Below are 267,365 nucleotides of genomic sequence, written 5' to 3'. Positions count from 1 at the left end.
TTCTCTCACCTAAAGTCCCAAAAGGATGTCCTCCCCTCTGATCCACTTTCATGGTAAGTAAAGTCTTTCATGGGACATGCCCCTTGGTATAAGTGAGTATATACCATTTGTCTCTTTTAGCTTCTGGGAGAACTCACTCATTATGATAATTTCTAGTTCAATCCATTTGTCCACAAATTTCAGGAATTCCTTGTTTTTAATAGCTGAATAGTATCCCATAGTATAAATGTACCACAGTTTATTTATCCATTCTTCTACTGAGGGATACTTAGGCTGTTTCCATGCTCTGGCTATTATGAATAAGGCAGCTATGAACATGGTTGAGCATATGTCCCTGTTGTGTGGTGGAACATTTTCTGGGTATAATCCAAGGAGTGGAATAGCTGGATCTTGAGGAAGCCCTATTCCCATTTTTCTGAAAAAGCCCCAGATAGCTTTGAGAAGTGGTTGTACTAGTTGACATTCCCACCAGCAATGAAGGAGTGTTCCTCTCTCTCCAAATCCTCACCAGCATGTGGTGTCACTTGACTTTTTGATCTTAGCCATTCTGATGGGTGTAAGATGGAATCTCAGTGTCTTTTTATTTGCATTTCTCTGATGACTAATGAGGCTGATCATTTCTTTAAGTGTTTCTCCGCCATTTGATAGTCATCTGTTGAGAATTCTCTGTTTAGTTCTGAGCCCCATTTTTCAATTGGGTTATTTGGTTTTGTGGCGTTTAATTTCTTGAGTTCTTTATATATTTTGGATATTAGACATTTGTCAGAAGATCTTTTCCCAGTCTGTAGGCTGTCGTGTTGACTAAGTTTTCTTAACCAGAATATTTTATTAACAACTTAATGATCGAGCCTACATCAATTATAACCTGATTAAACAAAACAGTAGGAAATGAGGATTAATTCACACAACAACAAAACCTGAAGGATATCAGTGCCAACGTACGATTCTCCAGTCGGGAGCCACAGGATTTCTTCCACTAGAACCGGGAGTAACCAGACCCCAGAGCTTCAGCAGGAGCCACAGTTCTGAAGCCTTCCCTCAAGCAGTTTTCTCTAGGAGCATCTTGAAGGCAGCAATGAACAGTCAAATCTATCCCAAGTCTCCAATCTGCCCCACCACCAGTTCTGGGCTCATTTATATATCTATCTCCTCCCAGAGTCTTTTCATGGGATCTTTTTCATCTGGTAGCAATTAAGCTCCTGCACGAGGTGGTTGCTCTTCTATTGAATTAACATCACCTGTTCTTTTACTAGACTGTTCTGATCCCACACTTGGGATCCTAAAGAACAAGTTTCTCTCCTTCATCTTCCCCTTTCTCTTTAATAAAATCAACATTTATAAGGACCAGTCCATTTTTATTATTATATTTTATTATTATAATTTTTCATATTACATCGCAATGGTTATCCCATCCCTTGTATCCTCTCATTCCTCCCTCCCTCCCATTTTCCCCTTACTCCCCTCCCCTATGACTGTGACTGAGGGGGACTTCCTCCCCCTTTTTATATGCTCATAGGTTATCAAGTCTCTTCTTGGATAGCATGCTACCAAGAGGACCAGTCCATTTGTAGTTAACAATTTTTAAGAAATTATTCCATTATACTATACTACTGATTCTTTTAAGTAAACCTATGATAAAACTGTGGCTATATAGTCTTCAACCCCATCAGAGACCCCAGAATGAAAAACTATCTAATATGAAGGAAGCGTAGGCAAGCAACTTCCAAAAGTTTTGACAGGACAGAGAGTTGATTGTCTGGACAGTGAAAAGTTCCTTCTCCATTGTTGGGGCATCCAGTCTTCAGCCAGCTCGCCCAAGGCATTTGTCAGACTTTTTCTGGACTGTCACAAGTTTCTCTCCATGGTAGATGCATTCCTCTTTCAGCCAGACAGTGAAAAGCATCTCAGAGACTGCTCTGAAGCAGGAATCCTGAAGAACCAGCCTACCTGGTCTCTGTAAGGCTAGGCAGTCAGTTTTCTCAGCATCAGGCTTAATCATATCAGACAGTGATTCTCTCACCAGTGGTAGAGAATAGCAAAGTTTTTCACTTCAGTGGATATCTGCCACTATCATTTCTTGATGCCTGCACAATTAGACAGGAGGCACTGCCAGGAACGAATGTCTCTCTGTCACAAAAGCCCTTTATTATTAAATGCCATTTTCTTTTTTAATTTTTATTTTATTAATTTATTCTTATTACATCTCAATGGTTATCCCTTCCCCTGTATCCTCCCATTCCTCCCTCCCTCCCATTTTCCCCTTACTCCCCTGCCCTATCACTGTGACTGAGGGGGACTTCCTCCCCCTTTATAGGCTCATATGGTATCAAGTCTCTTCTTGGTAGCCTGCTATCCTTCCTCTGAGTGCCACCAGGTCTCCCCATCCAGGGGACGGGCTCAATTATGAGGAAACAGAGTACGTGTGAAAGTCATACCCCATTCTCCACTCAACGGTGGGGAATGTTCTTTCCATTGGCTAGATCTGGGTAGGGGTTTGAAGTTTATGTCCTGTATTGTCTTTGGCTGGTGCTATAGTTTGAGCGGGACCCCTGGGCCCAAATCTGCCTATCATAATGTTCTTCATGTAGGTTTCTAGGACCCTCTGGATCCTTCTACTTTGCTATTCTCCCATGTTTCTCTCATCTAGAGTCCCAATAGGATGCCCTCCCCTCTGTCCCAGTTTCCTGGTAAGTGAACTAGAAATGATCATAATGAATGAGTTAACCCAGAAGCAGAAAGAGTCAAAATGTATATACTCACTTATATCTGCATACTAGCCCAAGGGGTATGTCCCTTGAAAGTCGTAAAGGACATTTTCTATAGATCTCTGAAGTGTTTGAAGATCATCTATCATCTGCCTATTCCTTGGAAAAGATATACAAAAATCTAAATAAAGCTTATTCTATAATTAAGTAATTTAGTATCTAGTAAGATTTAAAAGTTACCAACTACCAATTTCTATTTGTAAGGATCCTGAACAATTTATAACCGCTATTTTTCACCTTTTCAAATAAGTTGAACATGTATAATACATTAAATAAACGTCAAACAAAATGACCTTGTATTTATACCAACATACAATATACAATTTAATTTCCATTAACATAACATATATAATACGTAAAGCAACAATTGAAAAAGGAAAACAATCATAAATTTCCATCAATCTACTATTCCATTGTGAAATATTTGAATACCAATGCTAATTATTTGAGGCTAGTAGATTCAATAATCTACTTTTTATCCTATAAACCTATATCCTCCCTTCCTTCCCCCCCTTTCCTTAATATTAGATGGGATAGAAAGATAAGAGAGAAAGAAAGATAGAAGAAAGAAATCCCCAAATGAAAATTTTGTTAATTGTAACTAACCCCCTTGGGTAAAAATGAACATCAGTAACCCGCCAAAAACCTCTAGCCCACCTACTGGAAATGGGGACATCGTTCTCTCAAAACTACTTTTTGATGTTTTGGGGAAAATCATATTTTTGGGTACTCTTAGAAAAAGAATATATTGGCCAAGCAGTGGAAAAGCTAGCTGTATCTGTTTTTGTCTAGTCTCTTTGGGATCGATCCTTTTGGCGAGCCGTTTTATTGTTAATGTGCATGCAATTTCTGGAAGAAGCAGTAGCGTCAGAGGCAGAAGTTCAATCTTCATCATTGTCCTGTTTTTTCTCTGAAAATAAGCAAACTTTTGAAATCATTAGTATAGGTATGTTAGTACATATATAATTTTTCAAGGAAAGATGAGCTGAGGCACCTTGCTCGAGTGCCAGAAGCATGCTTTTGGGGTTAAATCACCCAGGCTGCCTGTTTCTTCTTTAGCACTGTCCTGCTTTTTGCAAATAATCCAGGACCCTACCTGCATATACACCAACAGGCCAGAAGAGGGCATTAGTTCTCCAAGCTGTATAAAACAATGTCAAGCTGTAAGAACCAGATAGCTCTTAAGATTCACTTGCTATACGGTCAGATCTAATCTTTATAAGTTTGGTTGGTAGCCATATTTTTTCACTCCCTGTGGAAACATAAGCATACCCAGGACCCCATCTTAAAATTATTGCAGGTTTCCATTTCATACTAAACAAATCCTTATAGAATATTGGTTGTCCCACCTCCTCAGTGTTTTCTATCACCCAATGTCTCTCCACAGCTGACGTCCCTTCATCGTTAACATTAAGAAAATTTAGAGTCAACAAAGCATTATTTAATCAGTCCCTGGGTGTCTTTACCCTTCCCTTTTGCTTAAGAAGCATTTCTTTTAAGGTACGACTAGCTCTTTACACAACTGCTTGTCCTGTGAGTTTGTGAGGTATACCAGTAACTTGTTTTATATTATACCACAGAAAGAAGTTTTTCATCTTAAGGGACACATATGCAGGAACATTGTCAGTCTTAATTTGTACAGGTATTCCCATAAATGCTATTATTTCCAGTAAATGAGTAATCATGCAGTCAGCCCTTTCAGAACTTAAGGCAGTTGCCCATTGAAAACCTGAATATGTATCAATAGTATGATGAACACACCTCATTTTTCCAAATTCTGCAAAATGAAACACATCCATCTGCCAAATTTCATTTTTTGTTACCTCTAAGGTTAATTCCAGCAGGTAATGGTATTTGACTATATAAGGAACATGTAGGACACTTATTTATCATTTCTGGCTTGTTGCCAAGTGATAGAGAATCTTTTCTTCAACCATTTACCATTGACATGATGTTTTTCATGAAATTTTGAGGCTTCAAATACAGTACCTATCAACAATTTGTTGATCTCTTCATTTCCTTGTGCTAATGGACCTGGTAAACCTGTATGAGATCGAATGTGAGTAATACACAAGGGATAATTTCTACTTCTGATGACCTGTTGCAGTTCTATAAATAATGTAGTCAATTCTTTGTTATCAGGAGTAAATTCAGCAGTTTCTATATGCAAAACAATTCTTTCAGGGTATTGAGAGTCAGTAATTATATTAAGAGATTCAGGAAAATCTAACAGTACCATAATGATGACATATAGTTCTGATTTTTGAACTGATGTAAATGGACTTTTAATCACCTTAGTTATTTTATCAGATTTATTACCAACCATACCTGATTTATTTGCATCAGTGAAGAGGGTGGGTGCCCCTGAGATTGGTCACCTCTTTACAATACTTGTAAGGACCCAATTAGTTATTTTTATAAACTGTATACATTTGATTTGGGGGTATCTATTGTTAATGTCTCCCAAATAGTTACTACAAACTTTTTTCTAATTTTCATTAATTAACCATAATGACGTAATTTCAGAATCAGTAAGAGGCACTACTATTTCCCCTGGGACCATCCCTGACAGTTGATGCAACCTTGTTCTTCCCTTTGTAATCAATTCAGAAATGTTATCTATGTATGTTTTCATATTTTGCTTTGTTTATTTGCCAGGAATATCCATTCTGTGATTCTGTCTTCCATTTGCATAAGAAGCCAAGCAGGAGAATGTTTTGAAGGCAAAATAACCAGAATGCAACCAAGTTCAGGATCTATTCTATCCACATATGCCTTTTGAAATTTTTGCTCCACCAGAATTAACTCCCTTTCTACCTCAGTGATTAGCCACCTTGGACTGTTTAAATCTGAATCCCCTTGTAATGTTTGAAATAAGTTACTTAACTCATAGGTAGCTAAACAGTTAATATCTCTCAATAATTTTTTAACGTACTTTAGAGTTTGCAATTGATCTCTATGGATCTGTACCCTTTGTGGTAAAATTTTGTTCATTTATTTTATAACCTCAATAGGTAATTGAATCTCCTTTTTGTATTTTTTTCCAATCTGTAATCCCCAGCTTGGAAGAATTTTTTGTGCCTCCTGAAACATTTTTTTCTACAACACTAAGATCAGAATCAGCTAGCAGAATATCATCCATGTAATGGTATATGATAGATTGAGGAAACTGTCTACAAATTATTTCTAAAGGTTGTTGTACAAAATACTGGCATAAAATTGGGCGATTCAACATTCTCTGTGGAAGTACATTCCAATGATATCTTTTCATTGGACCACTACTGTTTAGAGTAGGTATTGAAAAAGGAAACCTTTCCCTGTCCTTCTCATGTAGAGGTATGGTAAAAAAAATCTTTTAAATCAATTGTAATTATATGCCAAGACCTAGGTAACAAGGATGGCAAAGGAATTCCAGGTTGAAGCGAACCCATGGGTTGAATCACCTTGTTTATGGCCCTCAAATCCATTATCATTCTCCACCCACCTGATTTCTTTCTTACCACAAACACAGGGGAATTCCAAGAACTGGAGGATTCTTCAATGTGTTGAGCCTCCAGCTGTTCTTTCACTAAACAATGAAGCACCTGCAACTTTCCTTTTGTTAAGGGCCACTGCTCCTGCCATCCAGGTCTGCTTGAAATCCATTTCAGGGGCAGGGCTGTTGGTATCTCAGCAGTGGCCCCTCATATAAATTTTGACACTCTAAACCTGAAGAGTTCTGAGGTTTGTCAGTGGGCATAGCTTGTGCTTGCCCCTGATCACTTACATCAATCTCTTCCCCAGAAGTGTGTACCAATTCACCCATATTTTCACCATTGTTTAGTTCTGTATTTGCAGGAATAGTAATCAGAGTACCCCATTGTTGTAAGAGATCTCTTCCCCATAAATTTATGGGAATGTCAGCCACATAGGGTTTCAGCCTCCCTGTCTGACCTTCTGGTCCCACACACTCAAGCCATTGCACACTTTGTTTTATTTGAGATATCTTACCAATTCCTACAATTTCTGTATAAACCTTCTTAAGTGGCCAATTTTGGTGCCAAGACTTCTGACCAACGATTGACACATCGGCTCCACTGTCAACCAAGCCTTCTATTTTAACATCATTCAGGTGTATAATTAGGTTTCTGATCATTATTTACTGTTTGCCAGAACACACATGTCCCTGTGCTTCTGAATGCACCAGAACTTTCCACTGGAGCAGCTTTGCCCTTATTAAGGAAACAATAGGAGTTGAGCAATTCTATGCCCGGTATTGATTTTCAACTCCTTTTTTACACATGCCATGATTTTTATTTCCTCCTTAGAATCTCCATCTATAATACCGGCATGGACAATAAAACCATGAGAAGTCAACCCACTTCTTCCCAGAACCATTCCTACTGTGCGTGAAGGCAAAGGACTGAACACACCAGTATTTAATTTCTAACATTCAACCTGGGGAGATAGGGTAAGAGACATATTTGAAGCCAGATCCAAGGCTGCACTGCCTTCAGTGGCATGCATTAGATCACTAATACTCAGTACCCATTTTCCTGCAGGTTTGTCACTTCTGGACTGGCCAAAGGACATTGTTTATGGGGGCATGAGCCGATGGCCCCCTCCTGCAGTTTCCCATCGACAAGATATTGCCTTGCACATATCTCTTAGACTGACAACTTCGAGTCCAATGTTTCCCTTTTCCACAGCAACTACAGTACCCTGGAAGTCTTGGTACCTCATTACCATTATTGACAGAACCTTCTTGATCTCTCCTTCGATTCATGTCTTCTCCCCAGTTATTGCGCTTTCTATCTCTACAGTTTCTTTGCACATGACCAATTTTGCCACACTTAAAACATCGAGTATTATGATATCTGGGCTCTCTGGCTAAAACTTGTCCCACAATATTATTTTTATATTCCCGTGAGTTAATATTAACGGTCTCTTTTACCCAGTCATCTAATGGAGGACCTCTTTCTTTTAACGGTCTAAGTACCCTCTTACATTCAGTATTCATGTTCTCATAAGCCATGATAAGTTTTAATGCCTGTTTGGTGTCAGAATCTGGCAATACCCTATCCATAGCAGATCCTAATCTCTGTAAAAATTCTGTAAAGAGTTCTAGAGGTCCTTGGAATACTTGAGTAAATGGAGTAGTTATTTTCCCAAGTTCCTCTACCAGCTCCCAAGCACTCAAGGCTGCATTACAACATTGTTCAATCACTCTATCTTCAGCTTGAATTTGTTCCCTTAAGTTAGTATGTTTTCCTTCCCCAAGCAATTGATCTCTATTAATATTTATTCCCTGTGTCCTATTTTCTTGTTCTATTCTTACAACCTCTGTTTGTCACCATGTTAACCACTGTAACTGTTGTGCTGCTTCCAATACTACTGAAACTAAATTTTTCCAATCTTGGGGAACAAGTCTATTCTGAGTGGCCCAGCTGTGAAACATTTGTTTAACAAAGGCAGAGTGCATACCATATTTGACGACGGATTCCTTAAAATGTGTTATATCCATCCTGTCTACAGGACACCAGACCTTTTCGTTATAACTACAGCACCATTTTGCGCTGGCATATGACTTATAGTGACTGGAAAAGCTGAAGGTGTCTGGGTGACTCTGGAGGTGTCCTCCACTGGGACATTTTCCTCCAGAGACCTTTTGGTCTGTCTGCCTTCCTTTTCCTCTGGTTTCTAACCTTCTCCACCCTTTTTAACCAAAGTTACCTTATGCTTTTCCAGCCCTTCCAGTTTTTTCTTCATTTTACCCATTTGTTCAGTCAAGTCAGTAATTCTATCCAACAGAATAGAGCTTATTGGCTCTTCCGGTTTTTGCCTCTTATCGATCTTTCTGCCAAAACTTTAAAATATGTTATACAGTAAAAAGACCAATAGAAAACAAGAAAATCCCGTCTGGGTATAAGGCAGGAAAGGATTTTGTAACAGGAGCTGTGACTTTGCTGACACCCTGAAAAATAATTACTATCTCTTGAAAACCATTATCTTCCTCCACAACACTAGAAGTTAAACTACCCATGATGTCCAAACCATGCTGGGTGGCACTTGTTGACTTAGTTTTCTTTACTAGAATATTATATTAACAACTTATTGAATGAGCCTACATCAATTATAACCCGATTAGCCAAAACAGTAGGAAATGAAGATTAATTGATACACAAAACCATAAGGATATCAGTCCCTAGGAACAATTCTCTGGTCGGGAGCCACAGGATTTCTTTCACTGGAACCGGGGGTAACCAGACCCCAGAGCCTCAGCAGGAGCCAGATCTCTGAAGCCTTCCATGGAGCGTTTATCTCTAGGAGCATCTTGAAGGCAGCAATGAATAGTCAAATCTATCCCAAGTCTCCAATCTGTCCCACCACCAGTTCTGGGCTCATTTATATATCTATCCCCTCCCAGAGTCTGTTCATGGGATCTTTTTAACCTGGTAGCAATTAAGCTCCTGTGCGAGGTGGTTGTTCTTCTAGTGAGTTAAGATCACCTGTTCTCTCACTAGACCTTTCTGATCCCACAATGGGGATCCTAAAGAACAGGTTTCTCTCCTTCACTGTCGCTTTGTTCTGTTGACAATGTCTCCTGCCTTACAGAAGCTTCTCAGTCTCATGAGGTACCATTTATTAATTGTTGACCTTAAGGCCTGGGCTGTTGGTGTTCTGTGCAGGAAGTTGTCTCCTGTGCCAATGTGTTCCAGGCTCTTCCCTAATTTTTCCTCTAACTGATTTAATGTCTCTGGTTTTATATTGAAGTCTTTAATCCACTTGGACTTGAGTTTTGTGCATGGTGACAAATAGAGGTCTAATTGCATTTTTCTATATGCAGACATCCAGTTAGACCAGCACCATTTGTTAAAGAGGCTATCATTTTTCCATTGTATAGATTTGGCTTCTTTTTCAAAAATCAAGTGACCAGATATGTGTGGATTCATCTCTGGGTCTTCAATTTGATTTCATTGATCCACAAGCCTACTGCTGTGCTAGTACCATAAATGTTCAAATTACTGTTACTCTATAGTATAGCTTGAGATCAGGAATGGAGATTCCTCCGGAGGATCTTTTATTGTATAGGATTATTTTTGCTATTCTGGACTTTTTGTTTCTCCATATAAAGTTGAGAATTGATCTTTCAATATCTTCAAAATATTTTCTAGGTATTTTGATAGGGATTGCATTGAATATGTAAATTGTTTTTGGTAAGATGGCTATTTTTACTGTGTTTATTCCCCCTTTCCACAAACAGGGTAGGTCCCTCCATCTTCTGATGTCATCTTCAATCTCTTTCTTCAGAGATTTAAAGTTTTTTTTTTTTAAATAAGTCCTTCACTTGCTTGGTTAGAGTTACTCTTAGATATTTTATATTTCTTGTGGCTATCAAGAAGGGTGTAGTTTTCCTAATTTCTTCATCTGCCTGTTTGACATTTTTATATAGGAAAGCTATTGACTTTTTTTAGTTAATTTTGTATCCAGCCAATTTGCTGTCAGCTGTCAGAGTTCTGTAGTGGAATTTTGGGTGTCACTCATATACACTATCATATCATCTGCAAATAGGGATAATTTGACTTCTTCCTTTCCCATTTGGATCCCCTTGATCTCCTTTTGATGTCTTATTGCTCTGGCTAGAATTTCAAGAACTATATTGAAGAGGCAAGGGCAGCCTTGTCTGGTCCTCGAATTTAGAGGGATTTCCTTGAGTATGAGTATCTCTCCATTTAATTTAATGTTTGCTATTGGCTTGCTGTATAAGCCTTTATTATGTTTAGATATGTGCCTTGTATTCCCTATCTCTCCAGAACTTTAAACATGAATGGGTGTTGGATTTTGTCAAATGCATCCAAGGAGATGATCATGTGTTTTTTTTTTCTCTTTCATTTTGTTTATATGGTGGATTACATTGATGGATTTCCATATATTAATCCATCCCTGCATGCCTGGTCATGGTGAATGATGACTTTGATATGTTCTTATATTCATTTTGTGAGTATTTTATTTAGTAGTTCTGCGTCAATGTTCATAAGAGAAACTGGTTTGAAATTCACTTTTTTGGTTGCATCTTTGTTGGGTTTAGGTATCATTGTGACTTTGGTTTCATAGAAAGAATTTGTTAAAGTTCCATCCATTTCTACATTTTACAATAGCTTGAAGAATATTGGTATTAGCTCCTCTTTGATGGACTGGTAGAATTCTGCACTGAAGCCATCTGGCCCTTGGATTTTTTTTGGTTGGGAGACTATCAATGATTGCTTCTATTTCTACAGGTCAAATAGGGCTATTTAATTTGTTTATCTGATCTTGATAAAATTTTGGTAAATGGAATAGGCCGAGAAAATTGTCCATTTCTTTTAGATTTTAAAATTTTGTGGTATAGACACCTTTAAAACAGGTTCTTACTATTCTTTATATTTCTTCGGTGTCTGTTGTTATGTCTCCTTTATCATTTCTGATTTTGTTGATTTGGATAGTGTTTCTCTGTCTTTTAGTTAGTTTGGCTAACAGTTTGTCTATCTTGGTAATTCTCTCAAAGAACCAGTTCTTGGCTTTGTAGATTCCTTGAATTGTTCTCTCTGTTTCTAATTTATTGATTTCAGCCCTGAGTTTGATTATTTCCAGACGTCTACTTCTCTTGGATATTTCTGCGTCTTTTTTTCTAGGGTTGCCAGATGTGTCCTTAAGGTGGTTATATAGGTTGTCTCAATTTTTTCTTTCTAAAGGCACTTAGTGCTATGAATTTTCCTCTTAGCACCACCTTCGTTGTGTCCCATAAGTTTGGGTATGTTGTACCTTCATTTTCATTGAATTTCAGGAAGTCTTTTATTTTTTCCTTTATTTCTTCCTTGACCCAGGTGTCATAAGTAGAGAGTTATTTAGTTTCCATATGTTTGTATGCTTTTTGTTATTTCTGTTGTTGTTGAAGTCCAGCCTTAGACCATGGTGATCTGATAGGATACAAGGTATTATTTCAATATTCTTATTTCTCTTGAGGCTTGCTTCATGACCTATGATGTGATTAATTTTAGAGAACATTCCATTGGGGTGCTGAGACGAAGGTATAATCCTCTGTGTTTGGATGAAAAGTGCTGTAGATATCTATTAGATCCATTTGATTCATGATGTTGTTTAATGAAGTTATTTCCTGGCTTAGTTTTGATTCAAAGACCTATCCTTCAGTGAAAGTGGAGGGTTGAAGTCTCCCACTATCAATGTGTGAGGGTCGATAAGTGGTATAAGCTTTGCTAATAGCTCTTTTGCAAATGTGGATGCCCTTGTATTAGGAGCATAGATGTTCAAAATTGTGATGTCTTCTTGGTTGACTTTACGCTTGATGAGTATGAAGCGTCCTTTGTCCCTTTTGATTAATTTTGGTTGAAAGTCTATTTTATTGGATATTAGAATGGCTACCCCAGCTTGCTTCTTGTGACCACTTGCTTGAAATATTTTCCCTAACTTTTTACTCTGATGCAATGTCTGTCCTTGTGGTTGAGATGTGTTTCTTGAATGCAGAAGAATGTTGGGTCATGTTTATGCATCCACTCATTTAGTCTGTGTCTTTTTATTGGAGAATTGAGACCATTGATGTTGAGAGATATTAGTGACCAGTGACTGCTAAGTCCCTTCATTTTTGTTGTTTGGTACAGTAAAAATTAATTAATTTATATCACTTGAGGCTTCACACCTCAGTGTGACCATATTTCAGATCAAGCCATTGCCCAGTCAGCTTAACCAGAGGTTGGAGCAGAGGCTGAGGGAAAACACCACTAAAGGTTGTAATCCAACAGTTTTGTAGTTGTTGGCGTGTGTGTGTGTGTGTGTGTGTGTGTGTGTGTGTGTGTGTGTGTGTATTTTAGAGAGGATTTCTCTGTATAGCCTTGGAACTATATAGTTCTGGAACTTGCTCTTAAGACCAAAATAGGCTTGAACTCAGATCTACCTCTCTCTAAAGTGCTGAGATAAAGGACTCTGCCTGCAGACTGTGAATGTGGTTGTGTGTGTGTGTGTGTGTGTGTGTGTGTGTGTGTGTGTGTGATAATTTTATGTGTGAGCACAAGTATACAACAACTGTGTGAAGACAGAAGACAACTTTGTGGAGGGAGTTGTCTCTCTCCTACCTTGATGTGGATTCTGGAGACAAACTCAGGCTATCTGGCTTGCTCATTATCTGTTTTAGCCCCTGAGCCAACTTGCCATCTTACTGGTTTTCTTGTTGCTATTTTCCTAATGTTCACTAAGGATGAGCAGGAGCTAGAGGTATGTAGAGCTCCATCAAAGAGTTAATGTGCATTGAATTTACAAGAGAAGCACTGTTTCATTTTAGTGTCTTTTGGCTTGAGAAGAGATAGGAACTTTGTTTATGGTGCTGGGCTATCTTGGAATACACTATGTATGGAAGTCTGGCTTCACACTCTCAATAACCTTCCTGCCCCACTTTCCTAAGTGCTAGAACTATAGATGTTTGACACAGGGTCAGATCAATGTTCATTTAAAATGGTACTAATTTATTTGTTTGTTTTTTCTCTCTAGAGTTTTATCAACACAGTTGTTGTTATCATATAGAAGGAGAAAATACATTGTGTGACAGGCTAAGTGGTGTACTTCATCGTTCTCAGTGCCCAGGAGGCAGAGGCAGCAGGTCGTCTGAGTTCAATGCCACTCATGACTACGTAGTGAGTCTCTAAGAAAGACTCACCATGTGGGGACCTGGTTATAAAAGTTAGGTTGTTGAAGAAACTCCATGGTGGCTTCTGTTTTAATGCAGCACTTGTAAGACTGTCAGAGGCAAGAACATCAAAATTTCTTCTTTGCTTTGCCTTTTGTCTTTGAGAAGTGATCTCACTTTGTAGCTTTATCTCTCCCAGAGCTCACTATGTAAAGCAGGCTGATCTCAAAGTCACAGAGAACCACCAGCCTGTGCCTCCCAGATGCTGGGATTAAAGGAGTGCACTGATTTCATTTTATTTATAGATGAGTATTTTGACTGCATGTATTTAGGTGTATCTAGTGCCTGCATTGGGCAGAAGAGGATAATTAATTCTGAAATAGTAATACATTTTCTCAACTGCTGAACCATCTTTACAGCTCTGTGGTGACAGTATTGAGGCCACCACGTGCTACATTAGAAATACTCTGGGTCCCTGCATGTTGAGGGCCATGCTTAGGGGGAAACATCCACCTCTTGTAGTTCAGTGTCCTGTGGCACTCCGAGGGTCTGGTCTGAGTTCCTGGTCTCAGGCAAGGGTCTGTGTAGGTCTCTGCAGGTTGGTCTGGCTGCTGCCTGCTTTGTAAAAAAATGGATAGACCTCGAGATCCGAGGTCTCCTCTCTCTCAGGGACAGGGAGAGCATTTGGGGGTTGAGACTTGTGGATGGGGCATATCTAGGTTCCCAGTCTTGGAGGGGTGGCAGGAAATGAGTTTTGCAATAGCTCCTTTTCAGAATGAGATTGCAGGTCTCAATGGGAATTGGGCATTCAGGAACTCCACAAGTGTCATAGCTCTTTGTTTCATCTATCTCACCATGCAAGGCAGGGCATATGGACTGAAACAGTAGGTAGACAGGGTGAGATGCAAGCTCAGCTGGTTCTTCCCCAGCAGCTGGCTTCTGTCTTTGCAGAATAGCATGGGTGACTCTGAGCAAGCTCTGGCTGGCATATGGAAATCCTGGAAGCTTGCTGCCAGGAGCCCTTCCTTTCCCAGAGTGATGAGTCTGAGATGGTCATATGAAGTGAGGAATCAAGGCAACTTTACTTGTAAATTAGGGGTTTGTAAACCTTGGGCAATGAGGCTGACTGTGCCTGATTGGCTGTGGCTAAGAGTATCAGGATATGTAATGTATATACAGTGGTTCATACAGTGTCTCCTAATGTGGGGCTTTTATTACAGGAAGGAAGACAGCACCAAATTATCCTATCTGTGAGGGGATGGAGCCTAGGTGTAATTAAGGGCCATTTGCTGAAGGTTAGGATCTCAGCATAGGGTAGGGTACTTCTATCAATTCCCTGTACTTGCTATCAGGAAAGGGTGGGTCTGTATTATTTTTTAGGATTATGTGACTCTCCTTAAAAGATCTGGTTTTACTTGACCAGGTTGAGTGAGATCCTACCAAGAATGGGAGTCCATTCTTCATAGACTGAGCACAAAATCACCACATATACAGAGAAGACAGATTTCAACCTTAACCAGCAGAGTCCCACAATACCCGATTTCAAAATGTCTTAAAAATAATTTTGTGTGTTTGTATGTATGTGTATATATGTTCTATGGTGCACATGTGTGTGCATGTACGAGTGTATACGTGCATGTGTATATGTAAAAGGACAACTTGAAGGAGTCCCTCCTATCACATTGGTTCACCAACCCCATTTATGTTTTCTTACTTGGCTGCAAATACCTTTAGCAGATAAACCATCTTGCTGACCTCACTCGTCAAAATAGATTTTAAATGTGTCAAGAAGAACATGGGATGTAGGTGCTAGTTTAATGGTCAGAGAAGGGTTTGTTGTACAGCTTTCATTGACAAAATTAAAGCCCTTCTTATATTTAGAAGATGTATGGCTGCTGTAGCCAAATGGTCATCCATAAAATCCTTGCCTTAGTTTGTGTGAAACCCTGCATTCCATCTCCAGTACTGGGAAAACAACTTTTGAATTTATGATAAGCAACGAAAAAATACTCTTAAAATTGGCCAGTGGAAGGCAGGTATGGTGGCACATGTCTTTGAACCCAGCACTTGAGAGGCAGAAGTTGGAGGATCTCTGTGAGTTCAAGCCAGTATGGCGAACAAAGAGAGTCCAGGACAGCAATCTTCACAGAAAAAACTCTGTCTCAAAAAACAAAACAAAATAATGGCCAGAGAAATATGTAGAAATCAAGGTCCACTGTTTTCAGGGAAACCAAAGGAAGAGACTTGCAAAAGACAGAATGGTCCTCAGTTTCCAACACTTGTGAATGTCCAGTCACATAAGACATGAATGTTGTGATTTGATTGTGTAAATTGAGGAGTCTGGGAAAGATACGTTCTTGGGAATGCTGATTGAAGAAAGCTGATGGAAAGGTTGAAGATTTCAGCATCATCCCCAGAATCTGGTTTGGATACGTCCTTTCCTTCATCTAATTCAATCCCGAACTTTTTAGGAAAGTAATTAGTTCAGTTTTACAAATCATCAAATGTGTTTATGTTCAAACAAGGAGAAATAATTAGCCTTGAGTTGAAAGATTATTTTAAAAAGGTTTATTTATTTATTGAGAGAGAAAGAGACAGAGAGAGACAGAAACAGAGAGAGAGTCATACATTGTAGACACTAGGAAAGAAACAAACCCTTGTCTCTGGACATTGTGAATGTTAGTTAGACTTGTCTTTATCCTAAAAGTAAGGGTAAGCCAGTATGAGTGACATAGAGCCTGTAAAGTTACCTTTAGTTTGTGTTGGCAATTCAGTTGGAAATGATTAGGTGGGGCTTGGGTTAAAAGAATATTCTGTGTTTCTTCCTGACATGTGAGGTGTTCCAAGGTGCCTGCCATCTTTTTTGTAGCACCCCCAGACTCTGGTGAAGCCAAAAGTCATTAAAAAGAGGACCAAAAAGTTCATCTGTCTCGAGTCAGACTGATATGATAATATCACGTGAAACAGGGCGGGGTACACAGAGATATGGATCAGAGGGTGCAAAGAAGATTCAAGGTCAGATCATGATGCTCAACATTGGTTACAGGATCAACAGGAAACCAAGTTGCCGAACAGCTTCTGGAAGTTTCCAGTCCGCAACATCAAGGAGGTGGAAATGGTGCTGATGTGCAACAAATTTTTTTGTGCTGAGATTGCTCACAATGTTTCCTCCAAACCCAAAAGGTCATGATAAAAAGAACAGCTCAGCTGGTCATCAGAGTGGACAAATCTGGCATCAGACTTGCCAGCAAAAAAAAAAAAAAAAAAAAGAGCATATGGATTTGGGTGCATGTTTGGGTGCATGTTTTGTGTTTAGATAAAACCTTGAATACAGAGAACAAAAAGAATATTCTGCTCTTGAAGAAGACTAGAGTTTGATTACACAGCAGGGCAGATTATAACTCTTTGTTATTCTGGCTCCATAGGCACATGCTTAAATGAATATAACTGTCCACCCCTCACCCCACTGCACCCACACATATACATAATTTAAAAAGAAAATACAATTTTAAGAAAAAAGGCTATGGCTGGAGAGAGAGCTATGCAGTTAAGAGCACTGGCTGCCCTTCCAGAAGACCCAGGTTCAATTCCCAGCACCTACATAGCAGCTCACAACTCTCTATAACTCCAGTTCCAGGGGATTTAATGCCCCCATACTGACATACATGCAGGCAAAACTCCAGTGTACATAAAATGAATATAAACAATTCATTTTTGGTTTTTAAATGTATTTGTAATTTATATATTTACTTTTATTCCCAATCTTAACTTCTTCCCTCCTCTCTTCCCAATCCTTCCCTCCAAACCTCTTCTGCTTTCTACCCTCATCTTCAAAAAAGGGAAACCTCCCAACAACTCAACCCAGCACATCAAGATGCATCAGTACTGAGCTGCTTCTTATCCACTGAGGCCAGGTAAGGCAGCCTGGTAAGGACAAAGTGATTGTAAGCAGGCAACAAATTTTATGTTATACACAGCAATCACTCAACTTATTAGGGGACCCACTTGAAGGTTACAACATATGAGTAGGGGGCCTCCGTCTACAATATGCATTCTCTTTGGTTGGTGCTTCTGTCTCTGTAACCCCCCCTTGGGTCTAAGTTAGTTGACTCTACTGGTCTTCTTGCAGCATTCTTGTCCCCTATGGGTCTTATCCTTCCATCTCACTTTCTTCAACAGTAATCCCCTGAGCTCTCCTAATGCTTGGCTGTGAGTCTCAGCATCAGATTCGTACAGCTGCTGTGTGGGGCATCACAGAGAACAGTTAAGTTAGGCTCCTGTATGTAAACATAGTAGAGTATCCTTAATGGTGTCAGTGGTTGGCTCTCTCTCATGTGGTAGGATTCAGGTTGGGACAGGCCTTGGTCGTTCAGTCCCTCAGTCTCTATATTTATCTCTGCACATCTTGTAGCTGGGGTAAAATTTGGTTAGTAGGTTTTATAGGTGGACAGGTGTTCCCTTCCCAGCACTGTATGTTCTGCCTGGTTAGAAGGTGGCCTCCTCAGTTTCAAGTCCCCTGCTGCTAGTAGGCTCAGCTGGAGACAGCGCAATATCCTCCCTGTAGCTTATCCAGTTGCAGGTCTTCAGCTTGTCTCTGTAATGCCCATGCCTTCAGTTTCCCTTGTCCCTCCAGGCCTTCAAACCTCCCCTCAGCAGTCTCCCCACATCTGCTTCCAGCCCTCATTTCCCTCCCTACACCCTCTCTCATACAGTTTCCTCTCTATTTCTTCTTCCACCATCTATTTCCTCATCTGAGTGAGACTCAAGGACAGCCACCCTTGGACCCTCCTTGTTACTTAGCTTCTTTGTGCCCAGGATTTGTAGTATAGTTGAATTCTCTGTTTAGCTGTGTACCACATTTTTAAAATTGGATTATTTGGTTTGTTGCTGTTTGATTTCTGGAGTTCTTTATATGTTTTGAATATTAGTCCTTTGTCAGATGTAGGTTTGCTGAAGATATTTTCCAAAGCAGGGTGCTTCTTTGTTCTATTGACAGTGTCCTTTTTCCTTACAGAAGCTGTTCAGGTTCATGAAGTCCCATTTACTAATTTTTAATCTTACAGACTCAGCTGTTGGTGTTCTGTTGAGGAAGTTGTCTTCTGTGCCAATGAGTACAAGGCTTGTTGCCCACTTAGTGTTCCTGATTTTTTGTTGAGTCTTTGTTCCACTTGGACTTGAGTTTTGTGTGGGGTGATGAATAGGTATCTATTTCCAGTTTTCTTATGTAGATATCCAGTTGGACCATCAACATTTGGTGAAGATGCTGTCCTTTATTTTTCATTGTATGATTCGGATTTCCTGGTCAAAAACCAAGTGTCAATTGGTATGTGAGTTCATTTGTGTGTCTTTAATTCAATTTCATTGATCAACCTGTCTGTTTCTATGCCAGTTCCATGCAGTTTTTATTACTGTTGCTCTATAGTATAACGTGAAATATGGGATGCAAATTCCTCTGGAAGATATTTTATTGTACAGGACTGTTTTATCTATTTTGGGTTTCTTGTTTTTTCCTTATAAAGTGGAGAATTGATCTTTCAAGGTCTGCAAAGAGTTGTGCTGGAAATTTGATGGAAATTAATAAGTTAGAAACAAAGAGAACAGTCTAAAGTATCAACAGGACCAGGAGCTGGTTCTTTGAGAAAAATCAACAAGATAGACAAACCAATATCCAAACTACCTAAAAGGCAGAGAGACATACTCAAATTAACACAATCAGAAATGAAAAGGGAGACATAACAACAGACACTGAAGAAATAAAAAGAATCATAAGGTCTAACTTCGAAGGCATATATGCCACAAAATTTGAAAATCTAAGGGAATTGTTTGGAATTTACAGATTTCAGTCCTGAGGTTGATGGTTTCCTGTCATCTACTTCTCTTTGGGGTGTGTACTTTTAGTATCTTATTTTTTCTAGCACTTTCAACTGTGCTGTTAGGTTGCTAGTATGGGATTTTTCTAATTTCATTAATAAGGTGCTTAGTGGTATAAACTTTCCCTTTGAACAGTTTTCATTTTGTCCCATATGTTTGGGTATATTTTGCATTCATTTTCATTGTATTCTAGAAAGGCATTAATTTCTTTCTTATTTTGTCCCTGACGCCATTTTTATTGTGTAGGGAGCTGTTCAGTTTCCATAAGCTTGTGGGCATTCTGTTGTTTCTGATGTTGCTGAGTTCTAGCTTTAATCCATGGTGGTCTGATAAGATGTAAGGGATTATTTCAATCTTCTTGTATATGTTGGGGTTTGTTTTGTGAATAAGTATGTGGTCAATTTTGGAGAAGATTTCCTTTTGTGCTGAGAAGAGGATATATTCTTTTTTGTTTTGGTGAAATGTTCTGTGGATATCTGTTAGGTCCATGTGATTCATGACACCTATTAGTTTCATTGTTTCTCCATCTAATTTCTGTTTCAGTGATTTGCCCATTAGTGAGAGTGGAGTGTTGAATTCTCCCAAAATTTGTATGTGTGGTTCAATGAGTGATTTAAGCGTCAGCAATGTTTCTTATATAAATGTCGGTGCTTCTGCAATTTGGGCATAGATGTTCAGAATTATTATGTCATCTTGGTGTATTTTTCCTTTCTGATCTCTTTGGTTAGTTTTGGTTGAAAGTCTATTTTACTAGATAGTAGAATGGATTTTCCAGCTTGCTTCTTGAGTCCATTTTCTTAGAGTAGCATTTTCAAACCCTTTCATCTGAGGTACTTTACATCTCTATTGAGGAAATGTGTTTCTTTTATGCAGCAGAATGATAGGTCTTGTTTTCACACTCATTCTGTTAAGCCAGTATCTTTTTATTGGGGAGTTGAGGCATTTGATTTTGGGAGATATTAAGGACCAGTGGTTAAGTTTCTGTTATTTGATGATGGTGGTAGGAGTTTGTGTGTGTGTGTGTGTGTGTGTGTGTGTGTGTGTGTGTGTGTGTGTGTGTGTGTGTTTTCTTTCCTTTAGTTTTGTGGGCATAGGGCTATTTATTTTCTGTGTTTTTTTCCATAGGTTGAAGTATTTCTTCGATTATCTTCTGTAGGGCCATGTAAACTTGGTTTTGTCATGGAATATCTTGTTTCCTGCATCTAAGGAGATTGAAATATTTGCTGGGTATAGGAGTCTGGGTTGACATCTGTTTTCTCTTAATGTCTTCATGTCCAGGCCATTTTTACTATTATATGCATTGTTTAGAATGAAGGTTTAATTCTGATAGGATTGCCTTTCTATGCGACTTGGCCATTTCCTCTTGCTGTTTTTAACATTCGTTCCATGTTCTGTACATTTACCATTTTGTTTTTTATGTGATGTGAGGATTTATTTTCTGGTCCAATCTATTTGGAGTTCTGGAAGCTTCTTATATATTTATAGGTATCTCTTTCTCTACATTGGGTATGTTTTGTTCTATAATTTTTTGAAATATTTTCTGGGGCTTGGAGCTGGGAATCTTGTCCTTCTATTCCTATTATCCTTAGATTTAATGTACTCATAGTGTCCCATATTTCTTGGATGTTTTTGTTCAGTAGGATTTTAGTTTTTACTTTTTCTTTGACTGATGTATAGATTACATCACCATATCTCCTACACTAGAAATTCTGCCTTCATCTCCTTTGTTCTGTGGCTGCGGGTGGTGAGCATATTCTCTTCCCCAGGTTTTCCATCTCCAATTGCCTCATATTATGTTTTATTTATTGTTTCTAAAATATTTTTATATTTTGAACAGTTTTTTTTTCATTTCTTTCTCTGATTTAATTGTGTCAATGTTTTTATGTGATTGGTTGGTGGGCATATCTGTGAGGACGTGCCTTGAGTAGTGATCAGTGCATGATAACTTATCCCACTGTGGGTGATACCATCCTTAGGCAGGTTGTTGTGGCCTATATTAGACAAGATTAGAATGAGATTGTTAGTAAGTCAGAAAGGACAAAGCAGGCACTTTTCTTCATGTCTCTTACCTTGGGTTCCTGCCCTGAACTCTCTCAGATATGAACTGTGACCTAAAGATGCAAACCAAATAAACTCTTTTATCTATGAGTATGAGTGCTCCTGAATTTTGTCTATTTTCTTGGAGATTTATAGAGACTGTGGGATATTTGGGCTGAAAATTGGTTGAATGCTCATGGTTCAAAGATTTGTTAGAATTTCAAAGGCAAAAAGCTGGGTCAAGAATGGCCTGCATATTAGTCACATATTCAACACCTTTTCTATGACTGACACCATATAGAGTCTACCCCAGAGCTCCTGGTGAACCACCAAGACAAATTTCCCTGACTACCTGCTTATCAGTGACCCTATCCAACATTACATCTGGATCTGACATTAGAGATGAAAGCCAATACCCTTGGTTATATCCTGGGAAGTGATGTTAAGACTTATTGCTAAAAACAACACATATTGAAGTCCCAGAACATAGAGGAATACAGCTGGTATTCATAAGGAAGTGTCATCCTTATTAAAGAGTTTTAGAACTTGGAAGGTAAAAAAGCTAAGTCAAGAATGACCTACATATCAGTCACCCATCCACCACCTTTTCTGGCACTGACACCATATGGAGACCACCCCAGAGCTCCTGGTGAAACACCAAGACAATTCCCCTGCCTATCTGCTTATGAGGGACCCCATTCAACATCACATCTGGCACTGACATTACAGATGAATGCCAATATAATTGGTTACATCCTGGGAATTGATGTTAAGATTATATTGCTGAAGACAACACATATTGGAGTCCCAGAACATAGAGAAATACAGCTGGTATTCACTTGGAAGTTTCATCCATATTGGAGAGATTTAATTGTACTAGAAGGTGATATGAATGCTACTGGAGTGAAAAAGGTAATCATCAATTTTATCCAGTTGTGGATCCTGTAGGCTACAGTAACAACTGACCTTACACAATCTATCAGTTGGTGCAAGTGTTGCATGAATGTTTTGGAAGTAATAAAATATTTCTAGTCAGTTCTAAGGCCTATTCCGTGAAATGAAGCCCATTCTTGGCACTGTTAATGGGGCCAAGATATTCTACCTAAATATGTCCTAGGCCCTAGAGCAGAACATACTATTATTCTACTACATTGAAAGATTATTAAAATAATTCCTAACCAATTATTGTTATACCCATAGAGCCATGTATCACTCAAACCTTATCAGAGAAGCTTCCTACATTAGCTAGAAAAGAATAAAAAGTTTCACATGGTTTGTGTGGAGAAAATGAGAGACTACAGCATGTTCATAATCAAAATAGGTGCAAAACAGACACATGTGTACACCCATGTGTGCACATGTCAAGTTTCAGGGATCATCGCAGAAAAGGAGATGGAAAATCATTAATAGCCAGAGGTTGTGGATAAGTTCAATAAAACAATGTTTTTCAGATACAACAGAACAGTTGCACATTTAAACTAACAGTGACTGTAAGAGGATACAAGAGGCTTGAATAAACTGAAGCCAACACACAGTCTCAGCATAGAGGGGAAGAAGTGGTCAGGAAGTCCTGTAGACAAATTTTATCCTAGCAACATGGTTGATCTGATGAAAAATCACATCTGGTGACACACCTGTAATCTCTCCAGCTGGAGTACTGACATGCCCTTAGTACACACATTTAATCCCAAGCAATGTTGTCTAATTGAAGGGCAGACAAACTGATGAATTTTTATGATCCCTCCAGTTTCCAGTGTGGTGTCTGTGTGACAAATACCACATGGACTGAAGCAATGACCCGCTAGAGTAGAGACCCTCCTGAACTGGGGCTGATGTTTCTGCCAGGAGAAACTGATTGCAGTTCTTATTTTACCTCATTGTGCTGAAATCTATTATTTCTTTTTAACTTAACTCCCAAGTCAGGATTTTTCAAGCGTGACCACATTACTATAAGATTACTCTAACTTGGGACTACAGCTATGGACTATCCAGGTCCAGAGTATTTCTATTTCACTTCCACTTATTAAAAGAAATATGACTAGGAATTAATCAGTAGTTAATAATTTATGTTGTGGCTTACAAAGAAATAAGTTGTTTCAAAAGAAAACTCTAGATATTGGCTTTCAGATATTGGATATTGATATCAAGCCAGTAACTTTGAAGTGATGAAATCTTGGCTGTGTGTTCTGTACCCTCTATTGTTTCATTTACAGTTGTAATTCTAACTATGAAAATACAATAGCTTTGCATTCTGTATTTGTACTGTGTATGTTTAATTGCCAACTGACATCCTTGAATCTGTAGGAACTTGTAACCAGACCACCCCTTGCTTTTGAAATGTATGTATAAAAAGTTAGACTGCTTGGCTGTAAAATACACTCAGATGCAGACTCCATCCTGAATTTTGTCACTGTTTGTCAACTGCCTTATCTCTGCCCACTGATGTTTGGAGAACTATCGGTCCAATGGACCTATCCCCAACTGAGCCGGTCTGTGACAATAAAACAGAGAAAGATTTGGCAGAATGAGTCAGAAATAGGATATGCCTGATTCATAAGAAAAGACAGGAAAGAAAGGCTACTTAAGAGCAGTTTAGGGAGCAATAGGAGAGTTGAATTCAGTGAACTACAGTTGAGTGCAGCTGAGTTCATGCAGTTAGGGCAATTCAGTTCAAGGAGTTCACAGCCTTTTCTTCAAAGTAGAGCAATTCATTGAAAAGCCAAGAGAATCCAGTTTTAATAATTCAGCATGGAGAAGAGTTTTTACTCTGAACATCTGAGTTGAAATAGCCATCCAGAGTTCAGAAAGAACTAGAAAGAGTGAGCTTATTCATAGGTAAGTCTGAGAAGCTGAAAAGAGTCTAGGCCTAGGTTAGTAGACAGAGACTCAAAGCAGAAGCCATCAAAGTCCAGGATCACAGAAGATTAGAGTGTGTGGAGGTGAAAATCTTCCAGGTCTATGCGTAGAGTATTTAGATAGAAGTGCTCTGTGCCCGTTCCAAGCCCATCCCAAGTCATTTTATTAGTAAAGCATGGATATGGCTCTCATTGCATCCCTTCATCTAAGGAAATAAAAGTGACCTTTACAAAAATCCTTCTTGTACTTAAGAAAACACTGGAATGTTTTAGTTGTTGGGAGAAATATAGTCATTTTTCATTAATCATATGACCCCTAATATGTTAATCACACTCAAGGGAGTAGATGGTAAATACTAAATAAATACTGAATAAAGTACTGACAAACAGAATACATACATACATACATACATACATACATACATACATACATTCATACGTACATCAATGCTATGACCAAGGTGCCTTTATCCCTGACATGCAGAGACAGTTCAACCAATGCAAATATATTAATCTAAAAATCAACAAAGATGGATTTAAAGACAAAAATCACATGGTCAAATCAATAGATGCAAAGGCCTTTGACAAAACACAATATGCATTCATCATAGAAGTCTTAAATAATATACAACTACAGGAAATGTAAACCAACATAATAAAGAGAATATATATGTGTATATATATATATCTGCACTTCTCTGATGACTAATAATATTGAACTTTTCTTGTTTTAAGATTTATCTATTTATTATTGTGTATATAATGCTCTGCCTGCATGTACACTCTGAGATTCTGTCTTACACCTGTGAGAATGGCAGAGAACAAAAACTCAAGTGACAGCACATGCTGGTTAGGATGTGGGGCAAGGAGAACAATCTTTCATTGCTGGTGAGAATACAAACTTGTACAATCACTTTGGAAATAAATCTGGCCCTTTCTCAGGAAATTGAGAATAATTCTACCTCACCACCAAGACATAGCACTCCTGGGCATATACTCAAAATGTATTCCACCATATAAGGTCATTTGTTCAACTATATTCATAGTAGCTTTATTTGTAATAACCAGAATCTGGAAACAACATAGATGTCCTTCAATCAAAGAATTGATTTTTTAAAACTGGTACATTTACGTAATGGAAAACTATCTGTCTATCAAAAGCAAGGAAATCTTGGAATTAGCAAGCAAATGGATAGAACTAGAAATGATCACTCTGAGTGAGGTAGCCCAGACCCAGAATGATACACATGGTTTACACTCACTCATAAGTGAATATTAGGCACATAATACAGGATAACTATGCTACAATACAGAAACTGATGCACCAACCAAGTACCATGTAATATGTGAAACAATATCCTGTGTTTAGATGTAGTGGATAGGCAGAAGTGTCTCCTTGTGGGTCCCCTAATAAGAGAAGTAGAGACTACTGACATGGACTTTGCCCCTTGATGTTTATCACTTCCCTGGTCAGGGCAGCCTCACCAGGCCGCAGAGGAAGAGGAAAGAAATTACACAGCCTATCTCAAAGATGATAATGAGCATCAAAGATTCTCCTTATGAAGATGGCTTCAAATGTGACAAACCTGCCACTGGGCAAAATGTTCTTATGTTGCACACAGACCGAATTTTGCCTAAAAAATGGGTAAGTTTGGATGCAGGTAGTGTCGATGGCTAAACTCTTCCAAGACAGAGTAAGCAAGTCCTCAGTATTTCCTGCCATACAAATATGTCTGTCAGATATACTATAAAGAAAGCTGCAGATGATGCTTTAATTTTATAGAAAGTTTTGAGCGACTCTTCAGGCAAGGACTGTCTCTGTCTTTTTTTTTTATTTTGGAAAGCTACTAACCTGCACCCCCTGTTTACTCAGGTAATCAAGTTTATTACTTCTCAAGTCTCTGATGGGGTTGAAGACCAGATAGTTTAGTTCTACAATTAAGCTTAGTTCTTTAGAGGTTAAGATATTTCTAGGTCTAGATAGATGTTTATATGTTGATAGAGATGAGAAATGTTAAATATTGATTTGCATTCAAAATTTTAGACTCACTAATAAAATAAATATGTTTTCTTCAATGTTACAAAATACAAATAGGCAAAACACTATGAACGTAACATATATACAATTCCTGATTGTTTCGTGGTTCTTCTTGCTGTAGGTACTTCATATTCTATATATTTATAATAATATAAATGTATATTTATACACAGATCAATTAGGTAACCAAGAAAGATACCAGCAAACTGGATGTGAGCAACCCTTGAGGCTTCAACCCTACCCAAAGAAATACAGGCAATTGAGTAGCTAGGAGTAGGTTAGTGGCCTCTGTCTGCAGAAAAGAGCATAGCATTTTGTTGCCCAGTGCCAAATGGTCAGCCCTGAAAACATAAACACAAAGAACACTATATAGACACTATTAGGGTTACTATTGCTGTGGGAAAACATCATGACAGAAGCAAGTTGTGGAAGAAAGTGTTTCTTTGTCTAAAATTTCAACACTGATGTCAGGACAGGAACTCAAACAGGAGGGAAAACCAGAGGAAAGGGCTGATGCACACGTCACAGAGGAGTGCTGTTTACTGGCGTAGTTCTCATAGCTCACAAAGCCTACTTCTTTATAGAACCCAGAACCACCAGCCCAGGGATGGGACCAAACACAATAGCCTGAGGCATTTATATCACCTGAGGCTCCTTCCTCTCTAATGGCTCTAGCTTGTGTCAAGTTGACATAAAAATAGCTAGGACATGTACTCAACAGATTATATTTAGGATTATGTGTATACACACACAATATATATAAACAATAGAAGAAAATGGGCCAGGAATTTGAAGGAGAGTGAGAAAAAAGTATATGGCAGGGTATGGAAGGAGAAAAGAGATGGGAGAAATATTGTAATTAAAATACAATCTCCTGCCTTACAGAAGCTTCTCAGCCTCATGAGATCCCATTTATTAATTGTTGTCATTAATGTCTGGGCTGTTGGTGTTCTGTTCAGGAAATTGTCTCCTGTGCCAATATGTTCCAGGCTCTTCCCCACTTTTTCTTCTAAGTGACTTAGTGTCTCTGGTTTTATGTTGAGGTCTTTAATCCACTTGGATTTGAGTTTTGCACAAGGTGACAAATATGGGTCCAGTTGCACTTTTTTACACATAGACATCCAGTTAGACCAGCACCATTTGTTGAAGATGCTATCCTTTTTCCATTGAATGGATTTGGCATCTCTGTCAAAAATCAAGTGATCATATGTGTGTGGATTCATATCTGGGTCTACGATTTGATTCCACTGATCAACCAGCCTGTTGCTGTGCCAGTACCATGCTGTTTTAATTACTATTGCTTTATAGTACAGTTTGAGATCAGGTAAGGAGATTCCTCCGGAGCACTTTTTATTGTACAAGATTGTTTTCGCTATTCTGGGTTTTTTCTTTTTTCCATGTGAAGTTCAGAATTGAACTTTCAATGTCTTTAAAAAATTGTGTAGGTATTTTCATAGGGATTGCATTGAATCTGTAGATTGCTTTTGGTAGGATGGCCATTTTTACTATGTTAATTCTCCCGATCCATGAGCAAGGAAGATCATTCCATCTTCTCATGTCATCTTCAATCTCTGTCTTCAGAGTTTTGAATTTTTTTTCAAACAAGTCCTTCACTTGCTTAGTTAGAGTAACTCCTAAGCATTTTATATTGCTTGTGGCTAATGTGAAGGGTGTGGCTTTCCTAATTTCTTCCTCTGCAAGCTTTTCATTTGTGTATAGGAAGGCTACAGACTTTTTTGAGTTAATTTTGTATTCAGCCAATTTGCTGAAGGTGTTTATCAGCTGTAGGAGTTCTCTGGTGGAATTTTGAGGGTCACTTATGTACACTATCATATCATCTACAAATAGGGATAATTTCACTTCCTCCTTTCCCATTTGGATACACTTGATCTCCTTTTGTTGTCTTATTGCTCTGGCTAGAACTTCGAGTACTATATTGAAGAGATATGGAGAGAGTGGGCAGCCCTGTCTTGTTCCCGATTTTAGAGGAATTTCCTTGAATATCTCACTATTTACTTTGATTTTGGCTATTGGCTTGCTGTATATAGCCTTTATTATGTTGAGGAAAGTGCCTTGTATCCCTGATCTCTCTAAAATTTTAAAGATGAATGGGTGTTGGATTTTATCAAATGCTTTTTCTGCATCTAAAGAGATGTTCATGTGGTTTTTAATTTTCAGTTTGTTTATATGGTGGATTACATTGATGGATTTCCGTATATTAAACCATTGTTGCATGCCTGGAATGAAGCCTACTTGGTCATGATGAATGATATCTTTGATGTATTCCTGTATTTGTTTTGCAAGTATTTTATTTAGTATTTTTGCATCAATGTTCATAAGAGAAATCGGTCTGAAATACTCTTTCTTTGGTTGGTCTTTGTGAGGTTTATGTATCAACGTGACTATGGCCTCATAGAATGAATTTAGTAATGTTTAATCCATTTCTATTTTTTGGAGTAGCTTGAAGAGTATCGGTATTAGCTCGACCTTGAAGGTCTGGTAGAATTCTACACTGATACCATCTGGCCCTGTTCTTTTATTGGTTGGGAGAGTATCAATTATTGCTTCTCTTTCTGTAGCACAAATGGGACTAATTAGCTTGTTTATCTGTTCTTCACTCAACTTTGGCAAGTGAAATTGATCAAGAAAATCATCCATTTCCCTTAGGTTTTCAAATTTTGTGGCATGTATGCCTTCAAAGTAGGATCTTATAATTCTTTGTATTTCTTCAGTGTCTATTGTTATGTCTTGCTTTTCATTTCTGATTTTGTTGATTTCAGTACTGTCTCTCAGCTTTTTGTTAGTTTGACTAATGGACACATATTTGTCACCTTGTGCAAAACTCAAATCCAAGTGGATTAAGGACCTCAACATAAAACAAGAGACACTAAGTCACTTAGCAGAAAAAGTGGGGTAGAGCCTGGAACATATTGGCAGAGGAGACAAATTCCTGAACAGAACAAGGGCCCAGACTTTAATGTCAACAATTAATAAATGGGACCTCATGAGGCTGAGAAGCTTCTGTAAGGCAGGAGACACTGTCAACAGAACAAAGCGACAGCCTACAGACTAGAAAAAGATCTTCACCAACCCTACATCTGACAAAGGTCTAATATCCAAAATATATAAAGAACTCAAGAAATGAAACACCACCAAACCAAATAACCCAATTGAGAAATGGGGCTGGGAACTAAACAAAGAATTCTCAACAGAGGAATACCAAATGGCTGAAAAACACTTAAAGAAATGCTCAACCTCCTCAGTCATCAGGGAAATGCAAATCAAAACAACTCTGAGATTCCATCTTACACCCATCAGAATGGCTAAGATAAAATGTTCAAGTGACACCACATGCTGACGAGGATGTGGGGAGAGAGGAACACTCCTTCATTGCTGGTGGGAATGCAAACTAGTACAGACACTTTGGAAATCTATCTGGTGCTATCTCAAAAAACTGGGAATAGGGCTTCCTCAAGACCCAGCTATTCCACTCCTTGGAATATACCCAGAAGATGCTCCAGCACACAACAAGAAAATTTGCTCAACCATGTTCATAGCAGCCTTATTCATAATAGCCAGATCATGGAAACAGCCTAACTGTCCCTTAGTAGAAGAAAGGATAAAGAAACTGTGGTGCATATACACTATGGAATACTACTCAGCTATTAAAAACAAGGAATTCCAGAAATTTGTGGACAAATGGATTGAGCTAGAAATGATCATAATGAGTGAGTTAAGCCAGAAGCAGAAAGACTCAAAGCATATATACTCATTTATATCTGCATCCTAGCCCAAGGGGCATGTCCCATGAAAGCCTTCACTTACCAGGAAACTGGGACAGAGGGGGAGGATATCCCATTGAGACTCTGGATGAGAGAAGCATGGGAGAATAGCAAAGTAGAATGATCCAGAGGGTTCTAGAAACCTACAAGTAGAACAATATGATAGGCCGATTTGGGCCCAAGGGTCCCGCTCAAACTAAGGCACCAGCCAGGACAATACAGGTGGTAAACTTCCAACCCCTACTCTGATCTAGCCAATGGTCAGAACAGTCTCCACACTTGAGTGGAGTGTGGGATATGACTTTCTCACATATTCTGGTGCCTCATATTTGACCATGTTCCCTGGAGAGGGAGACCGGGTGGCACTCAGAGGAAGGACAGCAGGCTACCGAGAAGAGACTTGATATCTTATGAGCATATATAAGGCTGGGTAATCCCCCTCAGGAACAGTCATAGGGGAGGGGAATAAAGGTAAAATGGGAGGGAGGGCAGAAAGGGAGCATACAAGGGATGGGATAAACAAGAATACATTAATAAAAAATAAAAATTTAAAAAGAATAAATTGTGATACAATCCATAAAAAAAAATAACGATCTAGAACTAAAAACATCTTAATCCCTAAACAACTAAGTTTTGTTTTAAAACTAAGCTACCTGGTCTTCTATCCATCCTTGAGAAGGAAGCTACTGATCTATTAAAACTAATCTTGTAGGGTATCATGTCTCTTCTTGGTAGCCTGCTATTCTTCCTCCAAATGCAACCAGGTCTCTCCATTCAGGGGACTTTGTCAAATATGAGGCACCAGAGTCTGTGTGAAAGTCAGACCCCACTCTCCACTCAACTTTGGAGAATGTCCTGTCCATTGGCTAGATCTGGGTAGAGGTTTGAAGTTTACAGCCTGTGTTGTCCTTGGCTAATGCCATAGTTTGAGCGGGACCCCTGGGCCCAAATCTGCCTATCATAATGTTCTTCTTGTAGGTATCTAGGATCCTTAGGGGAGGGGAGTATGGGGAAAATGAGAGGGAGGGAGGAATGGGAGGACACAAGGGAGGGGATAACCATTGAGATGTAATATGAATAAATTAATAACATTTTTTTAAAAAGCAAAAAAAAATTAATCTTGTATACATTCACTTGCTGAAGGTGTTTATCCACTTTAGTTCATTAATGGAACCTTGGGTTTCACTTATGTATACTATCATATCTGCAAAATGCTCTATTTAACTTCATCTTTTCCCATTTTTATCCCCTTGGTCTTCTTTAATTATCTTATTTGTTTAGCTAGAACTTCAAGTAATATATTGCAGAGACATGGTGAGAGTGGACAGCCTTGTCTTGTCCCTGATTTTATTGGAATTGAATTGAGTTTCTCTTCCCTTAATGTGATACTATCTAACAGCTTGTTGTAAGTAGTCTTTATTATATTTAGACATGGACATTGTATCCCTGGTCTGTCCACAACTTTTATCATGAAGTGGTATTTTTCTTTCTCAAAAGCTCTATTGGTATTATTATGGGGCTCTTGTCACCTCTGAGCCTTTTTATCCATCTACCCATTGTTCCTCTAGACTTCCTGTGCTTTGCCCAATGTTCAGCTCTGAGTCTTATCATCTGTTTTGAACTGCTGCTGGGTGGAGCATCTCAGAGACAACTCTGATAGGCTTCTCTCTTCAAGCACAGCAGAATATTGTTAATAGTGTCAGAAATTAGCTGTCTTCCATGGGGTGAGTCTTGGGTTGGCCCACGCATTGGTAGGACATTTCCTCAAACTCTATTTTATCTGTGTCAGTGCACATCTTGTAGGCAGGGTAAGTTTTGCATGAAAGCACTGGTCTCAAAGTGCACGCTGGAGCAATAAGGCAAGAAATAAAATTAAAAGGATAAAAATGGAAATGGAAAAAGTCTTACTATGCGTATTTCGAGAAAATGTGATGTTATATTAGCGATCCCAAAACGTTCTACCAGAAAATTTCTATAAATAATAAACAAATTAAGCATTGTGGCAGGACACAGAATGAATTTATACAAATCACTTAATTTTATATACAACAACAACGAATCTTCAGTTGTGGAGATAATGGGCACACCTATGCTCAAGAGCATCAGAGCAAATGAAATATCTAGGAATAAACCTTACCCAGGAAGTGAAAGAACTCTACACTGAACACTGTAAACCTCTGCTGACAGAGAAAGAGAAAGACACTAGGAAACATAAAGATGTCTCATGCCAAATGTTTGGTAGAATTAAAATTGCAAAAATTTCCATTTCATCAATAGCTATGTACATATTCAATGCAATAAATCAAAATCCAAACTTCATTCCCTGTTGAGAATGAAAAAGAATATCATAAAATATATATGGAACCACAAGAAATCCTCAAGCAGGCAAACCAATCCTGAACAAAAAGAAATGCAAACACATTCATGTTTATCACTCTGCACAAATTTAAACCCCAGTGGATTAAATACATCTACATTAAACCAGACCTATTAAATCTGTTAGAAGAAAAGTGGGGTAGAGCCTTGAAGACATTGGCACAGGAGACAAGATCCTGAACAGAACACCACCAGCTCAGGCTCTAGGATCAACAAATAATAAATGGGACCTTATTAAAGTGGAAAACTTTTATAAGCAAAGGACACTGCCAACAGAACAAAACTGACAGCCTACTTAATAGAAAAAGATATTCACCAACCCTACATCCTACAAAGGGTTAATATACTATACATATATAGGATTTAAAAAATTAAACACCACCAAACCCAATAACCCAATAAAAGATGTAGTAAGGTATTAAACAGAGAATTCTCAAAACAGGAATCACAATTGATCAAGAAGCACCAAAAGAAATGTTCAATGTCATCAGGAAATCTAGATCAAAATGGCTCTGGGATTCTATCATATACATGTCAGAATTCCTAAGATCAAGAACTCAAGGGACAGCACATGCTGGCAAGGATGTGGAGCAAGGCCAACACCCCTTCATTGCTGGTGAGAGTACAAACTTGTACAATCGCTTTGGAAATAAATCTCGCACTTTCGCAGGAATTGGGGATAATTCTACCTCAACACTCAGCCATACCATTCCTCGGCCTATACCCAAAAGGTGCTCCACCATATAAGGACAATTGTTCAACTACGTTCAAAGCAACATTATTTGTAATAACCAAAATCTGGAAACAACAAAGCTGACTTTCAATCGAAGAATTGACAAAAAACTCTGGTACATTTACACAATGGAAAACTATTTGTCTATCAAAAACAAGGAAATCTTGGATATTGCAGGCAAATGGATAAAACTAGAAATGATCATCTTAAGTGAGGTAGCCCAGACCCAGAGAGAAACACATGGTTTATACTCACTCATAAGTTAATATTAGGCATATAACACAGGATAACCACACTACAACATAGACTGATGAACCAACCAAGGATCATGTAAGATGTGAGCCTACATCCTCTGTTCAGATGTAGTAGATAGGCAGAACAGTCTCCTTGTGGGTCCCATAATATGAGAAGTAGAGACTACTTTTGATGTAGACATTGCCCCCTGATGATAATCACTTCCTCCTGGCAGGGCAGCCTCACCAAGCCACAGGGGAAGAGGAAAGAAATAACACAGCCTATCTCAAAGATGATAATGAGCAATAAAGATTCCCCCCTCTGGAGATAGCTTCAAATGTGACAAACCAGCCACTGGGAAAAATGTTCTCATTTTGGATACAGACAGAATTCTGCCTAAAGATGGGTAAGTTTGGATACAGGCAGTGAGGATGGCTAAACTCTGCCAAGATAGGGTAAGCAAGTGCTCAGTATTTCCTGCCACACAAATGTGTCTGTCAGATATACTAGTAAGAAGGCTGCAGATGATGCTTTAATTTTATAGAAAGTTTTGAATGACTCTTCAGGCAAGGACTGCCTCTGCCTTTTTTTTCATTTTGGAAAGCTACTAACCTGCACCCCCTGTTTACTCAGGTAATCAAGTTTATTACTTCGCAAGTCTCTGATAAGGTTGAAGACCAGATAGTTTAGTTTAACAATTAAGCTTAGTTCTTTAGAGGAAAGGGATGGGAGAAATACTGTATTTAAAGACAATTTCAAAAATAAACAATATAAAAATTCAATAAAAATAATTTTCCTAATTTTCCTGCTTTGACAAATCAGTTATGTTTAACAAGAGATTAATATCACTGGATAAGACTGTATTTCACTAGCACACTGGTCAGATGAAGCAGAAGGATAAGATGAGGTTAATAAGAGTCTCATTGAGATCACACACATCATATGTGTTTCATTAGGACAATAGAGTAGTGGTCAGCACTCAGAATCTAGAAGTCTAAGTGTCAAAGGCTACAACTCAGGCTGACAGCTATCCTTCCTCTTGTAGTGTATACTTCATCTATACCTTATCAATCTCTGGAGGGAACAGTGGTTATTTTCAGTGACTTGGTAAGGATGCCTTTTTGTTGACTTGTTTTGCTCTATCTCCTCAAACAACTTCAACACTTTCTTTCCTATGTCACTTGTAGTATGCTTGGTAGATTTATGTCAATTTGACATAAGCTAGGTTTCTATTAGGAGACAGAGCCACAGTTTTAAAAATCTCCCCATCATAGTGGACTGTGGAAAAGCCTGTTGTCCATTTTATTGTTTGATGAATAATGTGAGAGTGTCCAGTTCACTGTGGGTGTTGCCACCCCTGTGTTGGTGGTACAGGGTGCATTAGGGAAGCAGGCAAAGAAAGGCATTGAGAGCAAACAAATAATCAGTATTTCTACATACCCTTTGCATCAGTTGCTGCCTCCAGGTTTCAGCACTCATTTCCTTGTATAATAGACTATCTGTTATAAAATAAAATAAAACCTCTTTCCCATGCCCTAAGGGATAATTTTTGGTCAAAGAGTTTTTATATCAGTAATATAAACCCTTACTGTACATATTGAATGAGTATGTCACTTGATTGCGGTCTTAGGTACCCTACATTAGGTGAAGAACTTTTTTATATTTTCTGGATGTGTTGTTGGCTATGAACATTTATTGCTCTTTTCAAATGACACAATGAGGATGTAGTTCCCTAAGACCATTCTTTGAAATAATGCTGATAAAATGATCTTTCCCTTCTTCCAAACCAATCAGGTTCTTTGGGTTACTTTTGGCCTTTTGGGCTGAAATGAAAGGGGACAATACAAAACTTTTACGTACCATTTTCTGGGTAACCTATGTATTCGGTGTTATTTTCTTGACCCATAACGTAACTTTTCCCACTATAAAGGCATATCTCCTCTGGATTTCTAGGGGCTTTTCACATAAGTCAAACTGAATCACTCACTATAATGCTGACACTAATATGCTATGATGGTTTACACTCACAGTTAATTTCACAAGATCTAGAGCAGTGCTTGTCAACTGTACTAATTCTGTGACCTTTGGCTACTGTACAACATGTTGGGGTGACCAGAGCCTTAAAATTATCTCATTGTTATTTCATAACTGTAATCTTCTGCTGTTATCAGTCACAATATAAATATCTGATATGCAAGATAATTGATAAGGGATCCTGTGCTGTGGTCATCCAAAGGTTGAGAACTGCGGATCTAGAGTCAAACACAATAAATTTCTGGCCACAGATGAGAGAGATTATCTAGAATCATGAGTCTATGAGGAATGGCTATACAGGGCTATTTTAAGTAGGTGAGTTGGACTGGGAAACCCTGGCCTAAAAGTGGGACTAATTATTCTCTAGGCTTGTATCCTAGACTACATGAAAAGAGAAAGCAGAAAAAGCACCAAATTTGCCCCTTTTTACGTTATCACCATAGATAAAATGTAACGATCTTTCTAAATATCCTGCTACCCTGACTATTGACTGGGTCCCAGACTCATTTCCAGAATTTATTTGGGGCTTTTATTGGGGGATCCCTCAAGCTAATCCATTCCATTCAATTTAGACATAGTCAGAATTAATTCACTGTACTATTGTTGGTGCTATTTCTGTAGGGAGTAGCTTTCTTTTTCTTCTATACCTCCCTAAGAAATGTCTCCCAAGAGGAGAATGCATGAAAAATGTAACAAATTATAACAGAGAATACCTGTTACACTAATAAGATAAAGGGGAGTCTGAAAATGTTTGACTATGACATAATTTGAGCACATGGGGAATAAAATATGGGATGAAGTGTCTCAAATTTTTAAACTTTAGGAAAATAGACATCACTTAAACCCTCAATGAAAAAGCGAGAAAATATTGGGAAACTCTTCACAGGTACTTTGACAAAAGCATTGAGGAGACTCCTTACAGTAATCTGAAACATAGTTTGGGAATTTTCATCAGGTGGTTATTTGCAATTATTATGATATGGGGAAAGTGCTTTAATTTTTATGAGCCTAGATAATGATAGAAAGTTTCATATATTCTAACACTTCATTCTATATATGCTATATTGCTTGATCTTTTACCTTCCTGCACCACTAATAAAAATCCAAACCTCATATGACTAAGCAGAAAAGATTTTATTTAATGAAAATCCATAAGACAATCAATGAACTAATGAAACAACCAAGAGAGGAAATATAAGAGGAGGCCCACTTGTCCTCCTTGGGCATGGTCTTGAATCTGGAAGTTTGAGATGGGTATCTGAAGAATACTTGTGATTAGTCCTTGTAATTTTGGATTTTCAAGTCTATGTAAGATGGAAACTAAAGTTTAATAATAGCGTGCATTTTGTACCTTAAGGGAAGAGTGAAAGAAAGGGCAATGGTGCCACCTACTAGAAATAAGACAGAAGAAATAGTTGCCATTGCCAGTGCAATGCCACCTTTCTGGGTATCTGGGAAGGTGGGTGTGTGGAAATATGGGGGGAAGGCAATCCCATCCTTGCGAATGATGGATAAGTAATTGTACAAGACGGAAAGGAAGACAAAGCTGCTGGCAATGATGTTCAGAATCCCTGGAAGACAGAATGGATTGTAGGTGGCTTTCTTCCAGAGTCTCCCTGAGTACAATTTCCACAGTGCAATGGTTTCAAAAACTGCCGCAAGCATGCTAAGAAGGCTGGAGATGAGTAGCAGGTGTTGAAGCACTCGAATATCCAAAGGAATGAAGGTGTCCTGGTAGCTGTACTGATAACACACTCTGACAATGCTGGAATTCCTTTCCTGGTGTTGTATGCAGGTTCTCCACATCCCCACTAATGCCATGCTGGGCTTGGAGTCCAATGGGTCTTGAAAGTACCACACTCGCCACTCGGGGAGGCCCATAGAAACACTACAAAGGAACCATGCTAGGGTGGCCACAGCAAAACCTCCTAGCTGCCGATTGGTATGGTTTCTGACCATTGACATGGTGATGGTAACTGCAAAGAAACACAAGACATCATGAGGTTGAGATTTTCAGTCCTGGGAGAATGTCCCCTGTGGGATCAATACCAGGGGAGAAGGGTTAGGTTGAGCAAGTGAGCCTTTGACCAGGATATCTCCTTCATAGAATCTGTTCTGATCAAAGTCAGAGAAGGGCCAGCTCAGTGGCAACATTTTCTAGCAGCTTGGTAATGCATACCACAACATCTAAGATGGTTTTTTTTTCTTGTTTACTGGATTGCAGTAACGTTCCGTCCCAAGTATCTAGCCACCCAGATGGTTTTCATAGCATGAAACTTCATACTGAAAAAAGGAGGCCACTTCAAGCACAAAACATAATTGATGAAATATTCATACCATAGAGTCATATGACAATCTTAAATATAAAACAGGAATTATACATTTAGAACGTGTAACTTTTTTCACAATATATGGCTCTGCCATCCAGGCTGGCCTAGAACTATGTTCCCCATCTGGCCTTCAGCTGGAGGCAATCCTCCTGCCTCTTTCTTCTTGCCAAATGCTGTATTACAGGCAGCAGCCACGTCAGATTAGTACCATCTTTTTTTCAATGTTGATCAATGCTACAGTCAGTGTGAGTAATTTGTTCTCCTTCACACAATGACTAGTTTCTCAAGGTATGGATAACCTATGCTTTCTCAGCTCCACCATCGAGGTTTGACATCTGGGTTTACACAAATCTTTACCTATCATGAATATAGTCATGTGTATTGCATGTCAGCATATTATTCATTCATACATAAAAAAACACATATGGTATTTGATTTGGGGGCATCTAAAACCTCAGTCCAGTGGCACACTCATTCAGTGTGACTTGGTAATATTTTCTATAGCTCAATTCAAATTCTATGACCAAATAAACAAAACCTTAGGGAACAGAAAATGATTTGTTTTTATATGTATATATAACACTTATGGTGATATATATTTTCATTTCTCTAGGCCTTATCTTAAGGAGCAGAACTGGATTTGTGTAATATGGTGTCTACCGTGTATTTTATAATTTATTAAATCAAAGACATGAATAATATAGAAAATATACTGTCAAAAGAAAGCAAATGAATGTGTAATAACTGAAATAGAATCTACAAATGTCAAAGCTACAAAATGACTGGAACTAACAAAATCTTTCAACAATAACTTTGTTTCTAATTCTCAATAAAATGACTGCTTCTGGATAAAGAAACAAGGCCTTTCTTGGTATGGTATAAAGGGAGGGACAACTAACACCAATGGATGTTTGAAAAGCCACATGAAAACCTACTGCTAGAGAAGATTCCTAAACTATATGCACACATGACAGAAACTTAAATGGAGTCATTTATAATGGGAAGAAACAATGCCTCAACTATATATCTCATGCCACATAGTAAAACATGGATTGCTGTAAGTGGGTTAAATTTTTAAGCATCTCAGTGCAAAAGATTTTCATAAACCCCAAACATCAGACTTTACTACCAAGACTGTTGATTGTTCTCTCTACCTTGACAATAATGCCCTATTGTGAATATATCAGTTACTTATATCTTCGAACAATGAAGCTTCATCTGGACTGAGTAGCTAGAAAGTACTTAGTATGCTACATGAAAATAAAGGTAATCATCAATAATATTCGGGTTCAAATCCTGAGACATACAGGAATGACTTGCTTTTAAGATATACTGGTATAATACTTCTACAAATGTTGTGTTGATAACCACACTCTTCATTGGACTTAATATTCACTCCATGAAATAGGAACCCTATTTGACACTAATGTAGACAAGCCTCTGGGGTAAGGTCACAGGCATAAAAGAACCCCTCAAGCTCTCATTCTGCTAAAGGAATATAGCAATAATAATATGACTCATAAAATTATACAATGCTATGCCAAAAATCGATATCTAATTCATCACTCATCAGAAAAGCATCTTATGGTCAACAGTAATAATACAGAGACACATAAGCTGAACAATATAGAGAATAAATGATTTTGGAGCATCCGTGCTAAATTGGATCTCTTTAAAAAATCCCCTCCCTTTGCAGGACAGGAATTGATGTGGAAGAGGAAGAAGAACAATTCGTAGAACTAGAAGTGATAGATTAATAAAGAGAAACAGCATCTTCCACACACAACAAGACTGATGCACACATGAACTCTGAATTTGCCAGCATGTGCAAGACGTATACAAGTTAAAACCATAAAATATAAATACAATGAAACTGGGGTGGACATGGGGCCCAACACTTTACCAATCAGTTATTTGCAATTAGTACATCCTAGGAAAGGGAAAATAAATTATATATAATAAACTATCATTGTGTAATCAACCCCTCCTCAGAGTTAAGACCATATGCAGTCTGAGCCTACCTACTAAAAAAACAGACTTCATTTTCAGATACAGACAACCAAGCAGGCATGAAAAGAAGCATACCTTTTCAAAGACACACTCCATAGAAACTACTTAGTGCCGAACATCCCATTTCCTTCAGTTTTCAGGTCCTCTCAACACAGCATTAATACAAGAGCCTTTTGCAGACACTGGCTACACTGAAATGATAACACCACGATAGATTTGGGAAAAGCCATGCAGGTGCACGTGATAAAATGACTCCTTATAAAAGTGAGGAGAGCAATTTTCATAGGAGTGGCAAACGGATCATCCTTGTGCCCATTACACTAAAATGTCTGCCCCAAAAGATCAAGCAATATGTGATTCCACTAAAATGAACCCTGATACAGTCACATCCAGATGAAGACAGCTCAGTGGGTGTTTCCAGCAGCCAGAGCAGTGAGAAATGATAGATGAGATTCAATAAGGACAGCATTTCAGTTGGAGAATTTGAACACTGGTGACATTTCCACATCCATATGAATATACACATAACCACAAACTTACTTCTTCAAAGTCTTCTGATATACATGCTTAGCAACATTAAATACATCTACAACAACGATGGGTGGAGCTTCTACTTACATGTGATGCTGTCTCCAAGTGAAGACAAGTAGCCAAGTGGCCAGTTATATGGCACACTGCGGAACTAGCTGGATCAGCAGTGCTAAGGAGGACAGAGCTTTCCTCGTGTGCCCTTCAAGGCTAGTGTCTGACTTCACAGTCAGCTATGAGGTAACTGGCCTGCTTCACAGTTCTGAGACCTTTATTGTGTCATCAAATTCTAGCACTGAGCTCATCTTCAGCATTTCAGCCTTTAGTATGTGAGTGAAATGACACTTTGGGTGCTAAACACACAAGGTTTTCAATTTCTAGTGCCATATGTTTTCTTATGCAACATTTGAAGGTTTTGATGTGTTTACTCATGTTTCCCTGCTCATAGTCAAGACCTAACTGAATCAAGAGTGATTCTGCCCTGTTTGCTGTCCAGTACATGTTTTGTTCTCTTTGAGGATGATTTCTAACCTTTTCATTGGGGGCAGTGACATTTTAGAAGAGTCATAGACATATATAGACCCAGGTGCCAACAGAAGTGGCATCAACAACCCAGAAAATATTCTGGTCGATTCATTAAAGATTCTCACACAGATCCTGTGGTTCAAAACAGCCAATGAGTTTAGAGCTGAGATTAAATGGGAAATACCCTAAATCAAATGTAGTAAACTTATTCTGTATACCATTGTTGATTATGATAACAGCTAATCCACATTATGTGGAAATGTATTGAAGGATGTTTCTCAATGCTGTTAGTGAATAATATATCATTAGTTCAATTCTGGTTCTATAAAAATAGAGAAGGAAAGTGGATAAATGGAGGGAGAACAGAATTTAAGGGGATGATGAAATTAGTTGCAATATGGCATTTTTCTTATTTTGTTTTGGTTTTGAGACAGTTTCTACATCTAACACATAGGCAACTTGAATGTATAGTGAACTGTCTCTGACACCAGGGCACTGCTGTTTCAGGCATGTTCTATCATGATATTGAGAAGTTCTCTTATTAGCTACTTTTCCATCACTGTGATAAAATCCCATGACCATTTTATAAAAAGAAGAAATAATTTGGGCTCATATTTCCAGACAGACAGTCCATATTGACAGGGAAAATGATATCAGGGAATCAAGATGGTAGGGAACCATGAATATAGGGGAACCATACTGGCAAGGCAATCATGATGGCATGGGAACCATAATTGGAAGGCAATCATGATGGCAAGTAACTATGATGGCAGAGGAACCATAATGGCAGGTAACTATTATGGCAGAGGAATCATAATGGCAAGGCAACCAGGATGACAAGGGAACAAGGAAAACATGGAAACCATGATGACAAGGGGAAATGAGAGGGAGGGTAGAATTGGAGGATACAAGGGATGTGATAACCATTGAGATGTAACAAGAAGAAATTAATAAAAAATTTGAAAGAAAGAAAAAGTCTCTATGTAGCCCTGGCTGGTCTTGAACCCATCATAGAATCCAAGCTGGCCTCAAACTTACATAGATCCCCCTGTTTCTTCCTCTTACATGCTGTGGTTAGCAGTGTGCTCCCTCACACCCAGATGCACTTTGTTTTTTTAATATAATTTCAATCTTTCTTGATAATTTCATACACAAGATATCACTTAAGCACCTCTACTTCTCCCTCTAACTCTCCCTGCAAATTCATGCTCTCTTCTTTATTGTTGTTTTACACACACACACACACACACACACACACACACACTGAGAGAGAGAGAGAGAGAGAGAGAGAGAGAGAGAGAGAGAGAGAGAGAGGCAGACAGACAGGCAGACAGGCAGACAGACACAGAGATAGTCACAGAGACAGAGAGAGACAGAGACAGAGACACAGAAACAGAGAAAGACAGAAGTTACATATAACTAATTACTGAGATTTTCATTGGGAGATATGGTTGAGATTGCCTTGGCTGCACTGGAACTCAAGGTGAAATCAAGGAAGGCCTTGGTGTACTTAGTTCTGACCCTGACTCCCAAGTACTGCTACTAAAAGTGTGGCCCACCATGCCCAATGTTATGATAATGCTGAAAAGTACATTGATTCCTCTAAGAATCCTTAAATAGTATGTAAAATAATGAAGAACTGAACATGGCACTAGGAGTGGAGCTCAGTAGAGCATGGTTCCCTAGCACATATGAGGCCCTGGGTTCCATTTCCAGTAATACAAACAGGGGTGTTCCAGGGCCTGGGTGTGGTGGTGGTGCAGGGGCATGCAGATCTCTATCAGTCTCACACAGACTTCATAACAGACATGCAGAGCTACATAATGAGCGTCTGACACAAAGCAAACACAAATCTACAACAAAAAGATAAATCCACAGTCAGAGCCATAGATTATTTTTGAGACAGGGTTTTGTTCTACATCACAACTGGCCTGGAACTCATGGCAATCCTCCTACCTCAGTTTTTTTGAGCGCAAGGCATAGATTTTAGTGCTTTCTTTCCATACTGGGTGGGACAGACAGGCATGAAATTGCAAGACTATTATAGAAATGTAAAACACCATTGATCACAGGGATCTTGATGTGGCTGGCTTTTATAGAAGATCCTCCCCGGTGCAACAATGCCCCATATTGTTGCAGGACACAGTTTTTGTCCTTAAAAATCTCACCCTGAGAAAGGCTCAGTGCTACACTAGGGTCTTTTTCATTCCATGTGGTTACGTGCTGGCTAATGAGGACTTTCTATTGGTTTCAATCCATCTCTGGGCAGTCTTCTCGGCTGAGTACCCCACAAGCCCAGTAAATGGGCAAATGCTTTCTTCTCATGTGTACAAGGACTGCTTACCATGATTGAACATATTCTGGTCACAGGGTAAGTATTTATTTGGTTTTTTTTTCTTTTTTCACGGTATAATTTCTCCATGTAGACTTGGCTCTCATGGACTCGCTTTGTAGAGCATGCTGGCCTGGAACTCACATAGATCCATCTGCCTCTGCATCCCAAGTGCTTCGGTTAAAGTCCTGTGCCACAACATCCATCTTATTTGGTTTTTCAAGACACGGCTTCTCTATATAGCCCCAGCTGTCCTACAGTGCACTCTGTAGATCAGATCTATCTGCATTGCCATGTCTGGGCTGTATTTTTTCTGTTTTGCTCTATGTGCCTTTGAGACAAGTATTTATCAGTCTGATCTTCCTAGTCAGACTCTCCAGCAGTACAGCCATCCAGCAAATCAGGAAGCCAGCAACAGAAACCTCAGCAGCAAGACCAACTAGCAGCAGCCTCCCTCACCCCCATTCTCTCTTGGTGCCCTCCAACGTATATGCTTTCCAAATTTGGCAGAACTAAAGTCTCTGCAGATGGCAATGATTAGGGCCCTGCTAGTGCAGGAGGCAAATCATTCACCTGCTAGGAAGCAGCCTCTTATCCCACTCATGAGATTAGAGCAAAAATATTCACATTAGAAAGGTCTGGTGGTTCCCACCTTTGATCCCAGCACTCCAGAGGCTGAGATAGGAAGAACTCTGCGAATTTCAGACCAGCATGGTCTACAAAGTGAGTCCTTGATTTCCAGGGATATATGATGAAATCCTTTCTGGAAAAAAAACCACAACAAACACCATTCACACAACAGAACTAGGTTTAAAAGAAATTAGAACTCTTAACCCTTTAGTTCAAAAACTGGCTTTTCTCTAACATTAGTAAACTTGGTACAATAAGAATAATTATGAGAACAAACAAGAATTATATTTACAAGGCCCACTCCATAAGTATTTGACAACCTCAGAGAAAGTTCTCCGTTAACTATCCTATCCTTGTAAGTCCAAAGATTTTACCTGTAGTCCCAACACCACAACTGACATGACAGCATTGGATCAAAGTGCCACATCAGCCCTTGTCCTTCAGAGATGTGAGTCCAGTTCTTTCACAGCATGCCACAAAATGTTTAAGGAGTACAGTGCCAGGACTGTCAGAATGCTCTTTCCCACTGAAGGCTACCTAGACAAGAGCAGGTAAAAGTGTGATTCTTGTCAGAGCAGAGACCCCACACTTCTTATTGGGGGATATCCAGGACAATGACAACCTTTCCTCCATCAGCCTCCTGCCATCACAGGAGCTTCCCATGATGGCAGCACCTCATCTCCAGTCTCGGTCACCCATTCATGTTGCAGGTAAAGGCTTCCCTGCGATGGCCTCCTTTGCAAACTTGGTAAACTTAGTAAGCTCTTTTTTTTTTGTTTTTTTCCTCCTTTATTAATTTATTCTTGTTACATCTCAATGGTTATCCCATCTTTTGTATCCTCCCATTCTTCCCTCCCTCCCAATTTCCCCTTATTCCCCTCCCCTATGACTGTTCCTGAGGGGGATTACCTCCCCCTCTATATGATCATAGGGTATCAAGTCTCTTCTTGGTAACCTGCTGTCCTTCCTCTGATTGCCACCAGGTCTCCCCGTCCAGGGGACATGGTCAAAGGTGAGGCTCTTAAGGCAGGAAAATGGCCAGACCTCTCCTTAGGAAGGACCAGCAGCTAGTCCCCTTCCACAAACCACTGTCACTGTCACAACGTTGATCTCCAGCCCTTCAGTAGGACAGATCACAGATGATGCAAGATTGAGGTGAAAAGTCTGATCAGCAGTAACAACCAATCTCTGACCAAGAAATCTCTCCAACTACTAAGCTTTCTGTAAAAACCCTACAATCTCCAAGTTGGGGAACTTACCAATCTCTGAACAGGAAATCCCATCATTGCCTGAGCTCACCAAGGTCAGGACATGAAATTTCATTAATCCTCACCCTGGAAATTATTACCCTAGGAAGCACCACCAACTAATAACACATAGAAAAGGTCTGTGTCTGCCCAGGTTCCTCCTGTCTTCTCCTGGACCAGGACTCCTGGATTTGTCCCTACTCTCTTGGATTCATTCCTCCAATAAATCTCTTACTGCCTGGAGAAGCGCAGTCATGTTGTATGGATGTAGGTGAGAAGCAGTGTTCTATTCCTCCAATATTAGCCATTGGGATTCAGCCAAATTTTGGGAGCCTCCACAGCCATAACCAAGTCCTTCTCACGAGCACTCATGAAGCAGTCGCCCATTCAGTCTACAGATGGGGCTGTCCCAGTTAGCAATGACCAAGGTGAGATTTCAATGGAAAAAGTGAAGGTAAAAAGTTATGTGTCTGGAAAGAGACCAGATTATACCCCCACAGAGTCCTTAGATGAAGAGGATGATGGCTTTCAATTCATTAAGAATGCTGAGGAACAAGAAGCAAAGCCTAGGCAAAATGGGGAGGACTCACCCAGTGATCCCAGACACATGCACTTACAGAACCACAGTAGTGAAGCTGTGGAAGAGGGAATGGCTTGACACAAGAAAATAGAGGACAGTGAAGTAGTAGGAGAAAGTGACTCCGAAGTAGAAGGAGATGCTTGGTGCATGGACTGATAAAATAGCCGTGAAGAAGAGGAAGAAATTGACAATGAGGAGGGAGAGTGGTGCCATGGCATGATGCTTCAGTGAGCTACAGTGAGGAAAAATGATGAGGTGGAATTCATGGAAATGATAGATGAAGGATGTTCTGGGGAAAAGTCAGAGTCACCGTCAGAGTATGAGGAGTACATGCGTAGCGAAGAAGAAATGGATCTTCAACTGACACCTGTCTTCATTCACAAGGAGGACACAGTGATTGTTCAAGAACTAGAAGCTGAAGCATTGAAACAGAAGAACTGTAACAGTAAGCAAAATGCATGGCTGGGGAGCTGTGCAAGTACACAAGAATGATTGTAGAGGAAGAGACCAAGAAAGAGCTACAGGAGAGCAATAGGCCCCCAGCAGCCCTGCACTCACTCAGTACCGATGATGAAAACAACAGGGAGGACTTAGAGGCATAGACAGTCTGAGGGCTCAAAAGAATCAAGAGGGACAGAGAAGACTGAGAAGCTCTCACAAAGGCGAAAGCTTGTATAGAGTGCATATGAAACCTCAGTTAGGAAGAAAGGCAGGCTGAACTTCAGATAAAAGCAGAGTCATTAACAACTTAGCTGTTAAAGGCAAATACAAGTTTTTACAACAGTATTATCACCGAGGTGCCTTGTTCATGGATGAGGATGAAGAATTGTACAGGAGAGATTTTGATGCACCTACTCTGGACCATTTCAACAAAAGCATTCTTCCAAAGGTCATGTACATCAAGAATTTGCACACTCTGGCCGCACAAAGTACACCCACCTTCTGGATCAAGATAACACTTCCTTTGACTCTGCATGGGGACAAGGGAGTGTCCTGACACAAAGTTCTTTAAGCAGAAGGCAGCTGGGGTATGTGAGGTATGTGAGCCACCATCTGACAAGAAGAGGAAAACTACCTAGGCTTCAACTACTTATTCCAACTATAGGTTACAAGGGGATCTGGTCCTCAATTTTCTTTACCCATTATTTACATGGTTCTTATAGAGCGCCTTTTGGAGTTGATGCCATAACTTGTATTTAAAACTAGAGTTCAGACCATTGCCCTGACTGGTCAGCTATTCTAACCAATTTCAATCTAAATTACAGGCTGTGACCATGATCTGTCAGTTCTTCAGCAATCAAATAACATTCTATCAATATGAACCTGGTGTTTGAAAGGTCAGTATCTGGCTGTTTCTGAACTATACCTGCTAGTCCTCCAAAAGTACTGAGTTCAATTTCCAGCAACCACATGTTGGCTCAGAACAATCTATGATGACATCTGGTTCCCAACTTCTGGCCTGCTGGATCATATGTAGCACAAAATACTGTATACATTATAAATGAATCTTTTTTAAATTGCCTGTGGAAGTATTTGGAACTCAAGATCCACTGTTTTGAGGGAAGACAAAGATCTTCCAAAGGACAGAATACTCATCAGTTTTTAATACTTAAGAATGGCTAGTCAGAGAAGACCCGAACATTGTGATTTGATTGTAGAAATTGAGGAACCTGGGAAAAGCAGGTTCTTTGTATGCTGAAAAAAGAGAGCAAATGGAAAGGAGGTTGGAGATAACAGCATCCTTTGCAGGAATTGTCTTGGCTTTGTTCTTTCCTTGATCTAATCCAATCTTGAAATATTTAGGAAATTAGCTATTTCAATTTAACAAATTAGCAAACTAGTTTATGTTCACACAAGGAGAAATAATAAGCTTTGTGTTGGATGTTTACCTATTTAAAAATATTTATTTATTTATTTATTCATTCCTATGTTGAGAGAGAGGTGTGGAGGGAGAAAAAATATTACATTGTAAACACTAGGAAAGAATCAAACCATGCTTCCTGGTCATTGTAAATAATTATGAAGTTACTTGTTGAGGCTTCCTCTTTTTGAGAAGCTTAAATATAGATAGCTTTATTCCATGCCCACAAGCCACATCATCTGAGCTCATTGTTGATGAAAAATATATCTGTATACAAGGTCAGGTTACCCATAAACTATATTTAATGTAACATGAGAGACTGTGTGGCAACATTGTTCCAGGAAATTGCCCAACCATAATCCGAGATGCATCCAACAGCCAGGCAGACTTTCAAGGTCAGCCAAAGCTATTTTTTTACCAAATAACTTGAGTCGAGGCTGAGTACCCGCTTATACTATCTGCCCCCGTGTATGAAATCATTGCAAGTTTCATCTTCAAATATGCAATACAACTTCCCGTCAGAGATGCAGTTCAGATCAAGAACTGACCACTTTCCCTAGCTGAAAAAATAAAGTGTTCATTTTAAGCATTTTAGCTTCTCCCTTGAGCCAAACATTTTATCTCCATTTAATTTGATGATGGCTATCAGTTTGCTGTATGTTATGTTTAGGTAAGGGACTTGTATCCCTGATTTCTTCAAGACTTTTACCATGAAGGGGTGTTAGAATGTTGTTGTTTCATAAGGAAATCCCAAATGATCTACTTTTAGCAAAAAAAGACTAGGGAGCCGGATTCTGGGGTGAAAACCTGCTAGCTCAGAGAGGCAGAGAAAGCACCCAGCTGACCTTACTACTCAGTTCATATTACAATAGAAAAGGCCCCAAATCCTCACTAGCTCAGCTAACAGCCCAGGAGTAAAAGGCCAAAACACCCAAGGCCAAAGTCTTGAAGCTCAAAGCTCAAAAATCCAAAGGCCAAGGAGCTCAAGAGCTCAAAAGATATCACCAGCTGTGCACTCAGGCTAGTGAATTCAACAAGCTCACTCTCATCTCTTTATGAACTATAAGGGTTAGACTAGACATCTCTACTTCCAATCTGCATGTAAATATTAGCTTCATAGAAAAGTGAAGGCAGTTGTTCTTATTCTTATTTTCATTACAAACCTACTGAATGCTTATGATTAGTGTATCTAAGGGTTCTGTTGTTCTTGTTGCTTTGGCAGGCCAGATGTCTTATCATTCACACTGCCTTCAACCTGGCTGTGTAGCTAAGGATGACTTGAATCCTCCTGCCTCTACCTCTTGAGCGCTAGGATTAATGATTTTGTATTTGTACGTGCATGCCATGTGTGAAGATGTCAGCAGAGGTCAGAAGAGGGTGTTAGGTCCTATGGTGCTAGACTGCTCGCAGTTGTGAACTGCATGATGTGGGTGCTGAGAAGAGAACCCAAGTTCCTCTGTAGTGCCTGTACTGTGTGCTGTGGCACTTACACGTTTGCATGTTCTCCTTCATTATGACAATTACAGCCACACAAAATAAATTAATAAAAATGTTGTCTGGCTTTTAGAAACTGTCTTCAAAATAATGTGTTGTTTCACAGGGAGTACAGTACTCTCCATTCATAGGTCAGTGCAGTATGTTGAATTGACTAGCTTGAGTATACAGCTGGTGAATAGCCAGAGAAAGACTAAAATTCCACTCCCCTCCACATTTTTTCTCTTTCCAAATATCCCACACCCAATTTCTTCTCTCATCATTATCAGAAATACATGGTTTTGTGGAGTAGTGTTATTTATAATCAGTATCATATCCCCCTTATCCTGCCATCCTCATGAAGATTCCAGGAAAAAGGAGAGTGGTCTTGTCCACCAGGGTAGTTAAAAACACCCCCAGATGGTATTTCAGCTTGAGGCCTGGGAGCAATCATCAGATGGTGACAAAGATCCACCCAAGAGTCTCACATAATGTAAAATGAGACAATTAAACCTAAGGAACCCATCTGACAGCTCTTGGTGATGGAGAGTCCGAAAACCTTACCTTCTTAGAAGGAGGCTCAGAGCACTGGGTGTAAAGCTCTATGTCCCTGACTTTAATTCTTCATAACTTCAAAAATAGGAAAATCTCTTTCATTTTGGACCAGGCTGGCCTCTCATGTAATGTGATGTCCCTTGAAACAACCAGGAAGAGGTGAGAGAAGATTAAGAATTTTGCACCCTTACACATTTCCAGTCCTGGCAAGCAAGACACCACTATAAACATGACACCTCACCCCAAGCCAAACTCTGAAGTGCCAGAGCATTCATCCCCAGCAGCAGCATTCTGGTCCTTCACACTCAGATCTAAGAGCCACTGGCAGTGACTTTTTGCTGACTTCCCAGAGAACAAGTTAATCCAGTTCCTGACAGTGGGAAAAGAAGTCATGGCTGAGGGAAGGCACCAGAGACAGCTATGCCTAAATAGGGTAAACTCCCACTGGCCTGTGCTGCTGAGGGAAAGTTTGGAATCAAGAAGTTAGAGAGCCCCTAGCCTGGGCTCAATCCTGGTTTCATGTGGTCCCGACTCTCAGTCCACAAGGTAGGCTTTCTGCTGGAATTCCTGAGTGCAGAGTCAAAATTCACCTTTGTAATCAGCAGTTTTAAGATTGGGTTGGGCCATGTCTAAAGTGTGGAGTGTTTTCTTATTACAAAGTGAGCACTTGTGTCTTTGTTCATATTGGGCAAGATTTTAAAAATAGATTTAATATCCTTAGTTGTGTGTCCATATGAATGTGTGTTGTGTGTGTGATACCAGCCAAAGCTACACTGAAGCCTTGTCTAAATCTGCAACAACATAGCCCAACTTGACTCATGTACCGTTACTTACAGTAATTTTCTAACATCTGTCGGAAGTGGCCATGTAGCAGAGTAAATGGAATTAACTTACATGTTAGTAGATTGAGGGATGATGGTAGATGATGGCAAAATTGCCCACTGTTTCATTGTAATCTTATGAAATTCTTACTACCATGTGGAGGAATTGGCTATGTTTTAAAAGTAGAAGCAAGCACATGGTCAAAAGTAGGAAAATGGAGCTGGGCGGGTGGCACATGCCTTTAATTCAAGTACTCTTGAGGCAGAGACAGGCAGATCATTGTCAGTTTGAGGCCAGCCTCGTCTTCATATCTAGTCCAGAACACCGAAGGATACACAGAGAAACCCTGTCCCGAAAAGAAAAGAAAAAAAAAAAAAAAAGGAAAATGAGCTGGGAATGGTGGAGCATGTCTTCAATATCAGCACCCAGGGAGGCAGATACAAGGCGTGCTCAGTGAGTTTGAGACCATCTTGGCCTATAGGACTTTGCTCCTAAGAACGGCAGAAAACATCATTTCTCATTAATTGTTGCAATTTACAATTGTTCTACAAAAGGTGCAGATCCTCCTTTCTTTCTATTGCATTTTAAACGTTATCTGAATTTTAGAAGGCTCCTCATGAAACCCGAAAGCCATAAGGTAGAGAGTGACAAACACAGCCACACATAATGACTTTTTAAATTGATGATATGTTAACTAATTAATATATTGTTTTCCAATAGTTTTTATTATTCAGGTTTGCTGGAATGCTTCCACACCACAGTGGGTATTGCCCCTCAAATCCTAACAGAAGGGGATGTGCTTTCCTTATGAAACACAGGTGATTGCATCCAGGTCTCCACATATGGAGGTTGAAGATATTGGAGTTATAGAATTTCATATTCCAATCACTGTGACACCACATTTGCAAATCATAATACTCATTTTCAGCTTTCCCTCAGGGACCCCAGGGATGAACGATGGAGACTAGGTGTCGTTGGAAGGCTCTGTATTAATCGCTATGCCAATTACCCTGTTGCAGACCTTCATGTCTCTCAACATCTTGTCCCTGCCTCCCAATCGGTCCTGACCTATGTTAACATTCTTAAACAGGAAGACCAAAACCAGAAGACCTTCAAACAACTATTTCCTGGCTACAGTACATTCCACATGCTGCTAATCTCTTTCCCTTCGCCATGCACTCCAACTCTTCTTTTTCTGTGCTTCTCCTTCCCGACCATTATTAGCTGTCTTTGCAATTAATACCTACCTTTATAAACCCCAAGGATATCTGTCCATTCTAAAGTCACAGGACATCCCTCTCTTTGATCTGTCCTCTCCCCTCTGCCATTTAGGGCCCTCCTCAGAAGCCCATCCTCCCTGATCTCACAATATCAAAGTCACAAGGCCAATGTGTGTTAGCCTCAGTGCCATTGTTTGGTGTAGGGAGACCACTGGTTCCTGCCTTACTCCTCCTTTCAAGGTTTCTGGACACCTGTAATGATTGTTCCCCAGGTTTATCTCTATGAGCCTGAAGAACTTGCCTTACAGCCAGGAGGAAGTTGGAAGAAGAGAGAGATTTTCATTTCTCCTCCTCATTAGACTAGGCTTGGAAGCTTCACTGGGTACTGTTGGAACTGCAGGAGCAGCACTCACTCAAACCCACCATCTGGCCAGTTATTTCCAGGATGAACTGGATGAGGGGATGGCTTCGACCACAGACAGTATTGAATCCCTTCAACTACAGATTACCTCCCTGGCTGGAGTCGCCCTCCAGAAATCAGAGAGCCCTGGACTTATTGACTGCTGAACAGGGAGAACCTGCATGCTATCGTGGGAAACGTTGTTTTTATGTCAACAAATTTGAGTTGATAGAACAAGATGTACAAGTACTTAAGGATCTGTGTGGGGACCTACAGGCACAATACTCTCCTTACTCCCCCCAAGCCCTGGTATTCAAATCCCTTTGTAAACTGGCTGCTCCACTTCTTTGGCCCTGTAGTAGGCATTGGAACCCTGATTTCCCTTATACTCTGCCTTATACAGTTTTTAAACAACAGATTAATATTGCTAAAGTTACTGCCAGCTGTGTCCTGGTGCAATACCAGAGAATTCCCAACCTAAAAACACAATAGTAACACATTTTCCCTTTGTTCTTAAAAAAGAGTAGCAGCTGTGGGCCCTTGTCTGAAGGCAGGTGAGACACTCCCTCCAAGTAAGCTTCTTGCTCTGACTTAGGTAAGTAGAACCCATGCTGACAACAACCAACCAGACCCTAATGTGTTAAAGAGATAATTCCTTGCAGAACCTAACCTGCACAAAAGGTGTCAAAAGCTGGCTCTTTGAAGAAAAACATATCATGGTACTCTGGAGAAAATCCCCTTAGAAGTGTCCTGGGAATGTCTCTTGCTATTCAAATACCCTAAGTTAAAAAACGCAGGGACTGGAAGGTTTAGCAGCTCACCAACCATGCCTCCCATAAAGCTCTGTTCTTGTACTTTTTTCAACCTCAGTGAATAAAAATCTAGGTATTTGACTCTTTTGTCTTTATTTTAATAAACTGGAGTCTGGCCTTTCACAAGCCAGAGGCTCCCTTCCCCCCTCTAAAAGGGAAACAGATTTCCTTGGTCCCAATGCAGCTGAGCAGAGATGGCCTGCACTTCCTACCTGCCCAGATGTCTTCCTCACAACCAGTTCTCAAAATGGAGCCTTCTTCAACTAGCCTCCAGAAGGCTGAAGAAAGCTTTGGGCCCGATTCTCAGCACAACCTCCCGGAGAAAGGAGCCCACACAGGTTGTATTTCAATTTATTAAATATTCTCTAAATTAAATCACATTTTAAAATATATAATAAACATCAATGGCAGAACAGTACATACCTTCACTCTCACAGAGAAGTAATAATAACAAACCTTTGACCTTACATGGCATTTTTCCCCTGGCCTTGGCCACAGCACTACCTAAATGAAGGGGAGAGCTGGTCTAAGATCAGGAGTTTAACTTGAGCCACCAGTCTCACTAACCATCTCATTCCATTTAGTTTCTTAGGTCTTTCACTCAGTCCCTGACTATTAGCTCACACAGTCACCTCCCTCAGGAGAAAGACTCAGAAGATATTGTTGACATAGGTTGGTTGCTTTAGCAAAGAAGATACTGTGTTATTTCATCTTTTAATATATGTTGAGTAGTGGAAGAAAATAGAAACTAGAATCAAAAGACCATGGTCTCTAATTCTTTCTCCAACAGTATTTTTTAGAATGTGACCTTCAACAGATCCTGCTGAGTAAACACAGCCTCTATTTGTAAGGAAATATTATAAAGTGTTCTCTGCCAGAAGAGCTTGCTGTGTCCTGCCACAGTGCTTAATTTGTCTATTGTTTATAGAAATTTTGTGGTAGAATTTCTTGGGAATGCCAATATAACATCATATTATCTCCAAATATGAATAGTATGTATTCTTCCATCTCTATTTTTATCCTTTTTATTTTTGTTTCTTGCCTTATTGCTCTAGCGTGCACTTTGAGATCAGTGACTTGATGCAAAACTTACCCTGCCTAAAAGTTGAGCACGGATACAGAGAAAACAGAGTTTCAGGGAATGTCCAAACAATGTCTGGACCAACCAATGGCTTACCCCACGGAAGAGAGCTAATTCCTGACACTATTAACAATCCTCTGCTATGCTTGCAAAGAGAAGCCTATCAGAGTTGTCTCTGACATGCTCCACCCAGCAGCAGTTCAAAACAGATGATGAGACTCAGAGCTGAATATTGGGCAAAGCACAGGAAGTCTAGAGGAAAAATGGCTAGAAGGATAAAAAGGCTCAGAGGTAACAAGAGCTCCATAATAATACAAATAGAGCCAACTAACCAGGGCCCAGAGTGATCTGTGGAGTCTAAAGCAACAACCAAGTACCATGCATGGACTGGCCTTATGTCCTCTTCATAGTTGTACCCAATGGGAAAATCAGGCTCCATGTGGGTCTACTAGTAAAGGGTGGGTGGCTTTCTCTGTCATAGACTCTGTTGTCTGCCTTTTCATCACTTTCCCTTTATGGGACTGCCTTGCCAGGCCACAGGGAAAGAGGACATCCTCAATCCTGATGGAACTTGATGAGCTGGTCAGTGTGTAGGGAGTCTCCCCTTTTCTGAGGAATAATGGAAAGGGGATGGATGAGTGAAAGTGGGACTGGGAGAAGACAGTGGGGACAATGCTGGGATGAAAAATGAATAAATACCTAAAGAAACTAATTAATAAAAAGGAATGGGGATAGTGGACATCCCTGTTTCAGTTTTGAGTCTACTGTGATTGCTTTAGTTTATTCTCAATTTAAAATGATATTGTTTGTGAGTTTTCTGTATATATATATATATATATTATGTTTATTATGTTGGTTTACATTTCCTCTACTTGTATATTCTCTAAGACTTCTATGATAAATGCATATTGTGTTTTGTCAGAGGCCATTTCTGCTTCTATTTATTTGACCATGTAATTTTTGCCTTTAAATCCATCTTTGTAGTTTTTTAGATTAATAGACTTACATTGGTTGAACTATCTGCCTGTCAGGGATAAAGGGAACTTGGTCATGGCATTGATGTACATATGAATGTATGTATGTATGTATGTATGTATGTATGTATGTATGTATTGTTTGTCAGTACTTTATTCACTATTTATTTAGTATTTCCCAACTACTCTCATGAATGTGATTGACTTATTAGGGGTCATATTATTAATGAAAAATGACTATGTTTCTCCCAACAGCTAAAACATTCCAGTGCTTTCTTATCTACAAGAAGGATTTTTGTAAAGGTCACTTTTATTTCCTCAGATGAAGGGATAAAATTAGAGCCATGTCCATGCTTTACTAATAAAATGGCTTGGCAGGGCACAGAACACTTCTATCTAAATACTCCTATGCGTAAACCTGGAAGGTTTTCACCTCCACACGATCTAATCTTCTGTGATAGTGGACCTTGATGATTTCTGCATTGAGTCTCTGTCTACTAATCTAAGCCTAGACTGTTTTCTGGTTCTGAGACTTACCTATGAATAAGCTCACACTTTCTTGTTCTTTCTGAAATCTGGCTGTCTGGTTCAACTCAGATGTTCTGGGTAAAAAATCTTCTCCAGGCTGAATTATTAAAACTGGATTCTCTTGGCTTTTCGTTGAATTGCTCTGCTTCAAAAAACAGGATATGAACTCCATTAACTGAATTGCACTGGCTGCATGAACTCAGCTGCACTCAACTGAAGTTCACTGAACTCAAATCTTCTATTGCGCCCTGAACTGCTCTTAAGAAGCCTTTCTTTCCTGTCTCATGAGAGTTAGGAATATCCTATCTCTGACTCATTCTGTCAAATCCTTCTCTGTTTTTTTGTCACAGACCTGTTCAGTTGGTGATAGGTCCTTGGAATCGGTAGTTCTCCAAACGTCAGTGGGCAGAGATAAGGTGGTTTACAAACAGAGACAAAACTCAGGATTGAGTCGGCATCTCAGTGTAGTTTGCAGCCAAGCAGTCTAAATTTTTATACATACATTTCAAAATCATAGGGGGTTGTGGTTACAATTTCCTACAGAGTAGATTCAAAGAAGTCAGTGGGCAATTAAACATACTCAGTACAGTTACAAAATGCAAATCTATTGTATTGTTGTATTTAGAATTACAACTTTAAATGGAACAATACAGGGTACAGAACACAGAGTCAAGACATCATCACTTCTAAGTTACTGGCTTGATATCAATATCTAATATCTGAGAGCCAATATCTGGAGATTTTGAAAAACCTTATGTCTTTGTAAGCCACAATATAACTTATTAACTACTGATTAATTCCTAGTCATATTTCTTTTAATAAGTGGAAGTGAAGAAGAAATACTCTGGACCTGGATAGCCCATAGCTGTAGTCCCAACTTAGTGTCATATTATAGTAACATGGTCACACTTGAAAAGTCCTAATCTGGGAGTTAAGTTAAGAAGAAATAATAGATTTCAGCACAATGAGGGAAAAGAAGAACTGCAATCAGTTTCTCCTGGCAGAAACATCAGCCCCTGTCCAGGAGGCACTCCCCTCTAGGGGGGTCATTGCTTCATGCCATGTGGTATTTGCCACACAGACACCACTGGAGGAACTGGAGGGATCATAAAAATTCATCACATTGTCTACCCTTCAATTAGACAACATTGCTTGGGATTAAATGTGTGTACTAAGAGCATGTCAGTACTCCAGCCAGAAAGATTACATGTGTGTCACAAGATGTGATCTTTTGTCAGAGCAACCATGTTGCTAGGATAAAATTTGTCTACAGAACTTCCTGACCACTTCTTCCCCTCTATGTTGAGATTGCATGCTGGCTCCAGTTTATTCAAGCTTCTTGTATCCTGTAACAGTCACTGTTAGTTTAAATGCACAACTGTTCTGTTGTATCTGAAAAACATTGTTTTATTGAACTTATCCAAAACCTCTGGCTATTATTGATTTTCCATCTCCTTTTCTGTGATGATCTCTGAACCTTGACATGTGCAGACATGGTGTACACATGTGTCTGTCTTGCACCTATTTTGATTATGAACATGCCATAGTCTCTTCTTTTCTGCACACGAAACATGTGAAACTCTACTTTTTCCAGCTAATGTAGGAAGCTTCTCTGATGAGGGTTGAGAGATACATGGCTCTATGGGTATAATAATAAGTGATTAGGAATTATTTTTATAATTTTTCAATGTAGTAGAATACTAGTATTAGGTTCTGCTCTAGGGCCTAGGACATATTTAGGTAGAATATCCTGGCCCCATTAACAGAGCCAGGAATGGGCTTCATTTCATTAAATGGGCCTTAGAACTGACTAGAAATACTTTTTTACTTCTATAACATTCATACAACCCTTGCACCAATTGAGAGATTTTGTTAGGCCAGTTGTTACTGTAGCCTACAGGATCCACAGCTGGTTAAATTTGATGATTACCTTTTTCACTCCAGTAGCATTCATATAATCTTCTAGTACAATTATATCTCTCCAATAAGGATGAAACTTGCAGATGAATGCCAGCTGTATTTATCTATGTTCTGGGACTCCAATATATGCTGTATTCAGCAATAAAATCTTAACATCAATTCCCAGGATGTCACCAAGTATATTGGCATTCATCTGTAACGTCAGTGCCAGATATGATGTTATATGGGGTCACTCATAAGCAGGTAGGCAGTGGAATTGTCTTGGTGATTCACCAGGAGCTCTGGGGTAGTCTCCATACAGTGTCAGTGCCAGAAAAGGTGGTGGATGGGTGACTGATGTGCAGGCCATTCTTGACTTAGCTTTTTTACCTTCCAAGTTCTACCAAGTCATTGAGCCATGAGCATTCAACCAATTTTCATCCCAAACATCCCACAGTCTCTATAGACAAAACTCAGGAGCACTCATATTGATATGGTCCATCAAAGCAACAACACTTGCTACCAGTTTCCTTTGTTTTGCTATGATAAAACACTGTCACCAAAAGCAACTCAGAGATAAAAGAGTTTATTTGGTTTACATCTTTAGGTCACAGATCATCTCTGAGAGAGTTCAGTGTAGGAACACAAAGTAAAAGACATGAAGAACAGTGCTTGCTTTGTCCTTTCTGACTTAGTATCAATCTCATTCTAATCTTGTCTAATATAGCCCACAACAACTTGGCTATGGATGGTATCACCCACAGTGGGATAAACTATCATGCACTGATTACTACTCAAAGCACCTCCTCACAGATATGCCCACCAACCAATCAGATAAAGACATTGACAAAATTAAATCAGAGAAAGAAATGAACAAATCTGTTCAAAATATAAAAATGGTTTTAGAAATAATAAAGAAAACATAATAAGAGGCAATTGGAGATGGAAAACCTAGGGAAGAGAATACACTCACCACCTGCAGCACCAATAGCCACAGAACAAAGGAGATGAAGGCAGAATCTCTAGTGTAGATAACATGGTGATGTAATCTATACATCAAAGAAAGAGTAAAAACTAAAAATCTACTGAACAAAAACATCCAAGAAATATGGGACACTATGAAAGACGAAGTCTAGAATAGGAATAGAAGGAAAAGATTCCTAGCTCCAAGCCCCAGAAAATATTTTCAAAAAACCATAGATGAAAACATAACCAACCTAAAGAAAGAGATACCTATAAACATATAAAAAGCTTCCAGAACTCCAAATAGATTGGACTAGAAAATTGAACCCTCACATTACATAAAAAACAAAATGCTAAATGTACAGAATGAAGAAAGAATGTTAAAACCAGAAAGAGGAAATGACCAAGTCACATAGGAAGGCAATCCTATCAGAATTAAACCTTCATTCTACACAATGCATATAAGAGCCAAAATGGCCTGGAAAGGTGTCATGCAGACTTTAAGAGAAAACAGATGTTAACCCCGACTACTATATCCAACAAAACTTTCAATCGCCATAGGTGGAGGAAGCAAGATATTCCATGACAAAATCAAGTATATGCAGCGCTAGCAAAGATAATGTAAAATACTCCAACCTAAGGAGAAAACCAGAGAAAATCAGTAGCCCTACACCCACAAATCTGAAAAAAAGAAAAACACACAGACACAACACACACACACACACACACACACACACACACACACACACACACACACTCCCACCACCATCATCAAAATAACAGAAACTAAACCACTGGTCATTAATATCTCCCAAAATCAAAGGCCTCAAATCCCCAATAAAAAGATACTGGTTTACCATAATGAATGTGAAAACAAGACCCATCATTCTGTTGCACAAAAGAAACACATTTCAGCAATAAATATATATAGCACCTCAGATGAAAGGGTTTGAAAATGCTGCTCTAGGCAAATGGACTCAAGAAGCAAGCTGGAAAATCTGTTCTACTATCTAGCAAAATAGACTTTCAACCACATCTAACCAAAGAGATCAGAAAGGAAAAATACACCAAGATGACATCATCATTCTGAACATCTCTGCCACAAATGCAGAAAAACACACATTCATATAAGAAACATTACTAAAGCTAAATCACTCATTGAACCACAAACAAAAATTGTGGGAGAATTCAACACCCCACTCTCACTAATGGACAAATCACTGAAACAGAAATTAGATTGAGAAACAATGAAACTAATAGGTGTCATGAATCACATGGACCTAACAGATATCCACAGAACATTTCACCAAAACAAAAAAGAATATATCCTCTTCTCAGCATTCCAGGGAATCTTCTCCAAAATTGACCATATACTTGGTCACAAGGCAAACCTCAACATATACAAGAAGATTGAAATAACCCCTTACATCTTATCAGACCACCATGGATTAAATCTAGAACTCAGCAACATCAGAAACAACAGAAAGCCTACAAACTTATGGAAACTGAACAGCTCCCTACACAATAAAAACTGCATCACGGACAAAATAAGAAAGAAATTAACGTCTTTCTAGATTTCAATGAAAATGAAGGCAAAATATACCCAAACATATGGGACAAAATTACAACCGTTCAAAGTGAAATTTTATACCACTAAACACCTTATTAATGAAATTAGGAAAATCCCATGCTAGCAACTTAACAGCACAGTTGAAAGTGCTAGAAAAAAATAAGATAATAAAAGCACGCACCCGAAAGAGAAGTAGATGACTCCCAACCAAAAAAAAAACAAAAAAAAAAAAACACAGAGCCAGATGGTTTTAGCACAGAATTCTACCAGACTTTAAAGAAGAGCTAATACCCAAGAATTCCATAATATGGAAACAGAAGAAAATTACCTACTAATTCTATGAAGACACACAAAAACTTGACAAAGAAAAGGAATTAGGCCAGGGATACAGGGGTGGTTCAGCATATGAAGGAGAAAAATATATGATCATCACACTAGATGCAGAAAAAGCCTTTGACAAAGTACAACACCACTTCATGATAAAAGCCTTGGACAGATCAGGGATACAAGGCCCATGTCTAAAAATAATAAAGGCTATTTACAGCAAGATGATAGGTAGCATCAAATTGAAGGAAGAGATCTCAATGCAATTCCAATAAAATGAGGGACAAGGCTGCCTGCTTTACCATGTCTCTTCAATATAGTACTTGAAATTCTAACTAAAGAAATAAGACAGTAAAGGAGATCAAGGAGATACAAATGGGAAAGGGAGACGTTAAATAGAGCTATTTGCAGATATGATAGTATACATAAGTGATACCCAAAATTCCTTCAGTGAACTAAACCTGATAAACACCTTCAGCAAAGTGCCTGTATACAAGATTAATTTTAAAAGATCAGTAGCTTCCTTCTCATGGATGGAGTAGAAGGCCATGTAGCTTAGTTTTACAACAAAACTTAGTTGTTTAGGGGTTAAGATGTTTTTAGGTCTAGATAGGTGTTTTTAATTGATAATGACAATATGTGGTAGACATTGATTTACATTCAGAAATGTAGATGCACCAATGTAGGAAAGATGTCTTCTTCAAGGCTGTCAAATACAAATAGCCAAAAGACTAAGAATTTATATAATTTATATAATTCCTGATTATTTCATGGTTCTTCTTGCTATAGGCAATCTATTATATATATGTGCAATAATATATATGTATAAAAAGATCAGTTGCCCTTTTGTAAACAAATGACAAATGAGAAAGAAATTAGGGAAACTACATCCTCCACAAATTACAAACAATATAAAGTATGTTATCATAACTGTAACCAAATAAGTCAAAGATCTGCATGGCAAGAACTACAAGTCTCTGAATAAAGAAACTGAAGAAGATATCAGAAGATGGAAAGACCTCTCATGCTCATGGATTGGTACTGTTATCAGTAAAAATGACCATCTTACAAAAATCAATCTACAGATTCAAATCAATTCCCTGGTCATGGTGAGTGATATCTTTGATGTGTTCTTATTTTCATTTTGTGTTATTTTATCGAGTATTTTTTCATCAATGTTCATAAGAAAAATGGTTCTGAAATACTCTTTCTTTGTTAGGTCTTTGTGAGGATTAGGTATCAATGTGACTGTGGCCTCATAGAATAAATTTGGTAATGTTCCATCCATTTCTATCTTTTGGAGTAGCTTGAAGAGTATCAGTATTAACACATCCTTGATGGTCTGGTAGAATTCTTCACTGAAACCATCTAGCCCTGGGCTTTTTTATGTTTGGGAGATTGTCAATGATTACTTCTATTTATATAGGGGAAAGGGGACTATTTAGCTTGTTTACCTTCTTTTTTTCACTTAATTTTGGCCCGTGAAATTGTTCAAAACAATTGTCCATTTCCCTTAGATTTTCAAAATTTGTGGCATATATGCCTTCAAAGTAGGATCTTTCATTTCCTTTTATTTCTTCAGTGTCTGTTGTTATGTCTCCCTTTTCATTTCTGATTGTGTTAATTTGAGTATGTCTCTCTGCCTTTTAGGTAGTTTGGTTATCGGTTTGTCTATCTTGTTGATTTTTCTCAAGGAACCAGCTCTTGGTTTTGTTGATACTTTGGACTGTTCTCTTTATTTCTAACTTATTAATTTCCATCAAATTTCTAGCACAACTCTCTGCAGACCTTGAAAGATCAATTTTCCACTTTATTTGAGGAAACAAGAATCCCAGAATAGCTGAAACAGTTCTGTACAATAAAATATCTTCCAGATGAAATTCCATCCCAGATTTCAAGTTGTACTATAGAGCAACAGTAATAAAAAATGCATGGAATTGGCATAGAAACAGACAGGTCGATCAATGAAATTGAATTGAAGGCACAGAAATAAACCCACATACCTATGGACACTTGGTTTTTGACCATGAAGTCCAAATCATACAAGGTAAAATAAAAGACAACATCTTCAGCAAATGTTGATGGTCCAACTGAACATCTACACAAGAAAATTGGAATTAGATAGCTATTTATGACCCCACACAAAACTCAAGTCCAAGTGGATCAAAGACCTCAGCCAAAAATCAGAAACACTAAGTGAGGAACCAGCCTTGCACTCCTTGGCACAGGAGACAACTTCCTCAACAGAACACAAACATGTCAGTCTCTAAGATTAAAAATTAGTAAATGGGACTTCATGAACCTGAACAGCTTCTGTAAGAAAAAAGGATATTGTCAATAGAAGATAAGAGCACCCTAGGGTTGGAAAAAATCTTCTGGAAATCTACATCTGACAAACGAATAATATCCAAAACATATAATGAACTCCAGAAATCAAACACCAACAAACCACATAATCCAATGTTAAAAATGAGGTACACAGTGAAACAGAGGAATCAACTATACTACAAATCCTGGGCCCAAAGAAGTAAAGTAACAAGGAAGGCCCAAGGGAGGCCCTCCTTGAATCTCACTCAGATCAGGAAATAGATAGGTTTTGGATGAAGAAGTAGAGAGGGAACTATATAAGAGATGGTGTAGGGAGGGAAATGAGGGCTGGAAGCAGATGTGGGGAGAGTGGGGAGGGGAAGTTTGAGGGTCTGGAGTGAAAAGGGAAACTGAAGGCATGGGCATTACAGAGACAAGCTGAAGACCGGCAACTGGATTAGCTACAGGGAGAATATGGGGCTTTCTCCAACTGAGCCTATTAGCAGCAGGGGACTTGAGATGGAGGATGCCATCTTCTAGCCAGGAAGGACATACAGTGGTGGGAAGGGAACACCTGTCCACCTACAAAACCTTCTGACCAAATTTTACCCCACTTACAAGATGTGCAGAGATAAAGATAGAGACGGAGGGACTGAACAACCAATGCCTGGCCCAACCTGAATTCCACGACATGGGAGAGAACCAACCACTGACACCATTTAGGATACTCTGCTATGTTTATATACAGGAGCTTGATATAACTGTTCTCTGCGAAGCCCCTTACAGCAGCTGTTCAAATCTGATGCTGAGACTCACAGCCAAGCATTAGGAGAGCTTTAGGGATTAGTGTGGAAAAAAGTGAGAGGGAAGGGTAGGACCCATAGCGGACAACTATGTTGCAAGACCAGTAGAGTCAAGTAACAGAGACCCATGGAGGCTTTCAGAGACAGAAGCACCAACCAAAGAGAATGCATAGAGTAGATGTAGGCCCCCAACACATATGGTGCTACCTTCATGTGGGTCCCCTAATAAGTTGAGTGATTGTTGTGTATAACATAGATTTTGTTGCCTGCTTTCAATCACTTTGCCCTTACCAGGCTACCTTACCTGGCCTCAGTGGATAAGAGGGAGCTCAGTACTGATGCATTTTGATGTGCTTGGGTGGGTTTCTGGGGGCCTCCCCTTTTCTGAGGATGAGGAGAGAAAAGGGCAAGAGGTTTGGAGGGAAGGATTGGGAAGAGAGGAGAGAAGAAGCTAAGATCAGGATTTAAAGTGAATATATAAATTACAAATACATTTAAAAACCAAAAACAAATTGCTTATCTTTATTTTATATACATTGGGGTTTTGCCTGCATGTATGTCAGTATGGGGCTGTTAGATCCTCTGGAACTGAAATTATAGAGAGTTGTGAGCTGCTGTTTGGGTGCTGGGAATTGAACCTGGGTCCTCTGGAAAAGCATCCAGTGCTCTGAACTGCAGACCTCTCTTTCCAGCCCTAGCCTTTTTTCTTAAAATTGTATTTTTCTTTTTAAATTATGTATATGTGTGGGTACAGTGGGGTGACTGCCGGAGACTTCCATTCAAGATTGCATGTGCCAATAGAGCCAGAATTACAAGGAGTTGTAAGTGGCCCTGCTGTGTAATCAAACTCTAGTCTTCTCCAAGAGCAGAGTGTTCTTATTGTTCTCTGTATTTGTGGCTTTATCTAAAAACAAAATATGCATGCAAGCCATTTACTCATTTTCTTTGCTGGGCATTCTGATGTCAGAATTGGTGACTCTGAAGACCAGCTGAGCAGTTCTTTGATCATGGTCTTTTGGTTTTGGAGAAGCATTGTTAGCAATCTCATCATAGAAAATTTTGTTGCACATCAGCAGCATTCCTAGCTCCTTGACATTGCGGACCAGAAACTTCCAGAAGCTGCTAGGCAGCATGTGCTTGGTTTCCTATCGACCTGTGACCAATGTTGAGCATCATGATCTGGCCCTTGAATCTTCTCTGCACCCTGTTGTCCATATCTCTCGGTGCCCCCCGCCCCGTATCACTTGATATTGTCATATTAGTCTGACTGGAGCCTGATCAACATCTTGGTCCTCTTTTTGATGATTTTTGGCTTCGCTAGAGTCTAGGGGCAGCTATGATGCCACAAAAAAGATGGCAGGCACCTTGGAGCACCTCACATGTCAGGAAGAAACACGGAATATTCTTTTAACCCAAGCTCCACCTAGTCATTTCCCACTGAATTGCCAACACAAACTACAGGTAACTTTACAGGCTCTGTGTCACTCCTACTGGCTTACCCTACTTTTAACATAAAGACAAGTCTAACTAGTATTCACAATGCCCAGAGACCAGGATTTTATTCTTTCCTAGTGTCTACAATGTATAAATCTCTCTCTGTTTCTGTCTTTCTTTGTCTTTTTCTCTCTCAATAAATAAATAAACATTTGTTAAATAAGTAATCTTTCAACTCAAGGCTAATCATTTCTCCTTGTTTGAACATAAGCACATTTCCTGATTTGTAAAACTGAAATAGTTACTTTCCTAAAAAGTTCTGGATTGAATTACATGAAGGAAAGAACTTACCCAAACATGCTCCTGGGAATGATGCTTAGGTCTCCAAACTTTCCATCAGCTTTCCACAGTCAGCAATCCAAAGAAAGTATTTTTCCCAGACTCCTCAATTTCAACAACCAAATTAGAACATTCATGTCTTTTGTGAATGGCCATTCATAAGTGTTGGAAACTGAGGAACATTCTGTCCTATGAAAGACTCTTCAGGGAGTCCTTTTCTCCTACCATGTGGATATCACAGATTAAATTTGGGTCTTCAGGCTTGGAAGCAAGCACTTTTACCCTCTGACCATCTGACTGGTCCCAGAATCCATGTAAAAATCTAGGCACTGTGGCATGCACCTTTAACTGAAGTGATGGTGGAGACTTGGGTAGAGACAGGAAGATCTCTGAAGTTTTTATCAGCTCATCTAGCCAAATCAGTGAGCCTCCAGTTCATTGAGGCACCTTTTGTTAAAAACATATGGTGGAGCACGATTAGGTAAAGACATCTGATGTTATCATCTAGCCTCCAAACCAATTTACACACACACACACACACACACACACACACACACACACACACACACACACACACACACACAACACACACCCTTAAAAGTTAAACAGAAAGTCTTAGAGTCAAGAGTGAATCCTGACCATTCCACCTCAATCTGAAGTGTCATCGGTTCAAAGGGCATATTCCTCTACTGCTCCATACTTTTCATACTAACTACATGAGAATAAACTGGATCTTCCTTTGATCAAATGAAATTAAACCCTGCCTATTTTATGTCTGTACTGGGCACTATTCTCAACACTTTCTCATGTATCCACCATGCTCTCTCCTTGCCCAATGCTGGTATTCATCACAGGAGCATAGCCACTGACCCTACCATGTGTCCCCTGCCGTCGGAGGCCTGTGCACCCTCTGCACAGAGGGCGGAGGCCTGTCTAGAGGACCCATGGCCCTTGGGGCTCATATTCAAGGCTGTGGACTCCAGCCCACACAAGCTAAAAAGGAAGCTATGACAGAGGGTATATAGTTTATTAATGTTAGAGAAAAAGCCATGTTTTGTTGTTGTTTTTAACTAAAATGGGTAAATGTAGTGAAAGTCTTGGTTTCTTTTATAACCTACTTATGGTATATGAATGGTTTGTTTTGTCTTTTTTTGTTTCGTTGTTTGAAGACAGGATTTCTCTTTATAGCTCTGGATTCCTGGGCAAATTCTCAGACATCTGCCTGTCTTTGCCTCCCAAGTGCTGGGATTAAAGGGCTGCTCCACAACATCCAGTTTATTTGTCCTTCCATCTCTAAGACTTTCTAATAAACTCTTCTGCTTTGGGGCTGGGCCAGGGCCTTGCGCTGCTTGGTAATCACGACAACAGTTATGTTCTATGTCTGGTCACACCCTACATTTTTGTCCTGATGGGGCACATCTCTAGATTTTGCAAACACTGTCTGACTGTCAGCAATTGTACTGAAGTCTGTCACATATGATGCCTACCTGGTGACTTGTTGCAGCCTGGAGTTACCTGCTGGGTGGTGCTGGCACAAGTCTTTAATCTCAGCACTCTGTCTACAGAGAGATATGTTCAAGGGAGTCCAGACTGCTCTACAGAGTGAGTTCCAGGATAGCTAGGGGTACACAGAGAAAACCTTTCTCCAAAAAACAAAACACAGCTCCCTTCTCCCCCAAAATACAGGATGACTTTACTCTAACTAAGAGGAGAGGACTAGTCTCATTACAAGTGTGAGCAATTTAAGTGTTCAGGAAAGACACACTTACAGGAACCAAAAAGAGAAGCCTGCACCTGGAGGCAACAACATGGAGCAACATGAAATAGACAAGTTTTGGTGTCTTAACACCAGGGACATCAGAAGATGGCTTTGGATCCCCTGTACTTGGAATTAGGAACAGTTGAAAGCAACCATGTGTGTGCAGGGAATAGAACCTCTGTCTTTGGAAAGAATGATGACCTCCTTCTCCTTTTTCTCCCCCTCCTCCTCCTCCTCCTCCTTCTGGTTTTGCTCTTTTTTTTTCGGGACAGAATCTCACTCTGTAGCCTTGGCTGTCCTTCTGTCCTGGTCTCAATTTGTAGAACAGGCTCACCTAAAACTTACAAAAATCCATCTGCCCCTGCCTCCCTGAATGCTAGAAATACAGGCATTTGCCAGCACTCTTGGCTATGACGAATGTTGTTCATGGCTGAGCCATCTCTGCAGTCTCATAAACTCTATTATTCTTGAGAAAAGGTCTCTCTGTAGCCCTGGTTGGTGTGGAACTCATTATAGAATCCAGGCTGGCCTCAAACTTGAAGTGATCCCCCTGTTTCTTCCTCTCACATGCTGCAATAGGCAGTGTGTTCCACCACACCCAGATGCACTTTGTTTTTTAAAAATATAATTTCATTCTTTCCTGATTATTTAATAATTAGGGACCTTGCACTCTAGATCTCCCTCTAACTCTCCCTGCAAAGTCATGCTCTCTTCTTTATTATTGTTTTACAGACACACACAAACAAACACAGAGAAAAAGAGAAAGAGAGACAGAGACAGAGACAGAGAGACAGAGACAGAGACATACAGAGACAGAGAAAGACAGAAACACAGAAACAGAGAAAGTGAGAGATGTGGTACATATAACTAATAACTGAGATTTTCATTGGGGGATATGGTTGAGATTGCCTTGGCTGGACTGGAACTCAATGTGTGAACAAGGAAGGTCTTGTTATACTTACTTATGCCCCTGCCTACCAAGTACTGCTGGTAGAAATGTGGACCACCATGCCCAATGGTATGATAATTTTTAAAATATTTTATTAATTTATTCATATTATATCTTATTCATTAGCATATCCCTTGTGTCCTCCCATTCTTCCCTCCCTCCTGCTTCCCCCTTTTCCCCTCCCCTATGTCTGTGACTGAGGGGGCACTCCTAACCTATATATTCTCATAAGGTATCCTGTCTCCTCTTGGTGACATGTTATCCTTCCTCTGAGTTCCACCAGGCCTCCCCATCAAGGGGACGTGGTCAAAAATGGGGCACCAGAGTTTGTATGAAAGTCAGACCTCCCTCTCCACTCAAAGGTGGAGAATGTCCTGTCCATCGTCTAGGTCTGGGTAGGGGTTCGAAGTTTACTGCCTATATTTTCCTTGGCTGGTGCCATAGTTTGAGCAGGACCCCAGGACCCAGATCTGCCCATCATAATGTTTTTCTTGCAGGTTTCCAGGACCCTCTGGATCCTTCTTCCCCATTCTCCCATGCTTCTCTCACCTAAAGTCCCAATAGTATGTTCTCCCCTCTGACCCACTTTCCTGGTAAGTGAAATCTTTCATTCTTTCATGGGACATCCCCCTTGGGCTAGTGTCTCTATATAGTGAGTATATACCATATGTCTCTTTTTGCTTCTGGGTGAACTCATTCATTATGATAATTTCTAGTTCAATCCATTTGTCCACAAATTTCAGGAATTTGTTTTTAATAGCTGAATAGTATTCCACAGTGTAAATGTACCACAGTTTCTTTATCCATTTTCTCCTGATGGACACTTAGGCTGTTTCCATGTTCTGGCTATTGTGGATAAGGCAACTATGAACATGGTTGAGCATATGTCTCTGTTATGTGGTAGAGCATTTTCTGGGTATATTCCAAGGAGTGGAATAGGTGGGTCTTGAGGAAGCCCTATATCCATTTTTCTGAGAAAGTGCCAGATAGCTTTCCAAAGTGGTTGTACTAGTTTGTATTCCCACCATCAAGGAAGGAGTGTTACTCTCTCTCCACATCCTTTCCAGCATGTGGTGTCACTTAAGTTTTTGATCTTAGCCATTCTGATGGGTGTAAGATGGAATCTCAGTGTCATTTTGATTTGCAATTCTCTGATGACTAACAAGGCTAAGCAATTCTTTAAGTGTTCCTGAGCCATTTGATATCCCTCTGTTCAGAATTCTCTGTTTAATTCTGAGCCCCATTTCTTAATTGGGTTATTTGGTTTGGTGGTGTTTAATTTCTTGAGTTCTTTATATATTTTGGATATTAGACCTTTGCCAGATGAAGGGTTGGTGAAGAAAATTTCCCATTCTGTAGGCTGTCACTTTGTTCTGTTGACAGTGTCTCCTGCCTTACAGAAGCTTCTCAGCCTCATGAGGTCCCATTTATTAATTGTTGACATTAATGCCTGGGCCGTTGGTGTTCTGTTCAGGACGTTGTGTCCTCTGTCAATGTGTTCCAGGATCTTCTCCAATTTTTCCTCTAATTGATTTAGTGTCTCTGGTTTTATGTTGAGGTCTTCAATCCACTTGGACTTGAGTTTTGTGCATGGTGACAAATAGGGTTCTAATTGCATTTTTCTACATGTAGACATCCAGTTAGACCAGCACCATTTGCTGAAGATGCTATTATTTTCCATTGAATAGATTTGGCATCTTTGTCAAAAATCAAGTGACCAAATGTATGTGGATTCATCTCTGGGTCTTCAATTCGATTCCATTGATCCACCAGCCTATTGCTGTTCCAGTAGCATGCTGTTCTAATTACTGTTGCTCTATAGTACAGCTTGAGATAGGGTATGGAGATTCCTCCGTAGGATCTTTTATTATATAGGATTGTTTTTGCTAGTCTGGGCTTTTTGTTACTCCATATGAAGTTGAGAATTGATCTTTCAATATCTTCAAAATATTTTGTACGTATTTTGAGAGGGATTGCAATGAATCTTTAAATTGTTTTTGGTAAGATGGCCATTTTTACTGTGTTAATTCTCCTCATCCACAAACAGGGTAGATCCCTCCATCTTCTGATGTCATCTTCAATCTCTTTCATCAGAGATTTAAAGTTTTTTTTTTCAAATAAGTCCTTCACTTGCTTGGTTAGAGTTACTCCTAGTTATTCTATATGTCTTGTGGCTATCATGAAGGGTGTAGTTTTCTTAATTTCTTCCTCTGCCTGTTTGTCATCTGTATTCCATAAAGTACTGACTTTTTTGAGTTAATATTGTATCCAGCCAAGTTGCTGAAGGTGTTTATCAGCTATAGGAGTTTTCTGGTGGAATTTTGGGGATCACTTATGTACACTATGATACCATCAGCAAATAGGGATAAGTTAACTTCTTCCTTTCCCACTTGGATCTCCTTGATCTCCTTTTGATGTCTTATTTCTCTGGCTAGAACTTCAAGAATTATTTTGAAGAGATATAGAGAAAGTGGCCAACCTTGTCTGGTCCCCGATTTGAGAGGGATTTCCTGGAGTATCTCTCCATTTAATTAAATGTTGGCTATTGGCTTGCTGTATATCGCCTTTATTATGTTTAGGTTTGTGCCTTGTATTCCTGATATCTCCAGAACTTTAAACATGAATGGGTGTTGGATTTTGTCAAATGCTTTTTCTGCATCCAAGGAGATTATCATGTGGTTTTCTCTTTCAGTTTGTTTATATGGTGGATTACATTGATGGATTTCCATATGTTAAACCATCCCTGCATGCCTGGAATGAAGCCTACCTGGTCATGCTGTATGATGTCTTTGATATGTTCTTGTATTCGTTTTGTGAGTATTTTATTGATTATCTTTGAGTCAATGTTTGTAAGAGAATTTGCTCTGAAATTCTCTCTCTCTCTTTTTTTTTTTTTTTTTTTTGGTCTTTGTGGGGTTTAGGTATCAGTGTGACTGTGACCACATAGCAGGAATTGGTAATGTTTCATCCATTTCTATCTTTTGGAATAGCTTGAATAGTATCGGTATTAGCTCCTCTTTGAAGAATTGGTAGAATTCTGTGCTGAAGCCATCTGGCCCTGGGCTTTTTTTGGTTGGAAGACTGTAAATGATTGCTTCTATTTCTACAGGTTAAATAGAGCAATTTAATTTGTTTATCTGATCTTGATTCAATTTGTCCATTTCCCTTAGATTTTCAAATGTTGTGGCATAAATGCCTTTAAAGTAGGTTCTTATGATTCTTTTATTTTTTGGTGTCTGTTGTTATGTCTCCCTTTTCCTTTCTGATTTTGTTGATTTGGATAGTGTTTTGCTGTCTTTTAGTTAGTATGGCTAACGGTTTGTCTATCTCATTAATTTTTACAAAGAACCAGCTCTTGGTTTTGTTGATTCTTTGAATTGTCCTCTTTGTTTCTAATTTATTGATTTCAGCCTTGAGCTTGATTATTTCCAGACATCTACTCCTCTTGGGTGTTTCTGCTTCTTTTTTCCCTAGGGTTGCCAGATGTGTCGTTAAGTTGTTTATGTGGGATGTTCCCATTTTCATTCTAAAAGCATTTAGTGCTATGAATTTTCCTCTTAGCACTGCCTTCCTTGTGTCCCACAAATTTGGGTATGTTGTACCTTCATTTTCATTGAATTTCAGAAAGTCCACTATTTTTTCCTTTATTTCTTCCTTGACCCAGGTGTCATTAAGTTGAGAGTTATTTAGTTTCCATATGTTTGTATGCTTTTTCTTATTTCTGTTGTTGTTGAAGTCCAGCCTTAGACCATGGTGACCTGATAGGATACAAGGCATTATTTCAATCTTCTTATATTTATTGAGGCTTGCTTCATGACCTACAGTGTGATCAATTTTAGAGAACGTTCCATGGGGTGCTGAGGAAAAGGTATAATTTTTTGCATTTGGGTGAAAAGTTCTGTAGATATCTATTAGATCCATTTGATTCATGTCATTGGTTAATGAAGTTATTTCCCTGCTTAGTTTTTGATTCAAAGACTTATCCTTCAGTGATAGTGGGGTGTTGAAGTCTCCCACTATTAATGTGTGGGGATCGATAAGTGGTTTAAGCTTTGTTAATAGCTCTTTTACAAATGTGGATGCCCTTGCATTAGGAGCATAGATGTTCCAAATTGTAATGTCTTCTTGGTTGACTTTACCTTTGATGAGTATGAAGTGTCCTTCCTCATCCCTTTTCATTAATTTTGGTTGAAAGTCTATTTTATTAGATATTAGAATGGCTACCCCAGTTTGTTTCTTGCGACTATTTGCTTGAAATATTTTTCCCCAAATGTCTGTCCTTGTGGTTGAGATGTGTTTCTTAAATGCAGAAGAATGTTGGGTCATGTTTATGCACCCATTCAATTAGTCTGTGTCTTTTTATTGGAGAATTAATACCATTGACGTTGAAAGATATTAATGGCCAGTGACTGCTAAGTTCCTTACTATTTGCTGTTTGTTACAGTAGAGATTTTGTGAGATTGTAATTTTTTGATGGTGTAGTTAACTATTTCCTACGTAACTTTGTTTGTAATTTGGCCCTTTGGGCTGGTGTTTTCTTTCTAGTAACTTCTGTAAAGCTGGATTTGTGGCTAGGTACTGTTTGGATTTGTTTTTATTTTCATGGAAAATCTTGATTTCTCCATCAATGGTTATTGAGAGTTTTGCTGGGTATAGTAATCTTGCCTGGATTCTGTGTGCTCATATGGTTTGCAAGACCTTTGTCCAGGCCCTTCTGGTCTTCATGCTTTCTGCTGAGACGTTGGGAGTAATTCTGATAGTTTTGCCATCGTATTTTACTCGGCCTTTTTCTCTTGCCACTTTTAATATTTTTTCCTTGTTCTGTATATTTTGTGTTTTTATCATTACGTGGCAGGAAGATTTTCTTTTCTGGTACATTCTATTTGGTGTTCTGTAGGCCTCCTATATGCTCATATGCCTTTTCTTCTTCAAATTGGGGATATTTTTCTTCTATGATTTTGTTAAAGATATTTTCTGGGCTGTGGAGTCAGGTGTCCTCTCTTTCATCAATACTTATTATTCTCATGTTTCATCTTTTCATGGTGTCCTTGACTTTTTGGATGTTCTGTGTCAGGAACTTTTCAGATTTAGCATTTTCTCTGATGGTTGTTTCGAGTTCTATGATTGTATCTTCAAGTCCTGATACTCGCTCTTCCATTTCTTGCATTCTGTTAAATAAGGTCACCTCGAGATGCTTGCTTTCTTCTCTGATACCTCCCAACCATGTTTTTCTTCGGTTGTTCCTTTATCATAGTTTCCATTTTGTCTTCAGGTCTTGAACTGTTTTAATGATTTCCTTCATCTGGTTATTTGTATTTTTCTGAAATTCTTCTAGTGCCTCTTTACATGTCTCTTTTAAATCTTCAGCCCTCTTGTTGGTCTCCTCCTGCAATTGTTTACAGATTTTATTCATTTTTTCCATTATCATCTTCCTTACTAAGGACTTGAGGTCATTTTCTTGTATTTCAATTGTTTTCTGGTTTTCCGTGTTGTTTTGTTGGGATTGGTGGGATCTGGAGATGACAAACTGCTTTTATTTTTGTTGGTATTCTTTCACTGTCCTCTTGTCATTTTGGTGTCTCTGATATTGGGAGGTAGCTTCTAGTGATGTTCTCTGGTTGAGAGTGGATAGTTGATGACTGATTATAGGCTAGGTGCCCTTGCCTGTGCAGATCAGATAGTATTTCCTTGGAACAGGCAGGCGATCCTGTTTCTCTCCTGTTGATTTTTCACTATACCCTAGGCTCCAGACTGAAACAGCCAAAGCAAGTTTCTGCTTGTACCCTTTCACCTTACTGATTTAATTCAGATCAGCACTTTTGGGACCTAGAACAATGTCAGTAGCCAATCACTCTGGTTGGGTAAGTTGGTCCCTGCTGCCTGTCCTTCCTATTGCTTTGTAGCCAAAGCCCCAGCTGGATCAGATCTTCTGGGGTGTATCTGTCTTTTAGCTCTACCTTTATACCCTTTTGAAGTGTCCAGCCTCTCCCAGGAACTTGAGAGGTATTGCCGGGCCTGTGGGAGCTGAATAAGCTAGGTTCTCTCTGTTGGAGAGTGCAGGATCAGTGCATCACAGGCCAGAGACAATATGGATTCAGGCCACTGGCAGGATCCAAGGTGCCTGCACTTTCCACGACCTTGTAAGCCAAGATGCTCAGAGATCCCTTTAGGTCAGCAATTCGTCACTGCAGGCATGCCCCACGTCTCCCAACAACTTGGGAGATCCTGCCAGGCATGTGGGGGGTGATCCAGATAGATTCTGTCGGTTGGAGAATGCAGAAACAGTGCGTCTCAGGCCAGAGACAATACAGATTCAGGCCACTGGCAGGATCCAAGGTGCCTGTACTTTCCGCGAACCTCTAAGCCAAGATGCTCAGATTTCCCTCTAGGTCAGCGATTAGACACTGCAGGCACAACCCATCTCTCCCTATATCATGGGAGATCCTGCTGGGCCTGTTGGAGCATTCTAAGCTGGTTTCTAACTATTCCTGTTTGCAGGTTCATTCCGTTCTGTCCGGCTTTAGATTGAGCCCATGAAGGCCTGCAAGTTGCACACTCATTCTAGCTGCTTTTGGTGGGACCCGTCACCTGTGTTTCCACTAGGCCTGGGCAGGTGACCTCCACAGTTTGGCATGGGATGAGTCGAAGGATCCAAGGGCAGTATCACCCTATTCCTTGAGACTCCTCAGGCCAGGGACTCTGGAATACCACCTCCCCACACTGCGAATTTCTGCTTTGTATGCTGGCTGCAGGTTGCATGTAGATTCCATTTGACAGTCTGGGGAGTGGGTTTAGTACCTCTGGGCTGTTGCTTGTCCTGGGGCTAGGCCCACCAGTGGTCTGCAGATTTTGGGACCCCACTCACCTAGAGTTCTCAAGATCCAGCAGTCTGTGGTTCCATTCAAGTGCCTAGTCTCCTCACAGTGTATCAGATATGGTGCATACTGGTGGATGCCATCTTGGAACTCTGGTATGGTAATTCTTAAAAGTACATTGATTCCCCTAAGAATGCTTAAACAGTCAGTAAAACAACAAAGAAATGAACATGGCATCAGGAGGGGAGCTCAGTGGGGGGTGCTTCCCTAGCACATATGAGGCCCTGGGTTCCATTTCAAGTAAAACAAACAAGGGGGTTCAGGGGCCAGGTGTGGTAGTGGCCTTTAATCCTACTACTCAGGAGACAGGAGCATGCAGATCTCCATCAGTTCTGGTACAGACTCTATTACAGAAAGACAGAGCTACATAAGGAGACCCTGTCATGAAGCAAACACAAATCTACAACAAAAAGATAAATCCATAGTCAGAGCCATAGATTATTTTTGAGACAGGGTTTTGTTCTACATCACAACTGGCCTGGAACTCATGGAAATCCTCCTACATTTGTTTCCTGAGTGCAAGCCATAGATTTTAATGCTTCTTTTCAATATTGGATGGGATAGACAGGCATAAAATAGCAAGAATATTATAGAGATGGAAAACACTATTGATCACAATGATCTTGATGTGGCTGACTTTTATTAAAGACCCTTGCCAGTGTAACAAGTCCCCAGAATGAAACATGTCAAACCAGGACACGTTTTTTTCCTTAAAACTCACCCTGAGAAAGGCTCAGTGCTACACTCGGGTCCTGTACACTCAGTGTAGTTACCTGGTGGCTAATGAGGACTTTCTATTGGTTTCAAGCCATGTCTAAACAGTCTTCCCTGCTGAGTATCCCACAACTCTGGTGAATGGGCAAACGCTTTCTTCTCATGTGTACAAGGACTGCTTACCATGATTGGGCATATTTTTAGTCACAGGGCAAGTATTTATTTTTCTTATTCTTTTTTCAAAATAGGGTTTCTCTGTGTAGCCTTGGGTGTCCAGGACTCGCTTTGTAGACCAGGCTGGCCTGGAACTCACAGAGATCCACCTGCCTCTGCATCCCAAGTTATTTGATTAAAGGCCAGTGCCACCACATCCAGCTTATTTGTTTTTTTTTTTCAAGAAAGGACTTCTCTATATATCCCCAGATGTCCTACAATGCACTTTGTAGATCAGATCTATGGGCATCGCCATGCCTGGGCTGTATTTTTTTCTATTTTGCTATACATGCCTTTGAGACAAGTATTTATCAGTCTGATCTTCATTGTCATAATCTCCAGCGGTTCAGCTACCCAGCAAACCAGGAAGCCAGCAACAGAAATCTCAGAAGCAAGGCCAACTAGCAGCAGCCTACCATGTCCCAATCCCATTTTGAGTCTCTCCCATTTTTATGTTTCCCAAATTCACCAGAACTAAACTCTCTGTAGCTGGCAATGATCAGGCTCCTGCTCATGCAGGAGGCAAATCGTTCACCTGCTAGGAAGCAGCCTCTTATCCCAATCATGGTGAAAAATCAAATATATTCATGTTAGATAGGCATGGTGGTTCACATCTTTAATCCCAGAACACCTGAGGCTGAGGTAGGGAGAACTCTGTGAATCTGAGGCCCCCCTGGTCTACAAATTGAGTCCTGGATTGCCAGGTATACACAAGGAAACCTTTTCTGAAAAAAAAAACACAACAAACACCATTCACATAACAGATCTAGGTTTAAAATAAATTAGAACTCCCACTGCTTTATTCCAAAAACTGGCTTTATTTGGCAACCTCGGAGATAGTTCTCCATTATCTATCTTATCCTTCTAAGGCCAAAGTTTATACCTGTAGTCCCAAAACAACAAGTGACATGAGAGCATTGTATCAAAGAGGCATGTCAGCCCCTTCCCATCAGAGATGTGGGTCCCGTTCTTGCACAGCATGCCACAGAATGTTTAAGGAGTACATTGCCAGGACTGTCAGAATAATCTTTCTCCCATTGAAGGCAGTCTAGACAGGAGCAGGCAAAAGTGATTCCTGTCAGAGTAGAGACCACGTCCTTCTTCTTGGGAGATGGTCACAACAATGACAAACTTTACTCCCTCAGCCTCCAGCCATCACAGGAGCTGCCCATGATGGCAGCACCTCCTCTCCAGTCTCAGTCAGCCATTCATGTGGAAAGGAAAGGCTTCTCTGCAATGGATTCTCTTGTAAACTTGTAAAACTTAGTAATACTTAAGGCAGGAAAATGGCCAGACCTCTCCTGAAGAAGGACCAGCAGCCAGGCCCCTACATTGGACCACTGTAACTATCACAAAACTGATCTCCAGCCCTTCAGTAGGACCCATCCTAGATTATGCAAGTTTGAGGTAAAAAGTCTGAGCAAGAGTACCAAGCAACCTCTGACCAGGAAATCTCACCCACCCCTGAGCTTCCTGCAAAACCCCAACAATCCACAAGCAGGGGAATGGACTAACCCCTGAACAGGAAATCCCACCAATCCCTGAGCTCCTCAAGTTCAGAACTAGAAATCTCATTAATCCTCACCCTGGAAATTCCTTCCATAGAAATCTCTGCCCCCTAAGAAGACATACAAAAGGGCTAGGTCTGCCCACGTCCCTCTTGTCTTCATCTGGACCAGGACTCCTAGGTTTGTCCCTCTTCTTCTGGATTGATTCCCCGCAATAAATCTCTTACTACCTGGAAATGCGCAGTCATGTTGAATGGAGCTAGGTGAGAAGCAGTGTTCTATTCCTCCCTATTAGCCATTGGGATTCAATCAAATTTTGGGAGCCTCCACAACCATAACCATGTCCTTCTTAGGATCATTCACAAAGCAGCGGCCCATTCAGTCTACAGATGGGGCCGTCCCGGTTCGCAATGACTAAAGTGAGATTTCAATGGAAAAAGTGAAGGTAAAATGTTATGTGTCTGGAAAGAGGCCAGATTATACCCCCACAGAGTTCTTAGATGAAGAGGATGAAGGCTTTCAATTCATTAGGAATGCAGAGGAACAAGAAGCAAAGCCTGAGCAAAATGGGGAGGATTCACCCAGTGATCCTGGATTCATGCAGTTGCAGAGCCACATTAGTTAAGCTGTGGAAGAGAGAATGGCTCGACACAGGAAAATAATGGACACTGAAGTAGTAGGAGAAAGTGACCCTGAACTAGAAGGAGATGCTTAGCACATGGAATGAGAAAATAGCAATTAAGAACAGGAAGAAACTGAGGATGAAGAAAGAGAGTAGTGCCATGGTATCATGCGTCAGTGAGCTACAAAGAGTTAAAAAGCAGAGATGGAATTCATGGAAATGATATATGAAGGAAGCTCTGGTGAGGAGTCAGAGGCACTGTCAGAGTATGAAGAGTACATGCACAGTGAAGATGAAATGGAGCTTCGAATGACGCCTGTCTTCATTCACAAGGATGACCCAGTGACAGTTCAAGAACTAGAAGCTGAAACACTGAAACAGAAGAACTGGAAAAGTAAGCAAAAAGCACAGCTAGGGAGGTGCAATACTACACAATAAAGATTGTAGAGGAAGAGACCAAGAAAGAGATAAAGCACAACAGGCCCCTTATAGCCCTGTACTCACCCAATACTGACAAGGACAACAACAAGGATGACTTGGAGGCATGGTCAGTCCGAGAAAACAAAAGAATCAAGAGGGACAGAGAAGACAGAGAAGCTCTCCCAAATTTGAAAGCTTCTATAGAAGGCATATGAAACCTGAGTTAGGAAGAAAGGCAGGCTGAAATTCGGATAAAAGCAAAGTCATTAACAACTCAGCTGTTAAAGGTAAATACATGTTTTTAAAACAGTATTATCACTGAGGGGCCTTCTTCATGGATGAGGATGAAGAAGAGATTTTAGTGCATATACTCTGTAGGACCATTTCAACAAAAGCATTCTTCCAAAGGTCATGTATGTCAAGAATGTGGAAATTCTGGCAGCACAAAGTACACCCAACTTGTAGATCAAGATAACACTTCCTTTGACTGTGCATATCGTCCAAGAAAGTGCCCAGAACACAAAGTTCTTTAAATAGAAGGCAGCTGGGGTATGTGATGGATTGAGCCACCATCTGTCAAGAAGAGGAAAACTAGCTAGGCTTCAACTACTTATTCCAACTGTGGGTCACAAGGAGATCTGGTCCTCAATTTTCTTTACACATTATTTACATGGTTCTTATAGAGAGCCTTTGGACTTGATGCCATAAATTGTATTTGAAACCGGAATTCAGACCATTGCCCTAACTGGTCAGCTCTTCTAACCAATGTCATTCTCAATTACAGGCTGTGTCCCTGCTCTGTCAGTTCTTCAGCATTCAAATAACATTCCATCTATCTGAATCTGGTGTTCGAAAGGTCAGTATGTGGCTCTTCCTGAATCACACCTGCTATTCCTTCTAAGGTCCTGAGTTCATTTCCCAGCAACCACATAGTGGCTTGGAACCATCTATAATGAGACCTGGTTCCTGTCTTATGGCCTGCTGGCTCACATGTAGCACAGAACACGGTATACATAATAAATCTGATCAAGATCCACTGTTTTGAGGGAAGGCAAAGATCTTTCCAAGGACAGAATGGTCCTTAGTTTCCAATACTTATGAATGGCTAGTCACAGAAGACCTGAATGTTGTGATGTGATTGTAAATATTGAGAAGCCTGGGAAAAGCAGAGTCTTTGCAATGATGAGCACAGACAGCAAATGGTACATAGGTTGGAGTTGACAGTTTCATTTCCAGGAGCTAGTTTGGGTTTGTTCTTTCCTTGATCTAATCCAATCCTGATCTTTTTAGGAAATTAAGTATTTCAATTTTACAAATGAGCAAACTTGTTCATGTTCACACAAGGAGAAATTATAAACCTTGATTTGGAAATTTACCTATCAAAATATTTATTTATTTATTTATTCATATTTTGAGAAGGGGGAGGGCAGATGGAGATTCTTACACTGTAAACCCTAGCAAAGAATCAAACCATGCTAACTGGGCATTGTGAATCATAGTAACAATCATCTTTATGCTAAAATAAAGGTAAACCAGTATGAGTGGCATAGAGCCTGGATAAGTTACCATTTGTTTGTTTTGGCAATTCAATGTGAAATGACATATTGAGGCTTGCTCCTTTTTGGTAGCTTAATTATAGATAGTTTTATTTCAGGCCCACCAGCCACATGATCTCATCTCATTGCTGATATAAATCTCTATACAAAGTCAGGTTGCCCATGAATTATATTTAATTTTATATGAGAGACTCTATGGCATCATTGTTCCCAGAAATTGCCAACCATAAGCTCAGCTGCACCCAACTGCAAGACACACTTTCAAGGTCAACTAGAACTTCATTTTAGCAAAATAACTTGAGTCAGAGCTGACCACCCTGTTATACCACCTGCCCCCCATACAAAATAATTGCAGTTTACAGCTTCAAATATGCAACACAACTTCCCTTCAGAGATGGGGTTCAGACCAAGAACTGGCCACATTCCCTAGCTCAGAAAATAAAGTGTTCATTTTAAGCATCTGAAGTGAGCTTTCTTGGCTTTTTCTCTGAACACAACAGTAAAGCTATATTTAATTTGATGTTGGCTATCGGCTTGCTGTATATTTTGTTTAGGAAAGGGCCTTGTATCCCTGATTTCTCCCAGACTTTTACCATTAAGGGGTGTTAGAATGTTATTTTAAAAGAAAATCCCAAATGATCTACCTTTACCAATAAAGAATCGAGAGCCAGATGCTGGCTTGAAAAGCTGCTAGCTCAGAGAGGCAGAGAAAGCACCTAGCTGAGCTGAACTTTCTACTCAGCTCATATTACAATAGAAAAGGCCGCATATCCTCACTAGCTCAGCTGACAGCCCTGAAGGAATAGAACAAAATACCCGAGGCCAAAGTCTTGCTGACTCCAAGCTCAAAAATCCAAAGGCCAAGGAGCTCATGAGCTCAAAAGATATCCCCAGCTGTGCACTCAAGCTAGTGAATTCAACAAGCTAACTCCCATCTCCTTTATGAACCATAAGGGTTAGACTAGACATCTCTACTTCCACTCTGCTTCTAAATGTTAGCTTCATAGAAAAGTGAAGGCAGTTGTTAGTATTTTTGTTTGTGTCATTACAGACCTACTGAAAGGTTATGATAAGTTTATCTAAGGGTTACTTTGTTCTACTTACTTTGCAAGACCAGGTGTCTTATCGTTCACACTGCCTTCAAACTGGCTGTGTAGCCAAGGATGACTTTCATCCTCCTGCCTCTATGTCCTGAGTGCTGGGATTGATGATTTTGTATTTGTATGTGTGTGCATGTGTGAAGAAGTCAGCAGAGGTCAGAAGAGGGCGTTAGGTCCTATGGTGCTAGACTGCTTGCAGCTGTGAACTGCATGATGTGGGTTCTGAGAAGAGAATCCAAGATCGTCTGTAGTGCCTGTGCTGTGAGCTGTGGCCCTTACATGTGTGCAGGCTCTCCCTCTTTATATCCTTTAACCCCACACAAAATAAATTAATAAAAATTCTGTCTGTCTTTTAGAAACTGTCTTCAAAATAATGTCTTGTTTCACAGGGAGTACACTCTTCTCCAGTCATAGATCAGTGCTGTATGTTGAATTGACTAGCTTGAGTATACAGCTGGTAAATAGCCAGAGCAAGACAAAGTTCCAATCACGTCCGCATTTGTGCTCTTTCCACACCCACCGCACCACATTTTTTCCTTCATCATTATCAAGAAAACATGGTTTACTTCTCGTAGGTAGTTCTAATTACATAACATGATAATGACAGAGCAGGCAATATTGCCATCATTTACCAGACGCACCTCTATCTACTAACATGTAAGTTAGTTCCAGTTACTCTGCTGCTTGACCCCTTCTGACACAGATTACATGATTACTGTAAGTAATAGCACAGGATTTAATTAGGGCTATGTTGTTGCAGTTTTAGACAAGGCCTCACTGTAGTTTTCGCTGGTCACACACACACACAACACACAACACACATTCATATGGACAGACAACTAAAGATATTAAATCTGTTTTAAAAATCTTGCCTATTATAAACAAAGACACAAGTGCTCACTCTGTAATGAGTAAGTGCTCTACAGTTTAGAGGTTACAGTTTTGTGGCATAGTGCTTTAGTGCATACACTGTTTTTTCTGACAATCTCAGTTCAATTTCCTACACCCATATCAGGTCCAGTTCCAGGACCATGACACACCCCTGTCCACACACAGATGCATACAAGTATTTATAAGTAAACCAAAAAGTAAATAGGAATTATGTTCCTATATGTTGTCTATGTATCAGAATAACCATATTACCATACCATATTACCAGCCATACTCCAAGCCAAAGAACTGAAATATACAAAGATCAAGCTAGGCCTGTTGTGACATCACTAGAGCAAGAGCAGCTTCTCTACAGAAAGTGCTCATTTGGGAATCCTGCTAAATCAATTCTCTGAAGTTCTCAGTTCACAATTATGTGGAAGCACAGGGGAAGTATGCTTTTCCAGCCCTTTGGGGCCTCATAATCTCTATAATGTAGGTCACTAGAGCATTTATTCTAAACTGTATATAAATTCTTCCTTAAAGAGAAGAATATTCATTCCAGTAACCCTCCAGCTACACTGAAAGGAAAAGAACTATGCTGTTGTTCTTAGTCTTTATTTTTAAAGTTTAAAAAAGGTGTTAAAGAGTTGAATAAGATATTGAATCTACAAAATGACTGGAAATAGATTATCATGACACAATAACCACAGAGGTGAAGCTTGAGTGGCTTCTAAGGATATCAACATTCAAAGGTAAGAGAGCACAGTCATGTGTAGCTTCCTTATTAAAGATGTGCTGGATGCAGGGACAGGAGCCTCACAAGGTCAAGGAGAATCTCATTTAAACGAACTGCTACATTTGCTTCCACCATGGCCTTGCTTAAAATCCATGCCCAATTTAAAGTCATCACCCAAGTAAAACTTCCTCATTATCCCCCCTTTGATCAAAGAGCAGCATAGCAGGAATTCTTGATAAGGAATTCCATTTTCCTGTTTACTTTTTAAAAAGATTCTTTGCAGATATTTTTATAACTTTTGACTGCTCCCTGTAAGTCAATAGGATTCTTCTACAGAATTCCAGAATTAGTAAATAATCACCTGTATACAGACGATATTTGCCAGGACAACATTACCATTGGTCAAGTGGAGGGATGCCCAGAAACTACTGATAAATAAGAGAATAAGAGGAACAATATTTTTGTTTCTGTTGCTTAGTACACACACTTGCACAAACATAGGAATTGGTGGTGTGCAAGATATTTAAACATTTGAATAAATCTTTCTTACAGCAAACTTTGAAAAGTAACACCTTATAATTACTACTACTACTGCTACTGCTACTACTACTACTACTACTACTACTACTACTACTACTACTACTATGTGGTTCAAAGGAAGCATAAGAAAGAAGACATTTAAAAGAAAAAAAGATCTTAAATCTATTATCACAATTAACCTTTAAAAACTTTAACTGCAGTCAAGTGTGTCCATTTCAATTTATTTTCCTGGGATGTTCTGGAGGTCAACTTGCCCTGACTGAGGAAAAAAGGCTGAGGGGCAGAACTCCTCCTGAAACCTCTCTGAGGTGGAGAAGGAAGCAGCTAAGACCCCAAGTTACCCTGCCTAAAGCAGTTGTGACCTTAGTGAAGGAATGGTGTCTATCCTTTCATGTCAGGGACAGAAAGGTGTTCGGAAAAATATAGGTACAAGAAAAACTCTGAAGTATTGCTTTTTATCCAGGGTACTTACAAAAGAGTAAGTCTGTTGCTGAACTACAGTTCCACTGGGACTTGACAAGCCTTTCTGCTTTCAAAGCAGACCTGCTAATCACTTCACTATGGAACCTCTGAGGGAGGGTACCTGATTAGTATCCTTTTCAGAGACTACAGCCAGATACAGCTTCTCCACAGGAACTCCTGCCTTTTACTGTGGCCCAATCTCAAAGCTGCTGAGTAGAAAAGTGAATTTTGATCTTGGGGTCAGGAATTCCAGCAGCAATCCCACCTTGTGGCCTGAGAGTCCAGACCATCTGAAACTGGGATTGAGCCCAGACTAGGGTCCCTCTAAATTCCTGACTCCACCCTTTCCCTCAGCAGGGCAGGTCAGTGGGAATTTATCCTATTTAGGCATAGCTGCCTTTGGCACATTCCCTAAACTATGCCTTCTTTTCTCACTGTCAGGAATTGGACTGACTTTTTCTATGGGGAGTCAGCAAAAAGTCACTGCCAGAGGCTCTTAGATCTGGGTGTGGAGGACCAGAATGCTGCTCAGGGTCTGAAGACACTGGAACTTCAGAGTGTGGCTTGGCATGCGTTATCATGTTTATAGTGGTGTCTTGCCTCACCAGGACTGGAAAACGGTCTAGGGTTGCAGTTCTCTTACTCTTCTCTCACTTCTTCATGGTTGTTTCAAGGGACATCACATAACATGAGAGGCCTGCCTGGTGCAGAATGAAAGGGATTTTCCTATTTTCTTATGTTATGAAAAATTAACATGGGGGACATAGAGCTTTACACCCAGCACCCTGAGCCTTCTTCTAAGAACATAAGGTTTTTGGGCTCTCCATCATCAAGAGCTCTCGGTGGTTTTCTTACTTTTGATTGTCTCGTTTTACCTTCTGTGATGCTCCTGGGTGGATCTTTGTCACCATCTGAGAATTGCTTCCAGCCCTCAAGCTTAAATACCATCTGGGGGTGTCTTTAACTATCCTGATGGACAAGACCACTCTCCTTTTTCCCGGCATAGACCTTGAGGATGGCAGGATAAGTGGATATGATACTGATCATTAATAACACTGCTCAACAAAACCAGGTTTTCTTGATAATGATGAAGGAAAAAATGTGGTGCGGTGGGTGTGGAAAGAGCACAAATGCGGACGTGATTGGAACTTTGTCTTGCTCTGGCTATTTACCAGCTGTATACTCAAGCTAGTCAATTCAACATACAGCACTGATCTATGACTGGAGAAGAGTGTACTCCCTGTGAAACAAGACATTATTTTGAAGACAGTTTCTAAAAGACAGACAGAATTTTTATTAATTTATTTTGTGTGGGGTTAAAGGATATAAAGAGGGAGAGCCTGCACACATGTAAGGGCCACAGCTCACAGCACAGGCACTACAGACGATCTTGGATTCTCTTCTCAGAACCCACATCATGCAGTTCACAGCTGCAAGCAGTCTAGCACCATAGGACCTAACGCCCTCTTCTGACCTCTGCTGACTTCTTCACACATGCACACACATACAAATACAAAATCATCAATCCCAGCACTCAGGACATAGAGGCAGGAGGATGAAAGTCATCCTTGGCTACACAGCCAGTTTGAAGGCAGTGTGAACGATAAGACACCTGGTCTTGCAAAGTAAGTAGAACAAAGTAACCCTTAGATAAACTTATCATAACCTTTCAGTAGGTCTGTAATGACACAAACAAAAATACTAACAACTGCCTTCACTTTTCTATGAAGCTAACATTTAGAAGCAGAGTGGAAGTAGAGATGTCTAGTCTAACCCTTATGGTTCATAAAGGAGATGGGAGTTAGCTTGTTGAATTCACTAGCTTGAGTGCACAGCTGGGGATATCTTTTGAGCTCATGAGCTCCTTGGCCTTTGGATTTTTGAGCTTGGAGTCAGCAAGACTTTGGCCTCGGGTATTTTGTTCTATTCCTTCAGGGCTGTCAGCTGAGCTAGTGAGGATATGCGGCCTTTTCTATTGTAATATGAGCTGAGTAGAAAGTTCAGCTCAGCTAGGTGCTTTCTCTGCCTCTCTGAGCTAGCAGCTTTTCAAGCCAGCATCTGGCTCTCGATTCTTTATTGGTAAAGGTAGATCATTTGGGATTTTCTTTTAAAATAACATTCTAACACCCCTTAATGGTAAAAGTCTGGGAGAAATCAGGGATACAAGGCCCTTTCCTAAACAAAATATACAGCAAGCCGATAGCCAACATCAAATTAAATATAGCTTTACTGTTGTGTTCAGAGAAAAAGCCAAGAAAGCTCACTTCAGATGCTTAAAATGAACACTTTATTTTCTGAGCTAGGGAATGTGGCCAGTTCTTGGTCTGAACCCCATCTCTGAAGGGAAGTTGTGTTGCATATTTGAAGCTGTAAACTGCAATTATTTTGTATGGGGGGCAGGTGGTATAACAGGGTGGTCAGCTCTGACTCAAGTTATTTTGCTAAAATGAAGTTCTAGTTGACCTTGAAAGTGTGTCTTGCAGTTGGGTGCAGCTGAGCTTATGGTTGGCAATTTCTGGGAACAATGATGCCATAGAGTCTCTCATATAAAATTAAATATAATTCATGGGCAACCTGACTTTGTATAGAGATTTATATCAGCAATGAGATGAGATCATGTGGCTGGTGGGCCTGAAATAAAACTATCTATAATTAAGCTACCAAAAAGGAGCAAGCCTCAATATGTCATTTCACATTGAATTGCCAAAACAAACAAATGGTAACTTATCCAGGCTCTATGCCACTCATACTGGTTTACCTTTATTTTAGCATAAAGATGATTGTTACTATGATTCACAATGCCCAGTTAGCATGGTTTGATTCTTTGCTAGGGTTTACAGTGTAAGAATCTCCATCTGCCCTCCCCCTTCTCAAAATATGAATAAATAAATAAATAAATATTTTGATAGGTAAATTTCCAAATCAAGGTTTATAATTTCTCCTTGTGTGAACATGAACAAGTTTGCTCATTTGTAAAATTGAAATACTTAATTTCCTAAAAAGATCAGGATTGGATTAGATCAAGGAAAGAACAAACCCAAACTAGCTCCTGGAAATGAAACTGTCAACTCCAACCTATGTACCATTTGCTGTCTGTGCTCATCATTGCAAAGACTCTGCTTTTCCCAGGCTTCTCAATATTTACAATCACATCACAACATTCAGGTCTTCTGTGACTAGCCATTCATAAGTATTGGAAACTAAGGACCATTCTGTCCTTGGAAAGATCTTTGCCTTCCCTCAAAACAGTGGATCTTGATCAGATTTATTATGTATACCGTGTTCTGTGCTACATGTGAGCCAGCAGGCCATAAGACAGGAACCAGGTCTCATTATAGATGGTTCCAAGCCACTATGTGGTTGCTGGGAAATGAACTCAGGACCTTAGAAGGAATAGCAGGTGTGATTCAGGAAGAGCCACATACTGACCTTTCGAACACCAGATTCAGATAGATGGAATGTTATTTGAATGCTGAAGAACTGACAGAGCAGGGACACAGCCTGTAATTGAGAATGACATTGGTTAGAAGAGCTGACCAGTTAGGGCAATGGTCTGAATTCCGGTTTCAAATACAATTTATGGCATCAAGTCCAAAGGCTCTCTATAAGAACCATGTAAATAATGTGTAAAGAAAATTGAGGACCAGATCTCCTTGTGACCCACAGTTGGAATAAGTAGTTGAAGCCTAGCTAGTTTTCCTCTTCTTGACAGATGGTGGCTCAATCCATCACATACCCCAGCTGCCTTCTATTTAAAGAACTTTGTGTTCTGGGCACTTTCTTGGACGATATGCACAGTCAAAGGAAGTGTTATCTTGATCTACAAGTTGGGTGTACTTTGTGCTGCCAGAATTTCCACATTCTTGACATACATGACCTTTGGAAGAATGCTTTTGTTGAAATGGTCCTACAGAGTATATGCACTAAAATCTCTTCTTCATCCTCATCCATGAAGAAGGCCCCTCAGTGATAATACTGTTTTAAAAACATGTATTTACCTTTAACAGCTGAGTTGTTAATGACTTTGCTTTTATCCGAATTTCAGCCTGCCTTTCTTCCTAACTCAGGTTTCATATGCCTTCTATAGAAGCTTTCAAATTTGGGAGAGCTTCTCTGTCTTCTCTGTCCCTCTTGATTCTTTTGTTTTCTCGGACTGACCATGCCTCCAAGTCATCCTTGTTGTTGTCCTTGTCAGTATTGGGTGAGTACAGGGCTATAAGGGGCCTGTTGTGCTTTATCTCTTTCTTGGTCTCTTCCTCTACAATCTTTATTGTGTAGTATTGCACCTCCCTAGCTGTGCTTTTTGCTTACTTTTCCAGTTCTTCTGTTTCAGTGTTTCAGCTTCTAGTTCTTGAACTGTCACTGGGTCATCCTTGTGAATGAAGACAGGCGTCATTCGAAGCTCCATTTCATCTTCACTGTGCATGTACTCTTCATACTCTGACAGTGCCTCTGACTCCTCACCAGAGCTTCCTTCATATATCATTTCCATGAATTCCATCTCTGCTTTTTAACTCTTTGTAGCTCACTGACGCATGATACCATGGCACTACTCTCTTTCTTCATCCTCAGTTTCTTCCTGTTCTTAATTGCTATTTTCTCATTCCATGTGCTAAGCATCTCCTTCTAGTTCAGGGTCACTTTCTCCTACTACTTCAGTGTCCATTATTTTCCTGTGTCGAGCCATTCTCTCTTCCACAGCTTAACTAATGTGGCTCTGCAACTGCATGAATCCAGGATCACTGGGTGAATCCTCCCCATTTTGCTCAGGCTTTGCTTCTTGTTCCTCTGCATTCCTAATGAATTGAAAGCCTTCATCCTCTTCATCTAAGAACTCTGTGGGGGTATAATCTGGCCTCTTTCCAGACACATAACATTTTACCTTCACTTTTTCCATTGAAATCTCACTTTAGTCATTGCGAACCGGGACGGCCCCATCTGTAGACTGAATGGGCCGCTGCTTTGTGAATGATCCTAAGAAGGACATGGTTATGGTTGTGGAGGCTCCCAAAATTTGATTGAATCCCAATGGCTAATAGGGAGGAATAGAACACTGCTTCTCACCTAGCTCCATTCAACATGACTGCGCATTTCCAGGTAGTAAGAGATTTATTGCGGGGAATCAATCCAGAAGAAGAGGGACAAACCTAGGAGTCCTGGTCCAGATGAAGACAAGAGGGACGTGGGCAGACCTAGCCCTTTTGTATGTCTTCTTAGGGGGCAGAGATTTCTATGGAAGGAATTTCCAGGGTGAGGATTAATGAGATTTCTAGTTCTGAACTTGAGGAGCTCAGGGATTGGTGGGATTTCCTGTTCAGGGGTTAGTCCATTCCCCTGCTTGTGGATTGTTGGGGTTTTGCAGGAAGCTCAGGGGTGGGTGAGATTTCCTGGTCAGAGGTTGCTTGGTACTCTTGCTCAGACTTTTTACCTCAAACTTGCATAATCTAGGATGGGTCCTACTGAAGGGCTGGAGATCAGTTTTGTGATAGTTACAGTGGTCCAATGTAGGGGCCTGGCTGCTGGTCCTTCTTCAGGAGAGGTCTGGCCATTTTCCTGCCTTAAGTATTACTAAGTTTTACAAGTTTACAAGAGAATCCATTGCAGAGAAGCCTTTCCTTTCCACATGAATGGCTGACTGAGACTGGAGAGGAGGTGCTGCCATCATGGGCAGCTCCTGTGATGGCTGGAGGCTGAGGGAGTAAAGTTTGTCATTGTTGTGACCATCTCCCAAGAAGAAGGACGTGGTCTCTACTCTGACAGGAATCACTTTTGCCTGCTCCTGTCTAGACTGCCTTCAATGGGAGAAAGATTATTCTGACAGTCCTGGCAATGTACTCCTTAAACATTCTGTGGCATGCTGTGCAAGAACGGGACCCACATCTCTGATGGGAAGGGGCTGACATGCCTCTTTGATACAATGCTCTCATGTCACTTGTTGTTTTGGGACTACAGGTATAAACTTTGGCCTTAGAAGGATAAGATAGATAATGGAGAACTATCTCCGAGGTTGCCAAATAAAGCCAGTTTTTGGAATAAAGCAGTGGGAGTTCTAATTTATTTTAAACCTAGATCTGTTATGTGAATGGTGTTTGTTGTGTTTTTTTTTTCAGAAAAGGTTTCCTTGTGTATACCTGGCAATCCAGGACTCAATTTGTAGACCAGGGGGGCCTCAGATTCACAGAGTTCTCCCTACCTCAGCCTCAGGTGTTCTGGGATTAAAGATGTGAACCACCATGCCTATCTAACATGAATATATTTGATTTTTCACCATGATTGGGATAAGAGGCTGCTTCCTAGCAGGTGAACGATTTGCCTCCTGCATGAGCAGGAGCCTGATCATTGCCAGCTACAGAGAGTTTAGTTCTGGTGAATTTGGGAAACATAAAAATGGGAGAGACTCAAAATGGGATTGGGACATGGTAGGCTGCTGCTAGTTGGCCTTGCTTCTGAGATTTCTGTTGCTGGCTTCCTGGTTTGCTGGGTAGCTGAACCGCTGGAGATTATGACAATGAAGATCAGACTGATAAATACTTGTCTCAAAGGCATGTATAGCAAAATAGAAAAAAATACAGCCCAGGCATGGCGATGCCCATAGATCTGATCTACAAAGTGCATTGTAGGACATCTGGGGATATATAGAGAAGTCCTTTCTTGAAAAAAAAACAAATAAGCTGGATGTGGTGGCACTGGCCTTTAATCAAATAACTTGGGATGCAGAGGCAGGTGGATCTCTGTGAGTTCCAGGCCAGCCTGGTCTACAAAGCGAGTCCTGGACACCCAAGGCTACACAGAGAAACCCTATTTTGAAAAAAGAATAAGAAAAATAAATACTTGCCCTGTGACTAAAAATATGCCCAATCATGGTAAGCAGTCCTTGTACACATGAGAAGAAAGCGTTTGCCCATTCACCAGAGTTGTGGGATACTCAGCAGGGAAGACTGTTTAGACATGGCTTGAAACCAATAGAAAGTCCTCATTAGCCACCAGGTAACTACACTGAGTGTACAGGACCCGAGTGTAGCACTGAGCCTTTCTCAGGGTGAGTTTTAAGGAAAAAAACGTGTCCTGGTTTGACATGTTTCATTCTGGGGACTTGTTACACTGGCAAGGGTCTTTAATAAAAGTCAGCCACATCAAGATCATTGTGATCAATAGTGTTTTCCATCTCTATAATATTCTTGCTATTTTATGCCTGTCTATCCCATCCAATATTGAAAAGAAGCATTAAAATCTATGGCTTGCACTCAGGAAACAAATGTAGGAGGATTTCCATGAGTTCCAGGCCAGTTGTGATGTAGAACAAAACCCTGTCTCAAAAATAATCTATGGCTCTGACTATGGATTTATCTTTTTGTTGTAGATTTGTGTTTGCTTCATGACAGGGTCTCCTTATGTAGCTCTGTCTTTCTGTAATAGAGTCTGTACCAGAACTGATGGAGATCTGCATGCTCCTGTCTCCTGAGTAGTAGGATTAAAGGCCACTACCACACCTGGCCCCTGAACCCCCTTGTTTGTTTTACTTGAAATGGAACCCAGGGCCTCATATGTGCTAGGGAAGCACCCCCCACTGAGCTCCCCTCCTGATGCCATGTTCATTTCTTTGTTGTTTTACTGACTGTTTAAGCATTCTTAGGGGAATCAATGTACTTTTAAGAATTACCATACCAGAGTTCCAAGATGGCATCCACCAGTATGCACCATATCTGATACACTGTGAGGAGACTAGGCACTTGAATGGAACCACAGACTGCTGGATCTTGAGAACTCTAGGTGAGTGGGGTCCCAAAATCTGCAGACCACTGGTGGGCCTAGCCCCAGGACAAGCAACAGCCCAGAGGTACTAAACCCACTCCCCAGACTGTCAAATGGAATCTACATGCAACCTGCAGCCAGCATACAAAGCAGAAATTCGCAGTGTGGGGAGGTGGTATTCCAGAGTCCCTGGCCTGAGGAGTCTCAAGGAATAGGGTGATACTGCCCTTGGATCCTTCGACTCATCCCATGCCAAACTGTGGAGGTCACCTGCCCAGGCCTAGTGGAAACACAGGTGACGGGTCCCACCAAAAGCAGCTAGAATGAGTGTGCAACTTGCAGGCCTTCATGGGCTCAATCTAAAGCCGGACAGAACGGAATGAACCTGCAAACAGGAATAGTTAGAAACCAGCTTAGAATGCTCCAACAGGCCCAGCAGGATCTCCCATGATATAGGGAGAGATGGGTTGTGCCTGCAGTGTCTAATCGCTGACCTAGAGGGAAATCTGAGCATCTTGGCTTAGAGGTTCGCGGAAAGTACAGGCACCTTGGATCCTGCCAGTGGCCTGAATCTGTATTGTCTCTGGCCTGAGACGCACTGTTTCTGCATTCTCCAACCGACAGAATCTATCTGGATCACCCCCCACATGCCTGGCAGGATCTCCCAAGTTGTTGGGAGACGTGGGGCATGCCTGCAGTGACGAATTGCTGACCTAAAGGGATCTCTGAGCATCTTGGCTTACAAGGTCGTGGAAAGTGCAGGCACCTTGGATCCTGCCAGTGGCCTGAATCCATATTGTCTCTGGCCTGTGATGCACTGATCCTGCACTCTCCAACAGAGAGAACCTAGCTTATTCAGCTCCCACAGGCCCGGCAATACCTCTCAAGTTCCTGGGAGAGGCTGGACACTTCAAAAGGGTATAAAGGTAGAGCTAAAAGACAGATACACCCCAGAAGATCTGATCCAGCTGGGGCTTTGGCTACAAAGCAATAGGAAGGACAGGCAGCAGGGACCAACCTACCCAACCAGAGTGATTGGCTACTGACATTGTTCTAGGTCCCAAAAGTGCTGATCTGAATTAAATCAGTAAGGTGAAAGGGTACAAGCAGAAACTTGCTTTGGCTGTTTCAGTCTGGAGCCTAGGGTATAGTGAAAAATCAACAGGAGAGAAACAGGATCGCCTGCCTGTTCCAAGGAAATACTATCTGATCTGCACAGGCAAGGGCACCTAGCCTATAATCAGTCATCAACTATCCACTCTCAACCAGAGAACATCACTAGAAGCTACCTCCCAATATCAGAGACACCAAAATGACAAGAGGACAGTGAAAGAATACCAACAAAAATAAAAGCAGTTTGTCATCTCCAGATCCCACCAATCCCAACAAAACAACACGGAAAACCAGAAAACAATTGAAATACAAGAAAATGACCTCAAGTCCTTAGTAAGGAAGATGATAATGGAAAAAATGAATAAAATCTGTAAACAATTGCAGGAGGAGACCAACAAGAGGGCTGAAGATTTAAAAGAGACATGTAAAGAGGCACTAGAAGAATTTCAGAAAAATACAAATAACCAGATGAAGGAAATCATTAAAACAGTTCAAGACCTGAAGACAAAATGGAAACTATGATAAAGGAACAACCGAAGAAAAACATGGTTGGGAGGTATCAGAGAAGAAAGCAAGCATCTCGAGGTGACCTTATTTAACAGAATGCAAGAAATGGAAGAGCGAGTATCAGGACTTGAAGATACAATCATAGAACTCGAAACAACCATCAGAGAAAATGCTAAATCTGAAAAGTTCCTGACACAGAACATCCAAAAAGTCAAGGACACCATGAAAAGATGAAACATGAGAATAATAAGTATTGATGAAAGAGAGGACACCTGACTCCACAGCCCAGAAAATATCTTTAACAAAATCATAGAAGAAAAATATCCCCAATTTGAAGAAGAAAAGGCATATGAGCATATAGGAGGCCTACAGAACACCAAATAGAATGTACCAGAAAAGAAAATCTTCCTGCCACGTAATGATAAAAACACAAAATATACAGAACAAGGAAAAAATATTAAAAGTGGCAAGAGAAAAAGGCCGAGTAAAATACGATGGCAAAACTATCAGAATTACTCCCAACGTCTCAGCAGAAAGCATGAAGACCAGAAGGGCCTGGACAAAGGTCTTGCAAACCATATGAGCACACAGAATCCAGGCAAGATTACTATACCCAGCAAAACTCTCAATAACCATTGATGGAGAAATCAAGATTTTCCATGAAAATAAAAACAAATCCAAACAGTACCTAGCCACAAATCCAGCTTTACAGAAGTTACTAGAAAGAAAACACCAGCCCAAAGGGCCAAATTACAAACAAAGTTACGTAGGAAATAGTTAACTACACCATCAAAAAATTACAATCTCACAAAATCTCTACTGTAACAAACAGCAAATAGTAAGGAACTTAGCAGTCACTGGCCATTAATATCTTTCAACGTCAATGGTATTAATTCTCCAATAAAAAGACACAGACTAATTGAATGGGTGCATAAACATGACCCAACATTCTTCTGCATTTAAGAAACACATCTCAACCACAAGGACAGACATTTGGGGAAAAATATTTCAAGCAAATAGTCGCAAGAAACAAACTGGGGTAGCCATTCTAATATCTAATAAAATAGACTTTCAACCAAAATTAATGAAAAGGGATGAGGAAGGACACTTCATACTCATCAAAGGTAAAGTCAACCAAGAAGACATTACAATTTGGAACATCTATGCTCCTAATGCAAGGGCATCCACATTTGTAAAAGAGCTATTAACAAAGCTTAAACCACTTATCGATCCCCACACATTAATAGTGGGAGACTTCAACACCCCACTATCACTGAAGGATAAGTCTTTGAATCAAAAACTAAGCAGGGAAATAACTTCATTAACCAATGACATGAATCAAATGGATCTAATAGATATCTACAGAACTTTTCACCCAAATGCAAAAAATTATACCTTTTCCTCAGCACCCCATGGAACGTTCTCTAAAATTGATCACACTGTAGGTCATGAAGCAAGCCTCAATAAATATAAGAAGATTGAAATAATGCCTTGTATCCTATCAGGTCACCATGGTCTAAGGCTGGACTTCAACAACAACAGAAATAAGAAAAAGCATACAAACATATGGAAACTAAATAACTCTCAACTTAATGACACCTGGGTCAAGGAAGAAATAAAGGAAAAAATAGTGGACTTTCTGAAATTCAATGAAAATGAAGGTACAACATACCCAAATTTGTGGGACACAAGGAAGGCAGTGCTAAGAGGAAAATTCATAGCACTAAATGCTTTTAGAATGAAAATGGGAACATCCCACATAAACAACTTAACGACACATCTGGCAACCCTAGGGAAAAAAGAAGCAGAAACACCCAAGAGGAGTAGATGTCTGGAAATAATCAAGCTCAAGGCTGAAATCAATAAATTAGAAACAAAGAGGACAATTCAAAGAATCAACAAAACCAAGAGCTGGTTCTTTGTAAAAATTAATGAGATAGACAAACCGTTAGCCATACTAACTAAAAGACAGCAAAACACTATCCAAATCAACAAAATCAGAAAGGAAAAGGGAGACATAACAACAGACACCAAAAAATAAAAGAATCATAAGAACCTACTTTAAAGGCATTTATGCCACAACATTTGAAAATCTAAGGGAAATGGACAAATTGAATCAAGATCAGATAAACAAATTAAATTGCTCTATTTAACCTGTAGAAATAGAAGCAATCATTTACAGTCTTCCAACCAAAAAAAGCCCAGGGCCAGATGGCTTCAGCACAGAATTCTACCAATTCTTCAAAGAGGAGCTAATACCGATACTATTCAAGCTATTCCAAAAGATAGAAATGGATGAAACATTACCAATTCCTGCTATGTGGTCACAGTCACACTGATACCTAAACCCCACAAAGACCAAAAAAAAAAAAAAAAGAGAGAGAGAGAATTTCAGAGCAAATTCTCTTACAAACATTGACTCAAAGATAATCAATAAAATACTCACAAAACGAATACAAGAACATATCAAAGACATCATACAGCATGACCAGGTAGGCTTCATTCCAGGCATGCAGGGATGGTTTAACATATGGAAATCCATCAATGTAATCCACCATATAAACAAACTGAAAGAGAAAACCACATGATAATCTCCTTGGATGCAGAAAAAGCATTTGACAAAATCCAACACCCATTCATGTTTAAAGTTCTGGAGATATCAGGAATACAAGGCACAAACCTAAACATAATAAAGGCGATATACAGCAAGCCAATAGCCAACATTTAATTAAATGGAGAGATACTCCAGGAAATCCCTCTCAAATCGGGGACCAGACAAGGTTGGCCACTTTCTCTATATCTCTTCAAAATAATTCTTGAAGTTCTAGCCAGAGAAATAAGACATCAAAAGGAGATCAAGGAGATCCAAGTGGGAAAGGAAGAAGTTAACTTATCCCTATTTGCTGATGGTATCATAGTGTACATAAGTGATCCCCAAAATTCCACCAGAAAACTCCTATAGCTGATAAACACCTTCAGCAACTTGGCTGGATACAATATTAACTCAAAAAAGTCAGTACTTTATGGAATACAGATGACAAACAGGCAGAGGAAGAAATTAAGAAAACTACACCCTTCATGATAGCCACAAGACATATAGAATAACTAGGAGTAACTCTAACCAAGCAAGTGAAGGACTTATTTGAAAAAAAAAACTTTAAATCTCTGATGAAAGAGATTGAAGATGACATCAGAAGATGGAGGGATCTACCCTGTTTGTGGATGAGGAGAATTAACACAGTAAAAATGGCCATCTTACCAAAAACAATTTAAAGATTCATTGCAATCCCTCTCAAAATACGTACAAAATATTTTGAAGATATTGAAAGATCAATTCTCAACTTCATATGGAGTAACAAAAAGCCCAGACTAGCAAAAACAATCCTATATAATAAAAGATCCTACGGAGGAATCTCCATACCCTATCTCAAGCTGTACTATAGAGCAACAGTAATTAGAACAGCATGCTACTGGAACAGCAATAGGCTGGTGGATCAATGGAATCGAATTGAAGACCCAGAGATGAATCCACATACATTTGGTCACTTGATTTTTGACAAAGATGCCAAATCTATTCAATGGAAAATAATAGCATCTTCAGCAAATGGTGCTGGTCTAACTGGATGTCTACATGTAGAAAAATGCAATTAGAACCCTATTTGTCACCATGCACAAAACTCAAGTCCAAGTGGATTGAAGACCTCAACATAAAACCAGAGACACTAAATCAATTAGAGGAAAAATTGGAGAAGATCCTGGAACACATTGACAGAGGACACAACGTCCTGAACAGAACACCAACGGCCCAGGCATTAATGTCAACAATTAATAAATGGGACCTCATGAGGCTGAGAAGCTTCTGTAAGGCAGGAGACACTGTCAACAGAACAAAGTGACAGCCTACAGAATGGGAAATTTTCTTCACCAACCCTTCATCTGGCAAAGGTCTAATATCCAAAATATATAAAGAACTCAAGAAATTAAACACCACCAAACCAAATAACCCAATTAAGAAATGGGGCTCAGAATTAAACAGAGAATTCTGAACAGAGGGATATCAAATGGCTCAGGAACACTTAAAGAATTGCTTAGCCTTGTTAGTCATCAGAGAATTGCAAATCAAAATGACACTGAGATTCCATCTTACACCCATCAGAATGGCTAAGATCAAAAACTTAAGTGACACCACATGCTGGAAAGGATGTGGAGAGAGAGTAACACTCCTTCCTTGATGGTGGGAATACAAACTAGTACAACCACTTTGGAAAGCTATCTGGCACTTTCTCAGAAAAATGGATATAGGGCTTCCTCAAGACCCACCTATTCCACTCCTTGGAATATACCCAGAAAATGCTCTACCACATAACAGAGACATATGCTCAACCATGTTCATAGTTGCCTTATCCACAATAGCCAGAACATGGAAACAGCCTAAGTGTCCATCAGGAGAAAATGGATAAAGAAACTGTGGTACATTTACACTGTGGAATACTATTCAGCTATTAAAAACAAATTCCTGAAATTTGTGGACAAATGGATTGAACTAGAAATTATCATAATGAATGAGTTCACCCAGAAGCAAAAAGAGACATATGGTATATACTCACTATATAGAGACACTAGCCCAAGGGGGATGTCCCATGAAAGAATGAAAGATTTCACTTACCAGGAAAGTGGGTCAGAGGGGAGAACATACTATTGGGACTTTAGGTGAGAGAAGCATGGGAGAATGGGGAAGAAGGATCCAGAGGGTCCTGGAAACCTGCAAGAAAAACATTATGATGGGCAGATCTGGGTCCTGGGGTCCTGCTCAAACTATGGCACCAGCCAAGGAAAATATAGGCAGTAAACTTCGAACCCCTACCCAGACCTAGACGATGGACAGGACATTCTCCACCTTTGAGTGGAGAGGGAGGTCTGACTTTCATACAAACTCTGGTGCCCCATTTTTGACCACGTCCCCTTGATGGGGAGGCCTGGTGGAACTCAGAGGAAGGATAACATGTCACCAAGAGGAGACAGGATACCTTATGAGAATATATAGGTTAGGAGTGCCCCCTCAGTCACAGACATAGGGGAGGGGAAAAGGGGGAAGCAGGAGGGAGGGAAGAATGGGAGGACACAAGGGATATGCTAATGAATAAGATATAATATGAATAAATTAATAAAATATTTTAAAAATTATCATACCATTGGGCATGGTGGTCCACATTTCTACCAGCAGTACTTGGTAGGCAGGGGCATAAGTAAGTATAACAAGACCTTCCTTGTTCACACATTGAGTTCCAGTCCAGCCAAGGCAATCTCAACCATATCCCCCAATGAAAATCTCAGTTATTAGTTATATGTACCACATCTCTCACTTTCTCTGTTTCTGTGTTTCTGTCTTTCTCTGTCTCTGTATGTCTCTGTCTCTGTCTCTCTGTCTCTGTCTCTGTCTCTCTTTCTCTTTTTCTCTGTGTTTGTTTGTGTGTGTCTGTAAAACAATAATAAAGAAGAGAGCATGACTTTGCAGGGAGAGTTAGAGGGAGATCTAGAGTGCAAGGTCCCTAATTATTAAATAATCAGGAAAGAATGAAATTATATTTTTAAAAAACAAAGTGCATCTGGGTGTGGTGGAACACACTGCCTATTGCAGCATGTGAGAGGAAGAAACAGGGGGATCACTTCAAGTTTGAGGCCAGCCTGGATTCTATAATGAGTTCCACACCAACCAGGGCTACAGAGAGACCTTTTCTCAAGAATAATAGAGTTTATGAGACTGCAGAGATGGCTCAGCCATGAACAACATTCGTCATAGCCAAGAGTGCTGGCAAATGCCTGTATTTCTAGCATTCAGGGAGGCAGGGGCAGATGGATTTTTGTAAGTTTTAGGTGAGCCTGTTCTACAAATTGAGACCAGGACAGAAGGACAGCCAAGGCTACAGAGTGAGATTCTGTCCCGAAAAAAAAAGAGCAAAACCAGAAGGAGGAGGAGGAGGAGGAGGGGGAGAAAAAGGAGAAGGAGGTCATCATTCTTTCCAAAGACAGAGGTTCTATTCCCTGCACACACATGGTTGCTTTCAACTGTTCCTAATTCCAAGTACAGGGGATCCAAAGCCATCTTCTGATGTCCCTGGTGTTAAGACACCAAAACTTGTCTATTTCATGTTGCTCCATGTTGTTGCCTCCAGGTGCAGGCTTCTCTTTTTGGTTCCTGTAAGTGTGTCTTTCCTGAACACTTAAATTGCTCACACTTGTAATGAGACTAGTCCTCTCCTCTTAGTTAGAGTAAAGTCATCCTGTATTTTGGGGGAGAAGGGAGCTGTGTTTTGTTTTTTGGAGAAAGGTTTTCTCTGTGTACCCCTAGCTATCCTGGAACTCACTCTGTAGAGCAGTCTGGACTCCCTTGAACATATCTCTCTGTAGACAGAGTGCTGAGATTAAAGACTTGTGCCAGCACCACCCAGCAGGTAACTCCAGGCTGCAACAAGTCACCAGGTAGGCATCATATGTGACAGACTTCAGTACAATTGCTGACAGTCAGACAGTGTTTGCAAAATCTAGAGATGTGCCCCATCAGGACAAAAATGTAGGGTGTGACCAGACATAGAACATAACTGTTGTCGTGATTACCAAGCAGCGCAAGGCCCTGGCCCAGCCCCAAAGCAGAAGAGTTTATTAGAAAGTCTTAGAGATGGAAGGACAAATAAACTGGATGTTGTGGAGCAGCCCTTTAATCCCAGCACTTGGGAGGCAAAGACAGGCAGATGTCTGAGAATTTGCCCAGGAATCCAGAGCTATAAAGAGAAATCCTGTCTTCAAACAACGAAACAAAAAAAGACAAAACAAACCATTCATATACCATAAGTAGGTTATAAAAGAAACCAAGACTTTCACTACATTTACCCATTTTAGTTAAAAACAACAACAAAACATGGCTTTTTCTCTAACATTAATAAACTATATACCCTCTGTCATAGCTTCCTTTTTAGCTTGTGTGGGCTGGAGTCCACAGCCTTGAATATGAGCCCCAAGGGCCATGGGTCCTCTAGACAGGCCTCCGCCCTCTGTGCAGAGGGTGCACAGGCCTCCGACGGCAGGGGACACATGGTAGGGTCAGTGGCTATGCTCCTGTGATGAATACCAGCATTGGGCAAGGAGAGAGCATGGTGGATACATGAGAAAGTGTTGAGAATAGTGCCCAGTACAGACATAAAATAGGCAGGGTTTAATTTCATTTGATCAAAGGAAGATCCAGTTTATTCTCATGTAGTTAGTATGAAAAGTATGGAGCAGTAGAGGAATATGCCCTTTGAACCGATGACACTTCAGATTGAGGTGGAATGGTCAGGATTCACTCTTGACTCTAAGACTTTCTGTTTAACTTTTAAGGGTGTGTGTTTGTGTGTGTGTGTGTGTGTGTGTGTGTGTGTGTGTGTGTGTGTGTGTGTGTGTGTGTGTAAATTGGTTTGGAGGCTAGATGATAACATCAGATGTCTTTACCTAATCGTGCTCCACCATATGTTTTTAACAAAAGGTGCCTCAATGAACTGGAGGCTCACTGATTTGGCTAGATGAGCTGATAAAAACTTCAGAGATCTTCCTGTCTCTACCCAAGTCTCCACCATCACTTCAGTTAAAGGTGCATGCCACAGTGCCTAGATTTTTACATGGATTCTGGGACCAGTCAGATGGTCAGAGGGTAAAAGTGCTTGCTTCCAAGCCTGAAGACCCAAATTTAATCTGTGATATCCACATGGTAGGAGAAAAGGACTCCCTGAAGAGTCTTTCATAGGACAGAATGTTCCTCAGTTTCCAACACTTATGAATGGCCATTCACAAAAGACATGAATGTTCTAATTTGGTTGTTGAAATTGAGGAGTCTGGGAAAAATACTTTCTTTGGATTGCTGACTGTGGAAAGCTGATGGAAAGTTTGGAGACCTAAGCATCATTCCCAGGAGCATGTTTGGGTAAGTTCTTTCCTTCATGTAATTCAATCCAGAACTTTTTAGGAAAGTAACTATTTCAGTTTTACAAATCAGGAAATGTGCTTATGTTCAAACAAGGAGAAATGATTAGCCTTGAGTTGAAAGATTACTTATTTAACAAATGTTTATTTATTTATTGAGAGAGAAAAAGACAAAGAAAGACAGAAACAGAGAGAGATTTATACATTGTAGACACTAGGAAAGAATAAAATCCTGGTCTCTGGGCATTGTGAATACTAGTTAGACTTGTCTTTATGTTAAAAGTAGGGTAAGCCAGTAGGAGTGACACAGAGCCTGTAAAGTTACCTGTAGTTTGTGTTGGCAATTCAGTGGGAAATGACTAGGTGGAGCTTGGGTTAAAAGAATATTCCGTGTTTCTTCCTGACATGTGAGGTGCTCCAAGGTGCCTGCCATCTTTTTTGTGGCATCATAGCTGCCCCTAGACTCTAGCGAAGCCAAAAATCATCAAAAAGAGGACCAAGATGTTGATCAGGCTCCAGTCAGACTAATATGACAATATCAAGTGATACGGGGCGGGGGGCACCGAGAGATATGGACAACAGGGTGCAGAGAAGATTCAAGGGCCAGATCATGATGCTCAACATTGGTCACAGGTCGATAGGAAACCAAGCACATGCTGCCTAGCAGCTTCTGGAAGTTTCTGGTCCGCAATGTCAAGGAGCTAGGAATGCTGCTGATGTGCAACAAAATTTTCTATGATGAGATTGCTAACAATGCTTCTCCAAAACCAAAAGACCATGATCAAAGAACTGCTCAGCTGGTCTTCAGAGTCACCAATTCTGACATCAGAATGCCCAGCAAAGAAAATGAGTAAATGGCTTGCATGCATATTTTGTTTTTAGATAAAGCCACAAATACAGAGAACAATAAGAACACTCTGCTCTTGGAGAAGACTAGAGTTTGATTACACAGCAGGGCCACTTACAACTCCTTGTAATTCTGGCTCTATTGGCACATGCAATCTTGAATGGAAGTCTCCGGCAGTCACCCCACTGTACCCACACATATACATAATTTAAAAAGAAAAATACAATTTTAAGAAAAAAGGCTAGGGCTGGAAAGAGAGGTCTGCAGTTCAGAGCACTGGATGCTTTTCCAGAGGACCCAGGTTCAATTCCCAGCACCCAAACAGCAGCTCACAACTCTCTATAATTTCAGTTCCAGAGGATCTAACAGCCCCATACTGACATACATGCAGGCAAAACCCCAATGTACATAAAATAAAGATAAGCAATTTGTTTTTGGTTTTTAAATGTATTTGTAATTTATATATTCACTTTAAATCCTGATCTTAGCTTCTTCTCTCCTCTCTTCCCAATCCTTCCCTCCAAACCTCTTGCCCTTTTCTCTCCTCATCCTCAGAAAAGGGGAGGCCCCCAGAAACCCACCCAAGCACATCAAAATGCATCAGTACTGAGCTCCCTCTTATCCACTGAGGCCAGGTAAGGTAGCCTGGTAAGGGCAAAGTGATTGAAAGCAGGCAACAAAATCTATGTTATACACAACAATCACTCAACTTATTAGGGGACCCACATGAAGGTAGCACCATATGTGTTGGGGGCCTACATCTACTCTATGCATTCTCTTTGGTTGGTGCTTCTGTCTCTGAAAGCCTCCATGGGTCTCTGTTACTTGACTCTACTGGTCTTGCAACATAGTTGTCCGCTATGGGTCCTACCCTTCCCTCTCACTTTTTTCCACACTAATCCCTAAAGCTCTCCTAATGCTTGGCTGTGAGTCTCAGCATCAGATTTGAACAGCTGCTGTAAGGGGCTTCGCAGAGAACAGTTATATCAAGCTCCTGTATATAAACATAGCAGAGTATCCTAAATGGTGTCAGTGGTTGGTTCTCTCCCATGTCGTGGAATTCAGGTTGGGCCAGGCATTGGTTGTTCAGTCCCTCCGTCTCTATCTTTATCTCTGCACATCTTGTAAGTGGGGTAAAATTTGGTCAGAAGGTTTTGTAGGTGGACAGGTGTTCCCTTCCCACCACTGTATGTCCTTCCTGGCTAGAAGATGGCATCCTCCATCTCAAGTCCCCTGCTGCTAATAGGCTCAGTTGGAGAAAGCCCCATATTCTCCCTGTAGCTAATCCAGTTGCCGGTCTTCAGCTTGTCTCTGTAATGCCCATGCCTTCAGTTTCCCTTTTCACTCCAGACCCTCAAACTTCCCCTCCCCACTCTCCCCACATCTGCTTCCAGCCCTCATTTCCCTCCCTACACCATCTCTTATATAGTTCCCTCTCTACTTCTTCATCCAAAACCTATCTATTTCCTGATCTGAGTGAGATTCAAGGAGGGCCTCCCTTGGGCCTTCCTTGTTACTTTACTTCTTTGGGCCCAGGATTTGTAGTATAGTTGATTCCTCTGTTTCACTGTGTACCTCATTTTTAACATTGGATTATGTGGTTTGTTGGTGTTTGATTTCTGGAGTTCATTATATGTTTTGGATATTATTCGTTTGTCAGATGTAGATTTCCAGAAGATTTTTTCCAACCCTAGGGTGCTCTTATCTTCTATTGACAATATCCTTTTTTCTTACAGAAGCTGTTCAGGTTCATGAAGTCCCATTTACTAATTTTTAATCTTAGAGACTGACATGTTTGTGTTCTGTTGAGGAAGTTGTCTCCTGTGCCAAGGAGTGCAAGGCTGGTTCCTCACTTAGTGTTTCTGATTTTTGGCTGAGGTCTTTGATCCACTTGGACTTGAGTTTTGTGTGGGGTCATAAATAGCTATCTAATTCCAATTTTCTTGTGTAGATGTTCAGTTGGACCATCAACATTTGCTGAAGATGTTGTCTTTTATTTTACCTTGTATGATTTGGACTTCATGGTCAAAAACCAAGTGTCCATAGGTATGTGGGTTTATTTCTGTGCCTTCAATTCAATTTCATTGATCGACCTGTCTGTTTCTATGCCAATTCCATGCATTTTTTATTACTGTTGCTCTATAGTACAACTTGAAATCTGGGATGGAATTTCATCTGGAAGATATTTTATTGTACAGAACTGTTTCAGCTATTCTGGGATTCTTGTTTCCTCAAATAAAGTGGAAAATTGATCTTTCAAGGTCTGCAGAGAGTTGTGCTAGAAATTTGATGGAAATTAATAAGTTAGAAATAAAGAGAACAGTCCAAAGTATCAACAAAACCAAGAGCTGGTTCCTTGAGAAAAATCAACAAGATAGACAAACCGATAACCAAACTACCTAAAAGGCAGAGAGACATACTCAAATTAACACAATCAGAAATGAAAAGGGAGACATAACAACAGACACTGAAGAAATAAAAGGAAATGAAAGATCCTACTTTGAAGGCATATATGCCACAAATTTTGAAAATCTAAGGGAAATGGACAATTGTTTTGAACAATTTCACGGGCCAAAATTAAGTGAAAAAAAGAAGGTAAACAAGCTAAATAGTCCCCTTTCCCCTATATAAATAGAAGTAATCATTGACAATCTCCCAAACATAAAAAAGCCCAGGGCTAGATGGTTTCAGTGAAGAATTCTACCAGACCATCAAGGATGTGTTAATACTGATACTCTTCAAGCTACTCCAAAAGATAGAAATGGATGGAACATTACCAAATTTATTCTATGAGGCCACAGTCACATTGATACCTAATCCTCACAAAGACCTAACAAAGAAAGAGTATTTCAGAACCATTTTTCTTATGAACATTGATGAAAAAATACTCGATAAAATAACACAAAATGAAAATAAGAACACATCAAAGATATCACTCACCATGACCAGGGAATTGATTTGAATCTGTAGATTGATTTTTGTAAGATGGTCATTTTTACTGATAACAGTACCAATCCATGAGCATGAGAGGTCTTTCCATCTTCTGATATCTTCTTCAGTTTCTTTATTCAGAGACTTGTAGTTCTTGCCATGCAGATCTTTGACTTATTTGGTTACAGTTATGATAACATACTTTATATTGTTTGTAATTTGTGGAGGATGTAGTTTCCCTAATTTCTTTCTCATTTGTCATTTGTTTACAAAAGGGCAACTGATCTTTTTATACATATATATTATTGCACATATATATAATAGATTGCCTATAGCAAGAAGAACCATGAAATAATCAGGAATTATATAAATTATATAAATTCTTAGTCTTTTGGCTATTTGTATTTGACAGCCTTGAAGAAGACATCTTTCCTACATTGGTGCATCTACATTTCTGAATGTAAATCAATGTCTACCACATATTGTCATTATCAATTAAAAACACCTATCTAGACCTAAAAACATCTTAACCCCTAAACAACTAAGTTTTGTTGTAAAACTAAGCTACATGGCCTTCTACTCCATCCATGAGAAGGAAGCTACTGATCTTTTAAAATTAATCTTGTATACAGGCACTTTGCTGAAGGTGTTTATCAGGTTTAGTTCACTGAAGGAATTTTGGGTATCACTTATGTATACTATCATATCTGCAAATAGCTCTATTTAACGTCTCCCTTTCCCATTTGTATCTCCTTGATCTCCTTTACTGTCTTATTTCTTTAGTTAGAATTTCAAGTACTATATTGAAGAGACATGGTAAAGCAGGCAGCCTTGTCCCTCATTTTATTGGAATTGCATTGAGATCTCTTCCTTCAATTTGATGCTACCTATCATCTTGCTGTAAATAGCCTTTATTATTTTTAGACATGGGCCTTGTATCCCTGATCTGTCCAAGGCTTTTATCATGAAGTGGTGTTGTACTTTGTCAAAGGCTTTTTCTGCATCTAGTGTGATGATCATATATTTTTCTCCTTCATATGCTGAACCACCCCTGTATCCCTGGCCTAATTCCTTTTCTTTGTCAAGTTTTTGTGTGTCTTCATAGAATTAGTAGGTAATTTTCTTCTGTTTCCATATTATGGAATTCTTGGGTATTAGCTCTTCTTTAAAGTCTGGTAGAATTCTGTGCTAAAACCATCTGGCTCTGTGTTTTTTTTTTTTGTTTTTTTTTTGGTTGGGAGTCATCTACTTCTCTTTCGGGTGCGTGCTTTTATTATCTTATTTTTTTCTAGCACTTTCAACTGTGCTGTTAAGTTGCTAGCATGGGATTTTCCTAATTTCATTAATAAGGTGTTTAGTGGTATAAAATTTCACTTTGAACGGTTGTAATTTTGTCCCATATGTTTGGGTATATTTTGCCTTCATTTTCATTGAAATCTAGAAAGACGTTAATTTCTTTCTTATTTTGTCCGTGATGCAGTTTTTATTGTGTAGGGAGCTGTTCAGTTTCCATAAGTTTGTAGGCTTTCTGTTGTTTCTGATGTTGCTGAGTTCTAGATTTAATCCATGGTGGTCTGATAAGATGTAAGGGGTTATTTCAATCTTCTTGTATATGTTGAGGTTTGCCTTGTGACCAAGTATATGGTCAATTTTGGAGAAGATTCCCTGGAATGCTGAGAAGAGGATATATTCTTTTTTGTTTTGGTGAAATGTTCTGTGGATATCTGTTAGGTCCATGTGATTCATGACACCTATTAGTTTCATTGTTTCTCAATCTAATTTCTGTTTCAGTGATTTGTCCATTAGTGAGAGTGGGGTGTTGAATTCTCCCACAATTTTTGTTTGTGGTTCAATGAGTGATTTAGCTTTAGTAATGTTTCTTATATGAATGTGTGTTTTTCTGCATTTGTGGCAGAGATGTTCAGAATGATGATGTCATCTTGGTGTATTTTTCCTTTCTGATCTCTTTGGTTAGATGTGGTTGAAAGTCTATTTTGCTAGATAGTAGAACAGATTTTCCAGCTTGCTTCTTGAGTCCATTTGCCTAGAGCAGCATTTTCAAACCCTTTCATCTGAGGTGCTATATATATTTATTGCTGAAATGTGTTTCTTTTGTGCAACAGAATGATGGGTCTTGTTTTCACATTCATTATGGTAAACCAGTATCTTTTTATTGGGGATTTGAGGCCTTTGATTTTGGGAGATATTAATGACCAGTGGTTTAGTTTCTGTTATTTTGATGATGGTGGTGGGAGTGTGTGTGTGTGTGTGTGTGTGTGTGTGTGTGTGTGTGTGTGTGTGTGTGTGTGTGTTGTGTCTGTGTGTTTTTCTTTTTTTCAGATTTGTGGGTGTAGGGCTACTGATTTTCTCTGGTTTTCTCCTTAGGTTGGAGTATTTTACATTATCTTTGCTAGCGCTGCATATACTTGATTTTGTCATGGAATATCTTGCTTCCTCCACCTATGGCGATTGAAAGTTTTGTTGGATATAGTAGTCGGGGTTAACATCTGTTTTCTCTTAAAGTCTGCATGACACCTTTCCAGGCCATTTTGGCTCTTATATGCATTGTGTAGAATGAAGGTTTAATTCTGATAGGATTGCCTTCCTATGTGACTTGGTCATTTCCTCTTTCTGGTTTTAACATTCTTTCTTCATTCTGTACATTTAGCATTTTGTTTTTTATGTAATGTGAGGGTTCAATTTTCTAGTCCAATCTATTTGGAGTTCTGGAAGCTTTTTATATGTTTATAGGTATCTCTTTCTTTAGGTTGGTTATGTTTTCATCTATGGTTTTTTGAAAATATTTTCTGGGGCTTGGAGCTAGGAATCTTTTCCTTCTATTCCTATTCTAGACTTCGTCTTTCATAGTGTCCCATATTTCTTGGATGTTTTTGTTCAGTAGATTTTTAGTTTTTACTCTTTCTTTGATGTATAGATTACATCACCATGTTATCTACACTAGAGATTCTGCCTTCATCTCCTTTGTTCTGTGGCTATTGGTGCTGCAGGTGGTGAGTGTATTCTCTTCCCTAGGTTTTCCATCTCCAATTGCCTCTTATTATGTTTTCTTTATTATTTCTAAAACCATTTTTATATTTTGAACAGATTTGTTCATTTCTTTCTCTGATTTAATTGTGTCAATGTCTTTATCTGATTGGTTGGTGGGCATATCTGTGAGGAGGTGCTTTGAGTAGTAATCAGTGCATGATAGTTTATCCCACTGTGGGTGATACCATCCATAGCCAAGTTGTTGTGGGCTATATTAGACAAGATTAGAATGAGATTGATACTAAGTCAGAAAGGACAAAGCAAGCACTGTTCTTCATGTCTTTTACTTTGTGTTCCTACACTGAACTCTCTCAGAGATGATCTGTGACCTAAAGATGTAAACCAAATAAACTCTTTTATCTCTGAGTTGCTTTTGGTGACAGTGTTTTATCATAGCAAAACAAAGGAAACTGGTAGCAAGTGTTGTTGCTTTGATGGACCATATCAATATGAGTGCTCCTGAGTTTTGTCTATAGAGACTGTGGGATGTTTGGGATGAAAATTGGTTGAATGCTCATGGCTCAATGACTTGGTAGAACTTGGAAGGTAAAAAAGCTAAGTCAAGAATGGCCTGCACATCAGTCACCCATCCACCACCTTTTCTGGCACTGACACTGTATGGAGACTACCCCAGAGCTCCTGGTGAATCACCAAGACAATTCCACTGCCTACCTGCTTATGAGTGACCCCATATAACATCATATCTGGCACTGACGTTACAGATGAATGCCAATATACTTGGTGACATCCTGGGAATTGATGTTAAGATTTTATTGCTGAATACAGCATATATTGGAGTCCCAGAACATAGATAAATACAGCTGGCATTCATCTGCAAGTTTCATCCTTATTGGAGAGATATAATTGTACTAGAAGATTATATGAATGCTACTGGAGTGAAAAAGGTAATCATCAAATTTAACCAGCTGTGGATCCTGTAGGCTACAGTAACAACTGGCCTAACAAAATCTCTCAATTGGTGCAAGGGTTGTATGAATGTTATAGAAGTAAAAAAGTATTTCTAGTCAGTTCTAAGGCCCATTTAATGAAATGAAGCCCATTCCTGGCTCTGTTAATGGGGCCAGGATATTCTACCTAAATATGTCCTAGGCCCTAGAGCAGAACCTAATACTAGTATTCTACTACATTGAAAAATTATAAAAATAATTCCTAATCACTTATTATTATACCCATAGAGCCATGTATCTCTCAACCCTCATCAGAGAAGCTTCCTACATTAGCTGGAAAAAGTAGAGTTTCACATGTTTCGTGTGCAGAAAAGAAGAGACTATGGCATGTTCATAATCAAAATAGGTGCAAGACAGACACATGTGTACACCATGTCTGCACATGTCAAGGTTCAGAGATCATCACAGAAAAGGAGATGGAAAATCAATAATAGCCAGAGGTTTTGGATAAGTTCAATAAAACAATGTTTTTCAGATACAACAGAACAGTTGTGCATTTAAACTAACAGTGACTGTTACAGGATACAAGAAGCTTGAATAAACTGGAGCCAGCATGCAATCTCAACATAGAGGGGAAGAAGTGGTCAGGAAGTTCTGTAGACAAATTTTATCCTAGCAACATGGTTGCTCTGACAAAAGATCACATCTTGTGACACACATGTAATCTTTCTGGCTGGAGTACTGACATGCTCTTAGTACACACATTTAATCCCAAGCAATGTTGTCTAATTGAAGGGTAGACAATGTGATGAATTTTTATGATCCCTCCAGTTCCTCCAGTGGTGTCTGTGTGGCAAATACCACATGGCATGAAGCAATGACCCCCCTAGAGGGGAGTGCCTCCTGGACAGGGGCTGATGTTTCTGCCAGGAGAAACTGATTGCAGTTCTTCTTTTCCCTCATTGTGCTGAAATCTATTATTTCTTCTTAACTTAACTCCCAGATTAGGACTTTTCAAGTGTGACCATGTTACTATAATATGACACTAAGTTGGGACTACAGCTATGGGCTATCCAGGTCCAGAGTATTTCTTCTTCACTTCCACTTATTAAAAGAAATATGACTAGGAATTAATCAGTAGTTAATAAGTTATATTGTGGCTTACAAAGACATAAGGTTTTTCAAAATCTCCAGATATTGGCTCTCAGATATTAGATATTGATATCAAGCCAGTAACTTAGAAGTGATGATGTCTTGACTCTGTGTTCTGTACCCTGTATTGTTCCATTTAAAGTTGTAATTCTAAATACAACAATACAATAGATTTGCATTTTGTAACTGTACTGAGTATGTTTAATTGCCCACTGACTTCTTTGAATCTACTCTGTAGGAAATTGTAACCACAACCCCCTATGATTTTGAAATGTATGTATAAAAATTTAGACTGCTTGGCTGCAAACTACACTGAGATGCCGACTCAATCCTGAGTTTTGTCTCTGTTTGTAAACCACCTTATCTCTGCCCACTGACGTTTGGAGAACTACCGATTCCAAGGACCTATCACCAACTGAACAGGTCTGTGACAAAAAAACAGAGAAGGATTTGACAGAATGAGTCAGAGATAGGATATTCCTAACTCTCATGAGACAGGAAAGAAAGGCTTCTTAAGAGCAGTTCAGGGCGCAATAGAAGATTTGAGTTCAGTGAACTTCAGTTGAGTGCAGCTGAGTTCATGCAGCCAGTGCAATTCAGTTAATGGAGTTCATATCCTGTTTTTTGAAGCAGAGCAATTCAACGAAAAGCCAAGAGAATCCAGTTTTAATAATTCAGCCTGGAGAAGATTTTTTACCCAGAACATCTGAGTTGAACCAGACAGCCAGATTTCAGAAAGAACAAGAAAGTGTGAGCTTATTCATAGGTAAGTCTCAGAACCAGAAAACAGTCTAGGCTTAGATTAGTAGACAGAGACTCAATGCAGAAATCATCAAGGTCCACTATCACAGAAGATTAGATCGTGTGGAGGTGAAAACCTTCCAGGTTTACGCATAGGAGTATTTAGATAGAAGTGTTCTGTGCCCTGCCAAGCCATTTTATTAGTAAAGCATGGACATGGCTCTAATTTTATCCCTTCATCTGAGGAAATAAAAGTGACCTTTACAAAAATCCTTCTTGTAGATAAGAAAGCACTGGAATGTTTTAGCTGTTGGGAGAAACATAGTCATTTTTCATTAATAATATGACCCCTAATAAGTCAATCACATTCATGAGAGTAGTTGGGAAATACTAAATAAATAGTGAATAAAGTACTGACAAACAATACATACATACATACATACATACATACATACATACATACATACATTCATATGTACATCAATGCCATGACCAAGTTCCCTTTATCCCTGACAGGCAGATAGTTCAACCAATGTAAGTCTATTAATCTAAAAAACTACAAAGATGGATTTAAAGGCAAAAATTACATGGTCAAATAAATAGAAGCAGAAATGGCCTCTGACAAAACACAATATGCATTTATCATAGAAGTCTTAGAGAATATACAAGTAGAGGAAATGTAAACCAACATAATAAACATAATATATATATATATATATATATATATATATATATATATATATACAGAAAACTCACAAACAATATCATTTTAAATTGAGAATAAACTAAAGCAATCACAGTAGACTCAAAACTGAAACAGGGATGTCCACTATCCCCATTCCTTTTTATTAATTAGTTTCTTTAGGTATTTATTCATTTTTCATCCCAGCATTGTCCCCACTGTCTTCTCCCAGTCCCACTTTCACTCATCCATCCCCTTTCCATTATTCCTCAGAAAAGGGGAGACTCCCTACACACTGACCAGCTCATCAAGTTCCATCAGGATTGAGGATGTCCTCTTTCCCTGTGGCCTGGCAAGGCAGTCCCATAAAGGGAAAGTGATGAAAAGGCAGACAACAGAGTCTATGACAGAGAAAGCCACCCACCCTTTACTAGTAGACCCACATGGAGCCTGATTTTCCCATTGGGTACAACTATGAAGAGGACATAAGGCCAGTCCATGCATGGTACTTGGTTGTTGCTTTAGACTCCACAGATCACTCTGGGCCCTGGTTAGTTGGCTCTATTTGTATTATTATGGAGCTCTTGTTACCTCTGAGCCTTTTTATCCTTCTAGCCATTTTTCCTCTAGACTTCCTGTGCTTTGCCCAATATTCAGCTCTGAGTCTCATCATCTGTTTTGAACTCCTGCTGGGTGGAGCATGTCAGAGACAACTCTGATAGGCTTCTCTTTGCAAGCATAGCAGAGGATTGTTAATAGTGTCAGGAATTAGCTCTCTTCCGTGGGGTAAGCCATTGGTTGGTCCAGACATTGTTTGGACATTCCCTGAAACTCTGTTTTCTCTGTATCCGTGCTCAACTTTTAGGCAGGGTAAGTTTTGCATCAAGTCACTGATCTCAAAGTGCACGCTAGAGCAATAAGGCAAGAAACAAAAATAAAAAGGATAAAAATAGAGATGGAAGAATACATACTATTCATATTTGGAGATAATATGATGTTATATTGGCATTCCCAAGAAATTCTACCACAAAATTTCTATAAACAATAGACAAATTAAGCACTGTGGCAGGACACAGCAAGCTCTTCTGGCAGAGAACACTTTATAATATTTCCTTACAAATAGAGGCTGTGTTTACTCAGCAGGATCTGTTGAAGGTCACATTCTAAAAAATACTGTTGGAGAAAGAATTAGAGACCATGGTCTTTTGATTCTAGTTTCTATTTTCTTCCACTACTCAACATATATTAAAAGATGAAATAACACAGTATCTTCTTTGCTAAAGCAACCAACCTATGTCAACAATATCTTCTGAGTCTTTCTCCTGAGGGAGGTGACTGTGTGAGCTAATAGTCAGGGACTGAGTGAAAGACCTAAGAAACTAAATGGAATGAGATGGTTAGTGAGACTGGTGGCTCAAGTTAAACTCCTGATCTTAGACCAGCTCTCCCCTTCATTTAGGTAGTGCTGTGGCCAAGGCCAGGGGAAAAATGCCATGTAAGGTCAAAGGTTTGTTATTATTACTTCTCTGTGAGAGTGAAGGTATGTACTGTTCTGCCATTGATGTTTATTATATATTTTAAAATGTGATTTAATTTAGAGAATATTTAATAAATTGAAATACAACCTGTGTGGGCTCCTTTCTCCGGGAGGTTGTGCTGAGAATCGGGCCCAAAGCTTTCTTCAGCCTTCTGGAGGCTAGTTGAAGAAGGCTCCATTTTGAGAACTGGTTGTGAGGAAGACATCTGGGCAGGTAGGAAGTGCAGGCCATCTCTGCTCAGCTGCATTGGGACCAAGGAAATCTGTTTCCCTTTTAGAGGGGGGAAGGGAGCCTCTGGCTTGTGAAAGGCCAGACTCCAGTTTATTAAAATAAAGACAAAAGAGTCAAATACCTAGATTTTTATTCACTGAGGTTGAAAAAAGTACAAGAACAGAGCTTTATGGGAGGCATGGTTGGTGAGCTGCTAAACCTTCCAGTCCCTGCGTTTTTTAACTTAGGGTATTTGAATAGCAAGAGACATTCCCAGGACACTTCTAAGGGGATTTTCTCCAGAGTACCATGATATGTTTTTCTTCAAAGAGCCAGCTTTTGACACCTTTTGTGCAGGTTAGGTTCTGCAAGGAATTATCTCTTTAACACATTAGGGTCTGGTTGGTTGTTGTCAGCATGGGTTCTACTTACCTAAGTCAGAGCAAGAAGCTTACTTGGAGGGAGTGTCTCACCTGCCTTCAGACAAGGGCCCACAGCTGCTACTCTTTTTTAAGAACAAAGGGAAAATGTGTTACTATTGTGTTTTTAGGTTGGGAATTCTCTGGTATTGCACCAGGACACAGCTGGCAGTAACTTTAGCAATATTAATCTGTTGTTTAAAAACTGTATAAGGCAGAGTATAAGGGAAATCAGGGTTCCAATGCCTACTACAGGGCCAAAGAAGTGGAGCAGCCAGTTTACAAAGGGATTTGAATACCAGGGCTTGGGGGGAGTAAGGAGAGTATTGTGCCTGTAGGTCCCCACACAGATCCTTAAGTACTTGTACATCTTGTTCTATCAACTCAAATTTGTTGACATAAAAACAACGTTTCCCACGATAGCATGCAGGTTCTCCCTGTTCAGCAGTCAATAAGTCCAGGGCTCTCTGATTTCTGGAGGGCGACTCCAGCCAGGGAGGTAATCTGTAGTTGAAGGGATTCAATACTGTCTGTGGTCGAAGCCATCCCCTCATCCAGTTCATCCTGGAAATAACTGGCCAGATGGTGGGTTTGAGTGAGTGCTGCTCCTGCAGTTCCAACAGTACCCAGTGAAGCTTCCAAGCCTAGTCTAATGAGGAGGAGAAATGAAAATCTCTCTCTTCTTCCAACTTCCTCCTGGCTGTAAGGCAAGTTCTTCAGGCTCATAGAGATAAACCTGGGGAACAATCATTACAGGTGTCCAGAAACCTTGAAAGGAGGAGTAAGGCAGGAACCAGTGGTCTCCCTACACCAAACAATGGCACTGAGGCTAACACACATTGGCCTTGTGACTTTGATATTGTGAGATCAGGGAGGATGGGCTTCTGAGGAGGGCCCTAAATGGCAGAGGGGAGAGGACAGATCAAAGAGAGGGATGTCCTGTGACTTTAGAATGGACAGATATCCTTGGGGTTTATAAAGGTAGGTATTAATTGCAAAGACAGCTAATAATGGTCGGGAAGGAGAAGCACAGAAAAAGAAGAGTTGGAGTGCATGGCGAAGGGAAAGAGATTAGCAGCATGTGGAATGTACTGTAGCCAGGAAATAGTTGTTTGAAGGTCTTCTGGTTTTGGTCTTCCTGTTTAAGAATGTTAACATAGGTCAGGACCGATTGGGAGGCAGGGACAAGATGTTGAGAGACATGAAGGTCTGCAACAGGGTAATTGGCATAGCGATTAATACAGAGCCTTCCAACGACACCTAGTCTCCATCGTTCATCCCTGGGGTCCCTGAGGGAAAGCTGAAAATGAGTATTATGATTTGCAAATGTGGTGTCACAGTGATTGGAATATGAAATTCTATAACTCCAATATCTTCAACCTCCATATGTGGAGACCTGGATGCAATCACCTGTGTTTCATAAGGAAAGCACATCCCCTTCTGTTAGGATTTGAGGGGCAATACCCACTGTGGTGTGGAAGCATTCCAGCAAACCTGAATAATAAAAACTATTGGAAAACAATATATTAATTAGTTAACATATCATCAATTTAAAAAGTCATTATGTGTGGCTGTGTTTGTCACTCTCTACCTTATGGCTTTCGGGTTTCATGAGGAGCCTTCTAAAATTCAGATAACGTTTAAAATGCAATAGAAAGAAAGGAGGATCTGCACCTTTTGTAGAACAATTGTAAATTGCAACAATTAATGAGAAATGATGTTTTCTGCCGTTCTTAGGAGCAAAGTCCTATAGGCCAAGATGGTCTCAAACTCACTGAGCACGCCTTGTATCTGCCTCCCTGGGTGCTGATATTGAAGACATGCTCCACCATTCCCAGCTCATTTTCCTTTTTTTTTTTTTCTTTTCTTTTCGGGACAGGGTTTCTCTGTGTATCCTTCGGTGTTCTGGACTAGATATGAAGACGAGGCTGGCCTCAAACTGACAATGATCTGCCTGTCTCTGCCTCAAGAGTACTTGAATTAAAGGCATGTGCCACCCGCCCAGCTCCATTTTCCTACTTTTGACCATGTGCTTGCTTCTACTTTTAAAACATAGCCAATTCCTCCACATGGTAGTAAGAATTTCATAAGATTACAATGAAACAGTGGGCAATTTTGCCATCATCTACCATCATCCCTCAATCTACTAACATGTAAGTTAATTCCATTTACTCTGCTACATGGCCACTTCCGACAGATGTTAGAAAATTACTGTAAGTAACGGTACATGAGTCAAGTTGGGCTATGTTGTTGCAGATTTAGACAAGGCTTCAGTGTAGCTTTGGCTGGTATCACACACACAACACACATTCATATGGACACACAACTAAGGATATTAAATCTATTTTTAAAATCTTGCCCAATATGAACAAAGACACAAGTGCTCACTTTGTAATAAGAAAACACTCCACACTTTAGACATGGCCCAACCCAATCTTAAAACTGCTGATTACAAAGGTGAATTTTGACTCTGCACTCAGGAATTCCAGCAGAAAGCCTACCTTGTGGACTGAGAGTCGGGACCACATGAAACCAGGATTGAGCCCAGGCTAGGGGCTCTCTAACTTCTTGATTCCAAACTTTCCCTCAGCAGCACAGGCCAGTGGGAGTTTACCCTATTTAGGCATAGCTGTCTCTGGTGCCTTCCCTCAGCCATGACTTCTTTTCCCACTGTCAGGAACTGGATTAACTTGTTCTCTGGGAAGTCAGCAAAAAGTCACTGCCAGTGGCTCTTAGATCTGAGTGTGAAGGACCAGAATGCTGCTGCTGGGGATGAATGCTCTGGCACTTCAGAGTTTGGCTTGGGGTGAGGTGTCATGTTTATAGTGGTGTCTTGCTTGCCAGGACTGGAAATGTGTAAGGGTGCAAAATTCTTAATCTTCTCTCACCTCTTCCTGGTTGTTTCAAGGGACATCACATTACATGAGAGGCCAGCCTGGTCCAAAATGAAAGAGATTTTCCTATTTTTGAAGTTATGAAGAATTAAAGTCAGGGACATAGAGCTTTACACCCAGTGCTCTGAGCCTCCTTCTAAGAAGGTAAGGTTTTCGGACTCTCCATCACCAAGAGCTGTCAGATGGGTTCCTTAGGTTTAATTGTCTCATTTTACATTATGTGAGACTCTTGGGTGGATCTTTGTCACCATCTGATGATTGCTCCCAGGCCTCAAGCTGAAATACCATCTGGGGGTGTTTTTAACTACCCTGGTGGACAAGACCACTCTCCTTTTTCCTGGAATCTTCATGAGGATGGCAGGATAAGGGGGATATGATACTGATTATAAATAACACTACTCCACAAAACCATGTATTTCTGATAATGATGAGAGAAGAAATTGGGTGTGGGATATTTGGAAAGAGAAAAAATGTGGAGGGGAGTGGAATTTTAGTCTTTCTCTGGCTATTCACCAGCTGTATACTCAAGCTAGTCAATTCAACATACTGCACTGACCTATGAATGGAGAGTACTGTACTCCCTGTGAAACAACACATTATTTTGAAGACAGTTTCTAAAAGCCAGACAACATTTTTATTAATTTATTTTGTGTGGCTGTAATTGTCATAATGAAGGAGAACATGCAAACGTGTAAGTGCCACAGCACACAGTACAGGCACTACAGAGGAACTTGGGTTCTCTTCTCAGCACCCACATCATGCAGTTCACAACTGCGAGCAGTCTAGCACCATAGGACCTAACACCCTCTTCTGACCTCTGCTGACATCTTCACACATGGCATGCACGTACAAATACAAAATCATTAATCCTAGCGCTCAAGAGGTAGAGGCAGGAGGATTCAAGTCATCCTTAGCTACACAGCCAGGTTGAAGGCAGTGTGAATGATAAGACATCTGGCCTGCCAAAGCAACAAGAACAACAGAACCCTTAGATACACTAATCATAAGCATTCAGTAGGTTTGTAATGAAAATAAGAATAAGAACAACTGCCTTCACTTTTCTATGAAGCTAATATTTACATGCAGATTGGAAGTAGAGATGTCTAGTCTAACCCTTATAGTTCATAAAGAGATGAGAGTGAGCTTGTTGAATTCACTAGCCTGAGTGCACAGCTGGTGATATCTTTTGAGCTCTTGAGCTCCTTGGCCTTTGGATTTTTGAGCTTTGAGCTTCAAGACTTTGGCCTTGGGTGTTTTGGCCTTTTACTCCTGGGCTGTTAGCTGAGCTAGTGAGGATTTGGGGCCTTTTCTATTGTAATATGAACTGAGTAGTAAGGTCAGCTGGGTGCTTTCTCTGCCTCTCTGAGCTAGCAGGTTTTCACCCCAGAATCCGGCTCCCTAGTCTTTTTTTGCTAAAAGTAGATCATTTGGGATTTCCTTATGAAACAACAACATTCTAACACCCCTTCATGGTAAAAGTCTTGAAGAAATCAGGGATACAAGTCCCTTACCTAAACATAACATACAGCAAACTGATAGCCATCATCAAATTAAATGGAGATAAAATGTTTGGCTCAAGGGAGAAGCTAAAATGCTTAAAATGAACACTTTATTTTTTCAGCTAGGGAAAGTGGTCAGTTCTTGATCTGAACTGCATCTCTGACGGGAAGTTGTATTGCATATTTGAAGATGAAACTTGCAATGATTTCATACACGGGGGCAGATAGTATAAGCGGGTACTCAGCCTCGACTCAAGTTATTTGGTAAAAAAATAGCTTTGGCTGACCTTGAAAGTCTGCCTGGCTGTTGGATGCATCTCGGATTATGGTTGGGCAATTTCCTGGAACAATGTTGCCACACAGTCTCTCATGTTACATTAAATATAGTTTATGGGTAACCTGACCTTGTATACAGATATATTTTTCATCAACAATGAGCTCAGATGATGTGGCTTGTGGGCATGGAATAAAGCTATCTATATTTAAGCTTCTCAAAAAGAGGAAGCCTCAACAAGTAACTTCATAATTATTTACAATGACCAGGAAGCATGGTTTGATTCTTTCCTAGTGTTTACAATGTAATATTTTTTCTCCCTCCACACCTCTCTCTCAACATAGGAATGAATAAATAAATAAATAAATATTTTTAAATAGGTAAACATCCAACACAAAGCTTATTATTTCTCCTTGTGTGAACATAAACTAGTTTGCTAATTTGTTAAATTGAAATAGCTAATTTCCTAAATATTTCAAGATTGGATTAGATCAAGGAAAGAACAAAGCCAAGACAATTCCTGCAAAGGATGCTGTTATCTCCAACCTCTTTTCCATTTGCTCTCTTTTTTCAGCATACAAAGAACCTGCTTTTCCCAGGTTCCTCAATTTCTACAATCAAATCACAATGTTCGGGTCTTCTCTGACTAGCCATTCTTAAGTATTAAAAACTGATGAGTATTCTGTCCTTTGGAAGATCTTTGTCTTCCCTCAAAACAGTGGATCTTGAGTTCCAAATACTTCCACAGGCAATTTAAAAAAGATTCATTTATAATGTATACAGTATTTTGTGCTACATATGATCCAGCAGGCCAGAAGTTGGGAACCAGATGTCATCATAGATTGTTCTGAGCCAACATGTGGTTGCTGGAAATTGAACTCAGTACTTTTGGAGGACTAGCAGGTATAGTTCAGAAACAGCCAGATACTGACCTTTCAAACACCAGGTTCATATTGATAGAATGTTATTTGATTGCTGAAGAACTGACAGATCATGGTCACAGCCTGTAATTTAGATTGAAATTGGTTAGAATAGCTGACCAGTCAGGGCAATGGTCTGAACTCTAGTTTTAAATACAAGTTATGGCATCAACTCCAAAAGGCGCTCTATAAGAACCATGTAAATAATGGGTAAAGAAAATTGAGGACCAGATCCCCTTGTAACCTATAGTTGGAATAAGTAGTTGAAGCCTAGGTAGTTTTCCTCTTCTTGTCAGATGGTGGCTCACATACCTCACATACCCCAGCTGCCTTCTGCTTAAAGAACTTTGTGTCAGGACACTCCCTTGTCCCCATGCAGAGTCAAAGGAAGTGTTATCTTGATCCAGAAGGTGGGTGTACTTTGTGCGGCCAGAGTGTGCAAATTCTTGATGTACATGACCTTTGGAAGAATGCTTTTGTTGAAATGGTCCAGAGTAGGTGCATCAAAATCTCTCCTGTACAATTCTTCATCCTCATCCATGAACAAGGCACCTCGGTGATAATACTGTTGTAAAAACTTGTATTTGCCTTTAACAGCTAAGTTGTTAATGACTCTGCTTTTATCTGAAGTTCAGCCTGCCTTTCTTCCTAACTGAGGTTTCATATGCACTCTATACAAGCTTTCGCCTTTGTGAGAGCTTCTCAGTCTTCTCTGTCCCTCTTGATTCTTTTGAGCCCTCAGACTGTCTATGCCTCTAAGTCCTCCCTGTTGTTTTCATCATCGGTACTGAGTGAGTGCAGGGCTGCTGGGGGCCTATTGCTCTCCTGTAGCTCTTTCTTGGTCTCTTCCTCTACAATCATTCTTGTGTACTTGCACAGCTCCCCAGCCATGCATTTTGCTTACTGTTACAGTTCTTCTGTTTCAATGCTTCAGCTTCTAGTTCTTGAACAATCACTGTGTCCTCCTTGTGAATGAAGACAGGTGTCAGTTGAAGATCCATTTCTTCTTCGCTACGCATGTACTCCTCATACTCTGACGGTGACTCTGACTTTTCCCCAGAACATCCTTCATCTATCATTTCCATGAATTCCACCTCATCATTTTTCCTCACTGTAGCTCACTGAAGCATCATGCCATGGCACCACTCTCCCTCCTCATTGTCAATTTCTTCCTCTTCTTCACGGCTATTTTATCAGTCCATGCACCAAGCATCTCCTTCTACTTCGGAGTCACTTTCTCCTACTACTTCACTGTCCTCTATTTTCTTGTGTCAAGCCATTCCCTCTTCCACAGCTTCACTACTGTGGTTCTGTAAGTGCATGTGTCTGGGATCACTGGGTGAGTCCTCCCCATTTTGCCTAGGCTTTGCTTCTTGTTCCTCAGCATTCTTAATGAATTGAAAGCCATCATCCTCTTCATCTAAGGACTCTGTGGGGGTATAATCTGGTCTCTTTCCAGACACATAACTTTTTACCTTCACTTTTTCCATTGAAATCTCACCTTGGTCATTGCTAACTGGGACAGCCCCATCTGTAGACTGAATGGGCGACTGCTTCATGAGTGCTCGTGAGAAGGACTTGGTTATGGCTGTGGAGGCTCCCAAAATTTGGTTGAATCCCAATGGCTAATATTGGAGGAATAGAACACTGCTTCTCACCTACATCCATACAACATGACTGCGCTTCTCCAGGCAGTAAGAGATTTATTGGAGGAATGAATCCAAGAGAGTAGGGACAAATCCAGGAGTCCTGGTCCAGGAGAAGACAGGAGGAACCTGGGCAGACACAGACCTTTTCTATGTGTTATTAGTTGGTGGTGCTTCCTAGGGTAATAATTTCCAGGGTGAGGATTAATGAAATTTCATGTCCTGACCTTGGTGAGCTCAGGCAATGATGGGATTTCCTGTTCAGAGATTGGTAAGTTCCCCAACTTGGAGATTGTAGGGTTTTTACAGAAAGCTTAGTAGTTGGAGAGATTTCTTGGTCAGAGATTGGTTGTTACTGCTGATCAGACTTTTCACCTCAATCTTGCATCATCTGTGATCTGTCCTACTGAAGGGCTGGAGATCAACGTTGTGACAGTGACAGTGGTTTGTGGAAGGGGACTAGCTGCTGGTCCTTCCTAAGGAGAGGTCTGGCCATTTTCCTGCCTTAAGAGCCTCACCTTTGACCATGTCCCCTGGACGGGGAGACCTGGTGGCAATCAGAGGAAGGACAGCAGGTTACCAAGAAGAGACCTGATACCCTATGATCATATAGAGGGGGAGGTAATCCCCCTCAGGAACAGTCATAGGGGAGGGGAATAAGGGGAAATTGGGAGGGAGGGAAGAATGGGAGGATACAAAAGATGGGATAACCATTGAGATGTAACAAGAATAAATTAATAAAGGAGGAAAAAAACAAAAAAAAAAGAGCTTACTAAGTTTACCAAGTTTGCAAAGGAGGCCATCGCAGGGAAGCCTTTACCTGCAACATGAATGGGTGACCGAGACTGGAGATGAGGTGCTGCCATCATGGGAAGCTCCTGTGATGGCAGGAGGCTGATGGAGGAAAGGTTGTCATTGTCCTGGATATCCCCCAATAAGAAGTGTGGGGTCTCTGCTCTGACAAGAATCACACTTTTACCTGCTCTTGTCTAGGTAGCCTTCAGTGGGAAAGAGCATTCTGACAGTCCTGGCACTGTACTCCTTAAACATTTTGTGGCATGCTGTGAAAGAACTGGACTCACATCTCTGAAGGACAAGGGCTGATGTGGCACTTTGATCCAATGCTGTCATGTCAGTTGTGGTGTTGGGACTACAGGTAAAATCTTTGGACTTACAAGGATAGGATAGTTAACGGAGAACTTTCTCTGAGGTTGTCAAATACTTATGGAGTGGGCCTTGTAAATATAATTCTTGTTTGTTCTCATAATTATTCTTATTGTACCAAGTTTACTAATGTTAGAGAAAAGCCAGTTTTTGAACTAAAGGGTTAAGAGTTCTAATTTCTTTTAAACCTAGTTCTGTTGTGTGAATGGTGTTTGTTGTGGTTTTTTTTCCAGAAAGGATTTCATCATATATCCCTGGAAATCAAGGACTCACTTTGTAGACCATGCTGGTCTGAAATTCGCAGAGTTCTTCCTATCTCAGCCTCTGGAGTGCTGGGATCAAAGGTGGGAACCACCAGACCTTTCTAATGTGAATATTTTTGCTCTAATCTCATGAGTGGGATAAGAGGCTGCTTCCTAGCAGGTGAATGATTTGCCTCCTGCACTAGCAGGGCCCTAATCATTGCCATCTGCAGAGACTTTAGTTCTGCCAAATTTGGAAAGCATATACGTTGGAGGGCACCAAGAGAGAATGGGGGTGAGGGAGGCTGCTGCTAGTTGGTCTTGCTGCTGAGGTTTCTGTTGCTGGCTTCCTGATTTGCTGGATGGCTGTACTGCTGGAGAGTCTGACTAGGAAGATCAGACTGATAAATACTTGTCTCAAAGGCACATAGAGCAAAACAGAAAAAATACAGCCCAGACATGGCAATGCAGATAGATCTGATCTACAGAGTGCACTGTAGGACAGCTGGGGCTATATAGAGAAGCCGTGTCTTGAAAAACCAAATAAGATGGATGTTGTGGCACAGGACTTTAACCGAAGCACTTGGGATGCAGAGGCAGATGGATCTATGTGAGTTCCAGGCCAGCATGCTCTACAAAGCGAGTCCATGAGAGCCAAGTCTACATGGAGAAATTATACCGTGAAAAAAGAAAAAAAAACCAAATAAATACTTACCCTGTGACCAGAATATGTTCAATCATGGTAAGCAGTCCTTGTACACATGAGAAGAAAGCATTTGCCCATTTACTGGGCTTGTGGGGTACTCAGCCGAGAAGACTGCCCAGAGATGGATTGAAACCAATAGAAAGTCCTCATTAGCCAGCACGTAACCACATGGAATGAAAAAGACCCTAGTGTAGCACTGAGCCTTTCTCAGGGTGAGATTTTTAAGGACAAAAACTGTGTCCTGCAACAATATGGGGCATTGTTGCACCGGGGAGGATCTTCTATAAAAGCCAGCCACATCAAGATCCCTGTGATCAATGGTGTTTTACATTTCTATAATAGTCTTGCAATTTCATGCCTGTCTGTCCCACCCAGTATGGAAAGAAAGCACTAAAATCTATGCCTTGCGCTCAAAAAAACTGAGGTAGGAGGATTGCCATGAGTTCCAGGCCAGTTGTGATGTAGAACAAAACCCTGTCTCAAAAATAATCTATGGCTCTGACTGTGGATTTATCTTTTTGTTGTAGATTTGTGTTTGCTTTGTGTCAGACGCTCATTATGTAGCTCTGCATGTCTGTTATGAAGTCTGTGTGAGACTGATAGAGATCTGCATGCCCCTGCACCACCACCACACCCAGGCCCTGGAACACCCCTGTTTGTATTACTGGAAATGGAACCCAGGGCCTCATATGTGCTAGGGAACCATGCTCTACTGAGCTCCACTCCTAGTGCCATGTTCAGTTCTTCATTATTTTACATACTATTTAAGGATTCTTAGAGGAATCAATGTACTTTTCAGCATTATCATAACATTGGGCATGGTGGGCCACACTTTTAGTAGCAGTACTTGGGAGTCAGGGTCAGAACTAAGTACACCAAGGCCTTCCTTGATTTCACCTTGAGTTCCAGTGCAGCCAAGGCAATCTCAACCATATCTCCCAATGAAAATCTCAGTAATTAGTTATATGTAACTTCTGTCTTTCTCTGTTTCTGTGTCTCTGTCTCTGTCTCTCTCTGTCTCTGTGACTATCTCTGTGTCTGTCTGCCTGTCTGCCTGTCTGTCTGCCTCTCTCTCTCTCTCTCTCTCTCTCTCTCTCTCTCTCTCTCTCTCAGTGTGTGTGTGTGTGTGTGTGTGTGTGTGTGTGTGTGTAAAACAACAATAAAGAAGAGAGCATGAATTTGCAGGGAGAGTTAGAGGGAGAAGTAGAGGTGCTTAAGTGATATCTTGTGTATGAAATTATCAAGAAAGATTGAAATTATATTAAAAAAACAAAGTGCATCTGGGTGTGAGGGAGCACACTGCTAACCACAGCATGTAAGAGGAAGAAACAGGGGGATCTATGTAAGTTTGAGGCCAGCTTGGATTCTATGATGGGTTCAAGACCAGCCAGGGCTACATAGAGACTTTTTCTTTCTTTCAAATTTTTTATTAATTTCTTCTTGTTACATCTCAATGGTTATCACATCCCTTGTATCCTCCAATTCTACCCTCCCTCTCATTTCCCCTTGTCATCATGGTTTCCATGTTTTCCTTGTTCCCTTGTCATCCTGGTTGCCTTGCCATTATGATTCCTCTGCCATAATAGTTACCTGCCATTATGGTTCCTCTGCCATCATAGTTACTTGCCATCATGATTGCCTTCCAATTATGGTTCCCATGCCATCATGATTGCCTTGCCAGTATGGTTCCCCTATATTCATGGTTCCCTACCATCTTGATTCCCTGATATCATTTTCCCTGTCAATATGGACTGTCTGTCTGGAAATATGAGCCCAAATTATTTCTTCTTTTTATAAAATGGTCATGGGATTTTATCACAGTGATGGAAAAGTAGCTAATAAGAGAACTTCTCAATATCATGATAGAACATGCCTGAAACAGCAGTGCCCTGGTGTCAGAGACAGTTCACTATACATTCAAGTTGCCTATGTGTTAGATGTAGAAACTGTCTCAAAACCAAAACAAAATAAGAAAAATGCCATATTGCAACTAATTTCATCATCCCCTTAAATTCTGTTCTCCCTCCATTTATCCACTTTCCTTCTCTATTTTTATAGAACCAGAATTGAACTAATGATATATTATTCACTAACAGCATTGAGAAACATCCTTCAATACATTTCCACATAATGTGGATTAGCTGTTATCATAATCAACAATGGTATACAGAATAAGTTTACTACATTTGATTTAGGGTATTTCCCATTTAATCTCAGCTCTAAACTCATTGGCTGTTTTGAACCACAGGATCTGTGTGAGAATCTTTAATGAATCGACCAGAATATTTTCTGGGTTGTTGATGCCACTTCTGTTGGCACCTGGGTCTATATATGTCTATGACTCTTCTAAAATGTCACTGCCCCCAATGAAAAGGTTAGAAATCATCCTCAAAGAGAACAAAACATGTACTGGACAGCAAACAGGGCAGAATCACTCTTGATTCAGTTAGGTCTTGACTATGAGCAGGGAAACATGAGTAAACACATCAAAACCTTCAAATGTTGCATAAGAAAACATATGGCACTAGAAATTGAAAACCTTGTGTGTTTAGCACCCAAAGTGTCATTTCACTCACATACTAAAGGCTGAAATGCTGAAGATGAGCTCAGTGCTAGAATTTGATGACACAATAAAGGTCTCAGAACTGTGAAGCAGGCCAGTTACCTCATAGCTGACTGTGAAGTCAGACACTAGCCTTGAAGGGCACACGAGGAAAGCTCTGTCCTCCTTAGCACTGCTGATCCAGCTAGTTCCGCAGTGTGCCATATAACTGGCCACTTGGCTACTTGTCTTCACTTGGAGACAGCATCACATGTAAGTAGAAGCTCCACCCATCGTTGTTGTAGATGTATTTAATGTTGCTAAGCATGTATATCAGAAGACTTTGAAGAAGTAAGTTTGTGGTTATGTGTATATTCATATGGATGTGGAAATGTCACCAGTGTTCAAATTCTCCAACTGAAATGCTGTCCTCATTGAATCTCATCTATCATTTCTCACTGCTCTGGCTGCTGGAAACACCCACTGAGCTGTCTTCATCTGGATGTGACTGTATCAGGGTTCATTTTAGTGGAATCACATATTGCTTGATCTTTTGGGGCAGACATTTTAGTGTAATGGGCACAAGGATGATCCGTTTGCCACTCCTATGAAAATTGCTCTCCTCACTTTTATAAGGAGTCATTTTATCACGTGCACCTGCATGGCTTTTCCCAAATCTATCGTGGTGTTATCATTTCAGTGTAGCCAGTGTCTGCAAAAGGCTCTTGTATTAATGCTGTGTTGAGAGGACCTGAAAACTGAAGGAAATGGGATGTTCGGCACTAAGTAGTTTCTATGGAGTGTGTCTTTGAAAAGGTATGCTTCTTTTCATGCCTGCTTGGTTGTCTGTATCTGAAAATGAAGTCTGTTTTTTTAGTAGGTAGGCTCAGACTGCATATGGTCTTAACTCTGAGGAGGGGTTGATTACACAATGATAGTTTATTATATATAATTTATTTTCCCTTTCCTAGGATGTACTAATTGCAAATAACTGATTGGTAAAGTGTTGGGCCCCATGTCCACCCCAGTTTCATTGTATTTATATTTTATGGTTTTAACTTGTATACGTCTTGCACATGCTGGCAAATTCAGAGTTCATGTGTGCATCAGTCTTGTTGTGTGTGGAAGATGCTGTTTCTCTTTATTAATCTATCACTTCTAGTTCTACGAATTGTTCTTCTTCCTCTTCCACATCAATTCCTGTCCTGCAAAGGGAGGGGATTTTTTAAAGAGATCCAATTTAGCACGGATGCTCCAAAATCATTTATTCTCTATATTGTTCAGCTTATGTGTCTCTGTATTATTACTGTTGACCATAAGACGCTTTTCTGATGAGTGATGAATTAGATATCGATTTTTGGCATAGCATTGTATAATTTTATGAGTCATATTATTATTGCTATATTCCTTTAGCAGAATGAGAGCTTGAGGGGTTCTTTTATGCCTGTGACCTTACCCCAGAGGCTTGTCTACATTAGTGTCAAATAGGGTTCCTATTTCATGGAGTGAATATTAAGTCCAATGAAGAGTGTGGTTATCAACACAACATTTGTAGAAGTATTATACCAGTATATCTTAAAAGCAAGTCATTCCTGTATGTCTCAGGATTTGAACCCGAATATTATTGATGATTACCTTTATTTTCATGTAGCATACTAAGTACTTTCTAGCTACTCAGTCCAGATGAAGCTTCATTGTTCGAAGATATAAGTAACTGATATATTCACAATAGGGCATTATTGTCAAGGTAGAGAGAACAATCAACAGTCTTGGTAGTAAAGTCTGATGTTTGGGGTTTATGAAAATCTTTTGCACTGAGATGCTTAAAAATTTAACCCACTTACAGCAATCCATGTTTTACTATGTGGCATGAGATATATAGTTGAGGCATTGTTTCTTCCCATTATAAATGACTCCATTTAAGTTTCTGTCATGTGTGCATATAGTTTAGGAATCTTCTCTAGCAGTAGGTTTTCATGTGGCTTTTCAAACATCCATTGGTGTTAGTTGTCCCTCCCTTTATACCATACCAAGAAAGGCCTTGTTTCTTTATCCAGAAGCAGTCATTTTATTGAGAATTAGAAACAAAGTTATTGTTGAAAGATTTTGTTAGTTCCAGTCATTTTGTAGCTTTGACATTTGTAGATTCTATTTCAGTTATTACACATTCATTTGCTTTCTTTTGACAGTATATTTTCTATATTATTCATGTCTTTGATTTAATAAATTATAAAATACACGGTAGACACCATATTACACAAATCCAGTTCTGCTCCTTAAGATAAGGCCTAGAGAAATGAAAATATATATCACCATAAGTGTTATATATACATATAAAAACAAATCATTTTCTGTTCCCTAAGGTTTTGTTTATTTGGTCATAGAATTTGAATTGAGCTATAGAAAATATTACCAAGTCACACTGAATGAGTGTGCCACTGGACTGAGGTTTTAGATGCCCCCAAATCAAATACCATATGTGTTTTTTTATGTATGAATGAATAATATGCTGACATGCAATACACATGACTATATTCATGATAGGTAAAGATTTGTGTAAACCCAGATGTCAAACCTCGATGGTGGAGCTGAGAAAGCATAGGTTATCCATACCTTGAGAAACTAGTCATTGTGTGAAGGAGAACAAATTACTCACACTGACTGTAGCATTGATCAACATTGAAAAAAAGATGGTACTAATCTGACGTGGCTGCTGCCTGTAATACAGCATTTGGCAAGAAGAAAGAGGCAGGAGGATTGCCTCCAGCTGAAGGCCAGATGGGGAACATAGTTCTAGGCCAGCCTGGATGGCAGAGCCATATATTGTGAAAAAAGTTACACGTTCTAAATGTATAATTCCTGTTTTATATTTAAGATTGTCATATGACTCTATGGTATGAATATTTCATCAATTATGTTTTGTGCTTGAAGTGGCCTCCTTTTTTCAGTATGAAGTTTCATGCTATGAAAACCATCTGGGTGGCTAGATACTTGGGACGGAACGTTACTGCAATCCAGTAAACAAGAAAAAAAACCATCTTAGATGTTGTGGTATGCATTACCAAGCTGCTAGAAAATGTTGCCACTGAGCTGGCCCTTCTCTGACTTTGATCAGAACAGATTCTATGAAGGAGATATCCTGGTCAAAGGCTCACTTGCTCAACCTAACCCTTCTCCCCTGGTATTGATCCCACAGGGGACATTCTCCCAGGACTGAAAATCTCAACCTCATGATGTCTTGTGTTTCTTTGCAGTTACCATCACCATGTCAATGGTCAGAAACCATACCAATCGGCAGCTAGGAGGTTTTGCTGTGGCCACCCTAGCATGGTTCCTTTGTAGTGTTTCTATGGGCCTCCCCGAGTGGCGAGTGTGGTACTTTCAAGACCCATTGGACTCCAAGCCCAGCATGGCATTAGTGGGGATGTGGAGAACCTGCATACAACACCAGGAAAGGAATTCCAGCATTGTCAGAGTGTGTTATCAGTACAGCTACCAGGACACCTTCATTCCTTTGGATATTCGAGTGCTTCAACACCTGCTACTCATCTCCAGCCTTCTTAGCATGCTTGCGGCAGTTTCTGAAACCATTGCACTGTGGAAATTGTACTCAGGGAGACTCTGGAAGAAAGCCACCTACAATCCATTCTGTCTTCCAGGGATTCTGAACATCATTGCCAGCAGTTTGTCTTCCTTTCCGTCTTGTACAATTACTTATCCATCATTCGCAAGGATGGGATTGCCTTCCCCCCATATTTCCACACACCCACCTTCCCAGATACCCAGAAAGGTGGCATTGCACTGGCAATGGCAACTATTTCTTCTGTCTTATTTCTAGTAGGTGGCACCATTGCCCTTTCTTTCACTCTTCCCTTAAGGTACAAAATGCACGCTATTATTAAAACTTTAGTTTCCATCTTACATAGACTTGAAAATCCAAAATTACAAGGACTAATCACAAGTATTCTTCAGATACCCATCTCAAACTTCCAGATTCAAGACCATGCCCAAGGAGGACAAGTGGGCCTCCTCTTATATTTCCTCTCTTGGTTGTTTCATTAGTTCATTGATTGTCTTATGGATTTTCATTAAATAAAATCTTTTCTGCTTAGTCATATGAGGTTTGGATTTTTATTAGTGGTGCAGGAAGGTAAAAGATCAAGCAATATAGCATATATAGAATGAAGTGTTAGAATATATGAAACTTTCTATCATTATCTAGGCTCATAAAAATTAAAGCACTTTCCCCATATCATAATAATTGCAAATAACCACCTGATGAAAATTCCCAAACTATGTTTCAGATTACTGTAAGGAGTCTCCTCAATGCTTTTGTCAAAGTACCTGTGAAGAGTTTCCCAATATTTTCTCGCTTTTTCATTGAGGGTTTAAGTGATGTCTATTTTCCTAAAGTTTAAAAATTTGAGACACTTCATCCCATATTTTATTCCCCATGTGCTCAAATTATGTCATAGTCAAACATTTTCAGACTCCCCTTTATCTTATTAGTGTAACAGGTATTCTCTGTTATAATTTGTTACATTTTTCATGCATTCTCCTCTTGGGAGACATTTCTTAGGGAGGTATAGAAGAAAAAGAAAGCTACTCCCTACAGAAATAGCACCAACAATAGTACAGTGAATTAATTCTGACTATGTCTAAATTGAATGGAATGGATTAGCTTGAGGGATCCCCCAATAAAAGCCCCAAATAAATTCTGGAAATGAGTCTGGGACCCAGTCAATAGTCAGGGTAGCAGGATATTTAGAAAGATCGTTACATTTTATCTATGGTGATAACGTAAAAAGGGGCAAATTTGGTGCTTTTTCTGCTTTCTCTTTTCATGTAGTCTAGGATACAAGCCTAGAGAATAATTAGTCCCACTTTTAGGCCAGGGTTTCCCAGTCCAACTCACCTACTTAAAATAGCCCTGTATAGCCATTCCTCATAGACTCATGATTCTAGATAATCTCTCTCATCTGTGGCCAGAAATTTATTGTGTTTGACTCTAGATCCGCAGTTCTCAACCTTTGGATGACCACAGCACAGGATCCCTTATCAATTATCTTGCATATCAGATATTTATATTGTGACTGATAACAGCAGAAGATTACAGTTATGAAATAACAATGAGATAATTTTAAGGCTCTGGTCACCCCAACATGTTGTACAGTAGCCAAAGGTCACAGAATTAGTACAGTTGACAAGCACTGCTCTAGATCTTGTGAAATTAACTGTGAGTGTAAACCATCATAGCATATTAGTGTCAGCATTATAGTGAGTGATTCAGTTTGACTTATGTGAAAAGCCCCTAGAAATCCAGAGGAGATATGCCTTTATAGTGGGAAAAGTTACGTTATGGGTCAAGAAAATAACACCGAATACATAGGTTACCCAGAAAATGGTACGTAAAAGTTTTGTATTGTCCCCTTTCATTTCAGCCCAAAAGGCCAAAAGTAACCCAAAGAACCTGATTGGTTTGGAAGAAGGGAAAGATCATTTTATCAGCATTATTTCAAAGAATGGTCTTAGGGAACTACATCCTCATTGTGTCATTTGAAAAGAGCAATAAATGTTCATAGCCAACAACACATCCAGAAAATATAAAAAAGTTCTTCACCTAATGTAGGGTACCTAAGACCGCAATCAAGTGACATACTCATTCAATATGTACAGTAAGGGTTTATATTACTGATATAAAAACTCTTTGACCAAAAATTATCCCTTAGGGCATGGGAAAGAGGTTTTATTTTATTTTATAACAGATAGTCTATTATACAAGGAAATGAGTGCTGAAACCTGGAGGCAGCAACTGATGCAAAGGGTATGTAGAAATACTGATTATTTGTTTGCTCTCAATGCCTTTCTTTGCCTGCTTCCCTAATGCACCCTGTACCACCAACACAGGGGTGGCAACACCCACAGTGAACTGGACACTCTCACATTATTCATCAAACAATAAAATGGACAACAGGCTTTTCCACAGTCCACTATGATGGGGAGATTTTTAAAACTGTGGCTCTGTCTCCTAATAGAAACCTAGCTTATGTCAAATTGACATAAATCTACCAAGCATACTACAAGTGACATAGGAAAGAAAGTGTTGAAGTTGTTTGAGGAGATAGAGCAAAACAAGTCAACAAAAAGGCATCCTTACCAAGTCACTGAAAATAACCACTGTTCCCTCCAGAGATTGATAAGGTATAGATGAAGTATACACTACAAGAGGAAGGATAGCTGTCAGCCTGAGTTGTAGCCTTTGACACTTAGACTTCTAGATTCTGAGTGCTGACCACTACTCTATTGTCCTAATGAAACACATATGATGTGTGTGATCTCAATGAGACTCTTATTAACCTCATCTTATCCTTCTGCTTCATCTGACCAGTGTGCTAGTGAAATACAGTCTTATCCAGTGATATTAATCTCTTGTTAAACATAACTGATTTGTCAAAGCAGGAAAATTAGGAAAATTATTTTTATTGAATTTTTATATTGTTTATTTTTGAAATTGTCTTTAAATACAGTATTTCTCCCATCCCTTTCCTCTAAAGAACTAAGCTTAATTGTTAAACTAAACTATCTGGTCTTCAACCTTATCAGAGACTTGCGAAGTAATAAACTTGATTACCTGAGTAAACAGGGGGTGCAGGTTAGTAGCTTTCCAAAATGAAAAAAAAAGGCAGAGGCAGTCCTTGCCTGAAGAGTCATTCAAAACTTTCTATAAAATTAAAGCATCATCTGCAGCCTTCTTACTAGTATATCTGACAGACACATTTGTGTGGCAGGAAATACTGAGCACTTGCTTACCCTATCTTGGCAGAGTTTAGCCATCCTCACTGCCTGTATCCAAACTTACCCATCTTTAGGCAGAATTCTGTCTGTATCCAAAATGAGAACATTTTTCCCAGTGGCTGGTTTGTCACATTTGAAGCTATCTCCAGAGGGGGGAATCTTTATTGCTCATTATCATCTTTGAGATAGGCTGTGTTATTTCTTTCCTCTTCCCCTGTGGCTTGGTGAGGCTGCCCTGCCAGGAGGAAGTGATTATCATCAGGGGGCAATGTCTACATCAAAAGTAGTCTCTACTTCTCATATTATGGGACCCACAAGGAGACTGTTCTGCCTATCTACTACATCTGAACAGAGGATGTAGGCTCACATCTTACATGATCCTTGGTTGGTTCATCAGTCTATGTTGTAGTGTGGTTATCCTGTGTTATATGCCTAATATTAACTTATGAGTGAGTATAAACCATGTGTTTCTCTCTGGGTCTGGGCTACCTCACTTAAGATGATCATTTCTAGTTTTATCCATTTGCCTGCAATATCCAAGATTTCCTTGTTTTTGATAGACAAATAGTTTTCCATTGTGTAAATGTACCAGAGTTTTTTGTCAATTCTTCGATTGAAAGTCAGCTTTGTTGTTTCCAGATTTTGGTTATTACAAATAATGTTGCTTTGAACGTAGTTGAACAATTGTCCTTATATGGTGGAGCACCTTTTGGGTATAGGCCGAGGAATGGTATGGCTGAGTGTTGAGGTAGAATTATCCCCAATTCCTGCGAAAGTGCGAGATTTATTTCCAAAGCGATTGTACAAGTTTGTACTCTCACCAGCAATGAAGGGGTGTTGGCCTTGCTCCACATCCTTGCCAGCATGTGCTGTCCCTTGAGTTCTTGATCTTAGGAATTCTGACATGTATATGATAGAATCCCAGAGCCATTTTGATCTAGATTTCCTGATGACATTGAACATTTCTTTTGGTGCTTCTTGATCAATTGTGATTCCTGTTTTGAGAATTCTCTGTTTAATACCTTACTACATCTTTTATTGGGTTATTGGGTTTGGTGGTGTTTAATTTTTTAAATCCTATATATGTATAGTATATTAACCCTTTGTAGGATGTAGGGTTGGTGAATATCTTTTTCTATTAAGTAGGCTGTCAGTTTTGTTCTGTTGGCAGTGTCCTTTGCTTATAAAAGTTTTCCACTTTAATAAGGTCCCATTTATTATTTGTTGATCCTAGAGCCTGAGCTGGTGGTGTTCTGTTCAGGATCTTGTCTCCTGTGCCAATGTCTTCAAGGCTCTACCCCACTTTTCTTCTAACAGATTTAATAGGTCTGGTTTAATGTAGATGTATTTAATCCACTGGGGTTTAAATTTGTGCAGAGTGATAAACATGAATGTGTTTGCATTTCTTTTTGTTCAGGATTGGTTTGCCTGCTTGAGGATTTCTTGTGGTTCCATATATATTTTATGATATTCTTTTTCATTCTCAACAGGGAATGAAGTTTGGATTTTGATTTATTGCATTGAATATGTACATAGCTATTGATGAAATGGAAATTTTTGCAATTTTAATTCTACCAAACATTTGGCATGAGACATCTTTATGTTTCCTAGTGTCTTTCTCTTTCTCTGTCAGCAGAGGTTTACAGTGTTCAGTGTAGAGTTCTTTCACTTCCTGGGTAAGGTTTATTCCTAGATATTTCATTTGCTCTGATGCTCTTGAGCATAGGTGTGCCCATTATCTCCACAACTGAAGATTCGTTGTTGTTGTATATAAAATTAAGTGATTTGTATAAATTCATTCTGTGTCCTGCCACAATGCTTAATTTGTTTATTATTTATAGAAATTTTCTGGTAGAACGTTTTGGGATCGCTAATATAACATCACATTTTCTCGAAATACGCATAGTAAGACTTTTTCCATTTCCATTTTTATCCTTTTAATTTTATTTCTTGCCTTATTGCTCCAGCGTGCACTTTGAGACCAGTGCTTTCATGCAAAACTTACCCTGCCTACAAGATGTGCACTGACACAGATAAAATAGAGTTTGAGGAAATGTCCTACCAATGCGTGGGCCAACCCAAGACTCACCCCATGGAAGACAGCTAATTTCTGACACTATTAACAATATTCTGCTGTGCTTGAAGAGAGAAGCCTATCAGAGTTGTCTCTGAGATGCTCCACCCAGCAGCAGTTCAAAACAGATGATAAGACTCAGAGCTGAACATTGGGCAAAGCACAGGAAGTCTAGAGGAACAATGGGTAGATGGATAAAAAGGCTCAGAGGTGACAAGAGCCCCATAATAATACCAATAGAGCTTTTGAGAAAGAAAAATACCACTTCATGATAAAAGTTGTGGACAGACCAGGGATACAATGTCCATGTCTAAATATAATAAAGACTACTTACAACAAGCTGTTAGATAGTATCACATTAAGGGAAGAGAAACTCAATTCAATTCCAATAAAATCAGGGACAAGACAAGGCTGTCCACTCTCACCATGTCTCTGCAATATATTACTTGAAGTTCTAGCTAAACAAATAAGATAATTAAAGAAGACCAAGGGGATAAAAATGGGAAAAGATGAAGTTAAATAGAGCATTTTGCAGATATGATAGTATACATAAGTGAAACCCAAGGTTCCATTAATGAACTAAAGTGGATAAACACCTTCAGCAAGTGAATGTACACAAGATTAATTTTTTTTTTTGCTTTTTAAAAAAATGTTATTAATTTATTCATATTACATCTCAATGGTTATCCCCTCCCTTGTGTCCTCCCATTCCTCCCTCCCTCTCATTTTCCCCATACTCCCCTCCCCTAAGGATCCTAGATACCTACAAGAAGAACATTATGATAGGCAGATTTGGGCCCAGGGGTCCCGCTCAAACTATGGCATTAGCCAAGGACAACACAGGCTGTAAACTTCAAACCTCTACCCAGATCTAGCCAATGGACAGGACATTCTCCAAAGTTGAGTGGAGAGTGGGGTCTGACTTTCACACAGACTCTGGTGCCTCATATTTGACAAAGTCCCCTGAATGGAGAGACCTGGTTGCATTTGGAGGAAGAATAGCAGGCTACCAAGAAGAGACATGATACCCTACAAGATTAGTTTTAATAGATCAGTAGCTTCCTTCTCAAGGATGGATAGAAGACCAGGTAGCTTAGTTTTAAAACAAAACTTAGTTGTTTAGGGATTAAGATGTTTTTAGTTCTAGATCGTTATTTTTTTTTATGGATTGTATCACAATTTATTCTTTTTAAATTTTTATTTTTTATTAATGTATTCTTGTTTATCCCATCCCTTGTATGCTCCCTTTCTGCCCTCCCTCCCATTTTCCCTTTATTCCCCTCCCCTATGACTGTTCCTGAGGGGGATTACCCAGCCTTATATATGCTCATAAGATATCAAGTCTCTTCTCGGTAGCCTGCTGTCCTTCCTCTGAGTGCCACCCGGTCTCCCTCTCCAGGGAACATGGTCAAATATGAGGCACCAGAATATGTGAGAAAGTCATATCCCACACTCCACTCAAGTGTGGAGACTGTTCTGACCATTGGCTAGATCAGAGTAGGGGTTGGAAGTTTACCACCTGTATTGTCCTGGCTGGTGCCTTAGTTTGAGCGGGACCCTTGGGCCCAAATCGGCCTATCATATTGTTCTACTTGTAGGTTTCTAGAACCCTCTGGATCATTCTACTTTGCTATTCTCCCATGCTTCTCTCATCCAGAGTCTCAATGGGATATCCTCCCCCTCTGTCCCAGTTTCCTGGTAAGTGAAGGCTTTCATGGGACATGCCCCTTGGGCTAGGATGCAGATATAAATGAGTATATATGCTTTGAGTCTTTCTGCTTCTGGCTTAACTCACTCATTATGATCATTTCTAGCTCAATCCATTTGTCCACAAATTTCTGGAATTCCTTGTTTTTAATAGCTGAGTAGTATTCCATAGTGTATATGCACCACAGTTTCTTTATCCTTTCTTCTACTAAGGGACAGTTAGGCTGTTTCCATGATCTGGCTATTATGAATAAGGCTGCTATGAACATGGTTGAGCAAATTTTCTTGTTGTGTGCTGGAGCATCTTCTGGGTATATTCCAAGGAGTGGAATAGCTGGGTCTTGAGGAAGCCCTATTCCCAGTTTTTTGAGATAGCACCAGATAGATTTCCAAAGTGTCTGTACTAGTTTGCATTCCCACCAGCAATGAAGGAGTGTTCCTCTCTCCCCACATCCTCGTCAGCATGTGGTGTCACTTGAACATTTTATCTTAGCCATTCTGATGGGTGTAAGATGGAATCTCAGAGTTGTTTTGATTTGCATTTCCCTGATGACTGAGGAGGTTGAGCATTTCTTTAAGTGTTTTTCAGCCATTTGGTATTCCTCTGTTGAGAATTCTTTGTTTAGTTCCCAGCCCCATTTCTCAATTGGGTTATTTGGTTTGGTGGTGTTTCATTTCTTGAGTTCTTTATATATTTTGGATATTAGACCTTTGTCAGATGTAGGGTTGGTGAAGATCTTTTTCTAGTCTGTAGGCTGTCGCTTTGTTCTGTTGACAGTGTCTCCTGCCTTACAGAAGCTTCTCAGCCTCATGAGGTCCCATTTATTAATTGTTGACATTAAAGTCTGGGCCCTTGTTCTGTTCAGGAATTTGTCTCCTCTGCCAATATGTTCCAGGCTCTACCCCACTTTTTCTGCTAAGTGACTTAGTGTCTCTTGTTTTATGTTGAGGTCCTTAATCCACTTGGATTTGAGTTTTGCACAAGGTGACAAATATGTGTCCATTAGTCAAACTAACAAAAAGCTGAGAGACAGTACTGAAATCAACAAAATCAGAAATGAAAAGCAAGACATAACAATAGACACTGAAGAAATACAAAGAATTATAAGATCCTACTTTGAAGGCATACATGCCACAAAATTTGAAAACCTAAGGGAAATGGATGATTTTCTTGATCAATTTCACTTGCCAAAGTTGAGTGAAGAACAGATAAACAAGCTAATTAGTCCCATTTGTGCTACAGAAAGAGAAGCAATAATTGATACTCTCCCAACCAATAAAAGAACAGGGCCAGATGGTATCAGTGTAGAATTCTACCAGACCTTCAAGGTCGAGCTAATACCGATACTCTTCAAGCTACTCCAAAAAATAGAAATGGATTAAACATTACTAAATTCATTCTATGAGGCCATAGTCACGTTGATACATAAACCTCACAAAGACCAACCAAAGAAAGAGTATTTCAGACCGATTTCTCTTATGAACATTGATGCAAAAATACTAAATAAAATACTTGCAAAACAAATACAGGAATACATCAAAGATATCATTCATCATGACCAAGTAGGCTTCATTCCAGGCATGCAACAATGGTTTAATATACGGAAATCCATCAATGTAATCCACCATATAAACAAACTGAAAATTAAAAACCACATGAACATCTCTTTAGATGCAGAAAAAGCATTTGATAAAATCCAACACCCATTCATCTTTAAAATTTTAGAGAGATCAGGGATACAAGGCACTTTCCTCAACATAATAAAGGCTATATACAGCAAGCCAATAGCCAAAATCAAAGTAAATAGTGAGATATTCAAGGAAATTCCTCTAAAATCGGGAACAAGACAGGGCTGCCCACTCTCTCCATATCTCTTCAATATAGTACTCGAAGTTCTAGCCAGAGCAATAAGACAACAAAAGGAGATCAAGTGTATCCAAATGGGAAAGGAGGAAGTGAAATTATCCCTATTTGTAGATGATATGATAGTGTACATAAGTGACCCTCAAAATTCCACCAGAGAACTCCTACAGCTGATAAACACCTTCAGCAAATTGGCTGAATACAAAATTAACTCAAAAAAGTCTGTAGCCTTCCTATACACAAATGAAAAGCTTGCAGAGGAAGAAATTAGGAAAGCCACACCCTTCACATTAGCCACAAGCAATATAAAATGCTTAGGAGTTACTCTAACTAAGCAAGTGAAGGACTTTTTTGAAAAAAAATTCAAAACTCTGAAGACAGAGATTGAAGATGACATGAGAAGATGGAATGATCTTCCTTGCTCATGGATCGGGAGAATTAACATAGTAAAAATGGCCATCCTACCAAAAGCAATCTACAGATTCAATGCAATCCCTATGAAAATACCTACACAATTTTTTAAAGACATTGAAAGTTCAATTCTGAACTTCACATGGAAAAAAGAAAAAACCCAGAATAGCGAAAACAATCTTGTACAATAAAAAGTGCTCCGGAGGAATCTCCTTACCTGATCTCAAACTGTACTATAAAGCAATAGTAATTAAAACAGCATGGTACTGGCACAGCAACAGGCTGGTTGATCAGTGGAATCAAATCGTAGACCCAGATATGAATCCACACACATATGATCACTTGATTTTTGACAGAGATGCCAAATCCATTCAATGGAAAAAGGATAGCATCTTCAACAAATGGTGCTGGTCTAACTGGATGTCTATGTGTAAAAAAGTGCAACTGGACCCATATTTGTCACCTTGTGCAAAACTCAAATCCAAGTGGATTAAAGACCTCAACATAAAACCAGAGACACTAAGTCACTTAGAAGAAAAAGTGGGGAAGAGCCTGGAACATATTGGCACAGGAGACAATTTCCTGAACAGAACACCAACAGCCCAGACATTAATGACAACAATTAATAAATGGGATCTCATGAGGCTGAGAAGCTTCTGTAAGGCAGGAGATTGTATTTTAATTACAATATTTCTCCCATCTCTTTTCTCCTTCCATACCCTGCCATATACTTTTTTCTCACTCTCCTTCAAATTCCTGGCCCATTTTCTTCTATTGTTTATATATATTGTGTGTGTATACACATAATCCTAAATATAATCTGTTGAGTACATGTCCTAGCTATTTTTATGTCAACTTGACACAAGCTAGAGCCATTAGAGAGGAAGGAGCCTCAGGTGATATAAATGCCTCAGGCTATTGTGTTTGGTCCCATCCCTGGGCTGGTGGTTCTGGGTTCTATAAAGAAGTAGGCTTTGTGAGCTATGAGAACTACGCCAGTAAACAGCACTCCTCTGTGACGTGTGCATCAGCCCTTTCCTCTGGTTTTCCCTCCTGTTTGAGTTCCTGTCCTGACATCAGTGTTGAAATTTTAGACAAAGAAACACTTTCTTCCACAACTTGCTTCTGTCATGATGTTTTCCCACAGCAATAGTAACCCTAATAGTGTCTATATAGTGTTCTTTGTGTTTATGTTTTCAGGGCTGACCATTTGGCACTGGGCAACAAAATGCTATGCTCTTTTCTGCAGACAGAGGCCACTAACCTACTCCTAGCTACTCAATTGCCTGTATTTCTTTGGGTAGGGTTGAAGCCTCAAGGGTTGCTCACATCCAGTTTGCTGGTATCTTTCTTGGTTACCTAATTGATCTGTGTATAAATATACATTTATATTATTATAAATATATAGAATATGAAGTACCTACAGCAAGAAGAACCACGAAACAATCAGGAATTGTATATATGTTACGTTCATAGTGTTTTGCCTATTTGTATTTTGTAACATTGAAGAAAACATATTTATTTTATTAGTGAGTCTAAAATTTTGAATGCAAATCAATATTTAACATTTCTCATCTCTATCAACATATAAACATCTATCTAGACCTAAAAATATCTTAACCTCTAAAGAACTAAGCTTAATTGTAGAACTAAACTATCTGGTCTTCAACCCCATCAGAGACTTGAGAAGTAATAAACTTGATTACCTGAGTAAACAGGGGGTGCAGGTTAGTAGCTTTCCAAAATAAAAAAAAAAGACAGAGACAGTCCTTGCCTGAAGAGTCGCTCAAAACTTTCTATAAAATTAAAGCATCATCTGCAGCTTTCTTTATAGTATATCTGACAGACATATTTGTATGGCAGGAAATACTGAGGACTTGCTTACTCTGTCTTGGAAGAGTTTAGCCATCGACACTACCTGCATCCAAACTTACCCATTTTTTAGGCAAAATTCGGTCTGTGTGCAACATAAGAACATTTTGCCCAGTGGCAGGTTTGTCACATTTGAAGCCATCTTCATAAGGAGAATCTTTGATGCTCATTATCATCTTTCAGATAGGCTGTGTAATTTCTTTCCTCTTCCTCTGCGGCCTGGTGAGGCTGCCCTGACCAGGGAAGTGATAAACATCAAGGGGCAAAGTCCATGTCAGTAGTCTCTACTTCTCTTATTAGGGGACCCACAAGGAGACACTTCTGCCTATCCACTACATCTAAACACAGGATATTGTTTCACATATTACATGGTACTTGGTTGGTGCATCAGTTTCTGTATTGTAGCATAGTTATCCTGTATTATGTGCCTAATATTCACTTATGAGTGAGTGTAAACCATGTGTATCATTCTGGGTCTGGGCTACCTCACTCAGAGTGATCATTTCTAGTTCTATCCATTTGCTTGCTAATTCCAAGATTTCCTTGCTTTTGATAGACAGATAGTTTTCCATTACGTAAATGTACCAGTTTTAAAAAATCAATTCTTTGATTGAAGGACATCTATGTTGTTTCCAGATTCTGGTTATTACAAATAAAGCTACTATGAATATAGTTGAACAAATGACCTTATATGGTGGAATACATTTTGAGTATATGCCCAGGAGTGCTATGTCTTGGTGGTGAGGTAGAATTATTCTCAATTTCCTGAGAAAGGGCCAGATTTATTTCCAAAGTGATTGTACAAGTTTGTATTCTCACCAGCAATGAAAGATTGTTCTCCTTGCCCCACATCCTAACCAGCATGTGCTGTCACTTGAGTTTTTGTTCTCTGCCATTCTCACAGGTGTAAGACAGAATCTCAGAGTGTACATGCAGGCAGAGCATTATATACACAATAATAAATAGATAAATCTTAAAACAAGAAAAGTTCAATATTATTAGTCATCAGAGAAGTGCAGATATATATATATACACATATATATTCTCTTTATTATGTTGGTTTACATTTCCTGTAGTTGTATATTATTTAAGACTTCTATGATGAATGCATATTGTGTTTTGTCAAAGGCCTTTGCAACTATTGATTTGACCATGTGATTTTTGTCTTTAAATCCATCTTTGTTGATTTTTAGATTAATATATTTGCATTGGTTGAACTGTCTCTGCATGTCAGGGATAAAGGCACCTTGGTCATAGCATTGATGTACGTATGAATGTATGTATGTATGTATGTATGTATGTATGTATGTATTCTGTTTGTCAGTACTTTATTCAGTATTTATTTAGTATTTACCATCTACTCCCTTGAGTGTGATTAACATATTAGGGGTCATATGATTAATGAAAAATGACTATATTTCTCCCAACAACTAAAACATTCCAGTGTTTTCTTAAGTACAAGAAGGATTTTTGTAAAGGTCACTTTTATTTCCTTAGATGAAGGGATGCAATGAGAGCCATATCCATGCTTTACTAATAAAATGACTTGGGATGGGCTTGGAACGGGCACAGAGCACTTCTATCTAAATACTCTACGCATAGACCTGGAAGATTTTCACCTCCACACACTCTAATCTTCTGTGATCCTGGACTTTGATGGCTTCTGCTTTGAGTCTCTGTCTACTAACCTAGGCCTAGACTCTTTTCAGCTTCTCAGACTTACCTATGAATAAGCTCACTCTTTCTAGTTCTTTCTGAACTCTGGATGGCTATTTCAACTCAGATGTTCAGAGTAAAAACTCTTCTCCATGCTGAATTATTAAAACTGGATTCTCTTGGCTTTTCAATGAATTGCTCTACTTTGAAGAAAAGGCTGTGAACTCCTTGAACTGAATTGCCCTAACTGCATGAACTCAGCTGCACTCAACTGTAGTTCACTGAATTCAACTCTCCTATTGCTCCCTAAACTGCTCTTAAGTAGCCTTTCTTTCCTGTCTTTTCTTATGAATCAGGCATATCCTATCTCTGACTCATTCTGCCAAATCTTTCTCTGTTTTATTGTCACAGACCGGCTCAGTTGGGGATAGGTCCATTGGACCGATAGTTCTCCAAACATCAGTGGGCAGAGATAAGGCAGTTGACAAACAGTGACAAAATTCAGGATGGAGTCTGCATCTGAGTGTATTTTACAGCCAAGCAGTCTAACTTTTTATACATACATTTCAAAAGCAAGGGGTGGTCTGGTTACAAGTTCCTACAGATTCAAGGATGTCAGTTGGCAATTAAACATACACAGTACAAATACAGAATGCAAAGCTATTGTATTTTCATAGTTAGAATTACAACTGTAAATGAAACAATAGAGGGTACAGAACACACAGCCAAGATTTCATCACTTCAAAGTTACTGGCTTGATATCAATATCCAATATCTGAAAGCCAATATCTAGAGTTTTCTTTTGAAACAACTTATTTCTTTGTAAGCCACAACATAAATTATTAACTACTGATTAATTCCTAGTCATATTTCTTTTAATAAGTGGAAGTGAAATAGAAATACTCTGGACCTGGATAGTCCATAGCTGTAGTCCCAAGTTAGAGTAATCTTATAGTAATGTGGTCACGCTTGAAAAATCCTGACTTGGGAGTTAAGTTAAAAAGAAATAATAGATTTCAGCACAATGAGGTAAAATAAGAACTGCAATCAGTTTCTCCTGGCAGAAACATCAGCCCCAGTTCAGGAGGGTCTCTACTCTAGCGGGTCATTGCTTCAGTCCATGTGGTATTTGTCACACAGACACCACACTGGAAACTGGAGGGATCATAAAAATTCATCAGTTTGTCTGCCCTTCAATTAGACAACATTGCTTGGGATTAAATGTGTGTACTAAGGGCATGTCAGTACTCCAGCTGGAGAGATTACAGGTGTGTCACCAGATGTGATTTTTCATCAGATCAACCATGTTGCTAGGATAAAATTTGTCTACAGGACTTCCTGACCACTTCTTCCCCTCTATGCTGAGACTGTGTGTTGGCTTCAGTTTATTCAAGCCTCTTGTATCCTCTTACAGTCACTGTTAGTTTAAATGTGCAACTGTTCTGTTGTATCTGAAAAACATTGTTTTATTGAACTTATCCACAACCTCTGGCTATTAATGATTTTCCATCTCCTTTTCTGCGATGATCCCTGAAACTTGACATGTGCACACATGGGTGTACACATGTGTCTGTTTTGCACCTATTTTGATTATGAACATGCTGTAGTCTCTCATTTTCTCCACACAAACCATGTGAAACTTTTTATTCTTTTCTAGCTAATGTAGGAAGCTTCTCTGATAAGGTTTGAGTGATACATGGCTCTATGGGTATAACAATAATTGGTTAGGAATTATTTTAATAATCTTTCAATGTAGTAGAATAATAGTATGTTCTGCTCTAGGGCCTAGGACATATTTAGGTAGAATATCTTGGCCCCATTAACAGTGCCAAGAATGGGCTTCATTTCACGGAATAGGCCTTAGAACTGACTAGAAATATTTTATTACTTCCAAAACATTCATGCAACACTTGCACCAACTGATAGATTGTGTAAGGTCAGTTGTTACTGTAGCCTACAGGATCCACAACTGGATAAAATTGATGATTACCTTTTTCACTCCAGTAGCATTCATATCACCTTCTAGTACAATTAAATCTCTCCAATATGGATGAAACTTCCAAGTGAATACCAGCTGTATTTCTCTATGTTCTGGGACTCCAATATGTGTTGTCTTCAGCAATATAATCTTAACATCAATTCCCAGGATGTAACCAATTATATTGGCATTCATCTGTAATGTCAGTGCCAGATGTGATGTTGAATGGGGTCCCTCATAAGCAGATAGGCAGGGGAATTGTCTTGGTGTTTCACCAGGAGCTCTGGGGTGGTCTCCATATGGTGTCAGTGCCAGAAAAGGTGGTGGATGGGTGACTGATATGTAGGTCATTCTTGACTTAGCTTTTTTACCTTCCAAGTTCTAAAACTCTTTAATAAGGATGACACTTCCTTATGAATACCAGCTGTATTCCTCTATGTTCTGGGACTTCAATATGTGTTGTTTTTAGCAATAAGTCTTAACATCACTTCCCAGGATATAACCAAGGGTATTGGCTTTCATCTCTAATGTCAGATCCAGATGTAATGTTGGATAGGGTCACTGATAAGCAGGTAGTCAGGGAAATTTGTCTTGGTGGTTCACCAGGAGCTCTGGGGTAGACTCTATATGGTGTCAGTCATAGAAAAGGTGTTGAATATGTGACTAATATGCAGGCCATTCTTGACCCAGCTTTTTGCCTTTGAAATTCTAACAAATCTTTGAACCATGAGCATTCAACCAATTTTCAGCCCAAATATCCCACAGTCTCTATAAATCTCCAAGAAAACAGACAAAATTCAGGAGCACTCATACTCATAGATAAAAGAGTTTATTTGGTTTGCATCTTTAGGTCACAGTTCATATCTGAGAGAGTTCAGGGCAGGAACCCAAGGTAAGAGACATGAAGAAAAGTGCCTGCTTTGTCCTTTCTGACTTACTAACAATCTCATTCTAATCTTGTCTAATATAGGCCACAACAACCTGCCTAAGGATGGTATCACCCACAGTGGGATAAGTTATCATGCACTGATCACTACTCAAGGCACGTCCTCACAGATATGCCCACCAACCAATCACATAAAAACATTGACACAATTAAATCAGAGAAAGAAATGAAAAAAAAAACTGTTCAAAATATAAAAATATTTTAGAAACAATAAATAAAACATAATATGAGGCAATTGGAGATGGAAAACCTGGGGAAGAGAATATGCTCACCACCCGCAGCCACAGAACAAAGGAGATGAAGGCAGAATTTCTAGTGTAGGAGATATGGTGATGTAATCTATACATCAGTCAAAGAAAAAGTAAAAACTAAAATCCTACCGAACAAAAACATCCAAGAAATATGGGACACTATGAGTACATTAAATCTAAGGATAATAGGAATAGAAGGACAAGATTCCCAGCTCCAAGCCCCAGAAAATATTTCAAAAAATTATAGAACAAAACATACCCAATGTAGAGAAAGAGATACCTATAAATATATAAGAAGCTTCCAGAACTCCAAATAGATTGGACCAGAAAATAAATCCTCACATCACATAAAAAACAAAATGGTAAATGTACAGAACATGGAACGAATGTTAAAAACAGCAAGAGGAAATGGCCAAGTCGCATAGAAAGGCAATCCTATCAGAATTAAACCTTCATTCTAAACAATGCATATAATAGTAAAAATGGCCTGGACATGAAGACATTAAGAGAAAACAGATGTCAACCCAGACTCCTATACCCAGCAAATATTTCAATCTCCTTAGATGCAGGAAACAAGATATTCCATGACAAAACCAAGTTTACATGGCCCTACAGAAGATAATCGAAGAAATACTTCAACCTATGGAAAAAAACACAGAAAATAAATAGCCCTATGCCCACAAAACTAAAGGAAAGAAAACACACACACACACACACACACACACACACACACACACACACACACACACACAAACTCCTACCACCATCATCAAATAACAGAAACTTAACCACTGGTCCTTAATATCTCCCAAAATCAAATGCCTCAACTCCCCAATAAAAAGATACTGGCTTAACAGAATGAGTGTGAAAACAAGACCTATCATTCTGCTGCATAAAAGAAACACATTTCCTCAATAGAGATGTAAAGTACCTCAGATGAAAGGGTTTGAAAATGCTACTCTAAGAAAATGGACTCAAGAAGCAAGCTGGAAAATCCATTCTACTATCTAGTAAAATAGACTTTCAACCAAAACTAACCAAAGAGATCAGAAAGGAAAAATACACCAAGATGACATAATAATTCTGAACATCTATGCCCAAATTGCAGAAGCACCGACATTTATATAAGAAACATTGCTGACGCTTAAATCACTCATTGAACCACACATACAAATTTTGGGAGAATTCAACACTCCACTCTCACTAATGGGCAAATCACTGAAACAGAAATTAGATGGAGAAACAATGAAACTAATAGGTGTCATGAATCACATGGACCTAACAGATATCCACAGAACATTTCACCAAAACAAAAAAGAATATATCCTCTTCTCAGCACAAAAGGAAATCTTCTCCAAAATTGACCACATACTTATTCACAAAACAAACCCCAACATATACAAGAAGATTGAAATAATCCCTTACATCTTATCAGACCACCATGGATTAAAGCTAGAACTCAGCAACATCAGAAACAACAGAATGCCCACAAGCTTATGGAAACTGAACAGCTCCCTACACAATAAAAATGGCGTCAGGGACAAAATAAGAAAGAAATTAATGCCTTTCTAGAATACAATGAAAATGAATGCAAAATATACCCAAACATATGGGACAAAATGAAAACTGTTCAAAGGGAAAGTTTATACCACTAAGCACCTTATTAATGAAATTAGAAAAATCCCATACTAGCAACCTAACAGCACAGTTGAAAGTGCTAGAAAAAATAAGATACTAAAAGTACACACCCCAAAGAGAAGTAGATGACAGGAAACCATCAACCTCAGGACTGAAATCTGTAAATTCCAAACAATTCCCTTAGATTTTCAAATTTTGTGGCATATATGCCTTCGAAGTTAGACCTTATGATTCTTTTTATTTCTTCAGTGTCTGTTGTTATGTCTCCCTTTTCATTTCTGATTGTGTTAATTTGAGTATGTCTCTCTGCCTTTTAGGTAGTTTGGATATTGGTTTGTCTATCTTGTTGATTTTTCTCAAAGAACCAGCTCCTGGTCCTGTTGATACTTTAGACTGTTCTCTTTGTTTCTAACTTATTAATTTCCATCAAATTTCCAGCACAACTCTTTGCAGACCTTGAAAGATCAATTCTCCACTTTATAAGGAAAAAACAAGAAACCCAAAATAGATAAAACAGTCCTGTACAATAAAATATCTTCCAGAGGAATTTGCATCCCATATTTCACGTTATACTATAGAGCAACAGTAATAAAAACTGCATGGAACTGGCATAGAAACAGACAGGTTGATCAATGAAATTGAATTAAAGACACACAAATGAACTCACATACCAATTGACACTTGGTTTTTGACCAGGAAATCCGAATCATACAATGAAAAATAAAGGACAGCATCTTCACCAAATGTTGATGGTCCAACTGGATATCTACATAAGAAAACTGGAAATAGATACCTATTCATCACCCCACACAAAACTCAAGTCCAAGTGGAACAAAGACTCAACAAAAAATCAGGAACACTAAGTGGGCAACAAGCCTTGTACTCATTGGCACAGAAGACAACTTCCTCAACAGAACACCAACAGCTGAGTCTGTAAGATTAAAAATTAGTAAATGGGACTTCATGAACCTGAACAGCTTCTGTAAGGAAAAAGGACACTGTCAATAGAACAAAGAAGCACCCTGCTTTGGAAAATATCTTCAGCAAACCTACATCTGACAAAGGACTAATATTCAAAACATATAAAGAACTCCAGAAATCAAACAGCAACAAACCAAATAATCCAATTTTAAAAATGTGGTACACAGCTAAACAGAGAATTCAACTATACTACAAATCCTGGGCACAAAGAAGCTAAGTAACAAGGAGGGTCCAAGGGTGGCTGTCCTTGAGTCTCACTCAGATGAGGAAATAGATGGTGGAAGAAGAAATAGAGAGGAAACTGTATGAGAGAGGGTGTAGGGAGGGAAATGAGGGCTGGAAGCAGATGTGGGGAGACTGCTGAGGGGAGGTTTGAAGGCCTGGAGGGACAAGGGAAACTGAAGGCATGGGCATTACAGAGACAAGCTGAAGACCTGCAACTGGATAAGCTACAGGGAGGATATTGCGCTGTCTCCAGCTGAGCCTACTAGCAGCAGGGGACTTGAAACTGAGGAGGCCACCTTCTAACCAGGCAGAACATACAGTGCTGGGAAGGGAACACCTGTCCACCTATAAAACCTACTAACCAAATTTTACCCCAGCTACAAGATGTGCAGAGATAAATATAGAGACTGAGGGACTGAACGACCAAGGCCTGTCCCAACCTGAATCCTACCACATGAGAGAGAGCCAACCACTGACACCATTAAGGATACTCTACTATGTTTACATACAGGAGCCTAACTTAACTGTTCTCTGTGATGCCCCACACAGCAGCTGTACGAATCTGATGCTGAGACTCACAGCCAAGCATTAGGAGAGCTCAGGGGATTACTGTTGAAGAAAGTGAGATGGAAGGATAAGACCCATAGGGGACAAGAATGCTGCAAGAAGACCAGTAGAGTCAACTAACTTAGACCCAAGGGGGGGTTACAGAGACAGAAGCACCAACCAAAGAGAATGCATATTGTAGACGGAGGCCCCCTACTCATATGTTGTAACCTTCAAGTGGGTCCCCTAATAAGTTGAGTGATTGCTGTGTATAACATAAAATTTGTTGCCTGCTTACAATCACTTTGTCCTTACCAGGCTGCCTTACCTGGCCTCAGTGGATAAGAAGCAGCTCAGTACTGATGCATCTTGATGTGCTGGGTTGAGTTGTTGGGAGGTTTCCCTTTTTTGAAGATGAGGGTAGAAAGCAGAAGAGGTTTGGAGGGAAGGATTGGGAAGAGAGGAGGGAAGAAGTTAAGATTGGGAATAAAAGTAAATATATAAATTACAAATACATTTAAAAACCAAAAATGAATTGTTTATATTCATTTTATGTACACTGGAGTTTTGCCTGCATGTATGTCAGTATGGGGGCATTAAATCCCCTGGAACTGGAGTTATAGAGAGTTGTGAGCTGCTATGTAGGTGCTGGGAATTGAACCTGGGTCTTCTGGAAGGGCAGCCAGTGCTCTTAACTGCATAGCTCTCTCTCCAGCCATAGCCTTTTTTCTTAAAATTGTATTTTCTTTTTAAATTATGTATATGTGTGGGTGCAGTGGGGTGAGGGGTGGACAGTTATATTCATTTAAGCATGTGCCTATGGAGCCAGAATAACAAAGAGTTATAATCTGCCCTGCTGTGTAATCAAACTCTAGTCTTCTTCAAGAGCAGAATATTCTTTTTGTTCTCTGTATTCAAGGTTTTATCTAAACACAAAACATGCACCCAAACATGCACCCAAATCCATATGCTCTTTTTTTTTTTTTTTTTTTGCTGGCAAGTCTGATGCCAGATTTGTCCACTCTGATGACCAGCTGAGCTGTTCTTTTTATCATGACCTTTTGGGTTTGGAGGAAACATTGTGAGCAATCTCAGCACAAAAAAATTTGTTGCACATCAGCACCATTTCCACCTCCTTGATGTTGCGGACTGGAAACTTCCAGAAGCTGTTCGGCAACTTGGTTTCCTGTTGATCCTGTAACCAATGTTGAGCATCATGATCTGACCTTGAATCTTCTTTGCACCCTCTGATCCATATCTCTGTGTACCCCGCCCTGTTTCACGTGATATTATCATATCAGTCTGACTCGAGACAGATGAACTTTTTGGTCCTCTTTTTAATGACTTTTGGCTTCACCAGAGTCTGGGGGTGCTACAAAAAAGATGGCAGGCACCTTGGAACACCTCACATGTCAGGAAGAAACACAGAATATTCTTTTAACCCAAGCCCCACCTAATCATTTCCAACTGAATTGCCAACACAAACTAAAGGTAACTTTACAGGCTCTATGTCACTCATACTGGCTTACCCTTACTTTTAGGATAAAGACAAGTCTAACTAACATTCACAATGTCCAGAGACAAGGGTTTGTTTCTTTCCTAGTGTCTACAATGTATGACTCTCTCTCTGTTTCTGTCTCTCTCTGTCTCTTTCTCTCTCAATAAATAAATAAACCTTTTTAAAATAATCTTTCAACTCAAGGCTAATTATTTCTCCTTGTTTGAACATAAACACATTTGATGATTTGTAAAACTGAACTAATTACTTTCCTAAAAAGTTTGGGATTGAATTAGATGAAGGAAAGGACGTATCCAAACCAGATTCTGGGGATGATGCTGAAATCTTCAACCTTTCCATCAGCTTTCTTCAATCAGCATTCCCAAGAACGTATCTTTCCCAGACTCCTCAATTTACACAATCAAATCACAACATTCATGTCTTATGTGACTGGACATTCACAAGTGTTGGAAACTGAGGACCATTCTGTCTTTTGCAAGTCTCTTCCTTTGGTTTCCCTGAAAACAGTGGACCTTGATTTCTACATATTTCTCTGGCCATTATTTTGTTTTGTTTTTTGAGACAGAGTTTTTTCTGTGAAGATTGCTGTCCTGGACTCTCTTTGTTCGCCATACTGGCTTGAACTCACAGAGATCCTCCAACTTCTGCCTCTCAAGTGCTGGGTTCAAAGACATGTGCCACCATACCTGCCTTCCACTGGCCAATTTTAAGAGTATTTTTTCGTTGCTTATCATAAATTCAAAAGTTGTTTTCCCAGTACTGGAGATGGAATGCAGGGTTTCACACAAACTAAGGCAAGGATTTTATGGATGACCATTTGGCTACAGCAGCCATACATCTTCTAAATATAAGAAGGGCTTTAATTTTGTCAATGAAAGCTGTACAACAAACCCTTCTCTGACCATTAAACTAGCACCTACATCCCATGTTCTTCTTGACACATTTAAAATCTATTTTGACGAGTGAGGTCAGCAAGATGGTTTATCTGCTAAAGGTATTTGCAGCCAAGTAAGAAAACATAAATGGGGTTGGTGAACCAATGTGATAGGAGGGACTCCTTCAAGTTGTCCTTTTACATATACACATGCACGTATACACTCGTACATGCACACACATGTGCACCATAGAACATATATACACATACATACAAACACACAAAATTATTTTTAAGACATTTTGAAATCGGGTATTGTGGGACTCTGCTGGTTAAGGTTGAAATCTGTCTTCTCTGTATATGTGGTGATTTTGTGCTCAGTCTATGAAGAATGGACTCCCATTCTTGGTAGGATCTCACTCAACCTGGTCAAGTAAAACCAGATCTTTTAAGGAGAGTCACATAATCCTAAAAAATAATACAGACCCACCCTTTCCTGATAGCAAGTACAGGGAATTGATAGAAGTACCCTACCCTATGCTGAGATCCTAACCTTCAGCAAATGGCCCTTAATTACACCTAGGCTCCATCCCCTCACAGATAGGATAATTTGGTGCTGTCTTCCTTCCTGTAATAAAAGCCCCACATTAGGAGACACTGTATGAACCACTGTATATACATTACATATCCTGATACTCTTAGCCACAGCCAATCAGGCACAGTCAGCCTCATTGCCCAAGGTTTACAAACCCCTAATTTACAAGTAAAGTTGCCTTGATTCCTCACTTCATATGACCATCTCAGACTCATCACTCTGGGAAAGGAAGGGCTCCTGGCAGCAAGCTTCCAGGATTTCCATATGCCAGCCAGAGCTTGCTCAGAGTCACCCATGCTATTCTGCAAAGACAGAAGCCAGCTGCTGGGGAAGAACCAGCTGAGCTTGCATCTCACCCTGTCTACCTACTGTTTCAGTCCATATGCCCTGCCTTGCATGGTGAGATAGATGAAACAAAGAGCTATGACACTTGTGGAGTTCCTGAATGCCCAATTCCCATTGAGACCTGCAATCTCATTCTGAAAAGGAGCTATTGCAAAACTCATTTCCTGCCACCCCTCCAAGACTGGGAACCTAGATATGCCCCATCCACAAGTCTCAACCCCCAAATGCTCTCCCTGTCCCTGAGAGAGAGGAGACCTCGGATCTCGAGGTCTATCCATTTTTTTACAAAGCAGGCAGCAGCCAGACCAACCTGCAGAGACCTACACAGACCCTTGCCTGAGACCAGGAACTCAGACCAGACCCTCGGAGTGCCACAGGACACTGAACTACAAGAGGTGGATGTTTCCCCCTAAGCATGGCCCTCAACATGCAGGGACCCAGAGTATTTCTAATGTAGCACGTGGTGGCCTCAATACTGTCACCACAGAGCTGTAAAGATGGTTCAGCAGTTGAGAAAATGTATTACTATTTCAGAATTAATTATCCTCTTCTGCCCAATGCAGGCACTAGATACACCTAAATACATGCAGTCAAAATACTCATCTATAAATAAAATGAAATCAGTGCACTCCTTTAATCCCAGCATCTGGGAGGCACAGGCTGGTGGTTCTCTGTGACTTTGAGATCAGCCTGCTTTACATAGTGAGCTCTGGGAGAGATAAAGCTACAAAGTGAGATCACTTCTCAAAGACAAAAGGCAAAGCAAAGAAGAAATTTTGATGTTCTTGCCTCTGACAGTCTTACAAGTGCTGCATTAAAACAGAAGCCACCATGGAGTTTCTTCAACAACCTAACTTTTATAACCAGGTCCCCACATGGTGAGTCTTTCTTAGAGACTCACTACGTAGTCATGAGTGGCATTGAACTCAGACGACCTGCTGCCTCTGCCTCCTGGGCACTGAGAACGATGAAGTACACCACTTAGCCTGTCACACAATGTATTTTCTCCTTCTATATGATAACAACAACTGTGTTGATAAAACTCTAGAGAGAAAAAACAAACAAATAAATTAGTACCATTTTAAATGAACATTGATCTGACCCTGTGTCAAACATCTATAGTTCTAGCACTTAGGAAAGTGGGGCAGGAAGGTTATTGAGAGTGTGAAGCCAGACTTCCATACATAGTGTATTCCAAGATAGCCCAGCACCATAAACAAAGTTCCTATCTCTTCTCAAGCCAAAAGACACTAAAATGAAACAGTGCTTCTCTTGTAAATTCAATGCACATTAACTCTTTGATGGAGCTCTACATACCTCTAGCTCCTGCTCATCCTTAGTGAACATTAGGAAAATAGCAACAAGAAAACCAGTAAGATGGCAAGTTGGCTCAGGGGCTAAAACAGATAATGAGCAAGCCAGATAGCCTGAGTTTGTCTCCAGAATCCACATCAAGGTAGGAGAGAGACAACTCCCTCCACAAAGTTGTCTTCTGTCTTCACACAGTTGTTGTATACTTGTGCTCACACATAAAATTATCACACACACACACACACACACACACACACACACACACACACAACCACATTCACAGTCTGCAGGCAGAGTCCTTTATCTCAGCACTTTAGAGAGAGGTAGATCTGAGTTCAAGCCTATTTTGGTCTTAAGAGCAAGTTCCAGAACTATATAGTTCCAAGGCTATACAGAGAAATCCTCTCTAAAATACACACACACACACACACACACACACACACACACACACACACACACGCCAACAACTACAAAACTGTTGGATTACAACCTTTAGTGGTGTTTTCCCTCAGCCTCTGCTCCAACCTCTGGTTAAGCTGACTGGGCAATGGCTTGATCTGAAATATGGTCACACTGAGGTGTGAAGCCTCAAGTGATATAAATTAATTAATTTTTACTGTACCAAACAACAAAAATGAAGGGACTTAGCAGTCACTGGTCACTAATATCTCTCAACATCAATGGTCTCAATTCTCCAATAAAAAGACACAGACTAAATGAGTGGATGCATAAACATGACCCAACATTCTTCTGCATTCAAGAAACACATCTCAACCACAAGGACAGACATTGCATCAGAGTAAAAAGTTAGGGAAAATATTTCAAGCAAGTGGTCACAAGAAGCAAGCTGGGGTAGCCATTCTAATATCCAATAAAATAGACTTTCAACCAAAATTAATCAAAAGGGACAAAGGACGCTTCATACTCATCAAGCGTAAAGTCAACCAAGAAGACATCACAATTTTGAACATCTATGCTCCTAATACAAGGGCATCCACATTTGCAAAAGAGCTATTAGCAAAGCTTATACCACTTATCGACCCTCACACATTGATAGTGGGAGACTTCAACCCTCCACTTTCACTGAAGGATAGGTCTTTGAATCAAAACTAAGCCAGGAAATAACTTCATTAAACAACATCATGAATCAAATGGATCTAATAGATATCTACAGCACTTTTCATCCAAACACAGAGGATTATACCTTCGTCTCAGCACCCCAATGGAATGTTCTCTAAAATTAATCATATCATAGGTCATGAAGCAAGCCTCAAGAGAAATAAGAATATTGAAATAATACCTTGTATCCTATCAGATCACCATGGTCTAAGGCTGGACTTCAACAACAACAGAAATAACAAAAAGCCTACACACACATGGAAACTAAATAACTCTCTACTTAATGACACCTGGGTCAAGGAAGAAATAAAGGAAAAAATAAAAGACTTCCTGAAATTCAATGAAAATGAAGGTACAACATACCCAAACTTATGGGACACAACGAAGGTGGTGCTAAGAGGAAAATTCATAGCACTAAGTGCCTTTAGAAAGAAAATTGAGACATCCTACATAACCACCTTAAGGACACATCTGGCAACCCTAGAAAAAAAGACACAGAAATATCCAAGAGAAGTAGACGTCTGGAAATAATCAAACTCAGGGCTGAAATCAATAAATTAGAAACAGAGAGAACAATTCAAGGAATCTACAAAGCCAAGAACTGGTTCTTTGAGAAAATTAACAAGATAGACAAACTGTTAGCCAAACTAACTAAAAGACAGAGAAACACTATCCAAATCAACAAAATCAGAAATGATAAAGGAGACATAACAACAGACACCGAAGAAATACAAAGAATAGTAAGAACCTGTTTTAAAGGCGTCTATACCACAAAATTTTAAAATCTAAAAGAAATGGACAATTTTCTCGCCCTATTCCATTTACCAAAATATTATCAAGATCAGATAAACAAATTAAATAGCCCTATTTGACCTGTAGAAATAGAAACAATCATTGATAGTCTCCCAACTAAAAAAAAATCCAAGGGCCAGATGGCTTCAGTGCAGAATTCTACCAGCCCTTCACAGAGGAGCTAATACCAATATTCATCAAGCTATTGTAAAATGTAGAAATGGATGGAACTTTAACAAATTCTTTCTATGAAGCCAAAGTCACAATGATACCTAAACCCAACAAAGATGCAACCAAAAAAGTGAATTTCAAACCAGTTTCTCTTATGAACATTGACGCAGAACTACTAAATAAAATACTCACAAAATGAATATAAGAACATATCAAAGTCATCATTCACCATGACCAGGTATGCAGGGATGGATTAATATATGGAAATCCATCAATGTAATCCACCATATAAACAAAATGAAAGAGAAAAAAAACACATGATCATCTCCTTGGATGCATTTGACAAAATCCAACACCCATTCATGTTTAAAGTTCTGGAGAGATAGGGAATACAAGGCACATATCTAAACATAATAAAGGCTGTATACAGCAAGCCAATAGCAAACATTAAATTAAATGGAGAGATACTCAAGGAAATCCCTCTAAATTCGAGGACCAGACAAGGCTGCCCTTGCCTCTTCAATATAGTTCTTGAAGTTCTAGCCAGAGCAATAAGACATCAAAAGGAGATCAAGGGGATCCAAATGGGAAAGGAAGAAGTCAAATTATCCCTATTTGCAGATGATATGATAGTGTATATGAGTGACACCCAAAATTCCACTACAGAACTCTGACAGCTGACAGCAAATTGGCTGGATACAAAATTAACTAAAAAAAGTCAATAGCTTTCCTATATAAAAATGTCAAACAGGCAGATGAAGTAATTAGGAAAACTACACCCTTCTTGATAGCCACAAGAAATATAAAATATCTAGGAGTAACTCTAACCAAGCAAGTGAAGGACTTATTTGAAAAAAAAAAACTTTAAATCTCTGAAGAAAGAGATTGAAGATGACATCAGAAGATGGAGGGACCTACCCTGTTTGTGGAACGGGAGAATTAACACAGTAAAAATAGCCATCTTACCAAAAACAATTTACATATTCAATGCAATCCCTATCAAAATACCTAGAAAATATTTTGAAGATATTGAAAGATCAATTCTCAACTTCATATGGAGAAACAAAAAGTCCAGAATAGCAAAAATAATCCTATACAATAAAAGATCCTCCGGAGGAATCTCCATTCCTGATCTCAAGCTATACTATAGAGTAACAGTAATTTGAACATTTATGGTACTAGCACAGCAGTAGGCTTGTGTATCAATGAAATCAAATTGAAGACCCAGAGATGAATCCACACATATCTGGTCACTTGATTTTTGAAAAAGAAGCCAAATCTATACAATGGAAAAATGATAGCCTCTTTAACAAATGGTGCTGGTCTAACTGGATGTCTGCATATAGAAAAATGCAATTAGACCTCTATTTGTCACCATGCACAAAACTCAAGTCCAAGTGGATTAAAGACTTCAATATAAAACCAGAGACATTAAATCAGTTAAAGGAAAAATTAGGGAAGAGCCTGGAACACATTGGCACAGGAGACAACTTCCTGCACAGAACACCAACAGCCCAGGCCTAAAGGTCAACAATTAATAAATGGTACCTCATGAGACTGAGAAGCTTCTGTAAGGCAGGAGACATTGTCAACAGAACAAAACGACAGTGAAAGAGAGAAACCTGTTCTTTAGGATCCCCATTGTGGGATCAGAAAGGTCTAGTGAGAGAACAGGTGATCTTAACTCACTAGAAGAACAACCACCTCGCGCAGGAGCTTAATTGCTACCAGGTTAAAAAGATCCCATGAACAGACTCTGGGAGGAGATAGATATATAAATGAGCCCAGAACTGGTGGTGGGACAGATTGGAGACTTGGGATAGATTTGACTATTCATTGCTGTCCTTCAAGATGCTCCTAGAGAAAAACGCTCGATGGAAGGCTTCAGAGATCTGGCTCCTGCTGAGGCTCTGGGGTCTGGTTACCCCCGGTTCCAGTGAAAGAAATCCTGTGGCTCCCGACCAGAGAATTGTTCCTCGGGACTGATATCCTTAAGGTTTTGTGTATCAATTAATCTTCATTTCCTACTGTTTTGGCTAATCAGGTTATCATTGATGTAGGCTCATTCAATAAGTTGTTAATATAATATTCTAGTAAAGAAAACTAAGTCAACAAGTGCCACCCAGCATGGTTTGGACATCATGGGTAGTTTAACTTCTAGTGTTGTGGAGGAAGATAATGGTTTTCAAGAGATAGTAATTATTTTTCAGGGTGTCAGCAAAGTCACAGCTCCTGTTACAAAATCCTTTCCTGCCTTATACCCAGACGGGATTTTCTTGTTTTCTATTGGTCTTTTTACTGTATAACATATTTTAAAGTTTTGGCAGAAAGATCGATAAGAGGCAAAAACCGGAAGAGCCAATAAGCTCTATTCTGTTGGATAGAATTACTGACTTGACTGAACAAATGGGTAAAATGAAGAAAAAACTGGAAGGGCTGGAAAAGCATAAGGTAACTTTGGTTAAAAAGGGTGGAGAAGGTTAGAAACCAGAGGAAAAGGAAGGCAGACAGACCAAAAGGTCTCTGGAGGAAAATGTCCCAGTGGAGGACACCTCCAGAGTCACCCAGACACCTTCAGCTTTTCCAGTCACTATAAGTCATATGCCAGCGCAAAATGGTGCTGTAGTTATAACGAAAAGGTCTGGTGTCCTGTAGACAGGATGGATATAACACATTTTAAGGAATCCGTCGTCAAATATGGTATGCACTCTGCCTTTGTTAAACAAATGTTTCACAGCTGGGCCACTCAGAATAGACTTGTTCCCCAAGATTGGAAAAATTTAGTTTCAGTAGTATTGGAAGCAGCACAACAGTTACAGTGGTTAACATGGTGACAAACAGAGGTTGTAAGAATAGAACAAGAAAATAGGACACAGGGAATAAATATTAATAGAGATCAATTGCTTGGGGAAGGAAAACATACTAACTTAAGGGAACAAATTCAAGCTGAAGATAGAGTGATTGAACAATGTTGTAATGCAGCCTTGAGTGCTTGGGAGCTGGTAGAGGAACTTGGGAAAATAACTACTCCATTTACTCAAGTATTCCAAGGACCTCTAGAACTCTTTACAGAATTTTTACAGAGATTAGGATCTGCTATGGATAGGGTATTGCCAGATTCTGACACCAAACAGGCATTAAAACTTATCATGGCTTATGAGAACATGAATACTGAATGTAAGAGGGTACTTAGACCGTTAAAAGAAAGAGGTCCTCCATTAGATGACTGGGTAAAAGAGACCGTTAATATTAACTCACGGGAATATAAAAATAATATTGTGGGACAAGTTTTAGCCAGAGAGCCCAGATATCATAATACTCGATGTTTTAAGTGTGGCAAAATTGGTCATGTGCAAAGAAACTGTAGAGATAGAAAGCGCAATAACTGGGGAGAAGACATGAATCGAAGGAGAGATCAAGAAGGTTCTGTCAATAATGGTAATGAGGTACCAAGACTTCCAGGGTACTGTAGTTGCTGTGGAAAAGGGAAACATTGGACTCGAAGTTGTCAGTCTAAGAGATATGTGCAAGGCAATATCTTGTCGATGGGAAACTGCAGGAGGGGGCCATCGGCTCATGCCCCCATAAACAATGTCCTTTGGCCAGTCCAGAAGTGACAAACCTGCAGGAAAATGGGTACTGAGTATTAGTGATCTAATGCATGCCACTGAAGGCAGTGCAGCCTTGGATCTGGCTTCAAATATGTCTCTTACCCTATCTCCCCAGGTTGAATGTTAGAAATTAAATACTGGTGTGTTCAGTCCTTTGCCTTCACGCACAGTAGGAATGGTTCTGGGAAGAAGTGGGTTGACTTCTCATGGTTTTATTGTCCATGCCGGTATTATAGATGGAGATTCTAAGGAGGAAATAAAAATCATGGCATGTGTAAAAAAGGAGTTGAAAATCAATATCGGGCATAGAATTGCTCAACTCCTATTGTTTCCTTAATAAGGGCAAAGCTGCTCCAGTGGAAAGTTCTGGTGCATTCAGAAGCACAGGGACATGTGTGTTCTGGCAAACAGTAAATAATGATCAGAAACCTAATTATACACCTGAATGATGTTAAAATAGAAGGCTTGGTTGACAGTGGAGCCGATGTGTCAATCGTTGGTCAGAAGTCTTGGCACCAAAATTGGCCACTTAAGAAGGTTTATACAGAAATTGTAGGAATTGGTAAGATATCTCAAATAAAACAAAGTGTGCAATGGCTTGAGTGTGTGGGACCAGAAGGTCAGACAGGGAGGCTGAAACCCTATGTGGCTGACATTCCCATAAATTTATGGGGAAGAGATCTCTTACAACAATGGGGTACTCTGATTACTATTCCTGCAAATACAGAACTAAACAATGGTGAAAATATGGGTGAATTGGTACACACTTCTGGGGAAGAGATTGATGTAAGTGATCAGGGGCAAGCACAAGCTATGCCCACTGACAAACCTCAGAACTCTTCAGGTTTAGAGTGTCAAAATTTATATGAGGGGCCACTGCTGAGATACCAACAGCCCTGCCCCTGAAATGGATTTCAAGCAGACCTGGATGGCAGGAGCAGTGGCCCTTAACAAAAGGAAAGTTGCAGGTGCTTCATTGTTTAGTGAAAGAACAGCTGGAGGCTCAACACATTGAAGAATCCTCCAGTTCTTGGAATTCCCCTGTGTTTGTGGTAAGAAAGAAATCAGGTGGGTGGAGAATGATAATGGATTTGAGGGCCATAAACAAGGTGATTCAACCCATGGGTTCGCTTCAACCTGGAATTCCTTTGCCATCCTTGTTACCTAGGTCTTGGCATATAATTACAATTGATTTAAAAGATTTTTTTTACCATACCTCTACATGAGAAGGACAGGGAAAGATTTCCTTTTTCAATACCTACTCTAAACAGTAGTGGTCCAATGAAAATATATCATTGGAATGTACTTCCACAGAGAATGTTGAATCGCCCAATTTTATGCCAGTATTTTGTACAACAACCTTTAGAAATAATTTGTAGACAGTTTCCTCAATCTATCATATACCATTACATGGATGATATTCTGCTAGCTGATTCTGATCTTAGTGTTGTAGAAAAAAATGTTTCAGGAGGCACAAAAAGTTCTTCCAAGCTGGGGATTACAGATTGGAAAAAAATACAAAGAGGAGATTCAATTACCTATTGAGGTTATAAAATAAATGAACAAAATTTTACCACAAAGGGTACAGATCCATAGAGATCAATTGCAAACTCTAAAGTACGTTAAAAAATTATTGAGAGATATTAACTGTTTAGCTGCCTATGAGTTAAGTAACTTATTTCAAACATTACAAGGGGATTCAGATTTAAACAGTCCAAGGTGGCTAATCACTGAGGTAGAAAGGGAGTTAATTCTGGTGGAGCAAAAATTTCAAAAGGCATATGTGGATAGAATAGATCCTGAACTTGGTTGCATTCTGGTTATTTTGCCTTCAAAACATTCTCCTGCTGGGCTTCTTATGCAAATGGAAGACAGAATCACAGAATGGATATTCCTGGCAAATAAACAAAGCAAAATATGAAAACATACATAGATAACATTTCTGAATTGATTACAAAGGGAAGAATAAGGTTGCATCAACTGTCAGGGATGGTCCCAGGGGAAATAGTAGTGCCTCTTACTGATTCTGAAATTACGTCATTATGGTTAATTAATGAAAATTAGAAAAAAGTTTGTAGTAACTATTTGGGAGACATTAACAATAGATACCCCTAAATCAAATGTATACAGTTTATAAAAATAACTAATTGGGTCCTTACAAGTATTGTAAAGAGGTGACCAATCTCAGGGGCACCCACCCTCTTCACTGATGCAAATAAATCAGGTATGGCTGGTAATAAATCTGATAAAATAACTAAGGTGATTAAAAGTCCATTTACATCAGTTCAAAAATCAGAACTATATGCCATCATTATGGTACTGTTAGATTTTCCTGAATCTCTTAATATAATTACTGACTCTCAATACCCTGAAAGAATTGTTTTGCATATAGAAACTGCTGAATTTACTCCTGATAACAAAGAATTGACTACATTATTTATAGAACTGCAACAGGTCATCAGAAGTAGAAATTATCCCTTGTATATTACTCATATTCGATCTCATACAGGTTTACCAGGTCCATTAGCACAAGGAAATGAAGAGAGCAACAAATTATTGATAGGTACTGTATTTGAAGCCTCAAAATTTCATGAAAAACATCATGTCAATGGTAAATGGTTGAAGAAAAGATTCTCTATCACTTGGCAACAAGCCAGAAATGATAAATAAGTGTCCTACATGTTCCTTATATAGTCAAATACCATTACCTGCTGGAATTAACCTTAGAGGTAACAAAAAATGAAATTTGGCAGATGGATGTGTTTCATTTTGCAGAATTTGGAAAAATGAGGTGTGTTCATCATACTATTGATACATATTCAGGTTTTCAATGGGCAACTGCCTTAAGTTCTGAAAGGGCTGACTGCATGAATACTCATTTACTGGAAATAAAAGCATTTATGGGAATACCTGTACAAATTAAGACTGACAATGCTCCTGCATATGTGTCCCTTAAGATGACAAACTTCTTTATGTGGTATAATATAAAACAAGTTACTGGTATACCTCACAACCCCACAGGACAAGCAGTTGTGTAAAGAGCTAGTCGTACCTTAAAAGAAATGCTTCTTAAACAAAAGGGAAGGGTAAAGACACCCAGGGACTGATTAAATAATGCTTTGTTGACTCTAAATTTTCTTAATGTTAACGATGAAGGGACGTCAGCTGTGGAGAGACATTGGGTGATAGAAAACACTGAGGAGGTGGGACAACCAATATTCTATAAGGATTTGTTTAGTATGAAATGGAAACCTGCAATAATTTTAAGATGGGGTCCTGGGTATGCTTATGTTTCCACAGGGAGTGAAAAAATATGGCTACCAACCAAACTTATAAAGATTAGATCTGACCGTATAGCAAGTGAATCTTAAGAGCTATCTGGTTCTTTCAGCTTGACATTGATTTATACAGCTTGGAGAACTAATGCCCTCTTCTGGCCTGTTGGTGTATATGGAGGTAGGGTCCTGGATTATTTGCAAAAAGCAGGACAGTGCTAAAGAAGAAACAGGCAGCCTGGGTGATTTAACCCCAAAAGCATGCTTCTGGCACTCGAGCAAGGTGCCTCAGCTCATCTTTCCTTGAAAAATTATATATACTAACATACCTATACTAATGATTTCAAAAGTTTGCTTATTTTCAGAGAAAAAACAGGACAATGATGAAGATTGAACTTCTGCCTCTGACGCTACTACTTCTTCCAGAAATTGCATGCATATTAACAATAAAACGGCTCGCCAAAAGGATCGATCCCAAAGAGACTAGACAAAAACAGATACAGCTAGCTTTTCCACTGCTTGGCCAATACATTCTTTTTCTAAGAGTACCCAAAAATATGATTTTCCCCAAAACATCAAAAAGTAGTTTTGAGAGAACGATGCCCCCATTTCCGGTAGGTGGGCTAGAGGTTTTTGGCGGGTTACCAATGTTCATTTTTGTCTAAGGGGGTTAGTTACAATTAACAAAATTTTCATTTGGGGATTTCTTTCTTCTATCTTTCTTTCTCTCTTATCTTTCTATCCCATCTAATATTAAGGAAAAGGGGGGAAGGAAGGGAGGATATAGGTTTATAGGATAAAAAGTAGATTATTGAATCTACTAGCCTCAAATAATTAGCATTGGTATTCAAATATTTCACAATGGAATAGTAGATTGATGGAAATTTATGATTGTTTTCCTTTTTCAATTGTTGCTTTATGTATTATATATGTTATGTTAATGGAAATTGAATTGTATATTGTATGTTGGTATAAATACAAAGTCATTTTGTTTGACGTTTATTTAATGTATGATACATGTTCAACTTATTTGAAAAGGTGAAAAATAGCGGTTATAAATTGTTCAGGATCCTTAGAAATAGAAATTGGTAGTTGGTAACTTTTAAATCTTACTAGATACTAAATTACTTAATTATAGAATAAGCTTTATTTAGATTTTTGTATATCTTTTCCAATGAATAGGCAGATGATAGATGGTCTTCAAACACTTCAGAGATCTATAGAAAATGTCCTTTACGACTTTCAAGGGACATACCCCTTGGGCTAGTATGCAGATATAAGTGAGTATATACATTTTGACTCTTTCTGCTTCTGGGTTAACTCATTCATTATGATCATTTCTAGTTCACTTACCAGGAAACTGGGACAGAGGGGAGGGCATCCTATTGGGACTCTAGATGAGAGAAACATGGGAGAATAGCAAAGTAGAAGGATCCTGAGGGTCCTAGAAACCTACATGAAGAACATTATGATAGGCAGATTTGGGCCCAGGGGTCCCGCTCAAACTATAGCACCAGCCAAAGACAATACAGGACATAAACTTCAAACCCCTACCCAGATCTAGCCAATGGAAAGAACATTCCCCACAGTTGAGTGGAGAATGGGGTATGACTTTCACACGTACTCTGTTTCCTCATAATTGAGCCCATCCCCTGGATGGGGAGACCTGGTGGCACTCAGAGGAAGGATAGCAGGCTACCAAGAAGAGACTTGATACCATATGAGCCTATACAGGGGGAGGAAGTCCCCCTCAGTCACAGTGATAGGGCAGGGGAGTAAGGGCAAAATGGGAGGGAAGGAGGAATGGGAGGATACAGGGGAAGGGATAACCATTGAGATGTAATAAGAATAAATTAATAAAATAAAAATTAAAAAAAGAAAATGGCATTTAATAATAAAGGGCTTTTGTGACAGAGAGACATTCGTTCCTGGCAGTGCCTCCTGTCTAATTGTGCAGGCATCAAGAAATGATAGTGGCAGATATCCACTGAAGTGAAAAACTTTGCTATTCTCTACCACTGGTGAGAGAATCACTGTCTGATATGATTAAGCCTGATGCTAAGAAAACTGACTGCCTAGCCTTGCAGAGACCAGGTAGGCTGGTTCTTCAGGATTCCTGCTTCAGAGCAGTCTCTGAGATGCTTTTCACTGTCTGGCTGAAAGAGGAATGCATCTACCATGGAGAGAAACTTGTGACAGTCCAGAAAAAGTCTGACAAATGCCTTGGGCGAGCTGGCTGAAGACTGGATGCCCCAACAATGGAGAAGGAACTTTTCACTGTCCAGACAATCAACTCTCTGTCCTGTCAAAACTTTTGGAAGTTGCTTGCCTATGCTTCCTTCATATTAGATAGTTTTTCATTCTGGGGTCTCTGATGGGGTTGAAGACTATATAGCCACAGTTTTATCATAGGTTTACTTAAAAGAATCAGTAGTATAGTATAATGGAATAATTTCTTAAAAATTGTTAACTACAAATGGACTGGTCCTCTTGGTAGCATGCTATCCAAGAAGAGACTTGATAACCTATGAGCATATAAAAGGGGAGGAAGTCCCCCTCAGTCACAGTCATAGGGGAGGGGAGTAAGGGGAAAATGGGAGGGAGGGAGGAGTGAGAGGATACAAGGGATGGGATAACCATTGCGATGTAATATGAAAAATTATAATAATAAAATATAATAATAAAAATGGACTGGTCCTTATAAATGTTGATTTTATTAAAGAGAAAGGGGAAGATGAAGGAGAGAAACTTGTTCTTTAGGATCCCAAGTGTGGGATCAGAACAGTCTAGTAAAAGAACAGGTGATGTTAATTCAATAGAAGAGCAACCACCTCGTGCAGGAGCTTAATTGCTACCAGATGAAAAAGATCCCATGAAAAGACTCTGGGAGGAGATAGATATATAAATGAGCCCAGAACTGGTGGTGGGGCAGATTGGAGACTTGGGATAGATTTGACTGTTCATTGCTGCCTTCAAGATGCTCCTAGAGAAAACTGCTTGAGGGAAGGCTTCAGAACTGTGGCTCCTGCTGAAGCTCTGGGGTCTGGTTACTCCCGGTTCTAGTGGAAGAAATCCTGTGGCTCCAGACTGGAGAATCGTACGTTGGCACTGATATCCTTCAGGTTTTGTTGTTGTGTTAATTAATCCTCATTTCCCACTGTTTTGTTTAATCAGGTTATAATTCATGTAGGCTCGGTCATTAAGTTATTAATAAAATATTCTGTTTTAAGAAAACTGAGTCAACACGACAGCCTACAGACTGGGAAAAGATCTTCTGACAAATGTCTAATATCCAAAATATATAAAGAACTCAAGAAATTAAACGCCACAAAACCAAATAACCCAATTGAAAAATGGGGCTCAGAACTAAACAGAGAATTCTCAACAGATGACTATCAAATGGCGGAGAAACACTTAAAGAAATGCTCAGCCTCATTAGTCATCAGAGAAATGCAAATAAAAAGACACTGAGATTCCATCTTACACCCATCAGAATGGCTAAGATCAAAAAGTCAAGTGACACCACATGCTGGTGAGGATTTGGAGAGAGAGGAACACTCCTTCATTGCTGGTGGGAATGTCAACTAGTACAACCACTTCTCAAAGCTATCTGGGGCTTTTTCAGAAAAATGGGAATAGGGCTTCCTCAAGATCCAGCTATTCCACTCCTTGGATTATACCCAGAAAATGTTCCACCACACAACAGGGACATATCCTCAACCATGTTCATAGCTGCCTTATTCATAATAGCCAGAACATGGAAACAGCCTAAGTATCCCTCAGTAGAAGAATGGATAAATAAACTGTGGTACATTTATACTATGGGATACTATTCAGCTATTAAAAACAAGGAATTCCTGAAATTTGTGGACAAATGGATTGAACTAGAAATTATCATAATGAGTGAGTTCTCCCAGAAGCAAAAAGAGACAAATGGTATATACTCACTTATACCAAGGGGCATGTCCCATGAAAGACTTTACTTACCATGAAAGTGGATCAGAGGGGAGGACATCCTTTTGGGACTTTAGGTGAGAGAAGCATGGGAGAATGGGGAAGAAGGATCTGAAAGGTCTTGGAAACCTACAAGAAGAACATTATGGTGGACGGATCTGGGTCATAGAGTCCTGTTCAAAGTAAGGCACCAGCCAAGGAAAATATAGGCAATAAACTTCGAACCACTACCCAGACCTAACCGTTGGACAAGAAATTCTCCACTGTAGAGTGGAGAGGGTGGTCTGACTTTCCTACAAACTCTGGTGCCCCATTTTTTACCATATCCCCTTGATGGGGAGGCCTTGTGGCACTCAGAGAAATGATAACAGGTCACCAAGAAGAGACTCAACACCCTAGGAGCATATACATGGGGAGGAGGTCACCCTCAGTCACAGACATAGGGAGAGGAGGGAAATAGAGGGAAGCAGGAGGGAGAGAGGAAAGGGAGGATACAAGGGATGGGCTAACAACTTAGATGTAATATGAATAAATTAATAAAATATTAAAAAAAAGAATTATCATAACATTGGGCATTGTGGTCCACACTTTTTGTAGCAGTACTTAGTAGACAGGGACAGAAGTAAGTACATCAAGGCCTTCCTTGTTTGCACCTTGACTTCCATTACTGCCAAGGCAATCTCAACGATAACCCCCCAACAAAAATCTCAGTAGTTAGGTATATGTCCACCCTCTATCATTTTCTATGTTTTGGTGTCTCTGTTTGTCTCTGTATATGTCTCTGTCTCAGTCTCTCTCTCTCTCTCTCTCTCTCTCTCTCTCTCTCTCTCTCTCTCTCTCTCTCTCTCTCTCCCTCCCTCCCCCTCTCTCTCTCTCTCTCTCTCTCTCTCTCTCTCTCTCTCTCTGTGTGTGTGTGTGTGTGTGTGTTTGTGTGTGTGTTTGTGTGTGTGTAAAAGAACAATAAAGAAGAGAGCATGAATTCGCAGGGAGAGTTAGAGAAAGAAGTGCAAGTTCCCTAAGTGATGTATCCTGTATTAAATTGTCAAGAAAAAATGAAATTATATTTTTAAAAAAACAAAGTGTATCAGGGTGTGGTGGAGCACACTATTTACCGCAGCATGTGAGAGGAAGAAGCAGGTGGATGTCTTCAAATTTGAGGCCAGCCTGGATTCCATAATGAGTTCCAGACCAGTGAGAACTACAGAGAGACCTTTTCTCAAGAGTAATAGAGTTTATGAGACTGTAGAGATGGCTCAGCTATTAAAAACTTTCATCATTGCCAGGAGCTCTGGCAAATGCCTGTATTTCTAGCATTCAGGGAGGCAGAGGCAGATGGATTTTTGTGAGTTTGAGGCCAGTGTGTTCTATAAATTGAGTCCAGGACAGCAGGACAGCTAAGGATACACAGCAAGACTCTGTCTCGAAAAAAAACAAAACCAAAAGAAGGTGGAGGAGGAGGAGGAGGGGGAGGGAGAAAAAGAAGAAGAAGGAGGAGGAAGAGTAGGAGGAGCAGGAGGAGAAGGTCATTGTTCTTTCCAAAGACACAGGTTCTATTCCCAGCACACACATATTTGCTTCCAACTGTTCCTAATTCCAATACCAGGTGGTCCAATTCCTTAGTCTGACATCCCTGGTGTTAGAACACACAAACTTGTCTATTTTAAGTTGCTCCATGTTGTTCCCTCCAGGTGCAGGCTTCTCCTTTTTGTTCCTGTAAGTGTGTCTTTCCTGAACACTTAAATTCCTCACACCTGTAATGAGACTAGTCCTCTCCTCCTAGTTAGAGTAAAGTCATCTTGTATTTTAGGGGAGAAGGGAGCTGTGTTTTATATTTTGGAGACAGGGCTTCTCTGTGTAACCGTGGCTATACTGGAACAAAATCTGTAGACCAGTCCGGATTCCCATGAACATATTCCTCTGCCAACAGAGTGCTGAGATTAAAGACTTGTGCCAGTACCACCTAGCAGATAACTCCATGCTGCAGCAAGTCACCAGGCAGCCATCATATGTGCCAGACAGTGTGAGTACAACTGCTCACAGTCAGACAGTGTTTGCTGAATCTAGAGATGTGCCCCATCAGGACAAATAATAGAGGGTGGGGATGGACATAGAACGTAACTGTTGTAGTGCATTTCAAGCATCGCAAGGCCCTAGGTTAGCCCCAAAGCAGAAGAGTTTATTAGAAAGTCTTAGAGATGGAAGTACAAATAAACTGAATGTGTTGGAGGGGCCCTTTAATCCCAGCACTTGGGAGGCAGACACAGGCAGATCTCTATGAGTTTATCCAGGAATCCAAAGATATAAAGAAAAACCCTGTCTTGAAACAACAAAACAAAACAAAAAGACAATTACAAACCATTCATAGAACAGAAGTAGGTTATAAAAAACCCAAAACTTTCACTACATTTACCCCTTTTAGTTAAAAACACCACCACCAAAAACTGGCTTTTTCTCTAATATTAATAAACTGTATACCCTCTGTCATTGCGGCTCTTGTAGCTTGTGTGGGCTGGAGTCCACAGCCTAGCATGTGAGCCCCAAGGGCCATGAGTCCTCCTTACAGGCCTCTGCCCTCTGTGCAGAGGGTGCACAGGCCTCAGAAGGCAATGGAGATGTGGGAGGGACAGAGACTATCACTCCGGTGATGACAGGGAGTGAGCATAGTAGATATATGAGAAAGTGTGGAGAATAGTGCCCAGTATAGGCATAAAATAGCAGGGTTTAATTTCATTTAATCAAAGGAAGATCCAGTTTATGTTCATTTAGTTAGTATGAAAAGTATGGAGCAGTAGAGGAATATGCCCTTTGAAGCGATGGCACTTCAGATTGAGGTGGAATGGGCAGGATTCGCTCTTGACTCTAAGCCTTTATTTTTAATTTTAAGGGTGTGTGTGTGTGTGTGTGTGTGTGTGTGTGTGTGTGTGTGTGTGTGTGTAAACTGGTGTGGAGCTAGAGGATAACATCAGATGTCTTTACTTAATAAGGCTCCACCATATGTTTTTTGAGGAAACGTGCCTCAATGAACTGGAGGCTCACTGATTTGGCTAGAGAAGCTGTCAAGAAACTTCAGAGATCTTCCTGTTTCTACCCAAGTCTCCACCACGACCCCAGTTAAAGGTGCACACCACAATGCCTGGATATTCACATGGGTTCTGGGGCCAGCCAAATGGTCAGAGGGTAAAAGTGCTTGCTGCTAAGCCTAAAGACATAAATTCAATCTCTGAAACCCACATGGTAGAAGAAAAAGACTCCCTGAAGTTGTCTCTGACCTCCACATGCATTGTGACACACATGGTAATCCACACATCAGCAAGAACAAACACCAGTGAGATAAACATGGGTTATAGCCATCCACACTCAGGTCCTCATGATTGGAATGTAAATAAGTAACTGCCAGAGCTATCTCCCCTGCACTGTTCTGTCTGTTTTATAAGATAAATTTTACTGGCTAACTTAGGCTGCTTCAAACTTGCCTTGTAGTCCAGATTAGTCTGTTTTTGTTTTGTGTGGCCCTTTGCTGGCCTGAGGTCCAGAGGCACTTCCTTGAAAAGCCAGTATCCTGAGCTCAGAAAAATGAAAAAATGTCTCCCTCCTTCTGGCTTCATATTACAAACACCATTGTTTGAAAAGGTGTCATCAACCTGGCTCCATTCAGAAAAAAAACACTTCTAAGCTGACCTGAATTAACAAAAGGATCCATTCCGGAAGCAGGCCCTGAGATATATCCTGGGTATGTCTCTTGCAATTTACACCTCAAGACTTTAAACACCTTGGGTCCTCAAGTGTTACGCACCATCTAGCCTTTTCCTTTGGTTCTTGGCTCCTTGTCCATGTCCCCTTTTGTTCCCTTTTATCTTTAGTTTAAGTCAGATTCTTGTTTTTAGATGGCACACACGGAACTTAGTATGTGAATTAAAACCTAGTTCTTTGTTTCTCCTCTTTCTCATTTTTGACCAAAGGTGCTTGCTACCTAGTACTGTGTTAAGTCTGATGCTCTCTTCCCCTGCTGTAAGGTGGGGAGAGAAGCAGACCCTACTTGGAGTGATTCAGATACTCACTGCCACAGAGGAGCATGGCAACATGGCTCCCCTCTTCTCCAGGACTGAATGCTCGTGGGCTCATATTCACCCCCAAGAACTCTCAAATATTATTGACGAGATTTCAGAACAAGTCTTTGTCCATTCAGATTAGCCTGAGGTTGGAGCAGAGGCTGAGGGAAAGCACCACTAGGGAGTTAGGGGGTGTGATATAAAAGTTTTGTTCTTGTTTTGTTGTTGTTGGCTTGTGTGTGTGTGTGTGTGTGTGTGTGTGTGTGTGTGTGTGTGTGTGTGTGTCTGTGTCTGTGTCTGTCTATGTCTCTGTGTTTTGGAGAGTGTTTCTCTGTATAGCTCTGGAACTTAAAAATCCTGGAACTTGTTCTGTAGACAAAAGTAGTTTTGAACTCATATCTACCTGTCTCTGGTGTGCTGTGATAAAGTACCATGCCTCCACACTTGGACTGTGTGTGTGTTTGTGTGTGTGTGTGTGTGTGTGTGTGTGTGTGAGTGTGATGTTTGTATGTATGAGCACAAGCATACAATACCTGTGTGAAGGTCAGAAGACAACTTTGTGGAGGTAGTTGTGTCTCTGCTACCTTGATGTGGGTTCTGGAGAAGAACTCAGTTTGTCTGGCATGCTAATTAACCCTTTTAGAACTTGAGACATCTTTCCATCTTACTGGTTTTCTTGTTGCTATTTTCCTAATGGTTCCCAAGGATGAGCAGGAGGGAGAGCTGGCTAGAGCTCCATCAAAGAGTTATGTGCATTAACTTTACAAGAGAAGTACAGTTTCATTTTAGTGTCTTTGGGTTTGAGAAGAGATAAGAACTGTGTTTATGGTCCTTGGCTACCCTGGAATACACTAAGTATCAAAGGCTGGCCTAATACCCTCAATGACTCTCCTGCCTCAGGTTCCTAAGTGCTAGAATTACAGATGTTTGCCATCAGGGTCATATCAGTGTTCATTTAAAATCATACTAATTTATTTGTGTATATTTCCTCTACAGAAATTCTTAGCAACACAGTTGTTGTTATCATATAGAAGGAGAAAATACATTTTGTGACAGGCTAAGTGGCATTCTTGAGCTTAGGACCCAAAAGCCCCAGGGCCTGAGGGCAGGGTATTCAAAGCCCAACCAAAGATAGGAAAATTGGATCTACATACGCTACCTGAAACCAATACTGGAGATGCAGAGGATCAGAACCTACCTTGGCTGACCTAGTGGGGAGTCCAGGGTGTGCAGCAAAGTCTTCAGGAGTGAAAACCAGGGTGTCTACCCGTCTTAAGGAAGAGTTCCCTGACCACCACGTGCAAAGAACCTTGACCTACAATCACTCACCAACAAACTGTTCTCAATGGCAAGTGAAGGACTCCAGAAGATACCTCCCAACATCAGAAAAAGCAAGATGACTAAAATCCAGCTTAAAAACATGAACAACAAAAATCAAAACAGTATGGCATTTCCAGTACCCAACTATCACAAAGAAAGCAACCCGGCAACTCAAGTGCAATGGAAATACAAGAAAATGACAGCAAATACTTAGAAATGAAGATGATAATGAAGGAAACAAATAAAATACATAAACATATGTAGAAAGACATAGCCAAACAGGTAGAAGACATAATAGAGGCCTATAGAGAAGCAATTGAAGGAAACCAGGAAAAAACAACCAGTCAATTGAATGAAATCTATAAAATAGTTCAAGATCTGAAGAAGAACATGGAAACAATGATAAATACCTGAACAGATGAAAAACAGGAAGAAGAAAGTTGAAAGAGGAAGCAAACAACAGAGAGGTGAGTTTTTCTAACAGATTCCAAGAGATGTAGGAACGAAACTCGGCAGTAGAAGATATTATGGTAGTATTTGAAACAACCATTAAAGATAGTGCTAAAACTGAAAAAGTCCTGACACAAAACACCCAGGAAATCAAGGACACTATGAATAGATGAAACCTAAGGATAATAAGCATTAAGGAAAGAAAAGCTGCCTGAAAATATTTTCAACAAAATCCTAGAAGAAAATTTCCCCAATTTAAAGGAGATGTTTATAAACATACAAGGAGCCGACAGAATGCCAAATAGAGTAGATCAGAAAAGGAAAACCTCCCACCACATAATACTTAAAACACAAAATGCACAGAACACAGAAAAAATATTGAAAGCAGCAAAAGAAAAGAGCCAACTAATGTTTAATGGCAAACCTATCAGTATTACACCCAACTTCTCACCAGAGACCATAAAGTCCAGGAGGGCCTGGACAGAGATCCTTAAGACCCTAAGAGACCACAGATGCCAGGCCAGATTACTATACCCAGTAAAACTTTCAATAACCATTGATAGAGAAAACAAGATATTCCATGAAAAAAATCAAATTCAAACAGTACATATCCACATATCTGGCTTGACGGAAAAAACTGGAAAGAAAATTCTACCCCACAGAACAAGCTACAACCAAAATACACAAGAAATAGATAACTACACCACCACAAAAACACAACCACACGAACACTCTACTGTAACCAACATCAAAATTAAGGGACTTAACAGTCACTGATCATAAATATCTCTCAACATCAACAGCCTCCACTCCCAATTAAAAAAAGAATTAGTAACTGAATGGATCCATAAACAAGATCCATCTTTCTTCTGCATTCAAGAAACACATCTCAGATACAAGGACAAACATTGCCTGAGGGTGAAGGGCTGGAAAAACTATTCCAAACAAAAGGTCACAAGAAGCAAGCTTGTGTCAACATTTTAATATCCAATAAAATAGACTTTCAACCAAAATTATTCAAAGGGGACGAGGAAAGACACTTCATACTCATCAAAGGTAAAGTCAACCAAGATGACATCACAATTCTGAACATCTATGCTCCCAATACAAGGGCACCCACATTTGTAAAAGAACCTTTAACAAAGCTTAAAACATGCACTGATCCTCATACATTAATAGGGGGAATCTTCAACATCCCACTGGCACTGAATGATAGGTCATTGAAACAGAAATTTAGGTAAGAAATAACTCCATTAAACAACCTCATGAAATAAATGGATCGAACAGATATCTACAGAACATTTCACCCAAACAAAAAGGATTATACCTTCTTCACACCACCCCACTGAACCTTCTCTAAAATTGAACACATAGTAGGACACAAAGCAAGTCTCAATAGATACAAGAAGATTGAAATAATACCTTGTATCCTATCAGGTGAACATGGTCTAATGCTGGACTTCAACAACAGAAATTTGAAAAAGACTACACACACATGGAAACTAAACCACTCTCTACTTAACGATACCTGGGCCAGGGATGAAATAAAGAAAGTAATTAAGGACTTCCTGAAATTCAATAAAAATGAAAGAACAACATACCCAAATTGGTGGGACACATTGAAAGCAGTGTTAGAGGAAAATTTATAGCACTAAGTGCCTTTATAAAGAAATTGGTAGGGGGAGGAGGTCTCCTTCAATCACAGACATAGGGGAGGGGAGAAGGGGGAAGTGGGAGGGAGGGAAGAATGGGAGGAAACAGGGGATGGGCTAATAATCGAGATGGAATACGAATAAATTAATAAAAAAATGGAAACATCCCACATAAGCAAGGTAATGACACATCTGGAAGCCCTGGGGAAAAAAGATGCAGAAACACCCAAGAGGAGTAGACATCAGGAAATGATCAAACTCAGGGCTGAAATCAATGAATTAGATATAAGTAGAAAAATTCAAAAAATCAACAAAATCAGGAGCTGGTTTCTTTTTAAAAATTAACCAGATAGAAAAACCATTAACCAAACTGTCTAAAAGACAGAGAGACACTATACAAATAGCAAAATCAGTAATGAAATTGTAGACATAACAACAGACACTAAAGAAATACAAAGATCATAAGATCCTATTTTAAAGGCATCTATGCCTCAAATTTGAAAATCTAAGGGAAATGGACAATTTTCTTGATCGATTCCACGTCAAACCGTTGAATCCAGATCAGATCAACAAATTAAATAGTTCCATTCCAACTACAGAAATAGAAGCTCTTATTGATAGCATCCCAATCAAAAAAGGCCCAGGGCCAGATGGTTTCAGGGCAGAATTGTACAAGACCATCAATGAAGAGGTAATACCAATACTCTACAAGCTACTGCAAAAGATAGAAAAGAATGGAACATTACTAAATCCATCTATGAAGCGACAGGCACTTTGATACCTAAGCCTCACAAAGTCTCAACAAAGAAAGAGAATTTCAGAGCAATTTCTGTTATGAACATTGAACCAAAAATACTCCATAAAATACTACCAAAAGGAATACAAGAACAAATCACAGATATCATTCACCATGACCAGGTAGGCTTCATTCCAGGCATGCAGCCATGGTTTAATGTATGGAAATCCATTCTTGTAATCCACCATATAAAAAAGCTGAAAGAAAAAAAAAGACACATGATCATTTTCTTAGATGTAGAAAAAGCATTTGATAAAATCCAACACCCATTTGTGTTTAAAGTTTTGCAGAGATCAAGGATACAAGGCACATACTTCAATGTAATAAAGGCTATATACCGTAAGCCAAGACCACATATTAAATTAAATGGAGAGATATTCAAGGAATGTTTTCTAAAATCGGGGACCAGGCAAGGATGCTCACTTTCTTCATATCTTTTCAATATAGTATTTGAAGCCCTAACCAGAAAAATAAGACAACAAAAGTAGGATCAAGGGAATCCACATGGGAAAGGAAGAAGTCAAATTATTCCTATTTGCAGATGATATGATAGTGTACATTAGTGACCCCCCAAAATTATACCAGCGAACTTCTACAGGTGATAAACACATTCAGCAAATTTTCAGGACACAAAATTAACTTTAAAAAGTCAATAGCCTTCCTTGATACAAATGACAATAATAGAATCTATATCAAAAGCCCTACAAATTATCTTAAAGACATTGAAAGATCACTTTTCAACTTCATACAGAGAAACAAAAAACCCAAAATAGCAAAAACAATCCTATACAATAAAAGATCCTCTGGAGGAATTTCCATACCAGATTTCAAGTTTTACTATAGAGCAACAATAAAACAGCATATGCTGTCACAGAAACAGGCTAGTTAATCAATGGAATCAAATGGAAGACCTAGAAATGATTACACACATATATGGTCACTTGATTTTTGACAAAGAAGCCATATCTAAACAATGGAAAGGGGACAGCATCTTCAACAAATGGTATTGGTTTAACTGGATGTCTACATGCAGAAAAATGTGATTAGACCCATATTTGTCACCACGCAGAAATCAAGTCCAAGTGGATTAAATATCTCGACATAACAACAGAGACAATGGATTGGTAGATGACACTGCAAACAGAACAAACGACAGCATGCAGACTGGGAAAAGATCTTCAACAACCCTACATTTGACAATGGTGTAATATCCAAAATATATAAAGAAATCAAGAAATCAAACAACACCAAACCCATTAACCCTATTAACAAATGGGACTGAGAGCTAAATAGAGAATTATCAACAGAGGAGTACTGAATGCCTGAGAAGCACTTAAATAAATGCTCAATGTCCTTAGTCATTAGAGAAATGTAAATCAAAATGACTCTGAGATTCCATGTTAAACATATCAGAATGGCTAAGATCAAAACTCAAGTGACATCACATGCTGGTGAGGATGTGGAGAAAGGGGGACCCTCCTTCATTGATGATGGGAATGCAAACTTGTACAACCACTTTGGAAATCTATCTGATGCTATCTCAGAAAACTGGGAATAGGGTTCCCTCAAGACCTAGCTATTCCACTCCATGGAATATATACAGAAGACCATCCACAACACAACAAGGACATATCCTCAACCATGTTCATAGTGGCCTTATTTATAACAGCCAGAACCTGGAAACAACCTAAATGTCCCTCAGTTGAAGAATGGATAAAGAAACTGTGGTACATTTACACTCTGGAATATTACTCATCCATTAAAAATAAGGAGATCCTGAAATTTGTGGACAAATAGATAGAAGTAGAAATGATCATACTGAGTGAGTTAATCCAGAAACAGACAGACTCACATGGTATATACTCACTTATAATTGGACACTAGGCCAAAAGTGACGCCCCATGAACATCTTCACTTACCAGGAGATTGGGATAGATGTGAGGACATCTTATTGGGACTCTAGGTAAGAGAAATAAAGGAAATGAGGAAATAGAAGGACCCAGAGGGTCCCAGGAACCTATATGAAGAACATCATGATACGTGGATGGATGCCCAGGAGAGTCTGCTCAAACTACTGCATGAACAAAGGACAATAAATGCAATAAACATCAAATCGCTATTCTGATCTAGCCAATAGACAGGACATTCTCCACAGTTATGAGGAGAGCAGGAACTGATTCTCACATGAACTCTGTTGACTCAATTTTTACAACCTTCCCTTGGTCGGCAGGCCTTGTGGCACTCAAAGAAAAAATAAGCAGGCTACCACGATGAGACTTGATAGCTTATGACCCTATAGTGGGGATGGAGTTCCCCCTCGGTCACTGACATAGGGAAGGGAAATTGGGTGAAAGTAGGAGGGAGGGAGGAATGGGTGGATGCAAGGAATGGGACAACAATTGAGATGTAATGTGAATAAATTGAATAAATAAGAAAATCAGGGCAATATGGTTTCATTGGAACTCCCCACAAACCCTGGATATCCTAATGCAGCCACAACACAGGAAAATGACTTTAAATCTATGCTTAGGAAGTTGCTGGGGCATGTAAACAGGAAATGAATAAATCCCTCAAAGAAATTCAGAGAAATACAACCAAACAGGAGAAGGAAGGGATGAACAGTTAAAGACCTGAAAATAAAAATAGAATCAATAAAGGAAACACAAATTAAGGAAATCCTGGAAATAGAAAACTTAGAGAAGAGAATAGGAACCAAAGGGGTAAGTATCACCAATAGAAGACAAGAGGCAGAGGAGGTAATCTTAGGCATAGAAAATTCTGAAGGAATGGATACATATTTCAAAGAAAATATTAAATAAAAAACTCCCAAGGCTAAGCATCCCAGAAACCAAGGATACCATGAATAGATAAAATCTAAGACTAGTAGGATTAGAAGAAAGAGAGGTTCCAGGCTCTAAGGTCCAGAAAATATTGTCAAGAAAATCATAGAGGAAAATTTACCCAACCTAAAGTAAGAGATGCCTTCAAAAACAATAGACCAACAGAACACCAAATAGAATAAAGCAGAAAAGAAATTTCTCCTGCCACATAATAATCAAATCACAAAATCCACAAAACAAAGATATAATATTAAAAGTGGAAAGGAAAAAATGCCAAGTAACCTATAAAGGCAGACCTATCAGAATCTCACCTGACTTCTCAATAGAGTTTATAGAAGCCTGTAGGGCTTGGACATGTGTCATGCAGACACTAAAAGACTGAAGATGTCAGACAAGACTATTACACCCAGCAAAGTTTAATCACCATAGAGGGAGAAAACAAGATATTCCATGACAAAACCAAACTCTAAAATATATAAATGTATACACCAAAGCAGCCTTACAGAAGATACTAAAATGAAAACTCCAACCCACTGAGGGCAAATACACTGATGAAAACATAGGATATAGATAATTTCACAACAGCAAAACCAAAAGAAGACAAGCACACTAAAAACACTATTACCAACAACACAACAATAAAAGGAACTAACACTCATTGGTCACTAACATCTACCAGCATTAATGGACTCAACTCTCCAATAAAAAGACACAGGGTAATAGAATGGGTGTGTAAACAGGATCAAACATTCTGCTTAAAAATGAAGCACACATTAGCAAAAAGATAGACATAATTTCAGAGTAAATGCCTGGAAAAAAGTTTTCCAAGTAAATGGACCCATGAAATAAGCTGGAGTAGCAATACTAATATCTAATAAGATGAAATTTCAACCAAAATTGATCAAAAGAGATGAGGAAGGACACTTAATTTTCATCAAAGGAAAAATCCTAAGCATATATGCCCCAAATATAAGGGCATCAGCATTCATAAATGAAACATTACTAAAGGTTAACCATCCCTACATATTAATAATGAGAGACTTCAAAACCCCACTCTCATCAATGGACAGATCATTGAGACAGAAACTAAATAAAGAAATAATGAAACATGGATCAAAAAGACAAAGTTGAAGTCTACAGAACTGTTAATCCAAACACAAAAGAATATATTTTCTTCTCAGCACCTCACGGAACCTACTCCAAAATTGACCATGTAGTTGGTCACAAAGCAAACCATAGTGAATGTAAGGAAATTGATTCTTTATTCATTGTTCTTTATCAGATCACCACTTATTAACGCTGAACCTTAACAACAAGAGAAATAATAAAAATCCCACATACTCATGGAAACTTAAAAATTCCCTGCACAAAGACCACTTGGTTAGGGAAGAAATAAAGAAATGAAAGACTTCCTAAAATTTAATGAAAATGAGGTAATTACATACTCAAAATTATGGGGCACCATGAAACAAGTGCTAATAGGACAGTTCATAGAATTAGTGCCCTCATAATGAGATTGGAGAGATTGAATACATGTAACTTAATAGCTCACCTGGAATCTTTAGAGAAAAGAAGCAAAAACACCTAAGAGTTATAGACAACAGGAAACCATCAAACTCAGGACTGAAATTGATATTTTAGAAACAAAGTGATAAATACAAAGAGTTATTAAAAACAACATCTGATTCTTTGAGGAAACTCAACAAGATAGACAAGCTCTCAGTCAAACTAAGTAAAAGGTAGAAAGAGAGTATTCAAATCAACACAATCAGAAATTAAACGGCAGAAATAACAACAGACACTGAGTAAATAGAAACAATCTTTGTCTTACTTTAAAAGCCTGTATTCCACAAAATTGAGAAATCTCAAGGTATTAAACTATTTTCTTGTAAGATTTTCCTTCCCAAAGTTAAATCAAGATAAGGTAAACAGTTTATACAATCCTATAACCCTTAGGAAATAGAATCAGTCATCAAAAGACTTGCAAACAAAAATTTCCAAGGTCATATGGTTTTACTGCAGAATTCTACAAGACTTGGCTAAAGATAGAGCAAATAGAGCAGAGAGTGATGGCAGTTCCAACTAATGCCTGTTCCAACCCAAGTGCCACCTCATGGAAGAGAGACAACCCCTGACTCTATTAACAATACACTGCTATGGTTGCTATGCTGAATTGTCCTCTGAGAGGCTCCACCCAGCAGCACTTTGAAACAGATTCTGAGACTCACAAGCAAACACTGGGCAAAGCATAGGGAATCTAGTGGAAAGGTGTGGGAAAACAAGAAAAGGACCTAGAGGTGACATGATCTACACAAGAAGACCAACAGAACCAACAGACCAGGACCCAGAGGGGCTGGTGGAGTCTGTGCACCAACTGAGGACCACTTATTGACTGGAGCTGGGTCCAACACATAAATGTACCTGATGACAGTTAGGCTTCATGTGGGTCCTCTAGTAAGGGAAGGTAGAGCTCTCTCTGCCATGGACTCTGTCACCTACTTTTTGATCACTTACCCCAGGTGGGATTGCCTTGCCAGGTCACAGGGGAAGAGGAGGAATAAAGCCCTTCTGAAACTTGAAGAGTTTAAGTAGGTGAGTAAGAGCGCTCTCCTATTTTTCTGAGGAGAAGTGTAGAGAATAGGGGACAGTGTGAGACTGGGAGGAGAGGAGGGAGTGGACTACAACTGGGATTCAAATTGAATAAATATATTAATTAACAAGAAAGCTTTAAAAGCAACATGCATAAATTGGTGCCATGGAGCATGGCAGAGACATGATCATTCATCCACTAAGTTCCTTGCACATAGATACATATGGTTCTGTATTATCACAGGACAAAGGTTCTCATCATAGACTGTTCTGCCATCATGAAACACTCGGTAGTATTATGTGACAGTTTTGCTTGCTAAATTGGATAGTGATGGCATTTCTGACATCTAAAATTACTCAGTATGCTCTTGTCTCAGCGTCTTGAGAAGTTACAGATATATCCCTCTGTATCTGGTTGTCTTTTTATCTCACAATATTTATTGCTAATATTGAAGATTAAACTTAGATGCTCATGTACACTAAGTAAGTGTTTTGCCCCTCAGCTATATCTCCAGGCCACATTAATTTTCAGGGAACGTTTTATTGAGTTACCCAGGTTGGCCTTAACGCTGGACTTACTTGCTGTAACAGTCTCCTAAATGCTGGGCTTGCACATGTGCATCAAGTAAAAGCAGTTCAAGTTCTGACTCCTGATTTATCTAGTAAGGGAAGGATTAGCCTGAATTACAAAGCAAAACTGTCAAACTGGAAAGAAACTAAGTTATTTAATTCATGATTCTGAAGGCTGTAAAGTGATATATCTCAGTACTTTCATCTGGTAAGATCCTTCTTGCTATATGGCAGTGTCAGTACTGAGAGAACAGATATAGAGCTCTATGTTATCCAGTTCAGTACCTGATGGACCATCGATGTTCTTTTAGGGACTTTGACTCAGGCCAAACATGATTCATAGCTTCAAAGCAGAAAAGGACTTCAGGAATAACAAATATGATGCACATTATGGGGATTTCATTAAAGATAATTCTAACATTGGTTTGTGTATGAGGATTAAGTGAAAGAGAGGCACTGAGAAAAGTGACACACTGAAATGTGGAAATAGGCTCCTTCAGGTAGAATCCAAACTAATCACATTGACATTAAGTGTAGACACCAGATACCGACTGTCTATTTATTTGTTGAATGTTAATTTATAACAACATTCTAACCTGTGAGTCTTCTCCAAATTCAGTGATGATTTTTATAATTATATAATGATAATGTAATTTTTCCTGTACTTGGCCTGGTTTTTTTCCCCTCAGGAGAACACTGTATAGTACTCTAGCAGGCTTTTAATGAAACAAATGTAATAATGATTTCTCTGTGTGTTCCATGCTCTCCTGCTTCATGTCCAGTTAGCAGGGAACCAAGAATTCCAGAGAGTGTAAATATATCTACATTTAGTGACAGAATTGAATGAGAAATAAACTCATCAAATGATGGTCTCTTTAGTATGCATAGGAGTGGGCACAGCTTTGGAAGTCTGTATACACACTGGGACTTGCTTACGGTCAGCTAATATGGATTTACTCTGCAATCAACCACAGAGCAATGTGCCAAATTCATAATCCCAGCTTGTCAACAACATCCTCCGTCTTGGTCTCAACAGCAGCAACAACAGCGACAACGTAAGGAGACAACCTTTTTTCCCCTACATTATAGCTTCATTAAAAGAATCAAAGTACCAGTGGTAAACATGTAATTCAGGAGAAGAGGATATGAACATGAGACCCTGGGTTCAAATACCAGTAACACCAAACAATATCTTTAAATTTTTATAAAATGAATTATTCAGATCCCATCCCAGTTGTTTTCCCTTAATTTTATCTTCCCTACCCACCCTCACTCCCTCTTTCATCTATTTTCCTCCACTAGACCTATGACAGAAGGGGACCTCCTTCTCCAACATATGATCACAGCCTATCAGGTCTCATCTGGATATCCTAAATATGGCACTGAAGCACAATTCTTCTATAAAACCTTTTAAAAAACAGGTAAATAATTACTGCTGAAACTTCAAGCACAGCTTGGGACACATTGTTCCATGTTTCCAATGGTCAGAACATTCTCCACAGTAGAGTGGAGAGTGGGATATGACTTTCTCACATACTCTGTTGCCTCCTTTGACCATGTCCTCTGGAGGGGGAGACCTGGTGGCACTCAGAGGAAGGACAGCAGGTTACCAAGAAGAGACTTGATACCCTATGAGCATATACAGGGGGAGGAAGTCCCCCTCAGGAACAGTCATAGAGGAGGGGAATAAGGGGAAAATGGGAGGGAGGGAAGAATGGGAGGACACAATGGATGGGATAACCATTGAGATGTAACAAGACTAAATTAATAAAAAAGGAAAAAGGATGCATGTAAGCATTGAGTACTGTTGTCCTTCTTACAGGGAATATGATCCAGGAGACCCAGTGAGTATCTGAAAGTGCACATTGTGTTTTAAATAATGGAAGGTAATTAATAGGTCTGGGTCTTTTCAATTGTGACAGGTATCCAGTAGTCAGCCCCAGTAGTCAGGATCAAAAGATAAGTCACCATATTGCAAAACATTTAAAAATTACAGATAGATGGAGCCACTATATTGTTTTTCTTTAGGGTCTATTGTAGTTTACTGTGAAGGATTCCACATAGGCTGACATGTTTTAACACTTGGACCATGAAAGGTGGTGCTCTTTGGGGAGGTATTGGAACCTTTAGGAGATAAAGCCTTGCAGGGGCAAGTACCTCCTCCATTCATGACCTAAAGGGGACATAGAGAGTTCATTGTCTTGTTCAGGCCTAGTTTGGTCTCCCTGGGATATGGATGTGAGCTCTCAGTTTTCTGACCTGGTTACTTTGGTTCCTGTGTCATCGTGGTTCTACTGCCATCAGGGTCCCTGGCATCATATTCCACTGGCATCATGGTTCCCCTGCCATCTCCGTTCCCTGAATCATGACTCTTCTACCATCCTGGTTCTCTGTCATCATAGTTCCATGACATCATGATTCCCTGCCATTATGGTTCCACTGGCATAATCATTCCCCTGTTATCCTAGTTCCCCAGCCATGACAGTTTCTTGTCATCATGGTTTCCCTGTTTTCCTTGTTCCCTTGTCATCCTGGTTGCCTTGCCATTATGATTCCTCTGCCATAATAGTTACCTGCCATTATGGTTCCCCTGCCATCATAGTTACTTGCCATCATGATTGCCTTCCAATTATGGTTCCCATGCCATCATGATTGCCTTGCCAGTATGGTTCCCCTATATTCATGGTTCCCTACCATCATGATTCCCTGATGTCATCTGTCTAGAAATATGAGCCCAAATTATATCTTCCTTTTATAAAATAGTCAAGGGATTTTATCACAATGATGGAAAAGCAGCTAATAAGAGAACTTACCAATATCATGGTAGAACATGCCTGAAACAGCAGTGCCCTGGTGTCAGAGACAGTTCACTACACATTCAAGTTGCCTATGTGTTAGATGTAGAAACTGTCTCAAAACCAAAACAAAATAACAAAAATGCCATATTGCAACTAATTTCATCATCCCCTTAAATTCTGGTCTCCCTCCATTTATCCACTTTCCTTCTCTATTTTTATAGAACCAGAATTGAACTAATGATATATTATTCACTAAACAGCACTGAGAAACATCCTTCAATACATTTCCACATAATGTGGATTAGCTGTTATCATAATCAACAATGGTATACAGAATAAGTTTACTACATTTGATTTAGGGTATTTCCCATTTAATCTCAGCTCTAAACTCATTGGCTGTTTTGAACCACGGGATCTGTGTGAGAATCTTTAATGAATCGACCAGGATATTTTCTGGGTTGTTGATGCCACTTCTGTTGGCACCTGGATCTATATATGTCTATGACTCTTCTAAAATGTCACTGCCCCCAATGAAAAGGTTAGAAATCATCCTCAAAGAGAACAAAACATGTACTGGACAGCAAACAGGGCAGAATCACTCTTGATTCAGTTAGGTCTTGACTATGAGCAGGGAAACATGAGTAAACACATCAAAACCTTCAAATGTTGCATAAGAAAACATATGGCACTAGAAATTGAAAACCTTGTGTGTTTAGCACCCAAAGTGTCGTGTCACTCACATACTAAAGGCTGAAATGCTGAAAATGAGCTCAGTGCTAGAATTTGATGACACAATAAAGGTCTCAGAACTGTGAAGCAAGCCAGTTACCTCATAGCTGACTGTGAAGTCAGATACTAGCCTTGAAGGGCACATGAGGAAAGCTCTGTCCTCCTAAGCACTGCTGATCCAGCTAGTTCCGCAGTGTGCCATATAACTGGCCACTTGGCTACTTGTCTTCACTTGGAGACACCATCACATGTAAGTAGAAGCTTCATCCATCTTTGTTGTAGATGTATTTAATGTTACTAAGCATGTACATCAGAAGACTTTGAAGAAGTAAGTTTGTGGTTATGTGTATATTCATACGGATGTGGAAATGTCACCAGTGTTCACATTCTCCAACTGAAATGCTGTCCTCATTGAATCTCATCTATCATTTTTCACTGCTCTGGCTGCTAGAAACACCCACTGTGCTGTCTTCATCTGGATGTGACTGTATCAGGGTTCATTTTAGTGGAATCACATATTGCTTGATCTTTTGGGGCTGACATTTCCATGTAATGGGCACAAGGATGATCCATTTGCCACTCCTATAAAAATTTCCTCAACTCTATAAGGAATCATTCAATCACGTGCACCTGCATGGCTTTTCCCTAATCGATCGTGGTGTTATCATTTCAGTGTAGCCAGTGTCTGAAAAAGGCTCTTGTGTAAATGCTGTGTTGAGAGGACCTGAAAACTGAAGGAAATGGGATGTTAAGCACTAAGTAGCTTCTATGGAGTGTGTCTTTGAAAAGGTATGCTTCTTTTCATGCCTGCTTGTTTGTCTGTATCTGAAAATGAAGTCAGTTTTTACTAGGTAGGCTCCTAATTCTTACCGTCATAACTCTGAGATGGGGTTGATTACCCAATGATAGTTTATTATATATAATTTATTCTCAAATTCCTAAGATGTACTAATTGCAAATAATTGATTGGTCAAGTGTTGGACCCCACGTCCACCACAGTTTCTTTGTATTTATTTTTTATGGTTTTAACTTGTATAGGTCTTGTACATGCTGGCAAATTCAGAGTTCATGTGTGCATCGGCCTGGTTGTGTGTGGAAGATGTTGTTTCTTTTTATTAATCCATCACCTCTAGTTCTACGAATTGTTCTTCTTCTTCTTCCACATCAATTCCTGTCCTGCAAAGGGAGGGGATTTTATAAAGAGATCCAATTTAGCATGGATGCTCCAAAATCATTTATTCTATATATTGTTCAGCTGATGTGTCTCTGTATTACTATTGTTGACCATAAGACCCTTTTCTGATGAGTGATGAATTAGATATCGATTTTTGACATAGCATTGTATAATTTTATGAGTTATATTATTGCAATATTCCTTTAGCAGAATGATAGCATGAGGTTTTCTTTTATGCCTGTGACCTTACCCCAGAGGCTTGTCTACATTAGTGTCAAATAGGGTTCCTATTTCATGGAGTGAATGTTAAGTCCAATGAAGAGTGTGGTTATCAACACAACATTTGTAGAAGTATTATACCGGTATATCTTAAAAGCAAGTCATTCCTGTATGTCTCAGGATTTGAACCCGAATATTATTGATGATTACCTTTATTTTCTTGTAGCATACAAAGTACTTTCTAGCTACTCATTCCAGATGAAGCTTCATTGTTCGAAGATATAAGTAACTGATATATTCACAATAGGGTATTATTTTCAAGGTAGAGAGAAAAATCAACAGTCTTGGTAGTAAAGTCTGATGTTTGGGGTCTATGAAAATCTTTTGCACTGAGATGCTTTAAAATTTAACCCACTTACAGCACTCCATATTTTACTATGTGGCATGAGATATATAGTTGAGGCATTGTTTCTTCCCATTATAAATGACTCCATTTAAATTTCTGTCATGTGTGCATATAGTTTAGGAATCTTCTCTAGCAATAGGTTTTCATGTGGCTTTTCAAACATCCATTGATGTTAGTTGTCCCTCCTTTTATACCATACCAAGAAAGGCCTTGTTTCTTTATCCAGAAGGAGACATTTTATTGAGAATTAGAAACAAAGTTATTATTGAAAGATTTTGTTAGTTCCAGTCATTTTGTAGCTTTGACATTTGTAGATTCTATTTCAGTTATTACACATTCATTTGCTTTCTTTTGACAGTATATTTTCTATATTATTCATATCTTTGATTTAATAAATTATAAAATACACGGTAGACACCATATTACACAAACCCAGTTCTGCTCCTTAAGATAAAGCCTAGAGAAATGAAAATATATATCATCATGAGTTTTATATATACATATAAAAACAAACCATTTTCTGTGCCCTAAGGTTCTGTTTGTTTGGTCATACAATCTGAATTGAGCTATAGAAAACATTACCAAGTCACGCTGAATGAGTGTGCCACTGGATTGAGGTTTGCCCCCAAATCAAATACCATATGTATTTTTTATTTATGAATGAATCATATACTGACATGCAATACACATGACTATATTCATGATAGGTTAAGATTTGAGTAAACCCAGATGTCAAACCTCAATGGTGGAGCTGAGAAAGCATAGGTTATCCATACCTTGAGAAACTAGTCATTGTGTGAAGGAGAACAAATTACTCACACTGACTGTAGCATTGATCAACATTGAAAAAAAGATGGTACTAATCTGACGTGGCTGCTGCCTGTAATACAGCATTTGGTAAGAAGAAAGAGGCAGGAGGATTGCCTCCAGCTGAAGGCCAGATGGGGAACATAGTTCTAGGCCAGCCTGGATGGCAGAGCCATATATTGTGAAAAAAGTTACACGTTCTAAATGTATAATTCCTGTTTTATATTTAAGATTGTCATATGACTCTATGGTATGAATATTTCATCAATTATGTTTTGTGCTTGAAGTGGCCTCCTTTTTTCAGTATGAAGTTTCATGCTATGAAAACCATCTGGGTGGCTAGATACTTGGGACGGAACGTTACTGCAATCCAGTAAACAAGAAAAAAAACCATCTTAGATGTTGTGGTATGCATTACCAAGCTGCTAGAAAATGTTGCCACTGAGCTGGCCCTTCTCTGACTTTGATCAGAACAGATTCTATGAAGGAGATATCCTGGTCAAAGGCTCACTTGCTCAACCTAACCCTTCTCCCCTGGTATTGATCCCACAGGGGACATTCTCCCAGGACTGAAAATCTCAACCTCATGATGTCTTGTGTTTCTTTGCAGTTACCATCACCATGTCAATGGTCAGAAACCATACCAATCGGCAGCTAGGAGGTTTTGCTGTGGCCACCCTAGCATGGTTCCTTTGTAGTGTTTCTATGGGCCTCCCCGAGTGGCGAGTGTGGTACTTTCAAGACCCATTGGACTCCAAGCCCAGCATGGCATTAGTGGGGATGTGGAGAACCTGCATACAACACCAGGAAAGGAATTCCAGCATTGTCAGAGTGTGTTATCAGTACAGCTACCAGGACACCTTCATTCCTTTGGATATTCGAGTGCTTCAACACCTGCTACTCATCTCCAGCCTTCTTAGCATGCTTGCGGCAGTTTTTGAAACCATTGCACTGTGGAAATTGTACTCAGGGAGACTCTGGAAGAAAGCCACCTACAATCCATTCTGTCTTCCAGGGATTCTGAACATCATTGCCAGCAGCTTTGTCTTCCTTTCCATCTTGTACAATTACTTATCCATCATTCGCAAGGATGGGATTGCCTTCCCCCCATATTTCCACACACCCACCTTCCCAGATACCCAGAAAGGTGGCATTGCACTGGCAATGGCAACTATTTCTTCTGTCTTATTTCTAGTAGGTGGCACCATTGCCCTTTCTTTCACTCTTCCCTTAAGGTACAAAATGCACGCTATTATTAAACTTTAGTTTCCATCTTACATAGACTTGAAAATCCAAAATTACAAGGACTAATCACAAGTATTCTTCAGATACCCATCTCAAACTTCCAGATTCAAGACCATGCCCAAGGAGGACAAGTGGGCCTCCTCTTATATTTCCTCTCTTGGTTGTTTCATTAGTTCATTGATTGTCTTATGGATTTTCATTAAATAAAATCTTTTCTGCTTAGTCATATGAGGTTTGGATTTTTATTAGTGGTGCAGGAAGGTAAAAGATCAAGCAATATAGCATATATAGAATGAAGTGTTAGAATATATGAAACTTTCTATCATTATCTAGGCTCATAAAAATTAAAGCACTTTCCCCATATCATAATAATTGCAAATAACCACCTGATGAAAATTCCCAAACTATGTTTCAGATTACTGTAAGGAGTCTCCTCAATGCTTTTGTCAAAGTACCTGTGAAGAGTTTCCCAATATTTTCTCGCTTTTTCATTGAGGGTTTAAGTGATGTCTATTTTCCTAAAGTTTAAAAATTTGAGACACTTCATCCCATATTTTATTCCCCATGTGCTCAAATTATGTCATAGTCAAACATTTTCAGACTCCCCTTTATCTTATTAGTGTAACAGGTATTCTCTGTTATAATTTGTTACATTTTTCATGCATTCTCCTCTTGGGAGACATTTCTTAGGGAGGTATAGAAGAAAAAGAAAGCTACTCCCTACAGAAATAGCACCAACAATAGTACAGTGAATTAATTCTGACTATGTCTAAATTGAATGGAATGGATTAGCTTGAGGGATCCCCCAATAAAAGCCCCAAATAAATTCTGGAAATGAGTCTGGGACCCAGTCAATAGTCAGGGTAGCAGGATATTTAGAAAGATCGTTACATTTTATCTATGGTGATAACGTAAAAAGGGGCAAATTTGGTGCTTTTTCTGCTTTCTCTTTTCATGTAGTCTAGGATACAAGCTTAGAGAATAATTAGTCCCACTTTTAGGCCAGGGTTTCCCAGTCCAACTCACCTACTTAAAATAGCCCTGTATAGCCATTCCTCATAGACTCATGATTCTAGATAATCTCTCTCATCTGTGGCCAGAAATTTATTGTGTTTGACTCTAGATCCACAGTTCTCAACCTTTGGATGACCACAGCACAGGATCCCTTATCAATTATCTTGCATATCAGATATTTATATTGTGACTGATAACAGCAGAAGATTACAGTTATGAAATAACAATGAGATAATTTTAAGGCTCTGGTCACCCCAACATGTTGTACAGTAGCCAAAGGTCACAGAATTAGTACAGTTGACAAGCACTGCTCTAGATCTTGTGAAATTAACTGTGAGTGTAAACCATCATAGCATATTAGTGTCAGCATTATAGTGAGTGATTCAGTTTGACTTATGTGAAAAGCCCCTAGAAATCCAGAGGAGATATGCCTTTATAATGGGAAAAGTTACGTTATGGGTCAAGAAAATAACACCGAATACATAGGTTACCCAGAAAATGGTACGTAAAAGTTTTGTATTGTCCCCTTTCATTTCAGCCCAAAAGGCCAAAAGTAACCCAAAGAACCTGATTGGTTTGGAAGAAGGGAAAGATCATTTTATCAGCATTATTTCAAAGAATGGTCTTAGGGAACTACATCCTCATTGTGTCATTTGAAAAGAGCAATAAATGTTCATAGCCAACAACACATCCAGAAAATATAAAAAAGTTCTTCACCTAATGTAGGGTACCTAAGACCGCAATCAAGTGACATACTCATTCAATATGTACAGTAAGGGTTTATATTACTGATATAAAAACTCTATGACCAAAAATTATCCCTTAGGGCATGGGAAAGAGGTTTTATTTTATTTTATAACAGATAGTCTATTATACAAGGAAATGAGTGCTGAAACCTGGAGGCAGCAACTGATGCAAAGGGTATGTAGAAATACTGATTATTTGTTTGCTCTCAATGCCTTTCTTTGCCTGCTTCCCTAATGCACCCTGTACCACCAACACAGGGGTGGCAACACCCACAGTGAACTGGACACTCTCACATTATTCATCAAACAATAAAATGGACAACAGGCTTTTCCACAGTCCACTATGATGGGGAGATTTTTAAAACTGTGGCTCTGTCTCCTAATAGAAACCTAGCTTATGTCAAATTGACATAAATCTACCAAGCATACTACAAGTGACATAGGAAAGAAAGTGTTGAAGTTGTTTGAGGAGATAGAGCAAAACAAGTCAACAAAAAGGCATCCTTACCAAGTCACTGAAAATAACCACTGTTCCCTCCAGAGATTGATAAGGTATAGATGAAGTATACACTACAAGAGGAAGGATAGCTGTCAGCCTGAGTTGTAGCCTTTGACTCTTAGACTTCTAGATTCTGAGTGCTGACCACTACTCTATTGTCCTAATGAAACACATATGATGTGTGTGATCTCAATGAGACTCTTATTAACCTCATCTTATCCTTCTGCTTCATCTGACCAGTGTGCTAGTGAAATACAGTCTTATCCAGTGATATTAATCTCTTGTTAAACATAACTGATTTGTCAAAGCAGGAAAATTAGGAAAATTATTTTTATTGAATTTTTATATTGTTTATTTTTGAAATTGTCTTTAAATACAGTATTTCTCCCATCCCTTTCCTCTAAAGAACTAAGCTTAATTGTTAAACTAAACTATCTGGTCTTCAACCTTATCAGAGACTTGCGAAGTAATAAACTTGATTACCTGAGTAAACAGGGGGTGCAGGTTAGTAGCTTTCCAAAATTAAAAAAAAGGCAGAGGCAGTCCTTGCCTGAAGAGTCATTCAAAACTTTCTATAAAATTAAAGCATCATCTGCAGCCTTCTTACTAGTATATCTGACAGACACATTTGTGTGGCAGGAAATACTGAGCACTTGCTTACCCTATCTTGGCAGAGTTTAGCCATCCTCACTGCCTGTATCCAAACTTACCCATCTTTAGGCAGAATTCTGTCTGTATCCAAAATGAGAACATTTTTCCCAGTGGCTGGTTTGTCACATTTGAAGCTATCTCCAGAGGGGGGAATCTTTATTGCTCATTATCATCTTTGAGATAGGCTGTGTAATTTCTTTCCTCTTTCTCTGTGGCCTGGTGAGGCTGCCCTGACAGGGGAAAATTATAAACATCACGGGACAGGGCCCATGTCAGAAGTAGTCTCTATGTCTCATATTGTGGTTCCCACAAGGAGGCTGTATCTACTACATCTGAACACAGGGTGTAGGTCCACATCTTACATGGTCCTTGGTTGGTGCATCAGTCTCTGAATTATACCGAGGTTATCCTGTATTATGTGGCTAATATTCACTTATAAGTGAGTATAAACCATGTGTATCATTCTGGGTCTGGGATACCTCACTCAGGATGATCATTTCTACTTCTATCCATTTGCCTGCAAATTTCAAGATTTCCTTGTTTTTCATAGACAAATAGTTTTCCATTGTGTAAATGTACCCGTTTTTTTTTTATCAATTCTTTGATTGAAGGACATCTGTGTTGTTTCCAGATTCTGGAATTTCCAGATTTATTACGAATAAAGCTACTATGAACATAGTTGGACAAATGCCATTATTTGGTGGAACATTTTTTGAGTATATGCCCAAGAGAGCTATGGTTTGGTGTTGAGGTAGAATTATTCCCAGTTTCCTGAGAAAGTGCCAGACTTATTTCCAAAGTGATTGTACAAGTTTGTACTCTCACAATGAATGAAGGACTGTTCTCCTTGCTCCACATCCTCACCAGCATGTGCTGTCACTTGAGTTTTTGTTCTCAGCCAGTCTACTAAGTGTAAGATGGAATCTCAGAGTCATTTGGATTTGCACTTCCCTACTGAGTAATGACATTCAACATTTCTTTATGTGCTTCTTCACCAGTTGAGATTCTTCTTTTGAGAATTCTCTGTTTAGCACTCTACTACATTTTAATGGGTTTTTTGGTATGGCGGTGTTAATTTTTTTGTGTTTTTTATATATTTTGGATATTAACCCTTTGTAGGATGTAGCGTTGGGGAAGATGTTTCTCTAGTATAAAAGCTGTAAGTTTTGTTCTGTTGGCAGTGTCCTTTGCCTGATAGAAGCTTTCCAGTTTCATAAGGTCCCATTTACTATTTGTTGATCTTAGGGCTTGAGCTGGTGGTGTTCTGTTCAGGATGTTGTCGCCTGTGCCAATGTCTTCAAGGCAATTCCTCACTTTTTCTTCTAGCAGATTTAATATGTTTGATTTTATGTTGATGTATTTAATCTACTTGGACTTTAGTTTCGTGCACAGTACTAAATATGGATCTATTTGCATTTCTTCAGGTTCAGTATTGGTTTGGCTGCTTGAGGATATTTTGTGGTTCTGTATATATTTCAGAATGTTCTTATTCTTTTTCAGCAGAGAATGAAGTTAGGATTTTGTTTCATTGCACTGAATATGTACATAGCTTTTGATCAAACGAACATTTTTGCTATTTTAATTCTATTAAACTTTGAGCATGAGATATCTTTATGTTTCCTAGTGCCTTTCTCTGACTCTGTCATCAGAGGTTTACAATGTTCAGTGTGGAGTTCTTTCACTGCCTCGGTAAGGTTTATTCCTAGATATTTCATTTACTCTGATGCTCATGAGATTAGGTGTGCCATTATCTCCACCACTGAAGATTTGTTGTTGTTGTTGTTGTATATAAAATTAAATGATTTGTAAGAATTCATTCTGTGTCCCGCCACAGTGCTTAATTTGTGTATTGTTTATAGAAATTTTGTGGTAGAATTTTTGGGGATCGCTAATATAACATCATATTATCTCCAAATATGGATAGTATGTATTCTTCCATCTCTATTTTTATCCTTTTTATTTTTGTTTCTTGCCTTACTGCTGCAGCGTATACTTTGAGATCAGTACTTTGATGCAAAACTTACCCTGCCTAAAAGATGATCAGGGATACAGATAAAGCAGAGTTTCAGTGAATGTCCAAACAATGCCTGGACCAACCAATGTCTTACCCCACGGAAGAGAGCTAATTCCTGGCACTATTAACAACACTCTGCTATGCTTGCAGAGAGAAGCCTATCAGAATTGTCTCTGACATGCTCCTCCCAGCAGCAGTTCCAAACAGATGAGGAGACTCAGAGCTGAACATTGGACTAAGCACAGGAAGTCTAGAGGAAAAATAGGTAGAAGAATAAAAAGGGTCAGAAGTAACAAGAGCTCCATAATAATAAAAACAGATCCAACTAACCAGGGCCCAGAGTGACCTGTGGAGTCAACAGCAACAACCAAGGACCAAGCAAGGACTGGCCTTATTTCCTCTACATAGTTGTAGCCAATGCGCAGATCAGGCTCCATGTGGGTCTACTAATAAAGGGTGGGCGGCTTTTTCTGTCGTGGACTCTGTTGCCTGCCTTTTCATCACTTTCCCTTCATGAGACTGCCTTGCCAGGCCACAGGGAAAGAGGACATACTCAATCCTGATGGAACTTGATAAGCTGCGTGGGTGTTTAGGGAGGGGAGGTTGACAACCACTGCTCCAGATCTTGTGAAATTAACTGTGAGTATAAACCACCACAGCATAGCAATGTCAGCAGTATAGTGAGTGATTCAGTTTGACTTAAGTGAAATGCCCCTAAAAATCCAGAGAAAATGTGCCTTTATATGGGAACAGATACATTTTAAGTCAAGAAAATAAGACCCAATATACAGATTATCCAGAAAATGGTAAGAGAAAATTTTCTTTCATTTAAGCACCAAAGGCCAAAAATATCCAAAAGAAGCAGATTGGTTTGGAGAACAGGAAAGATAATTTTATCAGAATTATTTGAAAGCATGTACTTAGGGACCTACATGTTCATTATGCCATCTGAAAAGAGCAATAAGTGTTCACAGCCAACAACACATCCAGAAAATATGAAAAAGTTCTTCACCTAATGTAGGGTACCTAACCCCTCAATCAAGTGGCATACTCATTCAACATGTATCAGTAAGGGATTCTCTTACCAAAATGAAAATTCTATGACCAAAAGTTATCCCTAGGGCATGGAGAATAGATTTGATTTTATTTTTTACAGGTACCCTATCATACAATGAAATCAGCGCTGAAACCTGGAGGCAGCAACTGAAGCAAAGCACAGTAGAAATACTGATTATTTGTTTACTACTCTCAATGCCTTTCTTTGCCTGCTTTCCTATAACATTCAGTACGACCAACACAGGGGTGGCAACACCCACAGTGAACTGGAAACTCACATTATTCATCAACCTGTGAAATGGATCACAAGTTTTTCCACAGGCCACTATACTGGGGAGATTTTTTAAATTGTAGCTCCCTCTCCTAATAGAAACCTAGCTTATGTCAAAATTGACATAAATCTATCCAGCATACTACAAATAACATAAGAAAGACAGTGTTGAAAATATTTGAGGAGATAAAGCAAAACAGGTCAACAAAAAGGCATTTTTACCAAGTCTCTTAGAATAACCACTGTTCCCTCCAAAGATAGATAAGGTACACCTGAAGTATACACTACAAGAGGAAGGATAGCTGTCAGCTTGAGTTGTAGCCTTTGCCTCTTAGACACCTAGATTCTGAGTACTGACCACTACTCTATTGTCCTAATGAAACACATATGATGTGATCTCAATGAGACTCTTATTAACCTCAGCTTATCCTTCTGCTTCATCTGACCAGTGTCTCACTGTGCTAGTGAAATAGAGTTTTAGCCAGTGATGTTAATCGTTTGTTAATCATTGCTGATTTGTCAAAGCAGGAAAATAAGGAAAATTATTTTTATTGAATTTTTATATCTTTGTTTATTTTTGAAATTGTATTTTAATTACAATATTTCTCCCATCCCTTTCCTCCTCCCATACTCTTTTTTCCCATATATTTTTTCTCACTCTCCTTCAAAACCTGGCCCCTTTTCATCTATTGTTATTGTTTACATATATATCTTTATCTATACACACATATTCCTAAATATAATCTCTTGAGACTGTGTCCTAGCTATTTTTATGTCAACTTGACACAAGCTAGAGTCATTAGAGAGGAAGGAGCCTCAGGTGATAAAAAGGCCTCTATAAGGTCCAGTAATAAGGCATTTTTTAAAAATTGCTGATTAATTGGGGAGGGGTTAGGCCATTATGGATCGTACCATCCCTGGGCTGGTGGTTCTGCTTTCTATAAAGATGTAGGCTGGGTGAGCTTTGAGAAGTAAGCCAGTAAACATCACTCCTCTGTGGCCTCTGCATCAGCTCTTTCCTCAAGTTTTCTCTCCTGTTTCACTTCCTGTCCTGACTTCTGTGATGAAGGGTAAGACAAAGAAACCCTTTTGTCCTCAACTTGCTTTTGGCATAGTGTTTCCCCACGGCAATAGTAACCCTAAGACAGTCTATATGATGTTATTTGTTTTTATGTTTTCAGGGCTGACCATTTGGCACTGGGCAACCAAATGCTGTGCTCTTTTCTGGATGAAGGGGCCTCTTCCCTACTCCTAGCTACACAGTTGCCTGTATTTCTTTTGGTAGGGTTGAACCCTCAAGGGCTTTTCACATCCAGTTTGCTGGTATCTTTCTTGGTTAGCTAATTTTATTGTGGTCATGTTGGTGAGATTATATTCACTTATCCTCTTGCTTTTACAAAATATATTTCAATTTCTTCCATGTAATTTCTTAATGAGACTTGAATTATTAGTTTTCTATTTTTTTCCTTTTTAAATTATACATTCATATTATTATACATATATAGAATATATAAAGTACCTATAGCAAGAAGAACCACGGAACAATCAGGAATTCTATAAATGTTATATTCATAGTGTTTTGCCTATTTGTAGTTGGCAACCTTGTAGAAAACATATTCCCTTTCTTAGTGAGTCTAATATGTTGAAAGTAAATAAATATCTATCATATCACATCTCTATCAACCTATAAACATGTATCTGGACCTAAAAATATCTTAACCTCTAAAGAACTAAGCTTAATTGTATAACTAAACTATCTTGTCTACAACCTCATCAGAGACTTGAGAAGCAATAAACTTAACTACCTGAGTAAACAAGAGGTGCAGGTTAGTAGCTTTCCAAAAGGAAAAAGTAAAAATTGGCAGAGACAGTTCTTGTCTGAACAGTCACCCAAAACTCTCTACAATATTAGAGCATCATCTTCAGCCTTCTTGCTTATCCTGTCTTGGCAGAGTTTAGCCATTGACTCTGTCCACATCCAAGCTTGCCCATTTTTAGGCAAAATTCTGTCTGTGTCCAAATTGAGAACATTTTTCCCAGTGGCTGGTTTGTCACATTAGAAGCCATCTCCATAAGCAGAAACTTTGATGCTCATTATCACCTTTGAGGTAGGCTGTGTTATTTCTTTCCTCTTCCCCTGTGGCCTGATGAGGCTGCCCTGCCAGGGGGAAGTGATTATCATCAGGAGGCAAAGTCCACGTCAGAAGTAGTCTCTACTTCTCATATTATGGGACTCACAAGGAGACTTTCTGCCTATCTACTACATCTGAACAGAGGATGTAGGCCCACATCTTACATGATCCTTGGTTGGTGCATCAGTCTCTGTATTGTAGCGTGGTTATCCTGTGTTATATGGCTAATATTCACTTATGAGTGAGTATAAACCATGTGTTTCTCTCTGGGTCTGGGCTACCTCACTTAGGATGATCATTTCTAGTTCTATCCATTTGCCTGCAATTTCCAAGATTTCCTTGTTTTTGATAGACAAATAGTTTTCCATTGTGTAAATGTACCACAGATTTTTGTCAATTCTTTGATTGAAGGTCATCTTTGTTGTTTCCAGATTTTGGTTATTACAAATAATGCTACTTTGAACATAGTTGAGCAATTGTCCTTATAAGGTGGAGCACCTTTTGGGTATAGGCCGAAGAATGGTATGGCTGAGTGTTGAGGTAGAATTATCCCCAATTCCTGTAAAAGTGCGAGATTTATTTCCAAAGCGATTGTACAAGTTTGTACTCTCACCAGCAATGAAGGGGTGTTGGCCTTGCTCCACATCCTCGCCAGCATGTGCTGTCCCTTGAGTTTTTGATCTTAGTCATTCTGACAGGTGTATGATAGAATCCCAGAGCCATTTTGATCTGCAATTCCCTGATGACTAGTTACATTGAACATTTCTTTAGGTGCTTTTTGATCAATTGCGATTCCTGTTTTGAGAATTCTCTGTTTAGTACCTTACTACGTTTTTGATTGTGTTATTTGGTTTGGTGGTGTTTAATTTTTTAAGTTCTTTATATATATATAGGATATTAACCCTTTGTAGGATGTAGGGTTGGTGAATATCTTTTTTCTAGTATGTAGGCTGTAAGTTTTGTTCTGTTGGCAGTGTCCTTTGCTTATAAAAGTTTTCCAAGTTAATAAGGTCCCATTTATTATTTGTTGATCCTAGAGCCTGAGCTGGTGGTGTTCTGTTCAGGATCTTGTCTCCTGTGCCAATGTCTTCAAGGATCTAACCGATTTTTCTTCTAACAGATTTAATAGGTCTGGTTTAATGTAGATGTATTTAATCCACTGGGGTTTAAATTTGTGCAGAGTGATAAACATGAATGTATTTGCATTTCTTTTTGTTCAGGATTGTTTTGTGCGCTTGAGGATTTGTTGTGGTTCCATATATATTTTAGGATATTCTTTTTCTTTCTCAGCAGGGAATGAAGTTGGATTTTGATTTATTGCATTGAGTATGTACATAGCTATTGATGAAATGGAAATTTTTGCAATTTTAATTCTACCAAACTTTTGGCATGAGACATCTTTATGTTACCTAGTGTCTTTCTCAGTCTCTGTCAGCAGAGGTTTACAGTGTTCAGTGTAGAGTTCTTTCACTTCCTGGGTAAGGTTTATTCCTAGATATTTCATTTGCTCTGATGCTCTTGAGAATAGGTGTGCCCATTATCTCCACAACTGAAGATTCGTTGTTGTTGTATATAAAATTAAGTGATTTGTATAAATTCATTCTGTGTCCTGCCACAATGCTTATTTTGTTTATTATTTATAGAAATTTTCTGGTAGAACGTTTTGGGATCGCTAATATAACATCATATTTTCTCGAAATACGCATAGTAAGACTTTTTCCATTTCCATTTTTATCCTTTTAATTTTATTTCTTGCCTTATTGCTCCAGTGTGCACTTTGAGACCAGTGCTTTCATGCAAAACTTACCCTGCCTACAAGATGTGCACTGACACAGATAAAATAGAGTTTGAGGAAATGTCCTACCAATGCGTGGGCCAACCCAAGACTCACCCCATGGAAGACAGCTAATTTCTGACACTATTAACAGTATTCTGCTGTGCTTGAAGAGAGAAGCCTATCAGAGTTGTCTCTGAGATGCTCCACCCAGCAGCAGTTCAAAACAGATGATAAGACTCAGAGCTGAACATTGGGCAAAGCACAGGAAGTCTAGAGGAAAAATGGGTAGATGGATAAAAAGGCTCAGAGGTGACAAGAGCCCCATAATAATACCAATAGAGCTTTTGAGAAAGAAAAATACCACTTCATGATAAAAGTTGTGGACAGACCAAGGATACAATGTCCATGTCTAAATATAATAAAGACTACTTACAACAAGCTGTTAGATAGTATCACATTAAGGGAAGAGAAACTCAATTCAATTCCAATAAAATCAGGGACAAGACAGGGCTGTCCACTCTCACCATGTCTCTGCAATATATTACTTGAAGTTCTAGCTAAACAAATAAGATAATTAAAGAAGACCAAGGGGATAAAAATGGGAAAAGATGAAGTTAAATAGAGCGTTTTGCAGATATGATAGTATACATAAGTGATACCCAAGATTCCATTAATGAACTAAAGTGGATAAACACCTTCATCAAGTGAATGTATACAAGATTAATTTTTTTTTTGCTTTTTAAAAAAATTTTATTAATTTATTCATATTACATCTCAATGGTTATCCCCTCCCTGGTATCCTCCCATTCCTCCCTCCCTCCCATTTTCCCCATACTCCCCTCCCCTAAGGATCCTAGATATCTACAAGAAGAACATTATGATAGGCAGATTTGGGCCCAAGGGTCCCGATCAAACTATGGCATTAGCCAAGGACAACACAGGCTGTAAACTTCAAACCTCTACCCAGAACTAGCCAATGGACAGGACATTCTCCAAAGTTGAGTGGAGAGTGGGATCTGACTTTCACACGTACTCTGGTGCCTCATATTTGACAAAGTTCCCTGAATGGGGAAACCTGGTGCATTCTGAGGAAGGATAGCAGACTACCAAGAAGAGACATGATACCCTACAAGATTAGTTTTAATAGATCAGTAGCTTCCTTCTCAAGGATGGATAGAAGACCAGGTAGCTTAGTTTTAAAACAAAACTTAGTTGTTTAGGGATTAAGATGTTATTAGTTCTAGATCAGTTTTTTTATTGTATCACAATTTATTCTTTTTTAATTTTTATTTTTAATTTATTCTTGTTACATCTCAATAGTTCTCCCATCCGTTGTATCCTCCCATTCTTCCCTTCCTCCCATTTCCCCTTATTCCCCTCCCCTATGACAGTTCCTGAGGGGGATTAACCACCTTTATATATGCTCATAGGGTACTAAGTCTCTTCTTGGTAATCTGCTGTCCTTCCTCTGAGTGCCACCAGGTCTACCTCTCCAGGAGACATGGTCAAAGGTGAGGCACCAGAATACATGAGAAAGTCATATCCCACACTCCACTCAAGTGTGGAGACCATTCTGACCATTGGCAAGATCTGAGAAGGGGTTGAAAGTTTACCACCTGTATTGTCCTTGGCTGATGCCGTAGTTTGAGCGGGACCCCTGGGCCCAAATCTGCCTATCATAATGTTCTACTTGTAGGTTTCTAGAACTCTCTCGATCATTGTACTTTGCTATTATCCCATGCTTCTCTTATCCAGAGTCGCAATGGGATGTTCTCCTCTATGTCCCAGTTTCCTGATAAGTGAAGGCTTTCATGGGACATGCCCCTTGGGCTAGGATGCAGATATAACTGAGTATATACCATTTGAGTCTTTCTGCTTCTGGCTTAACTCACTCATTGTGATCATTTATGACTCAATCCATTTGTCCACAAATTTCGGGAATTCCTTGTTTGTAATAGCTGAGTAGTATTCCATAGTGTATATGTACCACAGCTTCTTTATCCTTTCTTCTACTGAGGGACAGTTAGGCTCTTTCCATGATCTGGCTATTATGAATAAGGCTGCTATGAACATGGTTGAGCAAATTTTCTTGTTGTGTGCTGGAGCATCTTCTGGGTATATTCTAAAGAGTGGAATAGCTGGGTCTTGAGGAAGCCCTATTCCCATTTTTCTGAGATAGCACCAGATAGATTTCCAAAGTGGTTGTACTAGTTTGCATTCCCACCAGCAATGAAGGAGTGTTCCTCTCTCCCCAAATCCTCGCCAGCATGTGGTGTCCCTTAAATATTTTATCTTAGCCATTCTGATGGGTGTAAGATGGAATCTCAGAGTTGTTTTGATTTGCATTTCCTGATAATTAAGGAGGTTGAGCATTTCGTTAAGTGTTTCTCAGCCATTTGATATTCCTCTGTTGAGAATACTCTGTTTAGTTCCAAGCCCCATTTCTCAACTGGGTTATTTGGTTTGGTGGTGTTTAATTTCTTGAGGTCTTCATATATTTTGGATATTAGTCCTTTGTCAGATGTAGGGTTGGTGAAGATATTTTCCCAGTCTGTAGGCTGTTGCTTTGTTCTCTTGAAAGTGTCTCCTGCCTTACAGAAGTATTCAGCCTCATGAGGTCCCATTTATGAATTGTTGACATTAATGCCTGGGCTGTTGCTGTTCTGTTCAGGAAGTTGTCTCCTGTGCCAATATGTTCCAGGCTCTTCCCCACTTTTTCTTCTAAGTGACTTAGTTTCTCTGGTTTTATATTGAGGTCTTTAATCCACTTGGATTTGAGTTTTGCACAAGGTGACAAATATGGTTCCAGTTCCATTTTTTTACACATAGACATCCAGTTAGACCAGCACCATTTGTTGAAGATGCTATCCTTTTTCCATTGAATGTATTTGGCTTCTTTGTAAAAAATCAAGATACCATATGTGTGTAGGTTCATATCTGGGTCTTCAATTCGATTCTACTGATCAACCAGCCTGTTGTTGTGCCAGTACCATGCTGTTTTAATTACTATTGCTTTATAGTACAGTTTGAGATCAGGTATGGTGATTCCTCTGGAGCACCTGTTATTGTAGAAGATTGTTTTAGCTATTCTGGGTTTTTTGTTTTTCCATATGATGTTCAAGATTGAACTTTCAATGTCTTTAACAATTTTTGTAGGTATTTTGATAGGGATTGCATTGAATCTATAGATTGCTTTTGGTAGGGTGGCCATTTTTACTATGTTAATTCTCCCGATCCATGAGCAAGGAAGATCATTCCATCTTCTCATATCATCTTCAATCTCTTTCTTCTGAGTTTTGAATTTTTTTTCAAACAAGTCCTTCACTTGCTTAGTTAGAGTAACTCCTAAATATTTTATAATGCTTGTGGCTAATGTGAAGGGTGTGGTTTTCCTAATTTCTTCCTCTGCAAGCTTGTCATTTGTGTATAGGAAGGCTATAGACTTTTTGAGTTAAATTTGTATCCATCCAATTTGCTGATTTTGTTGAGAACAGTTTCTGGGCCTTGGAGTGTGATATCTTCTCTTTCTTCAATGCCTATTATCCTCATGTGTCTTCTTTTCATGGTGTCCTTAATTTCTTGGATGTTTTTTGTCAGGAGTTTTCCAGATTTGGCATTTTCTTTAATGCTTTCTTCAAGATATGTGCTTGTATTTTCTAGACCTGAGATTCGTTCGTCCATCTCTTGGATTCTGTTAGAAAATCTCACCTCTGTGTTGCTCGCCTTCTTCTCTGAGGTCTCACGTTCTCGTTTTTCTTCTGTCTGTGGGTTTATCATTGAATCCATTTTCGTCTTCAGTTCTTGAACTGATTTTTTATTTCTTTCTTCTGATTGTTTGTATACTCCTGAGTTTCTTCCATTGCCTCTTTATAGGTCTGCAGGCTTGCACCATTTTGTTTATTAGTTTCATCTGGTTGTTTGCATTTTCCTGAAATTTTTCCAGTTCCACTCTATGTGCTTCTTTTATGTCTCTCACCTGTTTGGCTGCGTCTTCCTGTATTTGATTATGAATTTTATTTGTTTCCTCCATTAACATCCTCATTACTAAGGATTTGAAGTCATTTTCTTTTATTTGCATTGTATTTGAGTTCTCTGGGTTGTTTTCTTTGGGATAGCTGGAAACTGGAGATGCCCTGTTGTTTTGGGTTTTTTTGCGTATGCTTTTACCCTGTCCTTTAGACATCTTTCCGTCTTTGTTTTTGTTGGGTAGCTTCCAGAGTTGGATGGAGGGAGTCTGATGATAGATTCACTTGTTTTCTCACGATTTCTCTAGGCTGGAAGCTCTGATACTTCATTGATTATGGATGGCAGGAGGCTAACCCTGTCATTTTGGACTTTCACAGCTAGTGATCCTCAGCTCCCCTGTGCTGTGGGTTCTGTAATCTATCTGGGTCTCTGAATGAATGTTGGGTCAGGCCCAGGTATCCACAGCCTTCTGGGTTCCCCGTCAAGTCCAGCCAGGTACACTGGGTCCGGACCACGCGGGGAGCTCAGCTAGATTCTCAGGGCCTGAACCATCTGCCGAGCTCAGCGAGAGATTCTGGGCCCAAAATGCATACAGGGTCCAGCCAGAATTTTTAGGCTGGGACTGTGCACGGTGTTCTGCTAGGGGCTTTTGGCCCAAAGTGCGTGCTATGGTCAGCTATTGACTCAGAGCCCGAACCGTCTGCCCAGTTGTGCCAGGAATTCTGGATTCAAACTGCACACTGTGTCCAACCAGAATCTTGGAGCCAGGACTGTACCAAAATTTCCACTATTGTCTTTGGTACCAACCTGTCTGCCAAGCACAGTTAGGGACTCTGGCCCCAAACTGCACGCCGAGCTCCACCCGAGTTTCCGGGGCAGAATTGTGCACTGAGCTCAGCCAGGGACTCTGGACTCACACTGCATGCTGAATTCAGCCCAGGATTCCGGGCCTACACTGCGTAGTTAGTCCAGCCAGAGTCTTGGAACCGCTGAGCCTGTGCACACAGCTCAACTAGAAATCTCTGGGCCCAATCTGCCCAGCAAGTCCAGCTAGGGCCTCTGGGCTGAGAACCGTGGCTGCCCTGAGCTGATGCTTAGGGTGAAACTGAGTGATCTGCCTAGCCTGCATCACAGCCGGAGAACTACGGCTGTACTGAGCTGGTGCCTAGGGTGAAACTGATCACTCTGCCCAGGCTGCGTCACAGCCAGCAAACTGCAGGTGGGCTGAGCTGTTGCCTAGGGTGAAACTGAGTGCTCCGCTCAGCCTGTGTCACAGCCAGAGAACTGTGACTGCACTGAGCTGGTGCCTAGGGTGAAACTGAGCACTCTGCACAGCCTGTGTCAAAGCAGGAGAACCGTGGCTGCACTGAGCTGGTGCCTAGGATGAAACTGAGCGCTCTGCCCAGCCTGCATCACAGCCCGAGAACTGCGGCTGTGCTGAGCTGGTGCCTAGGGTGAAACTGAGCCCTCCGCCCAGCCTGTGTCACAGCTGGGGAACTGCAGCTGCACTGAACTGATGCCTAGGGTGAAACTAAGCTATCTGCCCAGCCTGTGTCACAGCTGGGGAACTGCGGCTGCGCTGAGCTGGTGTCTAGGGTGAAACTGACTGCTCAGTCCAGCCTGCATCAAAGCAGGAGAACCGTGACTACACTGAGCTGGTGCCTAGGGTGAAAATGAGCGTTCTGCCCAGCCTGTGTCATAGCCAGAGAGCTGTGGCTGTGCTGAGCTGGTGTCTAGGGTGAAACTGAGCACTCTGCCCAGCCTATGTCACAGCAGGGGATCTGTGGCTGCATTGACCTAGTGCCTGGGGCAGAATTGCTTGCTTCGCTGAGTCAGCATCTCCATGGCACTACACACTGAGCTGAACCCAAGACTCTGGGGCTGAACTGTCCGCCGAGTCCAGTTTGGGTCACAAGGCACTACTCGACCCAAATCCTGTCCAGAGTCCCCTCTCCCACAGCAATTCCCCCTGGCCACCACACTAATCACCTCCACTGGAAGGCTCAGAACTGCAAACCTCAGCCACTACCGCTGTTGCCACTGGTGCCGCTGGTGCCTCTGCTGCTGCTGCTGCTGCCTCTCTGCCTCTGCTGCTCTTATCCGAGAAAATCTGTGTTCCTCCCATGTGCTGGGGCACACAGGTCCTCCGCACCTTGGTCCCTCTGAACCGTGGAGCACTTCTGCTGCCGTGGTGTGGGGACCTTGGTGTTCCTGCCTCAGAGATCTATGCAATTCCCTGAATTGTTCATTGGAGCATCCAAGCACGGTCCACACTGCTCGCCGCCATCTTGGATTCTCCAAAATTTTGAATGTTGTTCACTATCTATTATATCTCATCTCTTTCAACCTAAAAACATCTATCTATTTCTAAAAGTATCTTAACCTCTAAACAACTATGTTTAATTGTAAAAATAAACTAGTTAGTGTTCAAACTCATCAGAGACTTGAGAATGAATGAACTTGATTACCTGAGTAAACAGGGGGTGCTGGTTAGTAGCTCTCCAAAATAAAAAAGGAATGACAGAGACAATTCCTGCCTGAACAGTCACCTAAAACTCTCTATAAAATTGGAGCATCATCTGAAGCCTTCTGCCAGGATATCTGACAGACATATTTGTGTGGCAGGAAATATTGAGGACTTGCTTACCCTGTCTTGGCAGAGGTTAGCCACTGACTCTGCCTGCATCCAGCTTGCCCAGTTTTAGGCAAAATTCTGTCTGTTTCCAAAATGAGCACATTTTGCCCAGTGGCTTGTTTGCCACATTTGAAGCCATCTCCATAAGGAGAATTATTAATGTCCATTATCATGTTTGAGTTAGGCTGTTTTATTTGTATCCTTTTCCTCTGTGGCCTGGTGAGGCTGCCCTGCCAGGGGAAAGTGATGAACATCAGGGGGCAAAGTCCACATGCAAAGTAGTCTCTACTTCTCATATTGTAGGACACACAAGGAGACTTTGCTGCCTATCTACTACATCTGAACAGAGGGTCTAGTCCCACATCATACATGGTCTTTGGTGCACCAATCTCTGTACTGTGGTGTGGTTATCCTGTATTATGTGACTAATATTCACTTATGAGTGAATAAAAACCATGTGTGTCTTTCTGGGTCTGGGCTACCTCACTCAGGATGATCATTTCTAGTTCTATTCATTTGCCTGCAAATTCCAAGAGTTCCTTGTTTTTGGTAGCTGAATAGTATTCTATTATGTAAATGTACCACAGGTTTTTAAAATCAATTCTTTTGGTTGAAGGACATCTTTGTTGTTTCCTGATTCTGGTTATTAAAAATAAAGCTACTATAAACATAGTTGAGCAAATGTCCTTAAGTGGTGGAACATCTTTTGAGTATATGCCCAGGAGTGGTATGGCTTGGCTTTGAGGTGGAATTATTCCCAGTTTCCTGAGAATGTGCCAGATTTATTTTGAAAGTCATTGGACAAGTTTGTACTCTCACCAGCAATGAAGGCGTGTTCTTCTTGCTCCACTGCTTTGCCCTGTTACTTTAGTTTTTGATCTTAGCCATTCTGGTAAATATAAGATGGAATCTCATAGTCATTTTGATTAGCAATTCCCTGATGACTAATGACATTGAACATTTCTTTAGGTGTTTCTTGGCCAGTTGAGATGCCTCTTTTGAGCATACTGTTTAGCACTGAACCACGTTTTTTGATTCGGTTATTTGGTTTGGCTGTGTTTAATTTTTTGAGTTCTTTATATATTTTGGATAGTAACCCTTAGAAGGTGAAGATCTTTTTCTATTATGTAGGCTGTAAGTTTTGTTCTTTTGGCAGTGTGCTTTGCCTTATAGAATCTTTCCAATTCCATAAGGTCTCATTTATTAATTGATGATCTTAGAGTCTGAAATGAATAGTTTTTGGGATTGATTTAACTTACCAAAGTAAAATCAAAGTCAGGTAAACTGTTTAAACTGTCCTATAAACCTTATGGAATGGAAGCAGTTATTAAGTGTCCCACAACCAAAAATAAAAAGCACAGAGCCAGATGCTTTTAAAACAGAATTATACCAGACTTTAAAGAAGAGCTAATACCAAAGAATTCCACAATATGGAAACAGAAGGAACATTACCAAATTAATTCTATGAAGGCACCAAAAACTTGACAAAGAAAGGGAATTATCTCAGGAATAAAGGGATGGTTCAACATATGAAAGAGAAAAATATATGGTCTTCACACTAGATGCAGAAAAAGCCATTGAGAAAGTACAACATCACTTCATGATAAAAGCCTTGGACTGATCAGGGATACAAGGCTCATATCTAAATATAATAAAGACTATTTACAGCAAGATGATAGATAGCAATAAGTGAAGAGCAACTCAATGCAATTCCACTAAAACCAGGGACAATACAAGCCTGCCCACTTCACCATATCTCTTCAATATAGTACTTGAAGTTCTAGCTAAACAAATAAGACAATTATGGAGATCAAGGGGATACAAATGAGAAAGTAAGAAGTGAAATAGAGCTATTTGCAGATATGATAGTATACATAAGTGATACCCAAAATTCTATCAGTGAACTAAAGCTGATAAACACCTTCAGCAAAGTGGCTGTATACAAGATTAACTTTAAAAGATCAGTAGCTTCCTTCTCAAGGATGGAGTAGAAGACCACGTAGCTTAGTTTTACAACAAAATTTAGTTGTTTAGGGGTTAAGATGATTTTAGGTATAGATAGGTGTTTTAAATTGATAATGACAATATATGATAGACATTGATTTACATTCAGAAATTTAGATGCACCAAGCTAAGAAAGATGTCTTGTTCAAGGCTGTCAAACACAAATAGCCAAAAACACTAAGAATGTAACATTTATATAATTCCTGATTGTGTCATGATTCTTCTTGTTATAGGCAATCTATTATATATATGCACAATAATATATATGTATATGTAAAAAAAAGATCAGTAATGCTTTTGTAAACAAATGACAAACTGGCTGAGAAAGAAATGAGGGAAACTACATCCTCCACAAATCACAAATAATATAAAGTATGTGGTCATAACTGTAACCAAATGAGTCAAAAACCTGCATGGCAAGAACTACAAGTCTCTGAATAAAGAAATTGCAGAAGATATCAGAAGATGGAAAGATCTCCCATGCTCATGGATTGGTACTGTTATCAGTAAAAATGACCATCTTAACAAAATTAATCTACAGATTCAAATCAGTTCCCTGGGCATGGTGAATGATATCTTTGATGTGTTCTTATTTTCGTTTGCTAGTATTTTATTGAGTGTTTTTGCATCAAAATTCATAAGAGAAATGTGTCTGAAAGTCTCTTTCTTTGTTGAGTCTTTGTGAGATTTAGGTATCAATGTGACTATGGCCTCATAGAAGGAATTTGGTAATGTTCCATCCATTTCTATATTTTGGAGTAGCTTGAAGACTATCGGTGTTAGCACATCCTTAACGGTCTGGTAGAATTGCACTGAAACCATCTGGCCCTGGGCTTGTTTATGTTTGCGAGACTAACAATGATTACATCTATTTCTATAGGGGAAAGGGGACTATTTAGCTTGTTTACCTGTTCGTCTCTCAATTTTGTCAAGTGAAATTGTTCAAGAAAATCATCCATTTCCCTTAGATTTTCAATTTTTGTGGCATATATGCCTTCAAAGTAGGACCATATGATTCTTTGTATTTCTTCAGTCTATTGTTATATCTCCCCTTTCATTTCTGATTGTGTTAATTTAAGTACTGTCTCTCTGCCTTTTAGGTAGTTTGGCTATTGGTTTGTCTATCTTGTTGATTTTCTCAAAGATCCAGCTCTTGGTTTTGTTGATACTTTGGACTGTTCTCCTTGTTTCTAACTTATCAATTTCCATCAAATTTCCTGCACAACTTTTTACAGACCGTGAAAGATCAATTATCCACTTCATATGGAAAAACTAGAAACCCAGAAGTTCTAAATAAAGATCTTCCATAGGAATCTCCATCCCAGATCTCAAGTTGTACTATAGAGCAACAGTAATAAAAAATGCATGGAACTGGCATAGAAACAGACAGGTCAATCAATGAAATTGAATTAAAGACAAAGAAATAAACCCACATACCTATGGACACTTGGTTTTTGACCATGAAGTCCAAATCATACAAGGAAAAATAAAAGACATCTTCAGCAAATGTTGATGGTCCAACTGGACATCTACATAATAAAACTGGGAATAGATACCTATTTATCACCCCACAAAAAACTCAAGTACAAGTGGATCAAAGACCTCACCAAAGAAGAGAAACAGTAAGTGGGAAACCAGCCTTGCACTCATTAGCACAGGAGACAGGTTTCTCAACAAAAAATCCAAAGCTCAGTCTCTAAGATTAATAATTACTAAATGGAAATTCATGAACCTGAACAGCATCTGTAAGGAAAAAGGACACTGCCAGTAGAATAAAACAGCACCCTATTTTGGAAAAATTCTTCAGCACACCTATATCTGACAAAGGACTAATATCCAAAACATATAAAGAACTCCAGAAATCAAACAGCAACAAACCAAATAATCCAATTTAAAAAATGAGGTACACAGCTAAACAGAGAATACAACTATACTACAAATCCTGAGCACAAAGAAACTAAGTAACAAGGAGGGTTCAAGGATGGCTGTTCTTGAATCTCACTCAGATGAGGAAATAGATAGATGGTAGAAGAAGAAGTAGAGAGGGAACTGTATAAGAGAGGGTGTAGGGAGGAAAATGAGGGCTGGAAGCAGATGTGTGGAGACTGCAGAGGGGAGGTTTGAGGGCCTGGAGGGAAAAGTGAAACTGAAGGCATGGGCATTACATAGACAACCTGGAGACCTGTAACTGGATAAGGTACAGGGTGATGTCTCCAGCTAAGCCTAGTAGCAGCAGGGGACTTGAGACTGAGGAGGCCAACTTCTAGCCAGGCAAGAAATACAGTGGTGGGAATAGAATACCAGTCCACCTACAAAACCTTCTAACCAAATTTTACCCTGCCTACAAGATGTACAGAAATAAACATAGAGACTGAGGGACTGAACAACCAATGCCTGCCCCAACCAGAATCCCACCACATGGGAGAGAGTCAACCACTGAAACCTTTAAGGATACTCTGCTATGTTTAAATAAAGGTGCCTAACTTAACTGTTCTCTGAGTATCCCCATGCAGCAGCTGTTTGAATCTGATGCTGAGATGCACAGTCAAGAATTAGGAGAGCTTGGGGTAGTACTGTGGGAAAAAGGTGAGAATAAAAGATAGAAGCACCCATAGGGGACAAGAATGCTGCAAGAAGACCAGTATAGTTAACTAATATAGACCCATGGGGGCTTACAGAAACTGAAACACCAAACAAAGAGAATGTATAGATTAGATTAGGCCCATTATACATATGTTGTAACCTGTGTGCAGTTTGATGTTCATGTGGGTCCCCCTAGAAAGTTGCATGATTGCTGTCTATAATATAGATTTTGTTGCCTTTTTAAAAATCACATTGCCCTAACCAGGCTGCCTTACTTGGCCTCAGTGGATAAGAAGGAGCTGAGTACTGATGCATCTTGATGTGCTGGGGTGAGTTGGTGAGGGCTCCCCTTTTTTGAGGATGAGGGGAGAAAAGGGGAAGAGATTTGGAGGAAAGGATTGGGAAGAGAGGAAGGAAGAAACTAAGATTGGGATTCATAGTGGAAGTATATATTACAAATACAGTTAAAAATCAAAAATAAATTATTTATCTTTATTGTATGTACACTGGTGTTTTCCCTGCATGTATGTCAGTATGGGGGCATTAAATCCCCTGGACCTGGAGTTACAGAGAGTTGTGAGCTGCTATGTGGGTGCTGGGAATTGAACCTGCGTCCTCTGGAAGAGCAACCAGTGCTCTTAACTGCAGAATTCTCTCTTCAGCCCTAGCCTTTTTTCTTAAATTTGCATTTTTTTAAAATTATGTTTATGCATGGGTGGGGTGAGTGGTGGGGAGTTATATTCAAGAAGGCATGTGTCCATAGAAACAGAATTACAAGGAGTTGCAAGCTGCCCTGCTGTGTAATCAAACTCTAGTCTTCTCCAAGAGCAGAATAGTCCTTTTCTTCCCTGTATTTGTGGGTTTGTCTAAACACAAAACATGCCCACAAGCCAGCTACTCATTTTATTTGTTGTGCAGTCTGGTGTCAGAATTGGTGACTCTGATGACCAGCTGAGCTGTTCTTTTTATCATGGCCTTTTGGGTTTGGAGGAAACATTGTGAGCAATCTCAGTGCAGAAAAATTTGTTGCACATCAGCAGCATCTCCACCTCCTTGATGTTGCAGACTGGAAACTTCCAGAAGCTGTTAGTCAGCATGTGCTTGGTTTCCTGTTGATTCTGTAAACAATGTTGAATGTCATGATCTGGCCCTTGATTCTTGTCTGCACCCTGTTGTCCATATCTTTGGATGTCTCTCCCCTTTTCACTTGATTTTGTCATATCAGTCTGACTGGGGCCTGATGAACTTCCTGGTCCTCTTTTTGATAATTTTTGCCTTCACCAGAGTCTGGGGGCAACCATAATGCCACAAAAAAGGTGGGAGGCACCTTGGAGCACCTCAGCTCTCAGGGAGAAACACAGAATATTCTTTTAACCCAAGCCCAACCTTGTTATTTCCCACTGAATTGCCAACACAAACTAAAGGTAATTTTACAGGCTCTATGTCACCCGTACTGACTTATCCCTACTTTTAAGATAAAGACAAGTCTAACTAGCACTCACAATGCCTAGAGACCAGGGTTTGTTTCTTTCCTAGTGTCTACAATGTATGAATCTCTCTCTGTTTCTCTCAGTTTCTGTCTTTCTCTTTATCTTTCTCTCTCAATAAATAAATAAACACTTTGAAAAAGTAAGTAATCTTTCAACTCAAGGCTAATTATTTCTCTTTGTTTGAACATAAACACATTTCCTGATTTGTAAAACTGAAAAAGTTACTTTCCTAAAACGTTCCAGATTGAATCAGATGACGGAAAGAACGTACCCAAACCAGCTTCTAGGAATGATGCTTAAGTCTCCAACCTTTACATCAGCTTTCTCCAATCCAAAGAACATATTTTTCCCAGACTTCTCAATTTCTATAATCAAATCACAACATTCATGTCTTATATGACTGGCCATTCATAAGTGTCGGAAACTGAGGACCATTCTGTCCTTTGAAAGACTGTTCCTTTGGCTTCCCTGAAAACAGTGGACCTTTATTTCTACATACTTGTCTGGCCATTTTTTTTGTTTTGTTTTTTGAGACAGAGTTTTCCTGTGTAGACTGCTGTCATGGACTCTCTTTGTTCACCATACTGGCCTTGAACTCACAGAGATCCTCCAACTTCTGCCTCCCAAGTGCTTGGTTCAAAGGCATGAGCCATCACACCTGCCTTCCACTGGCCAATTTTAAGAGTATTTTTTCATTGCTTATGGTAAATTCAAAAGTTGTTTTCCCAGTACTGGAGATGGGATGCAGGCTTCACACACACTAAGGCAAGCATTTTAGCATTTTATGTATGACTATTTTGCTATAGCAGCCGTACATCTTATATTTATAGAAGTACTTTAATTTTGTCAATGACAGCTGAAAAACAAAGCCTTCTCTGACCATTAAACTAGCACCAAAACTAGCACCATGTTCTTCATGATACTTTTGAAAATCTATTTGGGGGAGTGAGTTCAGCAAGATGGATTATGTGCTAAAGGTGTTTGCAGCCAAGAGTGACAACATAAATGAGTTTGCTGTACCAATGTGACAGGAGGGACTCCTTCAAGTTGTCCTTTCACACATACACATGCATGAATACACTCACACATGCACACACATGTATACCATAGAACATATATACACATACATACAAACATACAAAATTATTTTTAAGACATTTTGAGATCGGGTATTGTGGGACTCTGTTGGTTAAGGTTGAAGTCTGACTTCTCTGTATATGTGGTGGTGTTTTTTTTTTGCTCCGTCCATGATGAATGGACTACCTTTTTCACTGGAAATCTCACTCCACTTGGTCCAGTAACCCCAGCCCTTGTAAGAGGAGTCACATATTCCTAAAATAAATACAGACCTACCCTTTTCGGATAGCAAACACAGGGATTTCCTGGAAGTACCCTACCTAGTGCTGAGATTCTAGCCTTCAGCAAATGGCCCTTAATTACACCTAGGCACCATCCCCTCACAGATAGGATAATTCAGTGCTATCTTCCTTCCTGTAATAAAAGCCCCACGTTAGGAGACACTGTATGAACCACTGTATATACATTACATATCCTGATACTCTTAGCCACAGCCAATCAGGCACAGTCAGCCTCACTGCCCAGGGTTTATAAATCCAAAATTCACAAGTAAAGTTGCCTTCATTCTTCACTTCATATGACCATCTCAGACTCATCATTCTGGGAAAGGAAGGGCTCCTGGTACCAGGCTTCCAAGATTTCCAGATGCCAACCAGAGCTTGCTCAGAGTCACCCAAGCCATCCTGGAAGGACAGAAGCCAACTGCTGGTGAAGAGCCAGCTGAGCTTGCACCTGTCTGCCTGCTGATTTAGGCCACATGCCCTCCCTTGCAGGGTGAGGTAGATGAACCAAAAACCTATGACACTTGTGGAGTTCCTGAATGCCAGTTCCCATTGAGACCTGCAATCTCATTCTGAAAAGGAGCTATTGTAAAATTCGTTTCCTGCCACTACTCAAAGACTGGAAACCTGTCTCTATGCCCCATCCACAAACATCAACCCCCAAATGCTTTCCCTGTACCTGAGAGGGAGAGGAGACCTCTGATCTTGAGGTCCACTCATTTCTGTTAGGAATCAAGCAGCGGCCAGATCAACTTGCAGTCCAGTGCCCGAAATTAGGAACTTAGACCAGACCCTCGGAGTGGCACAGGACACTGGACTACAAGAGTTGGATGCTACCACTCTCCAAGCATGGGCCTCAATATGCAGGGACCCAGAGTATTTCTAATGTAGCCCAGGAGGGCCTCAATACTCTCACCACAGAGCTGTAGAGATGGTTCAGTAGTTAAGAAAATGTATTGTTACTGTAGAATTCATTACCCTATTCTGTCCTCTGCAGGCACCAGATACACTTAAATACATGTAGTCAAAATACTCATCTATAAATAAATTGAAATCAGTACTCTTTTAATCCAAACACTTGGGAGGCAGAGGCCGGTGCTTCTCTGTGACTTTGAGGCCAGCCTGCTCTACATAATGAACTCTGGGAGAGCTAAAGCTACAAAGTGAGATCACTTCTCAAAGACAAAAGGCAAAGCAATGAAGATATTTTAATCTTCTTGCCTCTGACAGCCTTCCAAGTGCTGCATTAAAACAGAAGCCACCATGGAGTTTCTTCACCAAGCTAACTCTTATAACCAGGTGCCCCCATGGTGGGTCTTCCTAAGAGTCTCACTCCATAGACATGACAGGCATTGAACTCAGAGAACCTGCTTCCTCTGCCTCCTGGGCACTGAGATCGATGAAGTACACCACTTAGCCTGTCACACAATGTATTTTCTCCTTATATATGATAACACCAACTGTGTTGCTAAGAACATATGGAGAGAAAGAAATGCACAAATACATTTGTACCATTTTAAATGAACACTGATGTGACCCTGGTGACAAACATCTGTAATTCTAGCACTTAGGAAGGTGGGGCAGAGGGGTCATTGAGAGTGTGAGGCCAGCCTTTGATACTTAGTGTATTTTAAGATAGCCAAGGACCATAAACAAAGTTCCTATCTCTTCTCAAGCCCAAAGACACTAAAATGAAACAGTACTTCTCTTGTAAATTTAACGTACATTAACTCTTTGATGGAGCGCTAGACAGCTCTAGCATTTGCTCATCCTTGGTGATCATTAGGAAAATAGCGACAAGAAAGCCAGTAAGATGTCAAGATGGCTCAGGGGCTAAAACAGTTAATGAGCAAGTCAGATAGCCTGAGTTCTTCTCCAGAACCCATATCATGGTAGCAGACACACAATTCCATCCACAAAATTTTCTTCTGACTTTCACACAGGTGTTGTATGCTTGTGACCACATATACAATCATCGGATACACACACACACACACACATACAAACAAAAGGAACAACTACAAACAAGAACAAAACTGTTGGATCACACCCCCAGTAGTGTTTTCCCTCAGCTTCTACTCCAACCTCTGGTTAAGCTGACTGGACAATGGCTTTTTCTGAAATCTGGTCACAATGAGGGTTGAGAGTTGATGGAGGTGAATATGGGCACCTGAGCATTCAGTTCTGGAGAAGAGGGGAGCAGGTGCCACCCTACTCTGTGGGAATGAGTCTCTGCCTCAATCCAAGTAGGGTCTGTTTCACTCCCCAGCATACAGCAGGGGAAGGGAGCCTCAGACTTAAGAGTAGTAGGTATCCAAGCACCCCTGGACAAAAATAAGAAAGAGGAGAAACAAAGAACTAGGTTTTAATTCACATACTAAGTTTCATGTGTTCCATCTAAAATCAAGAATCCGACTTAAACTGAAGATAAAAGGCATCAAAAGGGGACATGGACAAGGAGCCAAGAACAAAAGAAAAAGACTAGAGAGTGCCCCACACTTGGGTACCCCAGGATTTTAAGTGCTAAGATGAAAATTGCAAGAGACATACCCAAGATATATCGCAGGGCCTGCTTCCTTAATGGATACTTTTTGATAATTCAGGGTGGGTAGCTTTGAAGGGTTTTTTTCTGAATGGAGCCAAGTTGATGACACCTTTTCAAAGAATGGTCTTCCTAATATGAAGCCAGCAGGAAGGAGACACTTTTTCCTTTTTCGGAGCTCAGAATACTGGCTTTTCAAGGAAGTGCCTCTGGACCTCAGGCCAGCAAAAGGCCACAAACAAAAACAGACTAGCCTGGACAAGTTTGAAGCAGCCTTAATTACCCAGTAAAATTTATCTTAGAAAACAAACAGAACAGTGTAGGAGAGATAACTCTGACAGTTACGTATCTACATTCCAATCATGAGGACCTGAGTGTGGATGTCCATAACCCATGTTTATCTCACTGGTGTTTGTTCTTGCTGATGTGTGAATGAGCATGTGTATCATAAAATGCATGTGGAGACAGATACAACTTCAGGGAGTCCTTTTCTCCTACCATGTGGGTATCAGAGATTGAATTTAGGTCTTTAGGATTGGCAGCAAGTATTTACCCTCTGACCATATGACTGGTCCCAGAACCCATGTGAAAAGCCAGGCATTGTGGTGTGCGCCTTTAACTAAGGTGATGGTGGAGATTTGGATAGACACAAGAAGATCTCTGGAGTTTTTTGTCAACTCATCTAGCCAAATCAGTGAGCCTCCAGTTCATTGTGGCACCTTGGCTCAAAAACATATAGAAGAAAGAAAGAGATTGAAGATGACATGAGAAGATGGAAGGATCTACCTTGCTCATGGATAGGGAGAATTAACATAATAAAAATGGCCATCCTACCAAAAGCAATCTACAGATTCAATGCAATCCCTATCAAAATACCTACACAATTTTTTAAAGACATTGAAAGTTCAATTCTGAACTTCATATGGAAAAACAAAAAACCCAGAATAGCTAAAACAATCCTGTACAATAAAAGGTTCTCTGGAGGAATCTCCATACCTGATCTCAAATTGTACTATAAAGCAATAGTAATTAAAACTGCATGGTACTGGCACAGCAACAGGCTGGTTGATCAGTGGAATCGAATCGAAGACCCAGATATGAATCCACACACATATGGTCATTTGATTTTTGACAAAGAAGCCAAATCCATTCGATGGAAAAGGGATAGCATCTTCAACAAATGGTGCTGGTCTAACTGGATGTCTATGTGTAAAAAAATGCAACTGGACCCCTATCTGTCACCTTGTACAAAACTCAAATCCAAGTGGATTAAAGACCTCAACATAAAACCAGAGACACTAAATCACTTAGAAGAAAAAGTGGGGAAGAGCCTGGAACATATTGGCACAGGAGACAACTTCCTGAACAGAACACCAACAGCCCAGGCATTAATGTCAACAATTAATAAATGGGACCTCATGAGGCTGAAAAGCTTCTGTAAGGCAGATGACACCGTAAAGAGTACAAAGCGACAGTCTACAGACTGGGAAAAGATCTTCACTAACCCCACATCTGACAAAGGTCTAATATCCAAAATATATAAAGAACTCAAGAAATTAAATACCACCAAACCAAATAACCCAATCGAGAAATGGGGCATGGAACTAAACAGAGAATTCTCAACAGAGGAATATCAAATGGCTGAGAAACACTTAAAGAAATGCTCAACCTCCTTAATCATCAGGGAAATGCAAATCAAAACAACGCTGAGATTCCATCTTACACCCATCAGAATGGCTAAGATCAAAAATTCAAGCGACACCACATGCTGGCGAGGATGTGGGGAGAGAGGAACACTCCTTCATTGCTGGTGGGAATGCAAACTAGTACAACCACTTTGGAAATCTATCTGGTGCTATCTCAGAAAAATGGGAATAGGGCTTCCTCAGGACCCAGCTATTCCACTCCTTGGAATATACCCAGAAGATGCTCCAGCACACAGCAAGAAAATTTGCTCAACCATGTTCATAGCAGCCCTATTCATAATAGCCAGAACATGGAAACAGCCTAAGTGTCCCTCAGTAGAAGAATGGATAAAGAAACTGTGGTACATATACACTATGGAATACTATTCAGCTATTAAAAACAAGGAATTCCCAAAATTTGTGGATAAATGGATTGAGCTAGAAATGATCATAATGAGTGAGTTAACTCAGAAGCAGAAAGACTCAAATGGTATATATTCACTTATATCTGCATATTAGCCCAACGGGCATGTCCCACGAAAGCCTTCACTTACCAGGAAACAGAGACAGAGGAGAGGACATTCTAGTGGGACTCTAGATGTGAGATGCATGAGAGAAAGGCAAAGTAGAAGGACCCAGAGGGTCCTAGGAGCCTACAAGTAGAACATTATGATAGGCAGATTTGGGCACAGGGGTCCCACTCAAACTAGGCACCAGACAAGGACAATACAGGCGGTAAACCTTAAACCCCTACCCAGATCTAGACAATGGACAGAACACTCTCCACAGTAAAGTGGAGAGTGGGATATTACGTTCTCACACACTCTGGTGCCACACCTCTGACCATGTCCCCTGGATGGGGAGACCTGATGGCACTCAGAGGAAGGACAGCAGGTTACCAAGAAGAGACTTGATACCCTATGATCATATAGAGGGGGAGGTAATCCCCCTCAGGAACTGTCATAGGGGAGGGGAATAAGGGGAAAATGGGAGGGAGGGAAGAATGGGAGGATACAAGGGATGGGATAACCATTGAGATGTAACAAGAATAAATTAATAAAAAAAAATAAAAAAAAAATGTAAAGTATGATGCACCTCAAAAAAAAAAAAAAAAACCATATAGAAGAGCATGATTATGTAAAGACATCTGATGTCTGGCCTCCACACCAACTTACACACACACACACACACACACACACACACCCTTGAAAGATAAACAAAAATGCTTAGAGTCAAGAGTGAATCCTGCCCATTCCACCTCAATTTGAAGTGTCGTTGGTTCAAAGGGCATATTCTTCTACTGCTCCATACTTTTCATACTAACTACGTGAACATAAACTGAATCTTCCTTTGATTAAATGAAATTAAACCCTGCCTATTTTATACCTGTACTGGGTACTATTCTCAACACTTTCTCATGTATCCACCATGCTCTCTCCCTGTCCAATGCTGGTATTCATCACAGGAGCATAGTCTCTGTCCCTCCCACGTCTCTATTGCCTACATAGGCTTGTGCACCCTCTGCACAGAGGGCAGAGGCCTGTGGGGAGGACTCATGGCCGTTGGGGCTCAGATGCTGGGCTGTGGACTCTAGCCCAGACAAGCTACAAGGGCCGAAATGACAGAGGGTATATAGTTTATTAATGTTAGAGGAAATGCTGGTATTTGTTGTTGTTGTTATTAACTAAAAGGGGTAAATGTAGTGAAACTTTTGGTTTCTTTTAAAACCAAGTTATGTTATATGAATGGTTTGTATTTTTGTTTTGTTTTGTTGTTTCAAGACAAGGGTTCTCATTATAGCTCTGGATTCCTGGACAAACTCACAGAGACCTGTCTCTGCCTCCCAAGTGCTGGCATAAGATGGTTGCTCCACAACATCCAGTTTATTTGTCCTTCTATCTCTAAGAATTTCTAATAAACTCTTCTTCTCCTTTGGGCCTAAGTCAAGGCGTTGTGATGCTTGGTAAGCACTACATAAGTAATGTTCTATATCCAGTGACACACCACATTTTTGTCTTTAAGGGGCACATCTGTAGATTTAGCAAACACTGTCTGACTGTGAGCAATCGTATTGAAGTCTGGCACATATGATTGCTACCTGGTGACTTGTTGCAGCATGGAGTTACCTGCGGGGTGGTGCTGGCACAAGTCTTTAATCTCAGCACTCTGTCCACAGAGGGATAAGTTCAAGGGAGCCCAGACTGGTCTCACAAAGGTGAAAGCTTGTATAGAATGCATATTAAACCTGAGTTAGGAAGAAAGGCAGGCTGAACTTCAGATAAAAACAGAGTCATTAACAACTTAGCTGTTAAAGGAAAATACAAATTTTTACAATAATATTATCACCAAGGTGCCTTCTTCATGGATGAGGATGAAGAATTGTACAGGAGAGATTTTGGTGCACATGCTCTTGAGGACCATTTCAACAAGAGCATTCATCCAAAGGTCATGTAGATCAAGAATTTGCACATTCTGGCAGCACAAAGTACACCGACCTTGTGGATCAAGATACCACTTCCTTTGACTCTGCATGGGGCCAAGAGAGTGCCCTGACACAAAGTTCTTTAAACAGAAGGCGGCTGGTGTATGTGAGGTATTTGAGCCACCATCTGCCAAGAAGCTAGGCTTCAACTACTTATTCCAACTGTGGGTCACAAGGGGATCTTTTCCTCAATTTTCTTTACCCATTATTTACATGGTTCTTATAGAGAGCCTTCTGGTCTTGATGCAATAACTTGTATTTGAAACCGGAGTTCAGACCATTGCCCTAACTGGTCAGCTCTTCTAACCAATGTCAGTCTCAATTACAGGCTGTGACACTGGTCAGTTCTTCAGCATTCAAATAACATTCCATCTATCTGAATCCGGTGTTCTAAGGGTCAGTATGTGGCTATTCCTGAACCATAACTGCTATTCCTCTGAAGTTCCTGAGTTCAATTCCCAGCAACCACATGGTGGCTCAGAACCATCTAAAAAGAGACCTGGTTCCCATCTTCTGGCCTGCTGGCTCATGTGTAGCACAGAATAGTGTATAAATAATAAATAAATCTTTTTTAAATTGCCTGTGGAAGTATGTGGAAATCAAGGTCCACTGTTTTTAGGGAAGCCAAAGACCTTTCAAATGACAGAATGGGCCTCAGTTTCCAATACTTATTAATAGCTAGTCACAGAAGACCTGAATGTTGTGATTTGATTGTAGAAATTGTGGAGCCTGGGAAAAGCAGGTTCTTTGTAATGCTGAGCACAGAAAGCAAATGGAAAATAGATTGGAGATGACAGCAATATTTCCATGAGATAGTTTGGGTTTATTCTTTCCTTGATCTAGTCCAATCCTGAAATATTTAGGAAATTACCTATTTCAATTTTACAAATGAGCAAACTGGCTTACTTTCCCACAAGGAGAAGTTATAAGTCTTGTGTTGGAAATTTACCTATTTAAAAATATTTATTTATTTATTCATTCATATATTGTGAGAAAGAGAGAGATGGAGGGAGGGAGGGAAATTCTTATATTGTAAACACTAGGAAAGAATCACGCCATGCTCCCAGGGCATTGTAAATCATAGTAACAGTCATCTTTATGCTAAATGGAAAGATAAAGCAGTATGAGTGGCATAGAGCCTGAAAAAGTTACCATTTGTTTGTTTTTGGTAATTCAATGTTAAATGACTTGTTGAGGCTTGCTATTTTTTTTGGTAGCTTAATTATAGATAGTCTTATTTCAGGCCCACAAGCCACATCATCTCATCTCATTGTTGACGTAAAATAAATTGCTATACAGGTCATGTTGCCCATAAACTATGTTTAATGTTACATGAGAAACTCTGTGGAGTCATTGATCCCAGAAATTGCCCAACCATAATCCCAGCTGCACACAATTGTAAGGCATACTTGCAAGGTCATCTAGAAGTTTTTTTGCAAAGAAACTTGATTCAGAGCTGACTACACGTTTATACCACCTGCCCTAGTGTATGAAATAATTGCAGGTTTCAGCTTCAAATATGCAATAAAAAACTTCCCCTCAGAGATGCAGTTCAGACCAAGAACTGACCACTTTGCCTAGCTGAAAAAAATAAAGTGTTCGTTTTAAGCATCTTAGCTTCTTCCTTGAGCCCAACATTTTATCTCCATTTAATTTGATGATGGCCATCGCCTTGCTGTATGTTATGTTTAAGTAAGGGAATTGTATCCCTGATTTCTCCAAGACTTTTACCACGAAGGGGTGTTAGAATGTTCTCGTTTTATAACAAAATCCCAAATGATATATTTTTACTCAGGAGCCAGATGCTGGGGTGAATACCTGCCACCTCAGAGAGGCAGAAAAGCACCAAGCAGACCTTTCTACTCAGTTCATATTACAATGGAAAAAGCCCCAAATCCTCACTAGCTCAGCTGACAGCCCAGGAGGAAAAGACCAAAACACCCAAAGCCAACTCTTGCTGGCTCAAAGCTCAAAAATCCAAAGGCCAAGGAGCTCAACAGCTCAATAGATATCACCAGCTGTGCACTCACGCTAGTGAATTCAAGCAGCTAACTCCCATCTCTTTTATGAACTATAAGGGATAGACTAGACAACTCTACTTCCAATCTCCATGTAAATATTAGGTTCCTAGAAATGTGAAGGCAGTTGTTATTATTTTTGTTTGTTTCATTACAGACCTACTAAAAGCTTATGAGTACTGTATCTGAGGGTTCTTTTGTTCTTTTTGCTTTGTAAGGCCAGATGTCTTATCATTCACACTGCCTTCAAACTGGCTGTGTAGCCAAGGATGGCTTGAAACCTCCTGCCTCTACCTCCTGAGTGTTGGGATTAATAGTTTTGTATTTGTATGTGTATGCCATGTGGTAAGATGTCAGCAGAGGTCAGAAGAGGGTGTTAGATCCTATGGTGCTAGACTGCTTGCAGTTGTGAACTGCATGATGTAGGTGCTAAGAAGGGAATCCATGTTCCTCTGTAGTGCCTGTGCTATGTGCTGTGGCACTTACCCATTTGCATGTTCTCCATCATTATAACATTTACCACCACAAAAAATAAATTAATAAACATGCTGTCTGTCTTTTAGAAACTGTCTTCAAAATAATGTCTTGTTTCACAGGGAGTACAGTCCTCTCCATTCATATGTCAGTGTAGTATGTTGAATTGACTAGCTTGAGTATACAGCTGGTGAACAGTCAGTGCAAGACTAACATTCTACTCCCCTACACATTTGTTCTCTTTCCAAATATCCCACACCCAATTTCTTCCTTCATCATTATCAGAAATTCATGGTTTTGTTGAGCAGTGTCATTTATAATCAGTATCATATCCCCCTTATCCTGCCATCCTGAGGAAGATGCCAGGAAAAAGGAGAGTGCTCTTGTCCACCAGGGTAGTTAAAGACACCCCCAGATGATATTTCAGCTTGAGTGCTGGAAGTAATTCTCAGATGGTGACAAAGATCCACCCAGGAGTCTCACAAAAGGTAAAACGAGACAATAAAAACTAAGAAACCCACCTGAGAGCTCTTGGTGATGGAGAGTCCGAAAAACTTATGTTCTTAGAAGGTGGCTCAGAGTGCTAGGTATAAAGCTCTATGTCCTCCACTTTAATTCTTCATAACCAAAAAAACAGGAAAATCCCTTTCATTTTCATCAGGCAGGCCTCTCATGTTATGTGATGTCCCTTGAAACAATGAGGAAGGGGTGAGAGAAGAGTAAGAGGTCTGAAGCCTGAGACCATTTCAAGTCCTGGCAAATCAAGACAACACTACAAACATCACAATCTCACCCTATGCCATAGTCTGAAGTGCTAGTCTTCAGCCCCAGCAGCACCATTCTGGTATTCACACTCAGATCTAAGAGCCACTGGAAGTGACTTTTTGCTGACTTCCCATAGAACAAGTCAGTCCAGTTCCTGAGAGTGGGAAATGAAGGCATGGCTGAGGGAAGACGCCTGAGTCAGCTGTGCCTAAATAGGGTAAATTCCCACTGGCCTGTGCTGCTGAGGGGAAGTTTGGAGTCAGGGAATTAGAGGGCCCATAGCCTGGGCTCAATCCCAGTTTCAGGTGGTCTCACCTGTCATGCCACAAGGTGGGCTTGCTGCTGGAATTCCTGAGACCAGGGTCAAAATTCACATTTGTAATCAGCAGTTTTGAGATTGGGTTGGGTCACAATAAAAGGCAGGAGATCCTGTGGAGAAGCTGACTCTGGCTGTATTCCCTGAAAAAGCTCCTAATCAGGTATCCTCCCTCAGAGGTTCAATAGTGTAGTGGTTAGCATGTCTGCTTTGCAAGCAGAAGGACTTGGGTTCAAGTCCCAGTGGAACCGTAGTTCAGCAATGGACTCACACTTTTCTAAGTACCCTCGATAAAAACAATACTTAAGAATTTTTTCTTATGACTATATACTTTCTAACACCTTTCTGTCCCTGACTTGAAAGGACATACACCATTCCTTCACCAAGGTCACACCTGCTTTAAGCTGGATAACATGGAGCCTAAGCTGTTGTCTTCCTCACCTCAGAGAGGCTTCAGCAGGAGATCTGCCTATCAGCCCTTTCTCCTGAATCAGGGCAAATTGACCCTCAGATCTTCCCAGGAAAATACACCAATAAAGACACACTTTGACTGCATCTAAAGTTTTTAAAGTTAATTATGATCACAAATTTAATTTTTTCTTTTAAATGTCTTCTTTCTTATGCCTCATTTGAACGAAATAATACTACAATAATAACAACAATAGTAATAGTAGTAGTAGTAGTCCTAATAATAAGAAGGTATTACATTTCATAGTTTGCTTTAAGAAAGATTTATTTAAACATTTAAATATCTTGCCTGTCACCACTTCCTACTTTTGTGAAAGTGTGTGTACTAAGTACCAAAAATCTTTTGACTTACATGGAGCAGTCAAAATTATAAAAATATCTGCAAAGAATATTTTTTACAATAAACAGGAAAATGGAATTCCTAAGAAAGAATTTCTGTTAGGCTGCTCTTTGATCAAAGGGGGAATAATGAGGAAATTTTACTGGGATGAGGACTTTAAATTGGGCATGGATTTAAAGCAAGGCCATGGTGGAAGCAAATATAGCAACTCATTTAAATGAGATTCTCCTTGACCTTGTGAGGTGCCTGTCCCCTGCATCCAGCACATCTTTAATAAGGAAGATACACATGACTGTGCTCTCTTACCTTTGAATGTTGGTATCCTTAGAAGTGGTTATGTAGCAGAGTAAATGGAATTATCTTACATGTTAGTAGATAGAGAGATGTCTGGTAGATGATGGCAAAATTGTCTGCTCTTTCATTATCATCTTATGATATTCATACTACCTAGGAGAAGGAAATGTTTATGTTGTAAAAGTAGAAGCAAACACATGTTCAAAGGCAGGAAAATGGAGCCGGGATGGAGGCAGAGGCAGGCAACCCATTGTGAGTTTGAGGCTAGCCTGGTCTACAAATCTAGTCCAGGACAGCCAAGGATACACAGAGAAACTCTGTCTTGAAAAGCATAAAAAATTAGGGAAATGAGCTGGGGTGGTGGCACATGCCTTGAATATCAGCACTCAAGGAGGCCGAAAGTAATGGGGCTCAGTGAGTTTGAGACCATCCTGGCCTATAGAAATTTGCCCCTTAAGAAGCCCAGGAAACATGATTCTCATTAATTGTTGCAATATGTTAAGAACCCTCCTTTCTTTCTGTTGTATTTTAAATATCATCTGAACTTTCAAAGGCTCCTCATGAAACCAGAAAGCCATTAGGAAGACAGTGACAAACACAGCCACACAAAATGACTTCTTAAATTAATAATATGTTAACTAATTATTATGTTGTTATCCAATCATTTTTATTATTCAGTTTTTCTGGAGTGGCTCCAGACCACAGTGTGTGGTGCCCCTCGAATCCTAAGAAAAATGGATGTTCTTTCCTTACGAAACACAAGTGATGGCGTCCAGGAGGTCTCCACATATGGAGGTTGCAGATATTGGAGTTATAGAATTGAATATTCCAATCACCGTGACACCATGTTCGCAAATCTTACCACTGATTTTCAGCTTACTCTCGGTGACCCCTGGGATGAATGATGGAGAATAGGTGTCTTAGGAAGGCTCTATACTAATGTCTATGCCAATTGCCCTATTGCAGACCTTCATGTCTCTCGACATCTTGTCCCTGCCTCCCAATCGATCCTGACCTATGTTAATATTCTTAAACAGGAAGACCAAACCCAGAAGACCTTCAAACCACCATTTCCTGGTTACAGTACATTCAATATGCTGCTAACCTCCTTCCCATAACAATATACCCGAACTCTTCTCTTTCCCGACCCTATTTAGCTGCCTTTCCGACTAATGCCTCCCATTATAAACTCCAAGAATCTCTGTCCATTCAAAAGTCACAAGACATCCCTCTCTTCAAACTTTCCCCTCCCCTCTGCCTTGTAGGGTCCTCCTCAGAAGCCCATCCTGCTTGCTCTCACAATATCACAGTCACAAGGCCAATGTTTTTTAGCTCCGCTGCCATTGTTTGGTTCCTGTCTTACTCCTCTTTTCAAGGCTTCTGCACCCCTGTAATGATTGTTCCGCAGGTTCATCTCTTAGCCTGAAGAACTTGCCTTAAAGCCAGGAGGAAGCCGAAAGAAGAGATTTTTATTCCCCCTCCTCATTGGACTGGGCTTGGCAGCTTCACTGGGTACCGATGGAACTGCAGGAGCAGCCCTCACTCAAACCCATCATCTGGCCAGAGATTTCCAGGACAAACTCAATGAGGGGATGGCTTCCAATGCAGACAGTCGTGAATCCCTTTAGGTCCAGATTACCTCCCTGGCTGGAGTCACCCTCCAGAACCAGAGAGCCCTAACTTATTGAGTGCTGAACGTGGAGAACCTGCATGCTATTGGGGGAAATGTTGCTTTTATGTCAACGAATCTGGGTTGGTAGAACAAGATGTTCAAGTGCTTAAGGATCTGTGTGGGGACTTCCTGGCACAATACTCTCCCCACTCCCCCAAGCCCTAGTATTCAAATCTGTTTGTAAACTGGTTGCTCCCCTTCCTTGGCCCTGTAGTAGGAATTGGAACCCTGATTCTCCTTACACCCTGCCTTATCCAGTTTTTAAAACAACAGATAAATAATATTGCTAAAGTTACTGCCATCTGTGTCTTGGTGCAATACCAGATATTCCCAACCCAAAAAACACAATGATAACCACTGTTTTCTCTTTATTCTTAAAAAAAGATAAAAAGAGTGGCAGTTGTGGGCCCTTTTCTGAAGGAGGGGGAGACACTCCCTCCCAGTAAGCTTCTTTCTCAGACTTAGGTGAGCAGACCCCCATGCTAACAACAACCAATGAGACACTAATGTGTTAAAAAGATAGTTCCTTGCAAAACATAACCTGCATGAAAGGTGTCAAAAGTTGGCTCTTTAAAGAAAAACATACCAAAGGTAGCCTGAAGACAAGCCCCTTATAAGTGTCCTGGGAATGTCTCCTGCTATTCAAATACCCTTAGTTTAAAAACACAGGGACTGGAACGTTTAGCAGCTTATAACCCATACCTCCTGTACAGCTGTGTCCTTGTCCTTTTTTAAAGCTCAGTGAGGAAAAATCTAGTTATTTGACTCTTTAGTCTTTATTTTAATAAATTGGAGTCTGTCCTTTCACAACCCAGAGTCTCCCTTCCCCCTCTGAAAGGGACAAAGATTTCCTCGTCACAAGCCAGCTGAGCACACTTGCCCTGCACTCCCTGCCTGCCCAGAAGGTCTTCAACACAACTGGTTCTCAAAATGGAGCCTTCTTCAGATAGCCTCCAGAAGGCTCAAGAAAGCGCTGAGGCCCGATTCTTAGTTCAACCTCCCAGAGAAAGGAACCCACACAGATTGTATTTCAGTTTATCAACTATCCTCTTAATTGAATCACATTTTTAAATATATAATAAGCATCAATGGCAGAAAAGTAAATACCATCACAGCAACAGAGAAATAATAATAAGAATCCTTTGACCTTACATTGCATTTTTCCCTGTCCTTGGCCACAGCACTACCTAACTGAAGTGGAGAGCTGGTCTAGGATCAAGAATTTAACTTGAGCCACTGGTCTCACTAAGCATCTCATTCCATTTAGTTTCTTTGGTCTTTCACTCAGTCCCTGACAATTAGCCCACACAGTCACCTCCCTCAGGAGGAAGTCTCAGATGATATTGTTAACATAATTTGGTTGGTTTAAGAAGAAGATACTGGTGTTATTCCATCATTAAATATATATTGAGTAGTGGAAGAAAATAGAAACTAGAGTCAGAAGACCATGGTTCCTAATTCTATCTCCAACAACATTTTTTAGAAAGTGACCTTCAACAGTTCCTGTTGAGTAAACACAGCCTCTATTAGTAAGGACATATTGTAGTATGTCCTCTCCCAGAAGAGCTTGCTGCCATCTTGCCTGAGGGAAGGTGCCAGAGGCAGCTGTGCAGAAATAGAGTAAACTCCCACTGGCCTGCGCTGCTGAGGGAAAGTTTGGAGTCAGGAAGTTAGAGGGACCAGAGCCTGGGCTCAATCCCGGTTTCAGGTGGTCCTGACTTTCAGTCCAGGGTTAAAACACACTCTTGTACTCCGCAGCTTTGAGTATGGATTGGGCCACAGCAGAAGGCCAGAGTTACTGTGAAGGAGCCGACTCTGGCTGTACTCTCAGAAAAGGCTACTAATCAGGTATCCTTGCTCAGGGGTTCCATAGTGTAACAGTTAGCTCATCTGCTTTGCAAGTAGAAGGGCTTCAGTTCAAATCCCTGTGGAACCATAGTTCAGCAATGGACTTACACTTTTGTAAGTACCGTGGATAAAAAAAGAAAAAAATTTGGGACTGATTTTTTCTCTTACCTATGTTTTTTCTAACACCTTTCTGGCTCTAATCCAAAAAGAAAGACAGCTCTCCTCCACCAAGTACAAAGCAGCCTTGCCTGCTGTCTTCCCCACCTCAGAGAAGATTAACCAGGAGCTCCACCCAGCAGCCCTTTCTACTGAGTCAGGACAAGCTGACCCCCAGAACTTCCCAGGAAAATAAATCAACATGGCCACACTTTGACGGCCGCTGAAGTTTTTAAAGGTTGATTGATGTCATAGATTTAATGTCTTATTCAACTCTTTAATTCCGTTTTAAACTCTAAAAATAAAGACTAAGAACAAAAGCATAGGTTTTTTTTTTTTTTTAACAATTATCTCGAGGGTTACTGGAATGAATAGTCCTCTCTTTATGGAAGAATTTATATACAGTTTAGAATAAATGCTCTAGAGACCTACATTTCAGAGATTCTTAGGCCCCAAAGGGCTGGGCAAGTGTACTACCCCTGTGCTTCCACATGATTGTGATGAGAACTTCAGAGAACTGATCTAGCGGGATTCCCAAATGAGCACTTTCTGTAGAGGAGCTGCTTTTGCTCTATTGATGTCATAACAGGGCTAGTTGATCTTTGTACATTTCATTTCTTGGGCTTAGAGTGTTGTTGGTAATATGCACACCTGTTATTTGATGCATAGACATCATATGGGATCATAATTCTTATTTACATTTTGGTTTACTGTTAAATACTTGTATGTATCTGTGCGTGGACAAGAGTGTTACATTCTTCTGGAACTGGACATGTGGTTGTAAACTGCCTGATATGGGTATATGAAACTGAACTGGGATCCTCAGAACAATTCAGTCCATTTCCTGAGAGTGGAAAAACAATGCATGGCTGAGGGAAGGTGCCAGAGGCAGCTGTGCCTAAATAGTGTAAACTCCCACTGGCCTGTGCTGCTGAGGGAAAATATGGATTCAGGAAGTTAGAGGGAAGTGGGCTTGGGCTCAGGCCTGGTATCAGGTAGTCCTGACTCTCAGGCTACAAGGTGGGCTTGCTGCTCGATTTCCTGAGCCCAGGATTAAAATTCACCATGGAACACTGCAGCTATCAGAATGGGTGGAGCTAAAGCAGAAGGCAGTGCTTCTGAGTCAACTGTACTCTCTGAAAGGCTACTTATCAGACTTTTTCCCTCAGGGGCTCCATAGTGTAGTGGTTATCACCTCTGCTTTATAAGGAGAAGGTCCTCGATTCAAACTTCAGTACAACCTGGTTCACTCTCTTATAACTACCGTAGATAAAGAAAAAATTATTTTCTTTTCTTTAACCTATATTTTCCTAACACCTTTCTATCTCAGACTCAAAAGGACAGACAACATGCTGTAGTCAGGGTTAGTCTAAGCCTCAGCTGCTATCTTCCCCACCTGAGAGAGGATTCACCATACTTTACCAAGAGCTCTACCCAACAGACATTTCTCCTGAGCTGACCCCTAGAACTTTTCAGGAAAATTCATGAAAATAGCCATACTCTGAATGCAGCTGATTTTTTAAAGGGTGATTGTGCTATAGATTTAATATATTATTCAACTCTTTAACCCCTTTTTGAACTCTAAAAAAATAAATAGAAAAGTATAGTTCGTTTCCTTTCAGTATAGCTGGAGGGTTAGTGGGATTAAGATTCTTCTCTTTAAGGGAGAATTTATATACAGTTTAGGATAAATTTAATAATTTTGTGCCAATCTTTTACATTTGTCAATTGAATGTATTTCTCAACAATTTCATACACATATATAATACACCTTGATTACTCTCCCCACTACTTCCAGGCTTTACAAACACCCAATAAGTGTTTACTGATGAACCGATGTTTCTCTAGTTCATTTTTACTCCCATCATTAAAAAATTTAGTTTCAGGGAGGATAATTTCTTCTGGAAGTTGAAGGGAAATAATTATTTTCACAAAAAGAAAGAGTGACAGAATTCTGAGGTGCTGGAGCCAGGAGTGAGATGACATGAGATAATAGTAGCTCCACAGAAACTAGAAAAATAGAGAATAGGATAGAAAGGAAAGTCTTGGTGGATTCATGGCAGGCAAAATTGAGCAGGCATTGAACAGTTGGTAAAGGGAAACCGGCAGTTTGTGAACAACTCGCTAGGAGCAAGTTTTTGAGGAGAAATTTAGGAAAGGAAGCTTTAAAAATGCTTGTCCCGGCTTAAGTTGAGTACAAACTAAAAGGTCATATAGCTCAGCTTTTCTGTCTTTCTGGCCCATACTTTATTTAAAGTGAATATCAATTTTGCCATTATACATTACATGATGATTTTCTCACCTCTTACAATCAATGGGGCATTTAAAGATCAACAAAGTAAGTAAGAAGCTTAACAAAGAAATATGAACACATCTCTATAAACTACAATAAAGCCTACAGCAAAAAATTAATTTCCAAGCAATGGTCAACATAATATGATTATTATTTCATAAACAGTAATCACAGAAGTTTAATAATGAATTTCCCTGGCTTAAAACCATTGTGTTTACATAATTGTCATTGAAACATAGCTTGAGCTAAATGTTCCCTAATAATGAAAAAACTTGACTTTCTCATAGTCCCAACCCAACAGGTGTGCTATCCAAGCTTAAGCTAAGTGACAAGTGTTCTTCTATTATAAAGTATCTGTAAATCATGACCTTCCAAGGCAACCTTCTTGGTCTCAAAACAGATTCTAAGGACATTTTTCTACAGCTATCAGTATGTGGCTAGGTACTGTTATATCAAGGTCCCAACTTTCTTGCCAAACAGTTTTGGCTTGAATGCTCACAGTCAGAGCACAGATGCTTATCACTGTGCGCAGCCTTAGTCTAGATGACTTCTTTCAACATACTCTGTGGGAGAAAGTTTTCCCTGTGTGATTTTCATTAGGGCTGAGAAAGAGAAAGACAATTTTAGAAGAAAAAGCAGATTTCAAAGTAGTTTTCAGGCAAACATACACCTGCTGCTTCCATAATATTTAAAGGCAGTGATGGTCAACCAGAGATCTTTGGGACTTTGTCAGGCAAAGCCTCAACAACAGTTCTGGATGCTTATACATCAGGCTGGACAGTACACTGTAACTTTGTCAAGCAAAGCCTCTACAACTTGTCCTCATGTCTCCAACAGGTAGCAGGGAACTAAACTGGGAAAGGGAAATGTTCAAATTGTTTTCTTGATTCCCTATTCCAGCCCCAGTTTTGCTCATACAGTATATAAATCTACATCTTTTTCTGAAAAAAAAAAAACCAATAAAGGATATGTTTACTCAGCAGGAACTGAGATGTTAGTGAGGACAGTGGCTCAAGTTAATTCCCTGATTTGTGCCAGGTTCCCACTTCAGTTAGGTAGTTCTGTGGCCAAGGACAAAGAGAAAATGCCATGATAGATCAAAGGCTTTTTATTATTACTTCTCTATGGCTGTGACGGTAAGTACTGTTCTACCATTGATTTTTATTATATATTTTAAAATGTGATTTAATTAAGAGAAGAGTTGATAAACTGAAACAGAACCTGAGTTATAAAAACTGTTGGATAACAACGTATCAATTAGTTAACAGATTGTTCATTTAAAACCTCATTTACTGTGGCAGTGTTTGCACTGTCTTGTTAAAGGGTTCCTGGTTACATGAGGATCATCCTACTGATCAGATGATGTTTAAAATGAAACAAGGAGAAAGAATGGCCTCAACATTTGTATAGAACAATTGTAAATTGCAACAAGTAATGAAAAATCATGTTTCCTGGGGATGTTAGTAGGCAAAGATCTATAGGTCAGGCTGATCTCAAACTCACTAATCCCCAGCTGCTTCTGCCTCCTTGAGTGCTGATATTCAAGGCATGTGCATCCAGCCCTGCATATTTTCTTACATTTTACCATGGGTTTGCTTCAACTTTTACAACATAGCCATTTCCTGCTCGTAGGTAGTATGAATTTCATAAGATGATAATGAAAGTGCAGGCAATTTTGCCATCATTTACCAGACATACCTCTACCTACTCACATGTAAGTCAGTTGCTGCTTGACCCCTTCTGACACAGGTTACATGATTACTATAAGAAATAGCACAGGAGTCAAGTAGGGCTATGTTTTTGCAATTTTAGACAAGGCCTCACTGTAGATTTGGATGGTCACACAAAAACAACACACATTCATATGGACTAATAACTAAAGCTATTAAATCGACTTTTTTTTCCTTTTTTTTATTAATTTATTCTTGTTACATCTCAATGGTTATCCCATCCCTTGTATCCTCCCATTCTTCCCTCCCTCCCATTTTCCCCTTTTCCCCTCCCCTATGACTGTTCCTGAGGGGGATTTCCTCCACCTGTATATGTTCATAGGGTATCAAGTCTCTTCTTGGTAACCTGCTGTCCTTCCTCTGAGTGCCACCAGTCTCCCCCTCCAGGGGACATGGTCAAAGGTGAGGCACCAGAGTATGTGAGAAAGTCATATCCCACTCTCCACTATACTGTGGAGAATTTTCCGACCATTGGGTAGATCTGGGTAGAGATTTAAAGTTTTACGGCCTGTATTGTCCTTGGCTGGTGCCTTAGTTTGAGCGGGATCCCTGGGTCCAAACCTGCCTATCATAATGTTCTACTTGTAGGTTTCTAGGATCCTCTGGATCCTTTTACTTTACCATTCTCCCATGCTTCTCTCATCTAGGGTCCCAATAGAATGTCCTCCCCTCTGTCTCAGTTTCCTGGTAAGGGAAGGCTTTCCTGGGACATGCCCCTTGGGCTAATATGCAGATATAACTGAGTATATACCATTTGAGTCTTTCTGCTTCTGGCTTAACTCACTCATTTTGACCATTTCTAGCTCAATCCATTTATCCACAAATTTTGGGACTTCCTTGTTTTTAATAGCTGAATAGTATTCCATAGTGTAGATGGAATTTAGTTTCTTTATCCATTCTTCTACTGATGGACACTTAGGCTGTTTCCATGTTCCGGCTATTATGAATAAGGCTGCTATGAACATGGTTGAGCAAATTTTCTTGTTGTGTGCTGGAGCATCTTCTGGCTATATTCTAAAGAGTGGAATAGCCGGGTCTTGAGGAAGCCCTATTCCTGTTTTTCTGAGATAGCACCAGATAGATTTCCAAAGTGGCTGTACTAGTTTCCATTCCCACCAGCAATGAAGGAGTGTTCCTCTCTCCCCACATCCTCACCAGCATGTGGTGTCGCTTGAGTTTTTGATCTTAGCCATTCTGATGGGTGTAAGATGGAATCTCAGAGTTGTTTTGATTTGCATTTCCCTGATGATTAAGGAGGTTGATCATTTCTTTAAGTGTTTCTCTAAATCTACTTTTAAAATCTTGCCTATTATAAACAAAGATACAAGGGCTCGATCTGTAATAAAAAGCACTGTACAGTTTAGAAGTTACAGTTTTGTGGAAAAGTGCTTTAGTGGACACTTTGTTTTTCTCTACAGAAAGTGCTTATTTGGGAATCCCGCTAAATCAATTATCTGAAGTTCTCAGATCAGAATCACGTGAAAGCACAGGGGTAGTATGTTAGCCCAGAAGTGTCTGTCATTTAGGATTAGAGCCAGAAAGGTGTTAGAAAAAATATAGGTAAGAGAAAATATTGGTCCCAAGGTTTGTTTTTTTGTTTTTAATCCAGGGTACTTACAAAAAGTCCATTGCTGAACTACGGTTCCACTGGGACTTGAACCCAAGCCCTTCTGCATGCAAAGCAGACCTGTTAACCACTACACTATGGAACCCCTGGGGGAGGACACCTAATTAGTAGCCTTTTTAGAGAGTACAGCCAGAGTCAGGTGCTTCACAGGAACTCCTGCCTTCTGCTGTGGCCCAACACATTCTCCAAGCTGCTTGCAGAGTACAAAGGTGAGTTTTATCCCTGGGCTCAGGAATTCTAGCAGCAAGCCCACCTTGTGTACTGAGAGGCGGGACCACCTGAACCCAGCATTGAGCCCAGGCTCAGGTCGCTCTAACTTCCTGACTCCAAACTTTCCCTCAGCACCGCAGGCCAGTGGGAGTTTACACTATTTAGGCACAGCTGCCTATGGTGCCTTCCCTCAGACACGCCTTCTTTTCCCACACTCAGGAAATGGACCGAATGGATATGAGGATCTCAGGTCAATTTCATACACCCATATCAGGCAGTTTACAACCACATGCCCAGTTCCTGAACAATGTAACACTCTTCTCCACACACAAATACATACAAATATTTAAGAGTAAACCAAAATGTAAATAAGAATTATGAGCCCATATGTTATCTATGCATCAAATAACAGGTGAGAATATTACCAACAACACTCCAAGTCAAAAAACTGAAATGTACAAAGATCAGCCTAGCCCTGTTGTGACACCATTAGAACAAGAGCAGCTTCTCAACAGAAAGTGCTCATTTGGGAATCCTGCTAAATCAATTCTCCGAAGTTCTCAGATCAGAACCACGTGGAAGCACAGGGGTGGTATGTTTGCCCAGCCCTTTGGGGCCTAAGAATCTCTACACCATAGGTCACCAGATCATTTATTCTAAACTGTATATAAATTCTTCCATAAAGAGAGGACTATTCGTTCCAGCAACCCTCGAGCTAGCTGAAAAGAATAGAACTATGCTTTTGTTCTTAGTCTTTATTTTTAGGGCTCAAAAAGGATTTAAATAGTTGAACAAGATATTACATCTATGATCACAATCAATGGCCATTTTGATATAGTTTTCCATGAAAGTTCTGGGGGTCAGCTTTCCTGACTCAGTAGAAAGGGTTGCTGGGTAGAGCTCCTGGTTAATCTTCTCTGAGGTGGGGAAGACAGCAGGCAAGGCTGCTTTGTACTTGGTGAAGGAGAGTTGTCTGTCGTTTTGGATTAAAGCCAGAAAGGTGTTAGAAAAAAATGTAGGTAAGAGAAAAAATCGGTCCCGTGGTTTGTTTGTTTTTTTAATCCAGGGTACTTACAAAAGAGTAAGTCCGTTACTAAACTACAGTTCCACTGGGACTTGAACCCAAACCCTTCTGCGTGCAAAGCAAACGTGCTAACCACTACACTATGGAACCCCTAGGGGAGAACGCGTAATTAGTAGCCTCTTCAGAGAGTACAGCCAGAGTCAACTGCTTCACAGGAACTCCTGCCTTCTGCTGTGGCCCAACCCATTCTCAAAGCTGCTTGCTGAGTACAAAGGTGAGTTTTGACCCTGGGCTCAGGAATTCTAGCAGCAAGCCCACCTTGTGGACTGAGAGTCCGGACCACCTGAAACCGGGATTGAGCCCAGGCTCAGGTCGCTCTAACTTCCTGACTCCAAACTTTCCCTCAGCACTGCAGGCAAGTGGAGTTTTACCCTACCTAGGCACAGCTGCCTCTGGCGCCTTCCCTCAGGCCTGCCTACCTTTCCCACTCTCAGGAACTGGACTGACTTTTTCTATGAGAACTCAGCAAAAAGTCACTGCCTGTGGCTCTTCGCTGTGGACTTGGACGACCAGAATGCTGCTGCCAGTGCTGTGGACTCTGGCACTTCAGAGTGGGGTTTGGGGTGGGGTGTCATGTTTATAGTGGTATCTTGCCTCGCCAGGACTAGAAAAGGTCTAAGGCTGCAGCCCTCTTACTCTCCTCTCCTTTCCCAACATTAATCCCTTCCAGGAGTCACCAAAGAGGATAAAATTCTCAGGGCTTCTCTTCAGTCCCATTTGTGTAAGGCTAAACTAGAAATGGTTGTATACAGGCCAACTCTTCCTGGTTGTTACATAGGAAACAGCACCAGGTATATCACATAATGTGCCTGGTGGAAAATGAAAAGGGATTGCTCTATATTTTTAGGTTATGAAGAATTCAAATTGTGGCCTTGGAGCTTTACACCCACTGCTCTGAGCCTCCTTCAAGGAAGGTAAGGTTTTGGACTCTCCATCACCAAGAGCTCTCAGGTGGTTTTTTCTTTTGATTGCCTTGTTTTACCTTGCTGAAAAATTCTCACTGTAAGTTTGTCACCATCTGAGGATTGCTCCTAACCTGAGTTTGGGCTCAACCTCGGTTTCAGATGGTCCTGACTCTAAGACCACAAGGTGGACAAGTTGCTAGAAATCCTGATTCCAGGGTCAAAATTCACCTTGGAACTCTGCACCCATCAGGATTGGCAGAGCTACAGCAGAAGGCAGTTGTTCCCGTGCTGGTTCTGAGTCTGGCAGTACTCTCTGAAAAGGCTCCTGGTCAGATTCTCGCCTTCAGCGACTCCAAAGTGTAAGTCGTTATCACCTCTGCTTTATAAGCAGAAGGTCCTAGTTTCAAACTACAGCATAACCATGAATCACTAATGGGACCCACACCCTTTATAACTACCCTAGATTTAAAAAAAAAACAGAACTTGAGACTTTTTTCTTGTACCTATACTTTCCTAAAGTCTTTCTGTCTCTGGCATGAACGGATAGACACGTCTTCTTCACCAACGTTGCAGCTGCTTTATGCAGGGTTAGTCCAAGCTTCAGCTGCTGTCTTCCCTACCTCAGAGAGGCTTCGCCACACTTCACCAGGGGCTCTGCCAGTAAGCATTTTCCCCAGGGCCAGGACAAGTTGACCCCCAGAACTTCCCTTGAAAATACATCAGCATAGCCACACTTTGATGGCAGCTGATGTTTTTAAAGGTTAGTTGTGATTACAGATTAAATATCTTATTCAGCTCTTTAGGTTCTTTGTCTACTCTAAAAATACAGACTAAGAACAAAAGCATAGTTCTTTCCCTTTCAGTATAGCTGGAGGATTAGTGGGATGAAGATTCCTCCCTTTAAGGAAGAATTGATATACAGTTTACAGTAAGTGCCATTCTTTTACTTTTATCAATTGAATGTAGTTTTTGACAGTTTCAAACACATATATAATACATCCTGATTACTCTCACTCCCCACTAATTTCACGCTCTACAAACACCCACTAAGTGTTGATTGATGAGTCAATATTTCTCTAGTTAATTTTTGCTTCCATTATTAAACTATTTAGTTTCAGGGACAAGAACTTCTTTTGCAGGTTGAAGAGAAATGTTTATTTTAACAAGAAGAAAGTGTGAAAGAATTCTGTGTTCTTGATGCCAGGAATGAGATGACGTGAGATAATAGTAGCTCCCACAGTGCAGCTCCAGGAAATAAGAATAGGAGAGAAGAGAAAGTCTGGGTAGATCCATGGCAGGAAGAATTGAGGAAGAAGTGAAGAGTTGGTGAAGGGAAAGCAACAGTTTGTGAACAACTAGCTAGGAACTAGCTCTTTAGAAAAGATTTTGGAAAGCAGGATTTAAGAATGCTACTCCAGAAATAAGTTGGGGTACAAAATGAAAAGTCTAATAGCTCAGTTTTTCTGTCTCTCTGTCTTACTCCTTGGGCCAGCCCCAGTACTTTATTTAAAGTGAAGATAAGTTTTTTTTTTTCCATTACACAGTACATCATGACTTACTTATCTTTAACAATCAATAGGGCATTTAAAGATCATCAAATTAAGCTAGAAGCTTAACAAAGAAATACGAACACATCTCTATAAACTACAATAAAGCTTACAGCAAAAACCAATCCATTTCCAAGCAATGGTCAGCATGACCTGATTATTATTTCTTAACCAGTACTCAGGAAAGTTTAAACATGAACTTCCCTTGCCTAAAACCTCTGTGTTTACATGATTGTTACAGAAGCATAGCTTTAGATAAGTAATCTCTAATAAAGAAAGAATTTGACTTACTCTCAGTCCCAAACCAATAGGACTGACACGGAGTCTTGTTTTATAAAATATCTGTAAATCATGACGTTCCAAGATCACCTTCTTTTGCTTTGAAAGGAGATTCTATGGAAATTTTTCTACAGCTATCAGTACCTAGCCAGGTACTGTTATATTAAGGTCCTAACTTTCCTGCCAAACAGTTTCTGCTTGGGTTCCCACAGTCAGAGCACAGACCTTTATCACTGTGTCCAGACTTTGGCCAGATTCCTTCTTTCAACATTCTCTGTGGGATAAAGTTTTTCCAGTGTGAATTTCATTATGGCTGAGAAACAGAAAGACAGTTTTAGAAGAAAGAGCAGATTTCAAAGTACTTTTTAGGCAAACATACACCTGGAGCTGGAGCACTCATAATATTCAAGGTCAGTGGTAATCATTAAGAGATCTTTGGAACTTTTTCAATCAGAACCTCAACAGCTCTTCTGGATGTTTGTAAAGCTGACTGGAAAGACGGAGGTCCCTGGAACTTTGTCAAGCAAAGCCTCTACACCTTGGCCTTATGTCTCCAAATGGCAGCAGACAACTAAAATGGGAAAGAACTTTTGTGGGGTTTTTTCTGCCTTGGCTTTCCAGGCTGGCCCCAGTTTTGTTCATACAGTATATAAATCTGTATCTTTTTCTAACATCCACACCAACAAACAATCACAAGGTGATTTTCCTGTTAAAAATCAATTTACTCAATTTGCTCTTTTTAAAACTTCATCCATGAAAATGCACAATCTGGTACTGTTAACTATAGTCACGTTGCTGAATAGATTAACAGAATTTTTTCTTGCAAAACTGAAACTCTACATATGTCAACCTTGCTCCTCCCATCACCCATATATATTGGTTTTTCGAGACAAGGTTTCTCTGTGTAGCCTTGGCTGTTCTGGACTCACTTTGTAGTCCAGGCTGGCCTCGAACTCACAGCAATCCGCCTGCCTCTGCCTCCCAAGTGCTGGGATTAAAGGCGTGTGCCACCACCGCCCGGCCCCATCATCCGTATTTTTAATGACCATGTAATAATGGTAGTTGATTATACCAGATACTGACATAAATACTTTTTCTTTGTTTTATGATAGGAATCAGATGTGAGATTCCCTCCCCATATTCAAAGCAAGTCTCCCCATCTTGAGCTAAACTACACCTCCAGCCTTACTATGTGTTTTGTAGTATCATCCCATTTCTATGGTAGCAGAGTTCTACGAAGGAGCCTTTATTATCATCATTTTATAGACAGAGAAATTGCCTTGTGTTCACACCACTGCAAATAGCATCTTTCTTCTCAAATCAATTTGGGGATCTGTGCCCTTAGCCAGCTTCCTCACTTTTGACATTGTGATTGTTTCCATGTTGCCCTTATCTTGTGTTACCTGAATATTGTACATCTTTACAGAGAACTGAGCCACCGCCACTGCTACCACTATCACCAACAACAACAACAACACCATCACCACCAATATCATCACCTGCACCATCACCATCACCACCACCCTTATATATAAAACATAATATAAAATATGAAATATATGATGTGTACTCTGTGCCACACAACAAATATGATATGGAGATGTTTACTATATGGGCATGGGGGGAGGAGGATTGGGGTTTGTTCCAGAGAAAAAGAGGGAGAGAGACAGAGAGGGAGAAAGATGGAAGTAAGAAAGCAAGAGAGAGAGAGAGAGAGAGAGAGAGAGAGAGAGAGAGAGAAGGGTTTTGTCCTTTTATACACTGGATGTCTGGCCTCACTAGTGTCAGGCAGGTAATGACTTCATAGGTTGAGAGGAAGACTGAGGCCAAAATGCTAACCTCCACTACCACCAGTACCAACACCAACACCAACCAAAACAACAACACTTTCAGCTCCTGGTGAAGGGAAGGAGGTTAGCAGTATGGAATGTACTGTAGTCAGGAAATGGGGTTTGAAGGTCTTCTGGTTTGGGTCTTCCTTTTTAAGAATGTTAACATAGGTCAGGACCAGTGGGGTGGCAGGGACAAGATGTGCATTAGTATAGAGCCTTCCCAAGACACCTATTCTCCTTCGTTCATCCTAGAGGTCACTAAGAGTAAGCTGAGAATGAGTATTATGATTTGAAAACGTGGTGTCAAGGTGATTGGAATATTCAATTCTATAACTCCATTATCTGCAACCTCAATATGCGGGGACGTTCTGGATACAATCACCTGTGTTTCATAAGGAAAGCACATCAACTTCTCTTACGATTTGAGAGGCACCACCCACTGTGGTGTGGAGCCACTCCACGAAACTTGAATAATAAAAACTATTGGAAAACAGCATATTAATTAGTTAACATAATATCAATTTAAAAAGTCATTTTGTGTGGCTGTGCTTATCACTGTCTTGCTAGTGGTTTTCTGGTTTCATGAGGAGCCTTCTAAAGTTCAAATAATTTTAAAAATGCAACAGAAAGAAAGGAGGATCCTCACCCTTCGTATAGAACAACTTTAACTTCCAATAATTAATGAGAAATCATGTTTCCTGGGGTTCATAGGAGGCAAAGTTCTATAGGCTAAGTTGATCTCAAACTCATTGAGCACCACTTGTTTCTGCCTCCTTAGGTGCTAATATTTAAGACATGTTCCACCAGCCCCAGCTCATTTTCCTACTTGTTTTTATTTTTTGGTTTTACTTTTTGAGACAGGGTTTCTCTGTGTATCATTGGCTGTCTGGGACTAGATTTGAAGACCAGGCTGGCCTCAAACTCACAATGGTCTGCCTGCCTCTGCCTCCGGAGTACTGGGATTAAAGGCATGTGCCACCCGCCCGGCTCCATTTTCCTACTTTTGACTACTTTTACAACAGAGCCATTTCCTGCTCATAGGTAGTATGAATTTCCTAAGATGATAATGAAACAATGGGCAATTTTGCCATCATCTACCATCATCCCTCAATCTACAAATATGTAAGTTAATTCCACTTACTCTGCTATATGACCACTTCAGACACACGTTACAAGATTACTGTAAGTAATAGCACATGAGTGAAGTTGGGCTATGTTGTTGTAGTTTTAGACAAGGCCTCAGGGTAGCTTTGTCTGGTCACACACACATAACACACATTCATATAACACACAACTGAAGATATTAAATCTATTTTTAAAAATTTGCCTTTTATGAACAAAGACCGAAGGACTCACTTTGTAATAAAAAAGCACTCTACAGTTTAGATGTTACAGTTTTGTGGTATAGTGTTTTAGTGCACACACTGTTTTTTCTGAGGATCTCAGTTCAATTTCCCACACCCATATCAGGTCCAATTCCAGGACCATGACACAACCCTGTCCTCACACAGATGCATACAAATATTTATAAGTAAACCAAAAAGTAAATAAGAAGTATGATCCTATATGTTGTCTATGTATCATAATAACCATATTACCATACGTGCATATTACCAGCCACACTCCAAGCCAAAGAACTAAAATATACAAAGATCAACCTAGGCCTATTGTGACATCACGAGAGCAAGAGCAGCTTCTCTACAGAAAGTGCTCATTTGGGAATCCCACTAAATCAATTCTCTGAAGTTCTCTGTTCACAATTACGGGGAAGCATAGGGGAAGCATGCTTGCCCAGCCCTTTGGGGCCTCAGAATATCTGCAATATACATCACTAGAGCATTTATCCTAAACTGTATATAAATTCTTCCTTCAAGAGAGGAATATTCATTCCAGTAACCCTCCAGCTATATTGAGTGGAAAAGAACTATGCTTTTGTTCTTAGTCTTATTTTTAGAGTTTAAAAAGGACTTAAAGAGTTGAATGAGATATTAAATCTACAAAATGATAGGAAATAGATTATCATGACACAATAAACACAGAGGTGAAGCTTGCGTGGCTTCTAAGGATACCAACATTCAAAGGTAAGAGAGCACAGTCATGTGTAGCTTCCTTATTAAAGATGTGCTGGATGCAGGGGACAGGCACCTCACAAGGTCAAGGAGAATCTCAATTAAATGAAGTGCTACATTTGCTTCCACCATGGCCTTGCCCTAAATCCATGCCCAATTTAAAGACATCACCCAAGTAAAACTTCCTCATCCCCCCCCATTTGATCAAAGAGCAGCATAGCAGAAATTCTTGATTAGGAATTCCATTTTCCTGTTTACTTTTTTAAAAGATTATTTGCAGATTTTTAAAATAACTTTTGACTGCTCCATAAAAGTCAATAGGTTTCTTTAATAGAATTCCAGAATTAGTAAAGTAATCATCTGTTTACAGATGATGTTTGCTAAGGCAACATTACCATTGGCCAATTGGAGGGATGCCCAGAAACTGCTGATAAATAAGAGAGTAAGAGAAACAATAGTTTTGTTTCTGTTCCTTAGTACACACACTTGCACAAAAGTAGTTAGTGGTGATGGGCAAGATATTTAAACATTCAAATAAATCTTTCTTAAAGCAAACTATGAAAAGTAACACCTTATAATTACTACTACTACTACTACTACTACTACTACTACTACTACTACTATGTGGTTCAAATGAAGCATAAGAAAGAAGACATTTGAAAGAAAAAAGATATTAAATTTATTATCACAATCAATCTTTAAATACTTTAGCTGCAGTCAAGTGTGTCCATTTTGATTTCTTTATCTGCAAATTTCTGGGGGTCAACTTGCCCTGACTGAGGATAAAGGGCTCAGGGGCAGAGCTCCTCCTGAAACCTCTCTGAGGTGGAGAAGGAGGCAGCTAAGGCTCCAAGTTACCCTGCCTAAAGCAGTTGTGACCTTGGTGAAGGAATGGTGTCTATCCTTTCATGTCAGGGACCAAAAGGTGTTCTTCAGAATATAGGTACAAGAATGTCTGAAGCATTGCTTTTTTTAATCACTAGTTCTAACAGTTCTTTCTTTTTAAATTATTTTTTATTAATTTATTCATATTACATCTCAATTGTTAGCCCTTCCCTTGTATCTTTCTATTCCTCCCTTCCTCCTACTTCCCCACTACTCCCTTCCTCTATGTCTGTGATTGAGAGAGAGACCCCCCTCCTCCTATATGCTCTTAGAGTATCGAGTCTCTTCTTGGTAACTTGCTATTCTTTCTCTGAGTACCGCCAGGCCTCCCCATCAAGGAATGTGGTCAGAAAAGGAACACCAGAGTCCATATGAGAGTCAGATCTCCCTCTCCACTCAATGGTGGAGAATAAATATCCTGTTCATCAGCTAGGTCTGGATGGAGGTTCAAAGTTTACTGCCTATATTCTCCTTTGCTGGTGCCTCAGTTTGAGGAGGACCCCAGGACCCAGATCTGCCTATCATAAAGTTCATCTTGTAGGCTTCCAGGACCCTGTGGATCCTTCTATTTCCCCATTCTTCCATGCTACTCTCTCCTAAAGTCTCAAGAGGATGTCCTCTCCTCTGACCCACTTTCCTGGTAAGGGAAGTTTTTCATTGGACGGATCCCTTGGATTAGTGTCTCGATATAAGTGAGTATATACCGTTTGTCTCTTTTTGCTTCTAGGTGAACTGACTCATTATGTTAATTTCTAATTCAATCCATTTGTCCACAAATTTTGGGAATCCCTTGTTTTTAATAGCTGAGTAGTATTCCATAGTGTAAGTGTACCACAGTTTCTTAGTCAATTCTTCTGCTGAGGGACACTTAGGCTGTTTCCATGATCTGGCTATTATGAATAAAGCATATAGAGAAACCTACCTTGGCTGACTCATCCTGGTGCCTACAGTGCAGAGAAAACTCTCCAGGAGTGGAAACCCGATCAACTGCCTGTTCCAGGGAAATACTCCCTGAAGTATGGCTTTTTATCCAGGGTATTAACAAGAGAATAAGACTGTTGCTGAACTATGGTTCCACTGGCACTTGAACCCAAACCCTTGCAGACATGCTAACCACTACACTATGGAACCCCTGAGGGAGGATACCTGATTAGTAGCCTTTTAAGAGAGTACAGCCAGATTCAGCTTCTCCACAGGAACTCCTGCCTTATACTGTGGCACAGCCCAATCTCAAAGCTGCTGAGTAGAAAGGTGAATTTTGAACTTCTGGTCAGGAATACCAGCAGCAAGTCCACCTTGTGGCCTGAGAGTCGGGACCACCTGAAACTGGGATTGAGTGCAGGCTAGGGCCCCCCTAATTTCCTGACTCCAAACTTTCCCTAAGCATCGCTGGCCAGAGAGAGTGTACCCTATTTAGGAATAGCTGCCTCTGGCACATTGCCTCAACCACATCTTCTTTTCCCATTGTAAGGAACTGGACTATGTGGAGTCAACAAAAAGTCACTGAGAGTGTATCTTATATCTGGGTGTGGAGGACCAGAATGCTGCTCAGGGGCTGAAGACTCTGCCACTTCAGAGTGTGGCTAGGGTTGTGGTATCATGTTTATAGTAGTGTCTTGCCTTGTCAGGACTGGAAAACGGTCTAAGACTGCAGTCCTCTTACTCTTCTCTCACTTCTTCATGGTTGTTTCAAGGGACATCACATAACATGAGAGGCCTGCCTGATGCAAAATGAAAGGGATTTTCCTATTTTCTTAGGTTATGAAGAATTAACTTGGGGGACATAGAGCTTTACACCCAGCACTCTGAGCCTCCTTCTAAGAACATAAGGTTTTTGGACTCTCCATCACCAAGAGCTCTCAGGTGGGTTTCTTACTTTTGATTGTCTCGTTTTACCTTCTGTGTGGCTTCTGAGTGGATCTTTGTCACTATTGCTTGCTGCCCTCAAGCTTAAATACCATCTGGGGGTGTCTTTAACTATGCTGATGGACAAGACCACTCTCCTTTTTCCTGGAATCTTCCTCTGAGGATGGCAGGATAAGCAGGATATGATACTGATTATAAATGACACTGCTCAACAAAACTATGTTTTTCTGATAATGATGAGGGAAGTAAGGGGTGTAGTGGGTGTGGAAAGAGGACAAATGCAGACGTGAGTGGAATTTTAGTCTTGCTCTTGCTATTCACCAGCTGTATACTCAAGCTAGTCAATTCAACATAGAGCACTGACCTATGACAGGAGAGGACTGTACTCCCTATGAAACAAGACATTATTTTGAAGACAGTTTCTAAAAGACAGACAGAATTTTTATTAATTTATTTTGTGTGGGGTTAAAGGATATAAAGAGGGAGAGCATGCACACATGTAAGGGCCACAGCTCACAGCACAGGCACTACAGACGATCTTGGATTCTCTTCTCAGAACCCACATCATGCAGTTCACAGCTGCAAGCAGTCTAGCACCATAGGACCTAACGCCCTCTTCTGACCTCTGCTGACTTCTTCACACATGGCACACACATACAAATACAAAATCATCAATCCCAGCACTCAGGACGTAGAGGCAGGAGGATGAAAGTCATCCTTGGCTACACAGCCAGTTTGAAGGCAGTGTGAACGATAAGACACCTGGTCTTGCAAAGTAAGTAGAACAAAGTAACCCTTAGATAAACTTATCATAACCTTTCAGTAGGTTTGTAATGACACAAACAAAAATACTAACAACTGCCTTCACTTTTCTATGAAGCTAACATTTAGAAGCAGAGTGGAAGTAGAGATGTCTAGTCTAACCCTTATGGTTCATAAAGGAGATGGGAGTTAGCTTGTTGAATTCACTAGCTTGAGTGCACAGCTGGGGATATCTTTTGAGCTCATGAGCTCCTTGGCCTTTGGATTTTTGAGCTTGGAGTCAGCAAGACTTTGGCCTTGGGTATTTTGTTCTATTCCTTCAGAGCTGTCAGCTGAGCTAGTGAGGATATGCGGCCTTTTCTATTGTAATATGAGCTGAGTAGAAAGTTCAGCTCAGCTAGGTGCTTTCTCTGCCTCTCTGAGCTAGCAGCTTTTCAAGCCAGCATCTGGCTCTCGATTCTTTATTGGTAAAGGTAGATCATTTGGGATTTTCTTTTAAAATAACATTCTAACACCCCTTAATGGTAAAAGTCTGGGAGAAATCAGGGATACAAGGCCCTTTCCTAAACAAAATATACAGCAAGCCGATAGCCAACATCAAATTAAATATAGCTTTACTGTTGTGTTCAGAGAAAAAGCCAAGAAAGCTCACTTCAGATGCTTAAAATGAACACTTTATTTTCTGAGCTAGGGAATGTGGCCAGTTCTTGGTCTGAACCCCATCTCTGAAGGGAAGTTGTGTTGCATATTTGAAGCTGTAAACTGCAATTATTTTGTATGGGGGGCAGGTGGTATAACAGGGTGGTCAGCTCTGACTCAAGTTATTTTGCTAAAAAGAAGTTCTAGTTGACCTTGAAAGTGTGTCTTGCAGTTGGGTGCAGCTGAGCTTATGGTTGGCAATTTCTGGGAACAATGATGCCATAGAGTCTCTCATATAAAATTAAATATAATTCATGGGCAACCTGACTTTGTATAGAGATTTATATCAGCAATGAGATGAGATCATGTGGCTGGTGGGCCTGAAATAAAACTATCTATAATTAAGCTACCAAAAAGGAGCAAGCCTCAATATGTCATTTCACATTGAATTGTCAAAACAAACAAATGGTAACTTATCCAGGCTCTATGCCACTTATACTGGTTTACCTTTATTTTAGCATAAAGATGATTGTTACTATGATTCACAATGCCCAGTTAGCATGGTTTGATTCTTTGCTAGGGTTTACAGTGTAAGAATCTCCATCTGCCCTCCCCCTTCTCAAAATATGAATAAATAAATAAATAAATAAATATTTTGATAGGTAAATTTCCAAATCAAGGTTTATAATTTCTCCTTGTGTGAACATGAACAAGTTTGCTCATTTGTAAAATTGAAATACTTAATTTCCTAAAAAGATCAGGATTGAATTAGATCAAGGAAAGAACAAACCCAAACTAGCTCCTGGAAATGACACTGTCAACTCCAACCTATGTACCATTTGCTGTCTCTGCTTGACATTGCAGAGACTCTGCTTTTCCCAGGCTCCTCAATTTTTACAATCACATCACAACATTCAGGTCTTCTGTGACTAGCCATTCATAAGTATTGGAAAGTGAAGACCATTCTGTCCTTTGAAAGATCTTTGCCTTCCCTCAAAACAGTGGATCTTGACAACATTTATTATGTATAAAGTATTCTGTGCTATGTGTGAGCCAGCAGGACAGAAGGCATGAACCATACCTCATTACAGATGATTCTGAGCCACTATGTGGTTGCTGGGAAATGAACTCAAGACCTTTGAAGGAATAGCAGGTGTGGTTCAGCAATAGCCACATACTGACCTTTCGAACACCAGATTCAGATTGATGGAATGTTATTTGAATGCTGAAGAACTGACATATCAGGGCCACATCCTGTAATTGAGATTGACATTGGTTAGAAGAGCTGACCAGTTAGGGCAATGGTCAGAATTCCAGTTTCAAATGCAAGTTATGGCATCAAGTCCAGAATGCACTCTATAAGAACCATGTAAATAATGGGTAAAGAATATTGAGGACAAGATCTTCTTGTGACCCACAGTTGGAATAAGTAGTTGAAGCCTAGGTAGTTTTACTCTTCTTGGCAGATGGTGGCTCAATCCATGACATACACTAGCTGCCCTCAGTTTAAAGAACTTTGTGTTCTGGGCACTTTCTTGGCTGACATGCAAAGTCAAAGTTAGGGTTATCTTGATCCACTAGTTAAGTGTACTTTGTGCTGCCAAATTTTCCAAATTCTTGACCTACATGACCTTTGGAAGAATGCTTTTGTTGAAATAGTCCTCCAGAGTATGTGCTCTAAAATCTCTTCTTCATCCTCATCCATGAAGAAGGCATCTCAGTGTTAATACTGTTTTAAAAACAAGTATTTACCTTTAACAGCTGAGTTGTTAATGACTTTGCTTTTATCCAAAGTTCAGTCTGCATTTCTTCCTAACTCAGGTTTCATATGCATTCTATAGAAGCTTTCATCTTTGCGAGAGCTTCTCTGTCTTCTCTGTCCCTCTTGATTCTTTTGAGCTCTCGGACTGACCGTGCTTCCCAAGTCCTTCTCGTTGTTGTCCTTGTCAGTATTGAGTGAGTCCACAGCAGCAAGGGGCCCCTTGTTCTCCTTTAGCCCTTTCTTGGTCTCTTCCTCTACAATCTTTATTGTGTGCTAGTGCATCTCCCCAGCTATGCATTTTGCTTACTGTTACAGTTCTTCTGTTTCAGTGCTTCAGGTTCTGGTTCTTGAACAGTCACTGGGTCATTCTTGTGAATGAAGACAGGCGTCTTTCGAAGATCCATTTCATCTTCACTGTGCATGTACTCTTCATACTCTGACTGTGGCTCTGACTCCTCACCAGAGCTTCCTTCATCTATCATTTCCACGAATTCCATCTCTTCTTTTTAACTCTCTGTCACTCACTGACACATAATGCCATGGCACCACTCTCTTTCCTCATCCTCAATTTCTTCTTCTTCTTTACTGCTATTTTCTCATTCCATGTGCTAAGCATCTCCTTCTAGTTCAGGATCACTTTCTCCTACTACTTCAGTGTCCACTATTTTCCTGTGACGAGCCATTCTCTCTTCCACAGCTTCACTAATGTGGCTCTGTAACTGCATGAATCCAGGATCACTGGGTGAATCCTCCCCATTTTGCTCAGGCTTTGATTCTTGTTCCTCTCCATTCCTAATGAATTGAAAGCCTTCATCCTCTTCATCTAAGGACTCTGTGGGGGCATAATCTGGCCTCTTTCCAGACACATAACTTTTTACCTTCACATTTTCAATTGAAGTCTCACATTGGTCATTGCGAACTAGGACAGCCCCATCTGTAGACTGAATGGGCGACTGCTTTGTGAATGATCATCGGAAGGCCATGATTATGGCTGTGGAGGCTCCCAAAATTTGTTTGAATCCCAATGACTAATAGGGAGGAATAGAACACTGCTTGTCACCTAGCTCCACTCAACATGACTGCGCATCTCCAGGTAGTAAGAGATTTATTGCAGGGATGAATCCAGGAGAGGAGGGACAAACCCAGATGTCCTGGTCCAGATGAAGACAATAGGGACCTGGGCAGACCGAGCCCTTTTGTATATCTTCTTAGGGGGCAGAGATTTCTAGGGAAGGAATTTCCAGGGTGAGGATTAATGGGATTTCTAGTCCTGAACTTGAGGAGCTCAGGGATTGGTGGGATTTCCTGTTCAGGGATTGGTCAATTCCCCTGCTTGTGGATTATTGGGGTTTTGCAGGAAGCTCAGCGGTTGATGAGATTTCCTGGTCAGAGATTGCTTGATACTCCTGCTCAGACTTTTTACCTCAAACTTGCATAATCTAGGATGGGTCCTACTGAAGGGCTGGAGATCACTTTTGTGATAGTTAAAATGGTCCAGTGAAGGGTCCTGGCTGCTTGTCCTTTTTCAAGAGAGGTCTGGCCATTTTTCTGCCTTAAGTGTCACTAAGTTTTCCAAGTTTACAAAAGAATCTGTTGCAGAGAAGCCTTTCCCTTCAGCATGAATGGCTGACCGAGACTGGAGCTTCTACCATCATGGGAAGCTCCTGTGATGGCAGGAGGCTGAGGAAGTAAAGTTTGTCATTGTTGTGAACATCTCCCAATAAGAAGGATGCAGTCTCTACTCTGAGAGGAATCACACTTTTGCCTGCTCCTGTCTAGGCGGTCTTCAGTGGGAATGAGCATTCTGACAGTCCTGGCAGTGTACTCCTTAAACATTTTGTGGCATGCTGTGCAAGAACTGGACTCACATCTCTGAAGGGCAGGGGCTGACATGCCACTATGATGCAATGCTGTCATGTCACTTGTTGTGTTGGAACTACAGGTATAAACTTTGGGCTTACAAGTATAGGATAGATAATGGAGAACTTCCTCCAAGGTTGCCAAATAAAGTCAGTTTTTGGAGGAAAGGGTGGGAGTTCTAATTTATTTTAAACCTAGTTCTGTTATGTGGATGGTGTTTGTTGTGTTTTTTTTCCAGAAAGGATTTCGTTGTGTATACCTGGCAATCCAGTACTCCATTTGTAGACCAGGTTGGCCTCAAATTCACAGAATTCTTCCTGCCTCAGCCTCGGGAGTTCTAGGATTAATGATGTGAACCACCACACCTATCTAACATGAATATATTTGATTTTACACCATGATTGGGATAAGAGGATGCTTCCTAACAGGTGAATGATTTGCCTCCTGCACTAGCAGGGTCCTGATCATTGCCAGCTACAGAGATTTTAGTTCTGGTGAATTTGGAAAGCATACAAATGGGAGAGCCCCAAGAGGGCACGGGGGTAGAAAAGGTTGATGCTTGTTGGTCTTACTGCTGATGTTTCTGTTGCTGACTTCCTGGTTTGCTGAGTAGCTGAACTGCTGGAATTTCTGACAAGGAAGATCAGACTGATAAATACTTGTCTCAAAGACAAGTAGAGCAAACCAAAAAAATACAGCCCAGGTAATGCGATGCCCATAGATCTGATCTGCAGAGTGCATTTTAGGACATCTGGGGACATATAGAGAAGTCCTGTCTTGCAAAACCAAATAAGCTGGATGTGATGGCACAGGCCTTTAATCCAAACACTTGGGATGCAGAGGCAGGTTGATCTCTGTGAGTTCCAGGCTAGCCTGGTCTACAAAGTGAGTCTAGGACAGCCAATGCTACACAGAGAAACCCTACTTTGAAAAAAGAAAAAGAAAAAATACCAAATAAATACTTGCCCTGTGTCCAACAATAAATTCAATCAAGGTAAGCAGTCCTTATACACATGAGAAGAAAGCATTTGCCCATTCAGCAGGGTTGTGAGGTACTCAGCAGGGAAGAATGCTCAGACATGGCTGGAAACCAATAGAAAGTCCACATTAGCCAGCAGGTAACTACACTGAGTGTAAAGGGCTCGAGTGTAGTGCTGAGCTTTTCTCAGGGTGAGCTTTTAAGGAAAAAAATCCATGTCCTGGGTTGACAGAATTCAATCTGAGGCCTTGCTACACTGGGGAGGATCTTCTATAAAAGTCAGCCACATCAAGTTTGAGGCCAACCTGGATTTTATAATGAGTTCCTGACCAGCCAGGTCTACATAGAGACCATTTTTTCTTAGGAGTAATACAGATTACGAGACTTCAGAGATGGCTCAACCATTAAAAACATTCATCATAGGCAGGAGCAGTGGCAAACGCCTGTAATTCTAGCATTCAGTGTAGCAGAGGTAGAAGGATCTTTGTGAGTTGGAGGCCACCCTGTTCTATGAATTGAGTCCAGGACATCAGGACAGCCAAGAGTACACAGTGCAACCCTGTCTTGAAAAAAAATGAAAGAAGAACAAGAAGAAGAAGAAGAAGAAGAAGAAGAAGAAGAAGAAGAAGAAGAAGAAGAAGAAGAAGAAGAAGAAGAAAAAGAAGAAGAATGTCATAGTTTTTTCCAGAAAATACAGGTTCTATTCACAGCCCACACATGGTTGCTTCACCTGTTCCTAATTCCAATTCCAGGGGATCCACTGCCTTCTTCTGACATCCCTGGTGTTAGAACATCCAAACTTGTCTATTTTAAGTTGTTCCATGTTGTTGCCTCCAGGTGCAGGCTTCTCTTTTTGGTTCCTGTAAGTGTGTCCTTCCTGAACATTTAAATTGCTCACACCTGTAATGAGACTTGTCCTCTCCTCCTTGTTAGGGTAAAGTCATCCTGTATTTTGGGGGAGAAGGGAGTTTGGTTTTGTTTTTTGGAGACAGAGTTTTTCTGTGTATCCCTGGCTATCCTAGAACACACTTTTTAGACCAATCTGGACTCCCTTGTACTTATCCCTCTGTGGACAGAATGCTGAGATTAAAGTCTTCTGCCAGCACCACCCAGCAGGTAACTCCATGCTGCAACAAGTCACCAGGTAGCCATGATTTGTGCCTGATTTCATTAAAATTGCTCACATTCGGAAAGTGTTGGCAGAATCTAGAGATGTGCCCCATCAGGACAAAAATGTGGGGTGTGTCTGGACATAGAACATAACTGTTGTAGTGCTTCCCGACATCGCAAGGCCCTGGCTCAGCTTCAAAGCGAAGAGTTTATTAGAAAATCTTAGAGATGGAAGGACAAATAACCTGGATGTAGTGGAGCAGCCCTTTAATCCCAGCACTTGCGAGGCAGAGAAAGGCAGATCTCTGTGAGTTTGTCCTGTAATCCAGAGCTATGAAGAGAAATCCTGTCTTGAAACAACAAAACAAAAAAGACAAATAAACTATTCATACAACATAACTAGGTTTTAAAAGAAACGAAACCTTTCATTACATTTATCCCTTTTAGTTAAAAACAACAACAGCAACAAAACCAGCTTTTTCTCTAGCATTAATAAACTATATACCCTCTGTCATGGCTGCCTTTAGAGCTTGTGGAGGTTGGTGGCCACAGTCTAGCATCCGAGCACCAAGGTCCATCAGTCCACCCCACAAGCCTCTGCCCTCTAGGCAGAGGTTACACAGGAATCACCAGGTAAGGGTGGTGTGGGAGGGGCATAGCCTATGCTCCTGTGATGAATACCAGCAGTGGGGAGGGAGCGAGCATGGTGGATACATGAGAAAGTTTTGAGAATAATGTCCAGAACAGGTATAAAATATCCAGGGTTTGATTTCATTTAAGCAAAGGTAGATTCAGTTTATTCTCATGTAGTTAGTATGTTAATTATGGAGCAGTAGAGGAATATGCCCTTTGAACCGATGACACTTCAGGAGGAAAGAGCAGAATTCACTCTTGACTCTAAGACTTCTGTTTAACTTTTAAGGATGTGCATGTGTATATGCGTGCGTGTGCATGTGTGTGTGTGTGTGTGTGTGTAAGTTGGTGTGGAGGCCTGAGGTGAATGTCAGATGTCTTTACCTAATCATGCTCCACCATATGTTTTTTGAGACAAGGTGCCTCAGTGAACTGGAGGCTCACTGATTTGGCTAGACTAGCTGACCAGAAACTTCAGAAATCTTCCTGTTGCTACCCAAGTCTCCACCATCACCTAAGTTAAAGGTACACAACAGAGTGCCTGGCTTTTTACATGGGTTCTGGGACCAGTCAGATGGTCAGAAAGTAAAAGTGCTTGCTGCCAAGCCTGAAGACCTAAATTCAATCTCTGACATCCACATGGTAGGAGAAAAGTACTCCCCAAAGAATCTTTCAAAGGACAGAATTTTCCTCATTTTCCAACACTTATGAATGGCCAGTCACATAAGACATGAATGTTCTAATTTGATTGTGGAAATTGAGGAGTCTGCGAAAAATACGTTCTTTGGAATGCTGATTGTAGAAAGCTGAAGGAAAAGTTGGAAACCTCAATATCATTCCCAAGAACTGGTTTGGGTATGATCTTTCCTTCATCTAATTCGAAATCTGGAACTTTTTAGGAAAGTAACTATTTCAGTTTTACAAATGAGAAAAAGTGTTTATCTTCAAACAAGGAGTAATAATTAGCCATGAGTTGAAATATTACTTATTTTTTAAAAAGTGTTTATTTATTTATTGAGAGAGAAAGAGACAGAGAGAGACAGACAGAGAGATTCATACATTGTAGACACTAGGAAAGCAACAAACCCTGGTCCCTGGGCATTGTGAATGCTAGTTAGACTTGTCTTTATCCTAAAAGTAAGGATAAGCCAGTACAATGGACATAGATCCTGTAAAGTTACCTTTAATATGTGTTGGTGATACAGTGGGAAGTGACTAGGTTGGTCTTCGGTTAAAAGAATATTCTGTGTTTCTTCCTGACATGCGAGGAGCTCCAAGGTACCTGCCATCTTTTCTGTGGCATCATGGCTGCCTCTGGCTTCTTGTGCAGCCAGAAACCATCAAAAAGAGGACCAACATATTGATCAGACTCAGGTCAGACTGATATGACAATATCAAGTGAAACAGGGAGGGGCACACAGAGATATGAATAACACAGTGCAGAGAAGATTCAAGGGCCAGATCATGATGCCCAACATTGGTAACAGGATCAAGAAGAAACCAAGCAAGTGCTATCTAGTAGGTTCTGGAAGTTTCTGGTCCGCAATGTCAAGTAGCTGGAAATACTGCTGATGTGCAACAAATTTTTCTGTGCTTAGATTGCTCACAATGTTTCCTCCAAAACCAAAAGCCATCATAAAAAGAACAGCTCAGCTGGGCATCAGAGTTGCCAATTCTGACACTGCGCAGCAAAGAAAATGAGTAGATGGCTTATGTGCATGTTTTGTGTTTAGATAAAACCTTGAATACAGAGAACAAAAAGAATTTTCTGCTCTTGGAGCAAACTAGAGTTTGATAACGCAGCAGGGCAGCTTACAACTGCTTATAATTCTGGCTCTGTAGGCACATGCCTTCTTGAATATAACTCCCCACCAGTCATCCTACCCCACCCACACATACAGGTAATTTAAAAAGAAAAATACAATTTTAAGAAAAAAGACTAGAGCTGGAGAGAGCTCTGCAGTTAAGAGCACTGGCTACTCTTCCAGAGGACCCAGGTTCAATTCCCAGCGCCCACATGACAGCTCACAACTCTCTTTAAGTTCTGTTCCAGGGGATCTAATGTCCCCATACTGACATACATGCCGGCAAAAACCAGGTGTACATACAATAAAGATACATAAATACTTTTTGGTTTTTAAATGTATTTGTAATTTATATATTCACTTTAAATCCCAATCTTAGTTTCTTCCCTCCTCTCATCCCAATCATTCCCTCCAAACCTGTTCCCCTTTTGTCCCCTCATCCTCAGAAATGCTGAGCCCCCACCAACTCACCCCAGCACATAAAGGTGCTTCATTACTGAGCTCCTTCTTATCCACTGAGGCCAAGTAAGGCAGCCTGATTAGGGCAAAGTGATTGAAAGAAGACAACAAAATATATGTCATAGACAGCAATCACTCAACTTACTAGAGGACCCACATGAACATCAAACTGCCTACAGGTTATAACATATATGTAGGGGACCTACGTCTACTCTATGCATTCTCTTTGTTTGGTGCTTCTGTCTCTGTAAGCCCCCATGGGTCTATGTTAATTGACTCTACTGGTCTTCTTGCACCATTCTTCTCCCCTATGGGTCCTTCTATCCTTTCATCTCACTTATTTTCCACAGTACTCCCCCGAGTTCTCCTTGGCTGTGAGTCTCAGCATCAGATTCAAAGAGTTGCTGCACGGGTTCTCTCAAAGAACCATTAAGTTAGGTACCTTTATATAAATATAGCAGAGTATCCTTAAAGGTGTCAGTGGTTGGTTCTCTCCCATGTAGTGAGATTCTGGTTGGGCCAGGCATTGATTGTTCAGTAGCTCAGTCTCTATCTTTGTCTGTGCACATCTTGTAGGCAGTGTAAAATTTGCTTAGAAAGTTTTGTAGGTGGACTGGTGTTCCCTTCTCACCTCTATATGTCCTGCCTGGCTAGAAGGTAGCCTCCTCTGTCTCAAGTTCCCTGCTGCTAGTAGGCTCAGCTAGAGACATCCCCATATCCTCCCTGTAGCTTATCCAGTTTCAGGTCTCCAGCTTGTCTCTGTAATGCCCATGCCTTCAGTTTCCCTTTTTCCTCCAGGCCCTCAAACCTCTCCTCTGCAGTCTCCCCACATCTGCTTCCAACCCTCATTTCCCTCCCTACACCCTCTCTTATACAGTTCCCTCTCTATTTCTTCTTCCACCATCTATCTACTTCCTCATCTTATGGAGATTCAAGGAGGGCCTCCCTTGGGCCCTCTTTATTACTTAGCTTCTTTGTGCCCAGGATTTGTAGTATAGTTTAATTCTCCGGTTAGCTGTGTACCTCATTTTTAAAATTGGTTTATTTAGTTTGTTGCTGTTTGATTTCTAGAGTTCTTTATATGTTTTGAATATTAGTCCTTTGTCAGATGTAGGTTTGCTGAAGATATTTTCCAAATTAGGATGCTGGTTTTTTTCTACTAACAGTGTCCTTTTTCCTTACAGATGATATTCAGGTTCATGAAGTCCCATTTACTAATTTTTAATCTTACAGCCTGAACTGATGGTGTTCTGTTGAGGAAGTTGTCTCCTGTGCCAAGGAGTGCAAGGCTGTTTCTCCACTTAGTGTTTATGGTTTTTGTTGAGTCTTTGATCCACTTGGACTTGAGTTTTGTGTGGAGTGATAAATAGGTATCTAATTGAAGTTTTCTTTTGTAGATATCCAGTTGGACCATCAACATTTGCTGAAGATGCTGTCTTTTATTTTTCCTTGTATGATTTAGACTTCATGGTCAAAAACCAAGTGCCCATAGGTATGTGGGTTTATTTCTGTGTCTTAATGCCATTTCAATGATCAACCTGTCTGTTTCTATGCCAGTTCCATGAAGTTTTTATTAATGTTGCTCTATAGACAACTTGAGATCTGGGATGGAGATTCCTCTGGAAGATATTTTATTATACAGGACTGTTTTAGCTATTTTGGGTTACTTGGTTTTTTTTTTTTTTTTCAAATTAAATTGAAAATTGATCTTTCAAGATCTATAAAGAGTTGTGCTGGAAATTTGATGGAAATTAATAAAGTGGAAACAAAGAGAACAGTCGAAAGTATCAACAAAACCAAGAGCTGGTTCTTTGAGAAAATCAAAAAGATAGACAAACCGTTAGCCAAACAAACTAAATGGCAAAGAGACAGTACTCTAATTAACACAATCATAAATGAAAAGGGAGACATAACAACAGCCACTGAAGAAAGCAAAGAATCATAAGGTCCTACTTTGAAGGAGTATATGCCACAAAATTTGAAAATCTAAGGAAAGTGAATGATTGTCTTGAACAATTCCCCTTGCCAAAATTGAGTGAAGAACAGATAAACAACCTAAATAGTCCCATTTCCCCTATAGAATTAGAAGCAATCATTGGTATCCTCTGAAACAACAACAACAACAACAACAACAACAACAACAAAAGCCCAGAGCGAGATGGTTTCAGTGCAGAATTCTATCAGACCTTCAAGGATGTGCTAATACTGATACTCTTCAAGCTTTTCCAAAAGATAGAAATGGATGGAATGGAGGGATTCCAAGATGGTATCAACCAGTATGCATCGTATCTGATCTACTTTGAGAAGACCAGTGGCGTGAATGGAGGCACAGACTGCTGAATTTTAAAAACTCTAGGTGAGTGGGGCCCCAAACTCTGCAGAACACCAGTGGGTCTACCCCTGGGACAAGCAACAGCCCAGAGGTGCTAAACGCACTCCCCAAACTCTGGAACGGAATCCACAAGCGAGCTGCAGCAGGCACATAAAACCCAAACTCACTGTTTGGGGAGAGGTTTTTCCGGAGCCCCCAGCCTGAGGAGTCTCAGGGAATATGGTGAAACTGCCATTGGACCCCTTCATCCACACCATTACAAACTGCGGAGGTAACCTGCCTAGGCTAAGTGGAAACACAGGTGGCAGGACTCTTTCCCATGACCTAATGGATAATTTTGGTCATAGAATTTTTATATCAGTAATATAAACCCTTACTGTACATATTGAATGAGTATGTCACCTGATTGCGGTCTTAGGTACCCTACATTAGGTGAAGAACTTTTTCATATTTTCTGGATGTGTTGCTGGCTGTGAACACTTACTGATCTTTTCAGACAGCACAATAAACATGTAAATCCCTAAGTACATTCTTTGAAATAATGCTGATAAAATTATATTACCCTTTCTCCAAACAATTCAGGTTCTTTGGGCTATATTTGGTCTTTGGGGCTGAAATGAAAGGGGATAATAGAAAACTTTTACTTAACCATTTTCTGGATAACCTATATATTCGGTCTTATTTTCTTGACTTATAACGTAACTTTTCCCATTGTAAAGGCACATCTCCTTTGGATTTCTAGGGGCTTTTCACATAAGTCAAACTGAATCACTCACTATAGTGCTGACATTAATATGCTGTGATTGTTTACACTCACAGTTAATTTCATAAGATCTAGAGCAGTGGTTGTTAACCTTCCTTATTCTGTGAGATTTTGATACAGTAATATATGTGGGGGTGACCACAGCCTTAAAATTATCTCACTGGTATTTCATAACTGTAATCTACTGCTGTTATCAATCACAATATAAATATCTTATATGCAGGATATTGATAAGGGAATCCTGTGCTATGGTGGACCAAAGGTTTAAAACTGCTAATCTAGAGTCAAACATAATAAATTTCAGGCCACAGATGAGATAGATTATCTAGAATAATTAGTCTATGAGGAATGGCTATACAGGGCTATTTTAAATAGGTGAGTTGGACTGGTAAAACATGGCCTAAAAGTGGGAAGAATTGATCTCTAGGCTTGCATCCTAGACTGCATGAAAAGGAGAAAGCAGAAAAACACACAAAATTGGCCCCTTTTTACCTTATCACCATAGATAAAATGTAACCAGCTTTCTAAATATCCTGCCATCATGACTATTGACTGGGTCCCAGACTCATTTCCAGAATGTATTTGGGCCTTTATTGGGTGATCCCTCAAGCTGATCCATTCCATTTAATTTAGACATAGTTAGAATTACTTCACCGTACGATTGTTGGTGCTATTTCTGTAGAGAGAAGGGTTTTTTTTTCTTCTACACCTCCCTAAGAAATATCTCCCAACAGAGAAATGCTTGAAAATTGTAACAAACTAAAACAGAGAATACCTGTAACACTAAGAAGCTACAGGAGAATCTGAAAATGTTTTGAATATAACATAATTGGAGCACATGGGAAATAAAATAAGGGATGAAGTGTCTCAATTTTTCAAACTTTAGGAAAATAGATATCACATAAACAATCAATGAAGGAGCAACAGAATATTGGGAAATTCTTCACAGGTACTTTGAGAAAGGCATTTTGGAGATTCCTTACAGTAATCTGAAACATAGTTTGGAAATTTTCATCTGGTGTATATTTGCAATTATTATGACATGGGGGAAAATGTTTTAATTTTATGAGCTTAGATAATGATTTAAGATTTCATATATTCTAACACTCTTTTCTATGTATACAATATTTCTTGATCATTTACCTTCTTGCACAAGTAATAAAAATCCAGACCTCATAAGACTAAGCAGAAAAGGTTTTATTTAATGAAAATCCATAAGCCAATCAATGAACTAATGAAGCAACCAAGACAGGAAATATAAGAGGAGGCCCACTTATCCTCCTTGGGCATGGTCTTGAATCTGGAACTTTCAGGTGTATATCTGAAGAATACTAGTGATTAATCCTTTTAATTTTGGATTTTCAAGTCTATGTAAGATGGAAACTTAAGTTTGAATGACAGAACGCACTTCGTACCTTGAGGGAAGAGTGAAAGAAAGGGCAATGGTGCCACCTACTAGAAATAAGACAGAAGAAAGAGTTGCCATTGCCAATGCAATGCCAACTTTCTGGGTTTCTGGGAAGGAGGGTGTGTGGAAATATGGGGGGAAGGCAATCCCATCCTTGCGAATGATGGATAAGTAATTGTACAAGATGGTAAGGAAGACAAAGCTGCTGGCAATGATGTTCAGAATCCCTGGAAGACAGAATGGATTGTAGGTGGCTTTCTTCCAGAGTCTCCCTGAGTACAATTTCCAAAGTGCAATGGTGTCAAAAACTGCCGCAAGCATGCCAAGACGGCTGGAGATAAGTAGCAGGTGTTGGAGCACTCGCATATCCATAGGAATTAAGGTGTCCTGGTAGCTGTACTGATAACACACTCTGACAATGCTGGAATTCCTTTCCTGGTGTTGTACGCAGCTTCTCCACATCCCCACTAATGCCATGCTGGGCTTGGAGTCCAATGGGTCTTGAAAGTACCACACTTGCCACTCGGGGAGGCCCATAGAAACACTACAAAGGAACCATGCGAGGGTGGCCACAGCAAAACCTCCTAGCTGCCAATTGGTATGGTTTCTGACCATTGACATGGTGATGGTAACTGCAAAGAAACACAAGACATCATGAGGTTGGGATTTTCAGTCCTGGGAGAATGTCCCCTGTGGGATCAATACCAGGGGAGAAGGGTTATGTTGAGCAAGTGAGCCTTTGACCAGGAAATCTCCTTCATAGAATCTGTTCTGATCAAAGTCAGAGAAGGGCCAGCTCAGTGGCAACATTTTTTAGCACAACGTCTAAGGTTTTTCTATTGTTTACAGAATTGCAGTAAAGTTTCATCCCCAGTATCTAGCCACCCAGATGGTTTTCATAGCAAGAAACTTCATACTGAAACAAAGAGGCCACTTCAAACACAAAACATATTTGATGAAATATTCATACCATAGAGTCATATGACATTCTTAAATATAAAACAGGTATCATACATTTAGGATGTGAAATATTTTTCACAATATATAGCTCTGCCATCCAGGCTGGCCTGGAACTATGTCCCCATCTGGCCTTCAGCTGGAGGCAATCCTCCTGCCTCTTTCTTCTTGCCAAATGCTGCTATTGCAGGCAACAGCCACATCAGATTAGTAACACCTTTTTTTCATTGTTGATCAATGCTACAGTCAGTGTGAGTAATTTGTTCTCTTTAACACAATAACTAGTGTCTCAGGTTATTGATGACCTATGCTTTCTTGGCTCTACCATCGAGTTTTGACATCTGGGTTTACACAAATATTTACCTATCATGAATATTGTCATGTGTATTGCATGTCAGCATATGATTCATTCATACATAAAAAACATATGTGGTATTTGATCTGAGGATATCTAAAACCTCAATCCTGTGGCACACTCATTCAGTGTGACTTTTTAATGGATTCTATTGCTGAAATCAAATTCTATTACCAAACAAACAAAACCTTAGAGCACAGAAAATGGTTTATTTTTATATGTATATATAAAACTCATGGTGATATATATTTTCATTTCTCTGGGCTTTATCTTAAGGAGCAGAACTGGGTTTGTGTTATATGGTGTCTTGCATGTATTTTATAATTTATTATATCAAAGATATGAATAATATAGAAAATATACTGTTGAAAGAAAGCAAATGAATGTGTAATAACTGAAAATCTACAAATGTCAAAACTACAAAATGACTGGAACTAACAAAACCTTTCAATAATAACTTTGTTTCTAATTCTCAATAATATGACTCCTTCTGGATAAAGAAACAAGGCATTTCTTGGTATGGTATAAAGGGAGGGACAACTAACACCAGTGGATGTTTGAAAAGCCACATGAAAACCTACTGCTAGAGAAGATTCTTAAACTACATGCACACATGACAGAAATTTGAATGAAGTCATTTATAATGGGAAGAACCAATGCCTCAACTATATATCTTATGCCACATAGTAAAGTATACAGTGCTGTAAGTGGCTTAAATTTTGAAGCGTCTTAGTGCAAAAGATTTTCATAGACCCCAAACATCAGACTCTACTACAAAGACTGTTGATTGTTCTCTATACCATGACAATAATGCCCTTTTGATGAATACATCAGTTACTTATATCATCAAGCATTGAAGCTTTATCTGGACTGGGTAGCTAGAAAGTACTTTGTATGCTACAAGAAAATAAAGGTAACCATCAATAATATTCAGATTCAAATCCTGAGATATACAGGAATGACTTGCTTTTAAGATATACTGGTATAATACTTCTACAAATGTTATGTTGATAACCAGCCACTCTTTATTGGACTTAATTTTCACTCCATGAAATAGGAACCCTATTAGACACTAATGTAGACAAGACCTTGGATAATGTCAAAGGCCTAAAAGAAACCGTCATGCTATCATTCTGCTAGAGAAACATAGCAATAATATGACTAATAAAATTATACGATGCTATGCCAAAAATCGATATCTAATTCATCACTCATCAGAAAAGCTTCTTATGATCAACAGTAATAATACAGAGACACGTAGGCTGAACAATATACAGAAGAAATGATTTTGGAGCATTCATGCTAAATTGGATCTCTTTATAAAATCCCCTCCCTTTGCAGGACAGAAATTGATGTGGAAGAGGAAGAAGAACAATTTGTAGAACTAGAGGTGAAACAGCATCTTCCACACACAACAAGAATGATGCACACATGAACTCTGAATTTGCCAGCATGTGCAAGGCCTATACAAGTTAAAAACATAAAAAATAAATACAAAGAAACTAGGGTGGACATGGGGCTCAACTCCTGACCAAACAGTTATTTGGAATCAGTACATCCTAGGAAGTCGAAAATAAATTATATATAATAAACTATCACTGGGTAATCAACCTCATCTCAGAGTAAGACCATATGCAGGAGGAGCCTACTTACTAAAAACAGACTTAATTTTCAGATACAGACAACCAAGCAGGCATGAAAAGAAGTATACGTTTTCAAAGACACACTCCATAGAAACTACTTAGTGCCCAACATCCCATTTCCTTCAGTTTTCAGGTCCTCTCAACACAGCATTAACACAATAGCCTTTTGCAGACACTGCCTACACTGAAATGATAACACCACAATAGATTAAGGAAAAGCCATACAGGTGCATGTGATAAAATGACTCCTTATAGAGTTCAGGAGAGAAATTTTCATAGGAGTGGCAAACGGATCATCCTTGTGCACATTACACTGAAATGTCAGTCCCAAAAGATCAAGCAATATGTGATTCCACTAAAATGAACCGTGATACAGTCACATCCAGATGAAGACAGCGCAGTGGGTGTTTCTAGCAGCCAGAGCAGTGAGAAATGATAGATGAGATTCAATGAGGACAGCATTTCATTCCGAGAATTTGAACAGTGGTGACATTTCCACATCCATATGAATATACACATAACCACAAACCTACTTCTTCAAAGTCTTCTGATATACATGCTTAGCAACATTAAATACATCTACAACAAAGATGGATGGATTTTCTACTTACATGTGATGCTGTCTCCAAGTGAAGACAAGTAGCCAGTGGCCAGTTCTGTGGCACAATGCGGAACTAGTTGGATCAGCACTGCTAAGGAGGACAGAGCTTTCCTCATGTGCCCTTCAAGGCTAGTAGGTGACTTCACAGTCAGCTGTGAGGTAACTGGTCTGCTTCACAGTTCTGAGACCTTTATTGTGTCATCAAATTCTAGCATTGAGCCCATCTTCCACATTTCAGCCTTTAGTATGTGAGTGAAAAGACACTTTGGGTGCTAACCACACGAGGTTTTATATTTCTATTGCGATATGTTTTATTATGCAACATTTGAAGGTTTTGATGTGTTTACTCATGTGTTTCCCTGCCTATAGTCAAGACCTACCTGAATCAAGACTGATTCAGCCCTGTTTGCTGTCCAGTACATTTTTTGTTCTCTTGGAGGATGATTTCTAACCTTTTCATTGGGGGCAGTGACATTTTAGAAGAGTCATAGCCATATATAGATCCAGATGCCAACAGAAGTGGCATCCACAACCCAGAAAATATCCTGGTCGATTCATTAAAGATAAAAGCCCAGAAAACCAAAAAAAAAATTCTCACACAGATCCTGGGATTCAAAACAGCCAATGAGTTGAGAGCTGAGATTAAATGGGAAATTCCCTAAATCAAATGTAGTAAACTAATCTGTATACCACTGTTGATTATGATAACAGCTAATCCACATTATGTGGAAATGTATTGAAGGATGTTTCTCAATGCTGTTTAGTGAATAGTATATCATTTGTTCAATTCTGGTTCTATAAAAATAGAGAAGGAAAGTGGATAAATAGAGGGAGAACAGAATTTAAAGGGATGATGAACGTAGTTGCAATATGTCATTTTTCTTATTTTATTTTTGTTTTTGAGACAGTTTCTACATCTAACACATAGGCAACTAGAATGTGTAGTGAACTGTCTCTGACACCAGGGCACTGCTGTTTCAGGCATGTTCTACCATGATATTGATAAGTCCTCTTAATATCTACTTTTCGATCGCTGTGCTAAAATCCCTTGACCATTTTACAAAGGGAAGATATAATTTAGGCTTATATTTCCAGACAGACAGTCCATATTGACAGGAAAAATGACATCAGGGAATCATGATGGTAGGGAACCATGAATATAGGGGAACCATACTGGCAAGGCAATCATGATAGCAGGGGAAACATAATAGGAAGGCAATCATGATGACAGGGGAACCATGATTCCAGGGAACTATGATGGCAGGGGAACCAGGGTTTCAGGTGAATAAGGTCCACAAGGAGACCATCATGGCAGGGAACTGTGATGGCAGGGGCACCAGGAAGACAGAACCATGATGGCAGGGAAATGTGAGGCTATTGTGAACATGAGAAGTAATTCTTTTTAAACTCAGTTCCTTGGAGTGATTCCACTGGCGTAAGAAGCAGGACTCCAGCAGACCAATTAAATAGCAAATCAGCAATTCTAAAAAGGAGACTGCAAACACAGCTGCTGGAACCCAGAGCAGCATGGAAATTCAAAGTCCCTAAGCATTCCCTAGAAATGGTCTTTCTAGGAGCACCTTGAAGTGGATCCCTGAATAGCCAAACAATAGGAAACAATACCAAGACACAACAGCCCAGCCTCCTGTTTTGAGCAAATTTTTTTTCAGAGTCTTTAATAAGATGTTTTTCAGGTGCTAAAGATAAACCCTCCACAAGAGGTAGTTCCTCTTCTTGTGGATATACATCACTGTTCTCTCACAAGTCTGTTCCTCATTTCACATGTGGGATCAAAACAAAACCATGTTTGTATCCACTCCACTCACATTTGGCCAATTTTAACTTCTTTAAGAATCTTCCACCAAGTGAATGTGGTTCTTTATTTTTCTCTTCCTAATTCTCTTCCTTCTCTTTTTGAAACATGGGACAATGTGTCCCAAGCTGTGGTTGAAGCTTCAGCAGTAATTATTTACCTGTTTCTTGAGGGTTTTATAGAAGGATTGTGTTTCAGTGCCATGTTTAAGATATTCAGATGAGAACTGATAGACTGTGTTCATATGTTGGAGAAGGGGGTCCCCTTCTGTTACAGGTCTAGTGGAGGAGAATAGATGAAAGAGGGAGTGAGGGTGGATAGGGAAGATAAAAATGAAAGGAAACAATTGGGATGGGATCTAAATAAATCATTTTATAAAAATTTAAAGATATTGTTTGGTGGGAAGGGTGTTGCTGGTATTTGAACCCAGGGCCTCATGCTCATATCCTCCTCTCCTGATCTACAGGTTTACCACCAATACTTTGATTCTTTTAACAAAGCTATAGAGTAGGGGAAAAAGATTGTCTCCCTATGTTCTTGTTGTTGTTTTTGTTGTTGTTGTGACCAAGTCGAAGGATTTTGTTGACAAGCTGTGATCATGGTTTTGGCACATATTCTGTGGTTGATTGCAGAGTAAACCCAGATTAGCTGACCTTAAGCAAGTCCCAGTGTGTATACAGACTTCCACAGCTGTGCCCACTCCTATGCATGCTAAAGAGACAATCATTAGATGAGATTTTTTTTCTCATTCATTCTGTCACTAAATGTAGATATATTTATACTCTCTGGAATTCTTGATTCCCTGCTAAACAGACAGGGAGCAGGAGAGCAAGGAATATACAGAGAAATCAATATTACATTTGTTTCATTAAATGCCTGCTAGAGTACTATATATTGTTCTCCTGAGGAAAAAGAAACAGGCCAAGTACAGGAAAAATTACATTATCATTATATCATTATAAAAATCAGCACTGTATTTGGAGAAGACTCACAGGAAAGAATGTTGGTATAAATTAACATTCAACAAATAACTTGATAGTCCTTATATGGTGTCTATACCTAATGCCAAGTTGATTATTTTAGATTCTCCCTTAAAGAGCCTGTTTCCACATTTCAATGTGTTATTTTTCTCAATGCCTCTCTTTCTCTTAATCCTCTTACTTAAACCAATGTTAGAATTCTCTTTAATGAAATTCCCATAATGTGCATCATATTTGTTATTCCTGAAGTTCTTTTCTGCTTTGCAGCTATGAATCATGTTTGGCCTGAGTCCCTAAAAGAATATAGGTTGTCCTCCAGGTACTGAACTGGATAACATAGAGCTCTATATCTGTTCTCTCAGTACTGACACTGCCATATAGCAAGAAGGATCTTACCAGATGAAAGTACTGAGATATTTCACTTCACAGCCTTCAGAACCATGAAATAAATAACTTAGATTTTTTTCCAGTTTGACAGTTTTGCTTTGTAATTCATGCTAATCCTTCCCTTACTATATAGATCAGAAGTCAGAACTTGAACTGCTTTTACTTGATGCACATGTGCAATCCCAACAGATAGGATACTGTGACAGCAAGTAGGTCTAGAGTTAACGCCAACCAGGTTAACTCAATAAATACATTCCCTCAAAATAAACGTGGCCTGGAGATGTAGCTGAGTGGCAAAACACTTACTTAGTGTACATGAGCATCTAAGTTATTCTTCAATATTAACAATAAAAAGTGTAAGATAAAAAGACAGCCAGATACAGAGGGATACATCCGTAACTTCTCAAGATGCTGAGTCAAGAGCATACTGAGTACTATTAGATGTCAGAAACACCATCACTTTCCAATTTTGCAAGCAAAACTGTCACATGATACTGCTGAGTGTTTCATGATGGCAGAACACAGTCTCTGATGAGAACCTGTGTCCTGTGATAAGAGAGAACTATGAGTATCTATGTGCAAGGAACTTACTTGAAGCATGATCACATCTCTGATAGGCTCCATGCTACCAATTTATGAATGCTGCTTTTAAAACTTTTTATTAATTAATTAATTAATTAATCAATTTAAATCCCAGTTGTAGTCCACTCCCTTCTCTCTTCCCAGTCTAATACTATCCCATCCTCCTTCAACTTCTCCTCAGAAAATATGAAAGCCCCCTTACTCTCCCACTGAAGCTCACCAAGTTTCATCAGGACTGAATTCCTCCTTTTCCCCTGTGGTCTGGCAAGGCAATCCCACCAGGAGTAAATGATCAAAGAGTATGTTACAGAGTCCATGGCAGAGACAGCACTAGCTTGCCTTTCTAGTGTATGCACAGGAAGCCTGAGCTGTCACCAACTACACTATTGGGATGGACCTAGGTACAGTCAATGAGTGGTCCTCAGTTGGTGCACAGACTCCACAACCCCTATGGGCCCTGGTCTGTTGGTTCTGTTGGTCTTCATGTGTAGATCTTGTCAACTCTAGGTCCTTTTTGTCCACACTTTTCCCCTAGATTTCCTATGCTTTAACAATGTTTGCTTTTAAGTTACACTATGTGTTTCAAAGTGCTGCTGTGTGTAGCCTCTCAGAGAACAACTCTGCATAGCAACCATAGCAGAGTATTGCTAATAGAGTCAGGGATTGTCTCTCTTCCATGAGGTGGGACTTGGGTTGGAAAAGGCATTAGTTGGAAATGCCATCACTCTCTGCTATATTTCCTCTATCTTTAACCATGTCTTGTAAAGTTCTGCACTAAAACAGTGTGGCCTTGGGAATTTTCAGTTAGGAGACATTTGATGACTGCTTCTATTTCCTAAGGGTTATAGGATTGTTTAAACTCTTTATCTTGATTTAACTTTGGTAAGTGAATATTGCAAGAAAATAGTCCAATTCCTTTAGATTTTCCAATTTTCTGGAATACAGGCTTTTGAGGTAAGACAAAGATTGTTTCGATTTACTCAGTGTCTGTTGTTATTTCTGCCTTTTAATTTCTGATTGTGTTGATTTTCATACTATCTTTCTGCCTTTTACTTAGTTTGGCTGAGAGCTTGCCTATTTGTTGAGTTTCTCAAAGAATCAGCTATTATTTTCAATGACTCTTTGTTTTTATCACTTTGTTTCTAAAATATTAATTTCAGTCCTGAGTTTGATGGTTTCTTGTTATCTATACCTCTTGGATATGTTTGCTTCTTTTTTCTAAAGATTTCAGGTGAGCTTTTAAGTTACAAGTGTGGAATCTCTCCAATGTCATTATGAAGGCACTAATTCTATGAACTTTCTTATTAGCACTTCTTTCATCGTGCCCCATAATTTTGAGAATGTAATTACTTCATTTTCAGTAAATTTTAGCAAGTCTTTTATTTCTTTACTTCTTCCCTAACCAAGTGGTCGTTGAGTAGGGAATTTTTCAGTTTCCATGAATATGTGGGATTCTTGTTATTTCTCTTGTTCTTGAGGTTCAGCTTTAATAGATGGTGATCTGATAAAGAACAATGGATAAAGAATCTATTTCATTACATTGATTAAGGTTTGCTTTGTGACCAACTCTATGGTCAATTTTGGAGAATGTTCCCTGAGATGCTGAGAAGAAAATATACTCTTTTTTTTGTTCGGATAAAAGGTTTTGTAGATATCAATTTTGTCTGTTTGATCCATGTTTCATTATTTCTTTATTTAGTTTCTGTCTCAATGACCTGTCCATTGGTGAGAGTGGGATGTTGAAGTCTCCCATTATTAATGTGTGGGGATTGATATGTGATTTAAGCTTAAGCAATGTTTCATTTATGAATATGAATGCTCTTATATAGGGGACATATATGTTTAGGATTTTTCCTTTGATGAAAATAAGTGTCCTTCCTCATCTCTTTTGATTAATTTTGGTTGAAATTTATTTTATTAGATATTAGTATGGCTACTCCAGCTTGATTTTTGGGTCTATTTGCTTGGAAAATATTTTCCAGGCATTTACTCTGAAGTTATGTCTATCTTTTTGCTCAAGTGTGCTTCTTTTATTAAGAAGAATGTTAGATCCTGTTTACACATCCATTCTATTAACTTGTGTCTTTTTATTGGAGAATTGAATCCATTAACTTTGATAGACATTAGTGACCAATAATTGTTAGTTCCTTTTATTGTTATGTTGGTGGTAATAATGTTTTTAGTGTGTTCATCTTCTTTGGTTTTGCTGTTGTGAAATTATCTATATCCTATGTTTTCATCAGTGTATTTGACCTCAGTGGGTTGGAGTTTTCATTCCAGTATCTTCTGAAGTGCTGTTTTGGAATATATATTTGTGATTGTCATGGAATATTTTGTTTTCTCCCTTTATGGTGATTGAAAACTTTGCTAGGTACAGTAGTGTTGCCTGACATCTTTGGTATCTTAGTGTCTGCATGACACATGCCCAGGCTCTTCAGGCTTTCATAATCTCTGTTGGGAAATAAGGTGAGATTCTGATAGATCTGTCTTTATAGGTTACTTGGCATTGTTCCCTTTCCACTTTTAATATTTTATCTTTCATTGCAGATTTGGTGTTTTGATTATCGTGTGGCAATCTAGCTCTACGGAAGAGAATAGAAGGAATATTTCAATCTGGAGATATTAAATATATCTAAGAAGACACAAAGAATTAATAATCCAAGAACAGTAACTGAAAAGTGAGGGACAATTAAAGATGGTGGTACTGAGTGTATACCATGTTTGTGACAGAGAACCTGAGTCTATGAAATGGGCTAAAAGGAACAACCCAGGAGCCCCAGACCACTCAATCCCATCATGGCCAGATATCTTGAGCATTTGGAAGTCACAAGCTTCAAGCACCCTGCACTCTTTTGAA

General features: G+C 39.7%; 3 protein-coding genes and 5 pseudogenes across 9 annotated transcripts; 4 read left to right on the top strand and 4 right to left on the bottom strand.

Moving 5' to 3' along the window:
* Positions 1-36,508: 36,508 nt before the first annotated feature.
* On the bottom strand, positions 36,509-260,863 carry LOC311602703 (claudin-34-like). Of its 2 annotated transcripts, XM_084791141.1 has the most exons (3): positions 260,757-260,863; positions 39,795-39,910; positions 36,509-37,355 (listed from the first exon to the last, which is right to left on the bottom strand). In XM_084791141.1, the coding sequence occupies exon 3, from the start codon at positions 37,342-37,344 to the stop codon at positions 36,700-36,702; it is 645 nt and encodes a 214-aa protein (XP_084647267.1). In that variant the 5' UTR covers positions 37,345-37,355; positions 39,795-39,910; positions 260,757-260,863; the 3' UTR covers positions 36,509-36,699. The 2 variants fall into 2 exon arrangements, with proteins under 2 accessions (XP_084647267.1, XP_084647266.1); XM_084791140.1 differs by lacking the exons at positions 39,795-39,910; positions 260,757-260,863 and adding an exon at positions 40,338-40,469.
* On the top strand, positions 44,399-46,640 carry LOC311601283 (microfibrillar-associated protein 1-like; annotated as a pseudogene). The gene is made up of 2 exons: positions 44,399-44,482; positions 45,286-46,640. The product of its transcript is annotated as a microfibrillar-associated protein 1-like (transcript).
* On the top strand, positions 77,285-241,543 carry LOC311601282 (microfibrillar-associated protein 1-like; annotated as a pseudogene). The gene is made up of 5 exons: positions 77,285-78,248; positions 217,807-218,164; positions 233,730-233,851; positions 234,451-234,559; positions 241,540-241,543. The product of its transcript is annotated as a microfibrillar-associated protein 1-like (transcript).
* On the bottom strand, positions 86,940-88,334 carry LOC311602051 (microfibrillar-associated protein 1A-like; annotated as a pseudogene). Its single transcript has 2 exons — positions 88,318-88,334; positions 86,940-88,160 (listed from the first exon to the last, which is right to left on the bottom strand). The product of its transcript is annotated as a microfibrillar-associated protein 1A-like (transcript).
* On the bottom strand, positions 118,912-119,720 carry LOC311602050 (microfibrillar-associated protein 1-like; annotated as a pseudogene). Its single transcript has one exon. The product of its transcript is annotated as a microfibrillar-associated protein 1-like (transcript).
* On the top strand, positions 125,083-129,043 carry LOC311602702 (claudin-34-like; annotated as a pseudogene). The gene is made up of 2 exons (XR_014783649.1): positions 125,083-125,214; positions 128,196-129,043. The product of XR_014783649.1 is annotated as a claudin-34-like (transcript).
* Positions 183,378-187,308, top strand: LOC311602704 (claudin-34-like). Its single transcript, XM_084791142.1, has 2 exons — positions 183,378-183,494; positions 186,461-187,308. Exon 2 carries the CDS (start codon positions 186,472-186,474, stop codon positions 187,114-187,116), a length of 645 nt encoding a protein of 214 aa, XP_084647268.1. The 5' UTR covers positions 183,378-183,494; positions 186,461-186,471; the 3' UTR covers positions 187,117-187,308.
* Positions 246,450-260,873, bottom strand: LOC311601281 (claudin-34-like; the record flags this gene model as incomplete). Its single annotated transcript, XM_084788651.1, has 4 exons — positions 260,757-260,873; positions 257,198-257,822; positions 255,187-255,343; positions 246,450-246,719 (listed from the first exon to the last, which is right to left on the bottom strand). Exons 1-4 carry the CDS (start codon positions 260,860-260,862, stop codon positions 246,450-246,452), a joined length of 1,158 nt encoding a protein of 385 aa, XP_084644777.1. The 5' UTR covers positions 260,863-260,873.
* Positions 260,874-267,365: the final 6,492 nt, after the last annotated feature.

Source organism: Acomys minous (genome assembly GCF_964271855.1).
Source record: "Acomys minous genome assembly, chromosome: 7".
NCBI lineage: Eukaryota > Metazoa > Chordata > Mammalia > Rodentia > Muridae > Acomys > Acomys minous.
The sequence above is the reverse complement of the archived record's forward strand: the minus strand, read 5'-3'. Positions and strand labels throughout refer to the sequence as shown.

Coding starts and splice junctions, on each gene's coding strand:
- LOC311602703 (XM_084791141.1), bottom strand. CDS start 37,344: ATGTCAATGGTCAGAAACCATACCAATCGGCAGCTAGGAGGTTTTGCT.
- LOC311602704 (XM_084791142.1), top strand. CDS start 186,472: ATGTCAATGGTCAGAAACCATACCAATCGGCAGCTAGGAGGTTTTGCT.